Source organism: Schistocerca piceifrons, chromosome 1 (assembly GCF_021461385.2).
Source record: "Schistocerca piceifrons isolate TAMUIC-IGC-003096 chromosome 1, iqSchPice1.1, whole genome shotgun sequence".
NCBI lineage: Eukaryota > Metazoa > Arthropoda > Insecta > Orthoptera > Acrididae > Schistocerca > Schistocerca piceifrons.
In genome coordinates, this window is record NC_060138.1 from 213,471,276 (window position 1) to 213,759,633 (window position 288,358).

The 288,358-nt window shown below is 40.8% G+C and overlaps 1 protein-coding gene across 1 annotated transcript; it reads left to right on the top strand.

Annotated features, from left to right (window-relative positions):
- The first annotated feature begins 38,201 nt into the window (after positions 1–38,201).
- Positions 38,202–212,697, top strand: LOC124783347 (probable cleavage and polyadenylation specificity factor subunit 2). Its single transcript, XM_047254014.1, has 16 exons — positions 38,202–38,357; positions 39,754–39,919; positions 47,293–47,452; positions 67,843–67,948; positions 85,801–86,046; positions 92,877–93,064; positions 100,505–100,627; positions 106,533–106,633; positions 138,245–138,400; positions 160,898–161,092; positions 183,996–184,081; positions 184,837–185,114; positions 193,401–193,539; positions 193,693–193,745; positions 209,869–210,006; positions 211,251–212,697. The coding sequence occupies exons 2-16, from the start codon at positions 39,771–39,773 to the stop codon at positions 211,341–211,343; spliced, it is 2,211 nt and encodes a 736-aa protein (XP_047109970.1). The 5' UTR covers positions 38,202–38,357; positions 39,754–39,770; the 3' UTR covers positions 211,344–212,697.
- Positions 212,698–288,358: the final 75,661 nt, after the last annotated feature.

Consider the following 288,358-nt stretch of genomic DNA (forward strand, 5'->3'; position numbering starts at 1 on the left):
TTCTCTTTACTGATAATACCTTCTTTTATTTAAATCTTCACCTGCGTTGTTTTGTCAGTAGTGCAACAAGAATTTGTGTTTTAAATGTTTGTTTCACAATTTTCATCCAAAAAAATGTGCACAACGAAAATACATTTTTGACAGTACTGCACAATCAGTAGATGTTGATTAGTTTGTCTTTTGTTTTTAACCAGAAGAGTGGAATTTTCATAAGTTCAGATATTATGATAGACAAATAAAAAGAATTAAATTCATGTGCACATAGGTTCTAAATGGAAAAGAATGAAAGGAAGTTTAAAAAAAAATACATTTACACCAGTTAATTGAAGAAAAATAACAATAAAATTATTCTGATAAAGATTAAAATATAAAAAGCTTCGAAGCAATGGAGTAGTTTCGAATCCATGACCGTCTGCATGTGTTGTATACACCTTAACCGTTATGCTAGACCACTAGTTTCTTTCTTGCTACTAATTTTGAAGCTCTAGTGCCTCATCTGAAAGTACAATTCTTTTTTCATCAATTACTTGCAAACAAGGACCCATTAGGGTGAATAATTCCATGGTGGGATACCTGTGTCCCTCACCTACATCACCATATAGATGGTTTCAAAAAAACGATACCACCCCTGGAGATCTCTCCTCGGTAGCAAGCTTTCAGAGGTTTTTTCTCCCATGGATATAGCGTAATGTACTGTTATAATTAATTTGTTTAGAAGTGAAAGGGGCTGTCTTTTGGGAATCAGAAACAGATGTTGGGTAAATATATTGCAGTCACGTTACTTCATGTTGAGTGTCGAAGTTGCCCCTTTCTGAAGCTCGAGAAGCACTGTATGAAGAAGCGACATACAAAATATTGCGGACTCTATCTATGCAGCACGCTGCAAAAGAGTGACATCCACCATGGCTAGAAAACAGCACCGGAACGGCAAAGAAATGGTTGAGCAGTGCTTGCTAAAGCCACAATATTCCCCACTGCACATGGTAAAGCTAAATCTACGGCTTAGTAGCAACACAGACGCTCAGTTCTAAACATGGCTTAGAGTTCCGCAAGGTGTTTGCCCAAATTCCAGGAGGGGCAAGTGCTCCCTCTTCCACCCCCTTCTCCCACTCCCACAACCCCGTGCAGACGTCTATGCATGCATTTCCGTCAGACGATATGTTAGTTTTTCCATATTCCAAAGCCGAAATCTTTACTAACATAGGTTCGAGCATGATGTCACCTGAAGTTTTGTGATATGAATTCTGTGCTACCTTCTAGCTAGCTCTTAGATTAGATTAGAAACATTCAGAAGCTTGACAGAAGAGAAAACATATCCACAAATGTTGGATACCAAGCGGATTTCTCGTAGATATCACTTACAGCTATTGACTACTTGAAGAAAATAATCATGTACAGATGAGTAATTTACAAATTGATTTTGAATGTCATAAGAGGCTTTGCACATGTATTAAGATGTTTGTTCAATCCAATCAAACCTTAAATCTCGAAGGGATGGTATAGTTATCACCTGTCTCATCATTTCATCTCAACATTGAGTTTATTCTCTACAAGTCTTTATAAAGCTTTTGAGAAGACCGGTAGACACTGATAATTAAAGCTACATTAATACCTATCAGTGATAAAATGAAACTGTTGAAGGCTATAACAAGATCAATTTCACAATTATGTCCATTTTTCCACTTTATAAAGTACACTGATGAAAAAAAAAAGAATACCAAGAAGGAATTGTGCGAGATAAACGAAAGTTATTATCAGTGTTTCTACACGTGGAAATGACGTTTACTCAAATTTCTCGCCAGTCGCATAAGAGTGGCGCTAGGAATGCCAACATCATGATGCAAGTCAGGTTTGCTTTAAACACACACTGTGACGGTTGTGAGCCTTAGTTACCTTTTATATTGGACGTAGTGGCTTGATGTTAGTCAACAATGCCTATACGATGACGAAAACGTTATTATCAACAGCTCACGAAGTCTGAACATGGTCGTGTAACATGGCAACGAGAAGCAAGATGTTCCTTCTGCGATACTGCAGAAACACTTTGCAGGAATGTAGCCACAGTACATGATTTCTGGCAGCGGTGGTCGTGGCAAGGTACGGTTGCAAGAAGACCGAGCTCTAGACCACTATGAGGCACTATTTTCCAACAGGATAACGCTCACCCACATAACGCTGTTGTATCCAACATGCTCTACAAAGTGTCAACATGTTGTCTTGGCCTGCTCGATCAGCGCATCTGTCTCCAGTCGAGCATGTCTGGGACGTCACTGGGCGACAACTCCAGCATCATGCACAATCAGCATTAATCGTCCCTGTGCTGACTGATCAAGTGCAACAGACATGGCATTGCATCCCACAGACTGACATCCAGCACCTGTATGGCACGATGCATGCACATTTCCATGCTTTTGTACAACATTCTGGCAGTTACGCTGGTTATTAATGCACCAGTGTTTCACATTTGCAATGGCTTATCTCACACTTAAGATTAACCAGTGACCTTACAATGTTAAACATTTAAATATGTTACCTAGACAAATGTTTTCCTGAAATTTCATTGCTCTTTTATTTCTTGGTGTTCGGATTTCTTCCGCCAGTGTATACAGGGTGATCCATTGATAGTGACCGGGCCAAATATCTTACGAAATAAGCGTCAAACGAAAAAACTACAAAGAACGAAACTCGTCTAGCTTGAAGGGGGAAACCAGATGGCGCTATGGTTGACCCGCTAGATGGCGCTGCCATAGGTCAAACGGATATCAAATGCGTTTTTTAAAAATAGGAACCCCATTTTTTATTATATATTCGTGTAGTACGTAAAGAAATATGAATGTTTTAGTTGGACCACTTTTTTCGCTTTGTGATAGATGGCGCTGTAATAGTCACAAACATATGGCTCACAATTTTAGACGAACAGTTGGTAACAACACATATAATTAAGGCGAACCAATGATCCATTCACTCTTACGGGAATCGGTGAAACGCCGCGAGTCGTGAGGATACTGGGCAGGGGCACTGCGTCAGTAGTGTGCGGATAAGTTGAGAATTTGGGTATGACGGAAGGCGTGCTGAGGTAGTCCGTGCAATTCCAATGATCACTATGTCCGGATGGCTCAGTAGTCACAGTAAGTGCCTAAAAAGCAGGAGGTCTGGGTTCTAATCCGATTCTGACACAAATTTTCAACTTTCCATGTTTATGTAAATCAATGCCCACTACCAGCTAAATGTCGTAATTCCTTTCTTTCTGGTTTGATATAAAGACAAGCTGTGATTCGTATGATCTCTCCTCTTGGAAGCCATGTTGATTTTTATAGAGGCAAATTTTTCGGTCTCCAAAAACGCTAAAATTCTACTTCAGATCGATGTCAGCAATTCAATGCCCATTCATGTTAAGTTGACCACCTGTCAAAATCCTGAATAACCAACTTTTGTAGTGCAGAACACTGAAATATGTACAGGAAGAGTGTCGATGACTTTCTGGAAGACAGTGACAGGTCCATGGAACCATGCCGACTCCAGTGCTGCGGGCAGCTGAACTAAGATTCTCGGATGAAGATCAATGGCGTGAAAGTCCAGCCGAGGTGCTCCCACAAAATCTCGGCCGACATGAGATTCATTCCAGGGAGATTGGTGACCAGAGGAGTATCATAAACCCATCCTAGTACTCTTCTGCTGGAAGCTCTGTGACTCATGACATTGTCCTGATGGTAGATGCCATTGTGCCGAGGAAACACAAATAGCATATAAGGTGAACATGTTCCCCAAAGATAGATGCATACTTCCATTGATCCATTGTGCCCTCTGCAATGATGAGATCACCCCCAGGGAATACCACGAAAACATTCTCCTGACAATAATCCTCCCTCCTCTGGTCTGGACTCTTTGCTTTCAGACGTTTCACGCCCAACAGCCATCTGGCCGATGAGTCATAAAACGTGATTCACCTGAAAAGCCATGGAAAATTCCAGGCTTTGTAGCTGACGAACAGCATTAGCATGGGTGCATCAACTAGGCGCCTGCTGCAGAAGCCCATAAGCCTCATAAGCAGCGATGTTTGCTGGACGGTCGTTGAGGAGACACTTCTAGTAGTCCCTTGATTCATCTGGGCAGTCAGCTGCTCAAAATTTGCACGACTATTCGCCGCTAAATGTATCCACAGCCACCATTCGCCCCTGTTATCTGTGGCCCATGGTCCACCACAGTTGCCTCAGTATTGGTACTGTATTGCGCCATTTTTCCGTGCAAAATGTACTTTAAACGAACTGTTTACAGACTTAGCCGGTTCTGAAATGCTTCCACACTTGGCCTGAAAACCAATGATCATGCCCTTTTGAACGTCAGACAAATTGCTCCGTTTCCGCGTTACAACAACGACTGCACAGTTTTCCGCGTCCCCGCGACACGCTTTGTATACACTCCATTGCTACTGCTGCACCTGTCATCTGCGGGCCCTTATTTCGCATCGACGTCGAACATAGGCGGTGGTCGCATCAATATGAGTGGACCGTGTACAAGCCTATAGTTGTGTACATCTGTCCGACGGCCGTTCTCGAAAACTGGGAGTAACCTGTGTCTTTTTTCCCCAGTCGTTAAGTATCCTTCAATGCTCCAACGACCTACGATAAACTGCTGCTAAAAGGGGAGCAGGTTCCTTCTCCTTAGAGTGTCACAGGGATCCGGTCTGATACAGATAATTTTCCACTGATGAGAGTTTTAAATTTCTATTTCGTGATCACTTAAGTATGTGCCGTCTCGGCGTTCGTACAATTATTGAACGCAGGAACAGTATTACAATCTTTCACGGCAATAGAATCTCGGGAGACCGAACTCAGTCTTCCGGCATTTTCTCCGTCATCTTCTGTTTCGATACCAGAAGCCTCACTGAGTTACATCGATTCGCTTCCTGCCTCTCCCTGAGATCGAAACTTCGTAGGATCTTTTGCCAGATCAGTTGGCAAACTTTCGAATTCATGAACCCATATTACATTGTTCTCCTTGAGCTAATTTTGACTTCGTTCAGCAGACGTTTGTCAATTAGACTTGGATTTAGCTCATACGTGGATTGAAGCTCTCTTTGCTTTCGCTGCTTTGCTGCATAGTGCACATTTGCATGTGTTACTTCTTTGGGCTATCAGATTTTGCGTTATCTCCGTACTCTCCTGAAACGGTATCCACTGATTTCCTTCTCTTTTCTCAGATGAAGACAACATTGTGTGGCAAGCATTTCCAAAATGACAAAGAGGTGATTTTTCGATGCAGAACGTTTTTTAAACAGCCAAAATCCAAATTTCTAGAGTTAAGGTCTCCGTCAAGTCAGCCATCGTTGGAAAGAGAATGTCCCACGGAAGGATGAATATGGAGTAAAAGACGAACACCATACCAATTTTCCTGTCGCAGCCTGCTTTTTTTGAGACTAATTAAAATTTAATGACTAGCCCTCGTACAATGTAACTGGACGAGGACTGTATTGCACGTCATGAGCATCGCCGCGTGAGGAGGTGGGAGTGGGGGTATTTGTCTCCCACAATACTTTTTGGAAACCAATTTCAATTTTTTAAGCCTTAGTTGACAAAAAATGACACCATTGAACGAATATATCCAAGCTCAACTAATTAGACAAACTAAACGCTCTTGTGCAGCAAGAATTAATGCCATGCAGCATTTACCAAGATGTCAGTAACTCAAATCCACTTAGATTATTCACTAAAAAGACAAAAGTCCAAATTTTAATCAAATGAGTTGGTACAACTACGAACGACGAAAGAGAGAGTGAGAATCTGTTTGGTTTTTCTGTAGGTTTATAGGGGAATGGCGGCAGTAGGCTAACTGTTAACAATCGAACTCATGTGTGGTATAATAATATTGTTACAGTCAGTACTTGTGTCAGGAGAATTGCTATGAGGAAATATCAAGGCAGTTCATCAATACCGTCTTTTTCTAAATGGCAAAGGAATGATGGTAAGTAAAAATATATTACAAAATGTATTCCAACTTACTCAATTTTACCACTACAATGTAGTAGAACACCTGGCACATAGGAATTTATCAACAGTTTTTTTTAAAACTCATCGAAGTTTAGCATATAACCTATTACGTCCTATACATGTTATTTGCTAACGCTGAATCATTAGCAAGACTTATGCTTGTGTGTCTAGCTTCAAGCTGCGAAGCAGAACACAGTTTTACTGCTCTACAACGACTGAAGAACTACCTGCATTCAATAATAAGACTGCAGAGACTTGGTTACGTTGCAGTTTGCAGTGTGCACAATTTGCTGTTGGATCTAATAGACTTAAAAAATGTTGCTAGAATATTTATATCCAATTTTGACAACAAGAGAAATCTATTTGGATCAATATAGGATGAACCCTCTAAGATTATTTTATCATATGCTCGTGCCACCGTGTTTAATTACCGTTTCTGACGCCTTTTTAACTACTTGCATTCTTATTCATAGCTTTCATAGTTTTCTGTTTGTGTTTTTAAATGTATCTTTAATGTATGGAAAATAAACTAAGTAAAGTTATTTATTTATATTTCCAATAAAAATGAAGCAGAATTTAGTTTGTAAAACTTTTCTGTTTGATATAGTTTTCATTGCTGTTAATGTCACAATACGTAATAATCACATATACACTGTTGAAAAATTTAAATGTTAATATTATATAGATTTATTATCAGTAATCGAAAATATGTTTTAATCCAGGCTTAAAGTGGCACGCTTTAGGAGTTTTAAATGTCACTGATATATACGATCTGAGGCATCCAGAATGCTCCAAAAAGTGGTTATAGATCCTAATTTTTCAACTTTTTGCTAAGGGATCTACCGTTTAGAGCCCCTTGTGATCTATACCCGACGTACTAAGTCGTACCCCCCAATAATTTAGCTAGTGGCGCCCATGCTGTATGTGAAAGTTTCGTGCAGAATTTTTGTGGTAATAACACCGTCAACTTTCGTGGCAATCGCCTTATGTTTTTCAGAGTCTTTCCCGGTTTCGTAGTTTCTTCTGAAATTTATGGAAACTAATGATTCATAATAGTCACATGCTGAAGTAAACAGTAATCATTATTTTGGTAGAACTTACCTAAAGACTGTCCGTCAGGGCTCTCAAGAGGGAAGACACCACAGAGGAATGTCGGGTGAGGGGACGCCCCCCGTGTGGCGGATTCCTGCACAGCATCGACCATCTGCTGGGGCAGTGGCAGGTTGCATGAGGCTACCTCTCTGTCGTGGCGAAGAACCGACGCCACCAGAGGAAAACACCGCACGGCGTGCTCCATCTGCTTTGGGTTTCCTTCAAATATTAAGTATTTCCCTACAAACCAAAAAAGATAGTGACGTTTATTGTTCTGGATAATGTCTCGCCATATACTCAGCCAGCATACAAATCAACATAACTATTTCCTACCTCACACAGATCCACTTGTTGCATTATTCTAATACATATTCCAGGTGTAAACACAATAACCTATCTGGAACAAAAGACATCCCCATAGCAATAAGCATAGCTTGTGAGGATATCAACAATGTGAAACCCAACTAATACCTAGAGCCATATCCAGGGTCTTTAAAAACATGTATCAGAAATTTTATGGATTTATTCTAGACATTAAAACATTACAAAATGTTCATGTGACATTTGTCCAAAAATCCTTCATTAGAAACGTATGGAATGGTTTATTATTCATGAGACAAAAATGATGCATTTGATAAACACATTAACATGTATCAAATGATTTATTATTCATGGCACAAAAATGATACATTACCAAAAACCGTTTACATTTACAAAAATTACTCGAAGTGACCACCTACAGCTTTTATGCATCCCTTGTGCCTGCATTTCATACACTTCCGTATGTTGTGGAAAACTCCTGGTGTGTTCCATACTTCACGCACTCCATTTTGGATACACTCACTCACTGCGGGAATTGAATACACCAACTATTTTTAGTGTCCCAAAAGGAAAAAATCCATTGGTTCAAGTCTGACGACAGGACAGACCATGCCATGGATTCCCCTCGAACAATCCACCTTTTCAGAAAATAGTTATCCAAATAACGGTGGACTATCCATGTAAAGTGAAGCGAGGAGTATCATCGTGCATAAACCACATTCGTTGGAAGACGTCTAGAGGTTTATCGTCAAGTAAATTAAGCAATTCTTGTCGGATAAACTGTAGATATCTTTGTCCAGTAAGATGTTGCGTACATAAGTAGCGCCCAATGAAATGATCACGTATGATTCCCCCCTTCACTTCAGGGCTGAAACTATGTTGATGTTTGTTTCGTTACACTTGGTGATGGTTACCATTAACCGTGAGGTGACTGATATGATAATTAAAGACACCATTAATGAAAAGCCAGGCTTATCAATGAATAAGCTACACGCTAATAACTGCAGAAACATAGTGCACTGTCCGAACATCCATTGACGGAAAGTTATTCTTGGCCTAAAGTACTTTATTTCATCCTTACACCCAATGAAGGTGATATGTTCACACAAAATGTTCATGCAGAACGTTCTATATCACCATGAGATTAACGTATTCCCTTCCAACAATTCTCTTTGTGTTCATTTGACGGAGTTTCATGCACAGTACACGCAACCCATTCTTTGAGCTCAGGCTTTCGTACATCGTGTGGTCTCCCATCATCCACAACTTTCCTTTCAAATGGGCCTGTCTCTCACTAGCGTTAGTAGAGTCATACAAACCTTCTTGCCTCCCAAAGTAATGTTCAGCGTAAGGTAGAAGTGCTGGGTCCACATTCCCATCTACTAAGCAGTGCATGTAGAGTGTATCGGCCATTTTAGATACTGAATACATCGTTATGATGTAGTTGTGATGTAAGTTACGCTATAACACAATAAGCGACAATCAGAAAACAAAGTTAATTCTATAACCAAGTACAAACAAGAAACTGAGTAAATCTGCACATTTGAGATAAAGGACACGACCAGGAGGCATTACAGGTAATTAGTTTATCTCCCTACTGAAGGATTTTGGAACCCATGTTCATACGAACTTTTTGTAGTATTTTGACGTCAATAACAAATCCCAAAAACTTCAGACAAGTGTTTCTATACACCCTGCATAGCAGTGTTGAGTGAATTTGGAAGCACAGACCTTTGAAAAGCACTTGAGTTTCTAAAACATTGTCCCTAGACAATATCTGCCAAGTTGATTTATTGACAAAGATAACACAGTATGTGCCGGCCGGAGTGCCCGAGCGGTTCTAGGCGCTCCAGTCTGGAATCGCGTGACCGCTACGGTCGCAGGTTCGAATCCTGCCTCGGGCATGGATGTGTGTAATGTCCTTAGGTTAGGTAGGTTTAAGTAGTTCTAAGTTCTAGGGGACTGATGACCTCAGAAGTTAAGTCCCATAGTGCTCAGAGCCATTTGAACCATTTTTTTCCTAACACAGTATGTTATCTTGAATACTGAATCATCCACAGATACAGTAGTAACTTCAGAGAACTGTAATAGGGCGACTGCTGTATATGATGGAAAGAAAAAGGACAGGGTTTAATGTCTCGATGCAACAGAATCATCAAAGTCAGACTGCAAGCTTATGTAATACTATCATGCTGAATGAAATCAGTCATATGTAGTTCAGGGAACCACCGTCATTCATTTCTCTTAAGCGATTTAGGGGAGCCGCATAAACATCAGCTGCTGGGTGCTGTTCAGTTATAGGTACCACAAGAAGGGTCACTTGACAAGCTCTGTTAAGGGATCTGCACATATTCAATATTTACTGGCGATGTTAGTTTGCAGTATCTTCAATATACTGAAGCAACCTTCGCAACATCAATAACATTGTCAACTAGCTGAGAAACCCGGCATCGTCCAGGTATTTATCTATAGTTGTATCCAAGACATCATATGCATGGAATTTATTTTTCAATTATAAAGTTTCTTTGTATACAATGCTTCAAGTAGTGTCACTGGGGACATGAAGCTTGTTTGCTTCACTATCATGGGAGAGAGCCACATATAGCCTGCCATGCGAAAAGGAACGGACAGTAAGATACACAGCGTAGCCTTCTGCTTTGTTTATGGTCACTGTATAACATAAGCTCACCGGGAGCTGTAAATGTTTAAATCGAAACGGTAAATTGTTAGGAGTAAGCTGGATTGCGGACGTAAAAACTTACTCGCCTGCACCACTTCTCTTCAAAATGTCCTCTTCTATGATGTTACGTTGGAGAGACGTAACTTTAAATCTCTGATGAGTGAAGGGTTCGGAAGAGCGAGGTAACGCATGATACTGTCAATCAGAGTTTCGTCGCACCTCACTTTCGGAAGGTGTTTCCAAACAATGGGTTAAAGCCGATGTTCTCCAGCTGGAGCAAGTCTCACCTCACGATCTTCATTGGACTCTTGAGACCGAATAATCCTCAATCTTTTAATCATTCTTGTGTATTCAGAAAGACTCGACCTCTTTCTAGGCACTTTTATTACTAAAAAAAAACGAAATCCAAATGTAATGAGGAAGCACCCAAATCACAAAGCAAACTTAATAAATTCGTTTTCCCTAGAAAAGAATATAAATTAAACTTCTCGAAAGAAGCAAAGTTTTTAAGCGTTTGGTACACAAAGCAAAATCAGTAAATCCGTTTATCCAGCTCAAGTAAATTTTCTGTTAGATTGTACATTGTGAAAATACAACCATCACTGAGCTAAAAAAAATCTAACAGTGCTATGTGTTGTTGGTCCTTTGGTGTACTACGAAACTAACAGCGCCATCTATTGGTTCTTTTGGACTATGCTGTGATGATTGAACATCCGAACTGTTATCTAGAGCAGAGAACTTTAGATAAAACTTTAAGTAACGATTCTTTTTTCCTGTGTTCTGATTTTTATGAAATAAAGCATGTACATTGCCCCTAGGAACTCACCATGAAAATTCGTCTAGTGGGTTTGGAGGTTAGCATGGTTAACCAGACAGACATGAAAGTTTTACTGTTTCATTATTAGTGTAGAAATGTCAGCTGACAATGCAATTTTACAAGGTTAAGGTGTTGAACACCCAAAGCATGTGCCACAAATATCTTAGCTTTGGCTGGTAAACAACAGCACGTGATACAAATATTTCAGCTACAGTTGGTAAACAGTACAGAATAAGGAAAAAGAGAAACTAATCCCAAGAATACTTGTCGTATGTTAATTTACTGTCTAAAATCTTAACCATGAAACAAAAGATGTCATAAACTATTTTCGTATGAGTTCTGCATCTTACACAAATTATTGTAGTGACCCGACCTATTCACAACAGGTATGCATCAGGATGAATGAGAGCAATGGTGCAGTAGAGAGCTAATTTATGTTGGGGTGCACAGTGAAACAGTGGTAACAAGTGTTTATTTCCAGCAGCAGTGTACAGCACAACTTTCGTCCTCATGGTCGCCCAGTACACATGCCAGTGCAGCCAGTTGAGGACTGTGTTGATGACCCAGTCGCTCTCATGACAAGTGTTGCCCTGGGTCGTGGATAGTTATCTCCACTGTGGGGTGCGGCCTGCCAGCCAACGAAGTAATGGGTGTGCCCACCCTGGACCTCCAGTTTTGGCAGGCTATGTGCCCTCGTGCTCATTCGTAGTCCCCATGTCATGTATTTGGGTGCTATAGCCAATGTTAGATGTTCGATGCTGAGCAGCATGGCCCTTGTCGCCCACCAGGGACCGACCAGCATAGTGGCTGATGATGTCTAGCGGTTAGGAGGTAGTGAGGGCAATGCCTCCCCCAGCTGCACTGTAGGCAGCCTGCAATCTGACAGACGAAGTGCTCAAAGGGCAGAGGCTGGTCACACACCAGGCCCTCACATCAGTGAGGTTTCCATAAGTCCATCAACTGGTACACCACAGGTGTGGCCTCAGGCCAGAACTTGACAAGGTCCATTTTTGTGATGTCAGCAACTCAGGTCAACCTCATGGCACACGAAGTCATCCAAGGATCTCAGAAGATTTTATATGCAAAATTCATGCTAATGTAATACTCAGAAATACACATATTATCCTTACAGATTTCATGTAGCCATCTATTTATTTCAGTGTGAGTTTTAAGCTGATTACCATGTGGAATACAAGTCACTGATATAGCGTGTCTGAGATAGTATACCATTCCAAGAAGATTTCCATACTGAAGTGTATGTTATTATATATATGTGAAGTAAGTAAAAGTTGAAATCATCTGCATTTAAAGTTCTGAATTTACAGTAGCGAGGTAACAGTAAAATAAGCCTTGATCAAACATCATAGTAGTTGCTTGCAAGACGTGTTTGTCTTTGGGTGCAGATCCAGTTACAAAACGGAAACAGAAAGAACAACAATATTTTCCTTGCCATGAGATGTTTGGCTTACACACATTCCAACAGACTTTTCCAAAGTGAAACAACCAGGTGTTTGCATAAAATATTTCGATGAGTTGTATGTAATTAGAGTGGACAAAATTATGGGCAAAGGAGAATTAAAAGTTTTTCCAAGATTAATCCCTAAACTAACAGATGATGCTGTGCTCACAATATTTCTAAACACACCATCACACTGTTCGAAACCTGTGGCTGAAGTAAAATGCCCTGCAGCTATAGAAAGAGACAAAATGCAAAAGCCTATTTGGGGGAGTACTGAAATGCATATCTTCAGTGTGATTCATTGGAAAGTCAGGGTGACATAACTTCACTTTTAGAAAACAGAAACATTAACAGCAATATGTGGTGTATAATGAAGGAAGTTGATAAAATGGTTATTTATCTCTTGGTACTTGACAGTGGAGTTCTTTGTATCACTTCCTTCATAACAATAAATTCTGCTTTGAGTTACAGCGTAAATATAAATGCTGGCACAAATAAAGATGTTGTCAAGGCCTTTTCAGATTATCCAAAGATACTTAACTCTGTAAACACTTTAGAAACTGTTATGTTGCAAATGGAGAAAAAAGAAATAGTTCCAAATATAAAAAATAATTCAGAATGTGTCATCCAGTGTCTGCAAAGAACATCCAATTATGAAGATAATGAATATTTAAAATTTTGTGTAGAACAACTTAACCTATCACAAATGCCAAAAAACAACAGGCATTATGGAAACAAAACCATGATACTTGCTTGCTGTTTACATGTTCATTGAGTTTTGGCTTAGAATGCTCCCCCCAGAAATGTGATGCTATTTTTCTTCCACACCTACATACCCTCCAGAAGCTTATTTGCAATTATCAGCTAGTCAGTTCGCCATTAGAAAGATGTCAGTATCTGAAAAACAGTTAATTACATAAAGATACATGAACTGTTAGTCTCTCTGTTAATGTATGAGATTCATGTTGAGTCTCAGATTTCCTTCAAGTGTGGTGAAGTATATGGAAGCAGTGTTTTTGATGCTGAGACATGTGCCAAGACACCTCAAGTACTTATGATTTTCTCTCTTTTGTCCGAATATGTTGATGTTGTAGCTATTGTACCAGTTGCCAATATGACTGCAGAATAGTTAAAGTCTTTAACAGAAAAAGTATTGACCATAGTAGAAAGTACAGGATTCAAGGTTGTCAGTCTTTCAGCAGATAATAATAATGTGAACAGCAACGCTTATGAATTCTTCAGTCCAAATAAAATCTTGCAACCTAGCATTGTACATCCTCTGGATACTTCTAGGAAGCTGTTTTACGTGTTTGATACTATGCACATACTGAAATTCATCAGAAATAACTGGGAAACAAAAAGAAATGTGAACAAGACACTGCTGTTTCCTGATATGACTAACCATTGTGTCATGTAGTCAGCAAAGTACAGGCATATGGAACTTCTGTATGAGAAAGAAAAATCTCATTGGTCAGATATGACCACATACTTTCAACCAATGGTTCATATCCTTCATCTACACAAAAGCAAAATGTTAAAATAGCGCTGAGACTATTCAATGATAATAATGTTCAGCACTGAAACATACAATGAAAGACCTCCCTAACATTTCTGAAGAGATAAATCAGATTGCTGTCTTCCTGCAAATCATTATAAACTGGCGGAAAATTTGTAATGTTAGAAGTGTATTTGAAGTCCAAAGGTTCAATGATCCATACAGAGGAGCTATAAGAATCACCTCTATAAATCGCTTGAAGTTTTTAAATGCTATGCTTCACTGGCTTAAAATCTGGAGACAGTCTGTCTCATCAAATGTTGCTTTAACTACACAAACATTTTAATCTTTAATTTTGATTACAGAATCCTTCCTGGAAGAAATTCTCTACTTACTCGACAATTCTCAGATGGATTATATTCTGCTAGCCAAATTTCAGTTTGATAATTTAGAGAGTCAGTTTGGATCCTATCGGCATCTGAATGGTGCCAATTATTACATCAGCTTTGTTCAGGTTTTAGAAAATAAGAAGAAACTTAGATTTAAGAATTATGTACTGTTTACTGCCAACAATGGAAATGAACATATTAAAACCTTAATTCCTGTTCATCAATGTAAAGATGTGATGTTGATTTACATATGTTTTCAGATCCGATGAATTTAAGCTTTACACTATTTTATTTTATTTTTATTTTTACTTTATTTGATATGCATTTTCCATGGATCCGTACATGCAACTAATTCACTTGGATGTGGAACATGTCAATACAATTATATAAATACAATTAATACTGCACAATAATAATAACATATCCAATAATATAAATAGTAGTAAGTATCAATTTTTCTTATTTACTAGTTAACATTTATCTAGTATTGTAATTCAGTGTCTAACATTAATGTACTGTAGTATTGTATCTTTCATCTAACAACAGGATATATATTTTTCTTCAAGAAGTGCATTAAAGGTGTATATGGGAACTTTTAATTATTTCTGGAAAGGAATTCATATAAAGAGTACTGTGGATGGTCAAGCAGATATTTCTTTAATGTACATCTGAACAGCATTTCATTTTCTCTTGTACATTTAACATAATTAGGCAGTGCATTAAAAGTCTTAATAGCAGCATACTTTACTCCTTTCTGTACAAGTGACAAATTTTTTAGTTCAAAATGGAGATCATCTTTACCTCCAGTGTTATAATTGTTCTATGAACAATTTGTTTCATACTGACCATAGTTATTAATGAGAAAACTCATCAGAGAGTATATCTACTGATTTGTTGTTGGCAGTATTCCTAACTATGAGAGGAATTTTCTTCATGAGTTTTGTGAATAAACCCCACACATAATTCTGACTGCTCTCTTCTGAGCTGTTGGGATTTTTTTGTGACTGGTGAATTACCCTAGAAGATTATGCCACTGAAGAGTGAAAGAACCCAAAATAATATGAATTTAAAATGGTGATGTCCTCAAGATGAGCGATGATTCTTAATGCAAAAGATGCTGATGACAGCTTTTTTAGAGCCAGGGACACATCGTGTTCCCAGTTCAGCCTACTGTCAATCCGAACCCTCAGGAATTTAGTGGAGTGCACCTGTTGTAGTACCCGAATGTCATGTGCAATGACAAAGTTTTTTGGATTTTTATTTTTAGTGTGGAACTGAATAAAATTAGTTTTTTTAATATTAATTGTAAACCAACTGTAAATTCTCTGAGTATGTCATTAACATCAGTTTCTAGATCAGTAGCAAATGTATATCTAACACATTTGTATCATCAGCAAACATTGTGAATTTACATTTTTTACCAATGGGCAGGGGTAGATCATTAAAATATATTAAAAACAGCAAGGGCCAAGGGCAGATCCCTGGGGAACCCCATGCTGTATTTTGCCCCATTCAGAAGCCACTGCATTAACACTATGCCGTCTGGTGACACCACAGTCATGTCATGCGGGAAATAGCGATCAACGGCCTGTGAACCAAAGTGGTGTCATGTGCATAGTATCGCTCAGTGGCCGGCAACACCACAGTGGTGTCTTGAGCATAGTATTGTGCAGTGGCCGGCGACAGCACTTTAGTATCTTTTGCATTCTGTTGGTGTTTTGTTTAGGTAACAATAAGTTAGACACGTCAACAATTTATTTGTTTTTAAAAGTACTTGCGCCCTTTCATCATGGCAGACGAAGGAGACGATACAATTATTTATGATGAATGCGCGGACGTCTTGTCTGACGTTCCATACGACTTGACCGATTGGGAAGAAGACATTGAACATGAAAAAAAATAACTGAAGCAGAATCGTTGGAAGGTAGTGAAGTACGTCGAAGAGGAATTCGGCGAATGCTATGGTTGCCACCTGATTTGAATGAATCTGACTAAGAAGCTAGTGCGTAGTGGTCAGACTTTGATTTACTGAGGACCAATAATAAATTTGAAGGATCTCCAAGTCCAAACATATTTCCCAAAGATGCACAGAGCGTCGAGGATATCATAGAATTATATATTGGGAACGATCTATTTGAATATATTAGCAACGAAATTAACAAGTACTACAATCAAAATTGTAAGAGAAGGAAACTAGATTTAAAAACTGCCAAATTTGTCACGTAATGGGACCTGAACTTTGAAAATGGTTTGGGCTAGCTATCCTTATGGAAATTGTAAAAAAAAGCAAGGATCGATGATTTTTGGTCAACGAATCCATTGATAGACACAACAACATTCCACAAAACGATGTCCCATAACCGATTCAGACAAATATTATCACTTCTACATTTTTCTGACAATAACACTAAATCGAATAATGGCGACCGGATTTTCAAAGTGCAATTCGTAATTGATTATTTTTCCAAAACGTTTAAAGAAACTTTTAATCTAAATCCAAACATCTCAATAGATGATATCATGGCATGGACGGTTAAAATTTAAAGTTAACAATCCAATAAAAATTACGAAATAGGGCATACTCATTTGGATGCTGTGTGATTCGAGTAGGGGATACTTTTCCTCGTTCATGATATATTCCGGCGCTGGACATCCTTTAGCAGAATCAGTGATGGAACTATAGACACCTTCTTATGGAAAGTGGCATCACCTCTCCAAGGATAATTATTATAACAGTGTAGAACTTCAGAGAAGTTACTGTAAAAGAACATTCGAGTTTGTGGAACAATACTGCGAACTAGCGAATTAAAGTGCGCAAAAGTCAATGTGTTAGAAGTGTGTCATCAACAGAAAGGTGAAGTACTCACACAGGTATGGAGAGCTTCAGAAACTAAAACGATACAAATGATCTCTACAATACATAATGCCACTTTGACACTTAAAGAGAATCTAGAAAAAGCAATTACACTATAAGTGTATTTGACTACAACATATACATAAAAGGAGTGGATCGGGCAGACCAATATTTGCGTTATTACCCTATATACAGAACAACTTTAAAATAGTCAAGAAAGGTTTGCGTTTACCTCTTTAATTGCGCATTATTTAATGCATTCCATACACATCAATATTTCAATACAGAACCCACGAGTCTCCGATTTCACGATTTTTTGTTGAAAGTGTCTGGTTCGTGGATAAAAGACCATGTACCTGCTTCTGAGCAAAGCTTGGAGATTGCCACTACATCACGTACTTCTCATCCTGATCCAGTTGACAGGCATTCCAGTCACATACAGCAACACCAACTAATACTTATTTCTGCAACGAATATACGAAAACGAAGGAACTGCCATGTATGTTCCAAAAACAAAAAAGGAGAACAACAAACATAATGTGCAAGTCTTGCTGAGTTGCGTTACATCTTGGAGACTGTTTTGCTGCATATCATATGAAAGAGGAGTACTAAGTACCAAAGACAATGCAAATAAACAAATATATGAAACAAACAAATTTTGTGTTTATTTACGTATGTATATTTTCGAAATTTCATGAAAATGGGGGAACAGGATTGCGAACTTATGAAAACTAACGATGAGATTAGTAAAACGTAACAATATGTAATGTGCTGATAATGTCAAGCATGACCAGCGACAAGCCAAGTAATCCGAATTAGTGCTGTCGGCGCCAGGCGAATAAATTTGCACGAGACGTGCAGACGGCAAAAGCGAATAAATTTGTATGAGACATGCAGACAGCAAAGTGTTAAGATATCCTTTGTTGCAGCCATGTAGGACCACCTTTTGTTTCCTATCTTTGAGATATGATTTTTAACCAATTACCTATAGGCTCTTTGATTCCATAATGATACACCTTCTCTAAGAGTATCTCGTGCTTTTACACAATCAAAAGCTTGGAAAGGTCACAGAAGACACCAACTGGTGACTTCTTACTGTTAATAGACTCCAAGGTATCATTTGTGAGTGAGTATATGGCTCGCTCTGTCAGAACCCCTTTTGCAAACCAATCTTTCTGTCGTTAATAATATTATCATTATCTAAGTGGGGCACAATACTGTTTTACACTGCTTTTTCAAGAACCTTTGAAAATGTTGTTAATACAGAGACAGGACGATAATTCACGACATCTGTAGCATCGCCTGACTTGTGAAGAGGTCTCACAATGACAAAGAGTTGTATTGCAAATGTGAGCAAATACTACAAGTACTTTATTACTGTAGGCTTTTAACAGCTTTCTAGAGATGTTATATATACCTCAAGATGTTTTATTTTTTAGTGAGTGTACTATTTTTTTATTTGATTAACAGTTATGGGTGATACATTTATATTATTAGAAATTTAAGGGAGGTTAAGTTTCAGAGCATCGCAGCTTCACTTAGGTACAATTGCAACCTATTAAAAAGTGGTTGTTAAATGTGCTTACTGTCTGTTTAGAATCAACTATTTTTGAAACATTGATTTTTAGGACAGCAGTTCTTACATTGTCAGATGGTTAAGTTCCTGTTTCACTCTTTATTATATTCCAAATCGTTCTGATTTTATTATTTAAACAGCTAATTTCAGAAGTTATGCATATACTCTTTGATTTACTAATTACTTTTGTTAAAAATTTACAGTATGTCCTATAATAGTTAAGCTGGGGAGGATCACTAGATTTTCTGGATATTGTATACAGTTATCTTTTTCTCTGGCTGATATTTTTATGCCCTTGGTGAGCCATGGTTTTTTGCCTGATCGCCTGGCTTGTAGTCTATAGGTCTTTTTTGGGAAGACACTTTCAAATTAGATGACATAACCTTTGATACTCCACATGTTTTAATTTACATTGGAGGTTATGAAAACTTTACAGAATTGTACATGTGATACATGGATTGTATGGTTGCAATTAGATGCAGACAATGAAATGTACTCTTCTTATGATTTTGTAAAAGGGCTGAACAGTGGTTGACTAACCTTGTCCTCTGAGGAGACAGACTTTACTGTAGCGTTGGTTTGGCACATGGTATCGTTATTATTGGAGAAGTACCTGCAGCAGTTCATAGCAAGAGGAAAGCAGATGACAGTTGCGAACAATCTAAGTTTCAGAAGACTAATTAACTCTGCAGTCATTGATGCTAATTGTAAATGTTTGCTGTCATGTAAATTAGAATATATATCTGTTATGTACAGGCAAAATTCTCGTAAATAATTTTGAGAAAATGTGCAATGACAAAACCACAGATATTAAAGGCAAATCAAGAAAAGAAATTTAAGTGTTTATCCACACAGGCAGATATAAAATTGTTTACTGTATGCTTGTACCTAACTGCCATACTGTGTTTTGAGAATAAATTGATACTGTATGTATATCCAATCCACAACATGTTTACTTTCAGTTATGTATTTTTAGAGTGCTTTTCTTACTATGCTCCCCTCCCCCCCTTTTTCATACAAGGAATGCTGAACACTGTATACTTTCCAATATTGAAGAATACATTCAATGTGAGTTGAGCATTATGTAATATTATCTAGAACACTCAGCTAATTAGTTTAGTGTTGTGTAGTTAAAAATTGTAGTGTCCCCCTCACCACTGTAGAATCCTCGCTGCCACTGTAGTGTCCTGTACCATACGAATCAAGGGAGATGATGTTATTATGGTTAGCTGGTATCATCTTTCTACAACACAAATGCACACATGGATTAACACGATTCTTCATTTACATGAACAGATAGCAGATACTTAACTTTAATAGAGTCCACGTGTTGTGGTACAAGCTGATCCATAATAGTTCTCTTGCAGACAACATTGGTACTCTTGCTATTACACTATTCTGGTCGCTATGTACTGTCTTAGCCTGTGATGTGAACTGACAGACGTCAAACTGGAGTGTGAGTTACTGCATCAGTGACTGCGTTAGTGATTGAGGCCCTCCAATCAGTGGTGCTGGCCTAAATACTTGCTGTTGAGAGGGCATTGGCAGCGTCTTGCTTATGAGTCTGTCTCTGGCCTCTCTCATGATAGCGCACTTTATCGAGTGCCTACTATTGATCTTCACACTACATCTTGGCCAACCTGTGTGGCTGGCCGGAGTGACCGTGCAGTTCTAGGTGCTACAGTCTGGAACCGCGAGACCGCTACGGTCGCAGGTTCGAATCCTGCCTATGGCATGGATGTGTGTGATGTCCATAGGTTAGTTAGGTTTAAGTAGGGGACTGATGACCTCAGAAGTTGAGTCCCATAGTGCTCAGAGCCATTTCATTTCAACCAACCTGTGTGCTGGCGACAGCTTACACCAGGACAAAAATAATTCTGTTTCCTTAGATGCATCACTTATGTAGGCCACTGGTTTATATTAGTTAGCACATGCAACATGTTTTGGCTCTCTGTACGTTATTTACTAAAGGATTTTGTTAGATGCAGAAGATTAATAGTAACCTTACTGACAATTTTGCAATTCTATCTACATTCCTATGGGTCATGTATCAGCAGGTGGCTTCTTAATCAAGTGGAGTGTATGTGGGTGATACGATCCTGAAGTGAATTATGTTTGGTACCTTTATTATATTGTGTTTTGCGAAACTGTAGCTAATAGTCTATTATGTTATGCAAAAAGAGCTACAATACTGCCAGAAGTTCACGCATCCAGTAACAGGATAGGTGCAAACCACAGAAGATATTTTATACCCAGGTCCGAATTTCGAGAAAGTACTGAATTATGCAGATGTCTGGTTTCTTATATCTTTTCCTTAGTGATAAGAAAGATGAAGATTCACGTAACAAAATATGTATAATTCTTGTTAATGAGATGTAAATAACAACTGTGACTTCATGGTCAGGACACTTTAAGAGGCTGAGCTGCCAAGTTACAAACTCCTCCTCTTCTTGTGTCTATCAGAGCATTGATCATTCATTCCTCTTGGTAGTTATTGTTGATCACGAATCTGATCAAGTTTATTTTGTGGTCTGTTTTGGCAGTAATGTGTTGACCCAACAGTTCGGCCTTTGATGGTCATGTAAAGGTCAGCAGATGACATATGCGCCACAATATGTGTTTCTCGTTGGTCTCGCAGCTACTACGCCATGTCCACAGGACTCACGCTGTTATCGGTACTGTGTTCTCGCTTCCTTGAATGTAGTTCGTGGCCTATGGCGTATTCCGGTACAAAGTGGTACCTTTGTAATATTGCAAGTTGTTCACAGTATTATCCGAGTGAAAGACGTCGTACTGTGCTGTTGTTAAGTGCAGTAACTTTAGGTGTAGAACTGAGGACGTTCTTTGCCATCTGTTTCCGCAAGACTTAGAACTCCAATGTAAATGGTTGTCTTGTTGTAAACAAGAGGGGAAAATTAATATAAATATGCAAGGACATGTTCTGAACATTTTCGTCTACAAGATTACAAACTGGACATGTAAAACAAGTTGTTGGGTTTACCAACAAGGAAGTTTCAGAAATCAGATGTAATTCCTTTTCAGGAAATACCAAACTGTCATGGCAATAAACCTCCCACTGCATGTTCTGACAACACCAAAGACAATGTAACACAAAGAGGATGTCATAGCAACATCAGAGCAGTGCAGAAGAGGCTTTCAAAACATTGGAAGTTCTGTCCACCAAGAATACAAAACTGGGAAAATCAATTAATTCAAAAATTGCTTCTGATCCGATTGTTATAAGCAAAGAACAAGAATTTAAGGACCCGAAGAAAGAACTGGTTATTGTGAAGAGCTGAAACGCTTTGCTGGAGCGAAAAATTGCATCTATGAAGAAGGTTAAGAAACTGGATGTACCTCTCAAAACATGTATTTCTGCTAGTAAGAATACGGGAAGAGTAAGTAAGGAGATTAAAGCTATAATGTCTCAGTATCTGGTCCAAGAAAAAATTCGGTGTCTAGTGAAGAGAAAAAATGTAAAGTGAAATTCCAAGGACACTGAAAAAACCCTTACTTTGAGTGGTTTGTCTTCAAAAGGATATACTTATCTAAGAAGAAAGAACTATCCTTTGCCATGTTGATCAACGCTCCAAACAAGGACAAAACAGTTAAAGTGTCAACCAGGCACTTTAAAGGAAGTGCTCATTTTAAATAACGCTAGGTCATCAGTGTTTACACAATTTGAGGTCATCGCTTTTCTAAGATTTGATGAAATGAACATTGACAGTCGTGTCACCTATGATTCATCTGATGATGCCGTACATGGATCATAAAAGAACGTCCAAGTAGCCATTGTCTTCAGTTTTCAGAATGGAAGCGGTCGATATATTACGTAACATGTTTCAATGACAACCAAATTATAGCCAACAATCACTGCAGAACGTGAAGTGGTTGACGTTCGTGTTGTAGCTGTTTCATGTGATATGGGAACGAAAAATTCAAAAGTGTCAAAACAACTTGGTATAGGCATCCACAACAAGGACATATTTTTGAACCTTGTGGATAATACAAGGAAAATGTTTTTTTTACGATGTACCACACTTGATAAAATTATTAAGAAATCAGTTTGATGACGATGGAATCGCCCTACCTGTCGGTACTGTATTTACGAAAACTGTCATAGAGGATCTTCTGCAGTATCAGAAAAGTGATCCTTTGATCACATATTACATATGGGAAGATTACATGCATATGAGTGGACGTTAGAATGATTGCACAGCTATTTTGACAATGTACTGCCCAAGCTCTGAGATATGTCCACCATAAAGAATGCAAAAGGAGATTCATCAATTTCATAAACGATATTTTCGGTGTGTTGAACTCGAGGTCTACCTTTAGATCACCTCTTAGAAGTGGTTATAGTTCAACCACACAAGGAAATTCCGTGAACAGGTTTTTGGACATTTCCTCAGATATGCAAGTAGCAAAAAGAAACAGCCTCCTCCCATTTTAAATAGGAAATCGATTGAAAAATATTTTCTAGAATTTGGAGTCCTGTTGCAGCTTGTAATTATCTCACACCTTCGATGTTATAAGCTGTGAGTATGAATGCTAAATTTCTAAACCAATTTTTTATTCTTAAAATGTCAATATCGCAATTTTTTGTTTTGAAAAACTTCTAGGTTTGTGATGTATTATTTGTTAATAAGTGCTATAATGCTATAATGATATTCCAGTGGGAATATAATAAAATAAATTTAATTTACTGGTAAGTGCAGCATCCAGCATTATGTAGAGGAATTCGCACTTGGTAATAAGTTGTAATGGAACCTTAGATGTCAAGAACAAAATAATTATATCAAATCATTATTATTTTTCTGTTACAGTTTATAACATTATTAGAGTTACACATTTAAATTCAGAAAAGGCCTTCCACAGGTAACTGTGAAAATGCTGTAACACATGCTGCAATAACACATGCTCAGTATTAACTAATACTGTTAATTAAATATTGCTGTAGCCATTACTATTGAACAATGTATTATTTGAGTGTCTTTGCAATGAGAAAGCTTCTACTCACCTTCAACAAGAAAAACATTATAGTGGTCAAATTGCAGTTACATAAATCCACTTTTAGATTATATAACTTAAGACCTCTCCAACAATATTGGTAGATTATTGGTATGTCAACATATTTTTTGAAATATAGTCTATGATGCTTTTCACTCATCTTCCTCTGAAAGACGACTGGTTCGTCCAGTAGCTGTTGTGGGGTTTAATTTGAAAGGTATGACGTTCTCTTGGAACAGTACATTTATCTGGCACACAAGAATGCACAAATAAATAACTTTTCCTCCTTTTTATCTACTGATAACACACAATCCATCCACCATTTGTTAATCTGAGTACAAGCAACATTTTTTTTAATCTGTTCAGAAAGCACACAATATGCATGTGGGCCCATACGTATTTTATGAACATCAAAATTCTTAAAATCAGAAGCAACCTTCTCTTTAATTTCTTCTGTGCTCATAGGAATGAGTACATAGTATGTCTACGTCCTTGTGCTATGTCTGCATAACGTTTGTTTGCCAAGCTCCTTTTGTCTGCCCATTACTTGCAACATAGAAAAAAGTTATTGATGGGATATATTACACCACACTTAAATAATTTGAAGGGAATTAATGTTTGATCAAATTGTGCCTTCCCATCTGATTAACATGAATGCTAGAAAAAGCCACATGATCTGTCATATTAGGTGTATTTGTTCATCCACAACCAGTTTCATTCATACGAATATCAACAAGCAACAAAGTGCCATAAATATGCTTCTATCTTGATGCAAAACATTTAATTGCCAAATAATAAAACACTGAAAGATGCTTGTTGGAATCTGACAAGTACAACATTACACTTCACTGAATGCGCTCATACCAAGCAAAGTCAGTGAAGTAGAACTTGCTGTATTATGGTTTTCAATGTCTTATTGGACAATTAAACATGAAATGAGATGTCTCTGCTACTTTGTCACCTGAGCACATCTGCTCAATGAAGTATACGTGCATACAGCAACCTGTTCCTCATTCTCATTCTAGATCTTTGGTAATTCTATTTCAATAATTCATCTTTACTGAACTAAATTACCATATCAAGGGAAATGAATATTTTTGTTTACTAATATACTGATAATACATGTCTTGTATAGTTTTATAAACATAAATTTCAACTAAATTAAATGTTATATTAAACGAAAAACATATAATATCCCTTACATTATTAATATTAATTGCTTCACAGTATGATTTACAACATTTTGAAAATAATTTAATTCAGTCTGGAATACCATATGAAATTCGATACACACATAAACAAATAGTGTTTAGATGACATTTTTTTTCAATAAAGAAACTTCGAATTTTAAATTTTACGGAATTAGAAAACGCTTGTTTGGGTAATGTTAACATGTTTATTAATGTGGTCAAATAACATATGTTTTAAAAGATATAGGAAAATGAATAAAATGGTACAAATTTCAGAGCTATAAGTCAAATTTTTCTATGATCATATTACTTCTGAAGGGGGGATATAATGGGAAATGCAAACATTTATTTAAAAAATCATTACAGCTATATTTATTAATGTACAAATCAAAAATTTTGCATTTGTAAAGAAAAAGAGCTGTGTTTAATGAAAATAATATAATAAAATATGCAGGATTAATATTTTGCCAGAAATCTGAATTTTCAATTTTGTTTATTTCTTTTTTATAAAAAGCCATAACTCAAATTCTAATCTGACATTTTTATTGTAGTGGCCTGAGAAGGTTATAAGGCCACTGTACTACAGTTATTAATTTATGGTACAAATTGTATCATCAACGGAGTTTTTAATTTTGCACATCCAAAATTAACTTTTTTCTACATACAATCAGCTAAAAATCGGAATGTAAATGCAGGATCTCGTATTTTTTAGTTTCAGGAAGACAGTAACATGTTGCAAACAGTTCCTGAAAATTTCATGGCATTAGCGCATATACTTTTTGAGAAAAGGCTTCCAATAACGTAAAAAGTGTAAAACAGAGAAAATGAGGTTCAAAGACATTTTCTCATACTTCTACACGTAATAAGCTTATCTCAATTTTAAAATCCTTCAGACTGATACTCCTCATTCTCTAGGTTTCTCTTCGCTCCTCTTCGAATCTGCCTGGCCTGTATTTGCAGGTAAGACACTAATCTGTTAGCTTTATTGAACCAGTTCTCGTCGATGGTGTAAACCGTTTTTGTCGTAAACACACCAGGATCTATACCAACTCTCTTCAGCACTTCAATTCTGCCTTTATTTCCGTTATTGTAACATGGTACTGCATCATAGACACCTACTTTGAATAGTTAAAGTCCACAGAATGTCCTTTTTGAGCATGTAATCCAAATTAATTTATTGAGGCTTTCATTTGCATTTTATCTATTTCCATGGAGACACTTCTTCAATAAATCAGGGTTTGCAAGAAACCTGAATTTCAGCTTAATTGCATTCATGACAGGTTATGGTATGAGTGTTTACGTGAATACTTCTCACTTCTGTGACTGAACTTACACCAATCGTCTTTCAGACACAGATTGTGCATTGGTGTTTGGTCAGTGGATAGTTTGTGGAAAAAACTGCCCACACAGCACGCTTCATTGCCTCTAAATTATGTGTGTTTTTCCTGACAGCTCTCCCATAAAATAACTGAAGACAATCAGTTTCTTTCAAAGTAAGCCTGCCTTTTCCTCCTAGTGGTTTTCCATCCTCAAGTACATCTACATCTACATCCATACTCCGCAAGCCACCTGACGGTGTGTGGCGGAGGGAACCCTGAGTACATCTCCCGGTTCTCCCATCTATTCCAGTCTCGTATTGTTCGTGGAAAGGATTGTCGGTATGCTTCTGTGTGGGCTCTAATCTCTCTGATTTTATCCTCATGGTCTCTTCGCGAGTTATACGTAGGAGGGAGCAATATACTGCTTGACTCTTCGGTGAAGGTATGTTCTCGAAACTTTAACAAAAGCCCATACCGAGCTACTGAGTGTCTCTCCTGCAGAGTTTATCTATCATCTTCGTAACGCTTTCGCGATTACTAAATGATCCTGTAACGGAGTGCGCTGCTCTTCGTTGGATCTTCTCTATCTCTTCTATCAACCCTATCTGGTATGGATCCCGCACTGCTGAGCAGTATTCAAGCAGTGGGCGAACAAGCGTACTGTAACCTACTTCCTTTGTTTTCGGATTGCACTTCCTTAGGATTCTTCCAATGAATCTCAGTCTGGCATCTGCTTTACAGACTGTCAACTTTATATGATCATTCCATTTTAAATCACTTCTAATGCGTACTCCCAGATAATTTATGGAATTAACTGCTTCCAGTTGCTGATCTGCTATTTTGTAGCTAAATGATAAGGGATCTATCTTTCTATGTATTCACAGCACATTACAGTTGTCTACATTGAGATTCAATTGCCATTCCCTGCACCACGCGTCAATTCGCTGCAGATCCTCCTGCATTTCAGTACAATTTTCCATTGTTACAACCTCTCGATACACCACAGCATCATCTGCAAAAAGTCTCAGTGAACTTCCGATGTCATCCACAAGGTCATTTATATATATTGTGAATAGCAACGGTCCTATGACACTCCCCTGCGGCACACCTGAAATCACTCTTACTTCGGAAGACCTCTCCATTGAGAATGACATGCTGCGTTCTGTTATCTAGGAACTCTTCAATCCAATCACACAATTGGTCTAATAGTCCATATGCTCTTACTTTGTTCAATAAACGACTGTGGGGAACTGTATCGAATGCCTTGCGGATGTCAAGAAACACTGGATCTACCTGTGAACCCGTGTCTATGGCCCTCTGAATCTCGTGGACGAATAGCGTGAGCTGGGTTTCACACGACCGTCTTCTCTTTCAGCAAGCCTCTTTTGAATGTGGCCAACACATTACAGATTTTGATCTGTTCCAGCTTTGAATGAGGAGGAGTCCCCATCACCAAGGTATTTAGTATTTCTAACACCATACTGGTCCTTAGATATGGAAAACATCCTCACAATTGCAGCCCCCACTTCAGCCATTATAATTTTTAGAGCATTCTACTGCATGCTTTTCTTGCCACAGTTTCACACTGTCTTCATTGTTGGACATTTTCCTTCTTGCTCACCAGTGGCAGTATTTAGACATAATTTCTACATTTAAAACTTTACATAAGTAAATACAAATAACAGATGCAACTCCATACATAGATGTGTAACCCCTTTTCATCCAGTTCCCATCTACAGACACACACAGGTTTGCCACATTTGTTGGAGATTCACTGTCATGAATATCTACCCCAGGATCTACATCTTTTTGGTTTATTTCCACCAATTCCTTCACTTCTTTCTTCATAGAAACTTTGGCAGTATCTCATACAACATCAGACATTTATTTATTTATTTTTTTAAACCTTGCACAAGGTGGAGGCATGTTCAGAAAACCACACAATAAATTACCTCCTTCCCTGCCCTGTCCAAAGCATCTCAGAGCATATGCCAACCTAAAATTACCTTCATAGGTACGAGCGTCCAGTGTCCGCTTTTTTTTAAGGTTAAAAATGCAAATTCATAGCCACGTGAATTACAAATTAATTCAAAATCACAAGCTATTCCCACTCTTCTTTCCTCAACAACAGTAATGCATTCCGTATTTTTACAGCTAACACATGGACATGAAAACTTTGTAGCCTGGCAGAGAAGCTCTAAATCAACAAATCTGAATCCAGTGGAATCCATATCAACATCATTCATCCACCTGTGCAGTTCTCCTGTCCCAAGTTTCGATGTTGAAGCGGAGAGTTCATGTTCGTCATTTCGAGCTGCTTCCTGTTTTTTGTTGGTAAACCGATTTCCATCAAACCTCCGTTTCCTAAAAACAGTTTTCCTCAACCCATTATGCATAAATCTTGATTTCCACGTAAAAGTTTGCGAATTCAACCTTCCACCTATTAATATGTGTTAGTATTGTCAAAACGTAAATAAACCACATGCAAGAAAGTTCTCAGGTGAAGATATAGATGTCAGCCAAAGATATCGAAAGAAAATAGCCCTCAGACTGTCAAAAATTCTGCTGAAGCAAGCAGTTTCCCAAATGTCGGAAAGGGTGGGAGTGGCCACCAGCGCAGAGTTGATCAGTTTAACAATTTAAAGGCATTTGTAAATCTGCTATTATGATAAACTTCACACAAAACATAGGTTAAACTGTGTAGATCCAGAAAATAATGGTTTTGAAAAATCGAATTTATTTGGACCAAAATCAGTCACATCCCCCCATAAGGGGTATTACGCATCATTCCACAAAAAATTAAACAAGTCTGTCAACTGCTAGCTGGCAGGTAGGACTAAGAGAATTAGAAGACATATTATCTGTATGCAGTTATAATAATGTCCTGTGAATCCATATATGTGCGCTAGATGGCAATAACATGTGCATGTGCAGGAAGGGATACTCAGTGTGTGTTTTCTGCTTGTTATTGTTTATGGTTAATGTTACTGTTGACATGTGGCCAAAATCTAACTTCAGCTTTTAGATTTGAGTTTTTGTGTGCTTTACAGTGACTACATTTTCATAAATGCAGTAATTAAATAAAATAATTTTTTGCCAACAGTCTTTCTTTTGTGCAAGCTATTTGTACTCACTGCTTTGGATTCTAGAAATAGAATGAACCAAACAACTGTTATGCATCAATCCAAGAATATAATGAGGAAAGGTGTTTATGTGATCCTTGTGAACTGCTGTATCATAAGAACATGCGATGGTAGTCTTTTATTTCCAAGTAAATACACATGAATTGTAACTTTACATATGTGATTTTTCGATTTGTATTTGCTTTAATTAAGCATACCAGGAAGGAGAAACTGGCTATAGTCAGTGACAGAGTCTGATCGAAAAATGAATAAACAAATAGCTTAATTCTTGCTTCTGACTACGTGAAACAGCCTCCTACATTACTGTATCACACTAGCGAATTCCAAAAAAAAAAAAAAGTCCATTCTCAAGAGGTTCCGAAATGCCTGTGGATCTTCGGAACTCAGTTCCTTCATTAATAGAGAATATATGCGACTGCCTTCATCTCTTCTTTCCAGCCAGGATAGACACAAAAAACATCTGGCTTTTCGTCGTTGTCGTCTTTCTGTCCTCATTGTAAGGGTTACAGACATTGCTAGGGCAATAGGTAAAATAACTCGTTGTCCAGGTGCAAAAAGCTGTATAAGCGTAAATTTAGATTAACATACGTTTGTGCAACCAAGTCCCATAAAATGAAGAGTTGAGTGAAGAATTCAGAAGAGTAATAACATATTTCCATGAAAGCTACACAAAAAACCACAGTTACTTAACAAATAGGAGTCATGTGCTCTTGGTAGCCTTTAATGCAATTGAATGACAGTACAAGGAATTAGACGTTCCCCTTGAGTTTTGTGCATTGTTGTTGTCTAGTGTACAGCAGCGGATTCACGCCCTGAATATTCTGCGAGTATTGTGCAATTGGGCGACATGAACCAGTGCGCTGTTCCAAATATTTACGCTTGTGGCGCAGGGGTGCACACACTGAGCTCATGTGAGCTCACTTGATGTACACTACGGAGCAGAAATATCTCTGGAGTGAGTGTAGCATTCTATGCAAGTTGTTAACATTAAACAGTGAATGTCATGTGATGTCGGGACGAAGCTGTTTGTTTGCGCTTGCATCTGATTTCGAAACATCTAATATTACATTATTTGCTGTGTTCTCACCATTTGTTTATTCATAACAGCAATGGAGAATTACTGTACTTGTTGCAGGTACGAAGGGAAATATGTGAAAGGAGAAGAAGGTGATGTTGTTTGAATACTGTGACATATCGATACCTTACTGTGCTGTTTTGGTTGCATTTTGAATAAATGTTATAAATCTATTACTATGCGTGCAAAATATGTATGATTGTTGAGCAAAATCTTTGATTATCTGCAGCAGTCGTTTCTTGGTATTTGTACATACAAATGGTAAGAACCAAAGCTCAAAAAATGACATTTTCTTTTGACAGTAGTGAATCTAAAAAAAGAACGACTAGTGAAAATTAGGCTTTTCTCCTTTTTATACATTTGTGGTAACTCACATCTCCGAAATTTATAGTGTATTCATTTGTTTTAAACTGTAATATACCTCTCATAGGAGTACTATGAAACATGAAGAAAAAGTTTCGCGTTTTATTCAAAATCAAAATGCTCATAAAATATTCCACTCACTCTCAGTTGGATAGTATGTTTGTGTGTGTGTGTGTGTGAGAGAGAGAGAGAGAGAGAGAGAGAGAGAGAGAGAGAGAGAGAGAGAGAACTAAAGGTAAACAGGAAGTTAAATATACTGTATTCTAATAGCAATGTGAAATAAAGCATGTGAAAGCCAGAAAATATTATATTCCGTACTGAGTGAAATTTCAGCATTTATCTTAAATACATTTTCTGCACAGGGCAGGTACAGAATACTTCCTTTATTTATTTTTATCATAACATTGTCATCCTCACCTCTCAGCTGTATACTCTGCTTTGCAATTAAGTCAATACGAAATCAACAGACTGAATGTGAACCATAATAATGAGGAACAAAAGTCAGATACACACACACACACACACACACACACACACACACACACACACGTACACACACACACACCGTAATCAATGTATAAATTCAGTTGCACTTTTGGAATTACCTTCAAGTTATTGTCTTCACCATTTGATTAGCATTATCAAATGTTAGTACATAAGATCCCACCAGATTCAATCATGTGAGTAAATGTCCACCTCCCTTCGTGCTGTTACGTGGTCTACAGCTGAACAGGTGAGACTATGGAGCTAAAATAAATGTTATGGAGAAAAATGTATTGTAAGTTCAAGTAATCTTCAGTTTGTAGTGGGTGGAGTACTGAGAGTAGAGTGAAATGCGTCATATATTTTTTTAAATATTTGGGATGCATTTGGTTTTAAAGTACACTGAACCAACCAGTAGTATTTCGACCTTAATGTTAAGGATATTGCTTGTTTGTATCCTAGTACTTCTGTGGAAAATAAAGAGAAAAAAACTGGTAGAAGTAGCTATCGCTACATGTCAGGTGAGTTGTATCTCGAACCTCAGTCGAGCTGTATAGGTTAACCATAGTACAGGATACAAATTTAACATACATCGATTTCTTCGTTTTCGTTAGCATTAGTATGCTGTTGTACCGTTGAACTATATAGGGTGGTCCATTGATGGTGACCAGGGCAAATATCTCACGAAATAAGCATCAAACGAAAAAACCACAAAGAACGAAACTCGTCTAGCCTGAAAGGGGAAACCAGATGGCGCTATGGTTGGCCCGCTAGATGGCGCTGCCATAGGTCAAACGGATATCAACTGCGTTTTTTTTAAATAGGAACCCCAATTTTTTATTACATATCAGTGTAGTACGTAAAGAAATATGAATGTTTTAGTAGGACCACTTTTTTCGCTTTGTGATGGATGGCGCTGTACCTACGTTCTGTATTTTAATTTAAAAAACCTACCTGTTACCAACAGTTCTTTCAAAATTGTGAGCCATATGTTTGTGACTATTACAGCGCCATCTATCGCAAAGCGAAAAAAGTGGTCCAACAAAAACATTCATATTTTGTGAGATATTTGGTGCGGTCACACTCAATGGACCACCCTGTATAGGTGGACTGAAATACGGGATACATGTGTGGTTTCAGTCGCCTCCACTACCACTAATAGCCTGTTCTCACGTAGATAGTAGTACATATATATATATATATATATATATATATATATATACTGATAACGAAAACGAGGAAACTGACGTACGCTACATTGGCAACCTTCACCTCTCTTGAATTACACGAAGACTCAAAAAGACGACACACATAAAATTTGTATCCCTTATTTCAGTATGAGTACAAGTTTTTTTTTTGCCTTGGACGCTAACAGTATCGACTGAAAGTTAGAGTCTTGCTAGCAACGACAAGAAAACGAACAGCAGTGAAATTTGTATTCCATTCTTCAGCTGAGATATATATATCAACTGAAGAATAGAATAGTAGTACTAGCAAATAGGAAATAAAGACATTTATAACATAGGTATTCTGTACTTTAATTGACATACACATGTCAACTGAAGAGTAGGATACAAGTCCTACGGAAGATGAAAGATAGTGCTATATACACTCCTGGAAATGGAAAAAGAACACATTGACACCGGTGTGTCAGACCCACCATACTTGCTCCGGACACTGCGAGAGGGCTGTACAAGCAATGATCACACGCACAGCACAGCGGACACACCAGGAACCGCGGTGTTGGCCGTCGAATGGCGCTAGCTGCGCAGCATTTGTGCACCGCCGCCGTCAGTGTCAGTCAGTTTGCCGTGGCATACGGAGCTCCATCGCAGTCTTTAACACTGGTAGCATGCCGCGACAGCGTGGACGTGAACCGTATGTGCAGTTGACGGACTTTGAGCGAGGGCGTATAGTGGGCGTGCGGGAGGCCGGGTGGACGTACCGCCGAATTGCTCAACACGTGGGGCGTGAGGTCTCCACAGTACATCGTTGTTGTCGCCAGTGGTCGGCGGAAGGTGCACGTGCCCGTCGACCTGGGACCGGACCGCAGCGACGCACGGATGCGCGCCAAGACCGTAGGATCCTATGCAGTGCCGTAGGGGACCGCACTGCCACTTCCCAGCAAATTAGGGACACTGTTGCTTCTGGGGTATCGGCGAGGACCATTCGCAACCGTCTCCATGAAGCTGGGCTACGGTCCCGCACACCGTTAGGCCGTCTTCCGCTCACGCCCCAACATTGTGCAGCCCGCCTCCAGTAGTGTCGCGACAGGCGTGAATGGAGGGACGAATGGAGACGTGTCGTCTTCAGCGATGAGAGTCGCTTCTGCCTTGGTGCCAATGATGGTCGTATGCGTGTTTGGCGCCGTGCAGGTGAGCGCCACAATCAGGACTGCATACGACCGAGGCACACAGGGCCAACACCCGGCATCATGGTGTGGGGAGCGATCTCCTACACTGGCCGTACACCACTGGTGATCGTCGAGGGGACACTGAATAGTGCACGGTACATCCAAACCGTCATTGAACCCATCATTCTACCATTCCTAGACCGGCAAGGGAACTTGCTGTTCCAACAGGACAATGCACGTCCGCATGTATCCCGTGCCACCCAACGTGCTCTAGAAGGTGTAAGTCAACTACCCTGGCCAGCAAGATCTCCGGATCTGTCCCCCATTGAGCATGTTTGGGACTGGATGAAGCGTCGTCTCACGCAGTCTGCACGTCCAGCACGAACGCTGGTCCAACTGAGGCGCCAGGTGGAAATGGCATGGCAAGCCGTTCCACAGGACTACATCCAGCATCTCTACGATCGTCTCCATGGGAGAATAGCAGCCTGCATTGCTGCGAAAGGTGGATATACACTGTACTAGTGCCGACATTGTGCATGCTCTGTTGCCTGTGTCTATGTGCCTGTGGTTCTGTCAGTGTGATCATGTGATGTATCTGACCCCAGGAATGTGTCAATAAAGTTTCCCCTTCCTGGGACAATGAATTCACGGTGTTCTTATTTCAATTTCCAGGAGTGTATTAAATTTGCATCCTGCTCTTCAGTTGACCTATATAGCTAAATCACATCAACGTAACATATATCGCTCTTTTCGTCTAGGTAGTATCAGTGTCCCGTACTTCAGTTGATCTTTATACGTCAACTGAAGTACGGGATACAAATTTTACGTGTCTCTCTCTTTTCGCCCTTAGTAGTGCTAGTTTAGACTCGAAAAAATCGTTCTGGGAAAGGGAAGAAGAGCAACAGCTGCAAAATTTGTACAACGTACTGCAGTTGACGAAAACATACGTAACGGTGTAATACAATAATGAAATACGTCAAAATAGACAAAAAAATAAAAACCTGAACTTATCACATGTAAACTCCTCCGCAAAAAAACCAAAGTTCGCCTAGAAAGACATCAACAAAAATCACACACACACACACACACACACACACACACACACACACACACACACACATATTCATCCCGCCCCCAAACCCCATCCCAATCTGAAATTAACTAACAAATTTTGGATGCTATATTGTCCCAACACGTGTAAGAAAACACTTAAATGGGAAATACGTGTTGGGTACACTACGCCTCCATGAATATTCATCTAAGTGATTCTGTAGTGTCGAAATCTGTCGTTTCCCCCTCCCTACAACAGATTTTATAGCTGACAAATAACCTTCTAAGCTATTTGTACAAGCCCAGGGGACAAACATCTGAATTCAATATTGTGATTAACAACAAGATGCTGATAACCCCTATTCCCCAAATTCCTATATGAAAAAAAATCTGAAATCACTATGGAACCCTCTGCAATATGATCTTCAATTAATGTGACCAAAACTTCCTTTGTTCGATTGGGGACTACTTTAAAAACTACATCGTTACAATTCTTGACCTGAAGCTACAGCTCCCAGAGGTTCCCCCCCGCCCCCTCCCCCCATTGTACTTCCTTTTGCCAAAATGCAACTCGTCGATTTCGACTATAATACCCCCTGTCCCGTCCTCAATTGGCCCCATATACTTTTTGTATTCCCCACAAAATTCCCTACATAAAGACTACCAGTCTACAACTGTACGCTCACTCACACGACAATCATGCACACACAGCCACACAGGATACCTGAGACACCAACAGTATGTAATTTTTATGATATCCCTCGTCTAATGGTCTGCCACAGCCGATCTTTACTGCAGCACCATACGAATTAGTTGTGAGTACTGCAAGCAGACACACTTGTCAGGAGCATATTTTCGCCACACTCACGACATCGAACATAATCGACAACAAGACCACACATTTATAAAAATCGAATCGTGGCCAACATGTCTGCGCCCATAGCCTCCTTTAAATCATACAGGTCCATTGGAATACCTACAAACGACATCTACAAACGAAAATGAAAAACTAAAAATTCTCCTAAAATAAAAAACTATTAGTCCAAATTATCTCAAACTCACTAAGAATGAAATTAAATACCAAATGAATTGCAGACAACCAATTATTTAAATCAATGCAGAAGAAAAAAATTTTATGCGGTATCTAATGCTCTCTTTTAAAACCACATTTAATTTTTTAAATGTATAATGATGGCGCTTATCTGCAGCAGACAACCGATTTATTATCTATGGTTGGAAAGTAAAGACATTAATATGTATGAGCAACCTATGGTGTCATTGGTCAACGCCAATGGTTTTTATCTCGTGCTTCAGGATACCCGGCTCATCGTATTATTTGGACTTCAAAGAACTAATCACACAATTAAGACATTACTGTTCTATTGATCTTACTCAAAACGCAACAGATGTATGCTCCTATTGAAAACTTTTGCAATATACTACCGTGGATCCTGCCAGATGTTACATTTAATATAAATATTAGTTATTCCCACTCCAAAATTCCGGTAGAACGCAATTAAATACCAATAACGTTTCAAATGAAACTTCAATATTTGAAAGAAAATCTATTCTGAATAATTTCCTTCAACCCATACTGTGGACAGAACACACCGAGCACATAATTCTCTACTGGAGTGAAAATTTAATACAGAAAAATCATTAATTGCATATTAAGTAGAAGTATGAAAAAATATCAATAGCATTTGTCTCACTGACATAGGAAAAAGTAAATTGTAATGCCTGTTTTTGATTTATGAATTTATACCAGAAATTAAGTCAGTTTTTTAAATACTGGTAAATAGACTTGAATGAATTTGTAAAACAGGAACAAAGTACAGAGTAGTGTAGTGCACCATTCAGCAAATTAAGAATGAAAGATGTGTTACAAAATATTGCAGGATAACACAAGATGATGTAACACTGAAAACCAGCAGTTGTTTAGTCGTAAATGCAAGCACCATATAATTAATCAACATGTTTCATAGCAAAAGATAGACGAGCAAATATATTGTACTTGCCATGTATACATTTTGACAAACACTTCCGCTTTATGAAACTAGAATATGGAATCTCTAGGTATGGAAGGTTGGACAGCTGGAAGCGCACGCTTAGTTCGTCATCATTCGAACAGGAACAATAACTTTTTCGGCTAGAAACTTTAAGTTTTTCTACCAACAGCTCCAACAAGTATAGCTGCAAGGCTGATTGGTCACCTTGCGCCATGACTCTAATAGTTATGCCTGTAAACAAGAAATTACTTATTAACCAATAAAAGAGAAGCGTGAAATATAACGTACAAAGCAGCAGAGACACAAAAACTGTTTAAATCATTCACCTTCTAAAAAAGAAACTGGAAAATTTATATCATGGTAACTGTAGTTGTAATTTCTGCGACAATAAGCAATGAAATGACCTAAACAAATAGCTTACAGTAGAATCTTTGGAACAAAGTTTTTCTCTCATAAATTACAATCACCGATTTTATCTTCAATATTTTATATGCATATTCAAGTCAAAAATGGTAATTTAGAAACCTGAAAAAATAAAACAGTTGTTTTTTCCTGGTGAATACAGGAGGCTGTCGGGAGTAGATAATTCATAAATGAATCATATCACACGAATACACATTTCTGCACTTGATGACTAGTAAGTTTAAACTTCCTGCAAAATTACGGAAACCAGTATGAACACACACTTGTCTCGAGTGATGTATTTAACAGCGTACTCATATTGCCTTCCAAATTTGCGGTTTAGGAATTGTCTTCGTTTCATTCATACAGCTACGTACGCTAAACGACTCTGTTTGTAAAATTCAAGTGCTTCTGAGAATTTCGTGTATGACATTATACGGCTGCCACATATCATCTAGGCATACTCACTACTCGTCTCAAGTGATTTTAGTGGTCATGTGTTTCTTTAAAATTTCGAAAGGGAATGGCTTTTCATATTGAACTATTTACTAGACCAGTATCCAACTGCAACTTACTAATCTTAGTGGTTCTAGTAACTGATAAACTAATGGAAGTAATATGCCATTTTATTACAGTAATTTTACGTTGTCTTTTTTTTTTGTTTAATACAAGAAAATTGTAAATAATTGCGGTCTCATATGGGGCTGTTTGCCTGGGGCTCCCAAAACCGGATTTTGTAAAACGATTTCCCAATACTGTGACTGGATGGTCATATTAACACTTCAAAATCGCTTCTTGAAATCCACTTCTTGCGGCCACAATCGATTTTCCCGCCCATGTAAACGAAATTGGTGTTGAAACGTGCTTGGGCTGTCAGTTTTCATATCTTTTTCACAAATTTTCGGCTAATATGGGCAGGGTAGATTTCTGTAACGTGGAGGATAAGAAGAAATATTACACTAAACCTGTATACACCCCATGCTATTGAATGAGAAGTAGCGATTTTGATGACTAAATCAGAAACTGTAACAGCTGTTTACTACGCGCCATACTTGAGTAGGCTAGTAAATCCGCTTCAGACTTTGGCATGTAAACACGACAGCGGAAAACGATATCCGAAATTCGATTTTTGTCTTTTAGAAGATGTGTCGCATGTAAACATAGTATATCATCTCTGTTTCACTATGCAGCAACGTGACAAGTGAAATAATTTTACGCGATGTGCTTTGCCAAAACAATCCAAGTTTGAAATGCATGTTTAGGTTAAAATATTGGAAATTATTGTTCAAGGTATTGATTACACAGATTGTAAATTATTATGAAGCAACAAACTTCGGTGTACCTTATTCGTCGCGAACGCCCTACTTCCCCATTTGGTTACAAAGAAACAATTCACTGTACTTATGCACATTGTTGTGTACTGTTATGTTTTCGATAGAAGTGGTAACACCAGAAGTTTATTGTTATTATTAAGTGCTTTGCTGTTCAAGACTTGGGTTACTCGTTCCAATAGTCAGCAAAATTATCTCGAAACAAATTTTTTTGCCCTTATTAGTCAGTGCATTCGCCTACTGCATGTAAGATGGTTTCGTCATTTGATCATGTCATTAGGATTGTTTCGTATCAGGTTTGCAGTTAGTTAATGGTGCAACTCAGTCTGTATTCATTTGGTGTTTTTGGAGCATCTCATATGCTGTAGTCTGCCGATTTGGGCAACTCTTTATATAATTTGCTGTGTAGGTGTTCAAGCATAGGCTATTTGCAGGAAAGCCCCGCCGATTGTATTGACAACACTTTGATAAGAGTGACCGTATTGTTAGGCACCATGTTCGATGCAGTTTTCTGATTTAATCCTGCCTCTGATATAATTTAGCTTGATATTTCCAGGAGCAACTGAATGGACCACCTTGGAAATCATTGTATGTTGTTTTGATGGGCTTCCTGTGCTATCATATCAGCATTTCGCAAACTAATATAAAGTCTTAATAGATACGACTGTGGAAGGTTTTTTCTGAACTATCATGGCTTGTTTCAATTAGATGTAATGGCCATTATGCACAATTGTACGTGTTTTATGTGACTATTTCGGACGTGAGTTTCATCATTTGAATGAAAAGTATGTGTCAGCATAGAACTTACATTTAATAACATCCAGATTGAATTTAATATTATACCTGTGACTCCAACAAACCAAATCACAAATAAAATGCCCTACATGTATGGTGTGTCTTGATAGTTCTGGTGAACAGGCTTGTTATGGTGCTGAAGTGTCTGTATGTAAGGCTTAATTTAAGGCATTTCTGCAAACTTGATTGTTTGTACCAGAATAACAGAAGTGACATTCAGCAACAAATGGGAGATGTTTTGCAAGGTTGCCTTGAAATCAGCAGTGACATAAGATTGTCCACCTGGAGTAGAGGGAGTTCAGTTCTCAGTATGCAGTATAGTATGAATAGCAATAGTATGGACTATACACAATGTGTTTCATATGTTGTACAGCCTTCTAACATTGTGAAATTTTCCATCATTAATGGGCATCAATAACTTAACAATGTAGATGTGAAGGGATAGTAATAGATGATGATGTGTGTTGTGTTGTGTTGGTAATACCACAGAATAAATTAACTTAATCTGTAGATTTTTTGAAGTAGTAGTTTCTTTTTTTCATGAAAGAAATTTATTTCAGGGCACATGTAAACCACCATGACTTCAATTATAAAGGTACATGCTATTTCTGGAGCAATGGATGAATCACCTCCATGTTACATGCTCCAGGTTGATGATTTTAGGATACTGTTGGATTGTGGATGGGACGAGAAATTTGACCCAGAGTTCATGAAAGAACTGAAGAGGTAATATTATCACACATATCATTTACATTCGTTTTTAATTCATACAATGTTTGAAGAGGTAATATTATCACACATATCATTTACATTCGTGTTTAATTCATACAATGTTTGAATGTGTGCGTATGTGCTGTGGTATTTTTACACGTTAACAAAGACTTTCCACAGCTACAACTATATGTATTCGGTCAAATGAGAATTTTGTAGGTCACATCCTCTACAGGGTGGCTGCATTTCCTGACTCTTCTACCAGTGAATCTGAGTCTGTAATCTGCCATAGGCCTACCTTTGATTTGTTTTATATGCTCCTTCCATTTTAAATTGCTCTGTACATATACTCATTGGTACTTTTTGTGTACAACAGAATCTGCTGTGGAAAGTGTGTGTGTGTGTGTGTGTGTGTGTGTGTGTGTGTGTGTGAGGGGGAGAGAGAGGGGGGGGAGGAACGTGCAGGAAGGGGATGTGAAGTTCCAGTCATACAACTGGTCTGATATTCTGTGTACTCATATTTATTTGTTCAATAAATGGCAATAAGGAACTGCATCAAATGCCTTCCAGAAGTCACAGAATGTGGTTTCGACCTGGGTGCTTTCTTTGTCTCATGGATGGACAGAGCGAGATGGGTTTCACAGGCCCATTGTTTTCAGAGCCCATGTTAATTTATACAGAGTAGATTTTCAGTCCTCAGAAATATCAAAATACGTGAGTCTGAAACAAAATATGTAATAAGTATATAATAAATATAAAGAAAGCTGTAAGTTCATCTCCAGTTTATTTTATCACTTGCCAGCTTTGGCGATATTATGTGCCACCGTCAGGCCCTCTATTGTATACAGTGGCTGAATTTTTCAGTGACAAAATGTATGTACATCATATATGAAAAGTAACCAGTCTTCTTCACACCAGCTTACCTATGCACTACTTTGGCACACGTCAATGGTTAAACATGCAGCTGCTGATGTGCCAAAATCAGGCGTACGTAAGCTAGTGCGAAGACTGGGTATTTGTCATATATGATGTACATACATTTTGTCATGGAAAAATTCTGCCCCTATCTAGAATAGAAGAACCTGATGATGACTTATCTTATTGCCTAAACCAGTAGCTGATAAAATAAATCTGAGATAAACATTTTTTTTCTATTTATTATGTATTTATCAGCTGCTGGCCCGCCATCCAACATACTAAGAATGGATGCACCTAAGTTGTTCCGAAATATGTTAAAAGTACCTACGTAGACGGTGTACTGTGGCTTTTCCATTGTGTGTTGCAGTTGGTAGCTGATTGCGCAGTGAAAGATGGAAAGTTAACAAATCATGAGTCACCGCTTATGCAAGGTGGCAGGACCAATGAGAAAATAGTGTTTTTGATAAACGTCATCATGATGTCGAATGAATGAAATTCTGTGGGGTTATAATGAAATAATTGATGCAGAATGCTGCCATATGAAACAGAATAGTCCATATTCTGTATTCTTAGATCCCTGTGGGTTGGGTTGATTTAGTGGACGAGACCAAACAGTGAGGTCATCAGTCTCATCAGATTAGGGTAGGAAGTCGGCCGTGCCCTTTCAAACAACCATCCCGACATTTGCTTCAAGGAATTTAGGGAAATTGCGGAAAACCTATATCTGGATGGCCGGATGCGGGATTGAACCGTTGTCCTCCCAAATGCGAGTCCAGTGTGCTAACCACTGCACCACCTCACTCGGTGGATTCCTGTCTAACTACCACCTTGCAAATGGGATATTCTGAAAATACCTCACCAAATTTGTGAAACAATGATTTGACTATGCTACAGATCAGCCCATTGCCTCAACCAATTTTCTGACACATTTGTTGGCTATACCAACTCACAACTATCCTAACATAGACCTCAGGCTACACTCCAGATCAGCCCTTTTCAATGACCAGTTTTCTTACACTGACTTCTATTGGCTTCGCTTACTCTAACAAAGCTGTAAAATTTCAGCCTAACGTAGACCTCAGGCTATGCTACACATCAGTCCATCAGCACACCAATATTTGATGATTTGGCCAACTGACAGGCAAACTATAACATTTGAATATGAAACAACATCCCAAAAAATCCTTTCTTATTCAGAGGAACATACACTGATCAGCCAGAACAATATGACCACTAACCTACTATCAGTATAAACCTGCAATAGCAGCATCGCCTGGCGAGGAATGACTGCTACTCAGACACTGCTTCATGCGTGTAGTATCAGTGAGCTTGCTGTCTGTGTGTAGATTGAGGAAGGCAGGCAATCTATCTGAGTTTGACCAAGGACAGATTGTGATGGACCAGAGGCTCGGCACGAGCATTTCTGAAACTGCATGACTTGTTGGGCGTATGAGGAGTGCTATGGTGAGTGTCTTCGGCGTGTGACAAAACCCAAATGAAACCACATCTAGGCGTCTTGGGATTGGGTGGCTGCCCCGCATTACAGGTTTCGGACGTCGTAGGCTGGGCAGACTGGTAAAACAGGACAGGCAGTGAACTGTGGTGGAACTAACATCAGGCTTTAACCTTTTCAGACCCTCTGGCTACAATTATGTACATTACAGTTTGCTGTGTATTAGCTGCAACAGAAATATTTTTCGTCAGTGGAAAACTCATGTACACATTTGTGAATGTTCAGTCTTTATAAAAATATCAACAAGTGAACGTAGCAGTACACAGCAGCTTGTGGCCGCCAGAAAACACAGGAGAGGTTGGTTAGTTATATTCCACTGCATAACTGAATATTATTATTTTTATTTTGCGCAGTAATTATTGAATGATCCGGTTTATTTATTACAACAGTGAGTATTTCAAAATTAATTATTTTAGTCCATAAAGAGAAGTCAAAGGGTTCAAGTTGCATTTTGATAACAGGTACATTTAAGTGTATAAGTCTTGCATCTAAAATCACTAAAAAATCACCTAAGAGCATTAGAGCATAAGGAAAAATTTTCCTTCCTCCAGAAAAAAATCAGGTCTGAAAGGGTTAAGTTGGGCGAGTACAAGTGTGTCTGAACAAAGTGCACCGAAAACTCCTAATAATGGGTGTCCGCAGCCGACGACCCATACATGTTCCAATGTTTTTTAACATCATGACATGGGCAACTACAACTGAAATGTGCATGTGACCATTGGCATTGGATGTTAGCGCAGTGACAGAGTGTTGCATGGTATGATGAATCCTGATACCTTCTTCATCATGCTGATGGGATGATACGAATTGTTGTCTTCCGAGGGAGCAGCTCTTTGATACCTGTACTGTGGCACGGAGATCAGCCGGCAGCGACCCCATTATACTCTGGTGGAGCATTCATGTGGGCATCCACGGGTCCAGTGGTGTTCATGCAAGACACCAGGATGGCCAAGGAGTATCCTACACTGGTTGCAGATCACACACACTGTGATGTAGAAATGGAGTGGTGGTGCTGGGGTTTACAGGCAGTCATAATGACATTCCTATGAACAAAGTTACATGCTTTTATTATATGCAAATATTTAAACAGTTAACTGAAGAAGTGAATCCCCAGTTAGTCTTACAAGAGAATCAATAAAACTATATATATATATATATATATATATATATATATATATATATATATATATATATATATATATATATATATATATATATATATATATATATATATATATAAAAAAAAAGCCAGCAGCTAATGAACCAGCATAACATAAACGTAAAAGGACCGACAGATAACCTTTACATAAAAAACAAATTTAATCAACTAACATTGCAGACAGAAATTGCATAGATATCACCAGCAGTTAACAAGAAAGATTTAAATTTACCCACTGTGTTCACCATCCTGCATTTCAGAATAAATGATATTAAAATGACCACAGGTAATCCTTACACAATAAGCAAGTTCATTACTACTTTGAATACTTGTTCATATACAGCCCTCCTTCCAAAATCTGAACAACATCTTTTTCAACAATAATCAGATGAATAACAGGACACGGAGTACTTAACATAATGTAATGAATATGGTTCTTGTCAAGACAAGCATGTGCATCCCAAAACCACGTGGACTCAATACAATAACCACTGTGCGCACCAGTAATGTACTTCAGTACAACCAAGTCACTCAGTTGTGTGAGCAATAAATGCTCTTTTACAGGCTGTAACAGCCACACAAATCCACATAGACTAAAAGTTGCAAATGGCCATCTCGATCAACATCACTTTTTTTTTATGTGGCTATTTAACAGCCTACAGTTCGGCAAATGGTGTTATGCAGCAGTTCCAGCGAGCCCCTTCACAAAACTCTTCATGCCCACTAGATCCAACAACGGCTTGGAACCTTTGGTTGACCAATAGTGTGGCTCAACCAGTCCAACGGATCATCAAGGCAAAGACTGCAGCCACTCTTCATTTGCCGACTCTTGTCACAGTGAGAAGCTTTTTTCGTCCAACTCTGGAACGTTCTGCCTGCACACTGCCAGCAGCATGGATGAGAGTGATCCCAGGGCACCCTCTCAGTCATTGCAGCTGCCAGAAGCAGCACTCAGCGGGAATTCAAAGTGGCGGCCGCTGGCATGGGAATCAAAACGTCATATACGCCCCTTCATGACAATGATGTTTCCCGATGACAGTGGAGTTTTTCAGCAAAATAATGCTCCATGTCACAAGGCCAGGAGTGTGATGGAGTGATTCGAAGAACACAGTAGCAAGTTCCAGTTGATGTGCTGGCCTCCCAACTGTCCACATCTGAACCAAATCCAGCACATCTGGAATGTGATTGAATGTGGTGTCAGAACTCATGCCACCCTCCACCGCCCTCCTCAGAATTTACAGGAATTAGGTGCAAACTCCCTCCAGTGACTTACCAAGGCCTCATTGGCCTCATTGCTTCCATGCCACAACACATCGCCGCTGTTATTTGTGCCAAAAGTGGACGTACTGACTATTAGATAGGTGATCATAATGTTCTGGCTGATCACTGTACACTACAAGAAATAAGTGCAAAAACCAGAAACCAACCTTACAAGCTGTAAAGGTCAGATGAGTAATCGTCAGTCTCGTGCTCTCCATGTCAAAAACAAAAGTGATCAGTTTGTACCTTCTGCTAAAACAAGTCATTAAATTCAGCGATTCTCAATGGCTACAGTGTACTATCACCTGATTGGTTATGAACAATGAGAACAAATTGTCAACAGCAGCATGCAGTGGAAGAGCTGCAGAACACTGTACGTGATCTTTAATCTAAAATGCTTCAACAGACAAATGTCAGAGATATGGGCCTATAACTTTCGGCTTCTGTCTGACTACCCTTCTTGAAAACTGGTATGATCTGTATGTTTTTCCAATATTTAGATATGCTTCACTCCTCCAGCAACCTCCAATACGCTGCTGCTGGAAGAGGAATGAGTTCTTTTGCGTACTCTATATGTAATTGTATTGGTATCCTGTCATGTCCAGCAAGTTTTCCTCTGTTGATCGGATTCAGTAGCGTTTTCTGTTCCATGGTCACTTACACTATGTGATCAAAAGTATTCGGAGACCCCCATAAACATAGGTTTTTCATATTAGATGCATTGTGCTGCCACCTGCTGCCAGGTACTCCATATCAGCAGCCTCAGTAGTCATTAGACATCGTGAGAGAACAGAACAGGGCACTCTACGGATCTCACGGACTTCGAACATGGTCAGGTGATTGGGTGTCACTTGTGTCATACATCTGTACACGAGATTTCCACATGGCTAAACATCCCTAGGTCCACTGTTTCCGATGCGATACTGAATTGGAAATGTGAAGGGACACATACAGCACAAAAACGTGCAGGCCGACAGTTGAAGAGGGTCGTAATATGTAATAGGCAGACATCTATCCAGACCATCACACAAGAATTCCAAACTGCATCAGGATCCACTGCAAGTACTATGACAGGTGGGAGGTCAGAAAACTTGGCTTTCATGGCCGACTGGCTACTCATAAGCCACACAGCATGCCGGTAAATGTCAAACGACGCCTCGCTTGGTGTAAGGAGCGTAAACATTGGACGATTGAACAAGGGAAAAAAGTTGTGTGGAGTGACAAATCATGGTACACAATGTGGAGATCTGATGGAAGGGTGTGGGTATGACAAATGCCCAGTGAACATCTGCCAGCGTGTGTAGTATCAACAGTAAAATTTGGAGGCAGTGGTATTACGGTGTAGTCATGTTTTTCATGGAGGGGGCTTGCACTCCTTGTTGTTTTGCGTGGCACTATTACAGTACAGGCCTACATTGATGTTTTAAGCACCTTCTCGCTCCCCACTGTTGAAGAGAAATTCGGGGATGGTGATTGCATCTTTCAACACGATTGAGCACCTGTTCACAAAGCATGGCCTGTGGTGGAGTGGTTACATGACAATAACATCCCTGTAATGGACTGGCCTGCACACAGTCCTGACCTGAATCCTATAGAACACCTTTGGGATGTTTTGGAATGCTGACTTCATGCCAGGCCTCACCGACCGACATTGGTACCTCTCCTCAGTGCAGCACTCGGTGAAGAATGGGCTGCCGTTCCCCAAGAAACCTTCCAGCACCTGACTGAGTGTATGCCTGTGAGAATGGAAGCTATCATCAAGGCTAAGGATGAGCCAACACCATATTGAAATCCAGCACTACTGATGAAGGGCGCCACAAACTTGTAAGTCAATTTAAGCCAGGTGTCCGGATACTTTTGATCATACAGTGTAGATGCAATACCTGTCCCATACGTCCTCCCATTACCACCTAGTCAAGTCTGGTCATAAGCATCACATATCAGGTGCTGGATATTCTTGTCATGCCCCGAAATGAGGAATGTCTTACCCACTAACAGTCGCACCCCGCTCACAGTGGTACGCCACTGACCATCGAATCTATACAATATCCTCGTCCATCCCTACTCCTAACCAGCCACAAAACTTTAATTTTTCAGTCAGTATTCATTTTGAGGGCTATGCTCCTTCATCAGTTGGTAGTTTTGCTCTGTAGTTCCAAAAGTATTTACGTGTTGCAAATTGCTTACAGTCCTTCATCCGGGTCCAGACTGAGCTCTCTTGATCTATTAGTGATGGTATTCTCATTCTGTGCATCATTGCTCTCTATTATTTTTGGTTCCTGCATATATAATGTGCAACAAAAAAGAATGATTATGTTTGGTTATTGCATATGTATTTTCGTTATAAATTCTGTTTATTGCAATTGTGTTTGCACTTACTATTATTACTCTTTTATTAAAAGATAACAGTAATAAAAATGAGATGTAAGTAATTGAGCCTTTTCCGTCTTTGTTCTTTTTAGTTATTGGTGTCTTCAACAGATAACTTTGATTACGAAAATTCAATGACAGTTTACATTTTATTGTATTTTTCTGCAGGTATGTTCACCAGATCGATGCAGTGCTTCTCTCATATCCAGATCCACTACATTTAGGAGCACTGCCATACCTTGTTGGCAAATGTGGCCTCAACTGTCCAATTTATGCTACAATTCCAGTCTACAAAATGGGACAGATGTTTATGTATGATTTGTATCAGGTAATTACTTTTTTCAGCACCTCTTGTAGTTGTTTTTTGTAGAATGACACCCCATCTTATGACATACTGTGACGTAACATCTTTCATATCAATCTGGCACAACCCGAAAAAAAGACAACTGGATTGATTACACTGAATTGAGCAGCATGCCTTATGAACCAGCAGTGAACTGATTATTAGGCAAGAAAGTCACTAATCACGTAGCCCAACACATTAAGCATGTAATGTACACAAAACCCTATGGAGAAAAAAATAATTGGGAGGGGGAGTGAGAAGTGGCTGGAGAGGGAGAAATTGCTAAGTGTTGTACAGAATTCACACTCTGTTGTAAAGCAATTAGTAGTAGTATAAATTGTACCATTTTTGTGAGAAAAGTATGTAGATGTAGTTCTCTAGTGTGAGTACAATGTTAACTGAGATTTAGTAGTGTTTTTCATATGATATGATTTGAGCTGGTTGAATACACATAGAAAGAGCATTAAATTTCTCCTACAGTTTCCACTATGTATTGTGACATTACATACCACTCCAAAGGAGTGAAGTGTACCATTACATATTCTTACTGATGACTGTTACTTGCAGATGAAAACCATAAAATAAGTTATTGTAGAGGAGAGCACTAATATTCTCTGGATTGATCACAATAACTTCACAAGAGAAAGTACCTTACCGAACTTGGCTATAGAAGTTTAGAATATCGCCGACGTACTTTGGAGAAGTGTCAAGTCCTCAGAGAATACATAATTTTGATGATAGTTGTGACATTTATTCAGACCAATGAAATGTTACATTCGGATTTGTTCATTCTATGTAGAGACTTCATGTTGGATGTTGATGTTGATAGAAGATTGATGTCCAGTTAATCGTTTATATGTTTCTGGACAATATCAACAATATTATGGTCACATTGGTCCTGTGTGTGTGTTTTTTGTACTTTAGAAGAAGCTAAACTGTATAGCAGTCTTTTCGTTGTGCCTGTTTGTGACCCAGTGTCTCCTCTATATGGTGAGTAGCAATTGATCATGTATTTTCATTGTGTTATGCGCAATACACTGAGGAAGTCATGGGATTCCTCCTAATATTGTTCCGAACCTCCTTTTGCCTGACGTAGTCCAGCAACTTGATGTGGAAATGGTCTCAACAAGTCATTGGAAGTCCCCTGCAGACAAATTGAGCCATGCTGCCTCTGTAGCTATCCATGATTATAAAAGTGTTGCCAGTGCAGGATTATCCATGATTATAAAAGTGTTGCTAGTGCAGGATTTTGTGCACAAATAACCTCTCGATTATGTCCCATAAATATTCAGTGAGATTTGTGTTGAGCAACCTGGGTGGCCAAATCATTCGCTTGAATTATTGAGAATGTTCTTCAGACCAATCATGGGCAATTGTGGCCCTTTGTAATGGCACATTGTCATCCATAAAAATTCCATCTTTGTTTGGAACATGGAGTTCATAAAGGGCTGCAAATGGTGTCGAAGTAGCCAAACAGAACTATATCCAATCAGTGATCGGTTCCATGTAATGTAAACAAAGCCCACATCAATGTGGAGTCACCACCAGCTTGCGCAGTGCCTTGTTGACGGCTTGGATCCAGAGTTTCATGAGGTCTGCATCATACTTGAACCCTACCATCAGCTCTTACCAACTGAAATCGGGCTCATCGAACTAGGCCACGGTTTTCCAAAGGCACTAGTGTCGGTCGTATACTGCGATAGTCTGTTAATGCCAGATTTCACTGCACAGTCCTAAAGATACGTTCTGCAAACCCACATTGATTTCTGGGGTTATGTCTCGCAGTCTTGCTTGTCTGTTAACACTGACAACTTGAACACAAATGCCTCTGTTCCTGGTCATTAAGTGGCGGCCACTGCATTGCCCATTATAAGAGGTAATGTCTGAAATTTGGTATTCTTGGCACACTCTTGACACTGTTGATCTCAGAATATTCAATTCCCTAATGATTTCCGAAATGGAATGTCCCACACGTCTAGCTCTGTCTACCATTCCACATTCAGAGTCTGTTAATTCCCGTTGGCAGCCATAATCACGCCAGAAAACTTTTCACATTAATCATCTAAGCACAAATAACAGCTTCACCAATGCACTGCCTTTTATTCCTTGTGTTTGTGTTACTGTTGCCCACTGTACATGTGCCTATTACTATCCTGTGACTTTCCTCACTTTGGTGTGTATGAGCTACAAATACTAGTGCTCTTTGTATATTAGTTAAGAACAGTTAAGAAGAATTGTTTTTCTGATGATAAATTAATAGCCATGGTGTAACGACTTAGGAAGAAGGTTTTTAAGACTGCATGATGGGAAATTAATGGACTGTAGTATTAATTGGTGGTGACTGAACACAATGAGCGTACGACAATTCTGTAATAGTTGACACTGCGAGAGGCAGTTGCTCAATGGCTTCACTACATCACCGAGTTGCAATATGACAGTGCACCCTGCATGGTGCGCAGCCAGACTGAGTAAGAAGAGCTGTACTTATTCAAGAACAATTTTTAATGAAACATTGTATGTTGAGTGAGAACTGGGTTGCTTTTTAATGGAATTTTTTACAAAAGTATTGGTGACTTGGTGCCAAACTTAATATTTCAGGAAAGTGTACAGATTAAGATATAGTAGAAATACCATATTCCACTTTAACAACATTAGAGGAAAGTGGGTAATTAAATTAATTGAATGAAAGGTTCAGGAAAAAACTGAGTCATCTGTTAAGGGGAGCCGGAGGTGCCTATGCTGCCCATGTTAAAATCACTAAGTTTGAGGAACATTTATGAATAAACTACCAAATAGAAAAATTTGAATTTTTTTTTTTACATATAGAGTGGTTTAGTATTGCAGTTATGACAGAGGGATTTTGGAGTATCTTTTCTAGTTTCCTTCCAATTATTTTTTTTATTAATGACCCAAATTTTTTTTACAAATAATTGCTTTATAATTAAACTGAAATGAAACTACTGAACATATTGCCAAATGGCTGTGTTACAATGTAAGTTTGACCACTAGAAGTGCTGTATAAAAATTTTATCTCTCTAGCTTGAGTGGATTTTGAGAAAATGTTCCTTATATTCAAAAAATTCTAATTTACGGGAAATGGCTATCAAAGTTTCTCAATACATTCCTGCACTATAGGATGGATTATCAGGGTCTTCTTCTTATCATCCTCCAAAAGCTTCCTCTTCTGTCTTCTTTTCTGGCCTGTTGTTCCATCATACTTCATATGCCTTTCTCTTCTTTCTGCTCCTCTTATCCTTTCTCTGTCAATATTTCTTAGTGCTCGTACAGTGTTCACCCCAGCTGTAAATCCTAATGCCTTCAGAACTTCACACTTCACACAGTTCACTTGATTGTAGGTTGCTATTGCGTCATAAATGCCAAAGTGCAGTGTTTTTATGCTTACAAACACCCTTTTAGGAATCACTTTCCAAATCAAATTGTTTACGCTCTCATTAGGATTCTGCGTCTTTCCGTGTAGACATTTGTGTAACAATTCTGGCTGTGCTAAGTCATGAAAAATTGGTTTTATTACATTTATCACAGCTGCTGGCAAACCATGTTTGTGATCATAGTCCTTTTTCGCATTATATTTGCACCAGGAATCTTTTGGGCACAGGCTGTGTTGAGGGTATTCATTGGAAGAGGCAGTATGAAGGAACAATGCCCACAGTGCTTTTCGCATGTCACTAACATTACTAGTATTTTGCCTTATAGCATACCCATAGTATCTCTGTAGACGTTCAATCACCTCATCAGTAAGCCTGCCTCTCCCTCCTATTGTCTTTCCTTCACTGAGCTTACTTGAACCCTAAGTTTGTTTGAGCCTTCGAAGCCGTACACCCATACGCTTTTGCACATGCCCAATGCATTCCAACTTTTCAACTACAAATTCATTTCCATATGGTTTCAGTTCCTTTATAGTCTTGAAACCTTTGGAGTCACCACCCCCAAGGTAGTATTTGTACCTAACGTTGTATCTGGGAACTGAACGTTCAAAAATTTGTTTCACTCCATCCACTTCCATTGCTCCACTTGATCCACTAAAATTTGCCTCACAGGTTCCACTGTGCTATACTTTGATTTTATTTTTGCACCTACAATGTTTTGATAATATTGCAACATCTATCACTTTTGCACTATCACCACAAGTAGCAGTTACAACCCCATTCAGGGATTTATGACCCCTCTTTTGCCAGGAACCATCTAATGCCACTACCAAATCCCTAGAACCACCGTTCATTTCTACAGATTCCTCCACTGCTTCCTTCATGGTTTTCAAAGCCACATCTTCAACAGAGGATCCTACCAGTTCACAGTAGTACCCAAATTTGCTTGGAGGCGATGGCAAGTTCATAATACCACAAAACAGTTTACCAGCAGCAGACCCTTTTCCAATGGATCGAAGACCATACACAAGTCGAACATTCACATCAAACACTCTAGACCGTCCATTTTCACCAAAGAGACTGGCATGTGAATTGTAGAAAGTCACTTGATACTTGCAATATGCACAGATTATCTTCATCTCACAAGCTAAACCAAAGTGCTTTGTTATCTCTAGTCCCACTCCTACACTTGAACACATTTTGCACAGAACACTTTTTTTCAGCACAGAAGATAATAATCCAATATTCAGTACTTCGTTAATATCATCACTGTCAGAAACATATTCACGAAATCTGTCACTTCTACCAGTCAACTTCTTGCTAGAAGATGTCACAGGGTTATGGCCGGCCATGTGTTGCTTAGCAGAAGAACGCACTGTTTCAGTAATTGTAGTATCACAACTTGGTATTAGTGTTAATTTTCTTTTCCCTACATTCTTCCTCTTCTTATACACACGGTTACTAAAACATGGCATCGTAACCAGAACAACGCTGTACACAAGAAGTATAATACTACCAACAACAGGCGCAACACTGAACTAATTCGAAACGGTAAACAGCAAAGAGACGATGTTCCATGCTCTTAGCGCTTCATTTGTCACAGAAAACAATGTAGCCAACCCTTGCACACTCGCTGTATGCGTAACATAAGGCGCTGTATGCGTAACATAAGCCGCTGTATGCATAACAGGCCGAGAAAATACCAAGCAGTTCGCCAGGAAGTCACGAGAGGGTGTTAGATGCATTCAGCGGCCGCCCATTTCCTCTGCAGGCGTGGGGGAAAATGGTAATAACTCCACTTCTAGGGCGAGTAGAACAATAATTCAAAGTTACATTAAAGGTAATTTTTTTGGATTTGACCACCTCCGGCTCCCCTTAATACAGCTCTTTCACCAGTTGTCTGTGAACATTCTATTTGGGACAAACTGTTTAAGTTTAGTACACAACTGCTGCTTAGCTGGTGGGAGAAATATACAAATAAATTTTGTGGACAGTTTTGAACTAAATGGGATGATCTTTGTTGCCGATTTATCTGAAATTTGAGATTTTGTTATAATATTATACAGTCCTAATTAACGTTAGCTTTAAGGGGAAAAAATACTGATGGGAGGAGAAAAACAAGATTCAGTTGTAAATTTATTTGATAAACAAAGATAAATTTAAATACCGCTGTAGGATAAAAAAGGAGAAATGATAAGAAAATTCAAATGCAAGGTATAAGACCGCAGACCCATATTAAGTAAAATAAAAAAGATGGTCAATATATGCATCCATAGAAGGGTATTGGGACATACTTTTCAATGCCATTGGCACAATGTGTTTTTAGATGACATGCCAAGAGGTTATTTCACCTAGAGACTGAGAGTAAACTCTGATTTAGCTTTAAGATGACCTACACAAAACCGAGCAATCATATGATAGGAAGTGAAGTTAGAGAGAGGGAGAGAAGAGAAGAGAAGAGAGAGTAGGCTGTATGGTTTTCAAACAGGTTGCTGTACTGTAATATATGTAGTAAGGTAGGAAACAGGACAGGGTTACTACAGAAGGTGGACTTGCTGAGTTGGTGGAATGATTCGTTATTGTAATACTAATAATAATAATAATGTCCTGTGACGAAGGCCTCCCATCGGGTAGACCGTTTGCCTGGTGCAAGTCTTTCGATTTGACGCCACTTCGGCGACTTGCGCGTCGATGGGGATGAAATGATGATGATTAGGACAGCAAAACACCCAGTCCCTCAGTGGAGAAAATCTCCGACCCAGCCGGGAATCGAATCCGGGCCCTTTGGATTGACATTGTGTCGCGCTGACCACTCAGCTACCGGGGGCGGACGATATTGTAATGGTCAGTCCCTTATGTAATCACCCAAGAGTAGCAGGATGTCTGTTGGTTGTCAGGATGTCAAGTATGGGTGGCCTCAGGCAATGAGTAATACCATGTCATGGCAACAGCGAAGCCAGAGAATCCTCTCAGAAGATAAACAGCTTTTATTGGCAGCTTATTCTCTACTGCTAAGTCGGCCAAAGCCCAAGGCTGGAAACCTATGAGGTGACAGTATGTGTAGATTGCAGTGCTGGCAGCAGTCTGCTGGGTGACCTTGTTGAGATACATGGTGTCATCACAGCCCCATGCTTGAGGGGCAGCCAGCAGCAAGTGTTCTCGACAGCCTGGAAGTGACTAGCTGGGCTCGGCATGGCCCAGATCGAACCCGGAACTCCCGACGTGGAATGCTAGACACTGGTGCTCACTGAACGGCCCACAAGGGTAGCCCCAGTTCAGCACCCAAAAGCATAAGGCTAGATGACCATAGCAGGCGTGTGACTGCATCTAGTAGCTGAGTGTGGAGTCTGGAGGCTGCCAAGTGATGCAGAAAGTGTATCAGTGCTGAGGCCAGAGTTGAAGTCAGGATTAAGGTTGAAGCACAGCATGGTGCCAGCAGTAGTCATCTGAGCAGCCCAGTCTGACATCAAGACAGGACAAGCTCAACGTTCAGCAATGAGGCAATATTAAGTGATCTTCTGCCGGGATGGAGGCCCGGATATACTTTTCCAATTGGGGTTGTTGTGATGAAATGCACTATTTCTTGCCATGTATGCCTCAAAAGTAGCGCATCACATGTCGGTGCTGAACAACATGGCCTGTTGCAGAACAGCTTGCTGAGTGCAGGATGCTGAAATAGCCGTATTACAGGACCTGCCACTGAAATTTATTAACTGGTAGCCCACTTGCCAAAGCCACTCGAGCCAATGCCGCAATAACTCCACCCTCCTTCGGAAGAATGCGGTCATCCTAATTCTTGTCTGCTGCTGAATTTGTGAACTTATTATAATTACATGATTCTATTTCACTTTCATTTCTACTTTTCCACACCTTTTATGTACAGTTTGTCCTGTATTGTTTTTATTCACAGTTATTACTCATCATGTAGAGCATCTATCTTTAATATGCCCTCTTGGCAGTTGTATCAACTTTCTCGTAAGGATAGAGGTGTGTGGACCTAGAAGGCATTAAGAAACTATATACCCACTTTTTTTTCATGTGCTGTCCTCCTTTACTTTTATATTTAATGTTAACAAAATACCACTTCCCTTCTTTAGCCTAGTTATCCCATCCTTCACACATTGCAAAGTGATCAACATGTTGCACTGTCTACATAACATCAACGCTTCTGTACCAGACTAAATTAAACATGCTAAGTTTCCATGATATAATTACATAGCCCCCGTAAATAGGCATCTCACCTAGAATTTTCTTTAACATATTACATACTGTCGTATTTCAACAGCAGTAAAATGTCCCCTTTATGCTTCTATGTAACCTCTTGCAGGAATGTAGTACCTTTTACAATTTGAAACTCAGCATTCATAAATACATTCAAACATAGTAAACTGCACATCGCTGTAAAAACATTTTCATGAATGTAGTTATATAGGCATGGTAACTGACTGTCTTGAGGAGGTTTGAGTGACATAAAAAACAGAAAGACTGTCAAACAAAGCTTTCGACCAAACAGGTCTACATCAGAACAGACAAAAACGCGCACACACGCAGGCTCGTACGCAACTCAGACTCACATGGCCACAGTCTCTGGCTGCCATGACCAGACTGCAAGCAGCAGCACATGATGGGAGAAACAAATTAAGTGGTTGGGGGGGGGGGGGGGGAGGAGGCTGAAGCAGGGAGCGGAAGGGATAGCAGGGTAGGGGTGGGGGATGGTAAACTGCTACTTGTGGGAGCATACAGTAGTGAAGTGGGGAGAGGGTAGGGCAGCCAGCTGCTGTAGGGAGGTTAAACAGAGAGCAGGCGGGGGAGTGGAAAAGGAGAGAAGTGAAAAGACTATGGGTGCATTAGTGAATAGAGGGCTGTGTAATGCTTTAATGGGAACAGAAGGGGATAGGTAGGTAAAGGACACTGACAAAGGAGATTGAGGCCAGGAGGGTTACGGCAACATAGGCTATACTGTAGGGCAATTTCTCTCCTGCACAATTCAGAAGGGAGGGATCCAGATGGCACAGGCTGTGAAGCAGTCATTGAAATGAAGAATGTCATGTTGGACAACGTGCTCAGCAACTGAGTGGTCCAGCTGTTACTTGGCCACAGTTTGTTGTTGGACCTTGTACTGGTTGTTACCTATCTCGTTTCTTGATAACTGAATGATGTGGAATCTTACGCGGTATATTGTGGTAGGACCACATTCGCACCACGTGTTTGTAATTGATAATAATACGAGTAGTTCCAGCACAATTTCAGCAAGGCTTATTTATTAGTAGCTGCTGAAAGATTGCACACTGCAGATCTCGTTTGTCTAGGGGTTTTGTCTGCAAAACATTACTCTAACAAGCATGGCCTGGGTTTTCTTCTTGTTTGAAATAAACACTACCGGATTCGAATTACTTTCGGCTAAAAATAATATTTATTCGTACTCTTTGTTTAGTAACTACAATATTTTCACTTCGAACATTGATACCCTAAAAATGCATTATACTGTACTGGTCACTTAAACACGTCCATCTCCCTCCAATACCGACAAAGAAGTGGCGGGCAAGCCAACATGTGCCCGGAAGTTGCAGACATTCCTGCATTCCAGATTCTTTGGTCTTCTGACCTTAATACACTCCAAAGACTCATATAAATAAATACATATAAATATACAACATTTAACATCTCAAACAAATCCATTATTTATCATAAAAGAAAATATTCATAAATAAATAAATTAAACACATTGTATGGCAACATAATGAAGTTACCTTAACTCTCTACTGTGGGCATCGTACTTTTCGCATGAGATAAACTTTATCTCTGACAGTTAATTACATTACAACCTCCACATAGACGGCTAGCTTGTTGTTGTCATGCCCACGTAGGATGCAGCACTGTGGTTGCAGCTTAGCGTGTAGATCACATCACTGGTTTCACAGGGATAGATTATGCTTGTGAGTGGACTGGAGTAGGTGGTGCTGGAGGATGTATGGGACAGGTATTGCAACTAGGTCTGTTTCAAGGATATGAGTCATGAGGCAAGGGATGGGAGCAGGGGTTGTGTGGGGATATATCCCACAAGCAGCACTTTACCATTCCCCACCCCTTCCCTTCTCACTGGTGCTGTGCATAAGAAGTAAAGGAAATCGGTTACCACATATGGTTAACAGTGAAACACAGCAAAGCTGTGAGAGTAGTCTACTGCTGAGGTAAGATTTTTCGGATGGCTAATACCATAAATGGTGGACAGCTACCGTGCAGGAAGGAGAGAGGGGAAGGACTGTTTCTCGACCCCCACCTCATGCCTCACAGGCTTTCTTCTCAGCTGCCTGCTGTACATAAGGAAGACTTTTTCAATGTAAGGTTTGATTGAATTAGTTGTTGACTGAAATCACATGGCACATCTCTAATATAAAGATATTTCAGGTAATCTGACAGAAAAATTGCATAGATTTTATGTTTGCCAAAACAGATTGTGGATGAGTACTATCTATATGTTCCCTCAGTAGCACTGTTGTTTGACGTGGAAAAGAATCTAATTTCATTGCACATAAACCTTTATATCTGTGGATTTCAAGTTTGTTATGGAAGACATTTGTTAACATCTCAGAATACAAAACAGCTGCCTAAGTTTCAATTTTACTCCAAAACCAATATGAATTACTCCTCCCATATCACTGTACCACGCAAACACATCTACCATATTTACTTTATTCCTACTTTATTCCTATGTTTTCACATATTTAGTTTAATGTTTATATGTTACATATTGAGGGAACAGGGTGCAAGCAACTGAAGACTGTGGCACACGTTGGAACAAATCATACCTGTTGTCTGGGCTGTGAGGTCATACTTGAATCATTCCAATGACTGGCAGAGAAGGTTGAGAAGACAAGCCTTGTACACGAAGTTTCAACAAAGCTTATAATTTGTAGCATTTTCCCCAGATCTGATCGTGGCTCCTTGGTTCTGAGTCAAGTGGAAGGACTGAACCAGAGACTTCGGAAGTTCTGTGACAAACTAGGCTGCGACTTCCTAGTCTTGCGCCATAGGGTTGAGAACTGTAAGATGCCCCTAAATGGCTCGTATGTGCACTAAAAACCAGAGGCTGCTACCCAGATAGATGATTGTGTGTGAGGTGACACAGGGTTTCTGTAGATTAGGCGACTCTCCATCCAATCCAGATATCAGTAGCTGTAGGAAACCCAGAAATACCAAGGTAAGATTGAAAGAAATGCCTCCCACGGATGAGAGTATTAAAATCCTTGTTGTTAACTGTGTAAGCATTCACAACAAAGTGCCAGAGTTCGAATCACTCTTGAAAAACAGTGAAGTTCACATAATACTGGATACAGAAAGCTGGTTGAAACCTGAAATTGATAGCAATGAGATTTTTGGAGAAAGTTGAAGTGTATATCAAAATGATAGGCTAATGGGAAATTGAGGTGGTGTATTTGTCACAGTAGACAAGAAACTCAAATCCTCTGAGATAGAAATTAAAGCTACATGTAAGATTGTTTGGGCAGGACTCTGTATCAGGAGTGGGCACCAAATTGTAATTGGATCCTTGTATTACCCGCCAGACTCATCTCCTGATGTAACGAAAACTTCAGTTCACTTATATGTAAGTTCCCCAATCATACTGTAATCATTGATGGAGATTTTATCCAACTATTAGTTGGGAAAATTGCAGTTAATGGTTAGTGTGATAAGACATCCTGTGAAACATTACTAAACGTTTTCTCTGAAAACTATGCAGAACAGATAGTTTGGAACCCCACTCATGATGGAAATATATTGGATCTAATGGCAACAAATAGACGTGACCTCCTTGAGGCTGTCCACATTGAAACTGGTTTGGCAACAAAGACAAGCAGAAAGGTAGTTATGTTCAGGAAACTAGATAAAAATCAGTAGCACCATATCTTGATGAGGAACTTGAAATTCTCAGCACAGGGTAGGAGCATATAGAGGAACTATGGCTCAATTTTAAAAGAATAATTGACCATGCACTGAATAGATATGAACCCAGTAGAACAATTCGTAATGGGAGGGACCCTCCATGGTATACAGTCACTGTAAAGAAACTTGTAAAAAAACAGAGACTACTACATAATAGGTGTAATACAGCGTAGGACTATAGGTAGAGAGATTCTAAATGAAACTTGTTTGGCTATCAAGAGGTTAGTACTTGAAACTTTTAGTGACTACCATAGCAGAATATTGTCAAATGATCTTTTGCAAAATCCAGATATTATGTTCTGGTTGTACGTAAAGGTTGTTAGTGGCAGCAGAGTTAATGTCCAGTCCCTAGCGAATGAGACAGGAACTGAAATTGAGGATGGCAAAGCAAAAGCTGAAATGCTTAACTCTGTTTTCAAATGTTCCTTCACAAAGTAAAACCTAGAAGTTGCGACTATTAAATCCTTATATCACTGAAAAGATGAGTGAAATCAGTGTTAGTGAAGTTGAGAAACAGCTAAAATTTAAGTTGAATAAAGCTCCAGGGGCTGATGGAATCTATATCAGATTGTTAGCCTCTCTTCTAATTATAATGTATCGTAGATACTTTGAACAAAAAATTGTGCCCAGCAGTTGGAAGAAAGCACAGGTAAAACTCATCTACAAGAATGGTAGTAGAAGTGATCCACAAAACTTCTGTTCAGTATCTTTGACATTGATTTGTTGTAGGGTCTCAGAACATAATCTGAGTATAAGGTATCTTCAACAGAACGATCTTCACCATGTCAACCAGCGTGCATTCCGATAACATTGATCAAGTGAAACACAACTCGCACTTTCTTCATGTATCATACTGAAAGCTTTGTATCAAGGCAGTCAGGTTGATGCAGTGTTTCTAAAAGTTCGAGCATTTGGGGTATCAAGTCAAATTTGTGACTGGATTGAGGACTTTTTGATAGGAAGGATACAGCATGTTGTCTTGGATTGAGAGTAATCATCAGTTGTAGAAGTAACTTGGTTGTGCCTCAGGGAAGTATGTTGGGACCCTTACTGTTCATGTTGTATATTAATGACCTTGTGGAAAATATTAATAGTAACCTCAGACTTTTTGCAGATGATACAGTTACCTAAAAGTAAGTAATGTCTGAAAGTAGCTGCATAAATATTTAGTCAGATATTGATAAGATTTCAAAGTGGTGCAAAGATTGGCAACTTGCTTTAAATGTTAATAAATGAAAAATCGTGCACTTAAAAAAAAAACATAGTATCATATGACTATAATATCAGTGAATCACAACTCATACAAATAGCTGATTGTAACACTCTGTAGGGATATGAAATGGAATGATCATATACATTGTAGGTAAAGCAGCAGCTATTTTGGTTCATTGGTAGAATACTGGGGAAGTACAATCAATCTACAAATGAGATTTCATACAAAACACTCATGCAACTCGTTCTGGAATATTGCACAAGGAAATAAGACTAACAGGGGATATTGAGTGTATGCAGAGAAGTGCAGCACAAATGGCCACAGATTTGTTTGACCCATGGTAGAGTCTTACGACAATGTTGAAGAAACTGAACCGTCAGACTCCTGAAGGTACAAATAAACTATCCTGAGAAAGCCTACTAAAAAAGTTTCAAGAACTAGGAATGTACTGCAACCTACTATGTATCACTCATGTAGAGGTCATTCATTCTTCCTGTGCTCTGTATGTGAATGGAACAGGAAGAAACCTTGATAACTGGTGCAATGGAACCTAACCTTTGCCATGCACTTTTGTGGTGATATGCAGAATATGAATATAGATAGTCCACAGACAAACTATATTTGATTTTCTTGTGAAAATGAAATCTATAGTTGCCCATACATGAGAAGAAAGATTGTGTCCTGGCACCAAGAACATCTCAAGGATTTCTACTTTGGCAAGGATTTATGCCCTTCCCTTTGACATTTTGCTGATTGTTCTCATACTTACTTCTGATAGATTCGTTCTACTGATATATTTCCTCAAACGATGGAAACTCCAGGTAAGAATATCAACAGTGAAGGAGACGATAGATTGTTACTTACAGTAAAGAAGACACACAAAGTTCGAGACAGGCACCATTAAATGAGATTCACGTAAAACTTTCGGCCACAGCCTTTGTCAGTAAAAAACACACACACGCACACACACACACACACACGCAACCAGCATCTCAGGCCAGAATACATCATCACATGGGATGCAAGCAGAAATCTGCAGGGGGCAAGGAAGGGAAAGCGATAGTGGTGTACGGATCCCTACTTGTCGCTGTTGATGCCAGCTCCCTATACACCAACATCCCTCATGCTCATGGTCTTACCACTATTGAACAGTGCCTTTCCCAGTGCCCTTCAGACTCCAAACCCACTGCCTCATTCTTCATACACTATACTAACTGTATCCTAACCTACAACTACTTCTCATTTGAAGGGGTGATATATAAACAAATCTCTGGCACAGCCATGGGCACCCACATGGCACCCTCCTATGCCAACATTTTTATGGGTCGTCTAGAGGAGACATTCCTAGCCTCCCAAAACACCAAATTCCTAGTCCGGTTCAAGAGTCCATACACCCAATAGCTGCATATAATAAATAATCTTTGTTTACGACAGACTGTTTTGGCTTAATCGCCATTTTCAAATACCAGCAGTTACAATTTTGGTGAGAACAGGTGTGGATGCCAGTGTCATTCATATTAAAGTATCAGTCGTATACTCACGTCTTGATTGGCGCAACATCCATATTTCATAGTTAGTGAACTGTTTTGTAACTTTCACTGCTGTAATAAGATCGTAAATGATGTCAGGGTGTTGAAAATAAAATGTTAATTATAATGGGACAGCAGTTTGACAGTTCCACTCTTAAGACGCTATATGTTTACAAAGATTGTGCTGATGAACAGAGGTATTATTTAATCAATTAAAATTTGTTATGATTATCTTTGGTTGTTGCATATCTTACTTTTGATTTATCCATTTTTGTGTTCTAAAAGTTCATTAAAGTTTTTAAGGTAGTACTTGTGTCTAAATTCTGTGTGTTCATTTAGTATTTTTTGTGGATATTTTCTCATGTACATATAAATTTGTAATTCCTCAAGAATGTTCATTGCAAACCCATTTGGTATTCTGTGCAGAATCTGCAGAGCATTTTTGATAGTATCAGCAGTGTGATTTTGTTTTTTCAAGTGTAGAAAGAAGCTCAAATAATTATGTTTGTTCTCTCTAATGTGTTCTTTATACCTCATGTTAAAATATCTTCCTGTTTGGCCAATGTAAAGCTATTACAGCTGCCACATGTGATTTTATATATGCCTGGGTCATCATATTTCGGTGTTCCAGTGTTGGCGGAACGTAATTTTATTGACAGGTTTTTTTGGTTCGAAAGGCTAGTTGAATATTTGTGGCTTTAAAAAGTGCATTAATTCTGTTGGAGATTCTACCAAGGTAGACTGCTGGTACGTATCTTATTTTCTGTGTAGGTGATGTTTCTCGAGTTAGGCATATACCGTTATGTATTGTGTTCTGCTTTTGTGTAATATAATTTTGCGATTATGTTGGGGTCAAAATCATTTGTATAGGCTATATAATGAAGTGTGTTAAGTTCTTTTTGAATTTCTGGTTTTTCTAATGGGAGGATATTTAATTTATTAGTCATTGAATGGAAAAATGCTAGTTTATGAGCCATTGGATGACAGGAATTGGGATTTATAATATTGTCAGAAGTGATGTTCTTTCTATAGATATCCAATGTATGACAATTATTATTTTTGCCAATTGTGAAGTCTAGATAGTTAATGGTATTGTCTTTCTCAGTTTCCACAGTGAATTTAATTTCAGGGTGCCATAGATATTTTCCTACATTGTAACAGGTTATATTTTATTACTTGGATTGTTTTCTGTACTGTCACATTGGTGTATAGATTAGTGACGCAAAGTGAAATAAATTTACCATTAGGTGGGAGTTGTATGCCTTTTATCTCTCTTGCCAGAGTACGTGAATTTTTGATTGTGTATTTTTTGTTGAAAGTATAAAGTTTTGTTATTAGTGTGTTTAGTTTTTTGCTTATCAAAATTGATGGGCTATTAATTTTTTATTCAACATCTAAACATCATTTACAATCTTATGAAAGCAGTGACAGTTACTAAACAGTCCACTAATGAGGCAATATGGACGTCACATCAATCTAGACATTAGTGCAAGACAGTTACTTTAATATGAATGACATTGGTATCCATACATGTTCTCACCAAAATTGTAATTGCTGGTTCTTGAAAATGGCGATAGAGCTGAAACAATCTGTCATAAATAAAGATTACTCATTATAAACAGCTATTTGGTGTATGTACTCTAATAATCGCATCGTTATCAGACAAATGTTTGCTGCTGGCCGTAAAGAAGCAAAATTGTTGACGATATCATCTCATGAATTAAAGGGGAACATTCTGTGTTTTATTCGCTTAAAAGTCAAATTGGTGAAGATAATTGAAGGCATCAAATACAGTGAGCATTGTCTTCGAAGTAATGTCATTCCTACGTAAGCCTATATAAAAGTGACTGCAAGACCAGATCTTGCACCTCAAATCGAGATCTATACAGCAAGATTGTGGATAAGACATGAAATACGGGACAAATTACATAAAAAAGAAATAGTTAATCAAGAACTCTATGTAGCACATCTTAAGTTAAGTAACAGCGTAACAACATTAACTTTTGATTATATTGCGTAGTTTGTAGATAGATATATATGGAACACAAGCAGACATATTTGATGTACGCATAACAAGAAACTCTCAAAACTTTTACTCATCCAGCATCACATATGACAACCTACACATGAATAGGAACTGATTTTCAGTTTTACCCACGTTTAGAAAATTTCACAAATATAGAATTTACAGGTAATGAAACAAATCTGCTTACAAAAGGTCTGAAATACAACATAGCCCCAACACTAGAGAAAAACTCTGTAAAGCATTTGATAGCCACCGCTTAAGTTGCAATTGGTGTAGCTAATCTCTCATGCAGAAAACAAAATAAAATTATGGTTAATATAATAAACATTATAGACAGTGAATTAAGCAGACAAAATGCATACAAATACCAGCCCAAGACAGAACAGAAAATTCTGTATAATATAAATGATAAACTGCTATTAAGTGATACAACATTAAAAGCTGATAAAGGGAATAGTGTGGTCATACTCAACAAAAATGATTATAGATAAGGTCATGTCATTCATTGAATCAAACAAGTTTACAGAATTGCCAAGCTACCCCATCAACAGGTTTGCAACTAAAATAAACAAAGCCATTAAAAACTATAATACCATTCTCACAGAACATACACAATAATCAATCCAACTACACCAAAATTATGAGCGCAACCAGAGACACACAAACTGATGGTTCCGATTCGGACTGTATTAATTGCATAAATAGCCCATCATATTTGATAAGCAAAAAACTAAACACACTAATAACAAAACTTTATACTTTCAACAAAAAGTACACAATCAAATATTTGCGTACTCTGGCAATCCCACATAATGGTAAATTTATTTCACTTAGTGTCACTAATCTATACACCAATGTGCCACTACAGAAAAAAATCCAAATAATAAAATACAACCTGTTACAATGTAGGAAAATATCCATGGCTGGAACACTTGAAATTACAAATCTTTTGGAAATAGGATCAGCACAAAATTATTTTGAATTTAACAACAAAATTTATACCCAAGCAGATGGAGTAGCCTTGGGTAATAGTGTAGCAGGTACATTAGCTGCACAAAATTATTTTGAATTTAACAACAAAATTTATACCCAAGCAGATGGAGTAGCCTTGGGTAATAGTGTAGCAGGTACATTAGCTGATATTTTCCTAAATTCTTTGGAAAACAAATTCTTTAACTCAGATTGGCCTATTCTCAACCAAATTCTATACTATTTTAGGTATGTAGATGGTAGCCCCATATCGGTAGATGGCAGCCACACAGATATTGAAAATAGCCACCAAAAACTTAACCAACTGCACCCTGAAATTAAATTCACTGTGGAAACTGAGAAAGACAATACCATTAGCTATCTAGACCTCACAATTGGCAAAAATAATAATTGCCACACATACGACATCTACAGAAAGAATACCACTTCTGAAAATATTATAAATCCCAGTTCCTGTCATCCAATGGCTCATAAACTAGCATTTTTCCATTCAATGACTAATAAATTAAATAACCTCCCATTAGAAACTCAATAAGAACTTAACACAATTCGTTATATAGCCTATACAAATGATTTTGACCCCAACATAATCACAAAATTATATTAAAAAATTTAAAACACCAAAGCAGAATACAAATCAGAGAGGTATATGCCTAACTCAAGAAACATCACCGACACAGAAAATCAGATACGTACAAGAAGTCTACCTTGGTAGAATCTCCAACAGAATTGATCCACTTTTTAAAGCCACAAATATTCCACTTACCTTTCGAACCAATAACAACCTGTCAATAAAATTACATTCCACCACCACTAGAACATCGAAATATGATAACCCAGGCATATATAAAATCACATGTGGCAGCTGTAATAGCTTTACATAGGCCAAACAGGAAGAAATTTTAACATGAGGTACAAAGAACACATTAGAGAGAACAGTCATAATCAGTCGAACTTGTTTCTACACTTGAAAAATCAAAATCACACTTCTGGTACTATCGAAAATGCACTACAGATTCTGCACAGAATACCAAAAGGTTTTGCAATGTACGTTGTTGAGGAATTACACATTTATATGTACATGAGAAAATACCCACAAAAAATATTAAATAGACATACAGAATTGAGACACAAATACTATCTTAAAAACTTATCGAAGTTTTAGGACACGAAAATGGATAAATCGGAAGTAACATATGCAACAACTAAAGATAATCATAACAAATTTTAGTTCATAAAATAATATAGCTGTTCATCTGCACAATCTCTGTAAACATATAGTGTCGTAAGAGTGGAATTGTCAAACTGCTGTTACGTTGTAAATAACATTTTAAACATCTTGACATCATTTACGATCTTATTAAAGCAGTGACAGTTACAAAACAATCCACTAACGATGCAATATTGATGTCACATCACTCTGGACGTGAGTACAAGATAGCTACTATAACGAGAATGACATTGGTATCCATACCTGTTTTCATCAAAATTGTACTTGAAAATAGTGACAAAGTCGAAATAGTCAGTTGTAAATAAAGATTAATTCACGTTCATTGATGATATCTTCATGATCTGGATTCAGGGCCAAGACACGCTATCTTCGTTCTTTCACAACTTCAACATCTTCTCTCCCATCTGTTTCACGTAGTCCTCCTCAACCCAGCACGCCACCTTTGTAGATGTTGACCTCCCCCTCTCTGATGGCTCCATTCATACCTCTGTCCACATTAAACCCACTAAGCACAAACAGTCTGTGCATTTTGACAGCTATCCTCTCTTTCACACCAAAAGATCCTTCCCATATAGCCTGGCCATCCGGGGATGGCATATCTGCAGTGACAAAAGCTCCTGTGCTCAGTATGTTGAGTCTCACCAAGATCTTCACAGACAGGCACTAGCCCCCAGGCCTAATTCACAAACAGATCTCCCATGCCATTTCTCCTCACACTCCCAATCCTTCCACCACCCCCCAAGAACCAGCCACAAATGAATGTCCTCTTCATCACCCAGTACCACCCCAGATTGGAACAACTGAACCACATCCTTCGCCAGGGCTTTGATTACTTATCATCGTGCCCTGAAATGAGGGACATCCTACCTGAGATATACTCCCCCCTGCCCCTTAAAGTGGTGTTCCATTGCCCACGCAAATTCCACAACATCCTAGTCCATTCCTATGCTACTCCCTATGCCAACCCTTTGCCACAAGGATCATATCCCTGTGGAAGACCCACATGCAAAAATTGCCCAATACATCCACCCAGCACTTTCTATTCCAGTCCTGTCACAGGTTTATGCTACGCCATCAGGGGCTGGACCACGTGTGAAAGCAGCCATGTCATTTACCAGCTCTGCTGCAATCATTGCCCAGCTTTTTATATTGGTATGACTACCAACCAGCTGTGCAGCAGGATGAATAGTCACAGCCAGACTGTGGCCAAAAGCAAAGTAGACAACCCTGTGGAGCAACATCCAGCTGAACATAACACACTTGATTTCAATGGCTGCTTCACTACCCGAGCCATCTAGATCCTTCCCTCCACCACCAGCTTTTCTGAACCACACAGGTGGGAGTTATCATTGTAACAAATTCTCCGCTTCCGGCCTTAACCTGCGGTAACATACTGTCCCCACACCCTCCACCCAACAGTTTCCACCTCCTCTCTCCTATCACCTCTCCCCCATTCTCATCTCCCACTCTGCTTATTTGCAGCCCTCTGCCAATGCATCCACCTGTCTTTCTCCGCTCCTCTCCTGTTTTTGCCACCCCCCCCCCCCCCCCCCCCAACATCCCTCCCACACTACCTCTTGACGCTGCGTCTTTTGGCAGTCTAGTCCCTGCTGCACACTCCACGTGACAGTGTTCTTTTTGCTTCTTATCCATAGTCTACTACCCCTTCCTTGCTCCCTCCAGATTGCTGCTTGCATCCCATGTGATGTTGCGTTCCGGCCCAGGATGCTGGAGTTGGCGGTCATCTGTGCATGAGGTGTGCTTGCTTGTGTGTGTGAGTGTGTTTGAATGGCAGAAAGCTTAATGTGAGTCTCTGTTAATTGTGCCTGTTTGCGACTTGACATGTCTTCTTTACAGTAAGTAATGATACATTACTTGACTTAGTTAGAGATAAATGTTTTGTGTAAGAGGTATATTCTTCAGTTAAAAGGTGTGTTTTGAAAACCTGAAGCTGTGTTCATGGAATATGTGTAGATGGCTTTTCTCCCTTGTATAATGTGAAAAATAAAAAAAGTATGTAATATTGCCAAGTTTAATTCATTCCTTGTGCTTTCAGTCTCGGCACAACATGGAGGACTTTGAATTGTTTACACTGGATGATGTTGATGCTGCATTTGACAAGATAGTTCAACTGAAATACAATCAAAGTGTAGCAATGAAAGGTATGATAACTTTTAAATACAATCAGAGTGTAGCGTAAACTGTATAATTTTTAAATTGAAAAACCAGAACCTATCTAGATCATAATTCCAAAAATGTAGTCAGTTTTCAACTTCATGTATTGTAACACTGTGTGAACATTATCACAGATCACATTAATATATGAACAAAATTGTGCTAAATTCTTTGATCTTTTGGGAATAAAACTTAATAAGTTCAAAAAATACTAGATGAAAGGCAAAAACGCAGTGCATATCATATTGCAGATTTATACCTAACATGTCTGATTTATAATGGTCTGCCTAAACTTTATTTTACCTCAAAGTGAGCAAAAACTTGTCCAAAGTTTTAGTCCTCTTGATTGGCACATATGTGAAATGTAAGTTGACTTTTAGAGGTCTCAAACTTTGTTTAGTATCTGCAGAAGTCATGAGAAACCCACTCCCCTACACAGTCGGCATGGTTGCTTCACAGGCTAATTGTGACTTGGTAACCACCGGGGAAAAGAACCCCGTGAGTGGAATGAACTCGCCATGAAAATTGAACTACGGGAAGCGGAGCATCCAAACCCATGTAGATACCCGCATGACAGTAAACTCGGCACACAGTGGGTGAGCCAGCTAATGACTGAGCACATGCCAGTTCTCAGCAGCAGTGCAAGGCTAGTTCTACAACGGTTTAACTCTGCAGGAGCACTGCTCTATTCCCCTTGCTGCTACTTGCAAGTATCATTTCTGTCATCAGGTCTGCCCATATGATGTGACACATTCATCCTCTGTTCTCCGTGGCGGGTTTCTGAACTATCCCACTGTTCTACCCATGCCAGCTCATGTGCCTCCATCATGACGTCTGCTGGTGGGGATATTAAATCCCTCCCCGCTGTAAAGGCCGAGTAGGCCCGAAAATGGTCAGGCTTCGGCCATGACCTCTGGTGCAGAACTGGAGAGAGCATCAGAGAACTCGGTAGTGGACTGACCACTGAAGGAGGCAACAGCGACACTGCCAGCTCAGCCAGAAGGGTGGAAGGACATAGAGGCTGCGGAGTCCACCTCTGGAGAGGCTGAGGAGTTCACCTCTGGCAATCAATCAGGATGAGGCTGCCTCCATCAATGAAAGGGAATAGGAGGCAGAAGGGGAAGGAGGCAGGTTGAAATCCAAGGGCTCCACCATGAAAGTGGAGGGGGGGGGGGGGGGGGGGGGAGCCGCAGTGGGCCTGCAGGCAGCAGGAAGACAGGAAGGGTGTAGCAATGATGCGACATGCTGCTGCAAGTGGGAGCTCGCTCTAGGACTAACAGTGTGATCAACAATGCTGCTCATTGACTGGAAGGCCGCAACAACAATGCTCCGTCAGGGCATGGGTGCAACTGATGGGCATAGTGAGTAAGTTGCTCTCCACCGACACACACCTTGAAGAACTGCCAACCTTTGTGGCTCACCACAACACCCTGAAGCTGCCCCAGCTGCCAGCCGAAGGACCGGGCCCAAACTGGATCCCCAGGAGGGAATCGCAGCAGGCAATGGTGGTGCGAGGCATGTGACTCTGGATGCAGCAACTCCAGGAGTCCCCACTGCTGGCACCCATACAAACATTTTGCTGGACTGCACTCATTGACCAGCGTCACTCAGTATGTAGCCAGAAAACTCGACAATCATCGTCGCGGGTAGCGGTGAACATGGACTTCCTCAGCTTGGTTTTGAATGAACACACAAGTGTGCTTCGCTTATGAGTTAGAAGCCAAGTGGAATGAGGCAGTAGTCAGATGCTGAATACCATTGCAGAAGCAAAACTCCTACGACACAAATTGCCTACTGTTATCAGACATGAGGGTCCTAGGAGATTCCTCAATGGCAAAAATAACTGATAACTGATGAATGATTTCAGTGGCGACAGTTGGCTGTTTTCAGGAAATTCGGCAATCTATCGACCACCAACAGCGACATGCCGCCCAAAAATGGACCCCCAAAATAGATGTGCATGCTTTTCCAAGGGTGCTTGGGATCAGCCAAGGAGAGAAATGGCACGGCAGTGTGACCAAGTTCTGTGCACATGCCACGCAAGCCCACACCAAATGTTTGGTGTCACAATTGATCACCAGCCAGTAAATGTGACATTGCACCAACTCCTTCATCCAAGTCATATCCCAGCACAGTGTATGCAGCAAATAGAGAAGAAGAGGTGCAGTGCTGGTTGTGCAACCACTCAACACCATTGATCCCCTGTGGCAAGCATGAGGATTGCTGAGACAACGATGAGTTGAGCACACAAGAGAAAAAATGTATGCTGTGCTGGATCTGCACCCTAAGAGTCATGTTTTGGCCAACCCATCTGGACCGCTGAAATGATTTTCCGGAAAATGGGTCAGCAGCCGTGGTGGTCACAACCTATCATGCCGTCAACAGAAACCAATGCCATACTGGTGTAAAGTTAAGTCAGTCAGGGAGCATAGCACAAATGCTGCCTGAGAGATTGGAAAGCTGGTGGACATTCAGCAAACCAGACAAATTTAATGCCCGTTTTGTGAAGCTGGTTAATAGGCTGGTGGACATATGCAGCTTGGGGAGTGAACTGAGCATAATACGAAATCTTACCCAAACTAGACTGAAGCTCTTTCAGGTTCTTGGGTGCTGGTGGGTTGACAATGGCTTGATGTGGTCGCCCGTGTGGGGGTGGGGGTACCAGGGGCCGTTGATCACACACCGAATTGTGCTACCTGACAATTATCAGAAAGGATGTCCCAATCCGCTGCTGCAATCTCATGCGATTCCGCTATTTGGGAAATGTTGGATAAAAGTTGAACAAGGTCAATGCCCTAGTCTGAACCTCGAGATCAGGAGCTAACTGGACAATCACATACCGAATTAGCAAGTCTGGGTGAGAGGTAGCACATTTGGGACAATCAAAATGACACTTGTGTGAGAGGCCTTGCAAATCAGTGATCCAGGCCACATACAACTACCCAGGCCGCTTGTGGTGCTGTTGAACGGCAACCTTGCCACTACCATATGAGTTTGTTGTCCGAAATAATTGGGTAAGCAACTGACAAAGCTTGTCAAAGGGAAGCAACTTGGTCTCTTTGGAAGGTTTCAAATTTTGGACAACTTCATATAAACCCACACTCCTGGACAACAACAAGGTGGCCTCATGAAATGGATCAGCTGTGCCTTACCTGTCAATACAGCAAGAACCAGCACAGATAATTCTCCTACCCCTCCATAGATTCATTGAAACTGGAAAAATGTGCCAGGGGCAGTGGGGGCGGAGAAGAAAACTGCCCCATAGGCAGATGGCCCTTGCCTGTGAGTCAGCGTCTGGCTTATCAGTGTCTACATCTGCTCCTATTGACATAAGGACATCCTTCATCACCGCTTTAATATTTGCAGAAGGCAACACTGTCAGTTCTGGTACTGCACAGGCTGACTGGATCAATAACCACTGGGAACCAGAACCCCATGAGTGGAACGAACTCGTGCGAATTGAACTCCAGGAAGCGGAGCATCTGAACCCACGGATGTGCACTTGACAGTACATTCAGCACATTGATGGCGCGGGTGGCTAATGACAGCACATGACAGTTATTGGCCTGAAATGCAGTGCTAGTTCTATGGTGTTTTAACTCCGTAGGAGCACTGGCCTGCTTGCAAGTAAACACTTCCACCCTTGGGTCTGCCCATATGAGGTGACATGTGCACCCGCCTTGGCAGGTTTCTTAACTACTCCATTGTTCTACCTATGCCACCTCATCTTCCTCCATCATGAATTTCACTGGCGGGGATATTAAAAGTTTGCTGTTCTTTAAAAAATTTTTTCCAATACTTTTCCTAAATTCATTGATGAGTTGAGCATATACTAATATAATCTAGTTTTCATAGTTCACAGCAAAACATTGGTTACTAATTAAGATACTAGTGGACTAAAATTTTAAGAATGGCATTAGTTATGTTATGTTGTATGGTGGTCATATTTATAGTCTTTCTGCAAATGTGGATTTGATTTAAATGAATTTTTATTCTCTTGCTACAACATATCTGACTGCACACAATTTTTATCTCTGGCAACTTACAATGTTTAGTGGACTTGTGTGGGCCAGAAAAATAGTTCTTCCAAAGATTATGCAAACTCACAGTGTTCAGTGTATCTGTAGTGCCAAAAAATAGTTCTTCCAAAAATATTGATTTATTTTTCAGTGTTCTGTTATTGTATGTGTCAATTTTTATTTTATACATTCCATAAAAAAGCTCCCAGTTCAGTTGTTTTCATTGTGCATAAATAGAGATTAAAGAACTTTTTACTTTTGATGAATTTCCTGTAAAATCAGTCAAAACAGTTTCCATTTTAATTCTTTTTTATGGTGATTTCAGTAGCATATTGTGGGCGCAGTCTTTTTCAGCTTTTGCTTCTTTACATGTATTTGTTTGAAAGCACACACAAACAATGACATAAGATGATTTCTTTCACCACTCTGCTGAAAGTTAGTGATCTCTGTGTAATCTGTAAGATGCTAGGAAGAAAATGTTTCAAAAAGAACTTAAACAGCTTTGGCACACAAGCATTTTGGATGAGAGTAACTTTTTTCAGGCTTAAAGTCATAAAAGTAATTGCCGTAGCCATCTCTTGTGGCACATTACTGTCAACTTACTTTACACTTGCATGTCTTTTATGTCTTTCAGAACTGTGATGCATATTATGAAGAGTGTTGTACATTACGAGCTTTTGTGACAGACAGATAATTGATTTCTGATCTCTACCTTTTGAGAGCAGTGGCCAGGTGAAGTTCTGCCCATCAAAGGCACAGATCTGAATAAGAGTCTTTTTTTGAAATGTAGCTTTAATGTATCATGGAAATTAATTTTTGAGCACTGCAGTATAATTCATTCCCATATGCACTGTAATGAATATGTGGATATAGAGTTGATGTTCTACATATGAGGTGGAATCCAAAATTTTCGGGACTGGTGCTGCCATCTGGAAAGTAGTAGTTGTAGTAGTAGTAGAAGAAGATCTTTACACTGCTAGGTGGTGAGAGCTGAATATCTGATGAGTCAGTGTGTGGAGTGGCATTCAGCTGGGAGGACGTGTTGTGTGTCCACAGTGATTTCCGTAATACTCTGTGTTTGGTGTGTGGCGATTTTATGATGGATCCGCGAACAGAACAGCTCGTGCGTTCCAAATTGTGTGCAAATCTTGGGAAAAGTGCTTCAGCGATCCTTGCAAAGATTCAACAAGTGTCTGGGGGACAGAGCATGAGCTGTACACATGTGTTTGAGTGGCATGCTCAGTTCAGGGCCGGCTGTACAGACATTGAAGATGATGCTCACACTGGATGACCCGTTAGCCGCACAATGCCAGACATTGTTGCCAAACTTCAACAATTGGTTCATGCGGATCGCCATCGAACCATTCAAAACCTTGCGGATGAAGTGGGTATTGGTTATGGGACATGTTAATGAATGTTGACTGATGAATTGGGCATGCATTGTGTTGCCGCAAAATTTGGATGGGTGATTGCCTGAGCTGTTACCTTCCCAAATTGCCAATTGGTCCTTCTGTCAGGTGTGACCTGAGGTGTGAACAACAATCACCTAAGGCGCTAAGGCTGGTGAGGCCCCCCCCCCCCCCATCTCTCTCTCTCTCTCTCTCTCTCTCTCTCTCTCTCTCTCTCTCTCTCTCTCTCTTTCAAGTTGTTGGCTAGTCCAGGGTGTATACGACTTAGGACAACCAGGAGATCCGGGAAAAACCGGGGAATTTTTCTTTTTTTTAAATTTCCATTTTCAGTTAAATTTTTGTAATTTTGTCTGGTGAGAAACAATATTCTAACAAAGGATATTACTGTATCCTGCTACTGCAGAATAGTATTGCAGCAATAAAACATAGACGGGAGGAAAAAAAGAAAATAAAACTTAAGTTGGAAAGGAAATGTGCCATATACACCAATAAAACACAGTGCTCATACAGGCGCCTGCCAACAGCAAAATGTGTCAAAGGATTTACGAAGATTGTTCAGTGCTTCATAACAACAAATTGCCTCTGATGAGCATGACGTCTCAACTGTTTGCATTAGATTCGTTTGAGCAGTTGCGAGTGGGCTCATGCTCATGTGCGGTTGAGTAATGCATGCGTAGTACCTCCTCCTGTTTCCGGCTACAGAAGTGTGGCTGTTAGCTGTACAAGCATTAGCAGCAAGCAGCAAGATGCTACCCTGAAAATTTTTACTGGCGTGTGCAAGCTGCCAGATTCAATGGGGGAAAACTGGGGTATCTACCCTGGGCTGCAAGAATTCATATTCTTGAGGAAAAAAAAACCTTTTTTCACAAAGCGCCTATTATCCAGCGCACGTTGGTCTGTTGATTATTCATATGATTTTGAAACACATGCCTGTTGGTTTTTGAATATTTGTGAACATATTGTAAGTTTATTTCTGAATGAATCACAAGTTGATTTTTGAATACATGCGTGCTGTACGTCATGCCTCTGCCAGGGGAATCCCTGTCACATCTAGAAATAAACTTTCCTGCAGACAGAAGGGGACGGGGCTAACGAGTTGAGCAGAATAAAGCCGAACGGGTGAATGCCAGTCGCTGTTTGTTTATGTGGTTGACTGGGTTTGCGAATGATCAGCATTGTTATAATTACCAGCAAAATCCCTAGATTCAGATTACCAGAGTGGAAATAAACTTCTAACAGGAATAACAGGTAAGAAATATTACGCATTATCTTCTTGGTGTATCCAAGAAATCAGAATTTTGATAGAAACATTTTGGCCAGACTGTTGCACTAGAAACGACCAGTTGTACAGACCTTGGTAGCAGCCACCTATGTTCTGTTCTGGGGGTAGTGCGTAAAACACGTTGGGCAAACACGTAATAACGCCTAACTGTAGAATAAACGCAAATAACTAAGCCTTTGATTGTGGTAGGGTTAGTGAAATTAACTGGAGAATGAGTTTTGACACTGGCAGGAATAGTTACAGAATTAGTGATGACAAGATAGTTTGTTAGAATGAGGAAGGAGAAGAAACAGGGACATCACACAAATCATGGAAGAATATGACAGTTCCAGATTTCGTACTACTACTTTTCGATCTCAGGTCGCTTACGGTTTTCAGGGGAACTTTATACAATTCTTCTGCAGCATAGTGGCAACTTGGGGTAGCGATGGTATCGATCGTGCACTCTTATCTACAAAGTGTAGGAATTGTGAATCATACTATTACTTTTCGATCTCATTCTTGAGAAGCTGGAATGTGAAACCATTTCCGAACATAAATCTTTTTGCTTATAGTAGGCCTAATAGGCATTTGATATTGGTACTATGTGAATTATATTCTGTTGTGTTAAAAAAAAAAGTGACCATTTGTGCTAAAACAGTGCAATCTAAAACAGTCTGTTTGTTTAGTGTGTGTTACAATTGCTGCAATATTAGACAGGCCTATTTGGTTTTATCTAGCAGACAGCGACAGAATACATGTAATCAGATTGAGAAACCACACCAGTCTTGGGTACTGTTTGTATTAACAGCTTTTTCAGTATTAGACAATGACATACATTTTTTCAAGTAGCAAAACGTTTGATGAAGTTTGATGAGGTAATAGATCCTTTCACAGAAAGGAAAGGACACAATGTAAAGCTGTAGCAAGGTGAGAGAGAAAAAAGTGCTATCACTTGAGGACAGAAGAAATATGTACTGTCTTGCTTGTCACTTGTCTTTATTGGTTTCATGTATCGGGTATTTAATTTTCTGTTACACAAAAAAATATAGCAAGTTATTAGCTAATAGACAAAAAAAACCAAATAACATGTCTTACATTTCCTCCTACACGTTTTATATATCAGTCTCCTCAGAAAGATGTGTGCTATAAAAATTTTTGAGAAGTTGATTATTTATTTATTTATTTGCATCCTACCTGAAACGCTCGAGGGTGTTTTTTGCTGCAGTTCGGAAATATCGTTGATCCGGTGCTGATGCACAGAGCAGTCTGAATTGTAGTGGAGACGTGGATAGTCTCTACGTGACCCGTGTTTACGTTTAGTGATTTTGCTGTTTCCTCTTCGTTTATTGCTCTCAAGTCAAATGAAAACAAAGCAGATTTCTGTGGCCGGGAACTATCAAGTCAATTAAAATACATTCACATAATTATGGAAGGGTAAAATATGTTATTAGTTTGATATTTTATTTTCACCTTCCTGACAGTCAAGCATTAATCGCCTTGCAGAACAATGAAGTTGTTTTTGTCTGTTTGCATAAGAAATTTGGCTTTTATTAATCTTTCCCACTGAGGCAATCAGTTTATTTGAAACGAAGTGTTTAAGTCCACGCTATTGGATAGTTTCAACTATTTCACTGTAAAAATACAGCAACCAACCACTTTTTAATGCGTTTTATTTACGCCAATATGCATTTCGGGTTTGCACACATTTTCAGCTGGCAAATTACATGGATCTTCAATTTCTACAGTAGTACAATCTCGACAGCAGTTTGGATGCTGCAGCAGGCCTGTGCAAAAGCAACGATTCCAACCATTTACTTCAATTTCACAAGTTTAAAGTTACGCACTATCAGTTGTTCATTTTACTTACATTCTCCTCTCCTTGTTTTTTCTTCGCTTTTCTTCTTTTTTTGCAACAACACAAACACTTTTTATCACGTATGTTACACAGGCGCACTGTGTTATCCGCCATGTTGTCGACTGACAGCTTTTGTTCACATACAAACGGTTTATCTATGGACAGAGTTATATTTTACGAAAGTTTTGAGGTTCTAAGATAAGCTACTGTTTTCTAAACATTGACTTGGGTGATAGAAGTATTCTAAGTACGATGTATACAATTTTTTTTTTTAATTTCTTTTTTTTTTCTTTTTCTTTTTTTGGCAGTATTGAAGATAATAAACTAACATAACACATTTATACAAAGCAGTAATTCATACATTTACAATATAACAGAGATAGAATTAAGATTTTTATGTTTTATAGTATTACATGCATTTGTTGAGTTTATATTAGATTATGTTATTTCTTGATTGTGCTTAGTAAGTGGTTTGATAAGTAGTGTGTGGAAGTTTTTCAGAAATATTCAGTTTGGTAGTTCTGTTTGGTTGGTAAGTATGTCAGAAGGGGATGCATGTTTCAACTGTTTGCTGCATTTCAAAAGTGCATCTTTCATCTCCTAGCAGGTATGGTATTATGCAACAATAAAGAACCAAACATGAGATAATACAGTACTGGCACTCCAAGAAAATTTGCATCTGAATCTGGACATACGAATGTGCACTGAAAGCCAAATTATGTATTTCAGTATGGTTCATGAAATTCTGATGCTCTTGGAGTATCTTCTGATGTCTTGTTTCTTTTATGACATAATGTAAGATCTTTTAATGTTTTACACATAAATGCATACGGGATCCCTGCATCACCATAGCTGCTTAAGTGCGGTGATGCCTGTTACCTGGTGCTCTCTGGCAACTGCTGAAATGAATGTATTTCTAACAGGAAAATATTGCGAATGGTTGTTTGAAAATCGTTACTTTCAAAGTAAATCTCCTTTTATGCAAGCTGAACTATGTGTGAGAATGTACAATGAGTTTCTTAAATCACAGAGTGTTTGCCTCTCATTTAAAAATCAACTCTTTGAGGACAACCATTTAGAAAAATTTCAACCCCAGAAGATCAGACATTTATGTTGTTATTAAAAATTTTACTGTCACATTTGTGTGATGTATCTTAAAGTGTAACAAGTGATGTTTCGTAATACGAAAATATGCAGCATACCTGTTGCTGCACATCAAAGATCTTTCCAAAACTTTTTTTTCTGAATTTGGTTTACTTAAGGGCAGGAAATTCTACGCCAGTGTATCAGTCATAACCATTCAAGGGATTGATAAGTTGTTCTGTTTTGAGGAAAAGTATACTGTCACTTAACATGGAAAACGAGTATTTTCACCCGGGAGAAAATGTATTTTTAACTGGGAAATCTGGGAGATATATTTCTCCTTGTCCATTTATACACCCCGTAGTCAGAAATTCTGTTTTTTACCGTCTGGCACTTACAGTACCAGTCTTGCTTCGTCTCGCTCCACGAAGGACACTGCTGCACAGACATGCGACTTCAAGTTCAGCACCGCATTTGTAATATCACCCAATGTCACGGTAACATCCCCATTTCCTACTCTTGCATCTGTGTCACAAGCCACCAAATTTTCACCTCAGAGGGTGAAATCACCTGCTACACAACCTGCAGGCCAGAAAGCACAGAAGAAATATTCCTGTGAAGACTTTTTACGTCCCTCCAGCCAACAAACACCTGAATCATCATCTGCCAACTGCAAAGGCTCCTAGAATTCAAGCAAAGACAAACGGTCTTCTTCTGTGCAGACTCGAAAATCCTCTTCAGTGGTGTTGCCATGTGACGCCCTCACGCAGCCAACCTCTGTTTCTCCGGTGCACACCAGCAACTATTTCTCTACCCTGAACTCTGCAGACTGACAGAGGGAAAATGCCAACGCCTTTGTAGACCTCATGGAGCATGATCCTCCAGCCTCCTTGCCCAGTAATGGAGGGTCTTCAAAAGCTGACATTCAGCAGCTGCCGAGGTAACACCTCTTCATTTTTTCCCTCTTCCCCTTTCCTCATAATAACTCTCCTCCAGTGGAACATTTGCAGCCTCAGATCCCCAAAGAGGAATTACAGCTGCTCTTGGAATTGCAGCGTCCACTTGTTCTCTGCCTCCAGGATACAAAATTGTGTCCTCACAACTGCTTGAACCTTTTGCATTTCTTTCTGGTCCGTTTTGACCTCCTCTCCCCAAGGACAGCATTCCATCTCATGGGGCAGTCATGGTGCTCATCCAGGATGATGTTCATAATCAGAACTGTCTCCCTGGTCACCTGACTGCAGACTGTTGCAGTCAGCATTTTCCTTCCTCACGTCATCTTTTCCCTTTGTACTGTTTACATCCCTCCATCGTTCAGTGTCATCAGGACAGACTTCCTCCAGCTTATTGGGCAACTCACCCAACTCTTTTTTGCTGCTCGGTGACTTTAATGCACACCATCCCCTTAAGGGCTCTTTCAAAACTTGTCCGAGAGATTCCCTCTTGGCTGGCCTTCAACTCAACCTCATCTGCCTTAACAGTGGAGCACCTGTCTTCCTTTCAGACTCCATGCACACCTATTCTCGAACAGTTCCACTCCCTCTTCTGCCTTGTGGGCCAACCTCCGACGGCTCTCTGGATCCGAGGTTCATTCCCTAATTTCCAGCCTGACTGTAGCAGATGATGTCATAGTGGACCCTATTTCTATGTCCACCTGCTATCACACTGCCTTCCTCCATTGGAAATGAGTGGAGGAGGCTCTGGGCAGTAGCCTTCTCTTTTCAGAATCGTGAGTGCTACAATGCCACTTTTACTATGAGGGAAGTAGATTGTGCTCTCACTTCACCCTGATCCTCTGCCCCAGAACCATTTGATGCTCACATTCGGATGTTGCAGCACCTTTCTCTTGTGGGCAAGCACTTTCTCCTTCATACATATGCCCCATTTCTCTCACCAGCTGTGTTTGCAAGGTGATGGAACAAATGATACATGCCCAGGTGGTATAGTAACTCTAGTCTCGCAGATTACTAACCACTGCACAATGAGGGTTTTGAGCGCATCATTGTGCAATTAGCCATCTCAGTGCTTTGTCAACCCATGTCCTGAATAGTTTTCTGCAGAAATACCGGACTCTGACTGTATTTTTTGATTTGGAGAAAGCGTACAACACCTGCTGAAAGACTGGTATCCTCCGTACTCCATACACTTGGGGCTTACGAGGCTGCCTGCCTCATTTCCTTCAGGAATTTTTAAGAGAGAAGAGTTTTCAAGGTATGTGTGAGTTCTTCCTTGTAGGACAACTTCATCCAGGAAAATGGTGTGCCTCAAGGTTCCATCCTGAGTGTCATCCTCTTTGCTGTTGCCACGAACCCTATTATGGCCGTCTCCTGCCGGGCATATCTGGCTCCCTATTTGTTGATGATTTTGCCACTCATTGCAGTTCTCCATGGACTTGCCTCCTGGAACGGCATCTTTAGCGTTGTCTCAATCATCTTTACTCGTGGAGCGTCGACAGTGGCTTTTGCTTTTCCATTGACAAAACTATTTGTATGTTTTTTTGGCAGCATAATGGATTTCTTCCACCGTCTTGACATCTTGAGCCTGTTGTTCTGCTATTCACTGAAACTAAGAAATTCCTAGGGCTCATGCTCGATAGGAAACTTTTTGGTCCTCCGTGTGTCATACCTGGCTGTCCACTGTATCCGGTCCCTCTATGTCCTACATGTCCTCAGTAATACTTCCTGGGGAGCAGATCAGATTACCCTCCTCCGTTTGTACCAATCTCTTGTCTGTTCGAAACTAGACTATGAGTGTTTCGTTTATGCATCTGTACGTCCCTCCATCTTACACTGTCGCAGTACGATCCACCATCATGGCCCCTTTTACAATAGCCCAGCCTGTCTGCAGAAGCTGCTGAACTGCAGCTGCCATACCGACATGATGTTCTCCTCAGCAGATACGCCTGCCATTCATCTGCCATGCCTGGCCACCCATCCTATGCCTCCTTCTTCAAAGACTTTTTTGACTGCTGGTATGGGGCTTGTCCCTCTTCTCTGTTGCTTCCTGGAGTTCGCTTTCGGTTATTGCTCCGGCTATGCTACCTGTCACTTTCCCGATGGGTGTGACCCCTTCACTACCTTGGCTATGTATGGCGGCCCATGTTCACCTTGGATTTAATTCACTTCTTAAGGACAGCACTCCAGACTCGCTCTAGCGCTGTAACTTTATCAACATTCGCACGAAACTTCATGATAGTACCTTTGTGTACACCGATGGCTCTAGGACTGAACATGGTGTCAGGTGTGCCTTCGTTATTGGTCCCAACGATATTCAGTATTAGCTTCTGTAGGACTGACCATGGTGTCAGGTGTGCCTTCGTTATTGGCACCAATGATTTTCGGTATCGGCTTCTGGAACACTGCACAGTATTTACAGCAGAGCTCTTCGCCCTGTATCAGGCCATACAGTACATCCGGTGACACAGGCTCTCCAATTGTGTCAATTGCTCAAACTCTCTCGGTGCTCTTCAGAGCCTGTGTTTGCTCTACACCATCCTTCCCTTAGTGCAACGGGCCCAGGGAAGCTTTCACTTGCTCACTCTTGATGAAGCCACTGTGTTGTTTATGTGGGTCCTTGGTCACATCAATCTGACAGGAAACTAGGTTGCTGCCAAGGCTGCACTCCTCAAATCTCGGCCTGCTAGCTTCTCCATTCCCTCTGATGATCTCTGTGTTGCTGTCTGTCAGCATCTGGTGTCACCGTGGAATCACCATTGGTCTTCCCTCCATGGGATCAACCTCTGGGGAATTAAACCTCTCTCAGCAGCATGGCCGACCCCCTTTCAGCCCTCTTGTTGTGAGGAGATCATTTTAGCTAGGTTGTGTGTTGGACGCAGTCTTTTTAGCGATCGCCATTTGTTAAGTCATAACCCACCACCACTTCCTGCTCATTGTCCTCAACCTATGACGATCCCTACTTCCTGATGGAATGTCCTTTTTTTAACCACATACAGAATGTAAGTTTTACGTTTGCCATCTGAGTTATTGGCGCTGGCCGGGGTGGCCGTGCGGTTCTAGGCGCTTCAGTCTGGAACCGTGAGACCGCTACGGTCGCAGGTTCGAATCCTGCCTCGGGCATGGATGTGTGTGATGTCCTTAGGTTAATTAGGTTTAAGTAGTTCTAAGTTCTAGGGGACTGATGACCTCAGATGTTAAGTCCCATAGTGCTCAGAGCCATTTGAAGCCATTTTTGAGTTATTGGCTGTTTTAGTGAATATCGTGCAGGCTATCAACCACATTTTACTTTTTATCTGTCATAGCAATACAGTGAAGGACGTTTACTCTTCAATCCAGAACCTCTGTTGTCCCTATGGTGTATTTTATGAGCCTTTCTTCAAGTCCCTGTTTTTAGCTGTCTTTCCTTCTGTCGATTGGGCTTAACGTGTAGTCCCTTTTAACTCCTTTTTTGTCTTTCTATTCTACAGTTCTGACATGGGTGCTTTATGACCTTAGTAGTTTTTGGACCTTAAAACAAAACAAATAACACAAAATCAGTAATAGTGAAGGTGACTTAGATTTGTTGAGAGGGTTCTGGGAAAGAGAGATGGATCTGTAAAGACAAATTCTAGTTTATGCTCGTGCTTTTCAGAACTACCAAATAGACTTGTCAATACACCTCAAGTGAGCTGACACACATCCTGCTGTCAACTTGTGCAAAAGTATAATGAAGATTATATGATGCTGGCTTTCATAGTATATATCTGCATCATTGGTGCATTAGTTTTATGGGCATTGGGGTACGGTCCAAGCCATGATCCTACACCTAGCGTTTTATCCTCTACTGAAAAAGACATCATCAGAGGATGTAAAATTGTAGTTAGTTGAAACTGCGAAATGGTTTATTGATAAGTATATACAGTTAAATTGTGACAACATCCAACTACCGCCAAAGATAACTGAGTTTTGCCAAAAAGTGTTATGGTACCTGTACAACACAGTTAGTGCTAGTGTTTCCTTTATTTAACACCAAGACAAGCAATTTGTGTAATTTCAGTCCTCCTCCTCTTCTATTAAAAGATTCTTTTTTTATTTTAAAGTTCTATGGCCCCACTGCTGCACATCTTAGCAAATTACTGATGGAACTTAATAAAAATTTATCATTGGAGGGGAAAAGTGGTGGTTCTATGGTGCCACTGCACAATTTACTGCTGCCGATGTATCCATGTTGCTATAACTATAGTGTTTTTGAAGTCGGGGTTTGATGCTTCCTTTAGTAGTTTGTGTGTACACTTGACTGCATTTCCAAGCCAATTTGTATGCACCTACTATGGTAAACAAGTGGTTGTGGGGCCCTTTACAGTATTCAGTTATTCACACTATTTTTCTTTTTGGATATATAGACAAGCACACATGTGCACTGGGAGCAGGAGACAACTAAATTCAGTTTTCCAATATTACAGTTTTATCGGGGTTGAATAGTTACTGTGCTAGGATATTTCCATACCATATGCTTATAGACAATATAAATTCAGAAACAACATAAAGTAGGATGATTGAAATTGAATATTTGTGGACCTTAGTGCTAAATAAAGCAACCATTGCCAACTCTTCTGCTTTATAAGCTCCTAGCATGTTTAGACACACATCCACAGTTTTTGGCAATGGTCTGATGACATCACAAGCCCCTTAGCATGCATTTGCACAACTCCACAATTTTTGGCAATGGTCTTGATGACACCACAATTCAAAATGTTTATTGACTATGCCTTGAGGTGTCTCCTGGTATATGGAATGAAACATTAGGCACAGAAATATACCCCAGACCACATACTACTATTGCTCATAAAACCAATATCACAAAGGACATAATGGAGATGCTCGGGGACATAAATGAGAACTTTGTTAGAAAGAAGGTTTTCTAAGGAAACCCAGGTGAAAAAATCAGAGAATCAGCATATGCATAAAACTATGCGATAATTCTGTTGTCTGCATTGTACACGCATTGTATATTGTGTGTAGAGACTGAAAAATAAGATATGAGGGATTAGAGTGCCTATTGTGGCATATCATCATCATAATAATCATCGTATTTGTCATCATCAGGAGCAGTTTCCAGTGACTGGTCGGATCTGTTTTGCTCATAAGCCTCTCCATTTTCCTGTATCCTTCCACCAATGCTTTGAAGCCACCCTGTTAGAGTTTGTTCTTTTCCCTAATTACTCTCCTCTATTCATTTTATTGATTGGTCTCCCTCTTTAGCACCTGTCTTTGAGCCTCAATTGTACATCACCCTTGATGTTCTCTGACATTTAATTCTCGTTAACGTTACCATTGAAGCCTTGCTGATTTTATCCACACCTATACAATCCCCTTGTTCTTCTTTCCTTACTCTATCCATTGTTGGTATTCTGAGCCTGTCTCTGTGAAATTTTATTTTGCCTGCCATATCTTGCTTGAAACTGTTGTCTTCACTGTCAAGGTTTCAGAAGCAAAGATCAGGACAGAGACATTGTAGGATTGATATATTATTCCCTTTGTCTTCCATAGAACATCTTTATTCCTCACCAAGCTCCTTACACCTCTCAAAAATGGTACTGCTTTTGTTCCTCTCTTATTGAATTCATCTTCATCTCTTTCCGTTCATTTCCTCTGTGCTTCCTATTTGAAGATGTCAAGATATGTTAAGAGTTCGCCTACCACCATGCTAGGTATATGAACAGTCATTTTTCTCTTGCGAATGGAATAGGACAGAGTTTCTCATGTTAGTAAAAATATTTGTATCTGATATCGGAACTGGGTCATTTGCAACTTGGAGCAACATCCACTTTTTACATGGTCTAACCTGTAGACTGATAAAGAGACATTCTTGAAAAAAAAATTGCTTCTTCCAGTGCAAAAATTAGTTGACTTTACTGTTTAGTCCAGTCCCTAAAGGGTGTTCAATAAGTAATACAACCCTTGAAACTTCCTGGCAAATTAAAACTGTGTGCCGGACCAAGACTCGAACTTGGGACCTTTGCCTTTCGCGGGCAAGTGCTCTACCATGTCTCCGCAATATCCCTTCTTTCAGGAGTGCCTAGTTCTGCAAGGTCTGCAGGAGAGCTTCTGCAAAGTTTGGAAGGTAGGAGATGAGGTACTGGCAGAAGTAAAGCTGTGAGAACGGGGCGTGAGTTGTGCTTGGGTAGCTCAGTTGGTAGAGCACTTGCCCATGAAAGGCAAAGGTCCTGAGTTCGAGTCTTGGTCCGGCACACAGTTTTAATCTGCCAGGAAGTTTCATATCAGCGCACAGTCCGCTGCAGAGCGAAAATCTCATTCTGAATGCAACACTTTTTTCCTGAAAGCAGGTTGGTTTTATACCTGATTCGAATACACCATATTATTCCCCACCCTATAAAGGGTAGCACAATACACTTGCATTGATGGTTGTACCATGAGAGTGGACATAAAGCAGAATAACCCATTCAAAGTCCCAGAAGACCATCGCCATGACTTTACGAACTGAAGGTGCTGTTTTGAACTTTTTATTTGAAGGATAAGTGGTGTGGTGCCATTTCATAAATTGCTGTTTAGTTTCCATTTCAAAGTGATGAACCCATGTTTAATTGTCTGTGTTGATGTTCGACAAAAAATTGTCACAAACAGCCTCATAACACTCGGGCAATTCTTCACCGATGGTGCTTCATTCCTCTTTTTGATCTTCTGCGGATGGTGAGGAAGCCAGCATGCACACGCCTTTGAGTACCCCAGCTGGCGGATGATTGTGTCAGCGCGACCAGCAAAGATGTTGACTTGAGGGAGATCAGACAGTTTTTGCACCTTTGTTGCGATAATGACAGACACCTCGCCCAACAACTCTCTGTGCTTTTGTTCACTATCAAGTCTCTGTAGAAATTCTACAAGCGGCTGTGAAGATCTGCAATTCTCTAGTTTTCCGGCAAAAGAAACTCGATTAAAGCTGTCTGCTTGGAACACACCTTTGTTACAGGTGCCATTTTGAAGGCTATGTACAGTGCCACCACTTATCAGAACTTCTTGAAAGTGTAGGGGCTGAAACAGGAATATTCCATGATGTCCCATAGCAAATTCCACATTTTTGAAACTAAAATAGTCTGAGAAAAAAATGTGTTGCATTACTTACTGAATGCCTCTCATACTTTCTTATAAAATTTATAGTTTCTTATTGTTATTAGTCCATCTGAATATAATTAAAATTAATTTGATCTATAAACATACTGTTATTTCATTTGGTGTGGATAACTGGTCTGTTTTAGGAAAGGGCTATGGCCTGACTATTACACCATTACCTGCAGGCCATATGATTGGTGGTGCTATATGGAAGATTGTAAAAGTAGGTGAGGAAGATATGGTGTATGCTGTAGATTTCAATCACAAAAAAGAACGTCACCTTAATGGCTGTGAGTTGGAGCGTCTCCAGCGACCATCCCTTCTTATCACAGATGCATTTAATGCTACGTATCAACAGGCAAGGCGACGTACACGCGATGAAAAACTAATGAGTACGTATTGCATTATCAGATATTAGTTACAAATTATAATCATAGTATGTTAATATGTGTCATCTGTAGCTAACCAGTTAACTCCATTTTGCCAGGGATTTTATTTATTTATATTCATTCATTCACAGTTCAGAAATTCTAGTAATAATATTTGAATACAACATTTCAGAGATCAACACAACATTCTACAAGTAAATTGCAACTCTTAATTTGCCACTCATACGACTCGTGCACTATGAATTCTAGTTAGGGTAGCAAAAGATTGATTTTTCCAGGTATTTGATTTGGACAGTATCTTTATTTATAACTAGATTCCTTCAGATTTGTAGAAACCATATGAGATGAAATGTGATCTAGCAACCATTGAATTTTGACAACCTTTTGAGTGGAAAATGATAAAGTTGCATCTAAAGATTCATTGTTAAGTATATATGCACAGAATGAAATCATTCTTAAAATATGATTTGTTTTGTGGTTTGATTTCTGCCTCTAACTTCAAAACATTTCATCTACTAAGTTCTTTTTTAGGTGTGATAGTAGCAAGTTTACTACGTTTTTTGGTTCTCCTTGCATGTACTCAAATGTTTTGGTGTTTCTTTCTATTTTTGTTAGGTTCTAGATCATGAAACACAGAACAATATACAGATGATCAGTAATTTTCTGGTGTATGACATCAAACATATTCCATAAGTCACAATATTCTATTTTTAGTGCCAGGTAGTCCTTCAGGTTTTGCATGTATGATGCCACGCTCTTAAAATTGGATATGTAGTCACTTTGTTGTCTTTCAGTCTTTACTCTGAACAAGCAATAAAGGAAGCCAATGTGACATTTGGAGAAGAAGTAAAAACTTAACAACTTTTTAAGTTTGAAGGCTGGAATAGTGTAAACCACCAAAAGCTGATGTAATATATGTTGAAATAAAATGTCTTCTAGCTAGGGCCTCCCGTTGGGTAGACCAGTCGCCTGATGTTTGTGTTGATGCCATTTCGGTGACTTGTGTGTCGATGAGGATGAGATGATAATGATGAAGACAACACAACACCCAGTCCCTGAGCAGAGAAAATCTCCGACCCAGCCGAGAATCGAACCTGAGCCCCTTAGTGTAGCATTCCATCGCGCTGACCACTCACCTATCGAGGCTATTCATAGACAACCAGTTTTGATCAAATGAGAATCTTCAGGTCACAGATGAGCACTACATCAGATGAAAGGAAGGTTCAATGGCATCAAGACATGATTGTTATAAACTGCAGCATGTGTTGCTTATACATTTTTTCATCTCTCACTAAGTGCACCAATTGATGGCCCATTGCGATGTTCAGCATACTTTATGACCAAATAATATCATAGTTTCTGATAAGATTTTGGCCAGAGGGTTCAGAGAACACTGCAGTGGACCTTCAACCGGTAGACTTAATGAAAATGTATAAGGTAATGGATATTTGCATAAGTGATACGTGCTTCAGGTGATAATATTTATGTATTTACACCAAGGAACTTTCCTTTTACGTGATGTAATATTCACCTGTGACTTGAAGATAGTCTTCTGACCAAAACTAGTTTTCATGAATAAATACTCATCACAACATTGTTTAGTGGTTTCTGTGATGTTATTCTTCAGATGTGTTGCAGCACAGGAAATATTTTAAAATTTGCTGATACATTGTAGCTCTGGAGACGCTAAGGACTTGAAGTAGTTGAATAAAGGGATGAGTTAAATCAAATCATGTGATGCTCAGGAAATTAGATTAGGAAATACCCTAAAAATAGGAGATGAGTTTTGCCATTTTAGCAGCAAAATAACTGTCATTGGCAGAATTAGAGAAGATTTAAAGTGTAGACTGGCAATAGCAAAACAGGCATTTGTGAAAAATAGAAATATTTTAACATCAGATATAAATTTAATTATTGAGAAGCTCTTTTTGTGGAAGTATATGCCTGGAATGTTGCTTTGTATGGAAGTGAAAAATTGATGACAAACAGTAAAGACAAGAAGAGAGAAGAAGCTTGTGAAATATGTTGCTGCAGAAGAATGCTGAAGATTAGATGGGTACATCAGATAATTACTTAAGATGTTCTTATTTTATGGCCAATATTGGACCACTTTATTGACATAGTATGAATTAGGTTATTCTGTTGTTTGTTGGTCAATACTTTTTAAGTTTTTCAGATTGTGCCCTTCTCTCATCCAAAATCACCTTTCCCGTTCTCCATTTGTTAATTTTTGTTTGTAGTGTTATATGTTTGTGCTGAAGTACCTTGAGTGCATCTGTCTTGCCTTTCAAATCCTCCTTCATAATTCATCATATCCTCATTGATCTCTGCAATCCATCTAATGCCGCTTGTACTATTCCATAACTTCTCAATTATTCACCTGCTTATTCTATTTTGTGATGTACTTATCAGATGTCCTAGGAAAGAGATCCGTTTCTTTTTCATTGTGTGCGTCACTGGTTCTATTTCTTTATAAACTTTTTTATTTGAAGCTATTCTCCAAACCCCATTTTCGTGGTATTTTTTACTCATACATGTTCTGACTAGCCTTGGTATTTTGAGTAATCTGTCTATTGCTGCAGCGTTGGTTGTTTTAAGTATAGTTTCACTAACATCTGGTATTTGTGGCTGTGTTACTGTTTTGTAATGTTTCAGTTTTGTGGCTGTTGAGAGGCATTTTTTGTTATACATGTTCTTTGGAAAATGATGTGTCTTAATCAGTTTGTTTCTTCTACTCTCCCATGATGTTTTTTCATTGAGATTGCGTGCTATTATTTTCCCCAAGTATTTAAACATTTGAACAATTTTTGTGTCATACTGTCCAGTTCTAATTTTGTTTGCCAATGGCAGTTCCATTAGCATTATTTCTGTTTTTTCAAAAGATATTTTAAGGCCAATACTCTGGGCTATTTCCTGCAATGATTGTATTTGTTGTTTGTTTTCTTGAATGTTGTTGGCGAGGAGAGAGAGGACATCAGCAAGTCCTAAACAGTTCAACTTTGTCATCTTTTTGTGTTCCAACTTTAATGCTCTTTGAATTTCCCTTCTACCATTCCCTCATTATGTATTCAAATATATAATTAAAAAGAATGGGTGACAGGCCGTCTCCCTGCCTTAAACCAGTTTTTACCAAGAATGATTCAGAAAGTTCCCCTCTCAACTTAATTTTCGAATTTGTATGTGTTAAAGTAAGTTCTATCAGTTTAATTAATTTTGGATGGTTTCCAGAATGTCTCAGAATTTTTAACAGTGAGGGTCTATGTATAGAATCATATGCTTTCTTAAAATTTATAAGATTGAGAGAGGTTTGTTTTGTTTGCAGTAATAAGCGGTGATTAATTTCAGAGTAATTATTTGTTTGGCACAGCTTCTTCAAGGTCTGAAGCCTCCTTGGTATTCCCCCAGTTCGTTATCCAGTTGTTCTTTGAACCTATTGTGTAAAATCTTGGAACAAAATCTTGTAGGTACAGTCCAAGAGCAAGATTCCTCTGTAGTTGTCTGGATGTGTTTTGTGTCCTTTCTTATAAAGTGGGTTAATTATAACTCTGACCCATTCTTGTGGGAATTTTTCTGTTGCTCAGATTTTTTTGTAAAATAGTATCTAAAGATGTCTGAGTTGTTTTACTAGCATGCTTCCACATTTCTGCAAACACTTGATTTTCTCAACATGCTTTGTAGTTTTGCATTTCTTTAAGTGCAATTTCTATGTCTTGTACTGTAGGTGGGTTTATATTTTCTGGTTTGTTTTTTACAAGGGGTTTTTGTGTCTATTGTTAAAAGCTTTTCAGGTTCATCACAGTTCAAGAGCTTGTTGAATGTCTCTGCAATGATTTCTGCGTTTTCCTTGTTATTATTGTTATAACTTCAAGTTGAACAAATATATTTCAAGGAAGACGCAATACATGAAAGTCACAGATCAAGTAAACAGAGTAAGACATGTGTACACTAGATATAACTTCAAGTTGAACAAATATATTTCAAGGAAGATGCAATACATGAAAGTCACAGATCAAGTAAACAGAGTAAGACATGTGTACACTTTAACAGTCAAATCATAACTGAGTCCGAGTCTAGCGGCCGCTGGCTGGCTGGCCGCTTAGGTGGCGCTGCTGCTGCATGGCTGGCAGACAGCGCTGCATGTAGAGGACACGCGTAGCTGCGCGGCGGCACTTTGAAAGAGCGGCGAGTCACAACAATTATGGGCTATTCTTCCATCTTTATTTCTCAGTGTGGGAGGGTTGTAATTGTTTATCAAAGGCATTCAAATAATATCTGGGGAATTGTTTTTGTAGTAGTTTTTTTCAGTAGATCTCAGTAGATCCTTTAGATATTCCCGCTTTGTTTTTCTGATAATTTGAGAGAATTTTTTCTGATGTTTTTGATGTTAGTTGCATTTTCTTCTGTTTTGTGAGCTTGAAATTTTGTCCAAACTTAATGCCTTTCATCTTGAATTTCATCACATTCCATAGGCGATCATGGATGTTTTACTGGGCCGGTTCTTCTGCATTTTGTTTTAAAACGGGTATTAGTTCCTCAAGATTGTCTGTTGCTATTTTATTTTGCGTGTTTTTCCAATATTTGTCATTTTTTTATTGAATTATGTGGATCATATTTTCTTTTATCTCCAATTGTTCTCTGTATTTTTTTTTCCTTAATAGGGTCATATTGATTTTGATTTTCACCAAATAATGATCTAAACCTGTGTCTGTTCCTCTCAGTACTTTAACATTTCGATTTTTTTTATGAAAGCATTTGTCCATGCAGATATTATTGGCAAATGTCAACGAGTCTTTGTCCATTTATGTTACTTTGTTTATGTGGAGCCCATTTTCCAGTTGTGTATCTCTACTTCTTTTCCTTTCCCAGCTGGATGTTAAAATACCCTGTTAAGACCCTTACACTGTTTTTATTGACTTGATTTATTGTCTGATCCAAACTCCCAGAATTTTCCTACTTCTACCATAGTTCTTGTTAGAATTTTTTTCTCGTTGATATGGGTATGGTCATTTATGATAGTATAGACCTTGTTTGTCGATTTCAGAGTTAAAGTTGTGATTCGTGGAGAAATAACTGCAAAATCAGTTATTGAACATATTGTTTTAAAATTTACTATAAATCCTGTTCCGGGTTGTGGGCACTATTTCATAACTCGTTGTCCTGGTTTTCCATTGGAAATTCCATAACCATGAAATACAAATGAATCTTTTGTTCTATTTCTCATTTCTTGGAGTCCTGCTATTGTGATGTTTTGCCTGTCCAATTCATTTGTGAAGTTTTTGTGCTTTCCAGTTTTCAGTAAAGATTTTATATTATGTGTTGCAATGTATTTAACATATTTGTGTTTTATCATGGCATTATGTACTTGAAGAGAGTTGGGTGATTTCAAATGCTCTGATACATTTGAGTCTTCTAGTTGGCTACTCACCGAATCTGATGTAGCCTTCTCCTTCCCTACTGGATTGGACCGTGGAAATTTTTCTCTAAAAGGCCTTTCCATATTTGACTGTCAGAGGCTATCAATCTCGAGTGGAGCAAGCTCCATGTTACAACTATGATTGTTAGCCACAGAGAATATTAATCATCCACCACTAACAGACACTGGAACAATCGTGCCCTTGGTACTAGTTTTGGTCCACTCCAGATATTTTATTTCCCCGGTACCCACTATATCTGGTGAGTATCCTCCCTATCTGTCACCTGGGGAGGTGCTCGGTAGGAGACTAGCAACTATCCTGAGTACTTTGGATGTACTGAATCAAATTGGTGAGAACGGGAAATTGTGGCACAACTTAACTAAAAGAAGGATACATCAACGAATAGTTAGTTTGGCTAGTGTGGGATAAAAATTGTAGAGTGAGACTCAACATTTGACTGCAGTATGTAGGTTCAGTTGGAGAAAGGTAGCAGTAATTATGCAGAGTTGATGAGACTTGCACAGTATAGCTTAGTGTAGACAGCTGTATCAAACCAGGTTAGTGTTTGATCTGAATCATTAGATTGTCATCCCACTCATAAGGATTTAGTGAGAAAAAAATATCTTCTGTGTTGCTTGCTTTGTGCAGGATGATAGAAATGTGATAATCCTCTTCATTACATATAGTTGAAACATTTTTTTGTAAATGGTGTGTCTTTGTGGCAGTCAAGTGTAATTTTTCCTCCTCTCACTGATATGGTGAAAGTAATAAATTGCCTGGAAAGTTACAGATCAAGTTTTAAGAAGTTATAGTTGAGTCAAGTTTACTGAAAGCTGTTGCATTACATATGATTAAGTCATTGCTTCTACTTATGTAGAAGATTTTGAAAACACAAAATTGAAAATCTGTGAATTTAATGTAACTGAAATGAGATTGTTGCAACTAATTAACTGACTCTTGATTGAGACACAAATACAAGAAAAATGTGAATTTGTTTGCAATATTTTCTGCTCTGATTGCCCCCCCCCCCCCCCTCATGTGATCAATTGCTTTAGTTTCAGAAGTGGTACCATTTAATCTTTCATTGTTTCCTCTTAAAGTGTAATGTAATGATTCCATTGCTGTAGATACAGTTATAAAAGGTTTGATATGACTAAAAGTCTCTCTTTTTACTCATCCCTTTTAGTACTGTGATGAGAAGGTGAGAAAGTTCTAAGCTATGTACAACAATATGGAAGGTAAATAATATAGAACACAAGAACATTGAAAAAATAATAAATTATATTTTTAACCTCTCCCCCTTTTTCTGTTAAGCAAAGGGACAATTTGTGATAGACACTGAATATTTTTGCAAATTTTCTTCCACCTGTGCTAAGAGATTTACTGTAAATTACCGAAACTAACAATGTTGTGTTGCAGCAAATATATTGCAGACATTAAGAAGTAATGGTAATGTCTTGATTGCTGTGGACACTGCTGGAAGAGTTCTGGAATTGGCACACATGTTGGATCAACTTTGGCGTAATAAAGACTCAGGTCTTATAGCTTATTCATTAGCATTGCTCAACAATGTCAGCTACAATGTTGTAGAGTTTGCAAAATCACAGGTAATATTTTTAACAATACTATCAACACTAACAACTATATATTAACATTTCATTCATGTTGTTATCAATGAAATGTGTTACTTTATTACATTACATATTACTTTTTTCTTTCTTAAAAAGAATAAAAATCCCTCAAAGATCGTGCAGCAGGATTACTTTTAGGCAAAACTGTCTATACATCTCTGATCAATATATTGTTTTAATTATGGTCAGAGTAAGAGAGAACTTCTGAGTTTCATTTAACTTTGTATTTATGTAGTTCCAACATTTTGTTGGGGAAGGACCAGAAACTTAGATTTGATAATTCTTTGTTCAAGTTCCTGTCAAAGTTGCATGTAATTTATGCTGGTGAATAGTTTCAAACTCAGTTGTTCATTTGCAAACCAGACCTACAGAATACTGATGTATTAAAAACATTTAATGAAAATAACATTAACATAATATAATGTGCATCGTTTGTAATAGTGCAGTTGGCCTTTTTTTTTTTAACATACCTGCACTAAAAGTGCTTATCAAAGCAAAATTACACTGACATACTTGGGTAATGTTCACTTGACACATAGTCATACAGCAGATATGGAGTGATTTTATTACTTGCGTGATACAGTCAGCAGATGAAATTGCACTGAATGCCTGTACAACAAACAAGTTTACAGTTTAATGATAGTGTTGAAATTGTAGCAATTCTAGATTTACTTCTGGAGGAGGTTGAGCAGATACTACAACATGCAGAAAATATTAGATCACATTACTGAAACTTGATAAAGATAGAGTATCGAGTGTGGAAATAATCCAGGTTCACAGAAATGCCAGTAGGTCAGTGTTATAGTTGCTGACAGTAAAACTTATCAGTGGTTCAATTGAAAATGATAGTCATAACTCAGTGTACTAATGACCAATAACTTTGATAGACAGTCTGACTTCTTATAAAACTCGCACTGCTGAATCTGAAATAGGATGATGCTGTCATTGTTTGCAATAATTAATGAGTCGGCTGAGCATTGCGCCACTCTGGCATAAGCAAGCATCCAGCAGTGGTGGCGTATGGAATCTCTTGAGGATGTGTCTACTCCGATATCTCCCATTTGTTGCTGTGTCAGGTAGTGACTGTCCTCACTTGTGGTTTTGTCATGAGTTATAAACTTTCTTCAGAAGATGCCACACTGATATATGGCAGATGATTTTAATATCACAACACATGAATATTGAATTGTAAGGTCTCTTAAAGTTGTGTGGTCAGCTAATGGGCTTAATAATATGTTGCTGCAACTTGTAGAGCAGCAGATTCTCCTCAGAATCGTCAAGGAAAGAAATATATGGAAAACACTAACAAGAAGGGACAGATGATAGGATATTTGTTTTGAGTACATAAATTGCAATTGCTATTCTGAGATGAAAAGGTTGACATAGGAGAAGAATTTGTGGCAGGCCACATCAAACCAGTCAGACGACTAATGACCAAAAAATAAATAAATGAATTTGCGTAGTTCACAGTGTAGTATAATATTCTCAACAATCATAGCTGCTATGGTGACAGATGATTTGAATTTTTGGTTTTCATAATAAAATTTGATATCCAGTTTTACTTTTCCATTAAGTTGTATACTTATCATATAGTAGTCTAACAGTGGGTAAATTTCATGAGTTATTATTTTATGGTTCATTTGTTGTACTCAAACTGTCAAAGATGATTTTATTCAGGAAACTATAGTGAGGGTATTCTATTTAAGCTTATTAAACATACATCTACAATGTTTTATTTTCTTTGACCCAAAGCAGTTATTTTTTGGTGAGCCATTTAGGCCAGATTGAAATTGAAGTAACTATTGTTGATTTTCCAAGTGCTCAGTCCTACTATCCATCCTTGTAAATGATGTTGGCTGCAGGCTCATTATCTGTACTTATAATGCTTTTATCACTGCAATTGATAGCACATTTAAAGAAATATCTGCCTACCATGTTGTTGCCCCAAAGAAGAGAGGCCAGTGGTCTGTGGTTTTTGAAATAATAAAGAATATCATCTAAAAGCTATTTGACACCACTTCATTGTCACTCCAAAAAATGCTGACCTCTGAATAAATAGATTTTTTCCCCCTAGATAACTCAGGTGCCACTGTTTCCTTCTGTTTGATGGCTCACAGTTGAGAGTGTCTAAAAATGTTCTGACACATTAAAACAAAAATTATATTAAATTTTCCGGAAGTTAATAGATATTTCCACCTTCTAATTAATCATGTACTTTGAAATAGTTCTTTGTCACCAGAATCATTTATTTTTTAGTCTCATTTTCACATGTAAACATTTCACAGAAAATAAATGTTATTTTCATTTTCCTATCATCTGCAAAACATATGTTTGGGTTGAAAAGGCAAGAATAACATTTTGTGTTCTGCAGAACACAGAGTTGTAGAAACCAATTCATAATTAGCATTGAAGTCTTTTGCAAAGGAGTCCTTAAATAAAAGTTGTCATTTAACTTGTCACATCAGAATCGAATAAAATCCGAAGCTTTTGATGATAGCCCCATCATTGTCACCAGGAGCGAATTCTGATTGCTGTGAAACACAAGGGTCTCACTTTTGTGTGGAGAAGAGAACATCTGATTGACAAGCTCACATTATCTTGTTGGCATGGAAATACTGATTTTGAAGTGATGCCCTCAGATTATATTTGTGTTATGCAGCATCACTTGCAATGCCACCACTCATATTTACAGATAAACTACGTAAAGTATTCATTTTTTATGTTTCTTTATCAAGCACACATATCCATAAATTGCTAGTTGTGTAACTGATGTTTTTTTAAAGATGTCACACAGCCAATTTTGGCAGTTTCTATAATCAAGAGTCCCAGTAGTTTTAAGCATGAGCCACTATCTTCATCTATTCAAACATAATCTTGTGTTTATTCATTACACTGTGCTCTGTCACCACTGATTTTTTTCTAAGTTTGTGTATATGAGGTGGCATGGATATTCAGTGGAACAGTTAACAGTAGTCTGTGCAGACCTCCACAAGTAACTGCTACCACACTCACATGGAATATTATAAATCCCTGGGACAAGTTACAATTGTATGTCACTTGGAATATCAAGTTTGCGGTTATTATGCCGATATGTATTTGTAAATCACTAATGTCCAACTTTCCCTCCAGTGATCATGGTTTTGTGAACTGAAACTTGTAGAAGAATACAGTTGTGTTGGCACAGCTGGTGGTTTACAATGCATTATTCAACTACTTGACAGATGTAGGGTTTTACTTCAAGAAAATTGTAAAATACCATGGTCCATGGAGCATACATGTACGACATTTTGTTAATTTCATTGCACTTACTACAGTAAAACCCCACTCTAACAAATCTCTGGGCACTGAACTAATTTTTCCTTAAATAAATATTTTCATTCAGTAAGGATTTAGCTCCAGTATGTTAATGAAGTCCGCAGCTTGCGGTCTCACGGTAGCGTTCTTGCTTCACGATCACGGGGTCCCGGGTTTGATTCCCAGCGGGGTCAGGGATTTTCATCTGCCTTGAGATGTCTAGGTGATGTTGTGTTGCGTTGCCTTCATCATCGTCATTCATCCCCATTACAGTCGGAGGAAGGCAACAGCAAACCACTTCCATTAGGACCTTGTCTAGTATGACAGTGCGGATCTCCTGCATCGTTCCCCTATGCTCTGTCAAGAGGCATGGGACTTCATCATCATGTTAATGAAATGACCCCCCCACCCCCCCCAAAAAAAAAAGACTGGGGATTTTTAGGGCTTATTTTTTCACTTTCTTCATTAGGCCATACTTAATCACAAACGCACATCACTTGAATGTAGATAATCCTGAAATATATATTAATGCCACACATTAATTCAGTAAGCATTTATTTTAAGATCACATTTAAAATCGTCAACTGGTGTCTCAATTTAAAGGCAACATACAGAAGAAAGAAGAAATTGTTTACATTCAGATGTTATTTCATTCAACTAGTGACATAGATAAGCACGATTATTCAAAAAGGAACAACCCATAAACATTATCCTTTATTTCGTGAGAAAAGTAATTGAGATGTGTAGTTTGCTTTTTCCTGGTCAGCATAACATGCTGATAAGAGCTGTTGCTCTGGTTGGTCAATATTGGCGAGAACCAACTCATCTACACTAGGTGAGGAAAAATAGTTTAACAACTGCAACAAACCATAGTGCATAAGAATCACCCTCCTCCACCACCTCCTCCTCCTCCTAATCATCATCATCGTCATCATTATCATCATCATCCTCACAAACCTTTTTCCAGCTCTGCTTGATTCTTTACAAAAGCATCACACAATCACTTACAGCTACCTAGTGTGCAGAAGTCTGAATGTCATTATAACAACAGTCTTGAAATCTCAAACTTGCTGCAATATGTGTAATAGCATGAAGGGTAATAATAATAACAATAATAACCATAATCATAATTTTTGTCTTCTTCTTCTTCTTCTTCTTTTACAGCAGCTGATACTGACCCACTGCCAATAAGGTTCAACACAGCCTGCAACGAACATTTGTATAGGTTTCTAAATATTCATTCTCGTTATGCCCTTTCTGTAAAAAAATGAATCTGGCCTCTACACAAGAGCCATTCTGTATTCAGCTTTCACAGGGTGAATTATGTCCAAGTCTCAAGGCTGCAGGAGACTTATCTGAAAAAGAAACAATAAAACATTATTGTTAGCTTTGGTTATGTGAGGCATCTGTTAGTAATGAGAATAATCTTTCTTTCTGCTGCACCCATCTCAGCTAATGATGTTGTAGGTACACAGTAAGGTTTTTATGTTTTTAAACGCAAATTAGTTTAAAATTTTCCACTAATTAATGGCAGCAACTTATCACTGCTGTCCCATTTAACACACAGCAGGGCAGTCATTATTTCTGTGCTTTCATTTGCCCCCATGACATTTTCCCTGCTGAACTGAATTGCCCTATGTTTTTGAGAGAATTAAATTATGTTAGCTCCCAGTTTCATCACTCCACTTAAATTTTGGTAAGAGGGAGTGAGAAGTTATCCTGCCAGTCATTTGATGTGCTAAAATATACAGTCCCGAGCTTTGAGGCGATTTTTTGAATCTTCTTTCATAATAAATTTCCACCCTGGGAGTGTTTGCGCTTCACAGGTCATAAAGCCGTTTTATTAGTAAGATAATTGTTTCTAAATCCTTAAGGGGCCTGCACACCTTCAGTCTAGCTGCATAGCTTATCATGTGTGATGTCGTGAGTGATCGATAATCTAACAAATGCTGCATATTTCAGACAGGCTGTCTGTCTGTGCAAGAAACTTGTCTTTAGCAATGATGCACAGTGAAATTTCCTCCAGTAAATGTAGTTTTCCAAGTCTTGTCATTGCATGTCACCTGAACCTGTTGCTGTCATTACCTCCATGAAGAAAGAAAACATGTAATTTTGCATTTATTGAAAGATTTGGGAATTACCCTAAACATTGTGATATACACATGTTTCATATTCCAACTGTGTGAAAAAAAAGCTACTATCTATTATTTTCAATACAAAAACTGAAACTTTCTGGAACCTAGTGTGACTCGAGATGATGTAAAAAATGTAAAGAACTTTCACTCTGCTTTTCTGAAAGAACTAGAGAACCAATATATCTGCAACCACACAACAAAAAGTGCAGCTGTCCTTTGCTGTTCCTCATAATCACTTTATCAACATGAAATTTCCACGGAACAGTGGAATTGAGAGAAATGGCAGAAAATGGGATGTAAACTACACACCTTGAGTTCAGCCAATGGTACAGATTTTGATTTTAATGGATAACTGTGCAATTACACTAAAGATGTTTGGGCACCTCTAAATGATGAAACATAAATGTTATTCATTTTTAATGTAAAAGGGCCATGAGCTTCAGCTTTCAGGAATGCCTGGTTTTCTTTCAGTATATATCGCACGTACATTTGTTTTCTATGTCAATGAGTTTAATATTCCCGTTGTCTTCATCCTCAAGAGTAATTTTTAGGCTTCTGCTGAATCTTAAGCCTTCTTATTTTGATAGCTATAAATACACAAAACTTACAAAGTGTAGAATTCAGTACTGTTTGCATGCTAAGACCTAATAGGAATGTTTTCTGTAATGCCAGATGACATGACATATATGTGAAAAATGGCTGTCATTTGAAATTATCAACCAAAGATTATGGCAAACATATTTGCAATAAAAATTAATTTTAAATTATTGATGTTTTTCTCTAGCAGCAGTCTGAAGCAACATTTTCAAAAATGTTAAGAGTTGTCACATAAATAAGTTTCAGTTTGCAAGCTTTAATATTTGTTCCTTAAATGAGGGTTTTCTTTTAAGCCATGTCCATTATAGCTAAATTTCAGTGACATTGAACTTCTGGCAATTTCACAGGAATTGACAGAAAAGCGTGAATTCCTTAAAATAGAATTCATTAATACAGGGTTTTACTTTAGTGCATACAAAGACTTGCGCCTTTCTTCAACATTTCCGTTATTCTCCATCCTTCATTTGTTGCTGTTTCGGTTTAATCACCACTAATTTGTTTCTATTTTTGGCTTTTTTTGGCAAAAATATTTTTACAAGTTTTCTGAGGTATCTTTAAAAATAGTAGTATTTATGACAATTTCAATAAAATGTTTTCTTCATGGACTGGACCCTTTAGTTTGGATATTATTCCCATATCAAAGATACAGTAAGTTGTTTTGATTTCAAAAAATAGGTAAGTAGTATCATTTTTATATCATAATCTAGTTACAATGAGCAGCTTGTAGTTTGTTTGCAAAGAATACGTCTCAGCAACTCTCTGATAAGTGTTACCTAGATATCACATGTGTTGTAGCACTTGTGGTCAGTACATTGTACTAACCCAACCATTGAAACAAATAAACCAAACAATATTTTTCTCATTCCGTAACTGTGACATTAATTCAGTGTCATATTTTAATGATTTTGAGAAGATAGGGAATTGTTTATTTATGTCCATGTTTCATGTAATGATAAAGATTTTGAGCCATTTTACTTTGTAGATCTCTATTGTGGAGATTGCACTTTTTGTTTGATGTGTTGGTGTGTAAACTACTGTACAAAGATTGTGTTGCCGCACGGGGTAGCTGCGCGATCTGAGGCGGCTTTTCACGGTCCATGCGGCGCCCCCCTGTCGAAGGTTTAAGTCCTCCCTCGGGCGTGTGTGTGTGTGTGTGTGTGTGTGTGTGTGTGTGTGTGTGTGTGTGTGTGTGTGTGTCCTTAGCATAAGTTAGTTTAAGTTGTATTAAGTAGTGTGTAAGCTTAGGGACCGATGACCTCAGCAGTTTGGTCCCATAAGATCTTACCACAAATTTCCAAAAAAATTCCAAAGATTGTGTTGAAATAACATTACTGCTCATTTTCAGTGGTGTTTTTTAAATTACTTGTAATCTTATGTTGTTGGCTTTCAGATTGAGTGGATGAGTGACAAATTAATGCGAACTTTTGAAGGAGCAAGGAATAATCCTTTTCAGTTTAAGCATCTACAGTTATGTCACAGCATAGCTGAACTCAGTCGAGTACCAAGTCCAAAGGTAAGGAAGTATCAGTTAACTTCGTATAACAAACTTCTCTGTTACCATATTTGACTGAGTAATTCTCATTGTGTAATTTATTAGGTATACAATTTTGTTAAACATTTGTTTGATTTTCTTGATCAAAACCTCATAAAAAATTTAAATGTACAGAAAACCCCCTTTGTACTTTGTGCTTAAAATGAGGGAAATGTTGAAACTCAGAATTGTTAGTGATGAGAAAGCATTGTATTGAGAGAATAGGACTTTTGGTGGGATTGACAAAAAGCAACATTAAAAGCAGGAAAACGTTAAATGTGGGAATCTAAGAACAGGGTTTTACTGTATGTGGCAAGGCATCCTCATTTATCACCAAAGACTTTTGTTGACATTTGCTTCAACTATGCTACAATAACATTGTATATCATGTAGAATCAGCTGTGTATTTTTGTTTAATACATGGATATGTATGCTATACAGTTTTAATTCTGTATACATTCTTGTATCAAAAATATTAGTAGAAAGTGTTTTAAATATTGCTTAATTAATTATGCCTATTTGTAGGTGCATCTGTGATGTGTTTATAAATTAAGAATAGGTCACATAATGTGGAAAGAGAATATCAATGGCAGAAACCTTTTAATGTAACAGAAAAATGTGAATGAGTTGTGCATACAGTGTATTTACCTTAATATGTAATATGACCCTCTCCTTTTTAAGAGTATCTGTGAGAAATTTTTTTTAACATATTCTGACTAATCAAAATTCCAAACTGTTCTACTTACGTAAAGTATCTGCCGAAATTTTAATGTTATACCAATTCCTAACTTATGCCATTTATTGATTGCATTTTAATAATGCTAGGAGAAATAAAACAAACAAAAAGAAATGGTTTACATTATTTATTTATTTATTTATTTATTTATGCATTTATTTTACCTGGCAAGATTAGGGCCTTCAGGCCCTCTCTTACACCTAACCAGGCATACACAGATTTCTACAGAATGTTAAGGACATATAACGTGTTATACAGTATTAATGTTAAAGAAAAAAAAATAAAGATTATAACAGTAGTACAATGATAATTATAACAATCAAAGAATAATTATAACAATCAAGAATAATAATAATAATAATAATAGTAATGACTATGTATATGAAAGTAAACATATTTTTCTTTTATGAATGTCAGTCCTATTGCTAGTTGGGAATTTTCTCATTATGTTCTTGCAGCTTGTGAGTTATTCTCATCGAGCAGAGACATAAGATGATAGAATGGGGTGAAAGAAATATAGAAGAAGGTGGAAGGTTAGAGGAAGAGAAATAAGAATGGTAAAACTCGAAGCTATGATGGAGAGGAGAAAGACAGAGATGAGAGGGGCACAACAATGGTGACTATACCGTCACTAATATGTAAGTTTTGAGTTCCCTCTTGAATGTTGAGTGGTTCTGGATAAGACGCAGATCACAGGGGAGCACGTTCCATAGTCGTATGGCTGAGATGGAGAATGACACGGAGAAAGATTTTTTGTTATGTAAAGGTACAGCCAAGATGCTAGACGTATCTGATCTGGTATTGCGGTTGTGAAATGATGATAGGTGTTTAATGAGAGAAGATAAGTATTGGGGGCACCAGTGGCTAAGAAATCGACAAAGTAAGCACATCGTGTGGAGATCGCGTGCCTTATGTGGGCGTATCCAACCTAGCTGGGAGTATGAGGGACTGATATGATCATACAACCGTGTATTGCATATGTATCTAATGCAAGTCACTAGCTCGAGGCATCTCGAATTTTCACTATTTGTGCCGTGTTGGACTACATCACAGTAGTAAAGATTAGGCAGGACTAGTGTTTGGACTAATTTTTGTTTAACATGGGTTGGAAATATTTTTCTAAATTTTTGAATTGTATGTAAGGAGGAGAGTGATTTCCGGCAAGCTGTGACTGTTTGTTCTTCCCAGTTTAGGTGTTCATCCAAGATTATTCCAAGGTCTTTTACTGTTTTTTGGTATGGTAGTTGGGTACCATTGAGGAGTATTTGAGGGACTGTTTCACGAAAGTACTGGCTGATTAACTTTGGATGAGATATAAGTATGACCTGGGATTTCTTGGGGTTTAATTTCAGACCTAGGCTCTGTGTCCATCGAGAAACAGAGCAAAGATCTGCGTTCATACTCGCTACTGCGTCAGCAATGTTCTTGGGGCTTGCACTTATGTACAGTTGGATGTCGTCGGCATATAGATGGTAGTTGCAGGAGTGAATCACTGAAGAAATATCATTAATGTACAGTGAGAAGAGTAATGGACCAAGGACGGAGCCTCGGGGAACTCCAGAGCGCACGTTTTTCCATGATGACTTTTCCGACCCACAAATGACTTGTTGACTTCTGTTTTTGAGGTAGCTGTCGAACCAGTGTATTGCGCTGTTTGAGAAATTCAGCTGTTTCATTTTAATTAGTAATATATCAAAGTCAACTGTATCAAAAGCCTTGCTAAAGTCAAGCAGGATGGTAGCTTCATGTCTATCCATAGCAGTTACTTTGATTAATGCAGTTGCTGTACTGTGGTGCTTTCGAAAGCCTGACTGATATTTGTCATGGATGTTATGAGTTTTGAGGTGATCCGTCAGCTGTTCATGGACGATGTATTCTAGGGCTTTAGATATTGCAGGTAGTATGCTGATCGGCCTGTAGTCACCTGGCGACTTAGGGTTGTCAATCTTGGGTATAGGTTGAATTAAACTTTGCTTCCACTCAGTAGGATATGTACTACTGACAAGAGACAGGTTGAAGATGTCTGTGATAACTGGAATAATAGTGTCTACGACGTTCTTAATCATGCCACATTCCATCATTTCCTACTGCCTCAGAAGAGATTCTCATAATTGCCTTGTGTACTGTGCCGGTAGTGATATGTTTTAGGAAAAACTTGTCTCTCGAGAGATTAATATCTTTGGGCTGGTAATTTGTCGCTGCGTGGCAATTTACAACTGTTGAGAAGAAATCGTTTAATTCTTCTGTAGACGCTTGATAAACAGCATCAGATCTTCGCTTCCCTATACCGAAACTGCGCAGTTTTTTCCACAGTGCAGCAGGTTTTGATATGCCGCATACAACAGAGCGGGCATGTCTGATTGTGGCATTCCTCACGCTTTGCTTGGTTCTGTTTCGGAGTTTCCTATAAGCTTCGTATGCCTCGGGAGTTGGGTTACGCTTGAAGGCCCTATGTGCAGCATCACGTTTATTCATTAACTGGCGTAATGCAGTGGTGAGCCACAGAGCGGGAGCTCTCTTTACCTTGACAGTGTGTTGAGGAGCATGTTTATCATACAGTGCAATAATTTTGCGACATAATTCCCGAATTTTTCCGTCTAAAGTCGGTTCATTGCTTATGTCATGCCAAGGCATGTCTGAGCAATCCTTTTGAAGAATGTCATGGTTAACATTTTTTAGGTTTCTGTAGGTTACCAGGTGAGATTTTTCTTTGGTAGTATGCATTGAGTAATTTAAGAATATCACATTAATTTTCAGACTGTTTACTTTTCCATCTCTTTTGCTTACTAACCCTGTAGTGTCACTATTTTTATTCGTTGTCGCTATAATAGCACAGCTGTGAATTTTGTTGTCACAAATATTTGGCTGTTTCTTCCGACTATGTTGCTATGTATGAAGTTGTCCTTACCGTGGGACCTGAGAAACAGGAAGAAATACATAATTTTGTGTTTTAGGTTAATAGAAACTACACAGGTCACACGTTTGATCCCCATAGTGTGTTGATATCAAGATTGACACTGAAGTTGATAGCTGAAAAAACATGGAAAGCACATGTTGTGACTGCAAGTAACATGGCCTAAAATTTGTACGAATGAACAGGAACCTTTTGAGTCCCACCAACATGAAAAAATATGTAATTTTAAAATTTTTCACATAATTAACCTTTACTATCATAGTAAGCAATGAGTACAAAAAGAATTTGCAAAAAGTAAATAATCAGTTGTTGTAAGGATTTGGTTCACTTTGGAACCACTGGGACATACAGTTTTCAACCACCCATCATTTCATCTGTTACATTTGAAGGCAAATTCACATTTTTCCAAGACAGAATCTCACATCCCAACTTGCATGAACTCATAATGCCTAAAAGAAATTGTAGTCTTATATAACAAGCAAAAATGGGCCTAAAACTTAAAAATTTTGTGTCATGTGATCCAGTGGTTTCATTTCGATAATACTCATAAAAGTAGTAGTGCAAACTCAAATTTATGTTACAATAACTTGGATATACTTACTTATAAGAAAAACACATGTCAGAATCTTCTACAATCATGTAGCACAATCTCTGTGCTGGCTGTTGCTTTGAATGCTATAAGTGACTTCTACAATAACTACTTTTGCAGAATTACCTCAGTGTACCACTAGAAGTCTCTGTTTTGCAGTAGCATTGGTGGTTTCATGTGAAAAAGACAGAAACCATAGAGCTCAAAGGGCTAAACTGCAAAACACATACAAATAGTCGAAGTCCAGAAAGCGAGGTAACAGTGGTATTGGAGAGTTGGCGAATGAGGCTTCTGTAATGAGATACAAACTCCCAACCACCTGTCAGGTAGGATATTTATTTCCTGTCAAATGCCAACAGGCACCCCCCTCCCCTCTTTTGCCACACTTACTGTATAGGGCCAACAGTCACCCTCTCCCCCACCTAGACGCACTTATTACTCTTGAAGTCATGCCATCTGAAAGTGGAAGTACATGCTACACAGGTAATATGTTTGCCACTCTTGGAGTTGGTCTCCACGTAATTTTAGTGGCTGGATATTATACATAACAAATCAGAAAATAATTTAAGTTTTGAATTACCTACGTCCTCTCCCTTGTCTTCCTCCCTCCATTCTCTCTCTCTCTCTCTCTCTCTCTCTCTCTATCTCTCTATCTCCCTATCCCTTTCCCTATCACTGATCCCTGTCTTCTTCCCGCCCCACTTCCGTCCTCTCTTATTCAGTCCCTGCCTGAGCTCTTTTCTGAAATTGAGGTAGTAATAGCAAGAATTATGATGGATTTGGTTGGAGACGAAATGTATTACAAGAGGGCACAAAAATAAAATGTTCCATATGGAAATCAAATGGAGAAGAAACTAGATTGTTTCTAAAATGTAGAGGACAGGCATGCAAAGTAAACAGGAGTTTATATGATGCAAGATAAAGTAATGGCAAAAATTATGCAAGTGAAAACTAAAACTAGTAAGCTATTTCTAGTTTGTTATCTATATCATACGTCAGTAAACTATTCATCATTTATCTAGCAATTAATAGTTACTTTTCTCATTTTACTCTGAGAAATTATAAGGGGTGATCAAAAACTTTCCATTCAAAGTCCTTACAGTCCAGAATTGGTATGTCAATCAGGCAAAATCACCGTAAACATACAGATATCTACCACTGTCTGCTCTTTAGCAGCTAAGAAAAGAGTGACAGCACAGTAGTCCCGTTTTTATGTGTTTGAAAATAACATCGCCATAGTTCGTGCTTTTGCATTTACTGCGCGTGTGGGCGCGCGCGCGCACACACACACACACACACACACACACACACACACACACACACAAAAATTGGAAAGACACAGATGCCACATTAATTCTTTTCGTATATGTTAGTGCTTGTATACCTCTGTCAGAATCACAATGCATTGCATGTATGGTACAGCAGTGCCGTAAGATGAGAATTTTTTGATCGCCCTCTTTTATATTTTTATGTTGGTTGCATGGAAAGACTGCTTGATCATTGTATGATGATAAAAAGAAAACTATATAAAATCTGTCAAATCAGATGCATGTCTCATTATTATGGAATTATGGTCACAATAATTTCTGTGGAATCTACCAAAATGGTGGACATTGTCTTTAATATATGATGGTTTTGTTATTTGCAGGTTGTTCTGGCCAGCTCTCCTGACATGGAATGTGGTTTCTCACGTGAACTTTTCTTGCAATGGTGTTCTAATCCTCTTAACAGCATCATTTTGACCAATAGGTAAAATACTGTGCCTATTTTTAGAAATCTTTGTTAATTACGCAGAAGTAGTGTTGCCCATAAGTAGATGAATAATTAAAGGAAAATGTCGAGCAACCAGGAAGTCGTATCTTACCTTTTTCCATTGTATTGCATAATTTTTAACTGCTTGAGCTGTCTGTGTTGTTTTGTGTGGTTTTATAAATTGGCTTCAGGAAGATTATGAATTACTATTAATCTTGTAGCAAAAAACTAAATTCTAATTAGCATATATGGAACAAATCATTACATTCATTTTTCTGTGGAGTATGTACTGGTAAAATTATCTTCAATTATTTAATTTATGACTAATAGATAGTGCTTTTATCTAAGCCTGTGCAATATACAGAGTGGCTTCTAGAGAATAAGAGGGGGCTCCAATATCAACAAGAATTTCTTTACAGCAGGTGGACAGCAGTAGTGATAGGTTTACCCAGTTGATGATAATTCCGCTGTTATTGAAGCGACAATAAACATTGAGGTATCATTGAGCTCTTGTTAGGGAATCAGCTGCAGATACCATGTTGTTCTTCAGCATTTATTGGGGAGTGTTGAGGCGACTTCATAACCATGACTGAAGTTAGCAAAACTGTGTTTCCTCTCATTAAGAAAGGGATAGTCAATCGTGAATTTGTTTTTCATGCCACCTCAGTTGTCAAGCATTACTGCCTTCAAATACTAAAATCAACAGTGAGACACTGAAGGAAAAAAGCCTACTTTGTAGTGCTCAAAGGATTAACTCTTTCACCACGATAATTCTTTCTGTCGCATGGTATTGTTAGCCAGTTTTTACCAAAAACAAAATAATGATTTTGCACCAACAGCATATACAGTTTCTCCCCTCCCCTCTCAGTGCACGCCCCCTCCACTGCCCTCACTCTGTGTGTCTTGTTCCTGTTCCCTAGAATGAAAAAGGACCTAAGACAAGGAGAAGATGAAACAAAATTCACCGGATACAAATTACACAGTCAAAAGACATGATTATTAAAAATAAAAATTCACATCAGTAGGGGTAACATTGTGACAATTATGGACACTTATTAAATTTTCAGTGAATACAAAATGTGTATGTGACAGATAAAAATATAAAAATCTGTCTGTGTTTCAAGCTGTAGGCCTTTGGATATTTAGTGTGCACTTAAGCCGGTGTGGCCGAGCGATTCTAGGCACTTCAGTTTGGAACCGCGCGACCGCTGCGGTCGCAGGTTTGAATCCTGCTTCGGGCATGGATGTGTGTGATGTCCTTAGGTTAGTTAGGTTTAAGTAGTTCTAAGTTGTAGGGGACTGATGACCTCAGAAGTTAAGTCCCATAGAGCTCAGAGCCATTTGAACCATTTTTTTGTGCACTTAAATCACTGTGCAGAACTTTGCACAGATTTTATTTCTCTGTATTTGCATTTATCAATTCATTCCCATAAATCAGTTTGTTTTCTAAAGCGTTGTCTGTCTCCCCTGTTAAAACAGGTCCAATAGGCTCTATAACAAACTATGGTATGTTGTGTGGGCAGTAGCCGGCCGAAGTGGCCGAGCGGTTCTAGGCGCTACAGTTTGATACCGCGCGACCGCTGCGGTCGCAGGTTCGAATCCTGCCTCGGGCATAGATGTGTGTGATGTCCTTAGGTTAGTTAGGTTTAAGTAGTTCTAAGTTCTAGGGAACTGATGACCTCAGCAGTTAAGTCCCATAGTGCTCAGAGCCATTTGAACCATTTTGTGTGGGCAGTCAGAACACCAAGTTTAAACATCACACATGAGATGTTCACAAAACTCTACACAAGTCAGTAGAAACATAAAGAGATGACAGTTTATGTTAAAGTTGAGAATATAATTAAAATATTGTTTACAATACGAAGGAAACTCAGTATTTCCAAAATATGGGGATCAGTTAGAAAGCAATGCACCACTTTTTTTTTTTCAACCAATAACAATGGTACTAATGTGAAAATTTCCCAATGTGTAGCAAGAAACTGTTAGCAACACTCACAAACATTTGTGTGCAGTTTATGGAGCATCTGCAGTTGACAGAAGTACGGTTAGTCACTGGGCAAGAGGATGAGGCAATTACAAGAAGGTGATTCGGTATAGCTCCAAGATTAGCAGCTTTTGGTGAGGCCATCAACAACTGTTACACATGACAAGGTGCAGCTTGCTTATGTGCTCATTCACAAGAACTGATGCATAATGACTCTGCAAAGAAAGCATGGATGCTGTCATCCACGCTCGTGATTACTCAGAAGTGTGTACATGGTGAATTCTGCACTGTCTTACTGTGGAACACAAATCTCTGAAATAAAACTTTTCTTCTGAGTTGCTGCAACATTTTGAAGCTGAAGGGGAAGCCTCCTTTTCTCAGGTTGTGGCAGCTGATGGAACTTAGGTTCAGCATTTTCAGCCTTAAACAAATTGACACTTGATAGAATAGTGTCATCCTCGCTCTCCACAGAAGAAAAAATTCCAAGCAACTGCTTCCACATTAAAGTCATGATAACTGTGTTTTGAGACTCTGAGGCTCTTATACTCATTGATGTAATGCCAAGTGGGACCACCATTAATTCTGAAGCCTATGTGAACACATTAACTAAACTCAAGCGGTGCTTCCAGCTACTTCTGTGCCATAACAACCCATCTGATTGTTTGATTCAACATGTTAACGCTTGGTCTCTCACAAGTTCGAGGACTTTGAAACACATCACTATAGAGGACTGGACAGTGTTATCTTTTCCACACAGAAATGCCTCCCACAGGCTTCCACTTATTTGGGCCATTAAAGGATGCTATTTATGGAAGACATTTTGAGGAAAATGAAAAGGGGATTCGCACAGTGGGTGACTTCAAGACCAGAACAGGAAATGGTAGCAATAGGGCTTACACACCCTCGTGCATCACTGGAGGAAGGCCATAGAATGAGAAGGAGATGAGATTGAAAAATAGGGAGCATAGAAGAAACATCATCATTTTCTTGTGTGTACAAAAAAAATGTTCAAATGTTTGTGAGTTCCTAAGGGACCAAACTGCTCAGGTCATCGGTCCCTAGACTCACGCACTACTTAAACTAACTTTAGCTAAGAACAACACACACACCCAGGCCTGAGGGAGGACTCAAACCTCCGACGGGAGGGGCCTTGCAATCCGTGACATGGTGCTTCAGACTGCACGGCTTGTGTGTACATTTAATTGTGTTCAGTAAATAATTATTTAAGAGACAAAATGTGGTACATTACTTTCTGAACAATCCTTGTATTAATTTAGAATCTTTGGTCACTCCAATTGATTCCTCTGTGAGGTGTTCGGGAGGTGTGACTTGAGGTTTGAACAATCACGTGAGGTGGGTGCGCCCCCTTGTGAAGGGGCCCCCCTGTTGGGAAAGTGTGTGCCATCGGAGATATTGGCAATCATGGGGGATTTTCTCACAGTGAACCAATCATCTTCACAAGCAATCTCCACAAAACGCAAACAGAATGAGGCTAAAGATTCAAAGACCCTTCACGGTTCCTTGTGGTTTCACGTGCTGAAGACAGTCCTTTGCAATGGTAAATCTATTTATTATTCAGAAAGGTGTTGATGCAATTGCCAGCCCTGAGAAATCCTGCTCTCATTTACAGAATGGCACTTTGCTTTTGGAAACTACTTATGATCCTCAAGCTCAACAACTTCTTGCCACTTCGCTTCTCCGCGACTATCCTGTTCATGTCGAGGCTCATAAAACTCTGAATTCTTCCCATGGTGTTATTTACACTCGGCTGCTCGATGGTCTGACGGGCTGAAATCCAAACATGTCATTGCCGTCCATTGGGTGATGTAAAAGGTAGATGCCTCCTTAATCTACATCTACATCTACATCTACATTGATACTCCGCAAGCCACCCAACGGTGTGTGGCGGAGGGCACTTTGCGTGCCACTGTCATTACCTCCCTTTCCTGTTCCAGTCGCGTATGGTTCGCGGGAAGAACGACTGTCTGAAAGCCTCCGTGCGCGCTCTAATCTCTCTAATTTTACATTCGTGATCTCCTCGGGAAGTATAAGTAGGGGGAAGCAATATATTCGATACCTCATCCAGAAACGCACCCTCTCGAAACCTGGCGAGCAAGCTACACCGCGATGCAGAGCGCCTCTCTTGCAGAGTCTGCCACTTGAGTTTATTAAACATCTCCGTAACGCTATCACGGTTACCAAATAACCCAGTGACGAAACGCGCCGCTCTTCTTTGGATCTTCTCTATCTCCTCCGTCAACCCGACCTGGTACGGATCCCACACTGATGAGCAACACTCAAGTATAGGTCGAACGAGTGTTTTGTAAGCCACCTCCTTTGTTGATGGACTACATTTTCTAAGCACTCTCCCAATGAATCTCAACCTGGTACCCGCCTTACCAACAATTAGTTTTATATGATCATTCCACTTCAAATCGTTCCGTACGCATACTCCCAGATATTTTACAGAAGTAACTGCTACCAGTGTTTGTTCCGCTATCATATAATCATACAATAAAGGATCCTTCTTTCTATGTATTCGCAATATATTACATTTGTCTATGTTAAGGGTCAGTTGCCACTCCCTGCACCAAGTGCCTATCCGCTGCAGATCTTCCTGTATTTCGCTACAATTTTCTAATGCAGCAACTTCTCTGTATACTACAGCATCATCCGCGAAAAGCCGCATGGAACTTCCGACACTATCTACTAAGTCATTTATATATATTGTGAAAAGCAATGGTCCCATAACACTCCCCTGTGGCACGCCAGAGGTTACTTTAACGTCTGTAGACGTCTCTCCATTGATAACAACATGCTGTGTTCTGTTTGCTAAAAACTCTTCAATCCAGCCACACAGCTGGTCTGATATTCCGTAGGCTCTTACTTTGTTTATCAGGCGACAGTGCGGAACTGTATCGAACGCCTTCCGGAAGTCAAGAAAAATAGCATCTACCTGGGAGCCTGTATCTAATATTTTCTGGGTCTCATGAACAAATAAGGCGAGTTGGGTCTCACACGATCGCTGTTTCCGGAATCCATGTTGATTCCTACATAGTAGATTCTGGGTTTCCAGAAATGACATGATACGCGAGCAAAAAACATGTTCTAAAATTCTACAAGAGATCGACGTAAGAGATATAGGTCTATAGTTTTGCGCATCTGCTCGACGACCCTTCTTGAAGACTGGGACTATCTGTGCTCTTTTCCAATCATTTGGAACCCTCCGTTCCTCTAGAGACTTGCGGTACACGGCTGTTAGAAGGGGGGCAAGTTCTTTCGCGTACTCTGTGTAGAATCGAATTGGTATCCCGTCAGGTCCAGTGGACTTTCCTCTGTTGAGTGATTCCAGTTGCTTTTCTATTCCTTGGACACTTATTTCGATGTCAGCCATTTTTTCGTTTGTGCGAGGATTTAGAGATGGAACTGCAGTGCGGTCTTCCTCTGTGAAACAGCTTTGGAAAAAGGTGTTTAGTATTTCAGCTTTACGCGTGTCATCCTCTGTTTCAATGCCATCATCATCCCGTAGTGTCTGGATATGCTGTTTCGAGCCACTTACTGATTTAACGTAAGACCAGAACTTCCTAGGATTTTCTGTCAAGTCGGTACATAGAATTTTACTTTCGAATTCAATGAACGCTTCACGCATAGCCCTCCTTACGCTAACTTTGACATCGTTTAGCTTCAGTTTGTCTGAGAGGTTTTGGCTGCGTTTAAACTTGGAGTGGAGCTCTCTTTGCTTTCGCAGTAGTTTCCTAACTTTGTTGTTGTACCACGGTGGGTTTTTCCCGTCCCTCACAGTTTTACTCGGCACGTACCTGTCTAAAACGCATTTTACGATTGCCTTGAACTTTTTCCATAAACACTCAACATTGTCAGTGTCGGAACAGAAATTTTCGTTTTGATCTGTTAGGTAGTCTGAAATCTGCCTTCTATTACTCTTGCTAAACAGATAAACCTTCCTCCCTTTTTTTATATTCCTATTAACTTCCATATTCAGGGATGCTGCAACGGCCTTATGATCACTGATTCCCTGTTCTGTACACACTCTTTTTCTCACCTTTGATAAGAGTGGTGCTTTCATCCAAGATAAAAGCAGGCTGTGAAGTTATCACAGACCAATTGTACATTCTGAACCGATGCACTGCTACCAGTGTCATCGTTTCAACCACTCTCAAGTGTCCTGTTGATACCTGGACAAATGTGTCACCTCTGGTAGGGATGCGTATGAGGGCAGTTGTCCGCCTCCTTCTCCCCGCTGCATCAACTGCAGTGGCAACCGTGCCGCCTCCTCTTGAGATTGTCCCATGTATCTTGATGAGTGGGCTGTCCAAGGGATCCGGGTAAAGGAAAAATTTCCTTACCTGATCGCCCACAAGTTATTGGCTAGTCGCAAACCCTGTGTTCTACCATATGGCACTTATAGTACTGTTCTTGCTACATCTCACTCCATGAAGGATGTGGCCATGCAGATATTCAACCTCAATTTAAGTTCTCGGGTTGTGAAATCATCCAGTGTCATGGTAGCTTCACTGTCCCCTCATCCAGCTGTGCAACAAGCCATCAAACTCTCGCCTCATGGGGCAAAGACACCAAGTACACAACCGGCAAGCTGGAAAGGACAGAAATAATACTCCTGTGAAGACTTCCTATGTCACTCCAGCCAACCAGCACCTGAGTCTTCCTCTGCCAACCAGAAAGACTCGAAGTCCAACAATGGCAAATGGTCTTCTCCTTTGCCGACTCGAAGATCCTCCTCGACGGTGTCGCCACGTGATACCTTCGCCCGACTTGTCTCCATTTCGTTGGTGTGCGCCACCAACTGTTTTTCTGCATTGGACTCTGCATGTTGGCATTACAAGAAAGCCGATGCTTCTGTGGTCCTCATGGAGCAGGATCCTCCTGCCCCTCTGCCCAGTAGCAGCGAGTCTCCGCAGGGTGGCACTCGGCAGCTGCCGAGGTGACACCCTTTCATTTTTTCCTCATCATGATTCTCCTCCAATGGAATGTTCGTGGCCTACTCTGCCTTCAGGAAACAAAACTGTGTCTTCACGATCACTTTGAACTTTCACATTTCTTCCCCGTCCGTTTTGATCTTCTCCATGAGATGCTCATATGAGATGACGTTCATAGTCAACCCATCTCCCTGACTACACGTCTTCAAGCTGTTACAGTTTGCCTTTTCCTTCCTCACTTGGCCTTCTCCCTTTGTGCCATTTACGAGGGGTGTTTGGAAATTCCTTGCAAAAATAAAAACTACTTACATGTTTGGGGTAAACTTTTTTATTTTTCGACATAGTCACCTTTTAGACTTATACACTTCATCCAACACTGTTCTAATTTGTTGATCCCTTCCGAATAATAGGAATTGTCCAAGTCTGCAAAATAGCTATTAGTTGCTGCAATCACCTCCTCATTTGAATAAAGTCTTTGTCCTGCTAGCCATTTCTTCAAATTGGGGAATAAATAGTAGTCCAAGGCAGCCAACTGTGGAGAATAGGGGAGACGTGAAATGAGTTGGAATCCTATTTCCATTAATATTGCGACCACAACTGCTGAGGCGTGTGCTGGTGCATTGTCGTGATGGAAAAGGACTTTTTGCGGGCTAATTGCCGGTGTTTTTCTTGCAGCTCGGTTTTCAAATGGTCCAATAACAATGAACACTATGCACCTGTAATAGTTTTACCCTCTTGCAGATGAGTCGATGAGGATTATCCTTTGCGAATCCGAAAAGACAGGTGCCATAAACTTTCCAGCCGAAGGAATGGTCTTCGCCTTTTTTGGTGCATATTCTCCCTTGGTAACGCCCATTGTTCAGATTGTTGTTTGGTCTCAGGAGTGTAGTAATGTATCCGCGTTTCATCCGCAGTGACAAAACGACACTTAAAGTCCTGCGGATTATTCCTGAATAGCTGCAAACCATCCTTGCAACACTTCACAAGATTCCGTTTTTTTTTCAAGCGTCAGCAATTGCGGAACCTGTCTTGCGGGTAGCTTTCTAATGTCCAAATGTTTATGCACAATATTATGTACCCATTCATTCAAGATGTGCACAGCGCTAGCAATCTCAAGCACCTTAACTCTTCTGTCATCCATCACCATATCATGGATCTTATGAATGACTTGTGGAGTCGTAACCTCCACAGGACGTTTAGAACATTCAGCATCACTTGTGCCCATATGGCCACTCCAAAAATTTGAAACCACTTATAAACTGTTCTAATTGAAGGTGCAGGGTCACCGTAATGTTTATCAAGCTTCTCTTTAGTCTCCTGAGGTGTTTTACCTTTCATAAAGTAATGTTTAATCACCACACGAAATTCTTTTTCGTCAATTTTTTGACAATCACTCGACTTCTTTGATTCGCATGAATGCCAAACACAAAGAAATAGACCAATGTGGCTTAAACTTGGTGTGCGTTCTTTCCAAAGATGCTACTAACTAAACATGACCTGAATACACGCCGGTTGTGCCATCTCTCGGATTTTGCACGGACTTTTCAAATGCCCCTTGTATAACCTTCCACTATTTGATGTCATCAGGGGAGACTTCCTACTGCTTATTGAGCAGCAGTGTTACCCTTTTCTGCTGCTCGGTGACTTTAATGCACAGCATCCCCTTTGGGGTTCTTCCACATCCTGTCCGAGAGGCACCTCCTTGGCTGACCTTCTTAATCAACTTAAGGTTTTCTGCCTTAACATAGTAGCACCTACGTTCCTTTCCAACTCCACGCACACTTGTCCCAATTTGGATCTATTCTTCTGCACTGCCCAGGTTGCCCATTATCTCGAGTGGTCTGTTCTTCCTGATACCCACTTGAGTGACCATTTCCTGTATGCTATCCCTTTGCTGACTCCTACCCCACCTGTGTGTACAGCCAGATGGCGGCTTACTACGGCCGACTGGAGGCTTTATTCCTCCCTGACAACCTTCGACGAACAAGATTTCCCCAGTTGTGATGACCAGAAGGAATATCTTGCAAACATTATCCTTGCTGCTGCAGAACGTTCATTCCTCTTCACCATGCTGTGTCACAGTCCCTTGGTGGACTGAGGTGCGCTGCAACGCGATTAATGTGCAGAGGTGTGCTCTTCGCTTTTTTAACTGTCATCCTATGATGGCAAACTGTGTTCATTTTAAACAAATGCGAGCACAGTGTCGCTGCATTCTTCAAAATAGCAAAAAGCTAGCTGGATTTCACTCACTAGTTCTTTTAATAGTTCCAACGGCTTTCTGGGACCAAGATCCACTCCCCAATTTCCGGCCTGACAGTAGCAGATGATGTCATCTCCAACACCTTGGGCTGACATTTTATGGAAATTTCGAGCTCTTCCCACTATCACCCTGCCTTCCTCCATCAGAAACGAACGGAGGAAGCTCGGGCAATGCTCTTCTCCTCTCAGAAGGGTGAGTGTTACAATGCAGTCTTTATTATGAGGGAGCTATATCATGCTCTCACTTCATCCCGATCCTCCACTCCTGGGCCAGACGCTGTCCACATTCAGATGTTGCAGCACCTTTCTCTTGCGGGCATGCACTTACTGCTTAATACGTACAGCTGAATTTGGGCAGAGGGCAAGTTTCCCAGACACTGTCATGAATCCCCTGTCGTAGCAATACCTAAGCCCGGTAAGGACAAACACCTTCCTTCTGGCTACCACCCCATTTCTCTCACCAATTGTGTTTGCAAGGTGATGGAGCGTATGATCCATGTCCGGTTGGTATGGTGGCTGAAGTCTCGCAATTTACTAACCACTGCACAGTGTGGATTTCGACTCACCATTCTACAGTTGACCATGTCGTCACTTTGTCCACCCATGTCATGAGTGGTTTTCTGTGGAAATCCCAGACAGTGACCGTGTTTCTCGATTTGGGGAAAGCTTACGACACCTGCTGGTGGACTGGTATCCTCTGTGCTCTCTACATGTGGGGCTTCCGTGGCCGCCTGCCCCGTTTCCTTGAGGAATTTTTAAAAGACTGAGTTTCCAAGGTCTGTGTGGGTTCTGGCTTGTTGGCCACCTTTGTCCAGGAAAATGGTGTGCCTCAAGGTTCAGTCATGAATGTCGTCCTCTTTGCTATTGCCATTAACCCAGGGGGCCTGTCTCCTGCTGGGCATCTCTGGCTCCCTTTCTGTTGATGATTTTACCATCTATTGCAGTTCTCCTCGGACCTGTCCATCAAACGGTGTCTTCAGCGGTGTCTTGATTGTCTTTATTCATGGAGCATTGACAATGGCTTTTTTTTCCACTGACAAAACCGTTTGTATGAATTTCTGGTGGCACAATTGGTTTCTCCCACAATGTTTATATCTTGGGCCTGTTGCTCTTCCGTTCATAGAAACTACAAAATTCTTGGGGCTCCCACTCATTGAGAAACTTTCTTGGGCCTCTCACGTCTTTATATGGCAGCCCACTGTACGCAGTCCCTCAGTGTCCTACATGTCCTAAGTGGTACTTCCTGGGGTGCAGAGTGAACCACCCTCCTCCATTTTTAGCAGCCCCTTGCCCATTCAAAACTAGACTACAGGTCCTTTGTTTATGTGTCTGCACTTTCATCCCTTTTATGTGGTATCTGTTTGACCACTGGCATCTTTCACACTAGCCCAATTGTGAGTCTGTATGCAGAAGCTGCTGAACTACTGCTGTCCTTCCTGTTGCAGTGACTTTCTACTCAGCAGATATGCGTGTCGTTTGTCTGCCTTGTATGGCCACCCACCCTATTCCTCCTCTTCAGTGACTCCTTTGATCACCAGTAAGGAGCATGTCCCTCTTTGCTGTTACCTCCTAGAGTTCACTTTTTTGCTTTTGCTTTGGCAGCATAACTTAACACTACCTGCAACTTTGCCGGTGGGTGTGAACCCTTCACCATCTTGACTTCATGTGACGGCCCCTGTTCACCTTGGCCTTCATTCCCTTCCTAAGGACGCTATTCCAGCCTCGCTCTGTCACCTTCAGTTTCACGATCTTCCCATGGAACTTCAGAATAGTGCTATTGTATACTGAAGGCTCTCGGACTGATAGTGGTGTCAGGTGTGTCTTCATCATTGGCACTGATGTTTTTCGGTATTGACTTTTGGCACACTTCTCAGTTTTTACAGCAGAGCTCATCGCACTGTATTAGGCCACAGAGTACTTCTGGCGTCACGGGCTTTTGAATAACGTCATCTGCTCAGATTCTCTCAGCACCCTTCAAAGTCTCTGTGCACTGTACACTGTCCATTGCTTAGTGCAACAAGTCCAGAAAAACAGTCACTTGCTCACTCTTGATGGAGCCACTGTGATCTTTGTGTGGGTTCCTGGTCATGTCGATCTGACAGGAAACGAGGCTGCCGATGCTGCTGCCAAGGCTGCAGTCCTCGTACCTCAGCCCGCTAGTTCTTATTTTCCCTCCGATGACCTGTGTGTTGCCATCTGTCAGGAGGTGGTGTCACTTTAGCATCGCCACTGGTCCTCCCTTCAAGGGAATAACCTCCGTGCTATTAAGCCTCTCCCAGCAGCTTGGATGATCTCCTCTCTGCACTCCCGCCATGAGGAGGTAGTTGTAACTAGGTTGCCTATTGGGCACCACCTTTTTAGCAATTGCCATTTGTTAAGTGGTGCTCCCCCACCACTCTGTGCACATTGCACCCAACTTTTAACTGTCCACCATTTCCTGATGGAATCCCATTTTTTTTAACCATTTACATTCCCGTTTGTGTTTGCCGTCTGAGTTATCAGCTTTTTTAGTGAAAGACGTGTGGGCTGTCAACTGCGTTTTACTTTTTGTCCTTCGTAGCAATATGGCGAAGGCCATTTAATTTTTAGTTACGGACCTCTGTTTCTCTGTGGTGCATTTTATAGACTTTTCTCCACATCCCTGCTTTTAGCTGTCTTGTCTCCCGTTGTTTGGGATTGACGTGTAGTCATTTTTAACTACTCACTCTGTCTTCATGTACTACAGTTTTGACATGGACGCATATGACCCTAGTTGTTTTTGCACCCTAAAACAAAACAAAAACTCAATAAACATTGTAAAGTAATTTTGTGAGCAGTTACTTGCCTTATGTGGTGAATGCAAAGTTCTGCAGAAAACTACGATAGTGATTCGTTAACCCAAGAAATGATTGCAGTCCTTCAACATTCCCCAGCACTGTAAAATCGGTGACTGCTTCCGGTAACCATAAGTCTAGTCTTACAAAATCTGTAGAAGTTGTGTAATCTATATAGCGTACTTTTGATTCCGTGAAACTGCATTTCTCTGATTTCAAATGTGGATTAGTATCACTAACACGAGTTAGCATGTTTCTTAGTTGCTTTGCATGTTCTCTCATTGTACTTGAAAAGACAGTTAGGTCATCCAGGTATGCTTGACATATAGTCAGTTTCAAATGACGTGAAACTATATCTGCAAAATGTTAAAATGTGGCAGAGCTGTTTCGAAGGCCAAAGGCAATCTTTAGGTATTCATAATGCCCAGAGAACCCAACAAAAACAGTCTTCTCTTAATATTTCATAGCTGTAAGCATTTGATAGTATTCGGAAGACCTATCTAATGTGGTGAAGAATTCGCATTGGCCCTGGTGATCCAAAATGTCATAAGTCCTTTGAAGAGGATAAGTATCTGGTTTTATGACCTTATTGACTGCTCTCCTGCCTACACAAATGTGATAAACCTTTTCTCCATTTCTGGTTTTCTTGAGGCTACCGATATAGGTGACAGCCAGGAACTGGAAGTACTTCTGCTTCTAGTAAATATGAACTATTTTTCTCTACTTAGAGTTGCAAATGATGGGGTGAACAATGTGTTTTGTGCTCTATAGGTCTAGCGTTGCCTGTAGGAATCTCATGGTATGATAAGGAAGTTGCTGGAAGTTGTTTCTTTTCTTCAAACAAGTCGCATGCTCGACTAGAACCAGGCTACAATACATTCTTATCTGCCTTACACGGGTGTTAAAGTTGCTTTTCAATTTCTTCTTTTATAGGTGACATAACTGAGGTGGAATTTACGTAAACTATTTTCAGACTGTTCATTTTGTTAGTATGTTATTATCTCACCAGTATTTACTTTGTGCAGTCAGGCGAGTATGGTATTCCAGGAAATTTTAAAGTCTCTGCTTCCAAAACTATCTGTGCTTACGGGCAAAAATGTACCCTCATCTGGCACATTCATTTGAGAGAAAATGCACTTAATATTTCTTGTTAATGCGAGGTCTGCCTAAAGAGTATCTGTCCTTTGATTTCCTCGTGCAAAATAGAGACGATAGTGCGGCACTGCTGTACACAGTAAAGGAAGAGACCTTTATGCGCATGCGTGAAGTTTGTCCCCGCTTTCCACCGCGTCAGTCACTGCCTGTTGGTCGCTGAGTGAGTTGTTACACAACGTGTTCGTCAGAGTACCGATTCTCTCAAGATGACTGAACGTGTTGAGCAAAGATACTGCATTAAATTTTGTCAAAAGCTTGGTGATTCTCAAATTGAAACAATTTGTAAGATTTAGCAGGTATTTGGAGAAGATGTGATGGGTGTAACACAAATTGAGGAGTGGTTCAACCGACACAAAAATGGCCGCACATTAGCGGAGAGTGACCAGTGTTCTGGCAGGCTCCAAACTCCTTGGAGTGCAGCTGTTGTTGAGAGGGTTCCAAATTTGGTGATGGCAGATCGTTGTTTGACTGTGCGGGAGATTGCCCAAGAGGTTGAGGTGAGTCAAGATTCTGCACATGCAATTTTGCATGATGATTTGAACATGCACCTAGTGGTTGCGAAATTCGTTATAAAGTTGTTGTCACTGGAACAAAAAGACCTCTGTTTTGACCTTGCTCAGGACCTGCTGGACACCACCAACACTGATCCTTGGCTTCTGAACACCGTGATAACTGGAGATGAGTCGTGGGTGTACAGGTACGACCCAGAAACAAAAAGACAGTCTATCCCGGCTTATTTGATAACCAAAATATCCACGGGTGTGCTGCCAGTCTATAGTGTCCAACGGGCACAATATTTCGGCGATCATACATGTTGCCATCATCAGGTGAACTGACGGACTGAGCTCCTGTGAACGTGCCGGCACCGAGATCCGTACGCTATGGCTGCCCAGAGGGAACTGGGTTCGGTGGCGGCGGCAGCCGATTTAAATACTCTCCGCCCGCGGCGTGCTCCCTCCGCCGTCCGCGCCATGGTCACGCGGTGGAACAGATTGCGACGGCGTCTGAGATGACGTCGGTGTGATGGCTCTGTCCGCCGTGGTCGTCACAACTATACGTTTGCTCGATTTACTCTTGATTAACCCAATCGCTGGTTCCCAAGCCTTACTAAGATTATAGCCACAGTCACGGTTTATGAGGTCGTCATTGGTGCGAATTTCGATGGCCTCTCTAACAACGCTGTCTCAGTATCTCGACGTCTGTACCAGAATCCTCGTGCGGTTATACTCCATGGCGTGATTTTCCGACAAACAAAGTTCAGCGACCGCCGACTTGCTCGGATACATCAGTCGAGTGTGCCTCTGGTGTTCACGGCATCGATCTTCGACGGTACGCATCGTCTGACCAATATACGACTTGCCACATTGACACGGAATCTGGTACACGCCGGCCTTCCTCAAACCGAGGTCATCTTTGGCACTCCCCACCAGTGCACAAGTTTTATTTGGAGGACAATACACAGTTCCGACCCGGTGTTTCTTCAGAATGCAGGCGATTTTCCACGACAGTGCGCCTGTGTATGGAATAAATGCAGTGCCTACCGACGTCATCTCAGACGCCGTCGCAATCTGTTCCACCGCGTGACCGTGGCGCGGATGGTGGAGGGAGCGCGCCGCGGGCGGAGGGTATTTAAATCGGCTGCCGCCGCGACCGAACCCAGTTTCCTCTGAGCAGCCATAGCGTACGGATCTCCGTGCCGGCACGTTCACAGGAGCTCAGTCCGTCAGTTCACCTGATGATGGCGACATGTATGATCGCCGAAATATTGTGCCCGTTGGACACTATAGACCGGCAGCACACCCGTGGATACTTTGATTATCAAATACGCCGGGAGAAACTCAAGAATCACATCATACATCTTTACGGAGAGGAGTTGTATCGCAGCATGAAGAAATTTGAAAAGTTGCGCCACCATAGATGTCGTTTGCTAAGTACTCTTGCCTTTCTAAAGAGATATCGTTCCGAGAATGTTGTTCCAAATTTTGCTAAGGTTATGCATCACATTGATTCTGCAGCAGCTAAGAGAATCAAGAAACGAGCCAGCCTCGCATTGGTATGTGAGAGAGTGCAATTCACCTGCTGGGGCCTTGAGTTTATCTCACAGGAATTACTCAAACTACATTTGCAACTGGCTAGTGAGTTCACTTCTTGTTCCTGGGATAGGATTGATGGTGTCACCTGGGTGTCAGCTGATTCCGCCCATAAGAAGGCTACGGGACATCAAACAGCTAAGTTCTCACGTCTCCTTGACAAACCATCTCTGCAGGTTCCGTGCAAGACTGTCATCAATTTGAGTGGCATGGTGTTGAGTGATGATGCGGCCTCGGTTTTGTAGAAAGGTCTCAACTTCGCTCCCACTCCCAAGTTCACTCCAGTCGCAGAAATTGTTAGTGCTGTTGAACAGGCTGCAGCTCGACTTCCGCCAGAATCAGCCGAGGAAATACGTCGTGAAACTTGTCGTGCGTTGACGAAATCCAAGCCGATGAAGTCAAATACCAGCAGTAAAGAGAGGGCGGCCATTCGTGATCTGAGGGAGCGCTCTGAAATTGTTGTCTTACCGGCTGACAAAGGCAATGCTACAGTTGTTGTCTCCCATAAGGACTACACTGATAAGATGCAGAGCCTGCTAAATGACGATTCCTACCGGAAGATCAGCGTTGACCCTACAAAGAAGGTGGAGAACAAGACGAGGGCGCTTCTCAAGGACGCAGATTTACCGGAGGGTGACGCTAAGAAATTGTTACCCCAAGGTCCGGTACCGCCTAGACTATATGGACTCCCGAAGGTTCACAAGGAGGGGGTACCATTACGCCCCATTGTCAGCAACATCAGGGCACCTACATATTTGTTGGCCAAATACCTGACGGGAATATTAAGTCCTTATGTGGGTAAATGCCCTTACCACATCCGTAATTCTGTGGATTTTGTTAAACGCCTTGATAGCTTCAGGTTGGATGAGTCAGATATCATGGTGAGTTTTGACGTCGTTTCCTTGTTTACGAGGGTACCTCTGCGAGAGTCACTAGAATTGATTAGTCAGAAATTTGAAGAGAAGACCACTGAACTTTTTAGGCATGTCTTGACTTCCACGTATTTTCTTTTTAATGGAGTATACTACGAACAAACGGAGGGAGTCGCCATGGGTAGCCCACTCTCACCGGTGGTAGCGAATTTGTACATGGAGAACTTTGAGGAGGAAGCCCTGTCGTCATCCGTATGGAAACCTACTTGCTTTTTCCGTTACGTGGACGACACGTTCGTCATCTGGCCACATGGTATGGATAACCTCCTTGACTTCCTTACACATCTAAACTCCATACACCCCAACATCAAATTCACTATGGAGACTGAAACGGAGGGTAAATTACCTTTCCTTGACGTCTTGGTCAAGAGAAGGGCTGACGGCACCCTAGGTCATGGGGTGTATCTGAAGACAACGCACACTGATCTGTATTTGCACGCAGACAGCTGCCACCACCCTTCACAGAGGAATGAGGTACTTAAAACTCTAGTACATAGGGCGCACACTATCTCTGACGCTGAGAGTCTACTCCAGGAATTGGTACATTTGAGAACTGTGTTTCGGAAAAAATGGGTACTCAGAGTGGCACATTCAACGTGCTCTCCGCCCAACCACTGCAGCACAACCTGTCGAGATGGATGAAGTCACGAGGGAGGAGGTAGGCACTGCATTTATTCCATACACAGGTGCACTCTCGGGGAAAATCGCCCGCATTCTGAAGAAACACCGGGTCGGAACTGTGTTTTGTCCTCCAAATCAAACTTGTGCACTGGTGGGGAGTGCCAAAGATGACCTCGGTTTGAGGAAGGCCGGCGTGTACCAGATTCCGTGTCAATGTGGCAAGTCGTATATTGGTCAGACGATGCGTACCGTCGAAGATCGATGCCGTGAACACCAGAGGCACACTCGACTGATGTATCCGAGCAAGTCGGCGGTCGCTGAACGTTGTTTGTCGGAAAATCACGCCATGGAGTATAACCGCACGAGGATTCTGGTACAGACGTCGAGATACTGGGACAGCGTTGTTAGAGAGGCCATCGAAATTCGCACCAATGACGACCTCATAAACCGTGACTGTGGCTATAATCTTAGCAAGGCTTGGGAACCAGCGATTGGGTTAATCAAGAGTAAATCAAGCAAACATATAGTTGTGACGACCACGGCGGACAGAGCCATCACACCGAGGTCATCTGAGACGCCGTCGCAATCTGTTCCACCGCACAACCGTGGCGCGGACGGCGGAGGGAGCACGCCGTGGGCAGAAGGTATTTAAATCGGCTGCCGCCGCCACCGAACCCAGTTCCCTCTGGGCAGCTATAGCGTACGGATCTCGGTGCCGGCACGTTCACAGGAGCTCAGTCCGTCAGTTCACCTGATGATGGCGACATGTATAATCGCCGAAATATTGTGCCCGTTGGACACTATAGACCAGCAGCACACCCGTGGATATTTTGATTAAAAAGACAGTCGTTGCAATGAAAGCATGCCGAGTCTCCAAGGCCAAGAAAGTGCGGCAGGTGCAAAGCAAAATCAAGGTGATGCTGACTGTCTTCTTTGATGTCCATGGAACTGTGCATCACGAATACACGTCAGAAGGACTAACAGTTAAAAAGGAGTACTATCAAGATGTTCTCCGGCAACTCCATGACGCAGTTCAGCGCAAAAGACCAGACATGTGGGCGATGAAAAACTGGCAACTGCATCACGACAGCGCCCCCGCACGTTCATCCCACTTGATCCAAAATTTCTTGGCCAAACATGGAATTATAACCGTTCGCCAACTTCGCTACTCTCCAGACATGGCTCCTTGTGACTTCTGGTTTTTTCCAAAATTGAAGACGCCACTGAAAGGATCCCGTGTTGAGAGTAGAGAAGAGATAATGCGGAACACGATGACGGAGCTGAACACCATTCCCAAAGAAGACTTCCAGAGGTGTTTCCAGCAGTGGAGGGATCAGTGGGCTAAGTGTGTGCAAGCACAAGGGGCCTACTGTGAATGGGATTGGGGTCCCAACCCCATCAGGTATTCGAAATATTTTTTCTTGGCCAAAGGTCAGATACTTTTTGGACAGGCCTCACAAATCCACTAAGAAATTATCTCCTCTTTAAAAAATCTATCTTTACCTCTATCCAAATGATTTTCTGTGTACTACCTAATATTTTCTCAGCTTTGGTTAACTTTAATAAGACATAATAGTTGTCAGACTGTGACCATTCATTGTAGATTCCCTCACATCACCATACTTCATTGCTTATTAATGGATCCACTAAGAACGGAATGACTTCACCCTAACTATCCAACATGGATTCTGAAAACATCAGTCACATGAAGCCCAACTCACATTTTTCACATGACATCCTGAAAGTTTTGGATCAAGACAGTTAGGTAGATGTACTGTTTTTCTTTATTTCAAAAAAGCATTTTTCCCAGCTCCACACCATGCTTATTGTCAAAAGTTCAATCATATGGGGTATCAAGTGACTTTTTGACTGGGTTGAGGACTTTTTGGCAGGGAGGATTCAGTGTTTTATCTTGGATGGAGTCATCGTCAGTTTTAGAAGTAACTTTGGTTGTGTCTCACGGAAGTGTACGTGGGACCCTTGCTGTTCATGTTGTATATTAATGACCTTGTGGACAATGACCTCTGACTTTTGCAGATGCAGATTATCTACAATGAAGTATTTTCTGATAGAAGCTACATAAATATTCAGTCAGATCTTGATAAGATTTCAAAGTGGTGCATAGATTAGCAACTCACTTTAAATGTTTAAAAATGTAAAATTTTGCACTTCACAAAATGCAGGGGAAAAAAACCAGAAATAGTAGTATGGTATGACTATCATATCAGAGTCACAGTTGGAGTCAGCCAGCTCATATTTGATTTGATTTGATTTTTTTATTGGCCCAGTTTTATCATACAGCACAAATTGTGCAATTGATATGTTACAATAATACATAGATTAGCAAAATAGTAGGCAAATTAAAAATAGATACCTATTACAATTAATTTTGTTACGTACTCAGAAATTCTCGGACAAAATAGAAACAGTGCTTTATTCTAAATGCCTTTAGTTTGGCTTTAAATATTTGATGAGTAGCATTTTTTATTTCCTCTGGTATCTTATTGTGTAGTATTACACCAATGTTAATTATGCCCCTCTGATAGGTGGTTGTTCTGTGATATTTTTTATGTATATTTGATTTCCCTCTGGTACTATAGTTGTGTACATTTTTGTTCTGTAGCAGTTTGCCTGTTTTCAGGCGGTAGTCCCTAGTGAACAAGATAGTTTCATAAATGAATAAACTTGGAACATTTAGAACGCCAAGCTCAGTAAAATGGGATTGACAGGACTCCATCTTTTTAAAGCCACAAATTATTCCTAGAGCTCTTTTTTGCACTCTAAAAACCTTTACACTTTGAGTTGAGTATCCCCAGAAAACGATTCCATATCGGACTAGTGAGTGGAACTGTGCATAGTATGCCTGCAGTACTGTTGTTTTGCTTGTTGTAGCCTTTAAAATTCTTAGGCCACAGCACACAGATGATAGTTTTCTAGACAAGTTATTTATATGTGTGTCCCACTTTTAAGTCTTTCTATATCCATAGACCTTAACATTTTGTGACACTTACATTTTCTAGGGGATCATTTTTTAATTGTGCTTGAATAGGCATTTGATTAGTTGGAGGAATTAAATGAAAATCGACACACACTGTTTCTTCAGTATTTATAATGAGTTTGTTTTTAGTGAACCACTCAGAAAGTCTTTTCATAGAACTTTCTGCTGTGGACTGCAAAGCTTCTGGACTGGATCCAGTGAGCAATATGCTGGTGTCATTGGCATAGAGGATAATTTTTGTGGTACTCATATATTCAACTAAGTCATCCATATAAATCAAGAAGAGTAGTGGACCTAAGATTGAGCCCTGTGGTGCACCAGCTATGTGCTACACCTCTTACTCCTCGTCTTTCTAAATTTTCGAGCAGAATGTTATGGTCCAGGACATCAAAGGCTTTTGATAGATCTAGAAAAATACCTGCAGCTAATTTATGTTGATCAATGGATTTTAAAATGCAGTGTAAGAATTCGAAAATGGCTGTGTGTGTAGATTTAGACTTTCTAAAACCATGTTATTGTACTGTAAGAGGATTTATGAAACTTAAAAGCCTGTCTTAGTAGAGTTTTTCTGGAATTTTTGAGAAGAAATTAACTGTGACACAGGTCGGTAGTTTGATATTTTTTCAGAAGAACCTTTTTTTAGCTGTGGTGAAACTTTTGCTATTTTTAAAAATATCTGGAAATACACCAGTTTTTAAAGATAGGTTGAAAAGGTTTGCCAAGGGGTTTGCTATGTGGTGAGTGCATGCTTTTAATGTGGCATCAGGTACTTCATCAAGACCACTTGACATTTTATTGCTTAATGATTTAATTTTACCTATAATTTCATTGGGGTTTGTTTCATAAACATACATAGAAACAGTCAAGATCACTGACTTGCTGGAGAAACTTGGGACTGGTCTTTGACAGTGCACTTGAATGAGGTCTTCAGCTAGTGAAGTGAAGTATTCATTGAATTTTTTCACAACTGAATTTGGGTCTGTGACTTTTGAGCCTTCTAGTGTTAATGATACGTTCTTTTTCTTTGGCGCTGAACTACATTTTTTCTTTCTTTATAACTAACTCTCCACGTGGATCTCATTTTGTTAGATGAGTTTCTTATGAAATTGTCACTCCACATAATTTTTGCCTCTTTGACTACTCTACCACAGATTCTTTTGTAGGCTTTTGAATAATCTGCAAATTCTTGGGTTACTCTATATTTCTTACAACAGTACTGCAGAAATCTGTTTTACTGATTTTACTACTTTTGGAAATGTTACATTAAAATAGTGAAGAAAGATGCTCTGAAAACTCATGTACATGCTATCATCATTGTTCTGAGTGGCGACGCTGTCTCAATTTTCCTTCGCCAGTAAGAGATTAAAAATTCTAGTGTTATCTTCAGAAAAGGTTCTTTTTTCAACTACCGTATTTACTCGAATCTAAGCCGCACTTTTTTTCCAGTTTTTGTGATCCAAAAAACAGCCTGCGGCTTAGAATTGAGTGCAAAGTAAGCGGAAGTTCTGAAAAATGTTGGTAGGTGCCGCCACAACTAACTTCTGCCGTCGAATATACGTAGCGCTACACAGGCATGCTTTGCAGGCAAAAAGACAAATACTGGCGCCAAAACGTCTACGTCAGTAAATAAATTTAAAAAAGGTGGAAGAAGAGCTTTTTTCTCCGCCCCGAGTTTCGACCACTGCATTTTCATACATTATCCAACGAAGTAAATACAAATTCCGTATTGTTCACCTTCGAATGTAGCAGCATTTCAATGTAGTACGAAAATCCGACTGGCAAGAGTGTTTGGGATGTTTGTCAATATGGCCAACTGTACATTCCAAATTTTTTCCCACCCGTGAGAAGAGATGGTTGCTAATTGTAACTTTTATGAATTGTGGATCACATGCAGTATTCTCTTCACCATAAGAATAATACGAATATAAACATTTTGCCATGTATTCTTTCGTGTTTGCTGCTATCTTATTTAAATCCTTTCTGCCTAATAAACTACGAAACTAGAGTGAGACAACAGCAAACGCGGAAGAATATACATATTGTGCCATGTTTATATCCGTATTATTCTTATGCCTAATAGTGATACAGTCAGAAATGAAGCACGGCAATTGACTAGATATTTAAATCTAAGATGACTAATTTCTGTGCAGAATGTATTGTACTAAAGAGGCGCAAAGATTTTCATACGGGGAAAAACTTTCGCTAAACTCTCGTTCAGAACATCTTCTATCATACACAGTCTATTATTTTTTTTTAACTGTAAGCGGCGGTAGCGTGCACAAAAGCAAGCCATGCCACGAGCGGCGACAGGCAGTAAACACTCATTATCAGAATGCGACAAACAGTGCATGACACAGTACAGTAACACATTTTCAGCTTAGTGTGACATAAACACCTGTAATAAAGAGAACGGCACTTATCAGATCAAAGAAAAATAAGCAATCAATTCAAACCAGACGAAGCACGTGAAAAAGGAAGGGTACCCGTATAAATATGGACGGAGCTCCTGACGCACAGCAATGGCTACCTGGTAAAGCTTAACTGCTAAGCTTACGACTCGAACCGAACTACTGTATCTGTATCGTCATTCATTCAACCTAAATTGTGTCTCATATTACAATGGACCAACTTTGTTTCGATTTGGAGGTGCAGCCTAAAACTTTTCTCTCCCCTTGAATTTCGAGTCTCAAATTTCAGGTGCGGCTTAGATTCGGGACATTTTTTCCCCCTTGATTTAGAGTCTCATTTTTCAGGTGTGGCTTAGATTTGAGTGCAACTTAGATTCGAGTAAATACGGTACCTTTTCAGAACTGCTACTACTTGTTGGCATTTCTGTACACAGCAGATGTGCCTCATGGTCACTATAACCTATGCTCAGTACTCTGCTCGTGAATCTGTAATTTGTTTCCGAGATGAATATTTGGTCAATAATGAAATTGTTAATGAAATTGTTAATGTTGTTGGGCAGTGTATTGTGGAGATCATATTGAATGTGTTGGTCATATTTATCAAAGCATCTCTGGTGCTGCTGTCTTTTGAAAAACCAATATTGAAACCCCCATAAAGCACTGTCTTCATATTTAGTGCACTGATCCTGTTCAGCAGAACCTGTAGTTTATTCATGAAAACTGGCAGGTTTCACTTGGTGCTCTATATATGTCAATGACTATGAAATTAAACTCTGGCAGTTTAGTAATGGAAAGTTCAGTCTTTTTCAGTTGAGTCAATATAACTTTTACTGGCTTCACAGAACTTCATTTGTTCTTTCACAAAGACATCAGAGCCACCATGTTTGGAAAACTCTTGGCTAAAATGACTTGCTAATCTATATCCTGAGATTGAGGTTAATTTTACTTTGTCATTTCATGGCCAATGTTCAGTAATGCAAATTATGTCTATATTTAGTGCATACTGGATTAGTGCTTCCAACATGGAAATTTTATTTGTGTTTGACTGAATGTTATGGCGTAGTACAGCAAAATCTGGGAATGATCACATAGACTCATTCATGGGTAGAGCAGATGGTAGACTTCAGTTTATTGGTAGAATACTAGATAGTGCAATCAGACTACAAAGGAAACTGCTTACAAATCACTCGTGCAACCCATTCAAGGATATTGCTCAAGTGTGTGGGATCCATACCTAGTAGACTAATAAGGAATGTTGCATGCATGCAGAGAAGGACTGCACAGATGGTCACAAGTTTATTTGATCCATGGGAGAGAGTTACAGTGATGCTGAAGAAACTGATCTGACAGACTCTTGTAGATATATGTAAAGTATCCTGAGGAAGTCTATTAATGAAGTTTCAAGAACCGGCTTTAAATGATTACTCTAGGAATATACAAAACCCATTTTGTACTTGTATGAGTTGGCTGATTCCAACGGTGACTCATTGAGGGCAAGATTAGAATAATTACAGCACGCACAGAGGCATTCAGACAATCATTCGTCCTGTGATCCATGCATAAATGGCATGGGAAGAAGCCCTAATTACTGGTAAAATGGGGCTACCCACTGCTGTGCACATCAAGATTGGTTGGCAGCATATAGATGTAAATGTAGAAGAAAATATCTCATCTTAAAAAAATCTTTGTTTACCTTTATCCAGATGATTTTCTCTGTACCATTCGATATTTTCTCAGCTTTGGGTATTTCAGTGCTATGGTGTGGTTGTTGGAATGTGACCTTCATTGCGGATTCCCTTGTATCCTCATAATGGGAACATTGTCATAATTGTGGACGTTTCTCCTAATTTGGAGGAAATCATTGCTTGAAATGGCATTAAAAACATAGTCATCTTTCCAAATCACTTCGAATGTGAAATGATACCTTCACCTATTTCCAGTAACAAATTTTGCAAATCTATGGGGTAAATTACCTTTCTTTCCAAAGCACTCCGTCTGCAATGCACCAGATTTATTTGTCGGCTGTGAGAAGGTTTAACGAACAAAACAGTTAGTTGTACACCTGTATTAATGATAAAGGTAGACTGCCTGCCATTGATTTTTACCTTGGAAAATTATGTTTGCCGTCTGAGAGAGTCCTGCCTCTCTTACTGGATTTGCTTTGTGGAAGGGAGCAAGTAGCAGTGGCAGAACTGTCCCCACTTGGATTTCCCATATTGTCATTTCTTCTAGCATCTCGGTACCATATTTGGTTAGCTGAGCAGTGACGTAGAGGTAGACACTTTGTTTCCTCGTGTTTGATCTTTCTACAGTAGACACCTGTTGACGCCAATCACTTAGGAGCTGTGTGACCTGGGTGTTTGCAAAGAGTGCAGCACACTGTAGCAATGAATGTATGTTTATCCTGGTGGAAGACTGGGCAAATTGCTGGGCCCCCTGGCGTGGAAATGTGAGTTATATCAGCTTGCTTACTGTATTCGGCAAAACGCAAGTCACCTCATCTCTTACCTGTGGATCAATCCCGTGAATGAATACATCTATACTGTGAGCTTCTGCTTTGCTGAGTAGTATATCATTCCTTTCACTATATTCTCCTAGTACATATGTATGACATGACACTGCTTTTATTTAATCTGCAAAGCACTCTAAATCATCTCTGTAATTTTTGTATAGGATGGAAAGTTTGTCTCTATAGTAGCTAACACTATGCTTATCTCCTTATCTATCTACTATCCCTTTTGCAAAGCCATCAAATGCTTTGGTGTTCCTTAGTCATGTGTAAATTCCATGAATTTATATAAGCATGAGCCTCTCCTTGCAGTGTCAGTTTGGTGACTTCTCCCAACACGTCATCATCCCATGTAGACAGTTCCCCTACAACTGCTAAAATTTGTATGAAACTGTGGACAATTTTACATGGTTTACTTATAAAGGTGGGAACCAACAAACCCATTGCAACATTAATTATAAGTTGGGAGGGAACCACCTCTGGGACCCCCAGAAATAGGGAAATGATTCTAGCTGAGGCCACAGTGCTGTTTTCTGGCAGTGCATTTACTAATGCCCCATTAAGTTGCTTTTGTAGATAGTCATTCTACACCTGGAGTTACACCATCCTATCTTGCAGTTCTGCACCCATCATCTTTTGTCTCTGTGACGTGATTGTGGGCATCCCTTTAAACTACAAGCTTCAAACAAACAAAAAGTATCTGTGACAAAAGCTCTCAGCAGCGTTTCTTGTAGCATTGGCCCTGGCAGTGTCTTCTCCTTAAAAGCGAAGCTCAGAACTTACATTTGTTGATGGACGAATGGTGTGGCAGCATTGCCCAGCTTAAGGATGGTGCTGGGTCATTGTACCCATGGCATGGTGTTGTGCAAATGTGGTGGTTGAGGTCATGCATCTGCAGTAGCAGCAGTGGTTCGGGGTAGAATGCAACGGACAGCTTGGAATGACCGCACTAAGCATTCGTTTCCTGTGTGTGTCACAACACAGAGCCGGATAGCCAGCCACGATGGTTTCACACATCTGCTCATGACATAGTAATTTATATGCATAATCTCAAAGCTGAAAACAGATGAATTCGCTGTCTCGATTCTAATGCCAGTTTGTACACCACTTGGGGGTGTAGTCAGGATTGAAAAGTGTCACACTCTTTCGACCATGATCAGGTTATCCACAGAAGGCTAACACATCCTCCTCTGCTTTGCCAGAAAAGGAAGTAACCGAAGTAATCCTACTTCTGTCAAGGAAGGACTAGAGGTCCTCTAGGAGGGGACTGTTTCCTTCCCTCCACTGGTAACCTGTTTTGTTCTGTAAGTAATTCTAAATTGTCTATTTGCGTTTGAGCTGCTTGACTGAGTAAGTGCTGTATTGCCTCCTGGGCAGAAACCTCAACCTCAATACTCAGTACCATGTATTTCAACATCAGCACCAGAAGCCAAAATGAAAACAGCTACACATAGGATACCACCAGTGAAGGAAGGGAAGAGAGAAAAGAAATGACCATATAAGCCCATTCAATGTGTATAATCAACTCTTGCACTCTTCTGCAGCATACTGCCCTTGAACTGCTGCTGCTGGACGTGCCGTTTTTCTGATGTTGTCAGTGCCAAATATCAAATGTAGACCCTCACCAGCATTTCTGACTCCAAATGTAAACATGTCAACATTGCTGGATAGTGTCTACTCTATTGGAGGGTGGGAGATCAGGAATAGACTTGCAGGGTGGCTGTGCCATCCCCCTTAACTAACTGGATTCACTAGTGGGAAGCAGGAGCAAATCCATCTTTTCTCAGGTTGGAACTAGTTGATTTATTTCTCATGTAAAGCATACAGCAGTGCTTCATTGCCCACATTCAGCAAACAGGAAGGGGACAGGGGTCACACCCACAGTCCTCGGTGGCAGTGTGTTGTCATACCCTCACCAGCAGCCATCGTGGCTCAGTGCAGCCTGGAAGTGAGCTGCCCGTGAGAGAAGCATTCCTAGCTGGCATTCAGAGCTTCACCGGTTGCTACCAATACAGAATGTCATGGTTACGCCTTGAACAGGATGTGCTGAGGGCTTACCCCAGCAGTGGCTAGTGACAAAAGTAGTGACCGCCAGCCTTTGGTGTTTGGCTGGTGGCAACTGGCGACACTAGATGCTAAGTGGATCATTGCCTAGAAGGATCCCAGGGACACTTGGCCTATCGGAGCTGGTGCAGGACCTATAAGATGATGGCCGTTGATGATTGCACCAGCAGAGGGTATTAAAGTGATGTTGCTTCTCCAGGTCACACGACAGTAACTTGCATCACAATGGTCACTGACTCGATGGTATTTGCTAGCAGAGTGACCAGTACTTTCATGCACCCATGCCAATCTGTATTGACATGCAGGTGTCACATAGTTCCCCCATCATAGAGCAGCAGGTGCTTCCTGGATTTCAGTAACACTGCTGGTTGCCAACAAGGTGTGTGTACCAGTGTACTGAAATTGGCCTTGATGGCAAAAAGCTGTGGCAGCTGCTTGCTGCAATCAGTTTGCTTATGACTGCAATGGCTTGTGCCAGACAGCAACATTACAAATAAATGTATCATAGCAGGCTAACAAACATAACATACTTGCAGCTTATTGTATGCATGCTAATGGTAACGTAAAATAATTCCACTATAAAGACAACCAAAATTTAGCGTCACAACTTTGGAGATGTTAAAATATTAACGAATATCAGAGGAATACACAATCAACATACTTTTAAGCCTTTCATGGGCACATTTTTCTGGCTTCCCATGGACCGTGAAATGATACTATTAAATTTTCAGGAATTTTTTATTGTGTATATTGACACTGTAAAGCAAAATAAAAAATATACATCATTGCTAGATTATCCTGTACTTACAAAAGATTAACAAAAATTCAGTTATTGGATGTTATGGAACAGTCTGAAACTTGGATCTACTCACAAAGCAACATTGCATTTTGAGCATATTATTCTCATTCTTTTTTCTTCTTTTCTTGTACTGCACATATGAGAACTTGTATACTTCACAGTTTCCTTTGGCAGATGTTCACCCACATTTGAAAGTCTGAGTTCTTCAGGAACACCAATGTTGTCTGTTTTCTTTGAAATGAATACAGGTGGAGGTCCATGTTGTTCCGTTGATGAGAATCCTGACAGTAATTCTCTTGCCAACTGTAAACAGAATGTTAGCTGCTCTCCATTTCCTGTGACTGCTGCGTGCATTATAAATGCACTCACAATGGCAGCATCAACCAGAAAATAAAAAATTCTGTGTCACCATTTTAGCAATCGCCGTCCAACTTCATGTCGTTCTCGCTTCTGGTCGAAGAGATCCACATTGCCCATTACACAGTTGCACAAACTTATGGACTTGGGCAAGCAATTCTACATATGGAACCGTCTCTTCCTTTTCTGGAAACCAATGTTACATCCTTGGGAGATGTTGCTGTAGACAAAACTGTTATTGTCCTTGTGTCTTGCCACTTTATCGCAACGATTGAATCTTTTATCTGTACCTTTAACTCACCTTTGACTGACAGTACCTACAGAATATATTCCATTATCCAGGACTGTTTTCATTAGGGCGTACAAAGTGAAATAGTTGTCAAATGCAACAATACATTTACTGTTTTTCAAAGATGAACACAATTCAAGAGCAACCCTTTCACGAAGGGGAATATTGGCAGTATTGTCTTCCCCTTTTCCGTAATAGATCTGGAACTTCAGTAGATAGCCTGTCTTAGCATCAGTCAGGCACCAGACCCTGTACCCCCTTTTTATAGGCTTCATGGGCATATATTGTTTTATGCTTGATCTTCTGTTGAAAGGTATCATAGCTTCATCTACGGATAATGTGCCTCTAAGAAATTAGCATTTAGGGCGTCAGTCAGGGGCCTGACTCTATATAGTTTATCATATCCATGAGCACCCTTCCCCACTGCCTTCGAATTATCATTCAGGTGAAGGTTTTTTTTTTTTTTAAAAAAAATTGAATCGTTTTAGAGTTATCATTTTTGACACTGATCCAACATGCAGAAGGGTTATCTGAACTCCAGTAATTTTATTAATGTGGCAATTTGTGGACGCCCATAATGATAAGCAACCCAATAAATGCTTTTATCTCAGAGTCTGTCAAGTCCACCCAGTTCTTTCTTCTTACAGGTGTTTCAAAGCTCAGTCGAAAATTGTGTCACTCTTGGGGTGCATACAAGTCTGTTTGTTCAATATTCTAAATGGTATTTTCATTGAAGATCTCAAGAAAGTACTCATATGGACGATTCATTTTAGAGAATGCTTTCTTTGGCAATGCTAAGCTTTCTCTAACAGAGTCTTTGTCTAAAACTGAGGCAGTGTTTTATCCCAATCAGTTTCAGCATTCTCATCACCATCACTGGAAACTGGAATTTTTTTTACTCTATGGGACAACCTGCAGAGACTGAACACACTCCATGGGCTGAAACATTCTTTCCTACTGAAGGCATTTGTTGTTGTAAATTAGCAGGAGATTGTGGGTGGATGCCCAGTACATGAGGGCTATCCACAAAGTACATTACGTTTTGGAATTAAAAATAAATAAAGTATTTGAATTTTTTTTTATTATATACAGATGAAAGCCACACTTAAATACTACTTTTCTGCATAGTTGCCATTTAAATTCAGGCACTTATCGTAGCGATTGACGAGCTTGGAAATTCCTTCGTCGTAAAATTCGGCCGCCTGCGCCTTCAACCACGTTGTTACCTCTTCTTGAAGCTGTGCGTCGTCATCAAAACGCTGCTTAGCCAACCACTTCTTCATTGCTGGGAATAAGTGGAAGTCGCTCAGTGCCAGGTCGGGACTGTACGGCAGATGAGGAAACAACTCCCACTTAAAAGATTCGAGAACTTCACGAGTGGCATTTGCCGTGTGGGCCCGGGCGTTGTCGTGAATCAGCAAGATCTTTGAGCCCAACTTTCCCCTGCACTTGTTTTGTATTGATCTTCTGAGGTTGTGCAGAGTTTGGCAATACCTTTGAGAGTTTATTGTAGTGCCTCTTTCCAGGAAATCCACAAAAATCGCACCTTTTCTGTCCCAAAAGAGGTAACCACGTGGTTGAAGGCGCAGGCGGCCGAATTTTACGACTAAGGAATTTCTAAGCTCGTCCATCGCTACAATAAGTGCCTTAATTTAAATGGCAACTATGTAGAAAAGTAATATTTAAGTGTGGCTTTCATCTGTATATAATAAAAAAAATTTCCAATACTTTATTTATTTTTAATTCCAAAACGTAATGTACTTTGTGGATAGCCCTCGTATTACTTTCCTCGTCAGTTGAAACATTGTTTGATTCAATGCCGAAAACTGACGCATTCTCAGGAAGTGAGAAGAGATAGTCTACCATGTCTTCCTCTCTGGTAAAGTAATTCTGCAATGAGAAATACGTAAGCTTAGTGAATACGCCTAATAGCACATCACGAAACAGGCCTATTGTCTACACTAAAAGTTTGAAATAGTGCCAGACATATGGCCAACATGGGCCGTGGGAGAAAATATTCCCACATGTTTACAACATATTTTTGGTGTTTTAGAATCGACTAGAAACTTTCTTTCATGCAGTAACACGAAGAAAATGCATAAAATTTTGAATAAGTACCATGGAGTTACAAATGCCATTGTATGCAGAGATACAAACAAAATCACGAAATTACATCAAAACTATGTCTACTTGCCACCAGATTGAGCACAACAGACATATAATACTTCATCAATTGTTGCCAGGGTGACTGCTGGCAGCAGCGGGAATTTTCATGTGTTTCTGATTCTAGTCTATAGGTGGCAGCACTAGCTAGATGTGGGAATGTCAAGTCCTTTGGCCGCTGGAGGACATTAAAGTATGTGGGAAGATGTTCTCCCATTCCCCCTGAAAGGGTTAACTTTGACTGTACTAAACAAATCTTGAGTAATTTCAGCAATGCACAGGTTGAATGTACAGTTCTTATACACAAAAATAATTTCAAGTTTTGACTTCATAATGATTCTAGTTCAGCTTAATCATCAAACACTGTTTATAGATATCTGTTTAGACTTCATTTGAGATACATTTATGTTTTTTTTAACATTCATGTAGTAAATTGATAGGAGAGGGGAGGAAGCTGCTGAGTACCTTGCTTCCAACCTTCTCTTGTAACATTACTAACAACAACAACAACAAAACCTCAAAATTTTATTTCAGTCAGCTCATTGATATGCATGAGGCTGTAGGTGATTTCTGTGAAGTGTGTGGATTTGTTTCAATGTTTGTTTAGCTAGTGTATGTACATTTATAAGAATTTTTTTAAACTTGCTATTTCACTTACATGAAAAGTGTTTGGATGAAAATTATATTTGTTGACACAGTTTTTTAAAATGGTTTAAATGATGAAATACCTGATAAGAATATGAAATATGAGTGTTGCCTGAATGTCAAAGGCTCAGGACTGTAGGAATATTAGTATCACAAGTATGAGGTTTAGTTACAAGTATAATTTGCATTTTGACTATTACTATGTAGTAACTGATTGGTAGTTTGGAAGAAATACTTTCTTCACTGTCATCTGTTTAGTCCTTGATATTAATAAGCTAGTCATCATCGCCCTCCCCCTTCTTTTTAAATTTTGTTTATTGTTTGGCGACTGCAGATTTTGTCACTGCATTATTAGTGCTTTCCTTAATAAATTCCTAGGTTCACGTGTATTCATTTCTTTCATAAGCCACACATTGTCCACGCTAACCTGCTATTTCATAGTTTTAATTCATACAAAATGTATCAGCATGAATAGGTCATTATTTGAAACATTATTGTTTCTTTAGAACAGATGTGGAAAGTAGAACCTATTTCAATGTACATCTTAATATGCCTTTTGTTTTGTAGGACATCACCTGGAACACTAGCCCGACAGTTAATTGAACTTGGTGGGAACCGCACAATGACTTTGGAAGTACGGCGTAGGGTGCGTCTTGAAGGTGCTGAACTTGAAGAACAGCAGAGAAAAGAAAGAGAAGCAAAGGAGGCCCGGGCAGAGAAAAGGTAAAACTTTGAACAATTTAGTATTCAAGTTCATTCATCATCAATAATCCAAAAATAAGAGAAAGGCAACCACACATCTTTACCTGATTGATGTGTATTGCTTAGAAACATGCAACAGAAAACAGTATTCATGCAAGCTTTCAAGCCCTTACCCTTTATTTAGCAGAAGTAAACATATTCACGCACACAACCACACAGGCATCACTCAGACACACACTGCTGTAGCTGTGGTTTTTACTAGAGAAAGAGCAAGAGCTCAAAGACTAGTCATTAATATTCATCAAACCTTTACTGTAGTGCTGGAATCATTCCAACTGTGCAAAGTATACATTCATCTCAACAGGAACTTCCATATTTAATGTGACCCTATTTTGCAGCAGGTGCATTTTTCAGCTTTTGGTGTAGGAAAATATCAGTGGGGGTAAATCTGATCAGTACAGTATATAGTCAGTAACTGTGCCAGTACAACTCACGAAGTTTCTGTTATAACTTCAAGTTGAACAAATATATTTCAATGAAAGTCACAGATCAAGTAAACAGAGTAAGATGTGTGTACACTTTAACAGTCAAATCATAACTGAGTCCAAGTCTAGCGGCCGCTGGCTGGCTGGCTGCTTAGGTGGCAATGCTGCTGCATGGCTGGCAGACAGTGCTGCATGTAGAAGACGCGCGTAACTGCGCGGCGGCACTTTGAAAGATCGGCGAGTCACAACACTTTTCTTCCCTTTGAATTTTTTGCACAGGTCTTGATGGAGGTGGCCTGTAGATTGCTAACGTCCATAGGTTTTTTTGACTGGCCGTAAAGTCTCGAGGAGGAGGCTTCCCGTACGGACGGAATTGTCCCCGATGATAATGGGTCGAGATGACAGGAGACATGGGGGTTGAATCTGCTTGGGCCCCGTGCACCAATGATGATCATCTGGTTCCTGCATGGCCACGTCTCCTGGTGGCGTCAGTTCTTGTGCTGGCACCGATATGTTGGTGAGAAGACTGCGTTATGAGTAATGAGAGATTCCAGTATCCTGAGCATCAGGTAGAGCCGAAGGTGGTGTAGCGGCATCCGGAACAGGTGTCGCTGGCACACGAGGCTGAAGCTGGTCCGAATGATGCACTGCAACACCCGTGTCCGTCTGGATTTCATACAGGCGTTGGCCACGGTGTCGTAAGATGCGGCCAGGACACCATTTTGGCCACCTGCCATATCTCCGTACCCATACGAGGTTGTCGGTGGTGAATCGGCCAAGCAAAGGCACCTGCGGCTGTGAGGTGGAAGGCCGCAGAAGATGAAGTAGCGTGCGGGGCTTTCGGCCATGTAAGAGCTCAGCCGGGCTGTGGTCGCCCATGGGGGTGAAACGGTAAGAAGCCAGAAATTGGAGAAGCGCATCACCAGCAGAAGGAGTTTCCTCATCTGAGCCTTAAATGTGCGGACCAGTCGTTCAGCCTCACCATTTGAGTGTGGATGGAACGGAGGGGCCGTGACATGCACGACGCCGTGATGGGCACAAAAATCCGCAAAATCGGAAGAGGCAAATTGCGGACCGTCATCAGTAACAAGAGTAGAGGGAAGGCCTTCCAAAGAGAAATGCGAGCTAGAGCATTGGTGGTTGCCGCGGTGGTAGGTGACATGCAATGGACAATGAAAGGAAAGTTAGATTAGGCGTCAATAACGAGAAGCCAATAAGTACCTAAAAAAGGTCCCGCGAAGTCAGCATGAATATGCTCCCAGGGCTTCTCAGGCGAAGACCACGGTGACAAAGATGACTTCGGGGCTGCGGCCTGTGACGCACAAGGGCCACAGGCAGTGACCATGTGTGCGATTTCAGAGTCGATGCCGGGCCAGTACACATGACAGCGCGCCAGAGATTTTGTGCGAGAGACACCCCAGTGCCCTTGGTGAAGGAGGCACAAGACCGAAGCACGCAAAGACGCAGGTACCACAACGCGCAGCAAAGCATTTTCAGTGGAAAGGAGGGTAACACCATCCCTAGCCGTGAGGCGGTAACGCAAAGCATAGTAGTTCCGCAACGGATCAGAAGTCTTAGCAGATGGATGATCTGGCCAACTCTTCTGAATACAGCGTAAAACCTCCAGAGAGGGTAGGGTCAGAACCCGTAGCAGCCGCCAGCTGGTCCCTGGTGATGAGGAACCCATCCACAACCCGTTGCTCGGCAACATCCAGGTGGAAACACAAAAGTTCATTCCTATCGAATGCCGGATCAGGACCCATGGGAAGGCGAGACAGTGCATCAGCATTCACATGTTGAGCCGTCGGCCGGAGATGAATCTCATAATTGAAACGAGACAAGTAAAGAGTCCAACGCTGGAGGCGGTTTGCAGCCTTGTCGGGAAGTGACGTTGATGGATGAAACAAGGAAACAAGTGGTTTGTGATCCATAACAAGATGAAATTTGGATCCATAGAGAAAAACACCAAACTTATGAAGAGCATAAATAATGGTCAAAGCTTCTTTTTCAATTTGAGAATACCTTTTTTGGGCACCCGTGAACGTTTTGGAGGCATAAGCAATGGGTTGTTCAGAACCGTCAGGAAAACAGTGTGCAAGGATTGCACTGATCCCGTATTGAGAAGTGTCTGTGGCAAGAACAAGATGTTGGCCAGGTAGATAAGTAGCCAGGCACGGGACCTGTGTCAGCATAGTCTTCAATTTCTGGAAAGCCGCATCGCATGACCCAGACCAGTGAAAAGGCACGTTTTTATGCAACAGGCGATGCAACGGCTGAGCCAGCGAAGCAGCAGACTGTAAAAACTTGTGATAGTATGCTATTTTCCCCAAGAAGGCCTGCAGTTCCTTAACAGATGTAGGGCGAGGAAGGGCATCGATCGCACCGACAGTTTGCTGAAGCGGACGAATGCCATCCCAAGAGAGTTGAAACCCCAAGTACATGATAGACGCCTGAAAAAAATTTTGATATCTGAAGATTACACTTAAGACTGGCAGTCTGTAAGACATGGAAAAGTGTGCGGAGATTTTGAAGATGTTCGTCAGTGGTGGAGCCAGTGACAACAATGTCATCCGGGTAATTTATACACCCAGGGACAGTGAGCAATAATTGTTCCAAGAATCGCTGAAAGAGAGCAAGGGCGCTGGCAACCCCGAATGGCAATCATTGGTATTGATAGAGGCCGAAAGGCATGTTAAGGACCAGAAACTGCCGGGAAGCAGTGTCGAGAGGAAGTTGATGATAAGCTTCTGACAGGTCAAGTTTAGAAAAATACTGGCCTCCAGCAAGTTCAGTGAACAATTCTTCAGGTCGAGGCATAGGGTAAGTGTTGATAAGGCATTGAGCATTTACAGTGGCTTTGAAATCGCCGCATAGACGAATATCACCATTTGGCTTAGCAACGACAATGACAGGAGAGGACCACTCACTGGAAGTGACAGGAAGCAAGACCCCTGAAGCAGTGAGACGATCCAGCTGCCGTTTGACCTGATCACGAAGGGCCACAGGAATGTGCCGAGACCGAAAAACCTTAGGCCGAGCAGTGGGTTTGAGTGTGATATGAGCTTCAAAGTCGTTTGCACGGCCTAACCCAGGAGAAAAAAGGGATGAAAATGTCATCGACAAGGAATCCAATTGAGCATAAGGAATAGCATCAGAGACGATATTGACAGAGTCATCTACGGAGAACCCAAAAACGCGAAAGGAATCGAAACCAAAAAGATTCTCCGCGTTACTATGGTCAACCAAAAATATGGGAACAGTGCGACGACAGATTTGTAAGGTACCTCAGCATCAAATTTTCCCAAGAGAGGAATCTTCTGTTTATTGTAAGTCCGTAATTGCCTAGTGACAGGTGACAGGATTGAAGAACCCAACTGAAGATACGTCTGAGAATTGATGATAGTGGCAGCAGAACCAGTATCCACCTGCATGCGAACATCTCGACCAAGTATTTGGACAGTGAGGAATAACTTCCCTGAAAGGGAAGAAGTACAATTGACAGACAACACAGAATCAGAATCAGCGTCACGTTCATGAACATCATGTATGTGGTCGGATTTGCAAACGTATGACACATGACCCTTTTTTTTTTTGCATTTGTGACACTCGGCCCAACGTTGTGGACAATCTTCTCGTGAATGTTTCGTAAAACACTGCGGTCATGAAGGAAGTTGCCGTGGGTTTTGCTGCAGTTTCTTAGAGGTTTGTTTATGGTTAGGCCGAGGCTGCGCTTGGGAGCATACTGCGGCCACGTCAGCTGGTGGGGACATGCCACACGCTTCGTCAACATCGCACAGAGGTTGTATTTCCCTGACGTCGCCCCTGCCTCTATTTGCGCTCCAGTGTTGCGAGAAATTTCAAAAGACTGAGCGATGGATAGGACTTCATCAAGAGTCGGATTTGTCAACTGAAGGGCATGTTGCCTAACTTCTTTGTCGGGTGCCGGTCAGGTAATAGCATCCTGTACCATGGAATCAGCATAGGATTCTTTGTGAACTTCAGTAACAAATTGACACTTTCTACTGAGGCCGTGAAGTTCAGCAGCCCAAGCGCGATAGGATTGATTCGGTTCTTTTTGACAACGATAAAAGGCAACACGAGAGGCTACCACATGCGTTTGCTTTTGAAAATAGACGGACAGAAGTGAGCACATTTCAGCAAAGGACAAAGACACAGGATCTTTCAAAGGAGCCAATTGCGACAACAACCGATACATTTGAGGTGAAATCCATGAAAGGAACAGACTTACATGTGTGTTTGTCCGCGACATGAAATGCCAAGAAGTGCTGTCGTAGACGTTTTTTGTAATCAGATCAGCCTTTCGCTGTCTCATCGTAAGGAGGAATAGTAGGTAGAGACAACGACGAGAGATGCCCCGCATTTGATGCCGCGACGAAATCTCGAATCGCATTTGTGAGAAGTGTTTGCTGTTCTGTGAGACCTTGCAATAGTTGCTCTAAAGTAGCCATGGAAACATGTGGGTCAACAATGGAAAACAAAAATCACTACCTCATCGCCAATTGTTATAATTTCAAGTTGAACAAATATATTTCAAGGAAGACACAATGCATGGCTGGCAGACAGCGCCGCATATAGAGGACGCGCGTAACTGCGTGGCGGCACTTTGAAAGATCGGCGAGTCACAACAGTTTCATTATTTCAGCTGAAGAACTGTGAGCAGGTGCAAGCTCATGGCATAGAAGCTCTTTCTTCTAAAAGCAGATATTTGATATTGACAGTATCGCAATGCCCTGTGAGTTCCAAATTATAGTGTCTGTAATCTTTTTGAAGTGGTCAGTTTTGTGGAGCGTTTTCAACAGCTTCCTTTCATCGTTCATTCCCTATTGAATACTAACACCACTAAATTTCATTGGCTTAATAAATCACCAGATTTAAACATTTTTTAATCACATGCTAAGGGACTCGCTCTTATCTTTAATAAATTAAATTAAGTATCTACGCTTCTGGTGTAGCTATGAGTTTTGTTTAATTTGAGCTCAATATTTTTTATCTAAAATATTTTTTTTAGAAGTAATTGATTAACCAACAACTTTTCCTTTCAAAATAATTGTCAGTTTTGTTGCCTTTTACCCCTCCCTCCCTCCTAAATGATCTCGATGCCTCTGTTAGCTAAATCTGTACAATTTTCAGGTGAATATCTATGTATAAAGAGTGTAACTTGGAAGATTGTTTTTAAAGCCCTCAGGGGCTCAGCATTCATTTTCTGGGTAGGGGCTTGATGACCACGGGGTTTCTGAGCTGGGGAGTGGTAAGCGCCGCCAGTCCTCTCTCGCAGTAAGTTCTGGGCATGCTTCAACGAGCATGTGTGGTGAGATTGTGAAACGTTGTGAGTCACAGGGAACAGGGATCTTGGCTTGATAAAAGGGATTGCGATGATGATATAAACCCCTATTACAAAATCCGTCAGTCTCAAGGGGTGCTGCATATTGATGAGATGCATGGCTGTTGAGGTGAAACAGTTATTAACGGGAAACCTCTGGGGAAACTACCTCACTTCAGTTGTATAAGACTTACCTAGGCACACGGGGCTCTGTCTAAATGGACTTCAATTTCCCTTTCTGTTCATGGTACCAAGATGGATCCTTCAAAATTTTTCATTCCTCCTCCCAGCAAAAAGAGTGAGCCGCTGGAATGTACCAACACCCAATAAGAGGGGCCATGTAGCCAGTGCTACCAACTCAGAACTGTTTCAGAATTGTAGTTTGCATTGTGACAGAAGACATGGTGCTAATCAGACTGTATTTTTATTAGTTAAGGAAAGGGGAAGCTTTGAATAAGTCTTATCCTTTTCACATTCAAAAGGGTTTAGAGGGATTGCAGGTACGTTAAAATCTATTAAGCGGTTGCAAAATGGGTCACTGTTGATGGAAACCACAAGATCCCAACAAGTGATGAATGTGCAAAAGGCCAAAAAAATTGGGAATATGCCACTGAGACTGAACTCTTTACCACATTAAACTACTGTAATGGTGGTGTGACGTGCAGAGACATGGTGGACATCCCAAAAGGAGACAAAATTGAATGGGGCCCAGGAAGGCATTGTAGACATGCAGAATATTATGGAAAGGGTTGTAAGGCAATTAAATCTGATTCGTTCATCCTCACTTTTGAAAGCGCTAGACTCCCAGAACATATTAAGGTGAATTATTTCCCCCCACCCCTCCCCACAATGAACCATGGACCTTGCCGCTGATGGGGAGGCTTGCGTGCCTCAGCCATACAAATAACCATACCATAGGTGCAACCAGAACGGAGGGGTATATGTTGAGAGGCCAGGCAAACATGTGGTTCCTGAAGAGGGGCAGCAGTCTTTTCAGTATTTGTGGGGCAACAGTCTGGATGATTGATTGATCTGGCCTTATAACATTAACCAAAGCAGTCTTGCCGTGCTGGTACTGCAAACGGCTGAAAGCAGGGGGACACCACAGCCATAATTTTTCCCGAGGGTATGCAGCTTTACTGTATGGTTAAATGATGATGGCGTCCTCTTGGGTAAAACATTCCGGAGGTAAAATAGTCCCCCATTCGGATCTCTGGGCAGGGACTACTCAGGAGGACATCATTATCAGGAGAAAGAAAACTGTCAGATCCCTTAATTGGGTAGGTAGGTTAGAAAATTTAAAAAGGGAAATTGAGAGTTTAAAGTTAGATATAGTGGGAATTAGCAAAGTTCAGTGGCAAGAGGAACAAGACTTCTGATTAGGTGAATACAGGGTTATAAATATAAAATCAAATAGGGGTAATGCAGGAGTAGGTTTAGTAATGAATAAAAAAAATAGGAGCGCAGGTAAGTTACTACAAACAGCGTAGAGAACGCATTATTGTAGCCAAGATAGATACGAAGCCCACACCTACCACAGTAGTACAAGTTTATATGCCAACTAGCTCTGCAGACGACGAAGAGATTGAAGAAATGTATGATGAGATAAAAGAAATTATTCAGACAGCGAAGGGAGATGAAAATTTAATAGTCATGGGAGACTGGAATTCAATAGTAGGAAAACGAAGAAAAGGAAAAGTTGTGGGCAAATATGGAATGGGGATATGGAATGAAAGAGGAAACTGTGTGGTGGAATTTTGCACAGAGCATAATTTAATCATAGCTAACACTTGTTTTAAAAATCAGGAAAGAAGTTTGTACACGTGGAAGAGGCCTGGAGACACTGGAAGGTTTCAGATAGATTATGTAATTGTAAGACAGAGATTTATGAACCAGGTTTTAAATTGTAAGACATTTCCAGGAGCAGATGTGGACTCTGACCACAATCTATTCGTTATGAACTGTAGATTAAAACTGAAGTAACTGCAAAAAGGAGGGAATTTAAGGAGATGGGATCAGGATAAACTGAAAGAACCAGAGGTTGTACAGAGTTTCAGGGAGAGAGCATCAGGGAACGATTGACAAGAATGGGGAAAAGAAATACAGTAGAAGAAGAATGGATAGCTTTGAAAGATGAAATTGTAAAGGCAGTAGAGGATCAAGTAGGTAAAAAGACAAAAGCTAGTAAAAATCCTTGGGTAACAAAAGAGACGTTGAACTTAATTGATGAAGGCAGAAAATATAAAAATGCAGTAAATGAAGTAGGCAAAAAGGAATGAGAATGTCTCAAAAATGAGATTGACAGGAAGTGCAAAATGGCTAAGCAGGGATGGCAAGAGAACAAGTGTAAGGATGTAGAAGCACATATCACTAGCGGTAAGATAGATACTGCCTACAGGAAAATCAAAGATACCTTTGGGGAAAAGAGAACCACCTGTATGAACATCAAGACCTCAGATGGAGAAGCAAAGAAGGGAAAGCAGCAAAGTGGAAGGAGTATATATAGAGTCTATACAAGGGCAATGTACATGAGGATGATATTATGGAAACGGAAGAGAACCTAGATGAAGATGAAATCGGAGATATGATACTGCATGAGGAATTGTACAGAGCACTGGAAGACCTAAGTCGAAACAAGGTGTTGGGAGTAGACAACATTCCATTAGAGATACTGATAGCCTTGGGAGAGCCAGCCCTGACAAAACTCTACCATCTGGTGAGCAAGACGTGTGAGACAGATGAAATACCCTCAGAATTCAAGAAGAATATAATAATTTCGATCCCAAAGAAAGCAGGTGTTGACAGGTGTGAAAATTACCAAACTATCTGTTTAATAAGTCACAGCTGTAAAATACTAACACGAATTCTTTACAGATGAATGAAAGAATTGGTAGAAGCCAACCTTGGGGAGGATCAGTTTGGATTCCGTAGAAATGTTGGAACGTATGAGGCAATACTGACCCTACGATGTATCTTAGAAGATAGATTAAGGAAAGGCAAGCCTACGTTTCTAGCATTTGTAGACTTAGAGAAGGCTTTTGACAATGTTGATTGGAATAATCTCTTTCAAATTCTGAATGTGAGAGGGATCAGGTATAGGGAGCGAAAGGCTGTTTACAATTTGTACCGAAACCAGATTGCAATTATAAGAGTTGAGGGGGAGGAAAGGGACTGCTGGTTGATAAGGGAGTGAGACAGGGTTGTAGCCTATCCCGATGTTATTCAATCTGTATATTGCCCAAGCAGTAAAGGAGACAAAAGATAAATTTGGAGTAGGAATTAAAATACATGGAGAAGAAATAAAAACTTTGAGGTTTGCTGATGACATTGTAAGTCTGTCAGAGACAGCAAAGGACCTGGAAGAGCAGCTGAACAGAATGGACAGTGTCTTGAAAGGAGGATGTTAAATGAACAATAAAAGCAAAACGAGGATAATGGAATGTAGTCTAATTAAATCAGGTGATGGTGAGGGAATCAGATAGGAAATGAGACACTTAAAGTAGTAAAGGAGTTTTGCTATTTGGGGAGCAAAATAACTGATGGTGGTTGAAGTAGAGACGATATAAAATGTAGACTGTCAATGGCAAGGAAAGTGTTTTTGAAGAAGAGAAATTTGTTAACATCGAGTATAGATTTAAGTGTCAGGAAGCCTTTTCTGAAAGTATTTGTATAGAGTGTAGCCATGTATGGAAGTGAAACATGGTCGATAACTAGTTTAGACAGGAAGAGAATAGAAGCTTTTGAAATGTGGTGCTACAGAAGAATGCTAAAGATTAGATGGGTAGATCACATAACTAATGACGAGGTATTCAATAGAATGGGGGAGAAGAGGAATTTGTGGCACAACTTGACTACAAGAAGGGATCGGTTGGTAGGACTCGTTCTGAGTCATTAAGGAATCACCATTTTAGTATTGGAGGGCAGCATGGAGGATAAAAATCATAGAGGGAGACCAAGAGAAGAATACACTAAGCAGATTCAGAAGGATGTAGGCTGCAGTAGGTACTGGGAGATGAAGAAGCTTACGCAGGATAGAGTAGCATGGAGGGCTGCATCAAACCAGTCTCCGGACTGAAGACCACAACATCATCATCTTTGTTTAACTGTGCGGCCCTATGTCCCCTACCCAATGCACTAATTTAAATGCCATCACATTGGGCATGCCACTCTTGAATGAAGGGAGAATCCACATGTGACAAATGTGGTAAGGCTACCCATGTTCATCTCCTCCAAAGTGTGCAAATTGCTATGTGGCTTACCCTGTCTGGAGTAGGTACTGCTGGGTCTCCCTTGGAGAATGAAAGATACCAGAGATAAAACAAAACAGATCCATTGTGGTGAGGCCAAAAAGGTTTGTAACGCCATGCAGCCTTCCACGTTCCCTACCCCCTGTGCTTCAGTTGTTAAACAGGTAATTCAGAAAACTGATGCTGCTACACAAACAGAGGTTGCTACTGTTAGCACTAGTACCTGTGTTTGTCAGTGTAGTTGGGCTGCTGCAGTTACTGCAAAGCCCACACTTTCTCCCAGAATGTAAGACATGGCCATGGTAGTCGATGTTGTGGAGCTCCCTGCTTCTCCAAAGGTTCAGCCTGGTCTACTGCCCAACACTGCCACTGCCATAGGTGTGGATCCGAAGCCTAAACAGAGCAAAGATGAAAAAGGTCAGGCATCCATCGCCAAAGGGGTCGAGAAGCAAACAGTCTGATCATGTCGACATCATCCTCTCTGATGTCTCTCATGATTCTTCTGTAGAGCTAATGGACGTTGATGTTGGCCTGGGGCAATCATCTTGCCCCAAGACAGAACCTCCACTCATTGCGAGCTCCCCTCCCTGGCTGAAAGACAGGCTAAAAGTGCAACCCCTGTTATAGGTGGCTCCGATATTACAGTGGAACATTAATGGGTTTGAAAGCACCCTGTGCTTGTATTTACAGAAAACACATTTTAAACCCTGTGATGCCCTTGTACTATGGGGCTATACTCTAGGGAAAGGAGCTGCTGTGTTTGTCAGTAACATGTACCATTCCTCCCCTCTCCCTGTGGCTACTGACCTGCAAGCAGTTGCAGTTGAAATTCATGTTTGTTGGAGGATCACTGTTTCCTGAGTTTAATCACCTCTGAAAGAGGCAATAGACTCTGAGGCTCTCACCGATCTTATGGAAGAACTCCTCCAATCATTTCTTCTACTGGAAGACATTAATGCCCATCATGTCTTGTGGGCTCAACATCTACTTGCCCTCAGGGTTGCATTTTGCAGAGCTTCATCACAACTCGTGAGCTGTACATCCCCAACACAGGTACTCTCTCTCTCTCTCTCTCTCAATTCTGTGTTGTTACTGGCTCGTCCTCAGCCTGTCTTTCTGTTCTCCAACCCGTGAAGAACCTGTTCAGTGGGAAGTCATTGACAGTCTTCATTCCAGTAACCACTTCCTACTCTGCATTCATCTACTGGATGGAGCATTACCAGCACAGAAGCCACCAAAATGGGCTGTCAACAGGGCTGACTGGATGCTGTTCAGCCTGCTAGCTGTGTTTGAATTCTGCGACTGCATCCAGGAATGGGTGGAGCGCATCACACAAATGATCCATCATGCCGTTGACTTATCGATCAGTCCTCAAGACATCATAGGAGGCAACCTGTTCCGTGGTGGACTGGTGAGTGCCGCTCAGCAATCCAGGGCAGGCATGCAGCTTCTCGATGGTTTAAATAGTACCGCCCAAAAGCAGACAATCTCACAGCCTTTGGCTCATGAAAATCAAGGCTCGACGCATCATTAAGGAGAGCAGGAAAAGTGGCAAGTATTTCTGGACTGCATCAACTGCTCCACTACTTCTACAAATGTATGGGAGGCTACCAGGAGGATTTCCGGTAAACACAATCATTTACCAATAGCAGCAGTGCTGAAATGGATGTCTCCGAACAATGCCTGGAGGCATGGTTCAGACAAGGGCAGAGCATTTTGCAGTGACCACTACCGATGCCAGCAAGAATCTGATGTTTTGCTGCTACCATGCGGCTGCGAAGAGGGATGACTTGGTCTTCAGATAATACAACTCTGTGTCTTACAGATTTCTTTCCTTCATGTGGGTGCTGGAATCAGCACTGTCTGAGATTTTTCATGCAGCCCTCAGTCGTGACCAAATCCAGTAGTGCATGCTTCGACATTTGCCAACAGCGTCAAAGGGCATTGTCCTCAAATTTTTGTTAATTTTATATGGCAGATAGGCAACTTCCCAACTTGTGGAGAGAGGCAATTCTGGCACCTCTTCTCAAACCAGGAAAGGACCACACATGTCCCAGTAGTTACTGGAGTGTCACCGTAACAAGCTGTGTAGGAAAGACCCTAGAGCAAATGTTTAACTGTTGCCTATTCTGGTTGTTAAAAGAGACTGGTAATGCCTTAGCCAATCTCACTGTCGACAACCTGACCCTACTAGAGGTAGCATTTAGGAAGGTTTCCTATGTAAACATCACTGTCTTGACATATTCTTCTGCAGCTCCATCAGGGGGGCTTTTGTGGCCATCTCTCCATTTTCAGATGGTCCTTCTGGTCCAAGCACTTTATAGCTCAAGCTGATGACGTGCTGTCTGATTGTTTTGAGCAGGAGAATGGTGTTTCTCAGGGCAGTGTTTTAAGTGTTACCCTCTTTGTCATAGCCATGTCATAGCCATAAACAGTATGGTGCGTCTGCTCTGGTTTTATAGAGCTTTTGTGCTCATGGCTAGACTATGGATGCACAGTGTACGGGTCAACAAGGCCTTCTTACCTGAAGATTATTGACGCTATGCACTCTGAGGGGGGTTAGAATAGTCACAGGTGCTTACAGGACCAGCCCCATACACAGTCTCTGCGCTGAGGATGGGGAACCACCACTCACCATTCGGTGGCAGCTCACCGCGTGGCATCAGGCTTGTAAGTTCCTCGCAGCTCCGACTTCACTCACATTCCATACTGTTGCTCTTCCGCCTCTCGAATTCCTTTTCTCTAATTGTCCACAAGAAACAGTGCCGTGTGGGATCTGTGTGCAGCATGTGCTGGAGTCACAGGGTGTGGAGCACACACAAACCCAGAGCCAGGGTTTTAACTGCCTGCCACCATGGTTCTGCAGAGGCCCAGAGTAATTTTTGATTTGGTACAGTACAGGCAAGGTGCAGTCTTGCACATGTTTTTAATACGTTATGTTATGACAATTTAACTGAGCACCACAGCTATTCAGTTGTCTTCATGGATGGGTCGAAATGGAGGGAATCCATTGGCTGCTCCATTGTTTTCCCTGTTCGTGTCTTCAAGGTATGACTGCCTCGAGACATTACGGTCTTCGACGTCGAATTATATGTGGTCTTGCAGTCATTGGAGCAGATAAGATATGCTTCAAGTGCTAAATTCGTTGTCTGCTCCGATTTTCTGAATGCCCTTCACTCTCTACCACGCTTGTATCTAGAAGAGAAAGTAAATATTCAGGAAACCCTCCTCCACCTATATGGGCTGGGGAAGGAGGTGTTTTACTGCTGGTTACCAGGTCACCTGGGTATTGCGGGAAACGAAACGGCAGACGTAGCAGCCAAGGAGGTATGTCGCGATCCTCAGTTATTTCAATGTGCCATCCCCCTCCATGTTATCGTCTCGCTGTGGGGGTGCTCATGCGTTGATGGGAGGATAAGTGGCTGGAAGTGACAGATAATAAGTTGTGTCTAATAAAGCCCTCTGATTGGCCATGACGTATCTCCTTTCAGCCATGAAGGTGGGATGAGGTCCTTCACAAAAGCAAGTCCTCTGATGTGTGGCTTCTAAATTCAGCACGACAACCCTCCAGTGTGTGGTGCTTGTGATGTATAGATGTATGTGCGCCACATTTTACTAGACAGTGTTTTTCAGACCAGAGGGCAGCAGCAGATTAGCAGCAGATTTACCCTTTATTTTAAGTGACATTCAAATGAATGTGGTGAATCTTTTAAGGTTTTGTGATTTGTCCGACTTGTTCCCAAAGATTTTAGGGAGATGTCCTTAATGTTTCACACCGTGACTGGCTCATCCATGTTTTATGTAAATGGTTAGCTATTCACATATCCCTGCACCCTTGTTTTGCCTCCTCTGTCATATTCCTTCTGTTTGGTCGTAGTATCTCTTACTATTTCTCCTTTTTATTACAGCATGTGATATGGGGTGCTTGTGGATCAATGCATGTGAATGAGTGAGTGTGCTGAAGTTTTTAACCTTTCTAACCATATTCATTTCTTTTAATATTTGTAAGGACACTGGTAACTTTGCCATTGATTGCCCGTATACCCCAAAAACAACAATACATTTTTTGAGAAACTTCTGCGGAAACCAACACCCACAGACAGACAGTCAGTTGCAAATACAACAGTTGCTGTTTGCACAACCCCAGTGATAATATTAGTATTGTCTCTATGGTGTTGCACATAAAATTCAAATGCTTTCTTAAAAATAACTACTGTTTTAGCACCGTGCTGCACGTAAAACTGTTGTACTGTGGTATATAAAGTCGTCTGATTTGTTATGTGCAGTGAGCACAACCCATGCAACTCAGGTTTTTAACTGTTTCAGTGGTTAGTTGTTACACCAGCTTAGTCAGTGTCTCTCTTTTGTAATAAAGTTATTAATTGCTGTCACTGACTCAGCGCAATGTTCTCTAAAACCATTAATTTTTATTCTCTCTCTCTCTCTCTCTCTCTCTCTCTCTCTCTCTCTCTCTCTCTCTCTCTCTCTTCCTTCCTTCCCTCACTGTGTGTGTGTGTGTGTGTGTGTGTGTGTGTGTGTGTGTGTGTACAAACGAAGAAACTGTTCTATTTGGCCGTTTTCAGTCGAGCTGTAAATTTGATAACTTATTTCTTGGGATCACATACTTTAACTTAAGACTTTAATTTTCTGTCAGTTGAAGGCTGAAGACTGTAGTTTAGGGACCTTCAACACAACTAACGACTTGAAATATGCAAGCTTTTCGTGTAGTAACTAAGAGAATTAAGTATGAGAAATCAGTACTTTCTGTGATAGTTTCTCAGATGCACATTAATTTTGGCCTAAACTTGAGATAACAGTGACTTTAGCAGAAGCTAAATTAAAAGGAGTTATCTCAGTGTAGAATTCCTTACTGCTTCCTTTTCAAGAGAATAAAGAACATTTTTAGAATTTGTAATTCAGTAATGCACAAGTAATTTTACTGAGCATTCCTGTTGTGATGTTTAAAGCTTTCCCGGCGTACTGATTGTTCCATAAAAACACGGGAGAACTGCCGGATATCAGTAACTTCCTGCCACATTATTTCGGCACAGAGTCTTCTGGCCATCTTCAGGTGAGTGCCACTGTAGTAGTACTGGCGAGTACGCGCTGAGCTCCACTATTTAAAGCCTTCTGAGGTGACATTGCGCATGCGCTGCTTAGCGTGCGTGTTCATATCGGTTCCGTGCGCTGCGCCTCGCGCCCTCCACTGCGAAAGCCTGGCGTATCGGTATCAGGTTGATTTCCATCTTTATGCAGATAACTACGTCGACTAAGAAGTTTCTCTATAACAGGATTCCAAGCAGAGTTCAGCTGATAACCGCTATCTCGATTGATGAGAGTCTCGTTGTCAGACAATCTTATTTCCACAGATTCATTGATAATTGAGCTCCGAAAGTTTGATGTATGGGCCAAAATTTTTGTGTCGTAATTCATGGAATGGTCTGTGGAAATACAATGTTCGGCGATTGTGGACTCGGTGGGTTGAAGAAGGCGAGTATGCCATTGGTGTTCCACAATGTGTTCCTGCACAGTTCGCGTTGCTTGCCCTATATATGATTCGCCGCATTCACACGGAATTTTGTAAACACCAGGTTTACGCAGGCCCAGGTCGTCTTTAACGGATGCCACCAGTGATGAAATTTTGGAAGGAGGGCGAAAGATGACTCTCACTTGATACTTTTTCAATATTCTGCCTATCTGTGAAGAAATATTCCCAATAAATGGTAGATAAACAGTCGACCTGAAGCCCTCTTCCTCTTCCTTGTTCCGTCATTTGTAGGTCTTCATCACTCTGTTCACTTGCCTAGGTGAAAAACCATTCTTCAAAAACACTTTTTGCAGGTGTTCTAGTTCCGCTTGAAGACTGTCGGCGTCAGAGATAGTATGGGCACGGTGGACCAAGGTTTTGAGAATGCCCATTGTTTGTGCTGGATGGTGGCAACTAGTAGCTTGTAGATACAGGTCTGTATGAGTGGGCTTTCTGTACACCGAGTGAGCAAGTGTGCCATCACTCTTCCGTTGCACCAAGACGTCTAAAAATGGCAGACAACCATCTCTCTCTGTCTCCATGGTAAACTTTATGTTTTCATGTATGGAGTTCATGTGACGTAAAAATTCTTGGAGACGGTCCAGACCATGAGGCCACACTATAAAAGTGTCGTCAACGTACCGCCAAAATACTGTCGGTTTAAAAGTGGCAGAGTCGAGCGCTCTCTCCTCAAAATCCTCCATAAAAAGATTGGCCACCAGGGGAGACAAAGGACTCCCCATGGCGACACCACCAGATTGTTCGTAAAATTCGTTATTAAATATAAAATATGTAGAGGAGAGGGTGTGCTCAAACAACGCTGTAATGTCTGCACCAAACATATTGCCAATTAGGTGTAGTGAGTCCACCAGAGGCACCTTTGTGAACAGTGAAACCACATCAAAACTGACCAATAAATCACTACTTTGCAGTTGTAGTGACTGAAGTCGACTGATAAAATCACCAGAATTCTTTATGCCTATCATTGGTTTGAGCAAAGATGCCAAGAATTTTGCTAGGTCGTAGGTGGCTGCTCCACTGTTACTCACAATTGGACGTAATGGCACATTTTCCTTGTGGATCTTAGGCAGCCCATATAGCCTAGGTGGAACTAAACTGTTTGGTTTCAGTCTTTTGATGACCTCCTTCAGTAGAGAACTATTTGATAAAAGTTCTGCTGTTTTTCGCACTACTCGACTCGTGGGATCCTTATCGATTTTGCGATATGTTGAATCACATAATAAAACATTGATCTTATTAATATAGTCATCCCTTGGTATGAGGACAGTAGCGTTTCCTTTGTCAGATTTTAAGACTTTTGTATCCACATCTGCTCGTAAGTTACGGAGGGCTATCCTCTCCATGGGCGAGATGTTATTCTTCATTGGTGCACCCCTGGTCTTGGTGCGACGGAAGAGTGATGGCACACTTGGTTACTCGGTGTACAGAAAGCCCACTCATACAGACCTGTATCTACAAGCTACTAGTTGCCACCATCCAGCACAAACAATGGGCATTCTCAAAACCTTGGTCCACTGTGCCCATACTATCTCTGATGCCGACAGTCTTCAAGCGGAACTGGAACACCTGCAAAAAGTATTTTTGAAGAATGGCTTTTCACCTAGGCAAGTGAACAGAATGATGAAGACCTACAAACAACGGAACAAGGAAGAGGAAGAGGGCTTCAGGTCGACTGTTTATCTACCATTTATTGGGAATATTTCTTCACAGATAGGCAGAATATTGAAAAAGTATCAAGTGAGAGTCATCTTTCACCCTCCTTCCAAAATTTCATCACTGGTGGGATCCGTTAAAGACGACCTGGGCCTGCGTAAACCAGGTGTTTACAAAATTCCGTGTGAATGCGGCAAATCATATATATGGCAGACAACACGAACTGTGCAGGAACGCATTGTGGAACACCAACGGCATACTCGCCTTCTCCAACCCACCAAGTCCGCAATCGCCGAACATTGTATTTCCACAGACCATTCCATGAATTACAATGACACAAAAATTTTGGCCAATACATCAAACTTCTGGAGCTCGATTATCAATGAATCTGTGGAAACAAGATTGTCTGACAACGAGACTCTCATCAATCGAGATAGCGGTTATCAGCTGAACTCTGCTTGGAATCCTGTTATAGAGAAACTTCGTAGTCGACGTAGTTATCTGCATAAAGATGGAAATCGACCTGACACTGATATGCCAGGCTTTCGCAGTGGAGGGCGCGAGGCGCAGCGCACGGAGCCGTTATGAACGCGCACGCTGAGCAGCGCATGTGCAATGTCACCTCAGAAGGCTTTAAATAGCGGAGCTCAGCGCGTACTCGCCAGTACTACTACAGTGGCATTCACCAGAAGATGGCCAGATGACTCTGCGCCGAAATATCGTGGCAGGAAGTTACTGATATCCGGCAGCTCTCCCGTGTTTTTATGGAGCATTCCTGTTAATTTATAGTGCATTCTAAATGCTCCTACTCTAAGGTATAGTTGCTTATAAATCCCTAACAAAAATAAAATATCTACATTCTCACTAATTATACAAAAATTTGTAATGCTTATACATGCCAAACAATTGAGGTTCTGATAACCATATTGGCTCAAAGCACAGAAACAAAGTTTTGAGGGAAATAGATATTTATGAAGATTAAATTTATAATGAAGATCAAATTTATAAACAGACTATCAGTAGTCTCGTATGCTTTTTAATCAAGTTTCAATATCCTGTACTTGCTATGGAAAAATAATGTACCCACTTTTTGTTATGAAATATTGATTAATATTTAAGGTCATATTTATTGTAAGTGTAAATCACAAATTTCCATACATGTGCTAGTGACAGTAGTGTTTTTCTTTTTTTTTCAATTAATGTGAAACTAGAATCAGTATATGAACAATAGATACTAACTGCACAATTATGACCTATTCCAACACTTCATGGTCCTCATTATTATCATTTTCACAAAGCACATTCTGTGCCTTGAGGATCAGATAAAATTTCCGATGTGCGTCTGATTATGAAGTATTACTACTATTTACACAATGAAGACACTAAATTATGTTGTCAACCCTAGATAAGAATTGAGCGGCACAGAGCAACAAAATTATTTTGTGCTTTGGGCCCATATAATGCATATCTGAGAAAAACCCATGAGACATCTTTTCATTGCGGGACTGCAGATATAGATAAAGCTGGTTCACCGTAAGAGGGTAGGAGCATGCATACACAATACAATCTCAAAATTGATGGTGGTGTGCTGTAAGCCCTTACAGATCTCAGCACCTCAGCCAGTCATTTTCTTGGCCTGTGTCACTCAGACCAGAATCAGGGAAAAAAGTGGAAGTGCTATATTCACAATCTTTGTACATTACCAGAGCAAGCATAAACATCTGCATCAAATCAGCTTCAAGCAGGAACTGAGGCGATCTAATTACATTTTTTTAGACCCTTTCATTCACCAATAAGTAGACGCTGGTATTAACGAATTGTGCCTGAGCTGCAACATGAGTATTCTTTGGCCTCAGAATCATTGTTTTCTAGCAACAGAGGTACATTTCCAATGTATTTGTTAATCTAGGCATTGGCTGTTGCTTTCTCCTCACTCTCCAATCCTGTTTGGTTTGCGCACAATGGATCTGTGAAAAAATTAAACAGAAATAAAAAAGAACATAAAAATGATTATTGATTGATGCTGCACACACACTACATCATACTTGCCACTGTGCATATCGTGTCTTACTTGGGCTCAAACACCCACTCCATAAAAAAAATTTATACTGTATTTCACAAGTATTGACAAAATCTTCATTTTCATGTTGCTGCAAAAAACCTGTCTCAAGGAACTTGTCACTCAAACCATATCAAGTGGAAAATATCGTTATTTCATTAGAAACAAATTCTTAAATCCTATCATTCTGAGATTTGAATGATTCCTACATCAGTGATTTTTAAGATTTGAATGCTTTCTACTTTTGAATCATTTTAATATTTCCGTCTTTGGTTCTGCATAACGAATACATGCATTGAACATTTTCATTTTTGATTCAGAAGACTAATTAGGATTGAAGATGGCCAAGGTGTCAGAATAGGAGATATGTAGCATAAATGATTTTTCAGTTCTTGTGAAGCCACTTAAGAGATATGATCAATAACCAATGAAGGCTGTAGAGCATGCTCTGCAACAAGATACTATATGTTGCCATTATAAGAGGGGTGATCAGAAACTATGGTTACAAGGCTGATATTCCCAGAGTTTTATCTAATATAGAGAAATTTGTAGTGTCCAGCAATGCTGATACATACAGTTGGCAACTGTGCAGAGTTTCAGCCACTTTATCACCTACAGTACCAGTTGTAGGTAAACACTAATGGCGATCCACTTGGAAAACTGTTCTTGCGAAGAAATCTGCTCAGTGATTCAATTTCTGTGAGCAAAACATAATCATTGATGAAACACACACACACACACACACACACACACACACACACACACACACGCACGCGCGCGTCACCCCGCTCCACCCTCCCCCTACAGCTATTGTTGTATCCTGTTTAATTTTTCAGCTTTTTGTGAAGCCACTAATTTATCTGTCCAAAGGCCTGCCTCTTCCCATTTCTCCCTCCTTGTGCCCTTCCCTATCCCTTCCCCACCTGCTCCGTCAGCTCAGACAACTGGTTTCAGTAATCAAATTGAGTATCAATACTAAGTCTTGCCATGACCACGGGAATGTGCATTTGGGTGTCTGCGTAGTTGCGTGTTTGAATGTGTGTACTGTTGTTGAAAAATGAGCTAATGTGAATGTGAATTACTGTGCTTCATGCATTGATATGATATAGGTGAGTGGTTGCCTTTCCCATATTTTACGTATTGCTCCATTGAGGAATTTCTAGTATTAAAAACGACACACATACACGGCCACTGTCATTTGCAGGCATTAAGGCCTGACTGTATCTGAGGTGAGCAGCGGTCTTTACTCGGGTGGTTGGTGGAGATAATAAAGAGATGGGGGAGGAGGGAATAGCAGTGTATGAGTGGGGTAGCATGGTAGTGCTGACTGTAGGAGCTTGCAGGGACAAGTTGGGGATGGGATAGTGGACTGTTAGATGCAGTATCTGGAGACTGTGCTTGCAGGGCAGGGAGGGGGTGGGGGTATTGGGAGCTTTGCTGGGGAAAGGACTGTGCAGGTGCACTGGTGAGATAGAAGATGTGTAGGGCTGAAGTGGAAGCAGGGAAAGAGATAGGCAGGTGGATGATAGGGAGTAGCAAAGGTTAAGGTTGAGGGGGATATGATAATGAAGAAAGTGTTGCAGGGAGTGTTTCCACCTACATCATTCTGAAAAACTTATGTCAGTGGGAAGACCCTCCAGATGGCACAAGTTTGTGAAGCAGTTGTTGAAAACAAGCACACTATGTTTGGTGGCACCCACAGAAATTGGGTGATCCTTCTGTATGGTGGCAGCAATTCATGGAGACAGATTGCTTGTTAGTGGGCATGATCACATAGAATGCTGCATAGTGATTGGAGTTAAGTTGCTAGATAACATGACTGCTTTCACAGGTAGCCCAGCCCTTGATGTGATAGGAGATGCCTGTGACGGAACTGGAGTAGGTGGTTGTGGGAGAACATATGGGACAGGGGTTGTATCTAAGTCTGTTGCAGAGATATTAGCTACTGGACTAGGATTTGGGAGTGGCAATGGAATGGGGATTGACAAGAGTATTGCACAGGTTAGATGGACAGTGGAATACCCCTGTGAGAGGGTTGAGGATGATATTTCTCATTGCTGGACACCACGAGAGGTAGTTGGAACCCTGGCAGAAAACGCGATTTGGTTTCTCCAGTACCAGATGGTACTGGGCCACAACGATGGGGTGGGGGTTGCTCCTTTGTGGCCAGACAATGGCTACATGAAGTAAGTGACTGGGGAGACAAAACACTAGAAACGTGTTTCTGGGGCAACATGAGGAGGGCAACTTTGGTTTGTGAAGGCTTCAGTGTGACCCTTAGCGTATTTGGAGAGAGATCATTCATTACTACAGATGCAACAATCGTGGGTGGCTAGACCATATGGAAGGGGTGTGGAGCAGGAGGCATTTTCAAAGTGGAGACATTGTTGGTGGTTGGAAGGTTTGACGTGGACAGAGGTATTGAATTGAAGGAGCCATCCTTGAAGTGGAGGTTGACGCCAGTGTGTTCCAGGGGGGGGGGGGGAGGGGGGGGACCAAGTGATGCAATGGGGGGAAAAGGTTGATATGTTGTCCTCACCCTTGGTCCAGACCATGAAGATTTCATAGGATCCTCTACATAGCCCTTAAGCAGGTTGGTGTTGGGTGATGCTATGTGGGTGCCTGTTGTCCCATGAATTTATTTGTAGGTGATGTCTTCAGAGCAGAAGTAATTAGAGTGAGAATGTACAGTAGTTGGTCATGGTGACGAGGAAGGAGCTTGTAAGTTTGGAGTCAGTTGAACATTGGGAAAGGTAGAGTTCAGTAGGCGCAAGGCCGTGGGCATTGAGGATTATTGTGTGTATAGAGTAGCGGTCAATTGTGACGAGCAGGGTGCTGGGCAATAAAGAAGCAGGAATCGTAAAGAATGAGTGGAGGAAATGGTTGGTGTCTGAAATAAACTTGCATTAATTATTGATTGTGAGTAGTGCATGTATTGGTGCAACGTGCCTGCTTTTAGTCTTTACAAAGCATATTAAGTTTATTTGCTTGTAGTTTTAAAGTATTTGGATACAGTACTTTAAGTAAATTATTAATTAGTAACTCATCCTAAAAAAAAAAGAAAAAGAAAGGCAAATTACAATAATCAAAATTTGATTTAAAAAATATATTAGCTGCCATTTGTATGTTGCTAAAATTTAATCATGTGTTCACTAATATGACATGTAAATTTATTACATTCACAGTGAAGATGTTGACATGAGTAGTGAATCTGAGGATGAAATGGACATGACTGCAGTTGGAAGAGGCCGGCATGACTTACTTGTCAAGCAAGAAACGAAAGTACAGACAGGGTTTTTCAAGAGCAGCAAGAAGCAGCACCCCATGTTTCCCTTCTTTGAGGAAAAAGTTAAATTTGATGAATATGGTGAGATTATTAGGTAGGCAGAAGTAGAAATTATTTATTTCTGTATTTTTCTACAGTTTGTGGGTATATGCTTCCTGTGAGTAACTTAGAACTACAATTAACAGTACAGAAAAGACTTTTTTTCATTGCTTGCAAATGTGTGAAGCTGGTAATTTGGTGAAGTAACTTCCCTTTTAAGGATTTGATATTAAAATTTCACAGACTGTAAGACAAAATTATTGGCATAATTGAACACTATGGATTCCTTATGAGTGTTGACTAGTGTAATTCAGAGTTTAATAATGTTAAGTTGCTGTTTCTGACTGACTCTTTACAAGTAGCTGTATCATTAATAAGCTGCATGTTTTCGGCATTTATAACAGCTCGGTTTTCTGTGAGTTTGATTGTTTGCATTTATTCTCATCAAGTTCCTTTTTCAAAAACAAATATTTCTCATGACACAGTCATAGAAACTTTCAGGGAATAGTAACTTGTGATACTTCATGTACTAGTGCGTGACGTGTGTGTCAAAGCAATGGAATTTTCAGATTTTAAATGATCTATAATTTTTTGTGTATTAAATCGCCACTATATCCTATCATAAAAAAGGGAAAGAACACTCCTTTTGTATCTGTCACACTTGCTGGAAGTTATCCAAAAGATTACCTAACTTAACATTATACTAGGTGTGACTGGAAAGTTTTAAGAATGGGCTTGTAATTGTACAATGGTGGCACTTACATGCTACTGTGATGCATCTCCTTCAAAATAGTGTCCTTCTGACTGAAAACACCGACTCCAACGGTGTTTTTCACTTTTGGAAACATTCCTGGAAATTTTTTCCCTGAAGCATGTTAAGGACGCTCTCCGTATTTGCCTGGATCTCTTCAATCGAGTGAAATCACTTCCCTTTCGGTGAAAATTTCAGTTTAGGAAATAGGTAGAAGTCCGCAGGGGCCAAATCAGGGGAGTATGGCAGTTGTGGAAGTACAGGAATTTTGAATTTGGTCAAAAATTCAACAATGGAGAAGGCATAATGAGCCGGAGCATTGCCACAGTGTAGCATCCAACTACTGTCTTTTCACAATGCAGGCCTCTTCTTCCGCACCTTTTCACACACACGCTCAAGAACACATTTGTAGTATTCCTGGTTAATCGCCTGTCCTTCAGGGGTAAATTCATGATGCACAATACCGGTAGAATCGAAAAAAATCACCAACATTGTCTTCGCCTTTGACCGACTTTGCTGTGCTTTTTTCGGTCATGGTGAACCTGGAGTCTTCCACTGTGAAGACTGTGCTTTCGTTCCAGGATCATATCCATATACCCACAATTTGTCACCTGTAATTACCCTATTTAACAAATCTAGGTCATGTTTAGTCCGATTAATCAGATCTTGACACACTTCAAGTCTGTATTGTCTCTGGTCACTTGACAACACTTTCGGAATGAATTTTCCGGACACTCGACGCATGTTCAGATCTTCAGTTAAAAGTGACTGAACTGCATACAAACTTAAATTAAGTTCATCAGCCATCTCACTAATTATAAGTCTACGCAAAGTATATCTATTTAAAAAAGCTGATAAAAGTGCTCTTAACACCTTTTTAAGAGACAGTCTTCACTCCTTCCGATCTGATCATGTAAGTGTAGAAAAGTTGTGGAATGTTTTCAAAGAGATAGTATCAACAGCAATTGAGAGATATATACCACATAAATTAATAAGTGATGATACTGATCCCCCATGGTACACAAAACGGGTCAGATCGTTGTTGCAGAAGCAACGAAAAAAGCATGCCAAATTTAAAAGAATGCAAAATCCTCACGATTGGCAAAGTTTTACAGAAGTTCGAAATATGGCGCGTACTTCAATGCGAGATGCTTTTAATAATTTCCACAACGAAATTCTGTCTTGAAATCTGGCAGAAAACCCAAAGAGATTCTGGTCATACATAAAGCACACCAGTGGCAAGAGACAATCAATACCTTCACTGCGCGATAACAACTGTGAAGTCACTGATGACAGTGCCACTAAAGCAGAGTTATTAAACACGGTTTTCCGAAACTTCTTCACCAAAGAAGACGAAGTAAATATTCCTGAATTCCAATCAAGAACAACTGCCAAGATGAGAAACATAGAAGTAGATATCCTCGGTGTAACAAAGCAGCTTAAATCACTTAATAAAGGCAAGGCCTCCGGTCCAGATTGTATACCAGTCAGGTTCCTCTCAGAGTATGCTGATAAAATAGCTCCATATTTAGCAATTATATACAACCACTTGCTCACAGAAAGATATGTACCTAAGGACTGGAAAATTGTTCAAGTCACACCAATACCCGAAAAGGGAAGTAGGAGTAATTTGCTGAATTACAGGCCTATATCACTTTGCAGTAGGTTTTTAGAACATATACTGTATTCGAACATTATGAAGTACCTTGAAGAAAACGATTTATTGACATATAGTCAGCACGGATTCAGAAAATATTGTTCTTGTGAAACACAACTAGCTCTTTACACTCATGAAGTAATAAGTGCTATCGACAGGGGATGTCAAATTGATTCCATATTTTTAGATTTCCAGAAGACTTTCGACACCGTTCCTCACAAACGTCTTCTAATCAAACTGTGTGCCTACAGAGTATCGCCTCAGTTGTGCGACTGGATTCATGATTCCCCGTCAGAAAGGTCACAGTTCGTAGTAATGGATTGAAAGTCATCGAGTAAAACAGAAGTAATATCCGGTGTTTCCCAAGGAAGTGTTATAGGCCCTCTATTGTTCCTGATCTATATTAACGACATAGGAGACAATCTGAGTAGCTGTCTTAGATTGTTTGCAGATGAGGCTGTCATTTACGGTCTTGTAAAGTCTTCAGATGATTGAAACGACTTGCAAAATGATTTAGATAAGATATCTGTATGGTTCGAAAAGTGGCAATTGACCCTGAATAAAGAAAAGTGCCATGTTATTCACATAGTACTAAAAGAAATCAGCTAAATTTCGATTACGCGATAAGTCACACAAATCTCAGGGCTGTAAATTCAACTAAATACTTAGGGATTACAATTACAAATAACCTAAATTGGAATGATCACATAGATAATGTTGTGGGTAGAGCCAATCAAATACTGCAGTTCATTGGCAGAACACTGAGAAGGTGCAACAGGTCTACTGAAGAGATTGCTTACACCACACTTGTCTGCCCTATTCTGGAGTACTGCTGTGCGGTGTGGGATCCACATCAGGTGGGACTGACGGATGACATCGAAAAAGTACAAAGAAGGGCAGCTCGGTTTGTATTATCGTGAAATAGGGGAAATATGTCACAGAAGTGATACGTGAATTGGAGTGGCAATCATTAAAACAAAGGCGTTTTTTGTTGCGACAGGATCTTCTCATGAAATTTCAATCACCAGTTTTCTCCTCCGATTGCGAAAACATTCTGTTGGCACCCACCTACATAGGGAGAAATGATCATCACGATAAAATAAGACAAATCAGGGCTTGCACGGAAAAATTTAAGTGCTCATTTTTCCCGTGTGCCGTTCGAGAGTGGAACGGTAGAGAGACAGCATGAAGGTGGTTCGTTGAACCCTCTGCCAGGCGCTTTGGTGTGAATAGTAGAGAAATCACGTAGACGTAGACGATCAGAGCACACTAAGTCGCGAACTTTCACAACATTTTCATTCGTTTTTGAGGTGGAAGGATGGTCGGGCTGTGGTTCATCTTCAAATGATTCACGGCCATTTTTAAATGTGTTGAACCAGACAAAAACATTTGACTGACTCATACAATTACCTCCAAAAGCTGTTGTTAAGAATTTGTAAGTCTCAGAAGCTGATTTCTCGGTTTTAAAAACTAAATTTCACACAAACTTGTTGCTCCGTTTTTATGTCCATTTTCACACAGACAGAATCTGGCAACAAGCCCTAACAGACCTGTACTCAGCCAGCTGCCACAACAAACTGAATAAAGGAAATGCAGTTTCCTGTCGGAGAGCGTTCAAGGACAAGGCAATGAACTCACTCCCCACCCTCCGTGTACCTGCCCGCCAAACCAGTAAACAGTAGTGGATCCATTCTTAAAACTTTACAATCACACCTCGTATACAAATAAGAACCGTATTGTTAGTCCCGTTGTGAGAACTTGCCAGTGTTTTTTTGTCATAGGTGCTTTCCTTATAAGAGCTTACAATAAACATCCATGTATCATGTGTCTATAATGTAATTTAAAATGTGATAACATAACAGTAAAATATGCCAGATTGAGCCAAAAAACAAGTAGCCTTAGAATAGGAGCATGAACCAAACCTGAATGTGAGAGATGAACTACAGCTAAAATTAGGGAGCAGTAGAGTATGAGACAACCCAGAAGAGGAGAGATGAACTATGGTTAAAATCAGTTCATTTAAGTTCCACAGGAATATGTTACTACTGTACTGGTTTTACATTTAATTGAATAAAATGGCTTTTTTATGTCTAGGTGTTTCCTTTTTGCATTGAAGTCTTAAGAAGTATTATACACAACCACATCAGTTCTAATTTGGAGCTTGGTGTGGCATCCATCGAATGAGTTAATTAAGTAATCAGCTTTAATATGATATGTCATAAATATTTCACAGTTTATCTTGGATGTTGCATAGTAGAGTATATTACAGCTGTTCTGTAAGTGCAAAGGTGATGCCATGAAAATAGTTTCCCAGAAAGTAACAAGAAACATTTTGCTATCATATTGGTATGTTTTATCCTTATAGATTTTTCAGTACTGGTTGAAGAATGTAAAAGAGATTTAAACATGATTAAAAGTGTTTGTATTATTAATAATTCGATCGACTTCATGGGCATTTGCAAGTCTGTCATTGTTATACATAGAAATATTGACCAATATTTGTTTCTTTGTTTCCGCAAGTGCACTGAAAGTGGCAGTAGAAATAAATTCTGTTATCAGTAGATTCTGCAGATTCTGTACTAAATTTGCAGCTGTGTTAGCCCCTCTTCTAACCTTTACGTGTTTTAGTTCCCTCGAACAAAAAACCATCCCCAGTAGTTGGAAGAAAGCACAGGTCACACCTGTTTATAAAAAGGATAGTTGAAATGATCCCAAAACTTCCTTGACGTCCATTTGTTGTAGAAACTTAGTACAAACACTGGGCTCAAACATAATGAGATCTCTTGAACAAAATGGTCTCTATGCCAATCTGCATGGATTCCAAAAACATCAGTCATGTAAAACCCTACTCACACTTTCTTCACATGACAGACAGAAAGCTTTGGATCAAGGAAGTCAAGTAGATGCACCATTTCTTGATTTCCTAAAAGCATTTACTCAGTACTGTATTTGTGCTTATGGCCAAAAGTGTGATCATATGGAGCATCAAGTGAAATTTATGGCTGGATTGAGGATTTTTTCATACTGAGGATGCAGTATGTTATCTTAAATGGAGAGTCAATAACAGATGTAGAAGTAACTTCGGGTGTGCCCCAGGGAAGTGTGTTCGGACCCTTGCTGCTCATATTGTATATTAATGACCTTGTGCACAATACTAATAGTAACCTGAGCCTTTTTGCAGATGATGGACTTATCCATAGTGAAGTACTGTCTGAAAGAAGCTGCCCGAATATTCAGTCAGAATTTGATAAGATTTCAAAGTGGTACAAAGATTGGCAACTTGCTTTGTTTGAATGTTCAGAAATATAAAATTATGCACTTCACAAAATGTAAAAATGTAGTATCCTAGACTGTAATACCACTAGCCATAGTTGGAGTTGGCCAACTCCTGCAAATACCTGGTTGTAATACTGTTCAGGGATATGAAATGGAATATCAAATATACTCTGTCAAGGGTAAAGTAGGTGCTAGACATCAGTTTGTTGGTAGAATACTGGGAAAATGTAATCTGTCTACACAATAAATATCTTACAAATCACTCATGCATCACATTCAAGAATATTGCTCAAGTTTGTGGAACCCATACCAAATACCACTGTTGGGTGATATTGAACATATACCATATTTACCTGAATATAAGATGACCCGCTTTTTTTTTTCCAAATTTTTTTTTTAAAGAAAAATAGGCTTCTTGAGAAAAATTTATCATCTCCTCAAATTGTTTTAGGTCCTTCCCAGGCCCTCTCCCCCGAGTCCATCTCACTCCTCATTCATATTACTCCCCACACTTCTACCTGATTCCTAAAGTCCATGAACCCAACCACCTAGGATATCCCATTGTGGCCAGTTACTGTGCTCCCACTGAGAGAATCTCTTTTCTCATAGACCAACACCTTCAGCCTATTACCCACAACCTACCCTCCTACATTGAAGATCCCACAATTTACTCCACCGACTCTCCATAATTCCTGTACCTTTACCACATGGTGCCCTGCTCATAACTGTTTAAGCCACCTCCCTTTACACTAACATCCCTAATACCTGTGACCTTGCTGCTGTTAACCGCTATCTTTCCCAACATCCGATGGATTCCAAACATACAACTTCCTTCCCAGTCACCATGACCAACTTTATTCTGACCCACCAGTGCTTGTTCTTTGAAGGCATAACCTACAAACAAATCCAGGATGCGGCAGTGGACACCCGCATGATACCATCCTGTGCCAACCTATTCATTGGCCGTCTAGAGGAATCCTTGCTAACCACCCAGAATCCCAAACCAGCCACTTGGTACAGTATCACTAATGATGTCTTTGTGATCTGAATAGAGGTTGAGAACATCCTATCCACATTCCTCCAGCACCTCCACACCTTCTCCACAATTTGTCTCATCTGGTCCTCCTCAACCCAACAAGCCACCTTCCCCCGGTGTTGACCTCCACCTCAGTGACAGCTGCATCCACATCAAAACTGCCAACCAACAGCAATATCTCCACTTTGACAGCTGCCCCCCATTGCAATCCAAGACATACACTTCTTTATAGCCTTGCCACCCGTGGTCATTTCATCTGTAATGACAAGCAGTCCTTGTAGAAATATACCAAGGGTCTCACTAGAGACTTTGCAGACCATAATTACCCTCCCTACCTTGTATAGAAACAGATCTCCCACACCTTATCTCCCCCCCCCCCCCCCTCCCCACACACACACACACACACACACACACACACACACACACACACACACACACACATATATATTCCAAAGTCCCTTTGTTCGGCCGCAGGAGCATTTCCCTCATGTCTCAGTACCACCCATGTCTGGAGCAGCGAAATCACATTATCCACCAGGATTTCAACTACCTCTTGTAGTGCCATGAGATGAGGAGTGTCCTACCCAGTATCCCACAGTGATATTCCACCATCCACCGAAACTGCAAAACATCGTCGTCTATCACTACACAACCCCTGCTCCCGATCCCTTGCCTCATGGCTCAGACCCCTAATGGACCTACATGTAAGACCGGTTCCTCCCATCACTATGTACTCTAGTCCGATCACAAGCACGACAAACTGTGGCCAAGAAACAGCTGGGTCACCCAATTGCTGAGCATGGTACCCAACACAACATTCTTCATTTTAAGGGCTTCTTCACAGTCTTTGCCATCTGGATCCTTCCTACCAGCACAAGCACTATCTTTTCTGAATTGCACAGGTGGGAGCACTCCATGCAGTGTATCCTGTTTTTCTGTAACTCTCCTGGTCTCAACCTCCATTAGTCATTGATGTACACCCACCTGACCCCTTCCCTGTTCCCACTCCAGTGCTACAGAGCCCTGTTTTCCACCAACACACCCATAGTCCTTTTTCTTCTCCTCTTCACCCCCACCCTCCTCCGCCCTCTTTCTAGTCTGCTGAATGCATGTAGCTGCCCTACCCTCTCTCCACCTCATGTCTGTATGCTCCCACAAACAGAACTTTACCGTCCCTCACCCCTACCCTGCTATCCCTCCCTGCCCCAGCCTCCTTTCCCCCATCTCCCAGATAGCTTTTCCGAACATACACTGCTGCTTGCAGTTTGGCCTCGGCAGCCTGAGACTGTGGTCATGTGTGTAAGAGTTGCATTTGCATGAGTATGTGTGTATGTTGTCTTATTCTGATTAAGGCCCTTTTGTCTGAAAGCTTACTTCAGGGTGTATATGCCCTGGGACAACTGAGAAATCCGGAAAAGACCCAGGATTTTTTAGAATTCCAGGAATTTTTCATTGTTTTTGTTTTCAGTTAAATTTTTGTAATTTTTAGTGAAGAATAATGCTGAAGTAGTACAACATAAACGAGTATAAAACAGCAAAATATAACTTAAGTTGTGAAGAAAATGCTCCATTTACAACAACAAAAGACAGTGGACACACAATTGTCTGCCGACAGCAAAATGTGTCAATGGCTTTAAGACGAAGAATTTGCAGTACTTCATAACTACAAACTGCTTTCGACGTGGTGTCACAGCTGTTTAATTTCTAGCATAAATGGTGTTTTTGGGGGCTTTTCTTTCAAAATAAATTTCCTTTTATGCAAGATGAATCGTATTGCATGTGAGAACGTGTGATGAACTTCTTAAGTCACAAAGCATTTGACTTTCATTCAAAACTTAACACATTGAGGAACAACCAGAGCAGCAGTCAGCAAAATTTTCCCCCCCAGAAGGCCAGACATTTATGTTGTTATTTAAAATTTTACTGGCTCATTTGTATTTGATATGTCTTAACGGGAAACACACACAATAAAAAAATTGATATTACATGTGAAAGCTTATCTTTTCTTGTAGCTATACTCGATGTATATTAATTTAAATCATTATTTTTTTTCTATTTGTGTGTTTGTGTTACTTAACAGTGAGGTTGCTATTGCCTGACCACATCACATGTCCTATGTTCTGAATATCAGCTGTCATTGGCTGGCGAGATCATGTGACATGAGCTGTGGCGAGATCATGTGATGTGAGCTGTTATTGGCTGACAAAAATGGATCACTATCTTGATATCACTGCTTCAGAAACTAATGCCCTGTGTTTGGTGGAATTCGTGCTTTCAGAATACCAGAAATGCAGTGTACATGTTGCTGCACATCATAGCTCTTCCTAAAACACTTTTTTCGTGGGGACGGGGGGCTTCATTTCCTAAAGTGCTGGGACACTCCGCGCCGCTATATAAAACCTTTACCGTTCGAAGGATTGATAAGTTTTAATCAGGGTGTATACGGCCCGGGACAACCAGGAGATCTGGGAAAAACCTGGGAATTTTTTCATCTGGGAGAAAACCGGGAAAAACCCGGGAATTTTTTCATCTGGGAGAAAACCGGGAAAAACCCGAGAATTGTAAAGAATTCCGGGAATTGTAAAGAATTCCGGGAATTTTTCATTGTTTTAGTTTTCAGTTAAATTTTTGTGATTTTGACTGGTAAGAACCAATACTCTAACAAAGGATATTACTGTACCCCGCTATTGCAGATAATGCTGCAGCAACAAAACGTGAACGGGGGAAAGGAAATGCGCCGTATACAACAACAAAACACAGTGCTCATACAAGCGTCTGCCAACAGCAAAGTGTGTCAAAGGCTTTAGGAAGACTACAGTGCATCATAACAACAAATTGCCTCCGATAAGTGTGATGTGACAACCTGTTCAAATTAGATTCGTTTGAGCAGTTGCGGGCGGGCACTTGCACATGTGCAGTTGAGTCACGTATGAGTTGTACCTTCTTTCGCTTCTGGTTACAGAACTATTGCTGGGCGCCACTACTTAATATCACCCCGGTTCGGAAATATAGTAAATCTGGCGCTGATGCCCAGAGCAGTCTGAGTTGTGGTGGGGAGATGGGTTGTCTCCAAGTGACCTGTGTTCACGTTCAGTGATTTTGTTGTTTCCTCTTCGTTTATTGCTCTCATGTTAAATGATTGTTGTTGTTGTTGTTGTTGTTGTTGTTGTTGTTGTGGTCTCCAGTCCTGAGACTGGTTTGATGCAGCTCTCCATGTTACTCTATCCTGTGCAAGCTTCTTCATCTCCCAGTACCTACTGCAGCCTACATCCTTCTGAATCTGCTTAGTGTATTCATCTCTTGGTCTCCCTCTTCGATTTTTACCCTCCACGCTGCCCTCCAATTCTAAATTGGTGATCCCTCGATGTCTCAGAACATGTCCTACCACCCGATCCCTTCTTTTAGTCAAGTTGTGCCACAAGCACCTCTTCTCCCTAATTCTATTCAATACCTCCTCATTAGTTATGTGATCTACCCATCTAATCCTCAGCATTCTTCAGTAGCACCACATTTCGAAAGCTTCTATTCTCTTCTTGTCCAAACTATTTATCATCCACATTTCACTTCCATACATGGCTACACTCCATACAAATACTTTCAGAAACAACTTCCTGACATTTAAATCTATACTCGATGTTAACAAATTTTTCTTCTTCAGAAACACTTTCCTTGCCATTGCCAGTCTACATTTTATATCCTCTCTACTTTGACCATCATTAGTTATTTTGCTCCCCAAATAGCAAGACTCCTTTACTACTTTAAGTGTCTCATTTCCTAATCTAATTCCCTCAGCATTGCCCAACTTAATTCGACTACATTCCATTATCCTTGTTTTGCTTATGTTGATGTTCATCTTATACCCTCCTTTCAAGACATTGTCCATTCCGTTCAACTGCTCTACCAAGTCCTTTGCTGTCTCTCACAGAATTACAATGTCATCGGCGAACCTCAAAGTTTTTATTTCTTCTCCATGGATTTTAATACCTACTCCAAACTTCTCCTTTAGTGCTTGCTCAATATACAGATTGAATAACATCGAGGATAGGCTACAACCTTGTCTCACTCCCTTCCCAACCACTGCTTCCCTTTCATACCCCTCAACTATTATAACTGCCATCTGTTTTCTGTACAAATTGTAAATAGCCTTTCGCTCCCTGCATTTTACCCCTGCCGCCTTCAGAATTTGAAATAGAGTATTCCAGTCAACATTGTCAAAAGCTTTCTCTAAGTCTGCAAATGCTTTCTTCTAAGATAAGTCGTAGGGTCAGTATTGCTTCACGTGTTCCAACATTTCTACGGAATCCAAACTTACCTTCCCCGAGGTCGGCTTCTATCAGTTTTTCCATTCGTCTGTAAAGAATTCGCGTTAGTATTTTGCAGCTGTGACTGATAGTTCGGTAAGTTTCACATCTGTCAACACCTGCTTTCTTTGGGATTGGAATTATTATATTCTTCTTGAAGTCTGAGGGTATTTCGCCTGTCTCATACATCTTGCTCACCAGATGGTAGAGTTCTGTCAGGACTGGCTCTCCCAAGGCTGTCAGTTGTTCTAATGGAATGTTGTCTACTCCGGGAGCCTTGTTTCGACTCAGGTCTTTCAGTGCTCTGTCAAACTCTTCATGCAGTATCATATCTCCCATTTCATCTTCATCTACATCCTCTTCCATTTCCATAATATTGTCTTCAAGTACATCGCCCTTCTATAGACCCTCTATATACTCCTTCCACCTTTCTGCTTTCCCTTCTTTGCTTAGAACTGGGTTTCCATCTGAGCTCTTGATATTCATGCAAGTGGTTCTCTTTTCTCCAAAGGTCTCTTTAATTTTCCTGTAGGCAGTATCTATCTTACCCCTAGTGAGGTAAGCCTCTACATCCTTACATTTGTCCTCTAGCCATCCCTGCTTAGCCATTTTGCACTTCCTGTTTATCTCATTTTTGAGACGTTTGTATTCCTTTTTGCCTGCTTCATTTACTACATTTTTATATTCTCTCCTTTCATCATTTAAATTCAATATCTCTTCTGTTGCCCAAGGGTTTCTACTAGCCCCCGTCTTTTTACCTATTTGATCCTCTGCTGCCTTCTCTATTTCATCCCTCAAAGCTACCCATTCTTCTTCTACTGTATTTCTTTCCCCCATTCCTGTCAATTGTTCCCTTATGCTCTCCCTGAAACCCTGTACAACCTCTGGTTCTTTCAGTTTATCCAGGTCCCATCTCCTTAAATTCCCACCTTTTTGCAGTTTCTACAGTTCATAACCAATAGATTGTGGTGAGAGTCCACATCTGCCTCTAGAAATGTTTTACAATTTAAAACCTGGTTCCTAAATCTCTGTCTTACCATTGTATAATCTGTCTGATATCTTCTAGTATCTCCAGGGTTCTTCCATGTATACAACCTTCTTTCATGATTCTTGAACCAAGTGTTAACTATGATTAAGTTATGCTCTGCGCTTCCTCTTTCATTTCTTAGCCTCAATCCATATTCACCTACTATGTTTCCTTCTCTCCCTTTTCCTACTGTTGAATTCCAGTCACCCATGACTATTAAATTTTCGTCTCCCTTCACTACCTGAATAATTTCCTTTATCTAATCATACATTTCATCAATTTCTTCGTCATCTGCAGAGCTAGTTGGCATATAAACTTGTACTACTGTAGTAGGCGTGGGCTTCATGTCTATCTTGGCCACAATAATGCATTCACTATTCTGTTTGTAGTAGCTTACCCGTACTCCTATTATTTTTATTCATTATTAAACCTACTCCTGCATTACTCTTATTTGATTTTGTATTTATAACCCTGTATTTACCTAATCAGAAGTCTTGTTCCTCTTGCCACCGAACTTCGCTAATTCCCGCTATATCTACCTTTAACCTATCCATTTCCCTTTTTAAATTTTCTAACCTACCTGCCCGATTAAGGGATCTGACATTCCACGCTCCAATCCGTAGAACGCCAGTTTTCTTTCTCCTGATAACGCTGTCCTCTTGAGTAGTCCCCACCCGGAAATCCGAATGGCGGACTATTTTACCTCCGAAATATTTTACCCAAGAGGACGTCATCATCATTTAATCATACAGTAAAGCTGCATGCCCTCAGGAAAAATTACGGCTGTAGTTTTCCCTTGCTTTCAGCCGTTTGCAGTACCAGAACAGCAAGGCCATTTTGGTTAGTGTTACAAGGCCAGATCAGTCAATCATCCAGACTGTTGCTCCTGCAACTACTGAAAAGGCTGCTGCCCCTCTTCAGGAACCACACGTTTGTCCGGCCTCTCAACAGATACCCCCTCCAGTATGGCTATCTGTATTGTTGAGGCACGCAAGCCTCCCCCATCAACGGCACGGTCCATGGTTCATGGGGGGAGGCAATGATTAAATGATAACAAACCAATTTTTGCGGCCGGGAGTTATCTAATGAATTAAAATACGTTCGTGTAATTACAGAAGTCTAAAATATGTTATTAGTTTCGGAGTTTATTTCCACCTTCCTGACAGTCAAGCATTAATCGCCTTGCAGAACAATGAAGTTATTTTTGTCGGTTTGCTAGAGAGATTTGGGTTTCATTAATCTTTTCTGCTTTATTTCTAACGAAGTGTTTAATTTCACACTATTGGCTAGTTTCAACTGTTCGCTGCATTTCAAGTGCACGTATGGCATTATGCCGTAATAAAGAACCAAACATGAGTTAATACAGCACTGATACTCCAAGAAAATTTACATACAAATCTGGACATATGAATGTGCATTTTAAGCTGAATTATGCATTTTAGTATGGTTCACGAAATTGCGATGCTCTTTAAGTATCCTCTGATGTCTTGTTTCTTTTATGACATAATGTAAGATCTTTTAATGTTTTACATGTACGAACATATGGACTTCCTGCGTCATCGTAGCTGCGTAAGCACGGTGACATCTATTATCTGGCGCTGTCTTCCAATTGCTGAAACGAACCTATTTCTAACAGGTCGCAGGAAATATTGCAAATGGTGGTTTGAAAAGCGTTACATTCAAACCAAATTTCCTTTTACGCAAGATGAACTATGTACGATGAATGTCTTAAATCACAAAGCGTTTGACCCTCATTTAAAAATCAACTCTCCGAAGACGACCATTTGGAAGAATTTCGAGCCCAGAAGATCAGAGATTTACGCCGTTATTAAAAATTTTACTGGCGCATTTGTGTGATGTATCTTAAAGTGTAACACGCACAAAAAAGATCAACATTATATGTGGAAGCTTAGCTTCTCTTCCAGCTTATTAATCTTCTAGACCTGGGCCGCACACGGTGCATGCACCGGTGCATCGCGCAGTGCAGAGTGCAGAAGACGGCTGCGCTGTGTTGACGACGGTGCAGACCCCTCCACTCCTCGGCTTTGCGCAACGGCGCTGCCTCTCACTTCCTTAGCTTGTGTCGCTCGCGCCGCCTGTCTCGACCTGTTTCAAAGCTTTTACCCTGTTGTCTTCGTCATTGCCAAATACTAATGTACACTAGGTGGAGAGCTTAGTTTGGTGTACCGGTACAAAAGAGATTTATATAATAACTGTAATGGTAACAATTTTAAATTTGGTTTCAACACAAATGTATCTTCCTATGTGCTCTTTATTTTATTTGCAATTATGCTACTAAGATCTGGAACAAGAGATTGGCTGACAGCAGTTCTGAGAGAATTTTTTGAATTACAATTAGAAATACTCGCACGCAATCTAGTTTTTGTACAAGACAAAACAGAAAAAAACCTTTCACATAAACAAGTGGAACCAAACATAGAAATGATCTTCGCTACTTCTCTGTGTAACTTGAGAAATTCTTCCTTCGGCAAATTCTGGTAGAATTGGAGCAAACCTTTTGTATTGTAAAACACATCGCTTCGCAAATCAATTAGTTCGAAATGTAAATCTGAAGGCACACTTTCAATATTGATCGAAAAGGGTTTCACAAAAACGTCGAGAATTGGCTGCAGGTAGGTAATTTCCTGAAACAATAACAAAGCCAATGTTAATAAGTGAAAGTAATGTAAGCCGTTGTTTCGAAGTACTAAAATGCGATAGATTTTAATAAACCTGTAATATGTACTATTGGTTTTAATGTAATGTTACACTTGCATATGTAACGCAATCTCCTTTATTTAGCTGTATGTCATATACCGGCACATTACCTGGAATCGGTCGTTAAAAGCATTTTCGAGGGATTGTAGCACCTCGACGTATTTTTCAAAGCACGTTCCTTCCTGCACAGATGCGATCAAACAAAAACATAGTACCATTTTGATTAGAGCGGTTATAAAAATCAGGCTGTTTTTATAAAGGTACAGTTTATATCTCGCTTACCTAGTTCAGGAAAGTGTTGCGTATTTTTCTCTGAAAGGTTGTTTTTGAGGAGCTTCAGTTTATACTGGAAAGCGTTTATTTTGCTGATCATATCGTTGATGAGATTGGTTTCTTTTTGGAGTTTCAGACTTAAATCATTTAGGAGAGCCATAATGTCTGCTAAGAATCCCAAATCAGGGTCATGAAAAAGTGGCTCCGGACGTCCTTTGCTCTCCAAAAACTGAGCCCCAGTGTGGCGTAGTCAAAAAATTCGGGAAATCACTTTCCCTTTGCTCAGCCAGCACACCTCAGCGTGGTAGGGAATATCTGGATACTCCTCTTTAAAGGAAATCAAAAATTCTTTGAATTGACGATGAGTGAGTCCATGAGAACGAATGTAGTTCACGATACACACCACTACCTTCATCACATCTTGAAGACCGATAACTTTCGCACAAAGAGCCTCTTGGTGTGCAAAACAATGAACGGGAAGTGAATTCGGCGTGTTAAGTTTTTTCCGCAGTAGGCCAATAAACTCTTTTGCTTTACCGCACATTGCTGGTGCCCCGTCTGTGGTTACGGAAAACAGCTTTTCCCAAGGGAGTCCTATTCCTTCAGCTGCCATTTCAACAGCTGCTAAAATATCGGCCCCTGTAACAGTGTCCTTTGACGAAATCGTATCCAGGAGCTCTTCCGTTACATGTAGGTCGTCGTCCACGTCACGCAAAAATATTGCTAACTGAGCCGTGTCATTAATATCGGTGGACTCATCAAGTGCGATGGAGTACGCTAGGAAGTTTTCAATTTTGGCTGCCAGTTGTTCGTGCAAATTCTCAGCAATGTGGTTGATTCTCCGATGTATTGTCATTCTGGAAAGTGGTATTCTGCTGTACGCGGGAGCTAATGTGGGATTCATTGTCTCTACTACGTCCAACATAATGTTTTTTATTAATGGCCCATCCATAAATGGCCTCCCAGCTCTTACTAAATGTAGAGCAACTTTGTAACTAGCTCTGAGAGTACTTTCGCAACACCCCTCATCTTCTTCACTCTAAAGTAGAGAAAAAAAGATATGTTAGAAATAATTTATGCTAAAACGAAAACTAAGGAATCTAAACAAATGTTATTTCATTTCACATGACCTTTAATCAAAATATACATGCTAAAGTACTTGCAACAAACCTCGTAGATACAGAATTCTCTTCTGCAAGAGTTTGCAACTTCCGTAATTCTTCCTCTCTGGCATCCCCTGTTGTATCACTATACTTTTCTGAATGCAATTTGCTGTAGTGCCATTCAATAGACGATTTTGCTACACGCATAATTAGTGTACCGCAGATTAGACATTTGGCTTTACAGTCACAACGCACAAAAAAGTAGGAGAGTTCCCATTTCGGTTTAAATTGACTTTCGGCAATTTTCCCTTTTTTTGGAGCAGATGGTTCCATATATCGGTATTTGTCTTGCGCTTACGTATTCCAGTGTTGACTAAGCCGTCTGGCAGTGCATTCGGCAGCGCACAGCGTTGGCCTCACCTAGCAAGCCGAGCTGAGGCGAAGTATGCCGAGTTGAACCGATGCACTGTGCAGGCACTCGCTGCACCTTGCTTTGCACGGTTACGGTTTTCTGTGTTTGTGCGGACCTGTTCTAGACCAATATTATATGTGAATGCTATGTATATTAATTTAAACCATTAACTTTTCTTATTTGTGTGTTCGTGCAACTTAAAGAGTGATCTTGCTATTGGCTGACTACATCACGTGTCCTATTCTGTCATCAGCTGGCGAGATCACGTGACATGAGCTATGACTGGCTTACAAAAGTGCATCGCAATCTTGATTTTAATGCTTCGGAAAGTAACATGCTGTGTTTGGTGGAATTCAAATTTATACCTTCGTAATATGGAAATATTCAGCGTACATGTTGCTGCACATCAAAGGCCTTTCAAAACGTGTTCCCCCTCCCCCCCTGAGTTTCGTTTTCGAAAGTGCCGGGAAATTCTACGTCGATATATAAAACCATAAACATTCAAAGGATTGATGACTCTTAGAGTGCCGAGGAAGAGTATACTGTTACTTAACACGGAAAAAGTGTATTTTCACCCAGGAGAAAGTGTATTTTCAATCGGGAAATCCGGGAAAAATCCCCGAATTTTTTTTTCTTGTCCACGTATACACCCTGTTAATGTTCTGAGGAAAAGTATACTGTCACCTAACACAGAAAAAGTGTATTTTTAACCAAGAAATCCGGAGAAGATCCATAAATTTTTTTTCTTTGTCTGCATATACACCCTGTTACTTGTTTGAAAGCCTTTTTGCTGTGCTTATCTGCATCTCAACATCTCCGCTTATGCTGAGTAGCAATCCATCCTTTTCATAATGTCATTATTCCAGCCAAGATTTTCCATTATTCTAAATTTACGCCTTTTGATAACACTAAGAGAAATAAAGTAAAGAAAAATTAAATGGCTTACATTTATTTTAGAACCATTTTGTTTTTTACCTTTTTGCTTACTAACCCTCTAGTCTGCAGTATCACTATTTTTAATCATTGTTGTCGTCATCATCATACTAATAGCACAACTGTGAAATTGTATCTTTGTTGTCACAAGTATTTAGCTGTTTCTTTCAAATATGTTGCTATTTCTGATGTTCTTGTTATTGTGGGACCTGAGAACACAGCTGTTTTTTCCAAATACCAATCGGATTTTGCTCCTGCACTGACGTGAGAATGTTAAAATGTCCCTTGCTTCCAAATATATCGCCTGCCTGGCGCTTTCTCGTTGGCTGTGTAGAACCAGTTGAGACATCCCCTTTCATTCCCATCATACATCTTAGTGAACGTCTGGAGCAAGAAACACGTTAGTACACCACTGGCACCTATCTAGACTTTTACCATCACCTGCAAAAATGAACACTGTTGTTGAGTATGGGTCCAATTTTAAAGTCAGTTTAATTCCAACTACAAGTAGATTTAGGCAAAGAGCAGTTTAAATGTGGTAGATGATCATAAAAAGTCAAAGTACGTGGTATAGATTCCCTTGGTTGGCAACACAACAAAGTTTGCTACTTGCTTACCACTCTGTGCCATGTCGCCATCTTAGCCAAGCTTGTGTCACTGTTCCCCTTCCAACTCTTCTGTAGCGTTGAGCTTGAGCAGCTGCAGTAACTGAAAGAGTGCAATTACAGTTCAGTCATATTGCTGAACTTTCACTTGTCCCGCAATTTAGTAACATCTGTTTATACTATCTCCATGATGGGTGTTGCTGCTGAAATCTGTTCTCACGATAACTGTTACAGTAAGTTTAATATGATTTATTTCCTTTTTTAGACATTTCATTCTGGATTAATTTCAGCTGAATGGCACCCTCATGTTCAATAGATGATTAAAAACTGGTAATGTTTTTATCCGGTATTCTGATATGTGAACAGCGACCAAATTTCTCATTTGCAATGCACTTAGTAAATCATTACAGTCTCTCATTATCAAATAAAATATTAGTCTGGGTTCTGAATCAACTAATGTTTTTTGAAGGACAACATTTCTGGTTTTGACTGTTACCTTTAATTACAAAGTGGTGTTAATACTTGTATGCAATATCCATACATGTTTATTGTAAATCTGTTCAAATACACCAAAAGATTTTTATTTTTTTACCAAATACAACAGAAGTTTGTAAGATGATAGACTCTAATGCTATTTTGTCCTGTTTTTCACGAAACCAACAAATCTGAATCATTTCAATAGACTAGTTCATAGTTTCTCATGTATCTCTGAGCTAGTGCCACACGAGTCAGTGTCACATGACTCTTCGAGCAACGTCAGTGCTGCATCAAGCACTTTGGTGTGTCAGGAAATATATAGCTTGTTCGAACATGAGTATCACCGACCAAGCCCTGCCCTTATGAATTCTTCGAAATAAATCTGCACGTGACTTTGGTAGCCAAAGATTCATTTCTATATATAAGACTACCCCTGTGTACTCTACTAAAGCTAAACTCTGCCCGAATAGGCCATGAAGGGCTAATGGTACTGACCGGCCGCTGTGTCATCGTCAGCCCACAGGTGTCACTGGATGTGGATGGAGGGGGCGTGTGGTCAGAACACTGCTCTCCCATCCATATGCTAGTTTACGAGACTTGAATCACTACTTCGCAATCGAGTAGCTCTTCAGTTTGTCTCACAAGGGCTGAGTGTATCCTGCTTGCTAACAGTGCTCGGCAGGCTGGATTGTCACCCCTACAAGTGTTAGCCCAGCCCAACCATGCTTAACTTCGGTGATGTGATAAGAACTAGTGTTACCACTGCGGCAAGGCTGTTGGCTATGTCCTCTGCTAAACAACATAAAATTGTTGACCTTAGCAGCAAGCAGCAAAAGTTTAATCTGTCAATATAAGATGACCCTGTATGATGAATTTGGGAAAAAATCTTTTCTTATAATAGGGTAAATACAGTACATAGGGCAACACTAATGGTCACAGATTTGTTCGACCATTGGAGAGTGTCGCAGAGATGCTGAAGAAACTGAACTGCCATACTCTTGAAGATAAGACATAAACTATCTACATCAACATCTTCACCAATACTGTACAAACCACCATGAAGTGTGTGGCAGAGAGTACATCCCATTGTACCAGTTATTATGGTTTCTTTCCGTTCCACTCGTGTACGGAGCATGGGAAGAATGAATGCCTGTGTGCATGCTGTAATTATTGTAATCTTGACCACACAATCCCTATGCAAGTGATAAGTAGGGGGCTGTAGTACATTCCTAGAGTTATCATTTAAAGCCGGTTCTTGAAATTTGTTAGTGGACCCTTTCAGGATAGTTTACATCTATCTTCAAGAGTTTGCCAGTTCACTCCCTTCAGCATTTCTGTGATAGTCTCTCACAGGTTAAACAAACCTGTGACTATTTTTGCTGCCCTTCTCTGCATGCATTCAATATTCCATAGTAGTCCTACTTTGTATAGGTCCCACACAGTTGAGCAATATTCTTAAATGGATTGGATGAGTGATGTGTAAGCCTTTGTAGACTGATTGCACATCCCCAGTATTCTATTAATAAACAGAAGTCTACCACATAAATTACCCACGACTGAGTCTTATGTGATCATTCCATTTCATATCCCTACAAAGTGTTATACCTAGGTATTTGCAAGAGTTGGCTAACTGATGTTATAGTCATAGAATGCAATGGTTTTGTTTCCCCCTTTGTGTGAAGTGCACAGTTTTACATTTCTCAACACTTACAAGAAGTCACCAATCTTATACAGTACTTCATTATGGATACTTGCATCACCTGCAAAAAGTCTGAGGTTACTATTAATATTGTCCACTAAGTTATTCATACACAACATACACAGCAAGGGTTCCAACACGCTTCCCTGGGACACATCTGAAGTTACTTCTACATCTGACGATGACTCTCCATCCATAACATGCTGCATCCTCCCTATCAAAAAGTTCTCAATCCTCCAGTCACAAATTTCACTTGATACCCTATATGATCATACTTCTGACAAGAAAAATAGGTGTGGTGCTGAGTCAAACACTTTCTGGAAATCAAGAAGTACTACATCTTCCTGACTGCCTTGATCCAAAGCTTTCAGCACAATGTGTGAGGAAAGTGCGAGTTGTGTTTCACATGGTCAATGTATTCAGAATTCATGTTGGTTGGCATGGCAGAGGTCATTTTGTTCAAGATACCTCATTATGCTTGACCTCAGAATGTGTTCTAAGAATGTGCAACAGATGGGTGTCAAGGATACTGGGTTATAGTTTTGTGGATCGCTTCTACTACCCTCCTGGTTACTGATTTAGGTTTTCCGTGATTTCCCCAAATTGCTTGAGGCAAATGCCGAGATGGTTCCTTTGAAAGGGCACGGCCGATTTCCTTCCCCATCCTTCTCTCACCCGAGCTTGCTAATGACCTCGTTGTTGACGGGACGTTAAACACTAATCTCTTCCTCCTCCTCTACTACCCTCCTTGCAAACAGGTGTGACCTGTACCTTTTTTCCAATTATTGGGCATGGTTTTTTGTTTGAGAGATCTATGATAGATTGTAATTAGAAGAGGAGCTAACTCAGCTGCAGTTCAGTATGGAATCTTATAAGGATTCCATTGGGCCCTGTAGCTTTGTTCAGTTTTAACGTTTTTAGCTGTTCCTTGACACCACTGACATTAATACTGATTTCACTGATCTTTTCAAGGATACAAGGATTAAATTGGGGCAATTATCCCATGTTTTTGTGTGTATACGGACATTTGAAAACAGAGGTGAGGATTTCAGCTTTTGCTTTGCTATGCTCAATTTTTGTTCCTGTCTCATTCACTAGGGACTGGGTACTAGCTTTGGTGCCACTAACAGCCTTTACATATGACCAGAATTTGAGTCTTGGAGAAGATTATTTGACAATATTCTGCTACGGTAGCCATTGATGGCTTCATGCATTGCTCTTTTGACAGCCAAATGTGTTTAATTCAACATGTCTCTATCTGTATCTGTATGCTTTGTTTTGCATCTATTATGCAGCAATCTCTGTTTCTTCAGAAGTTTCTTTACAGTGACTGTGCACCATGGAGGGACCCTCCTATTATGAACTCTTCTACTAGGTACATATTTATCCAGTGCATGATCAACTATTCTTTTAAGCTTGAACCACAGTTCCTCTGCATGCTGCTGCCCTGTGCTGAAAATTTCAAGTTCCTCATTAGATATGACACTACTGCTTTTTTTAGTTTACTTAACATATATATCTTTCTGCTTTTTTTAGTTGTCCTTTGTACTTTGGTAATCATTGTTGCCACATCATAGTCACTGATGTGGACATGCTCTATGAGGTCAGATATGTTTGTTGCCATTAGATCCAATATATTTCCATCATGAGTGGGGTTCTGAAGTATAAGGTGTTTCACAGGATGTCTAACACGCCCACCACAGATAATACTGTAATTTTTCCAGTCCTGACAAAGCGTACTTACAAAGTCTCAAGAACTGGCTTTAACTGATGATTGTAGGAATGTACTACAACCCTCTAACTATTGCTCACGTTGGGATTATGAGAATTAGAATGAGATTAGATTAATTACATCACACACACACACAGGTGTTTAAACAATCATTCTTCTTGTACTCAATACATTAAAGGAACGGGAAGAAGTCCTAATAACTGGCACATTGCGAAATACCTTCTGCCATACATTTCACAGTGGTTTGCAGATATAGATGTAGATGTAGTGAAAGGTCCCAGTCTCACCTGTTCCACACCTCTGCAATTTCACATTTCCTTTTTCTTCTGAAGATGTAACTGAAATTTTTTTATGTTTGTATCTAATTACAAATGCTGGTCTGTCAGTTGTACTCAACTTGTTTGGATGACGATTAAAAAGTCACTCTTTTTGTGCCTCATATTTTCTTCATTCTTCCATACAAATGTTACTAGACATTCAACTATCTCTTGACAGTACAAATATAAATAAAACACTTCAGTATTCTGTTCTACATTGAGTCACACATTGGCTGTAATAATAATAATAATAATAAGCATTGAGAGGCAAAAAGTGATCATCACAGTCCTGACAATCATCTTACTACTGCTTTGTTTAAATCCAGATAGTTAACCGGGTCATTAATACAGCATTAAAGACGCCTACAGATGAAGACCATGCCAGTTTGAAGAATATTATACTCTTCTGTTGCGCAGTATAGGAAACTATCATAAATATTATGTCTCCATCCTACTAACTTTTAATTATATTTAATGATAGTATATTATATTTCACTCTCCTGTAATTTTAGTTTTTTAGAAATCAGATTAGTAATTTTAGAATCCTACCATATAATTTTAGAAACACTGATCCATTATATTCTTGCTGCACACAGATTTGAATGATAGGTAGTTACATACCTAAATTTTGTTTATTATAGATCAGAGGACTACAAGATGGTTGACTCTAATCCTGAAGCAGAAGATAACAAGGAGAATGTTGAAATTAAGGAAGAAGAAGTAACAGGTGGGTTGACTCTGGACATGTGTATTTTAAGAAGTGATTTCGTATTTTAAGAAGTGATTTCTGTCATGTGACACACAAGGACATTTTAGTTAAAGTGAGTCTTGTGTTCTAATTTTTGTATTTTGTATCAAGAATGGATTGCAGAAAGAGTTCACCTGTGCTTCTATCACTTCCATGATGATGTAGCAGCTCCTGCTGAGATTGCAGAGGATTTGAAGTGCCAAAATCACTGATGAAAACACAGCATTACACCTGCCATTCATCCACTTTTGACTTAATCTGTTTGCAGGCAGGAATACGATGTCTACTATAGAGTTTTCCTGTGCACATATATCCGTCATCATTTCAGGAAATGCCCAAAAATGTGACAGTTGTTATTTTACAGTCTTTTCTGATTTGTCACTTTCCACACCATCCTATCAAATCATATGCTTTCGCTCCACCATTAGTGATTCTCCAGTCTTATTATAATGATTAGAAACTTTCAAAGTCTTCTTTCTCTCATTGTTTGTCAGAATCTGCAAAAGGCATGCATTTGTTTGAAAAATTGTACACTCTAGTAACATTAACACACATTAATTAGCCACCACCAGTTTTTCATTCTCAAATGTCTTCTGTCCTTTTCGAATGTAGTATATGCTTGAAGGTGCTCTTTATGCGTGCTACATAGTATGGAAGTAAGATAATATTATTTGTTGTTTGGTTCCAGTCTTTTGTACCGACACTTTTGCCTTCAGAAATTATCTTTGTTTTAGTGGACATCACTGAAGTGCCTACGAAGTGTGTGTCATCTGTACGCCAAGTGCGTGTTGTAGCACAAGTCCAGTTCATTGATTTTGAGGGCCGCTCAGATGGTGAAAGTTTGCAAAAAATCTTGGGCCAATTGAAACCACGTCGATTAATCCTTGTGCGAGGAAACACAGAAGGAGTACAGATGCTACAAAATGCATGTAGACATTGGGGAGCAGCTCGTGTATTTGCACCTCAACGTGGAGAAATTGTTGATGCCACAACAGAGACACACATATATCAGGTGAGTTATAACTTTATAGAGTAGAGTTTAAATACCAGTTATAGTTATCCTGCACTTTGATGGCAGTGAAAATGTACAGTAGCACTGTAGAACTACTGGTTAAGTCCACCTGCATCACATGATTGGATGGTATTTCTTCCCAGTTCGTTGTCACAAGTAAAGGATATACAACACTTTCATTCTGCAGATTTCTGCATGCCATGGTGTGTTTTTTGTTGATACTCTTCTATGTGCCGGATATCAGATAATGCCTCAAAGTAAGTTATCGGCTCAACTGTATCAGTTTTTCTATAACCCTGGTAGTTGGTGTGTTTCTTTGTTTTGATTTGTGAGTAGTTTTTGTTTGGTAGCTATCCTGTGTTACTGTATTCGCAGTAAAGTCACTTCAACCATCACAATTTTAGCAATACACAAAGGAATTCCAGACCTTTGCTGCGAGTGCCCATTGATCGAAATCAGTCGGAAATTTGAAAATTTGAGCTGGACCGGGATTCAAACCCTGATCTCCTGCTTGCTAGACAGATTCTCATACCAATTAGCCATCTGGACATCAATCATTGCACTGCATGGACTACCCTAACATACCTCCCATCGGACTCAAAATTCTCAGCTTATCAACATACTACATATGTAGTGTCCTTTGCCCATTATACATTATGCTCATCACTCACGGCATTTCTCTGATTCCCATAAGAGTTTGAGCCTCTGTGCATATGCACTGAAGAGGTCATTTACTGCCCTCCTGGAAAGTTCTCACTCTCAAATTATTTACAGGACTGAGAGCTAGCTGAAACCCGAAGTGGAAAGTTCTGAGATATTCAGCAAGCCATGGAATGTATATCAGAAAGATGGATGAGAAGCCGTAGGATGGGTGTGTTCATTGCAGTTGACAAAAATATTATCTGTATTAAGGTCGAAACTGAGTGTGTCAATGAAATTACGTGGTTGCATATAGCAGATCTATGTGAAACCAAGTTAATTGTTGGATTTTTACTGGCCACCTGAGTCTGCTGTGTTGGTTTTAGAGTCATTCAGAGAAAGTCTATAATCAGTAGCAGGTAAATACTCAGATCATGCTATACTAGTTGGAGGTGATGTCTATGATTTTTCCCCCGTCACTAAAATTTTCTACCTTTTTGACTTTGTTTAAATTATTCAGCACAACCTTTTGCATTCTGTTTGGTAAGTATGATTCAAACCAGCCATGTGTAGAACCACCAGTTCCATAACAATTAAGTCTTCCTAAGAGAATACAATGGGAAATGGAAATGCTGTGTGGCTAGAGCCTCCTGTCGGGTAGACCTGTCGCCTGGTGCAAGTCTTTTGAGTTGATACCACTTCAGCAACTTGTGTGTTGATGATGATAGAGGTAAAACAACACCCAGTCCCTGATTGGAGAAAATCTCTGACCCAGCCAGGAATCAAACCCGGGCCGCTTGGCTTGACAGTCCATCGTGCTGACTACACAGCTGTTGTAGCGGACAGAGAGTATCATGATCTACACACCTTGGAAAGATTAAAAAAAATACTAACTTTTGATGTGTTATTATTTAAGGCTTGTACTATTTGATGGGTGAATGTATAAATAGCATTCCCAGTTGAGCAACCCTAGAATCCAAGCTGTGATATGCCAAGTAAATTCTTTCCACTTAAGTATCGGACTACTTTTGACATTACTTTTTTGAATATTTTGGAAAAAGTTGTCAGTAAGGAAACTGGACGATTATCGTTTAAGTCTGTCATCTCACCTTTATTGGGAAATGGTTTAATAATTGCATACTTGAACCAGTCTGGAAAAATTCCCTATGCCAGTGATGCATTGCATATATCACTAAGGACATTACTTATTAAGTTGGAACAACTTCTCAGAATTCTATTTGAAATTCCATCAACCCCACAAGAGTTTGTATTTTAGAATTTTAATAATTATATTAATTCCAGTGAAGGGTGTTAGTGCTACCTCTAGCTGCTTAAAGTAAAATAAATTGTGAGTAGTATCAGTGATATTTGTAACTAAAGCTCTGCAAAAGTCTGAGACATTGGCTGGAGGGGAGGGGGAGGGAAGCAAGTTAAAGACAAACGATTGTACTCAGAAAGAAGAATGTCATATAGTTCATAGAGATCATACTTGGTATGTCATTAGCAAACCTCAAACATTTTATTTCTTGTGCCTGATCTTTCATTAGTTCTCCAAATTTCTCCTAGGTTTTCTTTAGTACTTGTTTTAATGTACGGATTGAATAGCAGTGGGGTCAGGCAGCAACATCATGTCACTCCTTGCCTCCCATTCATATTCGTCTACAGATAACCTTAGTCTGGCTTCTGCTTGAGTTACAAATTTTTAGATATCCTTTGTTCCCACGATTTTATCCAGTGTGTGTGTGTGTGTGTGTGTGTGTGTGTGTGTGTGTGTGTGTGCGTGCGTGCGTGCGTGCGTGCGTGCGTGCGTGTGTGTGTGTTCTGTAGTTTAGGAGTTTGTTGTTTGTAGTAGACCACATGTTGTTATATATAGCTATCTCTTGATAATCCATCTGGCATGTTCAAAATGCAACTGAGAAGCTGAAAAGCTGGAAGCTTCACAGGAAGGATGATACAATATGTGAGGCAATGTGTACTTCAGATGCATAAAAGAATCTCTGTCTCCCCCCCTCCCTTAATTTTAAAGTGTTTCTCTGTGTATGTATTCGTATTCCCCCCTCCCCATTACATTATGCTTTCTCTTTTTGCTTATCATATGACTAGGACTAGTTCACTCTTAGTTGTTTTCTCACATTATATTGTCATTTTCATCCCTTGTTTCTGAAAACATTGGTGTGGGGAATCTTTGTACATCGTGCAGTGAACAAATCAACAAGTTTAATTATTTGTGAGTGTATGTATCATTTTTCAGTGTAGCATTTGTAAAGTAAATATAATTTGTTCTGTGTCCTTTCGTGTGTTTGCGTTAGTGGGCCCTATTAAAATTGTGCCTTGCAGATTCATAAAAATAATTTTTAATTAGAACCTTAGATCCTGATATGGCTTCTACTGTTTCCCTCATCTTTGTGCACTCATTCTTTCTGTTTGTATGCAGATGATATATATGAGAGTGCTGTTCAGCATTGAATAGTTTTTCTCTACAGTGAAGAACGCTAGTACATACACACACTGTGTAAGTTTTCTGATCGGTCATAACCTCCCTGTTAGCTGCCAGTTACAGTCTTGCAAATAAAACTGTGTAATTTTGCAATTTATTGGTAACAAATGTTACTACTATAACTCCAGAAAGTAGAAATACAACTATTCATATGAAGGGTGTCTGGGAAAAAGATTCATATATTTATGGAGGATGTAGTATGCAATGAGGAAAGAAAGAAAATTCTGATAAACATTGGTCTTAAACCTTGTAGTTACGATCTATTACCACTACTGTCACCAGTCACCATTCTCTGTGCTGTTCTTCACAACATATGCTCGATGTGACCACCATCCATTGTAATTCATTGCTGGGATGGCATCACGGGCACTGGAAACATGTTCTGTAGTGTGTCCATATCATTTAAGGGCACTGCATACACCAAGGTCTTTACATGTCCCCAACGCAAATACTTTGTGTGCATAAACTTGTAGTATGTACTGTTGCCTCATTTGTCTCGTGCCGAAGTGTTCAGTGTGCAAGATATGTTCCTCATACAAGCGCAGGCCATAAATCCGAAGATATGAGGTTTTAAGACGAATGTTTATGGGAACATTTTTCTTCTCTCAATGCATATTACATCATCTGTAAATATTGGACCCTTTTTGTCTGGACAAAAAGTTGAATACATTAAAACCCCACTTTTACACTTTTCAAGGTACTCAGAAAAAAAGTGTAAAATGCGGGAAATGTAAAATGTTGAAAATAACTATTTAAGCTGTACAAGTTACATATAGGGCCCACCTTACATTTCTGTAGTATATGTATGATATGTGTATATAGTAGGCATCAAAATACTCGACAGGGCATTTTTATTATATAATAAATGTTGTCTGAATTTAGTACTATGTTTCACACCTAACATGACATTTACCGACAGTAGCACAACAAACTGCACTAAAAATAATGCAAACCAAGCAGCCCCCATGTTGATTTAAGAGTTTGCAAAGCTAAAGTTACATATTTGGCAGTTTAATAGTACACTGCATTAAAGATCTCTCTAAAATACATCATTTTTAGTGTAACTTGCCGTGCAAAAGTGACGTCAGCAGATGTTCGCTACCCTCAACTTTCCTAGTTGTTTCTGATTTTGTAAAGGAAAGTGTATGAAACATTGTAAAGTGCATTAAATGTGGCACTATGCTACAGATCAATCTATTTCACATTCACTGGCTTTGTCAACTCGCCACCAAATGGTCACCTTCAAATCAGTCTAGACATCAGGCTATGAGACAGATCAGTCTGTTTCTATAGCCAAGATTTCAGGGGAAAGTACCATACCACACAGTAGCCTTTTAAGCACACGCTTTATGAAACAATAATGAGGCATTTTATTTATTGTACAGTCCTTGTTTTGAATTGTCTTACATAAATGCAACACATGAACAAATACGTGCAGTATTTACCTTTATTTCCAGAAAAATCCAAAATTGTGAATTGCTGTAATTTGTTTAGGTGAATTTTTTTCTATGTGGTTTTCTGCTTTGTAAACACATGGAAAAGCTTTGTCATCAACATCTACAGCAAAAGTATATTTTTTTGTTTTTTTCACTGCTGCATTTACAACTGCTCTAGAGGGAACCTCTCTGTCATCATCACTATCACAGTCACTTTCTGCACTGCATCTGCATTTTCCAGTGTATGAAAGCCAATCACATTCTCAACAGATACACTTTCAAGAGTGACATCATCATCGTCAGTGTGTACAAAATCTTGCGCTGGATGCTCCAACTGCTGCTTTTCCCGTGATGAAGCAGTAGTTTTTCAGTGTTGTCATTAATACTCGGGTCCGGTGTGTCAGATCCATTTCCTTAGTCTAGTTCAGTGAATCCAGCTTTTCAGAAGCAGTTGAAGATGGTGTACTCATTGACTTCTGTCCATGCCTTGACAGTACTGTGCAAAGCATCTAAATTTGACACTTTAAAAAGAGGCTGGGTCTTCCCCAGCTTTTGTTAAAGTTAATGACTTCTGCTCAATGGCTTTCCTGTAATAAGTTTTAAAGGCATAGATAATACCAAAATCCAAGGGCTGCAATTAGCTTCTTTTATTTAGTGGCAGAAACTCTCATTGCACCTTTTTTTTTTTTTTAATGTGCAGGGCAGCAATCCTGCAGCAATCCACTAACAAGAATTTCCTGTTGTGAGTTCCCATTTTGCATCAGGGCAACACAGTTGCGCCTTTTGAATAATTCTGATGTCATCCATGCTTCATTGTTGGCACTGTAGTTTGTTGACAATGTTTTTATATTTTTAAAATGAAGATTTAACTTTCTCAAATCTTCAATGTTTGTGCTTAGCATTACTGTCAAAAGAACTTACTGTATTTGCCACATTACTGTCGAGAACTCAGTGTATTTGCCTCCATGGCAATTTTTGCCTTTGAAGGCAAGTGTTTTGTTTGAAAGGATGGTGAAAAGGAGACCTATTTCATCAGTGCTGCAAATAATCTTCGGTTTACAGTGCTTCATAAGATAACTTGCCATCCTCCCAGTCACTAATAGGTTTTACATCTACACTGTTTTTTTCACCACTTGCAGTATTGTATATCACATTGTACTGCTTCTTAAACCTATCAACCCATTAGATGCAGAGAAGTCCGTGATTCCAAGCACATTGACCACTTTCAGCACCTGTTTGTGAAACATCTCACTGTTCACTGGAGTGTTCAAAGCATGTGCAGTGTGAAACCAGTTCTTTGTAATTTCTTCTAGTTATGCGGGTGTAGAATAACTGGCATTCTTTTTTTAATTATTTATTTGGGAATTTGGCTCACTGTTGCTTGCACTTTCCGAGATAGTGTCTTTGCTTTTCACGATGGCATCAATCATACATACAGGCATTCCTAAACTCTGTACTAATGAAACACATGCTCCACAATCAACTTCAACTCTTTTGAGACTTTTTACCCTCCCTTCCATCAAAAGGGTTTTCCTGTCTCTTTTGGTAACAGCTGTTTTTCCATTTAAAAACTTTCACAGAAAACACTCAGTTTGGGGGGGGGGGGGGGGGGGGGGGGGGGGAACTAACAATACACTTCAGTCACTTCACAAGGCAACAATCATGCTACACGGTACAGACAATAAACCCCTGGCACAGCAGGTGATGAGAGTAGTTGTGTCGATTGAAATTGACTCATATTGTCAACCTTAGCAAGCAACTGACACTATGTTCAGTGCAGATACAAACAATAAACAAAACTACAGTATATTATCAAGTTAAAGTGGATGTCCTCTGCATATGATCCTAATCACAAGGCAAAGTTAATAGTGAAACAATATAGCTACAATAATGTAAGGATAATACTTATTGTGTACCACAGTGTATTGCGGGATGAAGTTGGTAGTGACAAGAAACAAATGAATGTTCCTCCGAAGTCACACCTTCCTCTGACTTCTGCTAAATCGGTTATTCCCATCAGCCACCATGCCAAGTAGAGGTTGCCAGTAGCAGGAGACAAATCACAAATTGTTCCCACTTTCACAGATTCAGGTCGGCTGAGTAGAGTACCCAGGTGCCAAGAAAGAGAACTGCTTAATGTTTGTAAACACAACTTGATGACCAACACAATGTCAGTGTCATTTTGTGTCAGTTACATCTGTGTTTTTTTCCCACAAACATTGTTTCATAAAGCATAAAATCATGTGAAAATTATAAGTGTTTTAATGTGAAAAGAGTGCAAGTTAACATAGTGAACATAGGAAATTTGACAGGAGTGATAAAAAATGTTGTAAACAGCAGGAAAATATTAATTCTGGGAATGGTGGAGTGGGGTCCTACTATATTGCAAAGAACTTTTCATGACAATATATTAACGTAAACTATTAAAATTATGAGTGAGCCTGTGAAGAAATTCTTAGAAAATATGGCAGTTACAGTTATCCAGACAGTGAAGATAACATTTAGAATTACAGGATGGAAGAAATTATGTAAAATGAGCATATTAGAAAACACTGAGAAATAAAGAACATTTCTGTGTTTAATAGTAGCCGTTCATAATACCACTACCTACTGTATCACAGGAGTAATATTTCCCTTATTATGTCAGATTCTTATTTTTTAAATATTATTTAGTGCCCATCCTGGGCAACTCAGTTTTCCAGCTTATTTGATCAAGCAGGCCTCTCACTTGGCCTCATAAAGCTGAGGGAACTTCACTACAGACCTTCTGGCCTTATAAAATTTGATGTGGCCACTAGGAATCAGACTCAGACTAGTGGTGCTACCCACTAAACAATGAATATAGTCAGTCCTTAAGTTCGGTCTCCTGACTGATTTAGAAGAAAGATAACCATCAACATTCTCCGTAATCTTCGGACACATTCTGTTTTCTGTGGTATTCTAATAAGAATTTAGAATGGAAGATTCAGCTGTCAAAACATGAGATATCCTTTCCAATTTTGCCAATGGTTGTTTACATCATCTTATTTTTTTATTCAGAAGACAGTTTTTCTTTTACCACTTTTTTTACATAAACCAATATTTTCAACTCTTCTGAATAATGTAAGCTGTATGTATTCTTATTTAAAAAGTTGAGATGCTCATATCAAACTGAACTGAAGATCATCTTAACGTTCTGTAATTGGTGGAAATAATGTTTTTTGTGAAACACAACCCATTCATAGCTCCATTCACAATAATTTTCATGCCGCACTTATTTTTTATTGTTAGTCCCCCCCCCCCCAATGATCTCACTTGCATCACTATAAAATTTACCCTCATGCTCTGAAATTCTTAGTAATGCTAACAGACACATTTAAAAGTAGGGAAAAAAAATATTTCATAGCTTTTGGAAATGTTACTTCAATCCTGAAGGAGGAAACGGGACAGGTTTCAGAAGAGATGACAGATCTCTGACTCCACCTAGAGAGGGAGCCAGTTGAGATACAGTGATCTGACCCTCCTTTCCAAATGTATACTTATTCTTCTGTGAGAAAGGAACTAACATTTCCAAAGTAAGTCTTAAGGGCAGTACTAGGAAATTTGACTTTTGGAGGTAAACACTGGCCAGCCATTCTGTCTGTTTAGTAATCTTTAAAATGAATTTTCCATTTGATACACTCTGTGTAAAATTTGTTTGATAAGTAAATAACTCTTTCATCCTGTGTTTGTAAGGTTCGGCTGACAGATGCTCTTGTTTCATCACTCCAACTGAAACGTGGAAAAGATGCAGAGCTAGCATGGATAGATGCTCACATAACTACAAGAGAAGCTTCAAAGGATGTAAAACCTGTAGATGCAGATACAGAGAAAGGTATGCTCAAGGCTACTTAATTGCACTTACATCAGCTTTCATCTAACCACTCTGATATGTATTTTATCCACTTTATTATACTTGATGTGTGTTGCTTTCCTATTTTTTAAAAAACTGTAATTGGTAACTACGTATTATTTTTCTGTCTTTTAGACGAAAAGGACGATGACCAGATATATACACTGGAACCATTGCCTCTCAGTCAGGTAAGATACACAGCTGTTATCAGTTTAGGTTACATCTACATCTACATCCATACTCCGCAATCCACCATACGGTGCATGGCGGAGGGTACCTCGTACCACAACTAGCATCTTCTCTCCCTGTTCCACTCCCAAACAGAACGAGGGAAAAATGACTGCCTATATGCCTTTGTATGAGCCCTAATCTCTCTTATCTTATCTTTGTGGTCTTTCTGCGAAATGTAAGTTGGCAGCAGTAAAATTGTACTGCAGTCAGCCTCAAATGCTGGTTCTCCAAATTTCCTCAGTAGCGATTCACGAAAAGAACGCCTCCTTTCCTGTAGAGACTCCCACCCGAATTCCTGAAGCATTTCCGTAACACTCGCGTGATGATCAAACCTACCAGTAACAAATCTAGCAGCCTGCCTCTTGAATTGCTTCTATGTCCTCTCTCAATCCGACCTGGTAGGGATCCCAAACACTCGAGCAGTACTCAAGAATAGGTCGTATTAGTGTTTTATTAGTGGTCTCCTGTACAGATGAACCACATCTTCCCAAAATTCTACAAATGAACCGAAGACGACTATCCACCTTCCCCACAACTGCTATTACATGCTTGTCCCACTTCATATCACTCGGCAATGTTACGCCCAAATATTTAATCTATGTGACTGTGTCAAGTGCTACACTACTAATGGAGTATTCAGACATTACAGGATTCTTTTTCCTATTCATCTGCATTAATTTACATTTATCTATATTTAGAGTTAGCTGCCATTCCTTACACCAATGACATATCCTGTCCAAGTCATCTTGTATCCTCCTACAGTCACTCAATGACAACACCTTCCCGTACACCACAGCATCATCAGCAAACAGCCGCACATTGCTATCCACCCTATCTGAAAGATCATTTATGTAGATAAAAAACAACAGCGGACCTACCACACTTCCCTGGGGCACTCCAGATGATACCCTCACCTCCGATGAACACTCACCATCGAGGACAACGTACTGAGTTCTATTACTTAAGAAGTCTTCGAGCCACTCACATACTTGGGAACCAATCCCATATGCTCATACCTTAGTTAGTAGTCTGCAGGTTAAAATAGATACAAGTGCGAAACACAAACATAACAGATGAAATCTACAAATTACATTAAGATATATGCTGAAATTGCGTCTTTCGTGATGAAAACAAAAAAATTGAGGACATACATCCACTTGCATCATAGGACAGGCAACCACTTATACCCCATATGGGTATCCACCTCTGTAATTGGGGCCCCTAATACCATCTAGAACACCGAGTTTAGACTCGGAGGTAGCCACCCTTGCAGTGGACACCTTATTGTAGGCACCTCAAGTGCTGGGCAGGAGAGTTTGCATGCCTCAAAGATGCTGAGGGCTATATCGGCGGTAGTGTAGCTACAGGCATTTGAGAAGGTCTCCCCGTACTGTATTCACAAGGCATTGAAGGGTGTTGCTGGTCCTGAAAAAGTGTTAAATGACTTTGTAGTGGAACCGTTCTATTTGAAACTGCCACATCATACCAAGTATCTAAGCTTCTGTGGTGCAAGGCTGTAGGTGACTACCCTATTGCAGCTGAGCTGCATAATACCCTTAATTTCTGAAAAGGTGTGGTTATCTGCTTCGATATAATGGAGATGGACTGTGAAGAGTTCTGTGAAGAAAGGAAAAATATGGGTGTTATGGAAGTGCAGAACTATATGAGGAGAGTCAGTGGCACAGTGGAGAAAACTACAATATTTATTCTAATATTCAACACTCTAGAATTATCGAAGCATATTCTTGCAGACTACATCCGTCTTAATGCGTGACCATATGTTCGCAACCCAGTGTGATCTGTCAAATATCAAAGATTTGGAGGTGGCTCAGCTTTCAGGCAACTCTTGTACACTTCCTCCAAAATGTATACTCTGCTCTGGGGATCACCAAGTATGGAGCAGGAAGGAAAGGAAAATTCAGGAGTTGGAAGTCACGGAACGCATACCCTATTCTGTAGCTAAAATAGCTTTCCAAGCTATGCAACCTTCGGCATTTGCTATTTCTGTTGCAGTGGCCTTTAAGAAGCCAGTCTGTCAAATGTGACGGCTCCACGTAAACCCAGACTGACTGCAGATTCAAATACGAGTAAATGCTCACATCAGTGTACCAGTGGGGAGGGTGGGGGGCCTAGCTATGCTTGGACACAAAATTATTTGGAAGTTGTCAACAATGGAATTGGAACCTCAGCCATATTCCATCACACCTATTAGAGCATACAAAGCCTGCATCCTCTCTGCCCATGCAAGCAGCTCCTCCCACAAGTAAGAACAAACTTCACCCAAAAAGTAATTCATAATTGAAGAAAGGGCAGCAAAACTGTTATATTGGAGGGCACTCTCCCATTCTGATGGTGATTTTATGGTGGAGAACACTGATGTCAGCATTGAGGAACTGGAGAGCTGAGCTCCATGCCATGTTCCCACTGACCTCTCTAGTAAATCACCACCACCAAGGGAGGACGACAAAGACAACCGCCACTAATCAATGGCTCCCACTGGGACTTCTGTGTTTCTGTGGAACTTAAATGGATACTGATGATCACATTAGAAGAATTGCAGCTCCTGAGCCAGGAGAAACTGTTCTGCATCTGATTACAAGAAACTCATTCTGAAGTCACTGGTACACTCAGATTAAGGGGCTATCACCCCTACAGAATGGATGATGTTACTGGAGACAGGGCTAAGGGGGGAGTGGCTGTTTCTGCCGATGACAGATGCCACTCTTGTTCTGCCCATGTTATGACAACCATACTAGCATTTGCAGTGGATGTTTCACACCAGTTAAAATCACATTGTGTTCTTTATACCTTTCATCTTATAATGTGTCAGATACAGGCCCTGATAGAACTTTTCGGGACATAGCCTTGCCCCTTGCTCATTGTGGGTGACTTCATTGCACACAATGTGCAAAGGGGCGTAGCTGCCACTTGCTCCAGTGGTCGAATTATTGAGCTCCTTGCCCATTCAGAGACTATCTGTCTTTTGAATTCTGGTCAGAAAAGACACTTTTCTACAGCTGCAGGGTCATCTTCAGCCAGTTGATCTTTGTTTTTGCTCCCCAGTCATTGCAGATTTAGTTCAGTCTGAAATGATCACAGATTTGCATTCCGATGACCACTTTCCAGTATGGATTTGTCTTCTGACTCACAGTGGTTGATAGGAAACCACAAAAATGGATGGTTCAAAGGGCAAATTGGTTGTGATTCAGTCAGCAGGCCATCTTCGAACAGCAGGATTGTGCACAGGAGACTATGGACCATATCATCTGTGTGATCCAACAAGCTGACACAGATTCCATTCCCCAATCTGGCAACCACCTCAGATGACCACCTGTCCCTTGGTGGGATGACAGATGCCGCTTGGCAATCAGAGCCAGGTGTGCACATTCTTGGAAATTCAAACACCATGCAACTATAGATAACATTCATGCATCTAGGTCTGCAAGAGCTTAATCAAAGTGAGTGACAAAAGAATGGAAGAGGAATGTCTGAAAGGAATTCAAAACTTCTGTTAGTCACTCCACTTCCACTGCGCGAGCTCAGTAAGGCAGATTTCAGGCAAGGGCAGTACAGTTCTATTTACAGCTTCGTTGAAAACTGGGGTCTTGGTGGGGGGGGGGGGGGGGGGGGCTCAATAAATGGCTTAGGTTTTAGCAGAGCACTTTTTCACCATCATGTGTAAAACACACACACACACACACACACACACACACACACACACACACCTGCATTCTATGTGTTCTGTCTGCCATCGTCTTCAGGTCCACATAATTCTCCCCTCTTCCCTTTATGTCCTGTACCATCTTGTATCTCCGTCTTCCTCTCAAGTCTTTTCCCACAAACCAGTCCTTCCAAGGCATCTGCTAGCAAGTACTCCCTTCTCAGCGAATGTCCCAACCATTTCTTTTTCCTTTCTCTTATAACCTTCAGCAGACATCTTCTCTCACCAATCCTTTCCAATACTCTTTCATTACTCACTCTTTCCATCCAGCTTATCCTCCCCATTCTCCTCCATATCCACATCTCAAATATTTCTACCTTTTTTCATCCTCTCGTCTCAGTTTCCATGTTTCTGCCCTATGTAGTGCCACACTCCAGACAAAACATTCGCCAAGCCTTTTCCTTAGACCTTTATCTAATTTGTCACATAGCAGTCTCCCCTTTCTGTTGAATGCCTCCGCTTGGCTAGTGTTAGCTTGTCCTATTTTAATATTGGACAGTCTGCGTCTTGTACTGAGGACCATACTCTTTGTTTTTGCTGTGTTTATTTGCATCCCATATTCCACACAAGCTTCATTCAGATCTTTCAGCATGTTATTCACTGTCCACTCACTTTCTGCCACTAATACCATGTCATCAGCAAATTTTATGCACACTATTCTCTTTCCACCAATACATATTCCTCTTTTCCCATGTAAGCCTTCCGCAATAATCTCTTCAAAGGGTATGTTAAACAACAGTGGGGAAAGGCAACAACCTTGTCAACATCTTGTCCAATGCTGCTTCCTTCTGACATTTCATTTCCAATCCTTATCCTTAATTTCAGGTGTAAATATAGATTCTGTAACAGTCGTCTCTCTTTCCAATCTACTCCTTTCCTCTTGAAAGTATCCATCAGCTTGTTCCACTGAACTCTGTCAAAAGCTTAATCAAAATCCATAAAAACAACAAAGATTTCTCTACCTTTTTCCATGTGCCTTTCCCCTATAGTTCTTAACAGGCCAATGAGATCTCTTGTTCCTTTTCCTCTTCTAAATCCGAACAACTCCTCTGCAATCCCTCTTTCCAGCTTGCCATAAAGCCTTCTATTCAACACTCTCAGCAACACTATAGCTGCATGAGAAATTAGACTGATGGTCCTATGCTCTTCACATTTTGTAGTTTTCCCTTTTTCTCTGTTGGTATCATAACTGTTGCAAGGAAGTCCTCAGACCATTCCCCTTTGTCATATATATCATTACAGAGGTAGAGTATTTCTTTTCTTGCTTTGTTTCCCAGACTCTTCAACAGTTCTGCTGGCAAATCATTAATTCCACATGCATTCATCTCCTTCAACGCCTTTTCTACTTCCGCTTCCGCGATGGTGAATCCCTTTCCATCTTCAGGCACATATTGCTCCTCTTTAACATTAATTTCGCTTTGTATTTCATCCCTCTTATGCAGTCATTCAGTATACTCTTGCCATCTGTTCAAAACCTCCCGTGGTTCTTCTGCTAGAGTACCATCTGCTCTTTCTATTTCCATGTTATTTCTCTTTCTTTTACATTCAAAAACTATCTCACTAGCTAGTCACTACATTATTTCACACTTTCCCTCTTTCTCCATTTTCTCTATTTCATCACATTTCTGTTTCATCCATTTTCCCTTGCTTTTTCAGTTTTTCTTCTTAATTCATTATTCAGTTTCCTGTACCTCTGTTTCCACTTTCTCCACTCTTCCATCTTTTTCAACATGTTTTTTGTTATCCATCCTTTCCTGGTACTTTGGAATACTCTAATTCCTAGTGCTTCTTTGGCAGAGTCCATAAGTCCTTCCCTCATTTTTATCCATTGATCATTAACACTTTCGTCAACACTACCTCTTTTCTATTTTCCATAAATCTGTTTTCCAAATCTGATGCTTTTCTTACCTTTTTGAGTCTTTCTTTGTTTGGTCTTTTTTTTTTTTGCTTTAACTCCTCAGACTTTTTTTCAACTTCACTTGTATTTCTCCCACTACTAGGTTGTGGTCTGAATTTATATCCACTCCTGGATAAGCTTTGGCATTCTTCAAACAGTTCCTAAACCTTTTTTGTATCAGGATGTAGTCCAACATATATCTTTCCCTATTCAAATTTGACATCCAAGTTGTGTAACGTCTCTTTTTGTGGTGTCCAAATAATGTTACCCAATGTTAATGAATTTTATTTACAGAAACTAATTAGTCATTCACCCCTCTCATTTCTTATTCCTAATCCAAATTTTCCTACTTTATCTTCATCTCTTTCTTCATCCCCCACTGCATCCCAGTCTCCCATGATGATAATGCAGGCATTTCTGTTTTCTTTCTCGATGAGTTCTTGTATTTTCTCATAATATTCTTCCACTTCCTCTTCTCTATGCTGGCTGGTTGGCATATATACCTGTATTAACACCAAATCTTTTGAACTACCCTTCAGTGGTATCTTCATCAGTCTTCCATCAATATATTGTACCTTCATAATTTTTCAGCTTTTTCTCTATCAATATTCCTACTCTGTTTTCACTACGTATAAAAGAAGGTCTACATTTTCCAGTCTCCATGTAGGAATTGGAATCTGCTCTGTCTGCAGCCAGACACACCGCTCCAAGATTGGAGATTCAGTTCAAAAGGGAACACAAAAGTGACAACAAGCAAAGGTTAATAGAGATTCGTGCATCTTTGAAAAGATCTATGTGCAAAGCATACAACTACCATCGTCACACCTAAGCAAAAGATCTGGCAGACAACCCAAGAAAATTCTAGTCGTGTGTAAAATTGCTTAGCAGGTTTAAGGCTTCCATTCAGTCCCTTGTCAACCAGTCTGGTGTGGCAGTTGAACATAGCAAAATGAAAGCTGAAGTTTTAAATTTAACATTCAAGAAATTGTTCACACTGGGGAATCCTGTATGGACGAGATAATAAAAAGCATACCTGGTGTAGAGAAACAATTGGAAGATTTGAAAGCAGATAAATCGCCAGGTCAGATGGAATCCCAGTTTGAATTTACAGAGTACTCTGCGGCATTGGCCCCTTATTTAACTCACATTTATCGTGCGTTTCTCGCCCAGCACAATCCTGAGCAACTGGAAAAAACTGCAGGTGACTCTAGTATATAAGGAGGGTAAAAGAACGGACCTGCAAAATTAACAGACCAATGTCCCTAACTTCGATTTGCTGCAGAATCCTTGAAAATATTCTCAGTTCGAATATAACAAACTTTCTTGAGACTGAGAAGCTTTTGCACGCAAATCAGCTGGTTTTAGAAAGCATCACTCATGTGAAACTCAGCTTGCCCTTCTCTCACATGTTATAGAGAACTATGGATGAAGAGCTACAGGCAGATTCCATATTTCTAGATTTCCGGAAAGCATTTGACATGGCACCTATTGCAGGCTGTTAACAAAGGTACAAGCATATGGAACAAGTTCACAGATATGCGAGTGACTCGAAAACTTCTTAAGTAATAGAACATAGTATGTTGTCCTCAACAGCGAGTGTTCATCTGAGACAAGAGTATTGTCAGGAGTACCCCAAGGGAATGTGATAGGACCGCTGTTGTTGTCTATATACATAAATGATTTAGCAGACAGGGTGGGCATCAATCTGCAGTTGTTTGCTGATGATGCCATGGTGTCAAAGTTGACTGACTGTACAAAGATACAAGACAACATAGACAAAATTTCCAGTTGGTATGATGAATGACAGCTAGCCCTAAATGTGGAAAAATGTAAGTTGATGTGGATCAGTAGGAAGATCAAACCTGTAATGTTCGGATATAGTATTACTAGTGTCCTGCTTGACACAGTCAAGTCGTTTAAATATCTGGACATTACTTACAAAGCGACAAAAGGTGGAAAGAGCACGTGAGAATTGTCAGCTTTGGTTTATTGGGAGAATTTTAGGAAAGAGTGGTTCACCTGTAAAGGAGATCACGTATAGGATGCTGGGGCGGCCTATTCCAAGTGTTTAGGTTCCCTACCAGGTCGGATTGAAGAAAGACATTAAAGCAATTCAGAGACGGGCTACTAGATTTTTTAAAGGTAGGTTCGAACAACAAGTATGTGCTACAGAGATGCTTCAGGAACTCAAATGGGAGTCCATGGAGGGAAGGCTACATTCTTTTCAAGAAACACTAATGAGAAAATTTAGAGAACTGGAATTTGAAGCTGACTGCCGAACGGTACTACTGCCTCCAACATCTACGTCTACATCCATACTCCGCTAGCCACCTGACAGTGTGTGGCGGAGGGTACTTTGAGTACCTCTATCAGTTCTCCCTTATATTCCATTCTCATATTGTTTGTGGAAAGAAAGATTGTCGGTATGCCTCTTGTGTGGGCTCTAATCTCACTGATTTTATCCTCATGGTCTCTTCGCAAGATACATTGCGCATAAGGACCATGACGATAAAATACTAGAAATTAGGGTTCATATGAGGGCATACAGACAATCATTTTTCCCTTGCTCTATTTGCGAGTGGAACAGGAAATGAAATTACAAGTAGTGGTACAGGGCACACACTGCCATGCACTGTACGGTGGCTTGTGGAGTATCTATGTAGATATAGATCAGATTCATTATGCCGTGCTCCATCATGTGTGCCCTGGAGCCAAAAGCTAGCTCCTACCTTCTTTCAATCAAATATGTTTTGACGGACAGTACCGCATGACTTGGAACGACGCTATGTTAGAATGGAAAACCAGGCAAGGGAGCATATCGACCATAATAGTTACCAGAGTGTGGTCCTTACCAGTTGTATAGGTAAGACATTGTAGCATACGGTCTACTGCTACCTCATGTGGCTCCTTGGCTTCAGAAGTCATCCATATTCTCCCAGTGCTGTTCGAGGTGCTACCATTCAGCCCTTGATGACCATGATAAACATGCTTTCAGTGCTAAGTGTTTCACTTCATTAACAACCCTGCTTTCGGATTTGGGCGTGACTGTAATTATGACATGTCACTGTTTGCTGTAGGTGCTAGGTACTTCAGAATGTCTACGTCGTCTAGGCAGCATAGAAGTCATCACTTACATGGACAGGAATGGAATATAAGTCGTATGTTGCTCCTAAGGTCCATATATTCAAAAGACCGACGGATTGCAAGTTAGGTGCACATCAGGTATCCAGTAGTGTTTTCCACAGATGCTGCCAGGAGCCAGCAACTTAACTAAAAGGATTCAATCCAGTCACCAAATACGAAAGGTGAGATGACATGATGTTTTCAGGAAATATGTACTTTTGCTGGGATGGCACAACCCAACAGTGATTTGAGAACAACTAAGAGGAACTCAGTAGTTGGAAAAATTCCAGGCCGAACTGAAGTAAACATTTGGCAACAGTCAGTAGCAAAACCACTTAGTGGAAGAACAATTGAAGACCAGGACCCAGTGTTAGGGTAAGTGACAAGGTTTTAAATACAAAATGTTTTGGCCCTATGCCACATTGTTAATCAGACAGAAGCCGACAGACTCTCACACTTGATGAAAGGAAACAATTGAAAGTCCAGCACAAAATAACAATAATGATATGAAAAGGATAGATTACTACTCACCACATTGAGTCGCAGACAGGCACAATGATAATGACTGACAACCATTTAAACTTCAGAGCATGATGAGAGTTAGTCAAAACCCTGGCAGAGAATATGATTCAGTTTCTCCAGTCCTGGATGGTACTGAATCACAAGAGGATTGCTCTTTTGTGGTCAGGGAAGTGGGTATACAAGAGGTGGTAGGTGACTGAAGAGGCAAGACATGGGAGATGTGTTTGTGGACAAGGTTGGGAGGGTAATTTCAGTCTGTGAAGACCTCGGTGAGACCCTTGGCATATTTGGAGTGGGATTGCTCATCATACAGATGTGATGACTTCAGGTGGCTAGGCTGTATGGAAGGGACTTCTTGCTATGGAATGAGCAGCAGCTGTCGAAGTGGAGGTATTGTTGGTTGTTGGTAGGTTTGACGTGGACAGAGGTACTGATGTCAACATCAAGGAATTTGGCTTGTTGGGTTGATGAGGACCAGGTGAAGTGAATGGGCAGAACATGAGGTTGTGCAGAAATGTGGATAGCATGTCATCACCCTCGGTCCAGACCACTAAGATGTCATCAGAGAATCTCAACCAGGTATGGATTGGGATTATGGGCTGTTGGGAAAGGTTTCTCTAAATGACTCATGAATAGGTTGCCATATGGTGCCCATTGCTGTACCACAAATTTGTTTGCAGATCATGCCTTCAAAGGAGAAGTAAATGTGAGTAAGAATACAGTTGCTCATAGTGACCAGGAAGGAGGTTGTAGGTTGGGAGACAATCAGACCCCAGTGCCCAAAGACAGTGGCCTTCCCTGTGTGAGTTGGGCTTATATATATCCCTCCAAAATAGAAACACACACACACACACACACACACACACACACACACGTGTGTGTGTGTGTGTGTGTGTGTGTGTGTGTGTGTGTGTGTGTTTCTATTTTGGAGGGATTTTTTTGTACGAAAGCTTAAACATTTAGCAGTCTTTTTTCTTTGTGCCTGTGTGACTAGGTGCCTCTTGTATGTGCTCAGTAGCAATCCATCCTTTTCGTAGTGTTGTTACTTGATGATAGGGGTCACTGAAGACTATACAATGCTCCTCTGTCAAAGCATGTCATAATGACAGAGGAATTCACTAAGCAGTGCCAGCACATTGAGAAAATGCAACAGAAAGTGGGGCCTATGGCAGTTGTAGAGGACTACCATTACTTCGCCTCTCTCATATGCCAGGTAGTAAGAGAAGAGATACAGCAGTTTATGGCAGCCATAAATGCCAGACTGAGCACACAACAGATAGCAACCACGAATATTGATGCCATACTTCAAAAAGCATTAGCGAATGTTGAAGAAGACATGCATTGATAATTAGCACAAACCTCCACCACAAGTTGAATGCACCATGGAAAATGACGTATCCAAACCACAGCAGGTTCACTCATCTCTTCTGCCAAGTATAAACCCCCCCCCACAGAAGAACAGATATTTGGAGGCGGAGGCTGAAAGACAACAAACATCATGTGTCCACTGTAAGTATCCTGGACACATGTGTTATTGAAGAGAAAGAAGACAAGTGTTTAATGGCTGTTATGCCACAAAGTGTCAACCATCACAACAGTCTTATTCATGCCAGTCAATTGCAGATGAATATAGTTGCCCTGAGGAATGAAGCCCATCGCCGTACCCTGGAAGAAGTCGCTCTCCCTCACGTGCTAGCTGTTCCTGTCACTGTACAGAGGTACCAGCCAATCAGCTAACTGCTGAATTCAAGAAGACTAACCAAGGTGACTACCTATAGAGTTGAGGTTGGCACAGATTAAAACCTCCATGGCCATTAGTTACCAAGATCTCAAGAAATCCTATCAGTGGCTGACCTGTCTACGAACTAGTTGATTCAAGGGCTCCTTTTCCTGTAATGTTGCCAGCTAAAGAAGACGATGTGAAAGCAGTTGTGGTGAAGGTCACAAATGGGAACAGTTGACAGGAATATGTGTTGCAAGAATAAGTATCACTGACAGAACACAGCCCTTCGAATTTGTCATTTTAACAGATTGTAATTACATCTACATCTACATTGATACTCCCCAATCCACCTTACGGTGCATGCGGAGGGTACCCTGTACCATTACTTGTCATTTCCTTTCCTGTTCCACTTGCAGATATAGCAAGGGAAAAATACTGTCTGTATGCCTTCATATGAGCCCTAATTTCTCTTATCTTATTTTCATGGTCCTTATGTGCAAAGTGTATTGGAGGGAACAGAATCGTTCTGCAGTCAGCTTTAAATGCCCGTTCTCTAAATTTTCTAAGTAGCGTTTCTCGAAAATATCTTCACCTTACCTCTAGATATTCCCTTTTGACTTCCCGAAACATCTATGTAACACATGCATACTATTCTTGGGTGGGACTTCTTTGCAGGCATCACAAGCAGTTGTAGACTGTGGTAGATCAAAGCTACAGACAGGGAAAGTTATTTCAACAAGCAAGATTGCTCTGGGCAGTTGATTGCCGCTGAAGATGTATGATCCCACCGTAATCAGCAAGACAAGGCCCAGATGCTCAGTTAAAACAGTGAAGATATTGTTGAATCCAGAAAGCTGCTTGGGCTCACATAAGAAATCTACGTACTAGTGTCAATCATAAGCATAACAGATGGTCAAGGAGAACTTTGCCTCACTAATTGTTACAAGCTGCTCTCATATCCGTAGGAATGTGCGTACCAATGGCTGAACCAATCCAGTATGGACAGTTCAATGTCGTTGATGAAGAATCTTGCTTCGCTAGCACTACAGACAATGCAGTGCGGGAAATTACTATCAAACTGCCAACAGTGTCAGGAAACGTTAGCCCTTCTGTGCCAATTTTTGGATGCTTTCAAATCCAGAGCGAGGAAAGGACAGGTCAAGTGGTCCATGGGAAAACATTGTATCGACACTGGGGATCATTCACCAATTAGCCACTGCTCATATAGGATGTCGCCAGCTGAATGAAGCATGAGTTGAGAGAAATGGAGATGATGCTGCTAGATGACATTATTGAACGTACAGACTTTTTTGGGCCTCTCCTGTGATCCTTGTGAAGTAGGAGGGGGAGGAGGATGATGGCATGTGGCATTGACTGCTGATCACTGAAATCACAAAAAAGATGTTAGTTTACCCATTGCAGTGCATTTGTTGATACCCTAGACTGCTTGAAAGGAGCAGAGTATTTCCAAAGTATGGACTTGCGGACAGTCTACTAGCAACTCAATGTTGAGAAGGCTGACACGAAAAGTCTGCCTTCACAACACCCAACTGCATCTATGAGTTAAAAATTATGCCAGTTGGACTATGTGATACCCCTGGGTGGACAATATGCATTGATAGTTTAAATAACAACAAGTCTTTGCTATCTGGATGACAATGTCATTTTCCTAAAGACATTTGAAGAATTGGATAACATTTTCATTTTCTAAGCCTTCTGACAACTGTCTTGAAATGTGTTCAGAGAGCAGACCTGTGCCTCTGTGCCTGAGAAAGTGCCTCTTTATAGCCCAAGAAATAAAAACCTTGGGGTATGTAGTTAATGGCGATTGAGTCCATCCCTATCCAGAGAAAATAAGAGGAGTCTCAAATTTTCCAATTTCAAGGCAAATTCTTGATATGACAAGTTTTCTCTGAATGTGCTCATACTCCCGGTGATTCATAAAGGAATGTGCCAAGACATGTTCCTTGTGAACTACTGAAAGGAGACACCAAATTTTCCTGGAAGAAGGTGTAAGAAAGTTCTTTCCATGTCCTTAAGGAGACGATAACATTCTTAGCCATAGTATTGTATGATGAGAATGCCAAGATGGAACTTTACAATCGAGCAGTTACGGGATAGGTGCAGTCCTAGTGAAAACTCAGGAAGGCGTTGAAAAGGTGATAGCTTGTGCTTCAAGAAGTACCTGCAAGGTCCGAAATGAACTTCTTTGCAGCTGAGAAAGCTTGGGCCATCAACATTTTGATGGACAACCATTCTCTATGCTGACTAATTAGCCCAAAGCATCCATTGGATTGATTTATGAGATGGGCACTAGGCTTCAAAGGTATGTGTCATAATGGAAGATATGTCACGAATGTGCATTGATGTCAAACAGATTGATTTCATTTTAGTACTGCCCATCATGACATACTCATCCTATATAACCACAGTGAAGAAAAGCACTACAGGACTGTCTCTGGTTTTTCTGTTCTTCAGGCATGGTGCCGAAACAACAATAGATACACTGTTCCTATTTCAACCAGATGATACTCGGAATGATTACTTGAAACACTTCATCACCAGGGCCAAAATAGCAAGACAGCTGGGTCGCATGTGATTCCTGGACACTTACAAGAAGGACCAAGAGCACTTTAATGCCAAACACCATCCATGAGATACAACCCACAGGACTGGTATGGATTTTTATACTGTACGGAAAGTGGTACTGTTGGAAAAGTAACTAAAAGGCTGCTTTATGCCATGTAGTAACCTTTATTGCTAGTCATACCTTACATACAAAGTTGAGGATCATGATCTTTCATCAAGAAGACAGTCCGCCCCCAGTAGCTGAGTGGTCAGCGTGACAGACTGTCAATCCTAAGGGCCTGGGTTCGATTCTCGGCTGGGTCGGAGATTTTCTCCGCTCAGGGACTGGGTGTTGTGTTGTCCTAATGATCATCATTTCATCCCTATCAACGTGCAGGTCGCCGAAGTGGCGTCAACTTGAAAGACCTGCACCAGACGAACGGTCTACCCGACGGGAGGCCCTAGCCACACGCCATTATTATTATTATTATTATTATTATTATTATTATCATTATCATTATCATCATCATCAAGAAGACAGATATGCAGAGACATTCATGTCCTCCATATGAACTCCTACTACATTCCTGAGGTGCAAATTGATAATGGGGGCTTTTCGTTCAAGGGAACTGAACATCTGTTTGATGATAACTAAGCTCTGACCATAGGGCTAATTTTGTTACACATCCTAATGTAGAGGATGTGACAATGTGACTCAAGTGTAAGGATCCTTCGGTGCTGCCATACAGAGGACCACTGACAAGATGTAGATGCTGTAGTCGGCTCCAAGGAGTACTCCTGAAACAGCAGGTCACTGTTTCTCCAGGAGAGGAAACAACGCCACGAATTGTGCTGCTTGCAATATGGCATAGTGATAAGTGTTGCTGATTGGCATGCTGCGGGCCACCAGTTCCAATCTCATCATATACATGTATTTGTGATGTAGTATTTATCATTTTCAGAAGATTCTCAAAATTTCGTATGCTTTTAATGTTTGCAAATTTTGGAATATTTTTTGTTTGTATAAACAGCAGCACTCTACATCATGGAGGCAGTTCTATTCTGTTTGTATATTGGTGTCCATGATGAATATGCTTTCACTGCTAAGCGTTCTACTCGATTGATAACCTAGCTTTCGGATTTGGACTTGATTGCCGTTATCACATGACAATATGAGGTGCTATCCAAAATTTTTGGGACTGGTGCTGCCATCTGTTGATAACCTGACCTTTGGACTAATGGTCACCATCATCCTTGAAGTAGTTCCCATCCGCATGTACACACCAGTCCCAACACCTCTGCCACTGGTCAAACGTTTTCTGGAAGTCCTGTTCTTTGAGGGTGTTTATCACCACCAGCAATGCTTCATGAATCCTCTCTAAGAGTGTCGAACCGATGGCCTTTCAACTTGAGTTTCAGTTTTGGGAATAGTGCAAAGTCGCAAGGCACCAAATCTGGTGACTATGTTGGGTGGGGTACAACCGCCATGTTCTTTTTGCCAAAAAGGTCGTGGTGAGCAAGGACGTGTGACAGGGTGCATTGTCGTGATGCAGCAGCCAACGCCAAAGTTTGGGCCATCGTCGCCACACATTTTCACGGAGCCGTTCGCAAAATGTCACAGTGGTAGGTGGAATTCACCGTTTGGTTGGGTGGGATGTATTCTTTGTGCACAATTCCCTTGGTATCAAAGAAAACGATGATCATGCTCTTCACTTGTCTCGCTTTTTTGGGTCCTGGAGAGCCCGGGCTCTTCCACTGGGATGATTGTTGCTTTGTCTCTGGGTCATAACCGTAAATCCAGCTCTCATCACCGGTGATAATCGGTGACAAGAAGGTTGGATCATCAGATGTGGTCTGACGAAGGTCCGTGCACACTTCAACACACTGTGCCTTGTGATCAGGAGTCAAGATCCTTGGCACAAATTTTGTGGTGACACGATGCATGCCCAATTCATCAGTCAACATTCATTGACATGTCTCATAACCAATAACCACCTCATCCACAAGGTCTTAAAAGGTTGACGTCGATCTGCACGAACTAGTTGTTGAAGTTTGGCAACAGTGTCTGGTGTTGCAGGGCTAACAGGCCTTCCAGTGTGAGCATCATCATCAGCATGTGTATGGCCGGCCCTGAACCGAGCATGCCACTCAAACACACATGTACGGCTCATGCTCTGTCCCCCAAACACTTGTATCATTGCAAAGGCCTCCGTAGCACTTTTCCTGAGATTCGCACAGAATTTGATACACATGCGCTGTTCTGTTCATGCATCCATTGTAAAATCGCCACACGCCAAACACAGCGTATTATGGAAATCACCGGACGTGCAACACGTCCTCCCAGCTGAATGCACACTGACTCATCATATATGCAGCTCTCGCCACCTAGCCGTGCAAAGATCTACTACTCCTACTTTCCAGATGGCAGCACCAGTTCCGAAAATTTTGGATTCTACCTTGTACAGTTAATTTATTCATTTCTTGCATGACTTTTGATTAATAATTCCACTTGTCTTAAAATTACAGATCTCAGGTCACCAAACAGCATTCATCAATGAATTAAAGCTTTCTGATTTCAAGCAAGTGCTCACAAAGGCCAATATCAGCTCTGAAATATCTGGAGGTGTTCTCTGGTGCTGTAATGGAACAGTGGCTGTGCGAAGGGTAAATATTTTTAATTTTTTTTATGATGTTTAGTATATATTAAGATTTATTTGTATTTATTCAATCCCTTCATCCTGAAGAAAGACAAATTCTTCAATTTATTGTTTGATATGAAAGTAACCGCTTTAAAAATTGTTAAGAAATAGTAGTGGAGCGGTTGATACAACACCAAAGTTCTTATTAGAATTTCAAAAAGCAATTAGAGCAATTCTAGTTGATAAATGCTGGTATAGCCAGTTAGTCAATAGTACAAAAAGGAAGAGAAGGAAAAATAGTAGGTGAATATGGACTGTGGGGGAAAGCAATGAAAGAGGAAGCTGCCTGGTGGAGTTCTGCACAGAGCATAATTGAATCATCGCTGACACTTGGTTTAAGAATCATAAAAGAAGGTTGTTTATGTGGAAGAGATCTAGAGACACTGGAAGGTTTCAGATTGATTACATAATGACAAGACAGAGATTTAGGAAGCAGATTTAAAATTGTAAGACAGGGTTATAGCCTATCCTTGATGTTATTCAATCTGTACATTAAACAAGCAGTAAAGGAAACCAAAGAAAAATTTGGAATAGGAATTAAAGTTTAGGGAAAATAAATGAAAACTTTGAGGTTTGCTGAAGACATTGTAATCCTGTCAGACACAGCCAACGCCTTCTAAGAGCAGTTGGGACAGGGTTTACATTGTCTTGGAAGGAGGCCAGAAGTAGTACATCAACAAAAGCAAAACAAAGGTAATGGAATGTAGTGAAATTAAATCAAGTGATTCTAAGGGAATTGTATTAGGAAACAGAACACTTAAAAGTAGTAGATGAGAAGGAAAGCATTTCTGAAGAAGAGAAATTTATTAACATCGAATGTAGATTTAAGTGTTAGGAAGTTATTTCTGGAAGTATTAGTCTGGAGGGTAGCCATGTATGCGAGACATGGATGATGAAGAATTTTTAAGATTAGATGGTTACATTACGTAACTAATGAGGAGGTGCTCAACAGAATTTTGGAGACAAGAAATTTGTGGCACAGCTTGATCACAAAAGAAGGGATTGGTTGATACAACACATTCTGAGACATCAATGGATCATCAGTTTACTATTGGAGGGAAATGTGGGGGGGGGGGGGGGAGGGGGGGTAAAAATTGTAGAGGGAGACCAAGAGATGTATGTAGTAAGCAGGTTTTGATTTAATTGCGCTGACTGTGTAATATTACTTGTATTTAGTTTTGCTCATCTTTAACTTTCATTATGTTTCAGCATGACACTGGCAGAGTCACCTTAGAAGGCTGTTTGTCAGAAGACTATTATAACGTCCGAGACTTACTATATGAGCAGTATGCCATTGTCTGAAATCTGTTGGTGTTATTAGAGGAAGATTATCAAAATGTTGGTGAACTTGAAGAGCCATCACCTGTGGCACTGAGTGTTAATGATACAATTGAAAAGAATTGTATTTTGTGGAGCACGTATTTGTCAGCAGCTTATTTTTAAAGTCTGCTTTGTACACTTTGCTGGAAATATTGGAGAAGTTCAGGAGATTCACCTGTATATGGACTTGTAAATATCAATAGCATTGTCTACTGCTGAGCAGTGACATAAGCCATTTCTGCAAGGTTTATATTTGAGATTCCACAAGGGATACAATTTTGTATATATGACTTTCCTTCAATCAGAGTGAAATCAGGATCATCCCTTTTGTGATGCTGATTCCTCAAAGCTGATTGTTAATGCACAAGTGTTTTTTTTTTTTTTTTTTTCTTGGCTGCAGATCAGTCATGTGTTTGTCTTGTATTCAGCACAGTGTATAGTCTAAACAACTGAAAATTGTGCTGAAAAAAATCCATCAAAAACTATGTTAATATTTGGTGAATTCCTTGTGCCTAAAAGTTACGGATCCCGCATTTCTCTGAAACTTGTGGTGACAGGTATAAATATCAGTTTCATGAAGTTGCTGATTGTCATTTCAGTTGCCTGGTCCCAACAACTTGTTTACTCTTTAAATTTTTTTTAATCCAACATTAAGAATATGTTGTGAAAATGGCACAGTTTAAGCTACCTTGAATGGGGTGGATCTAGTACTATATGTTTTATCGGTGTTTAATGTGTTCGTACTATAGCTTTATTCCTACTGATTTACTGTCTGATTTTTTCCTCCTTCATTTTTTGTATGTTGTAAACCTGTTATTTTATGTGCATGTAATGGCATGCATATGTTGTTTTGATAAAAAATGGACTTATCACTTTTTATTTTGGTCCGTACCAAGGATAAACCATGATGGAAATTGCAAGGCGAAAGAAGATAAGAAACGACACATGAAAGATTGGAAAAAATTGGGTTGGCATTCATACAGAAATAAACTGCAGCTGTTATTCCTAAATCAACAAGTAATGTAATATATGTTATGAACTCAAGAACTGAAGGAGTATTATTTATTGGATGAGAGAGAGAAAATTAATGCTGAGAAGTGGAAAATAAAATGATCAAAATATTCAGAATGGAAGGGAGTTGTAAGCTGTAAAAGATGAGGAGCTAAGGCAAACAGATGTACAACCAAAGACAACCGCTGATGACCTCGACATTGAGTGCCCATAAGCCCCAACCAAGGACAACCATAGGAAAAAGCTAATGAAAGACACTCTTGTTACAGTTGTACTGTTACAATTTTACGATTTTAGTTCAAAATAAATAAGTACGTCAGATGGACAGGCTTGAAGTGATCAGTAAAAAGACTGAGATCCAGTTATGGTTACCCATTGCTTTTAGGTGTTAAAATAATTACTATAATCAGTCATTTTCATTTTTTAACTCTCTATTTATTTACAATAAATGGGTAGGGTTGGACAGTAAAACTAGTTATGAACTGTAAATAAATGACGACGAAAACAAAAAGTTACTGGTTATGGTCATTACAGTCACACATACAACAAGTGAAGTTATTTCCACCAAAAGAATAACACTAGAATCCTAGAATCATTTATTTATTTATTTATTTATATATATATATATATATATATATTTTTTTTTTTTTTTTTTTTTTTTTTTTTTTTTTAAAAAAAAGGCTTCCAGTATAAGCACAATATATGTATTTGTTTTGGGGGGGGGGGGTTGTGCACATGCACGTGTGTGTGTGTGTGTGTGTGTGTGTGAAAAAAGGAGAGAGAGAGAGATATATCTCAGGGAAAACTCATTTTGATGAATACACTGAATAAGAGCAAGTTGGATATTATTTGCAGTGATTGTGTAAAGTCTTCTTCCCAATGATAAAGAATTTCTGTTAACGTGTTCATCTCAGATTTTCATTCAGATTTCTATCCCTCACATGACAGTAGTTGTTTTATAATCAGGCCTTGGAACAAGCATATTTAAAAAAAATGCATGTTTTCATAATTATGAAGAAATTGCTGTATTTTGCTTGCATACTTTTCAGAAATATGATTGAATGTTTTGTTTTTGTAGGATGCTTAGCAGAAGTCACAGTTCAAGTTCTTTATATAGGAGGCTTAGAATAACAGCACGATGATATCGGCACTACAGACATCACATATACTAACAATGAACAGAATAGGCATTTGGGGAAGATGCTTGTTACTTTACTTATTTCAAGTAACTCTGAAATCAAACTGAAAAGTAATCATAGTATAAAAGCAAAGCATTTTCTAATCTTGTAATTTTAATACAAATTGATGAAGATTTTATTTTGCTTAAACCTCATTTAACTGGGCTAGGTGGGGCCAGATGTAATCAGGATTACCAAAATTCAAGATAACACAAATATTCCACTAAAAGCTATAATTGTAATATGTACTCCAATACTGATCTTTTACTTTGGCACTAACAAGAAGCACTCTTTTGGCACTGAAACTGTGTAGTTACTGGAGTCTACTCACATTTGTTTATTGAAATAGTGTGCAAGGTTCTTATATTTCACATTTGTGTGGTTTTTGATAGCAGGACGATCATGTAGATGTTTCATTAAAATCAGTTCAGTACAGTTGGTTTCCGGCTGACATTCTAGGTGAACTATTACTTTTCCCAGCTGTGCCATTGCTGAGGCATTTTTATTCCCCTTAAACAACACTACTGTTGTCCACCATCACTGTCATTCTCTATAGTACAACAGGCAGGAACAAAAATCCATCTTCAGGCACCGTGCCATAACTAGCATCATTGTCATTCTTCAACCAGACATCTATGCCAGTGTTGTATACATCCAAACAACCAGGAATGTTTGCAAACATTTCAAGGAATTTAGCAGTGGAATCACCAGTAGCAGGCCATATTGTTTTCCGCATTTTCAGAATTTATAGTTCAGTAACTTGATCCCAAAAAGATGCAACCATAAAAATCACATCTTTGATATTTATCAGTTTCAGTACTGAAATCCCAGCAAATTCTCCTGCTTCTTAAATTAATTTACAGAGTAGTTGTTTCCTGTATACACATTTGATCTTCTTCAGGACACCTTGATCCATCAGTTGCAGAAAAGCCGTTATGTTGTAGGAAGGAAGAACTTGACTGTGATGTCACCATTGACAATTGCTCCATTCCTACGTGTGATGGTGCATTGTCAATAAATAATATGGCCTTTGATGGAATACCCTCTTCTTTCGAACATCATCTCACACTTCGCAAGAACTCACCGTGAAGCTATTTTCAAAAAATTCCACTGTTCATCCAGACATTATTTTATTTGTATAAAACTGACATAAGGGGCCAATTAACATGTTTCAAAGTACGTGTATGTTTTGATTTTCATATAAACAGGAGAGCAGATTTGTGTCTTCCAGATGCGTTTCTACAAGCCATAATTGTAACTCGATTTTTACACCTCGTATAACCCCTTGTCGAGTCATTGAATTGGGAAACCAACATCTTACTTTGTAGCAGTCCAGATTATCTGCATTATAAGTCTGGTTTGGGAAAAGTTTTCGGAGGAAAGAACTGCTTCAGATTCTCGTTTAGAAACTTTCTGCAGCCACTGTACCTGTCGAAAAACTGTCGCCATCGCTGATAGCTGCTGTATGCCATGATGGGCTTTCCATCTTTCCAATCAACTGTGGCTGGGTGTGAAGCTAGGATCGCCATTGGTAGCTTCCTGACTAAGTGTAGCATCTTTTCCTGCAGAATTGCACCTGATACTGGAGCAACGTGGTCTCATATCTCATTGAACCAAACAAATAATGCTCCATCCAGTGTTTCATTTCTTGGTTTCTTTATTGTACCGTGGCTGTGCAAACTGGGTTTAGTAATCATTTTCCAGCAGATGTCTTCTTTTCAGCTCTTTTTCCAGTCCGGCACAGTTGATGTCACTCCACCACATCCTGCTGCTATATCTTAGAGCAATTCTCCTTTGTCTGTTCTCTTTGGTGGGTCCAACTTTTTGTCCACTTTCACTTTGAAGCCAATTCACTCAAAACATGGGAACAGAAGAACAATACTGGTACAGCTTCTTAATTCTGTAAGAAATGGATTTACGCTAACATAGTACCTGTAGCTGAAAGTGTGGAACCACTGATCTCCAGGCTACCTGCAGCACTGACAAGCAACTGCACATATACCGTACTATACCAACTATATACTGCAGTATTTTTTAAAGGAAAAGAAAACAAAAAATTAAATCAGAGTTATCGAGGGCCAGGTAAACAAGATTCTTTTATTGTTAATTGCATCCATCAACAAGAACACACACTGAAAAAAATTTAGACTTTCACATTGTGTTTAATATCATATATTTTGATACCTCTCAAATGTGACTGAAGCAGCTACCACGGAGTATCCTAATATGTATAGAAACGTTTGTTTGCTGAAGAGTCAATTACATTTCTGTTCGTAATACATTTCAACAGTGCACTGAATAAATGTGTGGCAGAATAGTTTATTTATTGATACAGTGAAGGCCTCATCATGAAATCTCAATAACACTGAATAGCAAAACTCTCAGAGAGAAAGCATATGCTTTAGTAGCATAGGAGACCACTCGCCAAACGGCAGAAGTCTGGAATCATCGACAGGCACACACAAAAGAGAGAGAAAACTAGCTAGCTTTCAGAATAAATCCTTTGTATAGCTACAGTACAAATACATACATAGCTGTTCCCTTATATTGTGCTGGCAGGGCACACAAAGATAGGATTGCATTTTAGTAAGTGGTCTAGGGTCCGCAGCTCGTGGTCTTGCGGTAGCGTTCTCGCTTCCCGGGCACGGGGTCCTGGGTTCGATTCCCAGCGGGGTCAGGGGCCTCAAGATGACTGGGTGTTGTTGTGTTGTCTTCATCATCATTCATCCCCATTACGGTCGGAGGAAGGCAATGGCAAAAGCAAACCACCTCCGCTACGACCTTGCCTAGTCGGCAGTGCGAGTCTCCGGCATAGTTTCCTATGCTCCTCGGAGTGCAGGACCTCATCATCATCATCATCATCATCATCAAGTGGACTAGGTTAGGATGGAGAGTGTTAGGTGGGGTGGGGAAGGGAGAGAGGGGTGGAAGGTGAGCAAAGGATTTGGGAGTGGGTAGCTAGCAGCTTGGAAGGAGGCAGCAGGTCTGCTTGTTAGGAATTTGGGAGAAGGGCTGGCAGATGCATGGATTAGACTTGTGATACACTGGTACCGGAGCCGGTGTGACGTGCAATGAAGGTGACTTGCAAACATGCATTAGAAGGGATTGACAACCCAGAAGGAGGGAAACTGTTGGTTAGAGTGTGTGGGATAGTGGGTTAATGTGGACTGAGGCAAGGAGGGTTATGGGAGTGAAGAATGTGTTGTGAGGGTAATTCCCATCTACATAGTTCATAAAAGCTGTTGGTGGAGGAGAGGATCCAGGTGGCTTGGGCTGTGAGGTATCCATTGAACTCAAGCATGTTGTGCTCAGCTTCATGTTGTGCCATTGGGTGGTCAACTTTGTTCTTGGCCACAGTTTGTCAGTGACCATTCGTTCTGGTGAACAGCTGGTTGGTTGTCATACCAACATAAGCTGCGCGATGATTGCAGCAGAGTTTGTATTTGACGACTGCTTTCATGTGTGGCCCTTCCTGTGATGGGATAGGATAAGCCTGTGGCAGAACTGGAATGGAAAGTACCGGGTAGGTGGATTGGGCAGGTCTTGAACCTGGATCATCCACAAGTATATGATCCCTGTGGTAAGAGAAAGTGAGTGGTATAGCGTCGGACCAGGATGGTATCTATGTTGGGTGGGCAATGGAAAACCACTTTAGGAAGGTAGGAAGTGTCTTGGATAGGATGTTCATTTCCAAACAAGAAGATAGGTACTCAAAGCTGTGGCGAAGGATATGGTTCAGTTGTTCCAGTCCAGGATAATATTCTGTGATGGGGAGGAAGGAGGGAGGGTTTACCTTTGTAGCTGATTGTTTGGAGTGGTGGCAGGATTAGCGGTGTGTGAGGATATGGCATGGGAAGTCTGTGTGCAAACTAGGTGTGGAAGGTGCTAGTGTCTTTGTGTGTAGGATCTTAAGATACCCTGTCTGCAAGCGGCAATGCTGTATGGGAGAGACTTTTTGGTGTTGAAGGGGTGGCAGCTGTTGAAATTCTGTTACTATTGGAGGTTAGAGAATTTAATATGGACAGAGGTGTGTACAAAGCCATCAGGGAGGAGGAGGAGGTCATGTACCACAGATTTGTTTAAATACCTTCCCCTGAAAGGAGTAGTTGTGTGTGAGGGTATATTGTAGGTGGTAAGGTATATGAGGACTAAGATAATGAGTTTGAATCCTGTAGGATGGTGGGAGAGGTTGTGTTCGACAAGGCCATGTGCATGACTTATGTTGGCGTTTAGGGAGGTGGTATAAACAGTGAGGTGTAGGGATCCAGGAGGTAAAGGGCAGGGGATAATGGAGGATTGGTGAAGGTAGTGGTTGGCACCTTTGATGTGAGAGGCTGTAGTTGAATCTGAATAATTTGATGCCTGACATTGGTAGGTAACTGAAGGAAACTTCAAAAGCCATGATTGCTAAAAAAACGTCAAGTTTTCTTCAGTTGCCACACATTGCAGGTCACCTCCATACAGACTGTCAGGAATGTACGAGGAGGATCCCTTACACTTGTGGTGAGCTGGGCATGGCAGATTCATGGGCCTACCTTAACCAATAACGTAACATGATTTTGTAAACATCTACTTGGCAACACTTCAGTGCTGTCACAGCTCTAGACAGCTATTGTTTTTGCCTGCAGCCATTATTGCTTCGCAACCGAAAGTTTGCAACAGAACTGCAAGCAGTCAGGGATCTTCTTATGCTGGCTATATGATTCAGGCAATTGGTTGGAGGTGTTGGTCAACAAGAGCAGAAAGCCTTTCAGCAGGGCACAATAACCACCTCTAATGGGACATCTAAGATTATTGGGTTTGTGTGTTTTGGAGAGCACGTAGAAGGTATTGCTGGGGTGAGGAGGCAGGTGAACTGGAGAGAGATTGTGTGATGTGCCTAAGGACTTAAGCAGGGATTGAAGGTTGTTTTGGACTTCTAGGATATGGCTAAGGTAGAGCTTGTAGGTGGAGGAGTCAGACAGTTGGTGGGAGCCTTCTTTCAGCAGTCACTGTGGCAGAGTCTTGTCTGCAGGGAAGATGATTAAGTCAGGATATGTTTTGAGGTTGCGAATGGCTGTCTTTTCTTCTGCTGAGAGGTTAGTGTTCTTAGGAAGGGACTTGGGGAAAGATGGTATGGAGAAGTTGGAAGTAAGCAATTCCTGGAAGGAGACTAGGGGAAGAGTCATTGTTGGATGATGGTGTAAACTGGGAGAGGCAAAGTTCATTGTTAAAATAAGGTTGCGTTTGGCTGTAGGGGTTGATGGCAAAGAAGGGTTTCCACTGTAGGGATCGGGAGAAGGAAAGTAGGTCCTTGACAAGTCGAACTTGGTTAAACTTCGGTGTGGGGTTGATGATGAGGCCTTTGGATGATACTGAAACTTGGGTAGGATTGAGATTTTTGGTGGGAAGGTTAACAACAGTGTTTCAAATTTGTTTGGTTGTAGATTTTGTGAAGTGTTGGGGATTTTCGAGGATGTGATAAACTGAAAAGGTCATCTACACAGAGTCAGGATACCATGAGGGGGTTCATCATTGGTGGGATAGGTATTTTGATGGGCAGTGTTGCTCCATGGTGGGAATAGGGTGTCAACAGGTTGGGCAGTTATGGAGGTGGTACCTTCCAGGTGCTCTAGGCCAAGGGTTTCAGTTTTAGAGATGTGGTGTATGTAGTTAGGACTGCACAGTAACAATATCTTATGGAAGGAGAAGAGGATGTTTTGAGACGCCTGTGCCATGGAGATGTGTTTCTGCAGTACCAAGTTTATGAAGGATAGTGACTGCCAGAAACTGATGGTAACTTGGCCAGCAATCACGTGAAATCAGTCATGAGTAAGGCTCTGATATGGTCACTGATGGGCACATGGCACCAGGTGTGAAGCTTGGCGCGCACACAACGGAGACGAGAGCAGAAGGGGCCTGGTATTTGTAAAGCAAACACTCTAAAAAGGTACCACATAAGGATCCAGCATAGGTGCAGAACAGGCATCTGCCACACTCCTGAACAGTATGGTCGCCCTCTCCTTGTGCCTCTGCCATACATGTCTGCATTCTCAGCGTTTGTCACCTGGTCCATCAGCGTGCACTCTGCCATCACTGAGCTTTCAGCAGCAGTGTGTGTGTGTCTCAGGCCACAGTTCACTTTAGTTGTTAATATAAAAGCATTTAATGAAGAACTGCCTGGTTCACTCAGTTCAGGATAACACAGTGCTTTATGATACGTCACTTGGACTACTTGAGAAATAAGTAAAAGAAAAAAGATTGCAGAGGAACTGCATTAAAACAGATGGAATCAGAAATGGACATACCTCTCAGTGACATAATTTAGTTCAGAGTAGATCTAGGAAGGAGACAAATTTCTCCACATGTAGCAAGCTCATCAACTGCACAGATTATTCAGGAGCCATTGAATAGTAAGTTATCTGGCTGAGTGTACAGATGTTCATAGAGAGAGAGTTGGGTACAAGTGATGCACAAGATTTTTGTGCATACTCTGTTTGCCAGTGTGGTATGTTGACAGACAAACAGGAATCCCATTTCAGCCGACAAGATGTTCTACACATTTGCAGGAGGAATACATTCTCTTGCTTTTGAATACGCTCATACCTTGTTCAGTACAACACAAGGTGTCTGGTGTTCTAGAAAGCTCAGGGAATTTTTACATTTTGGAAAAGGCATGGTATCTGATTTGATTTTCGGCAGAGGCATTTGCGTGCTTGCTGCCTGGCTTGATGCAGTGCTGCACTCACTGTTCACCCTCAGCCTGGTGCTGTGTGATTGCACTCTGCTGGAGTTTTGGCATCCCCAACTACTCCCCTCGCTCAGTCCAATGCAGTGGCCAGCCAGCCCAGTCTGACGCAATCCAGACAAGCTGTGCGGAGGTTAGTCGTTGTTGACATGGAATGGCTTACACACCTGTCACTGCAGCCTAGGCATGCTACCCTGGTTTGTTGTTGTTGTTGTCCTCATCGTCGTGGATTTGTGCGGATGTGATATGACCAACAAGGTTCTCTGAAGTGTATTTGGTATAGTTTACGTTTATGTCTGTTCAAATGTAAACGCTTTCCTGTCTGTTAATACAATGTGATCAGGAAGATGTGGTTTTACGGGAATTTGTGGCCTTTTTTTTAATACGATTGTTTTGAACCAGGATAGGTTTGCATAGGGTACATTGTTTTGCATGTGTACCAAAAAATTATTATTGTACATGCTGACAGCTTGTGTATGAATAAGATTGATTATAGATCTTTAGTGGCAGGCATAAAACACTAACAAGCAGTCATTGGCTTTAGCTTTGGTTGTTGGTTTAGTTAACATTGAATTAATACCTACGAACGTAACAGTGGGGACTGTGGGAGAGGTGCCTGCGGCATGAGGGGCAAGGTGACACTTTGCCATTTCTATCCTCACAGGCTACATTTCTGATGCTTCTGTGGGTCACAGTCAACATAAACTACTTTCAATTACACACATGCAAGGAAGATTCTATTGGTGTACTTCGGACCCACTCAAGGAGAGGTGTAAGGGGGGGGAAGTTGTTTATAAAAAAGGAGGACAGGTCGCGAGATTTCCTAGTGGCTTTCTGCCTTTGCGAACTATTGGCCACACCTATTGACAGAAAGTCGTGTCTGATGCATATTTAACTCGGGAATTACTTGACGAACTGTAAGTGTGCATTCAGCCCTTGCTGGACTGAAGATCCTGAATTTTGATGGGTCGCAGAACACAAGTCCGAAAAATTCAGTGTTTGGCTTATGTTCTGTAAAATTAAATTTCTGCTTAGCAATATAGGCAAGCAGACCTTGTCCAGTCGTGCAAGGCAAAGAAGTGTGTTGGCTTGAGGCTATGAGGAAAGTTACACTGTCTATATCAGTGCTAACTGCCGCAGATAGCCATGATGGCTCCAATGGTACTGCATCAGATGTAGCCCATGCATTGCCACCTCTGGATACACTCAATTGATCTTCAATCCCGGCAATGGAAAGGACAATCCAGATGGTGCTCTCGATTTGGCAAGTGCACTGGAAAATAAAAAAAATATCAGTTTTAGTGAAGAACAGTATTATTTCTAAGTAGCCTCTGTGTATTTTCAACAGGGAGTGCATCACGCAGTTATGGTGTGTCCCAAAAGCAAGATGTTACTCCAAGGCAGTCGCACCAAGCAGCTACTGTAGGAACTTCTGGACGAAGCTAGATTCGTGCAGAGAGATACCGTGATAAAGGCAGAGATCCATTTGTCTCTGTTGGTTACTGTGAAATACCATTCTTGGGACTTTGGTAGCTGGTCAATCTCTTAGTGGATATGTTCCCAGACAGATGGCCCGCATCTGTGAGGGGGGGGGGGGGGGGGGCAAACAGGGTATTTGCCCACAGCGGCAATTTCAGGGGACGCCCAATTCATAGTATTCTTGAAGAAAAAAACCTTGTTTCACAAAGCGCCTAGCATCCAGCGCACGTTGGTCTATTGATTTCTCATATGATTTAAACGCATCCCAGTTGGTTTTTCAACATTTTTGAACACATTCTAAGTTGATATCTGAAGAATCGTAAGTTGATTTTTGAATGCGTGCATATTTTAAGTGACGTCTATGCCAGGGCAATCTCCGTCGCATCTAGAAATAAAAAGCTTTCTACCAGACAATAGGGGACGCGGCTGTACGAGCTGAGCCGAATAAACCCGAATCGCTGTTTGTTTATGTGGTTTATTGGGTGTGCGAAATCCATAAATTTAGACTTCCACAGTGGAAATAAAACGACTAACAGGTAAGAAAAATTATCTTCTCGGAGTATCCAAGAAAATGAAATTTTGGCAGAAAATTTTTGCCAGATCGTTACACTACTAAGGGCCAGTTGCACAGTTACCGGTTAGCAGCCGCTTAATTCTATTCTCGGAGGAGCGAGGGAAACGCGTTGTACGAACACGCAAAATAAAAACGCCTAACCGGAGAACAAACCTGGGACAACTAAACCGGTGGTTCTGGCAGTGTTAGTGAAGTTAATAGGAGAATAAGTTTTCACAATGGCAGAAATAGTTGCAGAATTATTGATGACAAGATTGTTCGTTAGAACGAGGAAGGAGAAGAAACAGGGACATCACATACAATATATGGAAGAATATGACGATTCCAAAATTATATAAAAATTTCGCGCTACAACTAATTTTCGATCTCGTGCTTGAGAAACTGGAGCATATGAATGAAATGTAAAACTATTTCCTAGCATAAAACTTTTTACTTGTAGGCCAAAGAGGCATTTCATATTGGTACTTAGTGAATTATAATTTGTCGTGTTATTAATGTAAACGAAGTAGATAAAAATGACCAATTGTGTCGAAACAGTCTCGCTTATTCGGCATATGTTGCAATAATAGAAAGGCCTATTTCGTTTTATCGAACGGTCAGTGACAAAATAGACGTAATCAAATCGAGAAATCACACCAGTCTTAGGTATTACTCGGATTAACAGCTTTTTCAGTATCAGACAACGACGTAATAATGTTTCGTTTGACGATCTTTGGTGGGGTTTATAGATTCTTTCGCAGAAAGGAAAGCACGTCGTGTAAAGCTGTAACAAGATTAGAGAGAGAGAGAGAAAAAAAAGCTGGGACCTAAGGATTGAAGAAATGTGTACTGTCTTGCTTGTCTCTTGTCTTTACTGATTTTATGTCTCCTACATTTAATTTTATGTCACACAGAAGAAAAAGTTATTAGCTAATAGGCAAAAAAGAGTGCAAATTTTCTGAAGAGTTATTATTCTCCCGGTCACAAATAATCCCACCCAATATTAATATTTTTTTTAACTTTTTGTAATGGGTAGGATATCAAACCGGCCGACTGGGGACAGGAGAGGCACCACAGGAGATTTTAATATCAACTATTCTGAATATAGGTTTGATGGCTTCCATTATAAAATATACACCTTTGAATTCCAAAGAGGGAAATACCGTGACGTGCGATAGCAGAATGTTGTGTGAAGTTGCATGGCACTGCACTTTGACACGCTCAAGACCAAATAACATGTCTTATATTTCCTCGAACATGTGTTTTTTTATATACCTAACTCTTCAGAAAGATGTGCGTTGCAAAATGAACACATTTGAAAAATCTTTTTTTTTTTTTTTTAAATTTTTGACGTCCTTTTTCAAACGCTCGAAGGTGATTTTTTTTGGGGGGGGGGGGGGGGGGGGGCACTACCAAGTTTTTGCCCCGCTTCGGAAATATCGTAGACCCATGGCTGCCAGATAGTAACATTGCCTCAAAAATTATAGCATTTTTTTCACACTGGAGCTATTTTCCACTAAAGACACAGGATGTTGCTGCCTGTGACATGGTAATGATCGAGTTTAACACGTTTGTGGAGTAGTGCATTAGGCCAGGTTTGGAGCAGGTACCTGACTTCAGTGTTTCGAAAAAAGTGCTGCTAAGGATTTAGTTAAAGGATTCGAGGCAGGTGTATCCCACTCATAAGATAAATTTGAAAAGGCGTGCGGCCCGTGGGATGCTGTTTTGGCTCGTGGAGCTGTTTCACATGAAAGAAAAATTTAACTTTTATTTCGCGTAAAACCCTCAAAAGACGGTTTCACCAAGCGTCTTTCGTATCATATCCAATTACAATAAGAATATCTCATTTCGTTGATTCAACTTTCGTTAGATTTTCGTCTATATTCTTGTCTGAAAAAAGTTGCTATGTTGGATTTATTTTGAAAATCCCGTCCACCATCTTGAAGAAAATATAGTTCACCTTGGCGATATGCTACTAACAACCAGGAGCAGTATGGACTGCGCAACCGGATACGTTTGTTGCGCTGCGTGAGACGAGTGCCCGACATAGGCAATACATTTCATAATTAATTTTATTGCAAAATCAAAAGACTATCTGCTGTAAAGTTACGGGCCTTCACGTGTATACGTGGTGCATAACCGATCGCAATAGACCCAGCACTTCAGTTTTTTTGACAATTAATCTATGACACTTGTCTGTAATTTTACTTGGCTTGCATTTATTTTATGTATTCACTTATGGCGAGTAGGTACACCAATCGACATTAGCAATTGTTTCAGCCTCAGTATCTTGTTTTAATTTTAGTAGCGCAAAATAAATAAATACTTAACTGTAATAACGTGTTTTTTACTGATAACGTTGAATGATTGCACATTACAAAGGTAGAAAATGGACCCTCCTAGTGCGACTTCATATGTGCATTGTTAATATATATTTTTAAACATAGTCACATCCTCTAGAAGCATTTCCCTGAAGCCTAAAATACATAAAGATTGAAAAAAAATAGCCAGCGCTCGAGCCTGGTAATTGCTTGTTTTCTGGGTCAAGTCTAGTTTCAGTCTTTACTTTTTTAGTTTTTTCCGTTCAGTTCGAATACCAATATCATATAAATTCATGCTAATAAGAGCATATTTGTCATTTTTATGAAAAATGCACATCATCTTATTTCTAATGATATATCCAGTGCTTTCTTCTAAAAAAGTTGGAGGGTACTCCGACACTGGATGTAATGCAGCGAAAATTACTTATAACTGAAGCATGGGATACCACCCGTCTGCTTTTAGCCATGACGCATCAACATCGTGATGTAGCGGGACCGTACAGTCATCTATCGGTAGCTCGGCGTTTGAGCGTACGCATATCCGTTTAGCACTACCATTGCCCACTATTAGCGGGCGTGGGCACTACATGCTTGTCGTACTGGCTGCCAGCGATTCAGTTGTCGAGAACGGTTGCCGCAGCTTCGAAATGCTTGAAACAGTCAATGACACCGCTTTCCCCACCAAAAACTGCACTGGTATCGTTCGTATTGCACTTGCAAACACGAAAAAAGAAATAAAAAATTTACGTCCGTGAAATAAATCTTTGGTACTATTCCAAGTTCTCAATATCGTAAAAAAAAAAAAATTTGCCGACGAAAAAGTTTAGGGGTACGCGTCCCCCAGCGTTCCCCCAGAAAAACAGCACTGGATATATCACACACAAAAATGCAATTTTCATTGCAGATATAAATCCCTAATCACTGATCCTTTACATATAACGTCCTTTAAAAAAATTTTCAAATTATTTTTTCCCCATGTGCCCTACACTTTACGAAAATGCCATAGGAACATGAACCTTCGTTTAAACATTTACCACAACTGGGAATCGAAAACCACCCATGTGGCAGTTAGGCACCCTACCACAGACACGCAGCCCATCAAATCAGTCAACTTGCTTTACGGTGTTAAACGACTTTGGGGAACTTTGAAGTAGATTTTGTACAGAATCTTTGAGAGTTGCATCGAACTACTTTAGGTGCTGTACCAGATATTTGATTCTGTACTTCACGTACAAAATACAGCGTGATTCAAAAAGAATGCCACAACTTTAGGAATTTAAAACTCTGCAACGACAAAAGGCAGAGCTAAGCACTATCTGTCGGCGAATTAAGGGAGCTATAAAGTTTCATTTAGTTGTACATTTGTTCGCTTGAGGCGCTGTTGACGAGGCGTCAGCGTCAGTTGATGCTAAGATGGTGACCGCTCAACAGAAAGCTTTATGTGTTATTGAGTACGGCAGAAGTGAATCGACGACAGTTGTTCAGCGTGCATTTCGAACGAAGTATGGTGTTAAACCTCCTGATAGGTGGTGTATTAAACGTTGGTATAAACAGTTTACAGAGAATGGGTGTTTGTGCAAAGGGAAAAGTTCTGGACGGCCGAGAACGAGTGATGAAAATGTAGCACGCATCCAGCAAGCATTTGTTCGCAGCCCAGGAAAATCGACTCGCAGAGCTAGCAGAGAGCTGCAAATTCCACGTTCAACTGTATGGAGAGTCCTACGAAAAAGGATGGAGCGCCACCACATTGGCACTTATCTGTCCGTAACTACCTGAATGTCAACTACCCGAGGCGATGGATCGGCCGCCAGGCAGCCCGTGACATCACTGGCCTCCAAGAAGCCCTGATCTTACCCCCTGCGATTTTTTCTTATGGGGGTATGTTAAGGATATGGTGTTTCGGCCACCTCTCCTAGCCACCATTGATGATTTGAAACGAGAAATAACAGCAGCTATCCAAACTGTTACGCCTGATATGCTACAGAGAGTGTGGAACGAGTTGGAGTATCGGGTTGATATTGCTCATGTGTCTGGAGGGGGCCATATTGAACATCTCTGAACTTGTTTTTGAGTGAAAAAAAACCTTTTTAAATACTCTTTGTAATGATGTATAACAGAAGGTTATATTATGTTTCTTTCATTAAATACACATTTTTAAAGTTGTGGTATTCTTTTTGAATCACCCTGTATATAAAAATATACAGAACTCCGATTATCGTGTGGTCTTTTGTCAGCTTCTGATTATGGTAAAAAATTCTCTTTCAGTTCAAGATGTAAATTTAGTATGGTGTCAGCTAGTAAACAAATAGGCCCTAAGAAGAGGAAAATTGCAGAGGATTGAGGACTTTTGAATACAAGTGGACTGTAAACTATTTTTTTGTGGAATATAAAACAAAACCCATAAGTCTGATGTACAATGAATCTGTCTTGGTTCCAAAAGAATGTAACATCAAACGGCATTACGATACTAAACATAAAGCTATGTTTGATAAGTACAAAAAACAATTTCGACAAGACCAGGTAAATGACTTAAAAACGAAACTTTTTGCTCAACAGCAGATATTTACAAGGGTAAATTCAGAGTTAACATGTTATGTGAAAGCAAGTTATGCAGTAGCTCTGATACTGACAAAGAAATCAAAGCCATATACAGTTGACGAAATGGTTCAGGAATGCTTAGGGACCGTCGTTGAAATTTTGTGTACAGAAATGAAAAAGAATTTCTCAAAAAAGCCAGTCTCGTCAAGCTATTACTAGACGTATGGACAACAATGAAAGACAAATTGAAAATAATTTTAAAAATCGTGCATCTGAGTCTATATTTTATTATCTAGCTTTGGATGAATGCACAGATATGGCGGATACTGCCCAAGTGGCGATTTATGTCAGGGGTGTTGAGTTCCATTTCAATAAAACAGAAGAATTAGCGGCAGTTTATCCACTTAAGCATACCACGAAGTCACAAGATTTGTTGTAAGCAGTTAGTCGACGTTAAGTCGCTTTTCGATAAAACTAAACGGCCAATCGGGGTAATGGCTGGAAGACACGAAGGTTTAGTTAGTTCAGTTGATTTAAAACGAGGCCCGCAAAGCTGGCAATACGTCGATGCTAAACTTTCACTGCATAATCCACCAAGAGAGTTTATATACAAGTCCCTCAAAATGGATTAAGTCATGAAGGTAGTTGTCAAAACAGTGAATTTTATTAAGTGAAAGGATTGAATCACAGTCAGTTCCAAGAATTTCTGAAGTCTTTGATTCAGAGCATGATATTTCGTATTATGCAGAAGTAAGATTTCTAAGTCGTGCGAAAATCTTGAAGAGTGTGTATGATTTGAAGCAAGAAATACAATCATTCTTCGAAAGCAAGTAAAAGATACTCCTGGAGTTCAAAGATAAAGAATGACTTTCCGACTTTGCGCTCTTGGTCGATGCAACTAACCACCTAAATGAGGTTGACGCTCGACTCCAAGGAAAAGGTCATCTTATTAATGTCATGCGTGATCTTATTTCCGCATTCCAAATGAAACTTGGGCTTTGGGAACCGCAGTTTACAAACAAAAAACTTCACATATTTACCCACACTAAGAAAGCAATCAGATGTCACACAAGCGACAGCGAATAAAAACGCTTCTTTGTCATCTTGACTTGAAATATACACACATCAAAAAGAGTTTCCCATCACCCCAGTTCCCAGAACTCTTGAAGATAAACGTTGAGAAGACTGATGACCTCAGATCTTAAGTCCCATAGTGCTTACAGCCATTTGAATTTGATAAACGTTGACTGTGGGTATTGTATCACAGACACAGTCCCTATGGCTGTTCAGAGATGTTACTAAACCTCGCCAAAGATGTAAACAACCATGTGTAAACAGCGCCTATTAGATGGCGGGGGTCCGACAGCTGATCAGTTCCAGTCATTCCACCAGGAAAGAGGTACAAGGTCCATATTGTCTGTTGTTCAACCATGCCTACACGGTCAGTAGCGCGGTTTGATCGCGTCCGCATTGTTACTTCGTTCCAGGAAGGGCTGTCAACAAGGGAAGTGGCCAGGGGTCAAGAGTGAACCAAAGCGATGTTGTTCGGACATGGAGGAGGTGCAGAGAGACAGGAACTGTTGGTGACATGCCTCGTTCGGGCCGCCCAAGGGCTACTATTGCAGTGGATAACCGCTACCTACGGATTATGGAGTGGAGGAACTCTGACAGCAACGCCGCCATGTTGAATACTGCTTTTCATGCAGCCACAGGACGTCGTGTTATGACTCAAACTGTGTGCAACGGGCTGCATAATGCGAAATTTCACTCCCAACGTCCATGGCGAGGTCCATCTTTGCAACCACGACACCATACAGAATGGTACAGATGGGCCCAAAAACATGCCGAATGGACCGCTCAGGATTGGCATCACGTTCTCTTCACTGATGAGTATGGCATATGCCTTCAACCAGACAATCGTTGGAGACGTGTTTGGAGGCAACCCGGTCAGACTGAACGCCTTAGACAAACTGTCCAGCGAGTGCAATAAGGTGGAGGTTCCCTGCTGTTTTGGGTTGGCATTATGTGGGGCCAACGTACGCCGCTAGTGGTCTTGGAAGGCGCCGTAATGGCTGTACGATACGTGAATGCCACCCTCCGACCGATAGTGCAACCATATCGGCAGCATATTGGCGAGGCATTCGTCTTCATGGACGACAATTCACGCCCCCATCGTGCACCTCTTGTGAATGACTTCCTTTAGGATAACGACATCGCTTGACTAGAGTGGCCTGCATGGTCTCCATATGTGAACCCTATCGACCATGCCTGGGATAGATTGAAAAGGGCTGTTTATGGACGATGTGACCCATCAACCACTCTGAGCGATCTACGCCGAATCGCCGTTGAGGAGTGGGACAATCTGGACCAACAGTGCCTTCATGAACTTGTGGAAAGTATGCCAAGACGAATACAGGCATGCATCAATGCTTGAGGACGTGCTACTGGGTGTTAGAGGTACCGGTGTGTACCGCAATCTGGACCACCACCTCTGAAGGTATCGCTGTATGGTGCTACAACACGCAATGTGTGGTTTTCATGAGCAATAAAAAGGGCGGAAATGGTGTTTATGTTGATCTCTGTTCCAATTTTCTGTACAGGTTCCGGAACCGAGGTGATGCAGAACTTTTTTTGATGTGTGCAAATTCGAAAACAGATTTCAAGATTTTGAGAAACATTGTCTGCATTTTTCTCTATTTCCTACGCCGTTCTCCATAGCATAAGTTCACTATTGGACATTTAAAAATGAAATGCTGTGAAATGCAGTATCATTCACAGTTAAAAGAGAAATTTAATCAGGCTGGTGTGGAAGAGTCCTCGAAAACATATTTGGCCAAGAGAAATAACCTGCGTTTTAAAAACATGCTTTAAAATGATTTCATTATTTGAAATACGCGTGTGGGCAGCTTTTGAGTCAAATGAATAACATCTAGTTACAAATGAGAACACAAATTACTGATGTTCACCTGGAAAACTCTTTGCCTGTAGTAATAATTGACGTCAATAGTGATTCACTTAGTTCAGTCAAACGAAACCAGACGTCCCACTAACATCGTATTTCATTACATTGTGTAAGAAATGTTCTGTGCTTAGATTTGTTTTATTTTCTTTAAAAAAATAAATTAATATTTCTTCTTGTTTTCGTTCACAAAACAAAATTTGGTAATGCGGCCCATGGGGAAATCCCCTCTCAAAAAATTGGCCTCCTTGCCGAAAAGGTTCGCCACCCCTGTTCTAAAGCTAATAAAGCATTCCTAATAGAGCTGAAAAGCAAGTTCAGAGTCGATGGTAATCGAAAGGGTCCTGTGGTTTTAGACTTTAGGTCATGTGGCTTACATACAGTGCATGGTGACTTTGTTTGTACTAGCGTATGTTGGGATCTTTTTCGGTTTTGGGAGCTTTATACAATATATTTAAAAACGTCCCCTCCTGCCAAGCTGATTTCAACAACATTACAAGCACTTCTTTTCTCCTGCATAAGTTTTGCGTCATTTGGTGGGTGCAAAATAAATTGATGTCCAGACTGGGCTCATCAAGTATTAACAGCTGTTTAAAAATGTGTAAAGGAAGCAGAAAACGTAAAAAAAGAACAGAAGTAGGTAAAACCTAAGACCACTATTGGAATCCATGAGAGTCACAGCTACCAAGTTGTGTGTGAGTCTTTGAGTAATAAGATGTCAGTGGTCATCTCGCCTTTTTCCAGACTGTGGCTGCTCAAGTTCAGTCGTTTACAACTAAATTTCAGTCCGATTCTCCTTAATGCCTTTCCTCCATACCAGCCTCCTGTCTATAGTCAGAGAAATATTGAGAAAATCTTTCTAACCAAAAATTTGTTGAAACAAACTAGCTTCAAAACAGATCCATATGACAACACAAGTCAGCTGCAACCTCAGAAAGTGGACATTGAGTACAGAACCAAAACAGCTGCGGGTCAATGTGACATATCAGAGAAAGATATCTTGGAGTTCCAGAATGACAGCCTGACATTTTTGAGAAGCACGGTATCAAAATTCTGTGTAAGTCGCCCCTGGCATATTCTTTTATGAAGGGGATTCCATATTTAGACCCAGAAGTAGCAATTAACATCGACCATGATAAGAGATAATTAGGCGTAGTATTGACATATCGCACTACCTTAAATCGTTTTGGTGGTCGTGAGGCTTGCACCATTGCCCATGAGCCCCAAAATCTCGTAGAGATCATGTCAGAAAAGGAAATCCTCAGAGAATTTTATAGGGATCATGTTTTCATCAGTCAGAGTGGTCATGAAAATGTGAAGAGATTTATCAAGGTTGCTTGGAATCTCTTCCAAGGCAATGCCAGCCATGAAAGAAATTTCCCTGACAATTCCATTCTTGCCAAAAATTTGCCTGAAACCTATCACACAGCGTTCGTCTTGTTCGCGATGCAGTTGGATCTGTAATTACCATGAAGTAGTTAATACACAGCTTCTGGAATGCAGATGATAGGTACCATGAAACAGTAGCAGAGGAAAGGGCCGCTGAGAACTTCTCAAAACAAATTGGGAGAGAGGCAAAAGGGAGTAGAGAGAAACTAAGAGTGCTACGAAGTATGAAAACAAAACTTTCTAGAAGTGCTGAGGAAGAGGTTTCTGAGATTGAAAAAAGTGGTTCTATCACCAAAAACTACCTGCTTGTGACTTAACTTAATGTTCATCTGTATGTCCTTATAAGACTAGTCTATTACTGTCCCTTTCATTATCGTTTTGTTCAAACGGTATTTGGATTTTATTCTTAGATCTCTTTGTAAAAAGCGTAATTTTTTACTGAAACAGACTCTTCGTTTTTATGTCTGTGCGCTCGTAACAGGTGATTGTCCCAATGTAAATGTTTTTTAATAATATTTTACTTCCTCTGTAATATAATCTCGTTCTACACTGTCCAGTCACATTAATGTGACCATGTGTCAGAAACTTGAATATAGTCCTCAATAATAGATGTTTGCTTGTGTTGGCCCATTGCGCCTTCCATAGTGATGAGATCACTCAGTTAATGCCACGAAAACATTTCCCAAACAGTAAGGCTCCCTCCTCTAGCCTGGACTCTTCCAACAATTGTTGCAGGTTGTTTGCTCTGAAAAGTTTTGGGCCAATGGCCACCTATCTGATGGAGCATAAAACGTGACTCACATGAAAAGCCACTCAGCGCACATCCAGTGCTGCACTAACGTGCAAATTCCAGCCTTCGTCACCAATGAATAGCATTCAGCGTGGTGCATGAACTAGGCGCGTGCTGTAGAGGCCCACATGTAGGAACATTTGCTGAACAGTAGTTGGTAGCCCCTTGGCTCATATGGGCAGTCTGTTGCTCAAGAGCTGCACTCTTATATGCCTGTACACCCCTGTCATCTATGGCCTGTGGTGCAGCACTATTTCCACAATATCGGTTTTGGATAGCGCCATTTCGCCATGCATGATATATTTTAACCACGGTGGCACATAAGTTAGCTGTTTTGGAAATGCTCCATCGTTGGCCCGAAAGCCAGCGATCGTGCCCTTTTGGACATCACATAAATCACTGTTTTCACACTGCTACAATATCTGTACTGTTTCCTGTGGCCCTCAACACTCTTTTTATCCCCAAGTACTAGTGCTGACAAGGCCATCGGTGAGTAGTTATTGTACATTGACGGCGGTCACATTCATGTGACTAGACTGTGTTATTTTCCTGTAGTTTTTTGTTCAAATTACATTTTCCAATTACTTCTGTTGTCAAATTCTGGTATGTTTATTTCTTGGTTAAATCGTGTTCATTTTATGGTCTTCTTTTAGCTCAGGGCACAGTTATCAGTATGCTCCTATATATTGTCAAATTTGTAGGTTTTGTCATAAAATCGATCAAAATTGGTTAGGGCCTAAGTACAATACGACCCTGGAAGAACCAGGATTTGACTTGGAAAATAGGAATATATTAGATTCCTGCATAAGTTCATAGGGTTTTTCCACAAGTTTAATAAACACAACAAATACACACAAAAGAGACTTCAGTTATCAGTAGTATATTCTTCTTCACTATTTACAACAGCCTGTGGGAGGGTAACTTTTCGATTCTGCGACTGTAGAAATCTGGTGATTTTGAGGTGAAGAACTCATCGAGCCAGGTTTGAAGCTCTTTTTCATCCGGAAATGAAGTTCCTTGAAGGTTGTTTGACAGAGAGCGGAAACGGTGAAACTCTGAGGGTGCAAGATCAGGTAAATAAGGTGGGTCTGGAATGACTTCCCAACCCAACATCTGGACAGTGTCTTTGTCAATCAAGCAGAATGAGGTAGGCGCTATCGTGGAGGAGCATCACCTCATGCAATCTTCCTAGTTGTTCTTGGACTGCGTCTGCAAGACGATTCTGTTGTTGACAATAAACGTCAGCAGTGATGGTTACGCCCCGGGGAAACAATAAATAACACATCACAGCGTCGCTGTACCGCCAGATTCACATTATCTTTTGTGGATGTCTGCGTAGGTCTTTGTGCAGGTAGTTGCTGTTTTCTTTGGGCTCAACGATTCCTTTCTTTTCTTTGTGTTAGTATAAAGACACCACTTCTCAGCATCAGTAACGGTACAGGATAGGACTCATTGGTGGTGTTCACGAGCGAATTGGGGTCGAGCAAGCAGAGATGCACATATTGCCACCTGCTGAGTTTTGTAATTTCGGCTTAGAGCATGTGGTACCCATACACCCGATTTTTGAACCTTCTTCATCGCATGCATATATCGCACGATGGTGGAATGATCATAGTTCATCACATTTACCAGTTCTCGAGTACACTGACGGGAATCATGGTGAAGTAAAGGATTTAAACGATCTTGTACAAAAGCGTGTAATCAGAATATTAGCTGGAGCCCACCCAACATCCCCTTCAGACATTTATTTAAGGAACTCGGGATATTCGTAGTACCTTCGCAATACATATGTTCAATTATGAAATTTGTTATTAATAACCCATCCCAATTCAAAAGTAACAGTGAAGTGCATAGCTAGAACACTCGCAAAAAGGATGATCTTCACTATTCTGGATTAAATCTCACTTTGGTCATTTGCCAAATAGCGTTAAAAGTCTGACAGAGAGCCAACCAAAACAAATTAAAAGAATTTCTAAATGACAACTCCTTTTACTCAATAGATGAATTTTTAGATATGAAGTAGTAACTGTAAAACAAAAAATTAACTATTTTGTGTAAAGAAAACTTATGTTAAAGTGACACATTCTAGATCACTGCGAAATGTCGTATTCATGATCTATGGAACTAGTATTAATATTTGTATGTATGTATGTCTTCAACAAAATCCAAAGGCCTTCCTGAATGTGGAAAGTCACTAATGTCCAAATGACCCTCCTTAAAACGAGAAACCATTTTCTTGATGTGCTCTGCCCAGTGGCGTTATCTCCATACATGGTGCAAATGTTTATGGTTTCCTCTGCTGCTGTCACCCGTCTATTGAACTCAAACAGAAGAATATGTCTGAAATGTTCCGATTTCTCCACTTGACATTCCATTTTCTAGCATCCACAGCTCCGCTGTCTATCTCCAAATGATGAAGTGGCAATATATAACCTCAAATGACAACAATGAAATACAAAAAAATGACAATCTGAAAATAACCCATAGCAAACGGTATACCGACATGCAAAACAAAAACGGTACAGACTTATGCATAAACCAAACAGAGTAGAAGGGTGCTGTGTTTCGGAAACACAATAAATTTACCGAAAATTTCCCCCTTAAATGGTGCTGTAAGCGTCATATTGTAAACTGGTTCAGCTATGGCATGACTCGCACATTAAACCAACCGTGGTGTCCAATGTAATGACCGCATAATTTTGGTATTCAACAGCTGTGACACTGATTCTTAGGTAAGCTCATCCACTACGGAAAGATCGTGCATCAGATGGGAAAAATTGGTTTTTAATTGCCTGAGGCCAAAAACCGCATAAAAAGCAAGAATGAAATCTGTTTTTAATATTGTGCTGAGGCCAAAAATCGAATGCCGAAGAAATGCCGACAGGGAGAAATGCAGACAGCAGGGTTTGCAGGAGATTTGCAGTCACTACCTTTTGTAAGCCAATGGCCATGTTTAATAATGGCGCCAATAATTCACCTTTTTTTTGTACATAGGTTTCACCATTGTTATGCTAGAACTGCATTAGGCCCACAATTTATTTATTAATATATCTTAAACTTAATACTGATAATATTTCTATAATACAATTAATAATTTTAACCAAATAATCTGCGACGGCTCAGTGGCTTTCATAGATTTTTAACACATTACTTAAAAATAGATCTCAGTCCAGGCTTTCAAGCAGGATCTAACACCATGTATCCTTTCATAATTTTTTACGGTTCTGTCATGTCATTCAGTTTCAAGTATGTCTTCTTCTCTTTTTTTCTTCAAAATTCATTTCATGCAATTTCTGGGCTCAGTTTCCTTCTTCAAGCATTTCACTAAATAGTTGGTTCGAGGGAGAGGGTTTCCAGTAATATTATTTATAATGTTGTGCTTCCCCTTAACAGCATTCGTTTGCTGCCTTTTTCCATAGCAGTTCCACACTGGAAAGGGAACATCCTTATTCTGTAGCCAGGTATCCACAAAGTACTCAAAAAATTGAAAGAGTCTTTCGTTTCAGGAGCTTGTGCATGAGTCTCAACCCAGTCATTACTTACAGGGTGACAATTATTGAACTATATACATATCTGAAGAGCAATGAGCATTTGTTCAGTAGAAGAGACATGCTTCACACTATACACTTATATGGATATGGTGTCTGTTCTTTCGGACATGTCCAAACGGACAGACACCATATCCATGTAAGTAGATAGTTGTGGCTTTACCAGCCATGACCTTCTTCTTCTGCACGGATGCACACATATTCCCCGAACTCTTACGGGACTTGGTAAAAATATCTTCCACAGGTAATGAGTGTGTTGGGGTGGGATACTACGAATGTAGTGTGTAGACATACAAGGTGAGAATGTGGATCTCGTGGGAGGCGTGCGCGAGATAGTGCCTGCAGTCGCACTATCCTCTGTTCCCTCGGTGGCTCAGATAGATAGAGCATCTGCCATGTAAGCAAGAGATCCCGGGTTCGCATCCCAGTCGGGGCACACATTTTCACCTGTCCCCGTTGATATATATCAACGCCCATCAGCAGCTGAAGGTATTAACATAATTCTAATTTCATGCTTCACACTATCGAATGTGAGCACGTGCTCATAGCTCTTAAAGTATACATTTTAGACTCTGTGTTTACTAGACTTTTTTTCTTGGTTTGGTCAATACTTCCTCCTCCCAAAATATGAGAAGCAAAGACTATGCAGTAGAAGAGATTTGTTCCATAGTTTCTAAGATGAACAAGTATTTATATATCTTAAGGTATGTTTTTTAGAGTCCATATTTACTGGATTTCTTTTCTTATTTCTATACAAGGAACTTTTCCGTTAGGTTTGTCAATGTTTTTTGGGACATAGTATTTATGTGGTCCTTTCCATACAGTCTAAAGCCACCAGGAGAACTTACCAAAAAGGGAAACTAGTAAACATGATGCCATGACTACCTCCATTGCAGCAGTGTGGACGGGAAGTGCTAGCATAAGTACTACACCTTTTTTTAATCAATGGTCTCACTGCAAAGATCATATGAGAAAATGCAGTTGGCACAAATTGAACAAGATTTTCAGAAGACAAACACATGAAATTTCTCTAGAGCTTATAGATTTTATAATTAAATGTTTCCCTGAGACATTTAAGTCTCTTTTTATTATCTATGATAATAATCGTAGAACTTTTAAGGCCAATCTCACCAAGTACAATCCTTGAAGCCCACACTTCAAAGCTCCAAACGGGAAGCTAGCTCACAATCATAAAGTCAACTGCCAGATATTAGCGAATTACTTAACAGCTCTCCTGAATTGTGAACCCCCATACTCCACATTTCCCTTTACCGACTATGTAGAAGTACACCTAAATTCATCACCACCCACGAAAGTGGAAATCAAGCTAATTATTCACTCGCTTACAAACAACAAAGCACTAGGAGAAGATTCTATAATTGCTGAGCTTTGGAAGCATGCAAGGGATAAGGCAGTAGATAAACTAACAGAAATTATCAGCCGGATTAGGGAAACTGAAGGCTCCCACATGGCTGAAATTCTGCTCTAATCCATCCTCTGCATAAGAATGAGGACAGGACAGATGTAAATAACTATCGTGGTATCTCTCTCATATCAACAACCGATAAGATTCTGTCGAAATCTCTGCAAACTAGGACTGAAGAATAGCTAGATCCACATCTGGGCGAGTATCAAGGAGGTTTCAGGGAGGGGTGATCATGTGTCGAACAGATAATGAACCTCAAATCCATCCTTTTGTACCTGAAGCTCAAGAATAAAAATTTTGTTGTGACCTTTGTGGATTTCAAAAAGGCATAAAACTCGGTTGATCATAAAACCCTGATCAGAATTCTAGAAGAACTTGGCTTAGACAAGAAGACCAAAGCTATAATCCAGTAAATACTAACCAACACAACCTCAAAAGTGAAATTTAGAGGAGAAATATCAGAAGCTTTTGAAATAAAGACTGTAGCGAGGCAAAGAGATGGGCTCTCACCTCTGCTCTTCAGCTGTGCCCTCGAGAAGGTGATTCGTGAGTGGCGCAAAGAACTGGAAAGAAACAAAATCTTGAAATCGATTATCTCGCGTTTGCAGATGATCTTGCAATTTTTTCTGATTCCATGGAAATAGATGAGAGAGAGATTAATGAGCTTAATATACAAGCACAAAAGAATGGCCTCCAAATTTCATTTGAGAAAACCGAGTTTATAACGAACATAAATTCACCACCAAGGGAGCTTATAGTGGTCAAGGCAAAATTAAGCGAGATGAGAAGTTAAAATATCTTGGAGAACGGATAACAGCCAACTTATCACAGAAAAAAGCCTTCATATCACGCATGAACAAAATGGAATTGGCATTCCATTTAACCAAAAACATCTACATCAAAAGATCAATACCGTTCAATGCAAAGTTAAGGCATTACTGCAGGGATATCTGTCCAGAGGTCTTGTATGCTTCTGAATTCCTAGTAATGAACAAAAAAGGCCTAATCGAAAAGTTGGAGGCCAAGGAAAGGAAGATTTTGTGAAAGATCTTAGGTCCCATCAAAGAGAATGGGGAATATAGAAGACATCATAATCATGAACTGTATTCCCTCATATACACTCCTGGAAATGGAAAAAAGAACACATTGACACCGGTGTGTCAGACCCACCATACTTGCTCCGGACACTGCGAGAGGGCTGTACAAGCAATGATCACACGCACGGCACAGCGGACACACCAGGAACCGCGGTGTTGGCCGTCGAATGGCGCTAGCTGCGCAGCATTTGTGCACCGCCGCCGTCAGTGTCAGCCAGTTTGCCGTGGCATACGGAGCTCCATCGCAGTCTTTAACACTGGTAGCATGCCGCGACAGCGTGGACGTGAACCGTATGTGCAGTTGACGGACTTTGAGCGAGGGCGTATAGTGGGCATGCGGGAGGCCGGGTGGACGTACCGCCGAATTGCTCAACACGTGGGGCGTGAGGTCTCCAGAGTACATCGATGTTGTCGCCAGTGGTCGGCGGAAGGTGCACGTGCCCGTCGACCTGGGACCGGACCGCAGCGACGCACGGATGCACGCCAAGACCGTAGGATCCTACGCAGTGCCGTAGGGGACCGCACCGCCACTTCCCAGCAAATTAGGGACACTGTTGCTCCTGGGGTATCGGCGAGGACCATTCGCAACCGGCTCCATGAAGCTGGGCTACGGTCCCGCACACCGTTAGGCCGTCTTCCGCTCACGCCCCAACATCGTGCAGCCCGCCTCCAGTGGTGTCGCGACAGGCGTGAATGGAGGGACGAATGGAGACGTGTCGTCTTCAGGGATGAGAGTCGTTTCTGCCTTGGTGCCAATGATGGTCGTATGCGTGTTTGGAGCCGTGCAGGTGAGCGCCACAATCAGGACTGCATACGACCGAGGCACACAGGGCCAACACCCGGCATCATGGTGTGGGGAGCGATCTCCTACACTGGCCGTACACCACTGGTGATCGTCGAGGGGACACTGAATAGTGCACGGTACATCCAAACCATCATCGAACCCATCGTTCTACCATTCCTAGACCGGCAAGGGAACTTGCTGTTCCAACAGGACAATGCACGTCCGCATGTATCCCGTGCCACCCAACGTGCTCTAGAAGGTTTAAGTCAACTACCCTGGCCAGCAAGATCTCCGGATCTGTCCCCCATTGAGCATGTTTGGGACTGGATGAAGCGTCGTCTCACGCGGTCTGCACGTCCAGCACGAACGCTGGTCCAACTGAGGCGCCAGGTGGAAATGGCATGGCAAGCCGTTCCACAGGACTACATCCAGCATCTCTACGATCGTCTCCATGGGAGAATAGCAGCCTGCATTGCTGCGAAAGGTGGATATACACTGTACTAGTGCCGACATTGTGCATGCTCTGTTGCCTGTGTCTATGTGCCTGTGGTTCTGTCAGTGTGATCATGTGATGTATCTGACCCCAGGAATGTGTCAATAAAGTTTCCCCTTCCTGGGACAATGAATTCACGGTGTTCTTATTTCAATTTCCAGGAGTGTAGAAGATAACCGATACCATCTGGAAAAGAAGGATTATGTTTTATGGACTTATGACCCGAATGGGTCCTGGAAGGCTCACCAATCGTATGATCACCTACTTTCAGGAGAAGAAAACAAAATGGGCCTGGTTCACAGAGGTGGAGAAAGATCTTAAAGAAGTGGGGATCACCCATGATGACACCTGGGAGTGTGTCCCACTCAAGGAGAAACCTATGGCGTGGCAGGGTTTCCAAGAAAAGCCAAAACTAAAAAAAGGAAAGGCTTGAACCCAGGAGAGGAAGGAGCAACACCGAGAATGAATGCGGGAGCACTGGGAAAACATCAGAACACGAAAAGCAAGACAGTTGAAATAACGTGGTCCAAAGATGGCCTATATGAAATGAAGGAATGAATGAATGATCTCAGTTGCAGCTGTCCTGTGGATGACGGAGTCAATGTCAGTCGACCTTCTGCGCACCTAATCGATATGATCACCTATGGAGCCGAAAGACTCCCTGAAGAGTCTCTGCCAATGCACACTGCAGTGCCAGCATCCAGGTCAACACTGCAGAGATGATCTTCAACCTGCCAGTCTACTAGAGGCTTCATCAATGTGGCCATGAAGCTGTTCGACTTCTGCGTTCGTGATGGGAAGCCGCTGTGGCTACTCACCACATTCTTGCAGCCGACAATGATGCTGCCAGCCTCTGTCTCCTTACTGGAGGTTGCAGGTCGAGATCTGCATGCCAGTGGGTACTTCAGTCTGGGCTGGAGGACGACTCTGCTGGACGCAAATCTTTGACTCAACAAGAGTGCTTCAGATACCAGATTGCAGTGCTGTTACACTGGCTACAGCACCATGGGGCACCGACAGGCCTTGATATAATTGGTTGTAGTGTTTGGGTTTTGGTGAAAGTAAAATCAGCAATGGTGCTCCGACTGACAATGTTCCCTAGTAAATCACTCACATGAGAATCTTCTGTACCAGGCGTCGGACTTTGTCTCTTCTGCAGATGTTTCATAGTCTAGTAAGAAGTAAGTTTACAAAAGAAACAGGAAGGAAGCCACAGACAACGAAAGTCGGGCTAATCTGGCGAAACATACAAGGTGTGATTCAGAAGTTTCAAGACTGATGCATTTCTGAGTAAGGGAGCGCGCACGGACTGGTTCCGTAGGGTGGGGTAAGTAGTGAGGGGTCTCAGGGAAGTAACTGAGGCTGCGGCAGTTGCCTCCAGAACGCTGGAGAGTGAGCATCGCTTGCAGCATGAGTGTGTCATTGACCTCAGTCGAAAAGTGGGAGAGGCGAAAATGGAGCAGCACTTGGAGCAGTGTTATGCAATTAAGATTTGCGTGCGACTGAACAAAACGGCCACTGAGACTCTCGGTATGATTCATGAGGCATTTAAGCAAGAAGCCATGTCCCGTGCAATGGTTTTCCTGTGGCACAAACGTTTCAAAGATGACCGTGGGAATGTTGACGACAACGACCTCTCTGGGAGGCCATCATCAATCTGAACGGATCAAAATGTGAAGAATGTGCGGGAACTTCTAACAGTGACCGTCGTCTTAGTACTACATTAATTGCCGATGAACTGGGACTCAGAGTACAGTGTGGAGGATTGTGACAGAGACTGTGATGGTGCGAAAAGTGTGTGCCAAACTGGTGCCAAAAGTTTTGTTGGTGGTTCAGAAGAAACAGTGCATGACTGATTGTCAGGAAATGCCCCAATGGTTGAATGTTGATCCGAACCTTTTCAAGAAAGTGGTTACTGGTGATGAGACCTGGGTCTACAAGTACGATCCTGAGTCGAAGCGACAAAGCTCAGAATGGCACACTGCTTCCTCGCCAAAGCCCAAGAAAGCTCGCATGAGCAAGTCGTATGTGTAGTGCATGCTGACTGTTTTTTTGATGGTAAAGGAGTGATTCACAAGGAGTTTGTTGCTCGTGGACGGACTGACACAGGTGACTTTTACGCTAGAGTGCTCCGCCGCTTGAGGAAACGAGTTCGCCGTGTCCGCCCGGCGATCGAGGGCGATTGGATTCTCCACCACGACTACGCGCCCGCTCACACGTCGCGCGCCGCCGCCGAAGTTTTGGTCAAGTTCTACGTGACAACACTGCTCCAGCCACCCTACAGCCCCGACTTGGCTCCAAGTGGCTTTTTCCTCTTCCCCCGAATCAAGACAGGCCGAAAAGGGAAGCGATTCGACTCAATTGATGCCATCCAGCAGGCTTCGACGAGAGCCCTCGACAGCATGACGCCCGAGACCTTCCAGAAGGGCTACGAACAGTGGAAGACGCGCTGGCAGCGCTGTGTTGATGCTGAAAGATCATATTTTGAAGAATTTTAGTCCGCTGTACTTAAATGTCCAGTAAATTTCTAGTGAGTTAAGTCTTGAAACTTTTGAATCACACCCTATATATTCAGAAATGAACACGCAAATTCCGAGGTAGCCCTGTTACAAGTATTCGCAAATTGTTACACACGGAATTTAGCCATTGGGCGAGCATACATGTTGTGGGACAAGTTGCAAGTACACAAGATGACTCACAAACCTGTCTTCAGTACAAAGACCGGTCCCCAGAGGGAGCACAGAAATAAAATAGCGGGTATCACTATAGCCAGAGAAACTAACCATGGGTCACGCTAACAGCAACAGGGGTCGGCCAAAACAGTTTACTTCGCTACATGCCGGTATACAGTATTTTGCTGTACAGACGTAGCACAAAGACAGTCGCAACAATCGTAATTGCGGAGTGCTTCAGTAATATCGGTGGTTCTCGGATGACTAAACCTATGCAGTTCTCAGACAATGGGGAGCATTAGCCATTAAATAGCGATTACGGTCGTACACCGAACGTCGCGACGTTGACTCCTCTAGTAACTGCAACGGAATGGGGCTGTAGAGCTGCTCTCTGGGTTATTTAAAGGCTCAGTCGATGATCTACAGTGCACCTCCGCGGTACGCGTAAAGGTCCGCGCCAACCTAACAGCGATGAGAGGTGGAGCCATTCGTGCTGTTCTGGCCGCCTGAAGTGATAGTGTTTCGCTCGTTACGTTGCGTGCCCTGAACAGGCGACAATTACCAGAAGGCAGGAGAACAGTGTGTGCCTCCGCCAGCGCGTGGCTCGAACGACGATTTGAAATAATGGCCAGAACAGTAAGTTAGATTCCGCCATCTTAGGCGTTTTCTATATTAATGAAAGGGAGAATGTTAAAATTATCCTGACCCCTCTAACCGATGGTACTCTACCTAGACATTACCTCAGTTGTGTCTGTGGACTTGGTAAAAGTAATTTAGCGGTATTAATTCAATGATCAGGTTTGATGAATTGTTAATTCACCATTCGATTGGTCGGAGTAAGGTATCAGTATACTCGGAATTTTATATGGACTTTGAATCTGTGATCAAAATTAAAGCAATAATTTTATTTCTGTCTCTTCCTTTGTGGTGAGGACTGGTCTGGACAGATGCTATGGCCTTGCCACGTGCTTGACGAAGTCACAGCTTTACAGGCTTTCACAAGAGCTGTACACTACACAAGAGCACTGCCAGGTGTATGTGTTACTGTTACTGCAATGGCGTCCCCACAGCACCAGCACGACTGAGGTGCCAATGTGAATAACGTTTTCTTGGTGCTCTCGAGGGAAACAGATCCTCATAGTCACGCTCTTCTCCGCACAATCCTGACGATTATAGGGTCTTGGTCTAAACCCTCCCCCCACCCCCCCACACACTCACACATCGCTCACTCGCAAATAGTGGCACAGACCAGAAAGACTAAATTTCACAGCAGAAGGAAGAGAAAATTGACTTTTTTTGCTGCAGTGTAGAGGTTTGGTATTCAACACTGTATTAGCTGTAAAAGCGTATGTGAAAGCGTAAACCCTTTAAATGTCAGGACGTAGAACAGGTAGTGAGGAATGAGTAAATTTATTACCCTCTTCCTCCCCCCCCCCCCCCCCTCAATCACACTGATGTAAGTCCATTTTAAGTTGGACATTTTTTCTTGGGGCACACTGCATCAAATTCCAGTTCTCTCTCAAAACAGCACATACAACAATGTGAATTTAGCTGTCACAATATTTTAAACCTGATGATAACTTGCACTGAGACAGATTCAGATTCAAAGCAGGGTTTCTAAGAATTTAAGTGCGAGAAAAGATAAACACTTTTCAAAACATTCGTAAATTTAGCCACATTAGAAAGAATTTTTATTTTATAATTAAATTCCAGCAAAAAATACTGCCACAACACATGCATGTACAAAAGCTGTTATCCTACAAATAAATAATGCTCTCTTAATTCTATCATAATATTCTTGTTAACGATGAGAGATAAAATTAAGCAAGTTATTTTACAGAATGCGTTATTACAATAACTATTTACTAGTACATAGCACTTCAAACTGCATTATTATAAAAAGAACACCTTATTTAACACGACAAAAAACACAATTATTAATTCTTTTTGTATTAAAAATAAAGTAATTATACTGTACTATAAAGAACTTTCAGAAACTGGAACAGTGTTTAAAACAATCTCGTATGGGTGCAACAGAACAGTCTTCTCTTCATGTTGTGGATGTTACAAATTAAAGAAAAGAAGGTGTATAAATTTGCAGAATATGATTGGGCGCAGTTAGGGGCAAACAGCCTTGTCTCTTCCGTTCACCCAAAGGAAATAGTGTCGAACAGACTTTACGTAAAGTGTGACAGTCTCTCTAGTTTCTAGTCAACTACAGAAAAATCAGACTGTTCAGAAGAGCACTTAAAGCTGAATGAAGAAGCTTTTGATTGATCAAATCTCAAAATTATGATTCTGAAAATTTGAAGAGCAATACCTTGATTATCGTTCAGAACGTTACCACAACCCATTTCTCCATTGAGTCGTTTTAGAACAACAAATTCAGAATCAACTAACTCGTTCACAGTAAAGGAAGCCTCTTTTTCTTGGTGCTTCTAATTAGTGTCACTTACTGTTACAGAATGTAAAACTGGGCCACTTTTCTTTGTTTGTTTTTTTTTTTTTAATCTGTTTTCTGTTAGTGAACGAATGGCATCGCCTTCATTCTTCGTGAGCCCACAGATCAGAATTATTCTGTTTATTTTTAATGTCTCTATGGTTTTTTATTTTGACTAAGCAGTTATCACAGTAAAAAGTGAACTGCAAATTTTCGTCGTTAGTTAGTGAAGAAAGTTTTAGCGTATATATCTATCTCATTTGAACCACGCTGACCCTCACATGTTTGGGCTGGACACAGATACTTACGATGTATCATTCTACGTGGGGCAAATGATGTGACAAAGAAATTTGAGGATTTCAAATGCGCCCTGGCTGATTCTCTTCAAACGACAATCCACACACAACTAAAAATAATTCTATATAAATACGATGTGCAAAATTTGAACAACAGAATCTAAGCTGCAGACAAATTCTCAGTGAGCACTGCGAAAAATTACGAACATATAATAGCAATGGATGTCAATACATACATACAAAGCACGGACTTCATTTACGAATGGTAGGCAAAGAAAAATTATGTAGACATGTGCAACTAACAGTAGAGACCAATCTGCAAATACTAGCTCTAGCAAACATACAATGTGAAGACCTTTCAGCAAATATGGAAGTGAATACACAAGAAAAGTCCACAGTAAAAATGGACTTCTCCAACTTTACAGTGATGGAAGAAAAACGGGGTGCCCTGTTGGTACGAATCCTTGTCCTGGTGGTGGAACTGAAGTGTTGGCAGAAGAGCCAACACTGTGTTGCTAGAGGAGGCCGAAATGCACGCTTTTAAGCTTACGCAGATTGACGTGAGGTCTGGAACATTACAAGGAAATGAGAACTTAGAAAAACGGACGCAGTTGCTGTAATACTTTAATCCATAATTGGAGAACATCGCTCTTGATGGTACATGCTTTATAATTTCAATATTAACTGGTAATGGCGCCTTGCTAGGTTGTAGCAAATGACGTAGCTGAAGGCTATGCTAACTATCGTCTCGGCAAATGAGAGCGTATTTGTCAGTGAACCTTTCCTAGCAAAGTCGGCTGTACAACTGGGGCGAGTGCTAGGAAGTCTCTCTAGACCTGCCGTGTGGCAGCGCTCGGTCTGCAATCACTGACAGTGGCGACACACGAGTCCGACATATACTACTGGACCGCGGCCGATTTAAAGGCTACCACCTAGCAAGTGTGGTGTCTGGCGGTGACACCACAGGAACGAGTGCTTCACTATATGAATTCCTCATCGTCCTTAAAATGTCTTCTAAGAATTGCATCCTTTAATGACCCAAACAAGTGTAAGTCCGAGGCGGCTAGGTCAGGTGTATCAGGTGAGTCAGCCGTGGATGGTCTCCCCAACCGCTGCAAATCGTGGAGCTCCACCGAACCACCTTCTGATGACCTCGCCATCCATGTCCAGTGACTAACTGTACTTCTGTCGACAGCAGATGCTCTATGGACTTTGCACAAGCGTTTGTGAACATTCGCCATAGTTTCTTTCTCTGCAGTGACAAATTCAATGACTGCACGTTGCTTGTAACGTACGTCACCTGTAGGGGCCATTTTGAAACTGTCCTGCAGCTACGCTATCTGTCGGAAACGACGGAAACTTGTCGCGCTCACTCAGGAGGCTTCAAATAATACATACATTAAGTTTCGTACTCGTAGCATCGTTTTCGGCTGAGAAAAAAAGTGGTACATTACTTTCTGGGCGACCCTTGTAACAATTACTCTTTAATTTATAGTAAAATAGAGACATTTCACCTGTAGGAAGCGGTATTATGGCCTGACGTTCAAAGCTAGAGACGATGTCTTTGTTATTAATTTGAGTTTATCAAGATGGCTTAGTGACTTGAAACATTCTCTCTTACATGTTCTTGGAACTTTGCTTACAGTTCTGCATCGTTTGGTGCATTTTTGTACGTTTCACACAAACTATGTAAGTCTTTTTTCGGTAAGAATAATAAAATGTTGTATTCATTATTAACAATTCTTTGAATAAATCATTAAGTTGGCAGCTGATTGACCCTTCTTTTCCTGCAGTTTTACGAAGTCTCAATGGAGATCTGCCAAACTTTTATTCTCCAGAATAAAGTCACAATTGGTCTTAGCTCATGTATAATGGCTCTCCGCCCTCGGTGTTGAATCTATATTTTGTCTTATGGAGTCTTTAATTAATGAGTAGACTTGTCTGTGACGCCCATGTTCTCCTATCCTTTCATTCCCTGCGAAACCGTTGACTTTTTTGGTGGGCATGGTCTGGATGGACCTGTCATTAATATCCAACTTGCTTGAAAAAAAAAAAAACTGTTTGCAGGCACATAGCTTGGAATCTTTATCACAAAGATAAAATGCATGGTGCACTTGAAGGTACTTATTTGTGTCGTTTTGTCTATACATGGAAAGCATCGGTTCAGCGTTTCCAGCTATGAAGTTGTTTCTCCAAATCACCTAACCCCCAATAAGTATCGAAAATCATTTTCCATTCATCCTCAGTGAACTTAATAATGCACTGAAGCCCACATTTTGACGCACAAGTTGGGAATAATTTTCTTTCAGAAACCAGTTTTTTAGCCTTTGAGGAAGAGAGATATTCTTTGCCTGAGTTGTGTTGGCGTTTTGAGGTTTCTTTAAATCAAGCAGATTTTTTTTAGAATTCCTTTTTTGCTGCTCTTCGTTGGGGACGAAAAGATTTTTGCCAATGTATTTTTCTTGATCACTCTGTTGAGAGGATGAACATAGTGAAGAAAAACTAGTCCCCACTATATCGGACGGCTTGGGCTGGACACAGATACTTACGATGTATCATTCTACGTGGGGCAAATGATGTGACAAAGAAATTTGAGGATTTCAAATGCGCCCTGGCTGATTCTCTTCAAAAGACAATCCACACACAACTAAAAGTAATTCTATATAAATACGATGTGCAAAATTTGAACACAGAATCTATGCTGCAGACAAATTCTCAGCGAGCACTGCGAAAAATTACGAACATATAATAGCAATGGATGTCAATACATACATACAAAGCACGGACTTCATTTACGAATGGTAGGCAAAGAAAAATTATGTAGACATGTGCAACTAACAGTAGAGACCAATCTGCAAATACTAGCTCTAGCAAACATACAATGTGAAGACCTTTCAGCAAATGTGGAAGTGAATACACAAGAAAAGTCCACGGTAAAAATGGACTTCTCCAACTTTACAGTGATGGAAGAAAAACGGGGTGCCATAAGAAAGAACCATACAACACCTTCATCGCTCAAAGGAAACACAGCAAAACAAAAATATCAAAGGCCAAAAACAGAATGTGATACCAGCAACAGCATGTAGTCCAAAATAGCAACTCAGTCAAGATCCACATCCGAATAAGTTCAAGATACAACAACAAGAAATGTGCAAGTATAGCCTGGATCAGCATCATTGAAAGTAGGGGTAATATTTTCCACACGACAATTCAGGCCTCCAGCCTACAACTAGGATGTCCTGTGGGCAAGACAACAACAGGTCCAAGCTAGCAGCCCATCAAAATACAACAGGTGCAGAAAGTAAACTCCGTAAACATACATTAGTGGAGAACTTGGTGAGCGGTGTTCCAAAACTTTTTCTACTGCCTAAAGCACATAAAAAGCCATCTGTGGCAATGGAAAACAGACACTAGTGCCTCTTAAAATATTACAACACAATGTGCAGTCAGTGCTTAGTAAATGAAAGCAAGGGAGGTGGTACAGATATTTTATGTTGAAGAGAATGTAAACTACAAATGCCTCACAAAACACAATACTATGCTAATAGAAAAATACTTTGAATTTTCTGTAACTGTATTGACAGACTCTGATATACTGTTACTGAACGTGTAGAGATCTCCCATGGGAAATATCCAGACTTTCAATCGTTTCCTTGAACCACTATTAAATAAACATTATGCAATCAATAAAACTTTGCTAATATGTGGAGATTTTAATATCGACTTTCTTAAACCTGAAAAAAGCGAATATGAATTGCTAAATATTAGCAATTCATTCCACGTATCCCCAGTTGCTGAAACCCTAACCAGAATAACTGAAAACTCAAAATCAGCTCTTGACCAGACCTTTATAAACCAAAACAGACAATTTTACTCAACTGAAATCATTAACACAGGTTACACTGACCATGAAGTCCAGATGCTAACAGTGAATTTAAACTGCAAAAAGCAATGCCCTATAAAAGCTACAGTGCAAATTCAGTTTAATGAAGGAAACATGAGGGTTTTTAATTGTCTTCTAAGGGCTGAGAACTGGTCACAGGTATATGAGAAAAATGATGTTAATAGCATATTTAATTCCTTTCATAAACATTTCTTCACTCTTTCAATATTGCATTTCCATTAAAATCAAGGAGGACTGGAAACAAATGCACAAATTCATGGGTAACAAAAGGGATAAAAATATCTAGCCAAAAAAAGTGCTACCTGAAGTACTTCATGAAATATCATAAGCTGGATGATAAATTCAGATCATACTGTAAGTCTTATTGTACTGCCTACAAAAAAGGAATTCAGCAATCAAAAAAATTATATAATGTAAATTAATAACACCATCTAAAAATTAAATGAAAGGCATTTGGAAAGCAGTGAAAAATGAAACTAATAACAAGCACCATGCTATAAACAAAACTTTGAAACTGAATCTAAATTATGAGCTGACATCAGGACCACAAAATATTGTAAATGCTTTTTATGAATATAACAGTGCAGTACCTGAAAACCCGATAAAGAAGACTGCCATAGAGCCAGTACTCAACACCTAACTCATGTGAAAACCACAAAAGCATCAATGTTTCTCCACCAAGCCCAAACACTGAAGTGCTCACAGTTATTAAAAGACTAAAAAGTAAACATTCCAGTGGTAGTGACAACATACAAGATTTTATTGTAATGAATTGAAGGGAATGCATTGTAGAACCGTTAACTGCTTTAATTAATGCATCATTTAGTAATGGACTTTTCTCTGATCTCCTAAAGGTTGCTAAAGTTACCTCACTCCACAAAAAGGAACCAGAAAATGATGTATCAATGACAGGCCAGTAGCGTAACTCAGCACATTTTCGAAAATATTTGAGAAATTGTTTTACACCAGATTAGAAAGCTTTGTTAATAGATTCCCTCTCATATTGGAGCACCAGCATAGATTTAGAAAAGCTAAAAAAAAAGTTCACAGCAGTGTATGAATATCTCAACACAACATTAAACTCACTAGATAAGAAAGAAATTACTACTGGTATTTTTTTAGATTTGTCTAAGCAGATGACATAATTGACTGCACCATACTCCTTAGAAAGTTAGCTAATAAAGGTGTGAGAGGTACTGCAAACCAATGGTTAGAATTATATCTATCAAACAGGGTGCAAAAGTTGAAATTAAATTTGAAAAAAGAACACTAATGTTCATCAGTGTACAGTGCACTCCTATGAGGAAATGCCTGATAGATGTGGTGTACCACAAGGCTCAATCCTTGGATCCATACTGTTTCTGTTATATATTGATGAAATAAACATGAAGCTTGCTCCAGGGCATACTACACAATTTTCAGATGACAGGAGTACTCTGGTAACAGGCACAGACAAATCTGATCATGATCAAAAGACTAAATCACCTACATCATCACTGAGTGAATGGTTCAATGAGAACAATCTCATCATAAATATTGAGAAAACAACCTACATAAGTTTCAGCTTCTCATTTCAAATACGAGAAATCCCTGACTTTCTCCTAAACAACCAAGAACTCTCCTGTGTGAGCCCTGTTAACTTTCTTGGTACTGTATATGGCTTGAAAAAATCTTAAATGGAACACAGATGTCAGTTATATCTCAAATAAGCTGTCAACTGTCTGTTACATTCTACAGGTACTCAGAAAATCAGTCATCAAATTAGTCCTTACACAAGTATATTATTCTTACTTTCACTCCATATGCAGTATGGGATCATATTCTGGGAGAACTCACCCTGCAACAGAGATCTCTCTGAAATGCAAAAAAAAGGCAATACATATAATATGCCATCTGAGATATACTGAATCATGCAGCCAACATTTAAAGAAACTTGGAATTATGACACGACCATCTGTTTACATTTGCAGTATTATATCATTTGTACCTATTAAGCAAAGACAGGCCATTAATATTAAATGAACACATTCACAACTATGAAGCAAGGCAGCAGTCTGACTTACATGTGTTTTGGTCCAGAACAACTTGTTACCAAAAAAAGTGTCCTACTTGTTGGGATGAGGATGTATAATAAACTACCAGCTACAATAAAAAAACAGAAATACTAAGAGTTTTTGCATGTTAATTAAAAAATTCTCTTGGAGCAAAACTTAGACACAGTAAATGATTTTTTGAAAAGTTAATAAATTTTAACAAATTTCTTAATACACTCCTGGAAATTGAAATAAGAACACCGTGAATTCATTGTCCCAGGAAGGGGAAACTTTATTGACACATTCCTGGGGTCAGATACATCACATGATCACACTGACAGAACCACAGGCACATAGACACAGGCAACAGAGCATGCACAATGTCGGCACTAGTACAGTGTATATCCACCTTTCGCAGCAATGCAGGCTGCTATTCTCCCATGGAGACGATCGTAGAGATGCTGGATGTAGTCCTGTGGAACGGCTTGCCATGCCATTTCCACCTGGCGCCTCAGTTGGACCAGCGTTCGTGCTGGACGTGCAGACCGCGTGAGACGACGCTTCATCCAGTCCCAAACACGCTCAATGGGGGACAGATCCGGAGATCTTGCTGGCCAGGGTAGTTGACTTACACCTTCTAGGTTTAAATAAATAAAAGGAAGCCTCCCCTAGTGCACCCAACCTATCACATGCACTTCGCCACTGACTGGGGAGGTCTGCAGGTACAGTGGCCAGGCCTCAGTTATGATGCCTGCCCTCTCTGCCCTTGGGCCCTGTCTATGGACGAGTGTATAGCCTTGATTGTTTCTCCTCTCCCCTTCCTTCCCTTATAAAGTACATTGCACTATAAACACTTCTTTCTAGTGTTCCTCTTTGGTTTTTGCTAATAACATTATGTATAAATAAAAGCTAAAAAAAGAAGGAAAGTTGGTAGGGGGAAAATATAGTTAACGAGACTGCTTGGATAAGAGGAAAATCCGGATTCAGTTCCTGGTTTGGCACAAATTTTTGTAGTCAGCAACAGATAATATTTCTGTACCTAACACAGTTAGTGTCAAAATTGGCAATTCCAAATAAATTTCATAATATTCACACAGCTGTAGAGTGACACCACTATCTGCTCCTTTGGACATGCAAGCATGGAGAATTTGTTAATACTGTAATAAATGAGCTGGTTTCATTTTGGTCCAAGTGTAAATTAGTTAATGGAAAACCAAGGCACAGACAAGGCTAAGAATCTGTTAATGCACTAATCAAGACATTGAAAAAATTGGCTTTGTGAATGCAAGACAACAATACTACAAACTGATTAAATGATCTGTGATTTGTACAATTTCTAAAAAACTGGGTACTTCATCTGGTTATTAAGCTATCACCGTATAAAGCCTTGTATCATATTGTATTGCATTTTATTGATTCAAATAATCATAATATTGTACAATTTGCACAAATGATATTGGACAAGTCAGCATATATTTTATAAGTAATTTTGGCAATTATATTATTGCAATTTTAATTGTTTCATGAAAGTTTGTTCAGTATTACAAGAAGGTAATAGACATCACATTGTACTTTCACTTGTTCATTCCTGAAGGAAATATGCACTATAATCAGGCCTAAGTGATCAATTACACTCCTGGAAATGGAAAAAAGAACACATTGACACCGGTGTGTCAGACCCACCATACTTGCTCCAGACACTGCGAGAGGGCTGTACAAGCAATGATCACACGCACGGCACAGCGGACACACCAGGAACCGCGGTGTTGGCCGTCGAATGGCGCTAGCTGCGCAGCATTTGTGCACCGCCGCCGTCAGTGTCAGCCAGTTTGCCGTGGCATACGGAGCTCCATCGCAGTCTTTAACACTGGTAGCATGCTGCGACAGCGTGGACGTGAACCGTATGTGCAGTTGACGGACTTTGAGCGAGGGCGTATAGTGGGCATGCGGGAGGCCGGGTGGACGTACCACCGAATTGCTCAACACGTGGGGCGTAAGGTCTCCACAGTACATCGATGTTGTCGCCAGTGGTCGGCGGAAGGTGCACGTGCCCATCGACCTGGGACCGGACCGCAGCGACGCACGGATGCACGCCAAGACCGTAGGATCCTACGCAGTGCCGTAGGGGACCGCACCGCCACTTCCCAGCAAATTAGGGACACTGTTGCTCCTGGGGTATCGGCGAGGACCATTCGCAACCGTCTCCATGAAGCTGGGCTACGGTCCCGCACACCGTTAGGCCGTCTTCCGCTCACGCCCCAACATCGTGCAGCCCACCTCCAGTGGTGTCGCGACAGGCGTGAATGGAGGGACGAATGGAGACGTGTCGTCTTCAGCGATGAGAGTCGCTTCTGCCTTGGTGCCAATGATGGTCGTATGCGTGTTTGGCGCCGTGCAGGTGAGCGCCACAATCAGGACTGCATACGACCGAGGCACACAGGGCCAACACCCGGCATCATGGTGTGGGGAGCGATCTCCTACACTGGCCGTACACCACTGGTGATCGTCGAGGGGACACTGAATAGTGCACGGTACATCCAAACCGTCATCGAACCCATCGTTCTACCATTCCTAGACCGGCAAGGCAACTTGCTGTTCCAACAGGACAATGCACGTCCGCATGTATCCCGTGCCACCCAACGTGCTCTAGAAGGTGTAAGTCAACTACCCTGGCCAGCAAGATCTCCGGATCTGTCCCCCATTGAGCATGTTTGTGACTGGATGAAGCGTCGTCTCACGAGGTCTGCACGTCCAGCACGAACGCTGGTCCAACTGAGGCGCCAGGTGGAAATGGCATGGCAAGCCGTTCCACAGGACTACATCCAGCATCTCTACGATCGTCTCCATGGGAGAATAGCAGCCTGCATTGCTGCGAAAGGTGGATATACACTGTACTAGTGCCGACATTGTGCATGCTCTGTTGCCTGTGTCTGTGTGCCTGTGGTTCTGTCAGTGTGATCATGTGATGTATCTGACCCCAGGAATGTGTCAATAAAGTTTCCCCTTCCTGGGACAATGAATTCACGGTGTTCTTATTTCAATTTCCAGGAGTGTAGTTCAGTAATTGTCACCCTGTATATTACAATGACTGTTCCTTCAGACATACGCGCATTCCATCTTCATAGTCGATGGTGTCCATGATTAAATTCTCTATAAAGGTTCTTCGTTAAGTAAATTTCACGCACAGCGATCCTTTATCGCCTTTTTTTCCTAACTGAAGCTAATTTTGTTGCCTTAATCTTGAGCTATAATTTTCCAGGATTTATGAGTGGTGTTTTATGGAAAGAGCTCGTCGGCTCTTGTAGCCATTTTGTAGCAGGCTTTTCTCGCACGCATGCAGGACACCAGGGCATGTCGCCTGGCGCTGCTGTTTGTAGCTGGTATGGCGCGCATCAAAAATGGTTCAAATGGCTCTGAGCACTATGGGACTTAACATCTGATGGCATCAGTCCCCTAGAACTTAGAACTACTTAAACCTAACTAACCTAAGGACATGTCACACATCCATGCCCGACGCAGGATTCCAACCATCGACTGTAGCGGTCTGGCTTGCATCCAGATGTCACATGCTGTCGGTCGCTTCACCCACCCGTGTAGGACGTGGCCTAAATCAGTGGTCTCATGACGTGACAAACCGATCGTTGCATGGATGCATACAAACTGTTCGGCTTGCTGAGCTCGTTTGACTCTGTAACAGCTTTCTGTGTCGTTAAAGTCTCTGGTGATAGCTCCATCACTGGAAGACGAAACGTTAGACAGAGAATTATACCTTGGATCAAGGCCTGACGCCCGTAAAACAAATATCAGCAATATCGCAAATACCGGCTGTGAAAGTCTACATTCTCTGCTTCCTCTCCAACATTCATCTTCCTAGCGACACTAGTTAAACCCACACCTTGCACATCTAACCGAGTAGAAATGTCTACACTATGCTTATTGTTAGTAAATCTCTTGATTGCTGGACTCCCTACTTCTGAACTGGCAAAAACTATAAGACTTCTGGTTGCCAATGCTTTAGCCTGGCGGATAGCACTAATGATTTTTCTGACCAAATGAAACTACAATCGTCTGGTCGCTATAGTTGAGTACTTTAAGTGCTCTGGGAGATGACTCATTTTTAACTACAGCAGATGAAACATTAGTTCACTTTAATACATGAATGAATAAAAAGATTTACTTAAGTTGAGACAGTTCTTTGCCACAGGAGAGTGATGAAAGCATCTCTTGAAGCATACAATCGCAAACAGTTCTATTGAAGTACGAAATACAACCTTTACGTAAGTATATTTTCCGAAACTTACGTGATAATCCTGACTGCTGTAACGTGATCGTTTGTAGCGCCTGCAATACTTGGCTGCAGATTGTAGCGGGTCCTCGCTAACGTCTGTGGTATCGATTCACTTTGTCGACTTTGGTGTGGTACAGCGATCTTTGCACGGTACCACAATAATATTACTGTTAATAATTATTGTATAGGTTCCCTAGCAACGTAGTTATTATATGTAGTATTAGTTCGTTTACTTGGTGCGGAGTATATAATGAAGCAATGTCTGGTCCGTTGCGGGAACTACCTATAACTAGGAGAAAGCATTTTCATGAGCTATTTAAGTATGTTAACGCACGTGTTCAGTTTTACTGTCGTAGATGCATGGTACAAAGTACAAAGATATGAGGAAAATGCTGCTCATATACTCATTTCACATACTATAACCTCCACTATGTCGCGGCACACGTTAATGATAATATTTGAAAAAAGTGAACTTATTGGTAAATTATATAATCAGTATTACGCAATAGTGGTAATACTACAGAAAATAATTTAGGTTCGTCACCGAAACATAATCAAACTCATTTGTTTTTACCCACCAGCAAATTTCATTTTACTTCATACGGAGTAATTACCCCCGGGTTGGGAGCCACTGTCCCGTGCTGAAGTTGGAAAAATCTTTTTCAGCTCTCACTTGATATGTGATAAACTAATATCCTCCACTGCAGCTGTTCGACTGACAGCCATCATGGCTGATTCCAGTACGAGGTTGCTACGAATCAAGTAAAAGTTCATCCATCACTGATGACGACTGTCTGTCGTACTTTACCATTGCCATCGTTACCACCGAGTTATATACTTCCTCCCCCAATGTAGCCGGCCGAAGTGGCCGTGCGATTAAAGGCGCTGCAGTCTGGAACCGCAAGACCGCTACGGTCGCAGGTTCGAATCCCGCCTCGGGCATGGATGTTTGTGATGTCCTTAGGTTAGTTAGGTTTAACTAGTTCTAAGTTCTAGGGGACTAATGACCTCCGCAGTTGAGTCCCATAGTGCTCAGAGCCAACCTCCCCCAATGTAAATTTATTAGCATTGCGAAGTACAGGGTAGTCATTGTTTAGGCGGGACTCCGTTTAAACTGAAAGTTACAGTATTTGGTGGTAGCACGATCTTCTTTTTAACCGCTGAGCCTTACGAACAGTCGAAACGGGCCTACCAAACATTTTTTGGCTACCATAAAAAATATCTACTAAAATTTCTGTATAACATTGCAGGAGAAATTGACTTCTTGAAAATTAACAATGTGTGGTTCATTTGAGACTGTTATCTGAAGAATAGGAAAATTTTTGTACGGTATATCACCTCTCTGTAATGATAGTTGCAGTCTTGCGCTTAGTTTTGTGTTCTTTACTATGTGGAATTTTAGGACAAACACTCCTGATCACTCAATTATTTAAAAAAGTGTCGAAAGATGGTGTATAGCGCTGATAAAATTTATGCAAAGCTGGTTGCAGTGCAATGCTGTGAGGAATTCACACCAAGAACAAGATAACACCGTAGGAAAGCTGTTCATGTTAATTTTCTTCTGCTTCAATTTTTCATGTTTGAAAACTGTACTGAAAACAATATGCTGCAGATTATTGACATCTCCTTGTACGGTAGTTGCGTTTACCATATTCACTTTCGCTAACAATTCTGGTCGGCATTCTCCTTACTTCATTTGTCCTTTTACGCCAAACAGTCGGTGATCTATTACAACGCGGAAACTATGGCGCGGGAAAGTAACGAGCAACGACGGAATCTTTAACTATCATATCGAAAAATAAGTTATTGGTACATCACACGCTTCCTTCCAGCAACTGGCGTACTAATTTACCGTAATCATGGAGAATGATAGACAAGAAACGAAATTCAGTTGACTTGTAGCAAAAATGTTCTTGCCATTCACTATAGGACAATGTACTCGGTCTTTGTGGGAAGTATGACATATGTTTCTGCATTACAATTTGTGTTTGTATTTTCGGATCTATTCAGACAGGTTTCCAATAAAATATTATCCACAAATGTAGCATCTTTTGTAACAATTGACAGAGATATTCCTCCAAAATGTTTGTATCATAACCTACTTTTCGTATTCCATTACATTAAAATTACCAGGCAATAACACACCTCCCCAACAACATTTGGCAAGAAAACAGAAATTGAAAATGTGAACAACTACAGTTTCCATACACAAAAAAGTCCTGGTTTTCAATATTTTCTAAATTATCGCTATTACCTTGGAGCACGGAAGTTGGGTTTTGCCAGAATGTCGCGTGGCGATCGTCTCCGGGAACAGCTGTTCCTTCTGGAATTTGTGCTACAGAAGCTCTGCATACCAGAATGCCTACTAAAGAAGCAGCCGCGACTGCGGCTGAAATTCGCCGATTTTTCATGCATCGAGCTACAGTCTGAAGGTAAAATGTGTAACAAAGACTTCAGTAAAGTAGTGATATACCTATTTTGGGTTAGCTTGTATGTGTTGAGATGGCTTCAGTTGTGTAGTTCGCGGAACAATGACTTGAAACTCTCTGTTAAAATGTTATGTCGAAATATCTAAGGGAAAGTAAATCGGGATACCGATCGTTAACTACTAGAAGTCACTATGGAGAAGAATGTGCGAATCATCTGGCTTAATCACGACCGGTTCCTGCAGAAAGAAGTAGGCGCGAGCATTGTGACGGTTATTTTCGAAGTAAAAGAGCGTCAATTGCGCGCAGCTGTATAGAAAGTTGTATTCTTTGCATTGGTCCCACACATTACTACCTGCTGGTGTAAGCCAGACGCAAATGGGACTTGATCCGACTGCCTGCTAAATCCTTCAGTAATATTTGAACTTACGTTTAGTAGCTGTCTATTCGAAATGTCGACTATAAAGAAATACGTAATCAACTGTAATTTTCTAACTACAGTTTACTATCAGACGGTGCGAGAAAAAATTGCAACACTCACAGTAGTTCACTTGTGTGTCTACATGGAGGCAATGTCGTTGGCAGGCTATTGCGGGCAAGTTGCGACAGAAAAAAGAGATTACCTCGAACTGCTGAAACTGCAGTCAGGATTCCTACGTCTAAATCGTAGAAAGTACAATTACGGTTCTAGTGCCAAAGATGTAGTAAATGAATTTAGAATTTTATTCTTGTCATCAGAAGGACAAGAATATTTTAAAAAAATCTGCTCTCATGTTATATCATTTGAACAGTAAGGCTTTTAAAATTGTTTTTCAAATGAGTAGTTTTCTGTGAGATTAATAACGGCTCTGATGGAAAAAGTTGGATTTTGTTGCAGATTTACGTTCGGTAAGATAGCAAAAAAGGTCATAAAGAAAAATGTATGTATCATACTGCTAGCAGCTATGGCAATCCTATGAATATAATAACATCGTCAATAAACTCTCTACGTGCATCCGAAGGTGAAGTTCGCTGTTAGGAAAAGTTTGCTCCTAGTTATTCCAAAAGATATTAGATACATTTTCACATTTCATAGTCCTGAAAAAAGTTATCCGCTCGGAAATGAGTTCAAACAATCATTTCACCAGTCATTACTTTTTCCTTTATACTGTGTCATGTATTCAGTAGCAATAAACTAAGTATCGCAAAGCATTTCGGTTACGTCTCGAAACAAACTTCTGCCCACCTCTAATTTGTCATAAATCTACGAAATGAGAAACGTAGTTATTTACAAAACAAAATAGAAATTAACACCAGAACAGCAAACAAATGTGTTGGTATTAGCTCTCTGTCAAGACTTTTTCCACATTTCTACTCTCTGTATGAACAAGACTAACTGTGTAAGCGTGATTCAACAAATAACTTGTGTATCCATCTTTTCCTACAACTGTTTACACAAAAAATTACATCGGATTGCGGATTAAATAACGAAAATTTATTTTCAGTGTCCAAGGGAATTTGTAAAGGAAGCGGAATAGAATTAATGTATGGGCTTGTCCACAAAATTTTACGTAAATGCTTCACAGGGACTAAGATTTTACTTTCGATCTATCATGGCAAGATAAAAAATGACTGCTGATAAAGCAACATATAATACCTTCCAAAACAATATAAATCAGAAATTAGATTAATCAAAAGTAGGGTAAGTGATAAATGCATTGAAACCTCCCATGATAAATATAAGATACGGAATTAGGCAGAGATATAAACTGTGAAAAGTGTGTGAACGACAGTAATATTATTCCATATGAATTGAATCCCTCTTCGTTAATGCTGTAAAATCCAGTTCCTCAAATCCAAGTAATCAGAAATCTGCATCCAGAGATGACTCTCAACACCTTTTAAGCTAATTAGTTTCTACAAAACTTTGCAAATACAATGTCAACGTGTACCTAGAAAAAAGTAGGCGTGCACGACGTTATTAAATCAGTGACAAACGTGAAAGTAGACATTTATCATCAGCACAATTTTTGATTCAAATATGGTAGAGATAAATATCGCACACTCGTCGCACATTAATAAAATGGTTTTTACAGTGATATTTTTCCAGAATATTTAAAAATGACATTTGTCATTCTCCTGTACAGTAAGGGTCACAAATTCAGTACTAATAATAGTTGTCGTCTAGTTTCTCTGTTTGGTATATTTTCCGAAATAAATGAATATTGCATACAACAGTAAATTTGTATGTGGTTGACATAAAACTAATAATCTTCACTAAACATCAGTATGGGTTTAGATCACAACTGGCAACAATCTGTTATTGACGATGTTATTTATTTTGTGCAAAGCTTTTTTTGAGTCAAAATGATTTTAGCCGGTGACAAAACAATAACACGAAAATTGTTCTCATTTTATGTGGCGTCAGAACTTGTGCCAAGTTTAAATGGACGAAAGTTTTAAGGTGCTTTTAGTGGCTGGCCCGTCCTTTTGGTTCCGTGTTCAACGAGCCTTCTTACTGACTTCCACTGTTTCATTAATTCTTTGAACATATACCAACGATATGTTTAGATCTACTAGAAATTTTATGTGACATATCCTATTGCTGTGGCCTTTGCTTTTCGTTTTAACAAGAATACTCTCATTCAGCACTACCACGATCTCGTGAAAGGGCGCCCAATAATTTTAAATCCATTCGTCCATCAATCCTTGGTATATACAGTGTTAATAAAGTGCATCCTATTTTTATAAGGGATAAAAACTAGAAAAAATCTTTTGAATACATGTCTGAAAAAAATGCTTGTTGATATGGGCTATTCTGAAAACATCCCTCTGCCTGTTGGCAGTAAAAGAAGTACTCAATATAGTTACCACTCATTATGCACATCCTTCAGCCCACCTACTCAATCACATCTTTGCCACATGTTATTTTATTTCCACAAATAATCCGTTTTGATTTTACAGTCGTCTTATCACACTGCTGAACAGAGGACGCTTGGTCGTTAACGTCTTGATAGTGGTTATAGGTTCAGGTTATCTTTGCAGATTAAATTAAAATAAGATCAAGATCATGAATTTTACAATTCATCTAGATACCATGGTCATCAGTCCCCTTCAAGAGTTAAAGCAACCGATGCAACGCCCTTCTTGCAGCATATGCCAAGAAGTTGCACCAACTAAGCAGGTGCGTTAGTGTCCTCTTCGTCGGATTTTTTGCTAATCTGACCTGGTAAGGGTTTCAGACTCACGAGTAGTACTTAAAAATGTCGAACACTTGTTTTGTAAGCTACTTATGTCGTTGACGAATTATACTTCCTTACGATCCCTCTCAGCTGGGCATGTGCCCTTTGGTTTACGCTTTACTTTAAATCACTCGCAGGTACTTTTTTTTATCGTAGTTCTGTTTCCAACAATTATGTAACAGAGCAGTACAGTATTTCTTCCATTGTGAATGCACAGCACGTTACATTTATTTACATCTGTTCACTGTAACAACTGTTGATCCCCACAGCTATTGCTCTCTTCAACTTATAGAAAACCACATCATTTGTGACTAGCTTTTGCGTATTACGATAGTCAACATGTCTATGTTTTATAGGCACATCATTCTCTACACCATCAAAACACCTATGTAAGGAGGATATTCAGCAGCGTGTATGTATTAAAGTGATACTTATATTGCATCCGTACTTGGTAAAGTGATACACACTGCAAACTACAAAATCTGTCTGCAACGTCTTTTTTATATAACTAATTGCGATCCCACAAAGGAAGTATTGGCTGACAGTCGAAGTGTTCTGATGGTTCCTCAGAGAAGAACACCCCTACCTAATCCACACTTGCACGTCCTATAAAGCTCTCCCCTCAACGTTATGCTAATGTGAGCTTTGTACGGGCCGTTCGCCCTCTAACCAACAACTCCTCTCACACTAGCGTCACGCAAGTGGCCTGCAATGCGAAGCCACTGCAGACAACAGCCAGAAGACGTCACATGCCCGCCAGGCCGACATGCTGCAGCATGAGTCCCACTAGAGGAGCTGACACAACGGACCTGCTCGCATCCACAGAGTCACATGGCCACAAATAGATGCAGGTACATCCTGGCACAGCCATGGTTTTTAGGCCGGCGCCGACTTGCGCCAGCCCAGTTGATTCCTTTGAGTCCTCTGGGCCAGGCGCCTAACCAGGCCATGGGCAAACTACACAGGTGTCCAGAGTTAAAGCTACAAACCGCTATTTCCTCGTGTTGTGTCTAATTCACGGTATAATCATACCAAATGTCAACAGATGTCTGTACAATCGTGTTCTGCATGGAAGATGGCATTCCAGTCAACGGATAACCACGTCAATGATGACGTCAGAGCATCTATCAAACGGAGTAGTGTTTGCCAGGTAGTCCCACATCCACAATCGCTGTGTGTACAGTCACAGAAGGTGCAGATGGTACAAAGAAGATGCCTACCAGAATCTCTGCCGGTGTAGAGCCGTAAGAAGAATGGAAGCAGAACAGTCACAGATTGATGTGACCGAATGCTTAATGTGAATCGCCCTGTTGTTTCTGGGATGTGGTGACAATTTATAGAGACCGAAACAGTACTCGTAGGACTAGGGCAGGGCCGACCACATGTGATATCCAAAGAGAGGATCGTTATTTGGCCATAAGGGCACGACGGTACTGCCTCAGTACTGCACTGCAATTGGCACCTGACCTCACAGCGTCCACTGGACGTGTTGTATCGAGAGAAACGATGTACAGAAGGCTTCAGCAGAGTAGCCTTTATAGTCGGAGATCTTCTGTGTGTGTGCCTCTGATACTTGTTACAGAAGGGAATGTTTAGACTGGAGTCGTAACATACCACATGGACAGACGAACAGTGGGCCAATGTTCTTTTCGCAGGTGAATCCCGATTTGGTCTGGACTGTGATTCTCGATTCATTCGCATCTGGAGGGAACGTGGAACTCGATTTCGGAATACAAACAGTGTTAAAAGAGACCAATATCGAGGAGGATCCTTAATGGTATGGGCAGTGTGGGGTGAATCGACAAGGTTTAACTGCTGTCATGAATCACTACGAGATTTTGGAGCCTCATGTGCGGTTGTTGCGGAATGGTGTGGGGCCAGACTTCGTATTGATGGACGATAATGGTCGACTTCATAGAGCACACTTGTTTGACGTTTTCTTGGAATCGGAAGATACTGTATGCATGGCGTGGCCTGCTCGCTCTCCCAACTTGAATCCCATAAAGCATGTCTGGGATGCACTAGGGAGACTGGTTGCATCGTGTTAGAATCCACCAACCACTCTGTAAGATTTGCGAGCAGCTCTGCAAGAAGAATGGGCGTTATTGCCTCAACATGGACTGATGACATCACTCACGGCATGCGCCGTTGTTGTCAGACCTGTATTGCAGCCAGACGTGGTAACACCCTGTGTTGAACACATTAACCAGTTGTCCGAAAGTTTGTACAAATCCGCTAAGTTGGAAAAAACGATGAACATTTTTGTGTACTGTTATGCATGTTGCAGTTGTTTACGTTTTGTGTTCTTTACACTGTTTCTACTTTAGTATCACCTGTTTACACTGTTTTGGTGCAAATAAACGCAACCGTGCAAAATTTCCGTTTGTTGCTTTAATTTTTGACACCAGTGTACATGGCCAGAATGGAGCAGCATTTTCTGGCCCATGGTATCACAAGTGACACTCAGCAGGCTGGGTTCTTTTTGGGGTATGTAGGCCCCGAAATATACAACTAACTGCAGCAGCTCAACCCTGAGGTCAAGCCCCATGCCCCTCGAACATTCTGTTTCTCAAGTGTACATCGTGGCTGGCTGTCTCAAGTTTTTCGGCTGCCATAACCTCAGGGGCAAGCTTACAGGGAAATAAATGGTATCCAGGTTGCAGGGTCTGTTCAGAGACTGTAGGTTCCAGTGTGCAAACCCTTAGTGTAAACAATTCTACGCAACATCCCTAGTCCATGACATGATCGTCATCCTCTTGCCAGACGAAGGACTTCACAATGACCTCCTCAAGTTCAAGGATCAACGTTGGATGCAATCCTCCCCATCATTACAGCCTTAGAACTGTCTCTTAGATCCTCGGCAGTGTTGCAGGATCCTCCTAAGTGTTTGTCACCCTCCCTACTCACCAGCCCTCACACCGACCCAATACATGTTCTTCAGTGATCATCGTTGATTCAGAGACTTACCGTCACCTGGGCTCCCCTCGACTTCAGGCATTTTCCAAACAACTCTGAAGTTACAACGATGACACCATTGAACTCAAAGGGCAGTACCAGTCATTTGCCTTCATGGCACGCATCCTTGTGGCTACGAATATTCTTGGTTTAGACGTTTTCAACGTCAATGGTCTTGTAGTACGTGACTCCGCCAACAGTATCCATCCACCTATGGCCAGCTCGCGTTTATGAGACTTATGCAAGAAATAACAAATTTGAAACTTCCTGGCAGATTAAAACTATGTGCCGGACCGAGACTCGAACTCGGGACCTTTGCCTTTAGAGGGGAAGTGCTCTACCAACTGAGCTACCCAAGCACAACTCACGACCCATCCTCACAATCTTACTTCTGCCAGTACCTAGTCTAGTCTTCTAATAACTAATGTTTTTTCGCAGCCATCTAGTAATGTCACACGGTTTGAGGCTCATGTCGTTGTACTTCTGTTGGCTACACACAACTTCTTTAAGGTTTGCAACTTCCCTTTTGCACCCAGGGAGTTTCAACGCTTGCAAGACAAGAATATCTTGACGACGGCCGTCCCTAACAGTCAGTGAGCCATTCCATTCGTAGCCCTGAAAAAACCAAATGGGTTGCTCAGGATTTGAAGAGACTTCGAGCCCCTGATGAATGCCCAGTCCGTCGTCAACGTCTACCTGTCCCAAGAGTTGAAGACATCAAGGTGCTCCTTGCCAGTGCCAGATCCCTTCAACTCCTCTTAGATAAGGCGTCAAGAGCATTTTGGTGATCAACAATCCATTTGGTCTTCTCCGCTATAACAGACTTTCTCTTGGCATTTTACAGTGATACTGAGAAAATCTGACATCGGATCTGCTCGGAATAAACAACTATCTAGACGACAACATCCACAAGATGATTGTTATTGGTATAGGTAAAAATGCTCAAGAGTTAGCGACTAACCTAGACTTTTTTTATTTCCAATTCAACAAGGACAGACGCTGTTTTTTATTACACAGGTCGAATATTTGGGACAAGTCCTAAGTATGTCAGGGATATGTCCCATGCTGCGATACATTCAAGCTGTCCAAAAAGTTCTGGCCACTAAAGACACTAAACAGCTCCACTTTGTGTTGGGACAACTCAATTACAGTAGGAAATTCGTCGCCCATGCTTCAGCCATAGTGGAAAACCTCGATCAGCTACTGTGGAAAAATGCAAGTTGAATTGGACTCTCACTTGTGACAACGCCTTCTGGGATCTAAAACACGCTCTCTTTTATTCAACATGCCTAGAGCCTGTGACACATCCTAGTCACTGATTGTGGTAGCTGACACATGAAACTACCACTTGTGTGCTGCACGGTCTCATAAAGTCAACAGGGTGGAAGGCTTTATAGATTTCATCTCCAAATGGTTCAAGTGGCTCTGAGCACTATGGGACTTAACATCTATGGTCATCAGTCCCCTAGAACTTAGAACTACTTAAACCTAACTAACCTAAGGACATCACACAACACCCAGCCATCACGAGGCAGAGAAAATCCCTGACCCCGCCGGGAATCGAACCCGGGAACCCGGGCGTGGGAAGCGAGAACGCTACCGCACGACCACGAGATGCGGGCATTTCATCTCCAAAACATTAACGCAGCCACAGCACAGCTAAAGCCAGCTAGATAAGAATGATCTGCCTGTTGTTTTTACCCTCAAGAAATTCCATGATTATGGGTATGGCAGGCAGTTTACATTCCTAAGTGACAATGAGCTTCTTCGCCATTGTCCAAGACTGTCTCGAATATGCCAACCAGGATGGTGCACCATCTCCAGCGGTTGGCATTGTTTTTTTTTTCTGAGTACTCCTAGCCGGCCGGTGTGGCCGTGCGGTTCTAGGCGCTTCAGTCTGGAACCGCGTGACCGCTACGGTCGCAGGTTCGAATCCTGCCTCGGGCATGGATGTGTGTGATGTCCTTAGGTTAGTTAGGTTTAAGTAGTTCTAAGTTCTAGGGGACTGATGACCATAGATGTTAAGTCCCATAGTGCTCAGAGCCATTTGAACCATTCGAGTACTCCTAAGACATCAAGTACCATACCATAGCTCAACAAACAAATTCCAATATCCATCTCCAACTATTGCTAGTGCAAGTCTCAGGATCCCATTCATCACCAGAGGTCTGTTTCCTCATGAGTACCAAAGGGGAAGAAGCAGCGGCCACCTTACCCTTAGATACAGCAGTCATCACTGCCCGACCCTCTGAGGACTTGCTCGTCCAGAAGTACTCCATCTAGTGAACTGTGTTTGGCCAGCAGATCGCAAATAATTAATGCACCCAAGTACAATTTTTCTGATATTGGCGCAACTCTTGAGTCACAAAGGAGCAAATCAAAAAGAATAAAGAACGGTATCCCTCAGGGATTAGTATCATCTCTACTCCCTTTTAATGTTTACATCAGTGACATACCACGTACTAGGTCACGTAAGTTTTGCTACGCCGATGATATGGCTGTAACCACTCAAAACAAGTGGCTAGAAGAAGGAGAAACAACTTTAACAGCTGATGTAGAAGTACTAAACCAGTGCTACAAAAAATGCAGACTGTGCACAAATCCAAATAAAACAGAGACTTGCGCCTTTCATTCAAATAACCGACTGGCAGACAGAACTGAACATAATATTCTGCGGAGTGAAAGTCAAAAACAGCAAATATCCGAAATATCTGGGCTAAGAAACTTCCTGGCAGATTAAAACTGTGTGCCCGACCGAGACTCGAACTCGGGACCTTTGCCTTATCCTTTCTTTCAGGAGTGCTAGTTCTGCAAGGTTCGCAGGAGAGCTTCTGTAAAGTTTGGAAGGTAGGAGACGAGATACTGGCAGAAGTAAAGCTGTGAGGACCGGGCGTGAGTCGTGCTTCGATAGCTCAGATGGTTGAGCACTTGCCCGCGAAAGGCAAAGGTCCCGAGTTCGAGTCTCGGTCGAGCACACAGTTTTAATCTGCCAGGAAGTTTCATATCAGCGCACACTCCGCTGCAGAGTGAAAATCTCATTCTGCAAATATCTGGGCTAAACTCTTGATGCACAAATCACTTACCTTCAAAAAATACGTTGAACTAACTAGCCAGGAACTGAAAATCCGAAATAATATCATCTGAATATTAGTGGGTACCACAAGGGGAGCAGATGCAATTACACTGTGCACTGCGGCACAAGCACTGGTCTATTCGGTGGCGGAGTACTGTGCCCCTTTGTGGAACAGGAGTACCCACGCAAAGAAAATCGACGTCCAGCTCACTGAAACAATGTGAATAATAACAGGAACGTTAAAGTCGACTCCACCAGCGTGGCTTCGTCTCCTGTCAAATATTGTTCCACCAGAAGTCCGAATACAGCAATGGCAAAAATAGTTGTGTATCACCCAGACACGCCATGACTGCTACTTATACGCAAAGTACGAAATGAACATTGTGGAAATCTCTCGAAATCAAAAGCTCCGGTATGGAAAGACAGAATACTTGCTCAAGAAACTGTCCATGACAGCCGTAAATCCTAGAAAACTAAGTGGAATAACAGTGATGTTAACCGCCACAACACAGAAAACCCCAACCAATAACTCCCAAGAATGCAACTTACCCGCAAAATATAGTGTCAAACTGTGTAAGAACTCGACACGCAAAAACTAAATCTATGATGCACAAATGGGGTACCACTGACAACCCAATGTGTGACTGTGAAACTGCTGAACAAACATTGCTACATATAGTACAAGATTACTCAGTGATTAGGTACTCTGGAAAATGGAGAGGTTTTATTCAATGCCATCCCAGCTGCTACTGAGCAGCTGGCTCGTTTGAATTTAACTTCATAGTGAATTACGACTGCTCTTCTGCCACAACTATGCTCTCATATGAACATTAAATGCACTGGTGTTGGTTGTATTCATATTAGCATTTGTACTGTTTCCGTGCCATATTCGAACATATTATACACATTTTTATGTATACCTTATCTATTTTAGTTATCTCAATGTTTGTACTTGCTCTTGCAAAGCCGTATGATAAGTAAATAAATAAATAAATAAATCTGCTCTTAAAGGCATCCTATTACTACAGAAAAACAATGGTCACACTCGCCTAATAATCGAACACACGCCCTCAGGCGACACATATTCTGACTCTTGCATGAGAGGCATTGTGGGTTCGTTCCAACAAAACAGCTGCAGGACTGATACCGACATTGCCAATAATGGTTGCAGCATGCAACACCTGTCAGAGTACACGGGCAGCACAAGCTCGTCCATATTTCCCCTTGCCAGACACACCACCTTAGTCACGCTTCTGATTAGATTTTGCGGGCCATTCCCTGGGATATTTCTGGGTAATGGGTTCCCTAATCTGCCAAGGACGTTCTCCGCTCAAACAATTCAGGCACTGCGTCGTACTTTTTCCATCAAGGGGTTGCAGGAAACATACTCACTGTTAACGGGGCCAAGTTCACACCCTCTGAATTTTCCACTTCCTGCTCCAACAATGGCATCGTCTTGGTCATCCGATACTTATACATTTAGTGTCCAATGGGCTGGCAGAAGAGATTTGTCCACATCTTCAAGTGGCACATGGTAAGCTCTACCAGTTCCATGCTCCATAAGAAGAGCTGACGTTTTTCCTAGTCTCCCCCTGCTCTACTTCACAAGATGGATCTAGTCCAGCTGAGAAACTGCATGGTAAGCCACACCACTCACAACTCTCCTTCCCTTATCTGAACAGGCCGCACCCCCCCCCCCCCTTCTCCCCCTCCCTCCCTCTTCTTGGCAGTCACCCTGCGACTAATACGCCGTATAGCATTAAGTCTGGGCGCTGGTCTTCTCCAAGGACCACCAACACTGGGTGCCAACTGTAGTCACACGTCTGCGGGTTGAGCCCTCAAGGTTTGTCAGTTCTGTGAGCTACCGACAGGGAGGCATCAACCTTCTGGGATTTCGAGATGTGCCACACCCTCTAGAACATCCAAGGGGGAGGGTTACTGCGTATGGGCCATTGGCCCTCTGTACCAGTAACACCTTTCACATTACCACCATGCGAGTGATCTGCATGGTGAAGCCACAGGAGCCACACCTGAAGATGACAAGCAGAAAACCTTACGTGGCCACTGGTCTGACAGGCACCAGTGTGGGTTCCTCCAGAGGTCGCTGTCGACCTATTTGCTTCCGTAGGATCAAGTGCCTGCAAATAGATTCAGCTGGATCATTGCACCATCAGATCAGTCTATTTAGGTCGGCACCGAGCTTTGCCAGGCCAGTTCATTCCTGCGAGCCTTCTGGGCCAGGTTCTGACCACAGTAATGGTCCATCAGTCAGAGCTCTGACTAAAAAAATAACTCGAATCTCTGACGCTGTGCCAGCACTAGCTGTGGAGCCACCTGTAACTACCTCAAGCGGAGCCAGGAAGATGCCTCTACACCGATCTTAACAACACGGTGTCTAACATAAAAAAATCACATTATTTATGTTGCAATTTCGAGTAACGGAGTAATTTTTTTGTAATGTGTTTTGTCACTATTTTGTAAACATTTTCTTCTGAATGAATATGATTCATTATGTAATTTAAATGCAATACCTAAAAGAGAATTATGTAATTACATGTAGCAATCACGCTGATCTAGTCAGGGCAATTTGCTGTGTGAACAGTCAAAGTGTATAGTATATTTGAAGCAGTGCGGATGCGCACAGGGCAGTTGAGCCTGGCGCGAGGTCTTGTGCAGTAGAGTCTGATAGAAGCGCTCAGGCGTAGTGATTGGTAGCGGCATGCAGTGCAGCACATTGTAAGGTACCAAATTGAAAGAACTGTGTGTTATGGCCAGGCATAATTACGGTGTGAATTGGACACAGTGCAAAAGCATCAAGAGGAATTAATATGAAAGAAGAGCACAGTGGGCCCAAAATTGTTTATTGCAAAGCGATGCTAAGAAGAGCTTGTTCCCATGCATTGTCGGCTATTGTTACATTATACAGCACTAGCAGCTACTCGTAATAAGATCAGACAAACTTTAATGTTTAAAAATGTATCAAGGCTAGACAGCGTATTTGTGAATAATTACCAACTTAACGTTAGTGCTGTGTTACAAGTGCTTAAACCCTGAACAGTTACCAGGTAGGGCCCTATCCTGCCATTATTAATTAAAAGCGAGTGTCACTATTCATGATAAAAAGCTACAATTGTTAAGCTAATTTAATTTCAATAATTTGTTTAAAAAGCAAAAGTTATCAAAACTTTAAAAAATAACTTTGCTGTTCAGCGAAATCTTCACGTAAAAAACCAATTTTGATATTCAGTGATTATGAAAAAGTAATTTCAGTGAGTTTATAAAGATTATTATAGGTCAGACTGTTTATTTCTTTGTGCGCTCAATAATTTCTATTTAATTTTATCCATATTTTGCAGCTTAAAACATGACTGTATTCAAAACATTGGAGGTATGAATTAAACAACGCCTTCAGTCACAACTTTTTCGTGTTTTATTAACTATATGATGCATTTCGGACCCTGTGCGTCCATCGTCATGTGTATTTTGTCTTAATACATGTTTTATTTCTTCTCCTGAATGAGGTGAAATGCATATTCCTGTCACGAAAAGGTTTAATGTTAGGTTATGAATTTCGTGTCGAACGCGTAAGTTTATACTGTTCATTTTCCACTATTTTGCTCGTATTTTCCGCGTTGGACTTACGAAATTCATAACCTAACATTAAACCTTTTCGTGACAGGAATATGCAGTTCACCACATTCAGGAGAAGAAATAAAACATGTATTAAGACAAATTACACCTGATGATGGACCCACAGGGTCCGAAATGCATCATGTAGTTAATAAAACACGAAAAAGTTGTGACTGAAGGCGTTGTTTAATCCATACCTCCAATGTTTCAATAGTTTATGTTCTCATTTCCAAAATACGTCACAGTGTTGTGCAAAAGTTAATCTGTAGTTATTTAATGAAATTTACGTGCTAATAAGACATATTTTGCGTAACAGAAATTATTTAAGAACAATTACAGTAGTAGAAATATTAACAGTGGGGTGTGCGAAGCTGTGTATTATGCAAACAGAATGTCAAATAATTAGCGGTCAAGTGCATATGCTTAGTGCAATTTGCTTTGCTGGTTTCACGATTAGATTTATTTCAGGTTGCTGTGATTTCGAACCCGAGCGCGAGTCAGTGTTATTGTGTCCGTTCCCGCCAGACTGTCTTGCATTAATTATTATACAAATACTTTTCCAAACTGATTAACAACTATACAATATTGCTCGCTCACACAGTGAGCTGACGACTGTTTTCTATTAATAATTGCAATCTAATCTAAAAAATATTTAACTTCATTAACTGAAATTTCAATAACTACTTCGCACATTTTATCATTTGTCAAAATTCTTTCGATCGTTATTGCGTAGAAGTAGACGCGTAATAATGATTCGGTTATCATTCTTTTGGATTTAATTTGTTCTTCCAAACCGATACTTTTTCCCAGACAACAGGTATATCAGGAACACCTGTCATTAGTTATTAAAATTATCCGGAAATATAGGTCCGCTATACGGTGACTGGCGGACACTGGTATGGGCTGTTGCTATTACTCTCTGTTGTAACTTACTCCTAAGTAATCACGGACTTTAACTTCGTCGTTTACTGGGACCGTCTGCCCAATTAAAAACTTGTATCGATCAAGTGATAACCGAAACTTTACCTCTAACCTTTCTTGTAAAAACTTACTCCAGAGATGAGCATTTTATTCTACCTCTTCTTCTTCTGCCACTCCTCTTGCCCTATGCTGTCTTCTCCCATATATGCACAGTATGCTAAGACCTGTGTGATAACCAGATATGTGGGATAACCAGATATGTGGAAAGAATAACAGTTCACATTTTTTTAAATGTAAGACCTATGGAGTAACATGATGTACAGTGTTCAGTTCACCACACATTCTCCAACACGTTTAAGCTATAATAGTCCTCCAAGTACTGTTATTTAAACACCTGGTGAGCCGGCCGCTGTGACCGAGCGGTTTTAGGCGCTTGAGTCCGGAACCGCGCGACCGCTACGGTCGCAGGTTCGAATCCTGCCTCGGGCATGGATGTGTGTGATGCCCTTAGGTTAGTTAGGTTTAAGTAGTTCTAAGTTCTAGGGGACTGATGACCTGAGATGTTAAGTCCCATAGTGCTCAGAGCCATTTGAACCATTTTTTTTCTACAGTTTTAAAGCAACAAATGTTAATGCGAGAATAAAGGGAAAGATGGACTAATAGTTCCCCAGAGCAATGATCAAAATAGACATTGCTGCAACACCTCTAATAAGACACCATTTAGTATAACTAACAGTTCTTTTTCCAGTAGCAATTTCTGTTCGTCTGTTATACTATTTTCGCCATATACTCCAGTTTTAGGTCTCCCTGCCATTTCCAGATCTCTTGTGTGTAAAAAAACACATTAACTGCACTTAAAGGAGCAATTTCCTAAACAGGGAAAAGATTGTGTCCATTTGACAGACTGGTTATCTTTACGAAGACTTGTGTAATGACACTGATTGCGAGAACCAGTCATAATTCGGTAACACGTATGTTTATTTGATGGTACTCTGGAGAATAATGTCCTAAAGCGATACATAGTGCAAACCAGTGTTTTTATCAGACTTCCTGATAGGGGAGGGGTATTTGTGTTATAACAGCAATAGTAGTAATACCATCAGTAGTAAAAATACTTGTCCATTGTGCAGCGTATACTGATGTACTAACCTCTCTCATCCGGCTATATATACAAAGCAGGAAGTGATTCAAGTGCGGAAAGCGGTTCGAGAGAAATTACGCTTGCTAAGGTTAGGGCATATGGATCGACAGCAGACAGTAAGAAAGACCTTTAAGCCGGTTACTGAATCTCTCTGGCAGCTCTCAGCATAAAACAAAAACACACGATAACGATAGTGTTACCATTGACGAATTCATTATCCGTCACGGCCCTGGTCAGATAAAACATTCGGAGTTAGCAGGGGAAGACAGTACGTGTTGGGCATGCATTCTATAAGTGTAACTGATGACACGATACAGATTGGTGATAGGCTGTCTGAGAGAGCACCTGGCTTAATGAATCTTATTTTCCTAAGACCTACCAAAAAACCTATAAATTATTCACTTAATGATAGGGAAATGTAATGTGAAAAACTGCACTTGACAGATGTAGGCTACATAAGATTGCAAAAAGCCTGAGCAACAAGAAATGTAAAACCATTATACAACCAATACTTGATGGCGAAAACAACAACGACGACAGCAGCAGCAGCGGTGATGGTATTGGCATTGAGCATAAGCAGTGAACAATCGAATCCCGTAGTATACAGGGTGTTACAAAAAGGTACGGCCAAACTTTCAGGAAGCATTCCTCACACACAAAGAAAGAAAATGTGTTATGTGGACTTGTGTCCGGAAACGCTTAATTTCCATGTTAGAGCTCATTTTAGTTCCGTCAGTATGTGCTGTACTTCCTCGACTCACCGCCAGTTGGCCCAATTGAAGGAAGGTAATGTTGACTTCGGTGCTTGTGTTGACATGCGACTCATTGTTTGGGCAGGTATTGTTGGTGATGTCTTGATTGGGCCCCATGTTCTTCCACCTACGCTCAATGGAGCACGTTATCATGATTTCATACGGGATACGCTACCTGTGCTGCTAGAACATGTGCCTTTACAAGTACGACACAACATGTGGTTCATGCACTATGGAGCTCCTGCACATTTCAGTCGAAGTGTTCGTACGCTTCTCAACAACAGATTGGGTGACCGATGGATTGGTAGAGGCGGACCAATTCCATGGCCTCCACGCTCTCCTGACCTCAACTCTCTTGACTTTCATTTATGGGGGCATTTGAAAGCTCTTGTCTACGCAACCCCGGTACCAAATGTAGAGACTCTTCGTGCTCGTATTGCGGACGGCTGTAGTACAATACGCCATTCTCCAGGGCTGCATCAGAGCATCAGGGATTCCATGCGACGGAGGGTGGATGCATGTATCCTCGCTAACGGAGGACATTTTGAACATTTCCTGTAACAAAGTGTTTGAAGTCACGTTGGTACGTTCTGTTGCTGTGTTTTTCCATTCCATGATTAATGTGATTTGAAGAGAAGTAACAAAATGAGCTGTAACATGGAAAGTAAGCGTTTCCGGACACATGTCCACATAACATATTTTCTTTCTTTGGGTGTGAGGAATGTTTCCTGAATAGTTTGGCCGTACCTTTTTGTAACACTTTGTGTATGACGACCCCAACGAGCTAATGGATCGACTGCGGCTACTCATGGCATCAGCTGCTGCAGTAAACAGCTCATTCGAATGAGGCTGTTTCAGTAACCTCCGATCTTAGAGAGAGAGGTGTCATCGAATAAGTAAGGAGACAGTAGCACTCAAAACATACCCCCGTAGGCATGTTATGATTAAAGGTTTGAATGACTTATGGCAGGCTGATCTTGTAAATATGAGGGAATATTCACATGAGAGTAATGGATTCAAATATATTTTAATGGTTATTGATACATACTCCAAATATGCCTGGGCATTACCTGTAAAAACAAAAACGGGTAGAAATGTCTAATGTGTTTGAGCGTTTGCTACAAACACGGACGAATCGATGCCCAAACAAGCTCCAAACCGATCACGGTGGAGAGTTTACAATAGCTATTTCAAGACGTGATGCAGCGGTACGGAATACATCACTACTTGACATTCACTCACCTGAAGGCAAGTATCGTGGAGCGTCTGAACAGAACAATAAAAAGTCGAATGTAGATGCATTTTAACCTTCTCGGCACATACAAATGGACAGATATACTCCCAGAAATAATTGCTCAGTATAATCGAACCAAACGTAGCACAATAAAAATGATACCAATCGATGTTCTTGATAATGGACTCGTGGATACGGTGTACTATCGCATTAAAATGCTGATCCAGGCAGGCATAAATTTAATGTAGGTGATTTGATACGTATCTCAAAACACAAGACAGAATTTGAGAAATCATACCTACTGGACGGGTCAGCAGAGATATTTACAGTTTATAAGACGCAAAGAACGAATCCTAGAACTTATGTATTGAGGGATAGTAAAGGCGAAGAAATTGCAGGCTGTTTGAACACCGAGGAGTTGCAGAAATGCTCGGAACCGGATGTGTTTCTCGTGCAGAGACTCATAATACGTCAGAGAATTAGAGCACAAGTCAAATGGCTTGGTTTTCCTGCAGCACAAAACAGCTGGATTGATGCTAACGATTTGCTATATAATGGGGGCGCACAATCCACAACCAACGCAGTAGCATAACATGCATGCTAGGAGACGCATTAGAGGAGGTGGTGGTATTCTAGAAAAACTGCCAGTGGAATTACACATTCCAGGATATAACTACTATGGACCTGGAAGAAAGTTTCAGAAACGCTTGGCACGAGGAGATAAGAGGGTTAATCTACTCGACGAAGCGTGTATGGAACATGGCATTGCATACGCTGCAAATAAAGATCTCTCAAGTCGTCACATTACAGATAGGATTTTAGCTGATAATGCTAAGGTGATACAGAGAAGAAAGGATATTGGTATAGGTCAACGCATCGCAGTATTTGCAGTTGGTAAAACCATGCTTGGAGAAATTATGTTGGGTTTAGGAGTGATGAATTTCAAGCGATTAATGAATGCCACACATTGTGCACTAAACAAGAAGGAGAATCGCGGGAAACAGAGCTTTTGAAGAACTGTGTCCTGGCAACGATGTACGCAGATAAAAACGCGCTGAAGCAGAAAGGTGCGGCAAGAAGAAGAAGAGGATCAGTAAAAAGCACCTCGAGTTCTACCAATACCCAAGACATCTAGTGGTTTTCTTCCATTTCTCATCCCAGCCCTCTCCGCGTTCTCGGCGGTAGGGTCCCTCGCTGATGGTGGTGCAGCAATTGCTCGAACGGTCAAGAACGAGCAAAACTCCCAAGCGCAGTTAGAAGAGGCACGAAGACATAACCGCATGATGGAAGCCACAGCCATCGGAAAAGGACTGTACTTGAAACCGTACAGGAAAGGGCTTGGTCTATTCATAAATTTAAAAAAAGCCCATTAGCGGTCCTACCAGATCGAGCACTCACAAATACTAATCTTCTTCAGTTTGTTAGAAAAAAAACCAACATTACAAGATTCTGTTATGTGTTTATGCGGGATACACTACCGAAGACTATGTGGAAAACTGGTGAATGTAGTATTGTGAATTTAGATGTTGCTGGAGGCCCCGGCACCCACTGGGTGGCATATGTTATGAAAAATGCGGATACTGTCCACTGTTTCGACTCATTTGATGATCTGCAACCGCCAGAAGAATTACAGCGATACTTCACTCACAGAAGAAGTGTGTTCTACAATTTTCAGGGCTATCAGAAGTGTAATACACACCTATGTGGACAGCCATGCATCATGTTTCTCTTGACGTTTACAAAGAAGAAGAAGCGGACTATGTAAGGAGGAGCTTTAAACATTCCATCAGTTGAGGTTCAGATGCAATGCCATATACTTTGATGTTAAAAGAACGATCATCTGCATTGCGTGCAAATTTCTTCCCACCAATTGATTTGAGCATTGGTGAATGGAGCATTGGACTGGAGACGTACAACAGCATCCCAGATATCACCGAGACTAACAACAAACTGCATCTGGATATTAATGATGAAAAAGACATTGTGGAAATGGAACCAAGTGCATACGATATCGACGATTTAAAAGAAGTCTTAAAACAGTCTGGAAAAGGTATTGAGCTACGTGCTAACATCAATACACTTAAATCTGAAATAAGGAATGTAAATGCAATTACTGATTTTAACCAGAAAAGTTCAATAAGGCGCCTGCTGGGTTTCACAAAAGGTTAGGTTTTGAAGAAGGATCCTAGTAAATTTTACAAGTCAGATCAGACTGTGAACATACTGCCCATCAGCACAATCCGAGTCGAGTGTAACATTGCAAACGAACTCCTATCTCAATGACAGTCTGATTCATACTATTTACGGGTTCTTCCCCCCAGTTGCAACGGGGTATAAGATTGTTGAGACTCCTGCCAATTCAATATACCTTCCAGTGACAGCTCAGACAATGGACTATTTGGAGCTGCGTATTGTGGACCGGGATAACGAACTTGTTGACTTTCGTGGTGAGGAAATCATTGTACGATTACGTCTAAGGCAGTATGGGCGTACATTATAAAATCAGTGTACGCAATCCTCAGCATGTCACTTCGCTGCCAGACTGCAAAGTGATAACACGTGCAAATTACGAGTTTCTTAAATCAGGTAGCCTGAAAGCTTGCAATGACGTCCTCACTCAATATAACCAGTCCAGTAGAGTATGAACTCAGTGGGTCTGAGATCGACCGTACACGCAATGTGGGCATAACATCAACCCTTAAAACATATATCCCTGCATCATCCACGGATTTGCATAATTTAGAAACTGCGGGATGGTTCTTAGACCATCCGGAGGGTGGAACAGCTGCAGAGTACAAGCGATTTACTGCATGCATACCTCTAAAAATGCTTATGGGCTACTTTGAGGACATGAGGCAGATTATTATGAGCGCTAAACAGGAACTCATTCTGGTATGGAGTGCGACAAATAATAACTCATACATTCAAGGAGATCAAGAGGAGAATATGATCACAATCAGCAAGACAATGCGGAAAATGCCTCACATCAGTGTATAAGGCGAGGAGCATTTCAAGCTTTTAAAAATCTTGAATTCCGGTACATTTCTGTCACTGACATTTCGCTCGTGAGAGGTTTTCGAGTACCCACTGTTACTGGCTGCAAGCAAAAAAAACACGGGCTATTAAAACCTCTTCCCAGCTAGAGACACCTAGATTCAAAATACTTGATGATAGAAGAGGGAATGTAACAAATGATTCCACTGTGTTCGACAACTGCAAGTTAACTAATGCCAAAGTCTATCTGAATTCAAAATTCTGCCCATATGACAATTTACCCCTGCAGTGGAATGAAAATGTATAGAGTCTAGCATATGATATCTATGCAAGGTTTCGTGTTTCTTACTATGAAAGTGGTGAAGAAGAAGGAGGAGGGTGTCTACTCAGTCCACGGAAGTTCAAGGAGCTGTCACCAATCATCATAATAGACTGTTCGAAACAGAACGAGATAATTAAGTGTGGACTTATTTTATGGTGTACGAATTGAATTTCAATCTTCGACAAATTTCCCATAACACACTGCCACGTATGCTCTAGTTCTACATGACTGTGTGATCAACTACTGCCCATTCACCGGTGTTGTGCAACAAGCTGCATAAATGAACAGAAGCTGCACCATACCTAGAGCATTCCACAATGGCATCTCAGGGTGTGAACATCATTGCACATGCCCACGGTTTCTGTGATGCTGAGCGTAGACGGTTCATATTTAAAGATGTTGCATTCGTAGCATACACAGAAGATCCAGGAATAATAGAGACATTCTCAGCAAACATTGCACCACCAAGGTCTTTCAGGGATGTGAAGTGTGCTAAGACACGGAAGAGTGCAAAGTGGTTAACACATTTCTGGGATGATCCTGGCATACCCTATAAATATATAGTGACGGCGCTTCAATTATTCGACCACACAGATACCATCATCTATGTGAAGGGGAAGGAGAAGATCTCAGGGATGCATCGAATCTTTAAGTTTGCTGCTATTCAGGACCTGGAATTCTATGGGTGTCCTTCTCTCCATCGACTCAAGAAGAAGAAGAAGATGTTTGTAAATAGTTTTGCTGTGTCTGCTTATGAAAATGTAAAATTACTTTTAAATTGGATGAGGAATGAATGAATTTCTACTTCATAATTTTAACCACATGCTATGTCTGTGGTTTTCTTCAAGCACAGGAGATATAATTTAAGGCATGTCTGCTATATATCTTTGGAGGCAGACACGGTCACATGCCTCCTGCTCCCATTACCCAATTCGTGCTACAGGATAGGCATAATTCCATGCCACCATTCTATATGTTTTCTTACCGTCCATCTTAAACTTCACTCCTTAATAGCACTCATCTCCAGCAAAACTAATGTCATTTGTGACATGCACAGCCTTTATATACGTGAACATACACATTGAAACAGGGGATAGGTTTTTCTAAATAACAACAATAAAGACATATGGGTAGCTCAGTTGGTAGAGCACTTGCCTCCAAAAGGCAAAGGTCCTGACTTCGAGTCTCGGTCCGGCACACAGTTTAAATCTGCCAGGAAGTTTCATATCAGCGCAAACTCCGCTGTAGAGTGAAAATCTCATTCTGGAAACATCCCCCAGGCTGTGGCTAAGCCATGTCTCCGCAATATCCTTTCTTCCAGGAGTGCTAGTTCTGCAAGGTTCGCAGGAGAGCTTCTGTAAAGTTTGGAAGGTAGGAGACGAGGTACTGCCAGAAGTAAAGCCGTGAGGACGGGGCGTGAGTCGTACTTACGTAGCTCAGTCGATGCCGGCGCGATAGCTCAGCGTGTTCGGTCAGAGGGGTAGCTGCCCTATGTAATAAAAATAACTGAGTTCACCGATTAACAACAAACTAAAACGGGTGTCTTACGACGTCCGCCCCGAGCCGATGTAACGAACGAAACCGAACAAAACGAGATAAAAAAAAGTAGGAAATGCGTCTTTTTTTTAAAAAAAAAAGAAAAAGATAAAGAAAGAAAGAAAGAAAAAGTTGGTAGAGCACTTGCCCGCGAAAGGCAAAGGTCCCGAGTTCGAGTCTCCGTCCAGCACACAGTTTTAATCTGCCAGGAAGTTTCAACAAATTTTTTTCTTCGTTTATTCATTTCACACGTATACAGTATAGGTCTCGAGGCACAATAAATTCTTGAAGTACAATGTAGTTTCTGAGGTACCGTATAGTATTCTTGAGGTACAGACTGACTCTGCTATTCCAATGCAGAAATACTTTTTACTTCCACACTACAACAGTAACACTGGTCGAATTTTTTTTTATAAATCTACGCTAAAAACTAATGCGGAGATACTTTCTTTACCACAACTAAATTCCACAGCCCCAGTAGCATAGCTTTTACAATAATTCTGATGGACTGTGCACACTTAGGATCTAATTTCAACAGACCCAATAGCAAAGGTTATTACAAAAACAATTCTGATGGACTGTGAGCTATATAGATATATATATACATTTAAAAACTATTCTGACTTGGATGGCTAGCGGCAAGAGAAAAACTTAGAAGCTATTCTATTTACAAGACTCACATGGAGCGTAGATATATATATTTACAGGCTACACATACATTGCGCATGAACAAATAAATAATTACAGAAATATTTTTTTTCTTTTTATGCTTTTTAATATTTTTTACCCTTTTTCTTTCTTTCACACACATGGTGTGCATATATATACATTTTCTTTTTTTTATCCTTTCTTTTCCACACATGCTCTCTATGTATGTATATACATACACTGCTGGCCACCGTAAATGCAACACCAAGAAAGACAAGAGGTAGCACAACAAGATTTATTTTGTAGATAACATGTTGACCAAGTATCAAATGATTACGTTTACAGACGTCTGTGACATGTGGTTCCTGCCAGAATCAGTAGCCAGAGTAGCCGCCATTGTTGGAGATCACCGCTGCCACACGTCTCGGCATTTAGTCAAAGAGACGTTGGATGTGTTCATGGGGTACAGCAGCCCAAGCAGCTTCCACACGTTGCCAAAGATCATCTGGTGTGGCAGCTGGGGATGTAATCTGGGTCACTCGTTGAGCAACCATGGACCACATGTTTTCTATCGGCGAAAGATCCGGAGAGCCAGCCAGTCAGGGAAGCAATTCAATCTGGTTATTGACGAAGAACCTTTGGACAATGCGTGCCACGTGTGGTCGCGCATTATCCTGTTGAAATATGGCTGTGGCCGAGCCCTGAAGGTAAGGAAGGACAACTGGCTCCAGCACCTCGGATATGTAGCGCCGGCTATTTAAAGTACCGGCAATGCGTACCAGAGGCATGCGAGAGTAATATCCAATACCGCCCCATACCATAATACCCGGTGCAAGACCAGTGTGGCGGTGCATAATGCAGCTGTCCAGCATCCTCTCTCCACGGTGTCTCCACAGTCGAATCCGACCATCGTGGTGCTGCAGACAGAAGCGTGCCTCGTCAGTAAAGACAACGTCATTCCATTCTGCCGTCCACATCCGTCTGTCAACACACCATTGGCGACGGAGACGTCTGTGGTTCTGCGTCAATGGTAGACGAAGCAATGGACGTCTTGCGGACAGACCACTCTGCTGTAAACGGCGTCGAATGGTACGCGCAGACACGGGATGATACGTTACAGACGCAATGTGCGGTGCTATGGTTCGGGATGTCACTGAGCGATCCGTCACTGCCATGCGCACAATTTGCCTATCAGCACGTGCAGTGGTGCACCGAGGTGAATGCGATCGACCACGTCGGTCCGTCGTACCCTCCTGCATCCAACGGTCACATATCCGCATTACACTTGTTTGGTTTCGTCCAACACGACTAGCGATTTCTCTGTATGATAATCCACAATCTCGGTTCGGGATGTCACTGAGCGATCCGTCACTGCCACGCGCACAATTTGCCTATCAGCACGTGCAGTGGTGCACCGAGGTGAATGCGATCGACCACGTCGGTCCGTCGTACCGTCCTGCATCCAACGGTCACATATCCGCATTACACTTGTTTGGTTTCGTCCAACACGACTAGCGATTTCTCTGTATGATAATCCACAATCTCGGTTCGGGATGTCACTGAGCGATCCGTCACTGCCATGCGCACAATTTGCCTATCAGCACGTGCAGTGGTGCACCGAGGTGAATGCGATCGACCACGTCGGTCCGTCGTACCGTCCTGCATCCAACGGTCACATATCCGCATTACAGTTGTTTGGTTTCGTCCAACACGACTAGCGATTTCTCTGTATGATAATCCACAATCTCGGTAAGCCACTATCCTTCCTCTGTCGAACTCGGATACTTGATCAAAAGATGTTCGCTGTTGTCTACGAGGCATAACTGATCGTCTTGTGAAACAACCACAAGGTAAACACACGTGCCGAACGTACACTCGCCGAAATCGGCAAGCCTTAAATGGCGCTATGAGGTGGCGCCACAGGCGCGCGTGATGTGCGTCTGCACTGAAATTCTAATCAGTTGCATATCTCATCGCTGCAAACCCATGGTGCAAATCAAATTTGACTTGATTCGGATGCTTCCTTCAGGGTGTTGCATTTACGGTGGCCAGCAGTGTATGTACATAGTACACATAAATATTCACACCACCCACCCACCCACCCCTATACACACACACACACACACACACACACACACACACACACACACACGCACCAAATTACTTATACTGTGATAAAAGGGTCAGACTATGGGAGAGTTTCAATCCCGTCATCACAAATGAACCTTTTATCATCATGAGATGACAGGCCAATTTTAGACTGCAGCACAGTGTACACCTCGTGTCCTCTTGATCGAATGCTGGTCTGCTGTATCAAATGTGGTGGCTGCGGTGCAGCTCCACAACCACTGCTGTACAGGCATCGCAAATAGTCACAATCGGCAACCCATTCACCTCGTCCTTTATGAGACCAATAACCTTCTTGTTCTGTGGAATAATACCATAAGGATTATTGGCCGTGTATGAGGACGTATCGGATTCATTACTGTGGCACCTAATTACTTCATATGGATTGCAGTTCTTCACCCAATAGATAAAGCTATCTGTATTCATATAAAGTAATTTAGGATCTGCAAAATGAGTTTCCGCAAACTCATAATGAAAGCGGTACATGTGGAATTAGGACGGGTGTAGTATTCACATCCAAACATAAATAGGTTTTGTAAACTCTGCTGCGGTCTTCGCCATCTCCACAGCAACAAAGTTCTTACTGAATATGGTGACCTGCTTAAAATTTGGTCTCGCAATGCATTTTCTTACGCCATATTGCACATTCCATTCAGTTCTAATAAAAATTTCATGTCGTTCCCTCAAATTCCCCATTGTATTACCGAAAATTGAATTATTCATTAATTTATAGAAATCTTTCTCAGCGTCACATGTCGTGGAAGGTCTCTGTCTCATATTCAAATCAATATACTCCTTCAAGCAGGGTGAGTGCTTGAAGGTGATTCTAACCAGCTCCATACCCAAGCTGAGACACTGCTGGAGATTACGATAATGAATAATGTATCTCCACTTATACCCAAGTGTTGTCATCAGCTTTGGCATGAAACCTCCTTGCAGAACTAGTTGCTCTGGACACAGTGGCAAATTGGCATGCACATCATGCAAACTAATAACTAATAAGGTATATGAGTTCTGTCTCCACCACACACCCTACATCAGAATCAGCTGCCATACCCCCCACGATTTCTCCCCCTGACCCTTCATTCGTCTTCTGGCACCCATCGAAACTCACCAATCGGTAGTGATTGCTGCATGACGTGTCCATATAAGTTATTTACGTCCAGGTGCAATCTGTAACTCAAATCAAGGGATGCGTTGCACCTGTCACCCATCCACGGGTTATTTGCCTTCGCATGCCTATGAACACACTGGCAGAGTCCCCCACGAATCCCTCGCTCAAAGAAAACAAGCATGTCATTATCGGTCAATAATTCAATGCTGCTCTTGGTTTTCTTGAGCACTGCAACCCAAAGCAACCCAGGTGCTGTGTAATAAAAGACAGAATCCAGAGAATAGGTGGCCATGCATAGACTCCAGAATTTCTCGAAAACGTCTGCAAGCAAGCGCACATCTGTGTCCATGTAAAGCCGTGCACACTGTCCTAAAGTGGAAATATTGAATTCCTGTCAGACATTCACAGCATGCTCATACTCTGGATCTGTTATGGCATCGCCTGTAAGGGTGCTGGAGAATGCAGTATGTCAGGTAGCCAAGTTTCATTGAGTTTCGCCATACTATCCACGTACTCATGTGGGAAAACCCCCTTCCTAGTCACAAGCTGAAACTTTTCCTCGTTGGAAAATGCAGCTAGAGTGATATGCATATCCTCCCGAGGTAGAGTTTCAACGAGTTTCTGGTGTAGTGCCTACATAAAACGTAGCATATCAAGGAAGAGAAATGTAATTCTTGGCGTCATTCGTTTGGAGAATGAAATGTATTTCTCAACGCTGTCAGGTAAGACACTGACCTGATCTTTCTCGATACCAAAATCAGCCAAGTGCTCAACTAGAAAGTGCTCAGTTAGAAAGTGAGCGTCATACCCGCTTACATTCTGGAAGAAAACGGGTATGTCTCTTGGTAGTTGGTACTAACATTGCAAGCGTTGTGAGCGGCGCCATGGAACTTCATCAAAAGATGATAGTGGTCCCTACGAGGAGTTTCCGTTATTCTGTCTAATGGCAGCCCACAAATATGTCAATCAACCATCTTATTATACAAATCTTCATTCTCCTTCAGTTTGGTTGTGGGAACGTTGTCGCTGTAAAGCTTGGGGGGTCACTTTCACAGTGGGTCACAGAAGCGAGGAGGCGGTCAAAGTTGGCGTACACTACAAACGGGCAGCGCTCCTGGTGGTGAGCATTCTTAAACTTTATGAATTTGTTTTCCTCACTAGGCATAATAACTCGCACTGGATCCCTGGAAGCACAGTCTACTACATGCTCCGCTTATAACTTGTCTGAGGAGAAATAATTCAGGCACCTTAAGCAAATATGTTTCACACAATGATTAGTTGATAGTAGGGTGGAAAGGAGTCGGGACATGTCTTTGATCCAAACGTAGTGATAATTATCACCTTCAGTGAAGAGGAGCATGTTTACATGCAGCTCACGCTCACCGGTAAACTTTGAGAAATGGGGGGGCCGACGACAATCTGCGTGTCTTGCTCATGTGACTTGCTTTTCTTCTCCAGGCCATAAACATGAACCGATATTCTGGTATTCTGTGCCTCAAATTTAGATATGTCCTGGATCTTGACGGGGAAATCGATACCATCAAAGTTATAACACTCAGGAATATTATCATCTACATGGTATGTACTGTGACGTCCAGGATGATCCCTACTATTGTAATTTCTCTCGCAAGCCCGGATTGACCGTGCAAAACAAGCTTGATCGGTTTTATTTTAGTTATTAATGCATGCCCTCTTGTTAGCTATATCGTTAGGGCGCTTGATATTGCTTGACCTTCCATTTACCGGATCATAGACATGTGTATGGATATCCATATGTAGTGTTCAGCTGAGTGCTTTAGCTGGCCCTCTGACTTCCATCTCGGAAAACTGGGCCTGTATGGGACTCAAGGTGCATTTACAAAACCACTTGGCGATTGACGTGCTCCCCATTATCATACCATTTCCCCCCAAAAGATAATGAAGAGTTGTCTCTTCAACATCAGAATCAACTTGGAGGGGGGGGGGGGGGGATGCGATAAAAAGATGCAGAGCACAGCACTGCATTTAATGGCGGGATACCGCAGATCACTGACTACCCTTAGGAGCTCCGTTTTCATGACAGGAAGGCACGCCCTTAGGAAACCAACAGGGTCGCGGTACCCTCCTGCCAGGTTCTTGATCCTCGTGAACGAGATTCGCTCCTCAAAGGCGTCTGCAATCAGCGAGTATTCTAATTGCGGTACGGTATCAGTGACCTGATGTCTTTCACTAAAAGGGTGGGAGCGAGAACTGCCTCTAGCCACAGAATCTTCTATACTACTGTTAATGCTATTCTGAGTCCACCCCATTGATGGTGGTGCTGGCTAGGGGCAAGTTGGTATGCGCTGAGGCACTCATACCTTGCGTTTACGCCGATATTGACGAGGCTGATATGATGAGATGATGACAGAAGAAGATTTTCCGGTGCTACCGGGTCAGGGCGATGGGAACAGCCAGGCTGCAGTGATGGTTGCTGATGGTGTTGTTGCTGCTGCTGTAGACCCGACCCGGTAACTTGAGGGGTGGTGGTTCGTTGCTCGGCCCACGGACGCCAGAGCGGTGGTGCCGGGGCGTCGGCAGAGGCAGGTCCTGCGCAGCGACTAGTGGTGGCCTTATAGGCGATGCGTGCCTTACCGGGTGCTTCGAGGTGGAAGAAGGTTTAGCCACTACTGGTATGTGTGCCACACTGTGTTTGGTCTGTGGAAACGCGGCTGCTGTAGAAGAAGAGATAAAATAAATAAAAGTACACTGCTTACCACTGCTGGCACAGTGAAAGAAATAATTCTGAGGATCACAAGGTTATAAACAGAGTGAGTAATTACCTTTTTCGCTCTGGCTCCAAGGCATTAACACTTCATTGGGCGACTCCACCACACCCTCAAAGAAGTCATCATCATCATCTAATAGGGCCAGATCAGAGCGCCTTTGTCTTACCCATTCAGGCATGTCATCATCCCCATCAGAACTGACATCCGGCAGTTGATCTGTCTCGCCTACAACAACAGCAAACAAGCTCTATAAACTGAAAAACAAGTATGAAATAAGAAAATTTTAAATCGCATCTACGCAAGAACAAATTACAATGAAAATTATACTCACATGGCAATTCTGGCTGTAAACTCACCACAGGAGGCTGAACTTCGAGAGTCTGCCATGGCCCAACCCCCTCCTGTCTCTCCTCACACTCCAAGATAAAATCCTGGAGTTGTACTGTAACAAGAAGACGGAATTAATAAGGTGAATTTAACATACACACGAAAATTTACACTCAAAATAGAAATTATTTACTCACTTGGTAATCCTGTCTCCAGAGCTCTATGTCTCTTGTTGCCACACTCTGAAGCATTGCTGAAGCCACCTCTCTTCATCTTGTGGAAAGAAAACAACAAGTACACACAGAGATGATGGAATGTACAACAAGCAGGCAGCAATGGACTGAGGATAATGATGGTTAGTTGTGGGCTTATATATAGACTGAGGCGACCAATGAGAGAGCTTCATTTGAATGTACAGCCAGTGAGAAGTTTTAATGGAATGTCACTATTTCTGGAAGTGCTTGATGCGACCATCGTCTCTCTCTCTCTCTTTGCAAGTAACAAGAATGCTTTTATGATTAACGGTGTTTTCGCAAGTGTGCACATACATGATGAAGGCTTTTATCAGTGAGAAGTTTAACTTTTCTAAGATGTATGTTGAAAGCAGGATTTTACGATTTCTGGGAAGAGTAACTTCGTAATGCCTCGTTAGGACCATCAGGAAGAATGCAATCGGTGTTATTCTGGACTATTTTTGCGAACAGGTCCTGTTAGGACAAGAATTTCCATGCAGACAATCTGGGAAGTCACGAAAGCTGCAACAAAAGTGACGGTTAACTATTTCCATGACACTTTATCAATTCCGAGAAGGGACTGATAAGTATTGGATGGGGTTTACCGTTAGTATCGCGAGGAAGAATGCATTCGTGTTATTCTGGGCTAATTTCGTTAACAGGTCCCATTAGGACCAGAATTTCCATCCAAACAGGCTGAGACATCACGAAAGCTCCTACAAAAGCGATCGTTAACTATTTCTTCAGCACTTTATTATTTCTGAGAGGTAGACTTGACTCTTATTTACACTCCTGGAAATGGAAAAAAGAACACATTGACACCGGTGTGTCAGACCCACCATACTTGCTCCGGACACTGCGAGAGGGCTGTACAAGCAATGATCACACGAACGGCACAGCGGACACACCAGGAACCGCGGTGTTGGCCGTCGAATGGCGCTAGCTGCGCAGCATTTGTGCACCGCCGCCGTCAGTGTCAGCCAGTTTGCCGTGGCATACGGAGCTCCATCGCAGTCTTTTAACACTGGTAGCATGCCGCGACAGCGTGGACGTGAACCGTATGTGCAGTTGACGGACTTTGAGCGAGGGCGTATAGTGGGCATGCGGGAGGCCGGGTGGACGTACCGCCGAATTGCTCAACACGTGGGGCGTGAGGTCTCCACAGTACATCGATGTTGTCGCCAGTGGTCGGCGGAAGGTGCACGTGCCCGTCGACCTGGGACCGGACCGCAACGACGCACGGATGCACCCCAAGACCGTAGGATCCTACGCAGTGCCGTAGGGGACCGCACCGCCACTTCCCAGCAAATTAGGGACACTGTTGCTCCAGGGGTATCGGCGAGGACCATTCGCAACCGTCTCCATGAAGCTGGGCTACGGTCCCGCACACCGTTAGGCCGTCTTCCGCTCACGCCCCAACATCGTGCAGCCCGCCTCCAGTGGTGTCGCGACAGGCGTGAATGGAGGGACGAATGGAGACGTGTCGTCTTCAGCGATGAGAGTCGCTTCTGCCTTGGTGCCAATGATGGTCGTATGCGTGTTTGGCGCCGTGCAGGTGAGCGCCACAATCAGGACTGCATACGACCGAGGCACACAGGGCCAACACCCGGCATCATGGTGTGGGGAGCGATCTCCTACACTGGCCGTACACCACTGGTGATCGTCGAGGG

Excerpts from the sequence above, each read along its gene's own strand:
- LOC124783347 (XM_047254014.1), top strand. The coding sequence starts at position 39,771 with ATGACTTCAATTATAAAGGTACATGCTATTTCTGGAGCAATGGATGAA. Across the intron at positions 47,453-67,842 it reads TTATGTATGATTTGTATCAG|TCTCGGCACAACATGGAGGA; the intron begins GTAATTACTTTT and ends TTGTGCTTTCAG. Across the intron at positions 193,540-193,692 it reads AGATGCAGATACAGAGAAAG|ACGAAAAGGACGATGACCAG; the intron begins GTATGCTCAAGG and ends TCTGTCTTTTAG.